At 42.1% G+C, this 288358-nt stretch overlaps 6 protein-coding genes, 3 long non-coding RNA genes and 1 other non-coding gene across 15 annotated transcripts in view; 4 read left to right on the forward strand and 6 right to left on the reverse strand.

Annotated features, from left to right (window-relative positions):
- The first annotated feature begins 4799 nt into the window (after positions 1–4799).
- On the forward strand, positions 4800–16936 carry LOC115112047 (transcription factor E2F8-like). 2 transcript variants are annotated; one of them, XM_029638715.2, is made up of 14 exons: positions 4800–5079; positions 6134–6209; positions 6399–6647; positions 6739–6892; positions 7147–7452; positions 7662–7823; positions 8088–8225; positions 8493–8687; positions 8785–8872; positions 9185–9692; positions 9872–10147; positions 14744–14870; positions 15056–15408; positions 15692–16936. In XM_029638715.2, the coding sequence occupies exons 2-14, from the start codon at positions 6141–6143 to the stop codon at positions 15848–15850; spliced, it is 2784 nt and encodes a 927-aa protein (XP_029494575.1). In that variant the 5' UTR covers positions 4800–5079; positions 6134–6140; the 3' UTR covers positions 15851–16936. The 2 variants fall into 2 exon arrangements, with proteins under 2 accessions (XP_029494575.1, XP_029494576.1); XM_029638716.2 differs by having other exon boundaries at positions 7147–7359.
- A 24141-nt stretch (positions 16937–41077) lies between these two features.
- Positions 41078–68427, reverse strand: LOC115112048 (putative palmitoyltransferase ZDHHC13). The gene is made up of 17 exons (XM_065011803.1): positions 68297–68427; positions 60421–60641; positions 50242–50364; positions 49969–50046; positions 48747–48891; positions 48520–48584; positions 48183–48345; positions 47519–47644; positions 47097–47230; positions 46581–46683; positions 45823–45945; positions 45562–45624; positions 45289–45382; positions 44925–45008; positions 44651–44808; positions 42683–42780; positions 41078–42531 (listed from the first exon to the last, which is right to left on the reverse strand). The coding sequence occupies exons 1-17, from the start codon at positions 68318–68320 to the stop codon at positions 42393–42395; spliced, it is 1941 nt and encodes a 646-aa protein (XP_064867875.1). The 5' UTR covers positions 68321–68427; the 3' UTR covers positions 41078–42392.
- A 12881-nt stretch (positions 68428–81308) lies between these two features.
- LOC135565338 (uncharacterized) lies at positions 81309–86525 on the reverse strand. The gene is made up of 2 exons (XR_010461555.1): positions 82706–86525; positions 81309–82003 (listed from the first exon to the last, which is right to left on the reverse strand). It is a non-coding gene; the product is annotated as an uncharacterized LOC135565338 (long non-coding RNA).
- Positions 86526–90779: 4254 nt separating this feature from the next.
- LOC115112049 (uncharacterized) lies at positions 90780–96330 on the forward strand. Of its 4 annotated transcripts, none has more exons than XR_010461554.1 (3): positions 90780–93767; positions 94142–94226; positions 95173–96330. It is a non-coding gene; the product is annotated as an uncharacterized LOC115112049 (long non-coding RNA). The 4 variants fall into 4 exon arrangements; XR_003860892.2 differs by having other exon boundaries at positions 94142–94221; XR_010461553.1 differs by lacking the exon at positions 95173–96330 and adding an exon at positions 94444–94767.
- Positions 96331–103337: 7007 nt separating this feature from the next.
- Positions 103338–109819, forward strand: LOC115112051 (uncharacterized). Its single transcript, XR_003860894.2, has 4 exons — positions 103338–103943; positions 107018–107190; positions 107304–107439; positions 107549–109819. It is a non-coding gene; the product is annotated as an uncharacterized LOC115112051 (long non-coding RNA).
- Positions 109820–115246: 5427 nt separating this feature from the next.
- On the reverse strand, positions 115247–132341 carry LOC135565339 (zinc finger protein 501-like). The gene is made up of 2 exons (XM_065011804.1): positions 132060–132341; positions 115247–123266 (listed from the first exon to the last, which is right to left on the reverse strand). Exons 1-2 carry the CDS (start codon positions 132250–132252, stop codon positions 122122–122124), a joined length of 1338 nt encoding a protein of 445 aa, XP_064867876.1. The 5' UTR covers positions 132253–132341; the 3' UTR covers positions 115247–122121.
- Positions 132342–138968: 6627 nt separating this feature from the next.
- tspan4a (tetraspanin 4a) lies at positions 138969–236456 on the forward strand. Of its 2 annotated transcripts, XM_029638736.2 has the most exons (8): positions 138969–139156; positions 156419–156498; positions 212240–212431; positions 222179–222253; positions 229002–229103; positions 231583–231714; positions 234012–234095; positions 235950–236456. In XM_029638736.2, exons 2-8 carry the CDS (start codon positions 156436–156438, stop codon positions 236016–236018), a joined length of 717 nt encoding a protein of 238 aa, XP_029494596.1. In that variant the 5' UTR covers positions 138969–139156; positions 156419–156435; the 3' UTR covers positions 236019–236456. The 2 variants fall into 2 exon arrangements, with proteins under 2 accessions (XP_029494596.1, XP_029494594.1); XM_029638734.2 differs by lacking the exon at positions 138969–139156 and having other exon boundaries at positions 156087–156498.
- A 20469-nt stretch (positions 236457–256925) lies between these two features.
- Positions 256926–285532, reverse strand: LOC115112054 (DNA damage-binding protein 1-like). The gene is given in 27 exon segments (XM_029638739.2): positions 256926–257490; positions 257663–257786; positions 259001–259103; positions 260060–260229; positions 260867–260976; positions 261424–261594; positions 262263–262357; positions 262869–263033; positions 263220–263343; positions 263844–263955; positions 264161–264256; positions 264528–264735; positions 265337–265444; positions 266199–266359; positions 268304–268482; positions 269723–269831; positions 273110–273185; positions 277695–277914; positions 278229–278312; positions 281710–281868; positions 282045–282142; positions 282385–282499; positions 282799–282951; positions 282953–283021; positions 283182–283298; positions 283835–283983; positions 285373–285532. Coding segments are annotated over 27 exon segments (3420 nt in total). The 5' UTR covers positions 285434–285532; the 3' UTR covers positions 256926–257406.
- Positions 261807–261942, reverse strand: LOC115112590 (small nucleolar RNA SNORA5). Its single transcript, XR_003860965.1, has one exon. It is a non-coding gene; the product is annotated as a small nucleolar RNA SNORA5 (small nucleolar RNA).
- Positions 285533–286865: 1333 nt separating the features above from the next.
- LOC115112055 (transmembrane protein 138) overlaps positions 286866–288358 on the reverse strand; it is a 10120-nt gene continuing 8627 nt past the window's right edge. Inside the window, exons 4-5 of the mRNA XM_029638740.2 lie at positions 287713–287788; positions 286866–287573 (exon numbers count right to left, since the gene is read on the reverse strand). Of these exons, the coding sequence (XP_029494600.1) occupies positions 287455–287573; positions 287713–287788 (195 nt within the window). The 3' untranslated portion in view covers positions 286866–287454. The remainder of the gene's footprint in view (positions 287574–287712; positions 287789–288358) is intronic.

Raw genomic sequence — 288358 nt, forward strand, 5'->3', positions numbered from 1 at the left:
ATTATCACAATACTTACAGTGCCTTCAGAAAGTATTCATACCCCTTTGACTTTTTCCACTTTTTGTTGTGTTACAAAGTGGGATTAAAATGTATTTGTAAAAATATTCAAGAGTGGAAGAAAAATTCCAACATTTGTTAAGAATTAATCAAATAAAAAAACGAATACATTGTGATTAGATAAGTATTCAATACATGTTAGAATCACTGTTTGCAGCAATTACAGCTGTGGGTCTTTCTGGGTAAGTCTCTAAGAGCTTTCCACACCTGGATTGTGCAACATTTGCCCATTTTTCTTTTCAAAATTCTTCAACCTCTGTCAAATTAGTTGTTGATCATTGCTAGACAACATTTTCAGGCCTTGCCATAGATTTTCAAGCAGATTTAAGTCAAAACCGTAACTCGGCCACTCAGGAATATTCCCTGTCTTCTTGGTAAGCAACAGTGTATATTTGGTCTGAACCAGAGTGAGTCCATACAACTTATTATGTGACTTAAGCACATTTTTACTCCTGAACTTATTTAGGCTTGCCATAACAATGGAGGTTGAATACTTATTGACTCAAGACATTTCAGCTTTTCATTTTTAATTAATTTGTTAAAAAAATATATATATATCTAAAAACACAATTCCACTTTGACATTATAGGGTATTGACAAAATAAAATCTACATTTAATCAATTTTAAATTCAGGCTGTAACACATTTTTTTTTTTGAAAAAGTCAAGGGGTGTGAATACTTTCTGAAGACACTGTAGTATTGCGATTCAATACTGTGATTTTATTGCAATTCCATGGTCCAAACATATTGCTCACCATATGTCTGCTGCAGAGATGAGAGCCATGAGATAACGAGTTTTGATCAGTCATGGGAAAAAAAGTGCTGAAAACAAATTGTCTCCCTATTTAAAAAGAAGATGGAGAACAAATTATGAAGGAAAAACACTGGAGTTTTGGTGCAGGTACAGCCAACTAGCAAAAACATTTTATTGAGATATTGTCAAAACGATACGATACTATATATCATCAAAAATAATATCCCGACACGTAACTCTAATTATTTTTTCCCACATCACTATCATTGGATGATGTATCATTTTTCCTTTGCCAGATCAGGATACAAGCAATATTCAGAGCTGCAAACACCAACACTTTCTACCCAACAATGCACCTACTGAAAAGTTTTTTTTATTTTTTTTTAGAGATTTTCTCATATGACTTCCTCTGAGCTCAAGTCAAAAGGTACAGACATTTAGCAGAGATCTGAAAGGGAGATTGGGCGAAAATAGAGGTTTGGTCACTCACCCTTTTCTGGTCTTCCAGGCCGTGCATCACAGGTTTCCTCCTCTGGTGATGCTGTGGGGATGCTTCTGCTCCTGATTCCATTTTCTCTTCCTTCTACAATATCCAACTGTCCCCTCTTTGTTCAAAAATATCCTCTCCAAGAAACAAAAATACTTGCTTATTCCAAAGTCCTTCAAACCCTCCCCCCACTCTTTCATCCAAAATCACTATTGGTCCAACAACTTTGTATGAGAAAAAAAACACCCAACAAGCTATCTCATGGGGGTATGTCCTGGGTGGAGCTAGCTCAGTCAGTTATGTCTTCACTCCATGGCGCTCGGCTGCAGTTTTTTAGCCCACTGAGGCTGACCCAGACTGAACATCAGGGGATAGAAGCAGGGGCCCTGAGATCCGGTGCCCCAGAACCATGGTGGCCCTCTCTCCTCAAGCCTTCACCCAGAGCGAAAACCTCTAATCTCCTCCCTGGATATGATCATGGCTCCCTATTCACACAGGGCCAACATTCCTCCATTGTAAAATCACTGGAAGGATTCCAGTTTCGAAACCCCCCAGTTTGTAAAAACAAAAAAATAAGAGATTAGGAGAAAAATGGAATACCACTGATGCTGTTTCAAATTCACAGGCCCCTGAAGAGTCTGGTATCCTGATTGGGAGCAGGTGCGTGTGTGTGTTTTAGAAAAAGAAAACAGAGTTAAATTGAAGTTACGGTGTCAAGAGGGGGTGAATATTTGGGGCATCTCAAGAGCCCTGTAAAGTCTGCTGGATTAACCTGTGATATAGTCACCAAACTATTCCCTTTGCACAACTGGATGGGTCAAAAGAAAAGTTTAACCAGGCTGCCAATTAGACAACAGCATGGAACAATATTCTACAGCAGGTATGAGATGGCCCCTTTTTATTTAGGAACTCAGAATAGTAGAATACACAATGTGCCTTTTTGAAATGTGGTTCTTTTTACATCCATCACTGACCTTCATTCATTTAGCATGTCAGCAAAAAAAATATTGATTGGTAAATTAGTCTAGCCAGCTATGTGAATGTGTAGTAATCATGATTGAATTGGCAAAATGAGTAGAATTGTATGAAAATAGTTATAAAATTTTAATATTTTCTCTCAGTCCCATGGCAAAATGTGTAGAATAGCAGAACACTTGCTTTAAAAGTGCAACATTTTCTCTACGCCCCATGGCTTAATGTGTAGAATTGCAGGAAATGAACTATAAAACTTCACATTGTTTTCTCTCTGCATGTGTGGGTATGGATGTCAGTACACAGACCGGTGAGTCACTGTGGACACTTGTGACTAGTTCAGCTGTTTTTGTGGCCACCACCCCATCAAAATCGCCCATTATGTTACTTGCAAATGTATAGGCTACATGCACTCAATTATTGATGAACGTTGGAATTTATCTTGAAGAATACACAATAATGTCAGACAATAAAGTGTCAATGATATGAATACTATACTTATACTACATTGGAAGTAACTGCATAAATTGCTGACAAGAAATCAAATAAGGCGGGTAGGCTACTAACTGAGGTCTAGGCTGGCTACCTTAGAATGTTATATAAAAATAAAAATAAACATAATGCATGAGTTTTCAGTTTTTCAGTATGAAATGGCAGGTTCTCGAGCTCGAGCTTCATATAAACCAAAAGCAAGAGTTGTATTGGGCATGTGCATAGTGCGTAGCATGAGCAGAATGCAATAGTTATATAGTGTATTAAACTAACGATTGTAGGTAAATCAGTTATGCAAAGCAAGCCCTCAGCAATTTCTGCACAAACATTTCCAAAACATTTCCAAATAATAAACACAAAACATACAAGAAGCATATCAATGATGGTATATCACCCTGCAGAAATCCTGCTAAGGCAGGTGCTGCATTTCCTTTACTCTGACATGGGGTCGCTCACCAAAATTAAAGGTGGAAAATAAACTATGGAAAGCTGTTGAAATAGACGTAACCTAACTAAAGTAAAATGTTAGGAGTATCTACTCACAGCAGCGAATGTAATGTTTCCCTTCAAGGACGAACTGCTCCCTACAGCACGTCACTCGCTACCTTCCCTTCTTGAACAGCCAGTGCATGCTTCGCTTTGCTCAGCAAAGTCCCACTCTCTCCTCAATCGATAACATCACGTCACGTCACTGGACCCGCGCGCCCAATGCGCCCAGCGTTTTCTCCACCAGCTCCCCTGCGCCATCCGTTTCCATGGATACTGACAGATAGAATGGTTTTGGTGACACCTAGCGACATTGTATCGAATGTCTCATGCCGAGAGCCAATCTGTGCAAATTGTATCACAAATTGTATCTCCCAGTCTCCCTCTGAGTAAATACACAAAATAAAACACCAATCCCAATGAATCGTTAAAAAATGACATTGGTGCCATAACGTTTTAGTATTTTATGGTGATATATGTATGATATACTTTTTACTTCGTTAAATTTTTTCTCCAACAAATTGAAACGGCATGTTATCGTCTGCTAGTCTGCATGTATCCATGATATGGTAACATTTTACAGAATGGCTACATCGATATGGTACTAGAAACTATGGTACTATTATATAAGTATATTGTGGGTACTTTATATTAGAGATTAGTGGGCTCATTGTAATAGCTGGAATGGAGTTTTGGAACGGAGTCAAACATGTGGTTTCCTTATTGCAAAAATCGCTGAAGTTGGAGACTTTTATCTCCCTCACCAACTTCAAACATCTGCTATCTGAGCTGCTAACGGATCGCTGCAGCTGTACATAGTCTATTGGTAAATAGCCCACCCATTTTCACCTACCTCATCCCCATACTGTTTTTATTTATTTACTTTTCTGCTCTTTTGCACACCAATATCTCTACCTGTACATGACCATCTGATCATTCATCACTCCAGTGTTAATCTGCAAAATTGTAATTATTCGCCTACCTCCTCATGCCTTTTGCACACAATGTATATAGACTCCCCTTTTTTTCTACTGTGTTATTGACTTGTTAATTGTTTACTCCATGTGTAACTCTGTGTTGTCTGTTCACACTGCTATGATTTATCTTGGCCAGGTCGCAGTTGCAAATGAGAACTTGTTCTCAACTAGCCTACCTGGTTAAATAAAGGTGAAATAAAAAATATAAAAAATAAAAATGTCTGAGGTGTTTGACTCCGTTTTAAAACCCCATTTCAGCCATTACAATGAGCCCGTCCTGATATAGATCCTCGAACCAGCCACCTTTGCCGTATATTCGTGTTTTCTTCTTCGCCAAAATCAGAGGAAAAATAAAATATGGAGACATGTTGAAATAGACGTAGCCTAATTTAATGGTTGCCAAAATTGAATTGGCTTTATGCCAAGTTTCTGGTAAGATATCCGTGCAGCGTTTAATGTAAACTCGTGGGATCAGGCGTTGTGTGAGTCGTTTCAAATTGTGATGGTTGGCTCTATCCCGTGGGGGGAGTTCTGGGCGTTCTGTACGCGTGAAACTAGGCGGGACAAATGAAATGGTCCTCAAATCAACGTATTTTACTCACTTGGGTAGGACTACGGGGCAAAAGTCCTTTTGGCTCTCCTTTTACACCGTTAGTGTTGAATTAGCTGATCGTCTGGTTCCGAAATTGCATGGGGACATTGACAACTTTTTTTTTTAAATCAAGATATTAGGATTGTTTTGTCAGCCAATAGCAAAGCACACGTTTATCACCAATGCCTTTAGCTGCTTGACTTTGCAAGGGGATGCAAACAAGAATTTGAGAGGGGCACAAATGTAACCTGTGCTATAGGGTAAGTAACTACATATATTTGTGTTCATCATTTCTCTTTATGGGACTGTGATTGTCAGTCAGATCTTATTCCCAATCTTTAGCTAGCTAGCAACTGTACTGTACTTGTTGGAGTCTAGTTAACCCGCGCCTTACTGTACGTAACTAGCTGGTCAGCTAGCTATTGCTATCCAAATTGCATGGGATCTCATGTAAATAAATGTGCATTTGTAGTTTCTAACATTTAATACACCTCTTATGAAGTATTAAGGCGCGTATTTGTGACTTATAGCTAGCAAAAATGTAGCTGTTTTTGGAAGACGTAGTTATAGCTAGCGAGCCAGCTTTTTAGAAAAGGGTGCAGTGGTAGCATTGAACCGCGCTCGCAAAGCTCATTAGCTGGCCAACAAACTAGTTGGAAAGCGATACAATTTGTTCTGCCCAGCCTTTATTAACGTGTAACAACATTTTGTTACGCAAATGTATTCCTGCGGACTTGCTTTCGTGCACTATAAGCTATGTAAAGTAGCACAAATGACCCGTGTATGTCACATTTCAATGTTCCGGGTTGTGTCACTGGAATGTCTGCACATTCCGCGCCAAGATTTAAAAAAAATATTTACCTGCGCGGGACAGTCCGAATTCGATTCAGGTCATCGCCCGCTTCATTCTTACTGGTTACTTGCCGCAAAATAGGCGTGTAGTTGAAGCGGTTTTGCTTGATCATTCGACGGAGTGCATGTCAGTTACCGCCAAGCGTTAACTGTGATATTTTGATTCGATTCGATTTTTAATATTAATCTATTTAAATCAACCTAGAGCCACGGTATTATTTGGTAAATGTGATTGAATTAGAAGCGTAGCTGCTAGCTATATCGTTAGTATGTTAACACCGAAGAAATATAATGCAGTTAAGAAACGGTAACTAAGCCTATAACTTTTTGTGAAACTTGGATTGAGTGAATCAAATACATTGGTTTGCTTGCTAACGTTAACTGTTATTGATCTAACTAGCTAGACACTGCTTTTTTGTTAGCAAATTTCAGTCTTACATTCTTTTTTAAATTGAAATTTAGTTGGAAAATGTCGAGCACTTCACCGGAGTCCCAGTATCTGAGACATACAACTCAAACCACCACCTCTAATCACAAGGTTAGTAATAGCTAGCTACTACATGTTTCTGTTGATTTTTAAATCCAGGTTACTATCTTATTGTTTATATAGTAGTTAATATGCTGTATATGTATGTTCACGGGTATTTGACTGACTGTTACATAACTAACTCTAACCGTGACATCCAGTGATCCTTAAATAATCTTTGCTATTTACTTTGTCCAACAGGGGAATGTCTTTGCAGAGCCACAAGCACTGACGAAAACACCAAGGAAAGCATCTACCCAAGGCACTGTGCTAACAGAGATTCAATCCAACATGGGACCCCTTATGACCCCAACTAAAGGAAGGGAGACTGGGACTGGTGAGCCTTGGACCCCAACCTCCAATTTGAAAATGCTGATGAGCGCTGCCAGCCCTGAGATCAGGAACAGAGAGAAAGAGCTGTGTATGGACTCTGAGGGAGGGGATGCCATGGTAAAATAATACACACACACAAATGAGTCTGCAACTAAGACCTTAGAAATGTATTGATTGCCTGTTTGATCTTTTTCCTATTCACCCATAGGACCACGAGCTTGGAGAGGAAGGGGAGAAACAGATCAGCAGAAAAGAGAAGAGTCTGGGTTTGCTCTGTCACAAGTTCCTGGCCCGCTACCCTGACTATCCCAACCCTGCCCTCAACAACAACATCAGTCTGGATGATGTTGCCACAGAGCTTAGTACGTCCTGTTTTACTTCTGTCTCTCCACTGTCTTTATTCCTATTTCATTTTTTTTCTCAGAATAAAGCTGTGTTACCCTTATATTTTAATTTTTTTTGAAGAATGCAATAAATACAGCATGTATTCCCTAAGTCGAGGCCTATATGCTGATGCTGTAAATAAGCAGTTGCAAACTAGAGACAGACAGTATACAAACAAGACCACTTTACTCCTGTTCATTCAACTCACATTCTCTCTTCTCTGGCCGAACAGATGTGGAGCGCAGGCGCATCTATGACATCATGAATGTGCTGGAGAGCTTGCACATGGTCAGCCGGCTAGCCAAGAATCGCTACACGTGGCACGGGCGCGCTAACCTACCACAGACCCTGGCCAAGTTGCGGCAGGTGGGCGAGGAGCATCGCTACGGGCAACAGATGCAGCAGATCCGCCAGCGCAGCCTGGAAAAGGAGTTGGACTCGGACGGTGAGGAGAAAGAGAACGAGGAGGTGGAGGGAGGAGAACAGGGCCAGAAGGAGATGTTCTTTGTTGAGCTTCCTGGGGTGGAGTTTAAAGCAGGTGAGAGGCCAGGATTAACCTCATTTGACTAAGATATATTAATACAATTGTTCGTAATATGTAGCATGCAATTGATTGACCCTGTACGGCAAGGATTTTGTAGAAAAAAGTTTCCCCTGTAGATATTTCTTGTTTTAGTCGGCTGAACTGAGTGACCATGGTCTTGGCTATGCAATAACCTTGCTATTATTCACCTGTGTTCTCTCCAGCCTCAGTGAACAGCAGGAAGGACAAGTCTCTGAGGGTGATGAGCCAGAAGTTTGTCATGTTGTTCCTGGTGTCCACACCTCGGGTGGTCAGTTTGGATGTGGCTGCCAGGATCCTCATTGGAGAGGACCAGGTGGCTGATCAGGACAAGAGCAAGTTCAAGAGTGAGTGTTGAGCCTTTAAGGGCAAAACAGTCCTTCATGCCTCTGGCACAGCCTGTGGAAGTCTGTATATAGCATAATTACTAACTAGCAAATCTGTTCTCTCAGCCCATTTTTAGCTAGGATACACAAGCTTTGTCATACAAGTTGAGTGTGTAGTTGGCGCAATAAGTAAGATTCTGCACACTGAGATGCTCCCTCAAGTGCTTTAAGACCTTAGGGTCCTCATCTAGTGATGATGAGTAATGTCTGAATGTGTGTTTGCAGCTAAGGTCCGCAGGCTGTATGATATAGCCAACGTGCTGCGGAGCCTGAAGCTGATAGAGAAGGTCCATGTGACAGAGGAGAAAGGGAGGAAGCCAGCCTTTGAATGGACTGGCCCTGAGGACTTCCCCAGTGTGAAGGGTAGGCACTCATCAGAACACACTGTCTTCCCAATAATACTTCACTTGAAGGGGTTACTATACATAATAACACTATCACAAGGCCTTGATTTCTACATGATATAGAAGTACCCTGTGCCATTGAAGCTATGCTGAACTTTTGCTATACAAGTTAGTGGTTTATATGAACTTTGTGAGTCAGACACTATGTTACCATTTAACCTGTAATGGTGTCCAACCTGCCTCTCCCATTCACCAGACAAAATCTTGTGTTTCAATTCACACATAGAGACCACTGCCACTACAGCGACTGCCAAGAGAAAACTGGAGTCTCGTACCTCCGTAGACAACTGTGCCAAAAATCTCTTCTCCTCTCCGGGGAGTAAACGCAGCTTCACCCGCCACCCCTCCCTCATCAAACTGGCCAAGAGCATCCAGGAAGACCGGCGCAAGATCAACTCAGCCCCCACCAGCCCTGTCAAGAGTAAGTCCTGGGATATATTTAGATAGAGTCTGGGATATTATTCAGATGTTTTTACTGAGAGTTGGGTGTGTAAATTAGCTTCTGTTTTTCTTTTCAGATGATTCCTCGAGCAGTGAGTTCTTTCCCACCAAAATGGCCCAACTAGCGGCCATCTGTAAGTTCCAGCTTGACCAGCAATCAAACAAGTAAGTGCTGCCTGATTCTCATTGGTGGCAGGGTAGCCTAGTGGTTAGAGAGTTGGTCTAGTAACCGAAAGGTTGCAAGTTCAAATCCCCAAGCTGACAAGGTACAAATCTGCCGTTCTGCCCCTGAACAGGCAGTTCCTAGGCCGTCATTGAAAATAAGAATTTGTTCTTAACTGACTTGCCTGGTTAAATAAAGGTTCAAATAAAAAATTGCGCTATCGTATCCTTTGTTCTTCAAAATTAACCAGAAATGTTGTACGTTTCCTTGTTAACCTCAACTCAGATGTTACAATGAGTCTTTTCCCATTCCAGGGTTGTTGACAGGACACCGAAGTCTGCCGTTACTGTGACTGAGGCACTGCTAGCTCATCAACAGAAAGCTGCTAAAAAGCCAGGAGCTCCACAGCCCCCAGTATTAACACCCACAGAAGCCCGTGCCAGCACTGTCCACCTCACCCCACGGGCACAGTTCACCCCCCAACCTACTGGGGCAATGTCCTTCCACCCTGCCCAGTGTTCACCCCTCATCCCTATGCTGCTGCCCCAACACCAGGGAGGCGGTCCCTATGCCATCTACATGCACCCCTCCTCCTTAAGGCCACACCCCCTAACCAGGCCTCAGCCAACCAGCCTCGCTGTGCGCTCTATGACCTTCGAGGATAAGACGGGGCGGAGCCCGAGTGATGTCACAGTGCAAGGCCACTCGTCTGCTACGAACAAGCTGCCAACCAGCAGCCCCTCGGCATTAAAACGTGTGTGTTCAGAGAGAACTTCAGAGGAAAGCCCCTCCAAGGCCAAGAGGATTGACCCTAGCACAAGGGTAAGACCTGTTCTTTACACGCTACTTCTGCCTCTACGCAGCTCAGTTGTACCTACTTTGACCAGAATGTGAGGTGACTTGTCACTAGTAGAGAACTTTGGCAATGACATACAAATAAAGAAGCCTGATAAATAGTTATAGCAACAGTCATACCAAGCTAACCCACCTCTCTCCTCCAGGACACGTCTCCTAAGCTGTGTGAGATCCTCCAGGCTCGTCTAAAGGCGCGTCGCGGGGGTCTCGTCTCCAGCCGTCCCTCACCCCGAGCCCTCCACCTGGACCCAGAGTTCGTCAACACCCCTGGGAGCTCAGTGGCCGTCGCAGCCAATCAGACACTGGAGCAGAACCTGGAGACCTTCCTGGAGAAGGAGGAGAAGGTCGCAACCTCAGACAGCGAGGCAGGGCTCACGCCGGTCAGAGCTGTTCCACTGAACCCTCAACACCTACACACAGAGGTAAACACACACACACACACACATAGCTAAAATACTGATACTGGTAATAACAGAAAACACTTGGCTTTAGATGTTATGTGTGTACAATATCTTTGAATGATGAATAGGGATGTGCATCTTTCCCTTTCAACAATATTCGATTCACGGGCTCCAATACGATACAGGAACGATACGTTTTAGTTTGAAACGATTAGAGAACGAATCAATGCGATATGATTCAATGCAAACATTTGTTGCATAAACACATTCATTTTTTAAAAATTCGAAAATATTATGTTTGTCACCTGCTCCAAATACAACGGGTGTAGTCTTTACCGTGAAATGCTTGCTTACGAGCCCTTCCCAACAATGCTAAGTTTAAAAATAGTAACACAAGGAATAAAATACACAAAAATGGAGCAATACAGAGAGTACCGGTACCAGATCAATATGCAGGGGTACGAGGTAGATATTTACATGAAGGCAGGGTAAAGTGACTCGGCGTCAGGATAGATAAGAGTCAAATAAGAATGGAGTATCAGCAGAATATAAACGCGTGTTTGTATTGTCGGTGTGCGCGTGTGTGTTATGTACAGTATGTGAATGTGTGTGGGCTTTGTGCGAGTGTCAGTGCAGTGTGAGTGTGTACCGTAATTTCCGGACTATAAGCCGCTACTTTATTCCCACACTTTGAACCTCACGGTTTATACAATGACGCGCCTAATTTATGGATTTTTCCCGCTTTCACAAGATTCATGCCGCCAAAAAACTGAGCACCGTCACATAATGTGACGTAAAATAGAGCGCGCTCAAACCTCCCATCATTCTGATTACGGTAGTAATTTTGTCACCCTCATCATGGCAAAGACACAGAGAAATGCATATGATGCAGCTTTCAAGTTGAAGGCGATAAATCTGGCTGTTGGAAAAGGAAATAGAGCTGCTGCATGGGAGCTTGGCCTTAATGAGTCGATGATAAGACGTTGGAAAGCAGCGTGAGGAACTGACTCAGTGCAGAAAGACAACAAAAGCTTTCAGAGGGAAGAAAAGCAGATGGCCCAAAGTATTTGCAGCCACTCGACATCAGTGTAAATCGTGCATTTAAAGGTGGCGCTCCTTGTCATAAGGTGAATGCACCAATTTGTAAGTCGCTCTGGATAAGAGCGTCTGCTAAATGACTTAAATGTAAATGTAAATGTTGTTCAGTGGGAGGCTTGGATGACAAGTGGGGAGAAATCCTTCACTAAAATGGGCCGCATGCGAAGAGCAACTTATGGTCAAGTCTGCCAGTGGGTCCTGACAGCGTGGAGCATTGTCAAAAAATCCACTATCATCAACGGGTTTCGAAAGGCTGGACTGCTGCGTGTTGAAGGGGCAGCATGAGCTCAGCGGGGTATTTGCCTCCGGATGAAAGTGACGAGAGCGACAATGAAAACGATCCAACATCGGATGAAGCAATTCTGAGGCTATTCAACTCCGACACCAAAGGAGATGACTTCAGTGGTTTCAGTGCACAGGAGGAGGAAGATAGTGACCAATGACTTTCTTGGTAGGCTACTGTTTTAATTTTTGTTACAAGCCGTGTTTCGTTAAAGCCTATTTATTTTTGTTACAACCGTGTTTCGTTTAAAGGCTGTGTAAAGTTCATTTGTTTCAATGTACCGGTAGGCACCTGCGGCTTATAGACATGTGCGGCTTATTTATGTAAAAAATACATATTTTTTAATAATTCAGTGGGTGTGGTTTATATTCACGTGCGCTTAATAGTCCAGCAATTACGGTATGTATAGTCTTGTGATTGTGCATAGAGTCAGTGCGAAATAGGGTCTGTGCCGATTGATCTGGTGACCATTTAATTAACAATTTAGCAGTCTTATGGCTATTTAGTAGTCTTGTGGCTTGTTGGTCCCGTGAGCCGATGCCCCGGTACCGTTTGCCGGACTGTAGCGGAGGGGTAAGTCTATGGCTTGGGTGGCTGTAGTCTTTGCCAATTTTTCGGGCCCTCTGACACCACCTTATATAGATGTCTTGGAGCTCTGCCCCAGCCAGTGGAAGTCTAAATTAAAATCTGCTGATGATGAAGCCCATGAGCTGAGCTTCTCTGAGCTGGATCTGTCTGTGTGTGTGTGTGATGTATGTCTTTGGTGTATGTACTATGTAGGTACCTGAGCTGAGTTTTTTGTTCTGAAATTACCATCACCCACTAATTCACTTTTTGAACTCATTTATCAATATTTATTGTTTTCAAATTAGCTATGACATAGCCAATGAATATATTTCACAACTTTGGAATATATTTCACCCCCATCTCAAAATCGAATGGTTTTGACCATTTGGACATTTGTATGGAGTGATCTCTCGCTTTGGCCATGCAGTGTGCCTCGCAAAAGTGATTGCTGTCCTCGTTATGAAATTAGTAACCTTATCATGTATGTGTATATATATATATATGTGTGTATATGTATGTATGTGTGTATATATATATACATGTATGTATATATACACATATATGTGTATATATATACATATGTGTGTATATATATGTGTGTGTGTGTGTATATATATGTGTGTATACACACATATCATGTATGAATATCATGTATGTATATATATACGTATGTGTATATATATACATATGTATATATATATATATATATATAAAAAACATATGCACTGAGTATACAAGGGCTCCTGAGTGGCGCAGCGGTCTAAGGCCTGCATCTAGAGGCGTCACTACAGACTCTGGTTCGATTCCAGGCTGTATCACAACCGGCCGTGATCGGGTGTCCCATAGGGCGGCGCACAATTGGCCCAGCGTCGTTAGGGTTTGGCCGGGGTAGGCCGTCATTGTAAATAAGAATTTGACTTGCCTAGTTAAATAAGGGTTAAATAAATACAAAACTTTAAGGACACCTGCTCTTTCCATGACATAGACTGATCATGAAAAAAAAAAGAAAAGCTATGATCCCTTATTAATGTCACTTGTTAAATCCACTTCAATCAGTGTAGATGAACAGGAGGAGACAGGTTAAAGAAGGATATTGAAGCCTTGAGACATGGATTGTGTATGTGTGCCACCTAGAGGGTGAATGGGCAAGACAAAAGATTTAAGTGCCTTCGAACAGGCTATGGTAGTTAGGTGCCAAGCGCATTCTGTTTGTGTCAAGAACTGCAATGCTGCTGAGTTTAAGCTCAACAGTCTCCCGTGTGTATCACCCAAAGGACTTCCAGCCAACTTGACACATGGGCCAGCATCCCTGTGGAATGCTTTCAACACCTTGTAGAGTCCATGCCCTGATGAATTGAGGCTGTTCAGAGGGGAAATGGTGGAGGTGCAACTCTATTAGGAAGGTGTTCCTAATGTTTGGTATGCTGATCGTTTAAAGCAAAAAATATTGCTGATGGTGAACCTGAATAATCAAAATTATAAGCCCCTTCAGCAGGTATAGCCAGATGAGAGTTGTTTCTGATAGCTTACTTTAATTCCGGTAAAACAGCATTTTCAACAGCGCATACAGTTGAAGTTGGAAGTTTATATTAGAGGTCGACCGATTAATTATGTGGATATATTGAAGCAACATTTCAAGACATCAGTCAGGAAGTTTAAGCTTGGTTGCAAATGGACAATGACCCCAAGCATACTTCCAAAGTTGTGGCAAAATGGCTTAAGGACAACAAAGTCATGGTATTGGAGTGGCCATCACAAAGCCCTGATCTCAATCCTATAGAACAATTTGTGGGCAGAACTGAAAAAGTGTGTGCGAGCAAGGAGGCCTACAAACCTGACTCGGTTAAACCAGCTCTGTCAGGAGGAATGGGCCAAAATTCACCCAACTTATTGTGGAAGCTTGTGGAAAGCTACCTGACACGTTTGACCCAAGTTGAACAATTTAAATGCAATGCTACCAAATACTAATTGAGTGTATGTAAACTTCTGACCCACTGGGAATGTGATGAAATTAATAAAAGCTGAAATTAATCTCTCAACTATTATTTTGACATTTCACATTCTTAAAGTAAAGTGGTGATCGTAACTGACCTGAGACAGGGAATTTTTACTAGGATTAAATGTCAGGAATTGTGAAAAACTGAGTTAAATGTATTTGGCCAAGATTTATGTCAACTTCCAACTTCAACTGTATATAACAAAAATCTAGCAAATCACAAAGGTTGTCACAATCTTAATATCATGCAAGCAATTTTAGTATTTGAATGCTGAATGTGCCACACAGATTTGCAAGACCAACTCGCGTTGGTCAGCACGTGAAGCTGGGCACAGTGCGCAGTTTGACTAGGCTACTGATATTGCCTGGAGTTGTTCGGCATGCAAAAATACTTATAGAGCAATGACTGTCAAAAGAGTTACGTGCAGTTCGACACAAAAGATAAGCTGTGTTTTCGGATGTAGAAAGAATGTATTAAACTCATGAACCAGTGACTCATAACGTTTGAATCGATTTTCTGACAAATGCATGCTACATTTGGTCTGAGTCTGAAGACCAACGCACTTGTATCTTCAACATTTGAATCTGGGACCGATGCGTATCGGTGAATCGTTGCCTCCATAATACTGTCTTAATGACTCTTTTCTCGGTCTGTCTCTCTGTCGGGTTCCAGACTCTGATCCCCACTGGCTACCTGATCCCCATCTCCCAGCAGTCACTCTTCAGCTACAAAGACCACAACACAGAGAGCAGCAAAGCCTTCACACCCACCTACAACATCTACCACACACCCACCGCAGGTATACACATACCTTTTTTTAAAAATCAGTCAGTACACGCACGAATGCAAATTTGAACTGTCTTTTTGTTTATTTTTTTCTGAGGACCTTGAGTAAAGCATACAAGCATTCGGTATCAGATGACTTAAACTCAATTCAAATTGGAAATCTGTATCTTATGACTGTAATTAACTATGTCTTCCCAGGCTCTAGACCTCCCCCGATCCAGGAGTTCACCCCCACCAGCCTCCCCCTCCACAGGCCTCCCCCCTCCTCGCCCTTCTCTGCCCAGGGACACCGCTTCCCCAGCCCTGCCATCCTCAACTTTACCCTGCAGAACCTGGGCCTTATCCCTGGGCCTGGCTCTGTGCCAACTTACAGCCCTGGCACTGGCCACACCCCGGAGCACCCCAGCTCCATGCCCAGCCCCCTGCCTCCCCACCTGGGCCTGCATCAGAGGAGCGGCATGGTGTTCGTTAAGCCCATGTCCCCCGTGCCAGTCCAACATCAGATGACCGGCCCGGGCGGGCAACCACTCACGCTAATCGGCCTACAGCAGGTGAGATACATGCTTGCATACATACATCCACACAAACACTGTTACACACACAAACACTGGGTCGCACATACAGACAGCATACTTACACACACACAGCCTCACACCCCAATAATCTTGTCACACACACAAACAGTCGAAGGCAAACCATTCCTCCCTAATTGCTAATGGTGTGCTGCTAGTTCAGTGCTTGGGTAACTAGCTTCACTGATTATATAAACGAGGTGTGATGTTGATTGTAAAACAGCTAACTTCTCTGTCGTTTTCTTTCTCTCCTCCTCTTCAGATAACCACGCCCAAAGGGACGGCCCTCCCCCAGCACAGTTTCTTCCACACCCCGCTGGCTACCGTGGTAACCACCAGCCATGGACACACGGCGCCAGCGGGCACCAAAACCGTTTACATCCCTCAGCGGAAGCTGGACGTCACCGCTGAGGACACCTAAAGACTATGCTGCTACACAAACTTTCTGTATGTGTGTGTGTGTCTGTGCATGTCTGCATGGCTTTCTATGGTCCGACTGTCGTATTGTTTAAGGCTAGGTTGAGTGGTTTTGTGTTTTAGGGTATGTGATGTCGCCATATGAGTTCATCCAAAACTGGTCCATAGGTTACTCCAGCGTTTCCCACAGTCAGTGCACGCTAGTACTACACAACTGATTCCAATTATTAAAGCTTGACGATTAGTTGATTATTTGAATCAGCGGTGTAGTGCTAGGGCAAAAACCAAAACGTGCAGCCCTTGGGGTCCTGAGGACCGTTTCAGAAGCCCTGGTTTATTCCATTTCTACAGGGGAAGACAAAGTATGTGAACATGTTGTGGAATCTCCATACAGAAACAGCTGCGAGTCACCATCATCACAGCTAGCTCCAAATATAACTGATGGCGAGACCAGCCTTGGTAAATACTCTTAACCCTGGGGCTTGATACACGATATGCTGGATATTACTGTGTAATACTATAATACTACAACATACTTTTGATACTGGTGTATATGTATGGAAATATGATTAGGGCTCACCGGTAGGTATTAAACTGGCGAGGGGTGCTTTCTGTGTCTGAATACTAAATAGTGAAACTGTCTGTCTTTAGATTTTAAGGGGTTGTTTGCCAAAATGTAATACGCTGGCTGAGTATTTCAACATTTCTCAACGAGAAGTTGTATTGAAGTCCCATTACATCATCAACGTGCCATAGAGAAGAACACCAACCTAACCCCAGTTCACTGGGAGGACATTAATACATGACAGCGGAACTTTAATGACTGAAATAGAAACATTTGATTGAAAAGTATTGCAGATGAACTGTTTTTGCATGTGTCAAATTGGTAAGACTACAATTTTGCACATTGTACATGCTAACTGTTACCCTTCAAAAGCTGAACTGTATGTGATTAAAATGGAAGGGGTGAATGTTTTTTGATGGGATTCCTACCTTAGGCTAATCAGGTAATTGAAATCAGATCTTAATGCATAAGGAATGGACTTTAAGCGTCCTTGTATATAAAATGGTAAACTATTAATATTGTTAAGCCGGTGTCTGTCCTGTTCATGTATGCTTTACTGTCTCCCTCGGTTGATGAATACATGGTCGATGATATGGTGGTGTCCTACAGCATTAGTCTAGAGTATGAATACGATAAAGGTGGTTTCATATCAACATAAGTCCTTCCCCTTGGCTACTGTCACCCAGAAGTTTCAGGAAGTCTCTAGCAATCATGCTTGTGTAAGAAGACCAGGACAAATGGTTGGTGAAAGCTCCAGGTCCCAGCTTAGGGCCAGGGGTCTCTGTGGCCTGTGTTGTCATGGGGGGGGGGCTACTGTAGGTCTTGAGTGTCAGAACTGTTTTAATTTGAGCGTCACCATTAAACTGGATGATGAGAGAGATGGGCTGTATTTAAGGACTCCCCTCTGGGGTTTGGGGCGGTCGCACTCACTGATGAGACTGAACTGTGGGGGGAGAGAATGACACGGATTCGTCCACGGACCTGTGCAGGTACTGTAGTAAAACATTTCTGATTTGTGAGTGATATGTTTGATACATGTAAACGCACACTGATTGAATCAACGTTGTTTCCACATCATTTCAATGAAATTACATTGATCCAACACGGAATAGACGTTGAATTGACAGACCGGCTGTATTTTCAGTAAAACCGATATACAGCAGTGTCCAATCAGTGCCATATTTTTTTGAATATTTGGTCCAAGGATCTGACTGATGAACTTGAGCTCTCTCTAATTAAGTTGAAATGCATGAACATAATTTGAATTGATCCATCATGAAATTTCCATGTGAGGTAAGTGTTATTGACCAGGCTGCTTCAAGCGGTCCAGGGTGGATACTGGAATATGGTCTTCCATGGTCCTAATGGGCTACATTCCTGGAGTCTTATCACCACACACCAGCCCTATGAGGTGACGGACTACCTCTGAAATGAATGGGTGAGAAGAGAGGAGAGTCCGGACTGGCTGAGATGCCTTATCTCTGCTAGAACAGGCTCGACAACGTCGCTGTCACTATAATATGATGGGTATCATCAAAGAGAAACCAAATGTAGACATTCGTGGGGCGTTTTGTAGTCTGAACCAATCCCAATGCATGCATGGCCGTGGGAATTAGAGCTGCTGAGGGTTCTGCTGCACCTGTTAAATCAGTATTGAAATAATGTTTACAAATATATATATATACAGTATCAGTTAGTTGAAGTTGACACCTACTCATTCAAGGGTTCTTTTTCCTACATTGTAGAATAGTAGTGAAGAGAGCAAAGCTATGACATAACACATATGGAAACTCAGAAAAAAAAAAAGAAACATCCCTTTTTCAGGACCCTGACTTTCAAAGATAATTCGTAAAAATCCAAATAGCTTCACAGGTCTTCATTGTAAAGGGTTTAAACACTGTTTCCCATGTTTGTTCAATGAACCATAAACAATTAATGAACATGCACCTGTGGAACGTCGTTACGACACTAACAGCTTACAGACAGTAGGCAATTAAGGTCACAGTTATGAAAATTTAAGACACTAAAGAGGCCTTTCTACTGACTGAAAAACACCAAGAGAAAGATGCCCAGGGTCCCTGCTCAACTGCGTGAACGTGCTTTAGGCATGCTGCAAGGAGGCATGAGGACTGCAGATGTGGCCAGGGCAATAAATTGGAATGTCTGTACTGTGAGAAGCCTAAGACAGCACTAAAGGGAGACAGGATGGACAGCTGATCATCCTCACAGTGGCAGACCACGTGTAACAACACCTACACAGGATCGGTACATCCGAACATCACACCCGTGAGACAGGTACAGGATGGCAACAACAACTGCCCGAGTTACACCAGGAACGCACAATCCCTCCATCAGTGCTCAGACTGTCCGCAATAAGCTGAGAGAGGCTGGACTGAGGGCTTGTAGGCCTGTTGTAAGGAAGGTCCTCACCAGACATCACCGGCAACAATGTCGCCTATGGGCATAAACCCACCGTCGCTGGTCCAGACAGGACTGGCAAAAAGTGCTCTTCACTGACGAGTCGCGGTTTTGTCTCACCAAGGGTGATGGTCGGAATTGCGTTTATTGACGAAGGAATGAGCGTTACACCGAGGCCTGTACTCTGAAGCGGGATCGATTTGGAGGTGGAGGGTCAGTCATGGTCTGGGGCGTGTGTCACAGCATCATCGGACTGAGCTTGTTGTCATTGCAGGTAATCTCAACGCTGTGCGTTACAGGGAAGACATCCTCTTCCCTCATGTGATACCCTTCCTGCAGGCTCATCCTGACAGGACCGTCCATGCCACCAGCCATACTGCTCGTTCTGTGCGGGATTTCCTGCAAGACAGGAATGTCAGTGTTCTGCAATGGCCAGCGAAGAGCCAGGATCTCAATCCCATTGAGCATGTCTGGGACCTGTTGGATTGGAGGGTGAGGGCTAGGGCCATTCCCCCCAGAAATATCCGGGAACTTGCAGGTGCCTTGGTGGAAGAGTGGGGTAACATTTCACAGCAAGAACTGGCAAATCTGGTGCAGTCCATGCAGAGGAGATGCATTGCAGTAATTAACTTAGGGCTAGGCCCCTTTTTTCTCCACTCCCTGTCTGAATGACGTGCCCAAATTAAACTGCCTGTAGCTCAAGGCCCTGAAGACAGGATATGCATATAATTGGTACCATTGGAAAGAAAACACTTAGAATTTTGTAGAAATGTTAAAATAATGTAGGAGAATATAACAATAGATATGGTAGGAGAAAATCCAAAGAAAAACCAACCTGAATTTGTTTTGAGGGAGACCATCCTCTTAGAAATTCAAGAGAACGGTCATATTGAAAATTAGCTCCCTGGATGCAATTCCCATGTCTTACATAGTGTCAGCAGTCTTTGTTCAAGGTTTCAGGCTTGTACATTCAAAAACGAATAATAAATATCCGTTTTAGTAGAGGGACACAGTCTTGGAAATGTGTGTTTGTGCACGCCATGATGATATTACACACCTGCTAAAAATTGGTTTTCATATTGAACATAATTCTTTCCGGAAATAAATATAATAGTTTGATTACATTTTAGGGTATCTGAGGAGTGAATAGAAATGTATTTTGACTTGTTGAAACAAGTTTAGGGGTCGATTTTTAGATTCCTTTCTCTGCAAGTTGAAGTGGATTATTCAAATCGATGGCGCCAACTAAACTAACTTTTTGGGATATAAAGAAGGATGTGATCTAACAAAAAGACACTACATGTTATAGCTGTGACCCTTTGGATGACAAATCAGAGGAAGATTTTCAAAAAGTAAGTGAATATTTAATCGTTATATGTGAATGTACGAAACCTGTGCTGGTGGAAAAATATTTTGATCTGGGACGCCGTCCTCAAACAATCGCATGGCATGTTTTCCTTGTAATAGCTACTGTAAATCGGTCAGTGCAGTTGGATTAACAAGAATTTAAGCTTTTAGCTGATATAAGACACTTATGTACATAAATGTTTAAAATCCTTAATATTTATGATTTTTTATTTGAATGGCGCGCCCTCCAGTTTCACAAGCGGGACACCTAGCCCTAAGTTAATGCAGCTGGTGGCCGCACCAGATACTGACGGTTACCTTTGATTTTGACCCCCCCCCCTTTGTTCAGGGATGAGTTATTCCATTTCTTTTTTTTTTTAAGTATTTTATTTTTGCATTTTCCAATTAAGAACATTCAAAACAAAAGTGAAAAGATATTAGACAACGATAGGACAAAGTGACAGTAACAGACGAGCGTAACAAAAATTAATTATAATTATATAAACAAACATACAATAATAAAAATAATTTAAAAAATAACGATTGGATCACCTGCCGTAGGCTACATATTATACATTACGTGTGAAACATTATGTGAGGATTATATATAGATTCAATCAATGTGATGTGGGGGGAGATTCTCCATATAGACAATAAAAGGTTGCCAAATTCTGTAAAATGTCTTTAACTTATTCCTCAAGCAGTAAGTGATTTTCTCCAAAGGGATATCAAATCAAATCAAATGTATTTATATAGCCCTTCGTACATCAGCTGATATCTCAAAGTGCTGTACAGAAACCCAGCCTAAAACCCCAAACAGCAAACAATGCAGGTGTAAAAGCACGGTGGCTAGGAAAAACTCCCTAGAAAGGCCAAAACCTAGGAAGAAACCTAGAGAGGAACCAGGCTATGTGGGGTGGCCAGTCCTCTTCTGGCTGTGCCGGGTAGAGATTATAACAGAACATGACCAAGATGTTCAAATGTTCATAAATGACCAGCATGGTCGAATAATAATAAGGCAGAACAGTTGAAACTGGAGCAGCAGCACAGTCAGGTGGACTGGGGACAGCAAGGAGTCATCATGTCAGGTAGTCCTGGGGCACGGTCCTAGGGCTCAGGTCCTCTGAGAGAGAGAGAATTAGAGAGAGCATATGTGGGGATACAACTATTAACTTCCGAAAGCCACATTGCAACTGGCAGGGAGGAATCCAATTTCCATTTCAAGGCAATACATTTCTTGGCAATCGCTAGCAATATTTCTGTTAGCTTTATAGTATGGCTTTGCCTAAGATTGGTGTTAGTAAAGTTACCCAGTAGACAGACCTCCGGGTCTAAAGGGAATGCAACCCGTGAATTGAGGATATGGTATCGCATACCCCCTGCCAGAAACCGTGTAGTTTTGAACACTGCCAAGTGGAATGGAGGAATGTTCCTTCATCTGAGCCACATCTAAAACATAGGGAGGAGATATCTGGGTTGAACTTGTGCAGTCTAGATGGGGTGATATAGAGCTGATGGAGGAAATTAAACTGGATCAGTCTGTATCTGGAGTTCAATGTGGATGTAACCCCATCCCTGCATAGGTCACTCCATAAATCCTCATCAAGATCAATACCCAGATCTTTCTCCCATCTAAGTCGGGGTTTATCTAGCCCAGGCAGTGTTAGTCCTGACATAAGAGCATTGTAAACACGGGAAATGGTCTTGAACATTGGTTGGTCTGCGTGGCAGAGTTGTTTAATAGGTGACATCTTAGGTAGGTTCCATTGTCCCTTGAGAGTCACCCTAATAAAGTTTCGTAGTTGTAGGTAGCTAAAAAAGTCCCTGTTAGGCAAGTGGTATTTCTGTTTCAGCTGATCAAAAGACATAAGAACTCCCTCCTCGTAACAATGTTCCAGAAGAGTGATCCCCTTATCAGACCATGGTCTAAAGTTACTATTCTGGAAAAACATAGGGATCAATATATTGTTCCATAAAGGGGTTTTAGGGGAAAGGAATCCCCCTCGTCCGAACAGCTCATGCAGTTTGCACCATGCCAGGACAGAATGTATGATTAAAGGGTTGTCTGTGATGGTTTTTATAGATTTTCTGTCCCATTTGTAAAACAAATCTGCCCCAGTGTCATCATTTACCTCAAGCTTTTCAATGTTCAACCATGAGAGAGAGGGACCATTGTCAAACCTCTGAGCCAGAAACCTAGACTGTGCAGCCCAGTAGTACATTCTAAAATTGGGGAGGTTTAAGCCCCCTTGACTGTAATCAAGGGTCAGTTTATCCAGGCCAACCCTAGGGGTTTTGCCGTGCCAGATAAACTGTCTGGTCAGCTTGTCGAGAGAGGAAAAAAATGCTGCGGGAACAGGGATAGGGAGAGATTGAAACAGATATAGAAACCTGGGCAGGACATTCATTTTAATTACATTGATTCTACCCAGTAGAGTGAGAGGTAAGTCCATCCATTTACAAAAGTCAACCTCCACCTTTTGCAACAAACTGGCCAGATTGAGTTTATAGAGGTTGTTCAGATTACCATCCACCATTATGCCCAAATATGTGAAGCCCATAGGCGACCATCTGAAAGGAAACTTGTGCTTGATGGTATGATGGTCAAAGACAGACAACGGTAAGATTTCGCTTTTATCAAGATTGACCTTATATCCAGAGAAAGAACTATAACACTGAAGTAGGATCTGCAAGTGAGAGAGGGAGTGTTCTGGGTTTGTTAGAAATAAGATAAGGTCGTCCGCAAAGAGTGATAATTTATGGGTATGGGGGCCCACCTCAAAGCCATGTATGTCAGGGCACGTTCTAATAGCCTCAGCCAACGGTTCGATGGCGAGGGCAAAGAGGTGGGGGCTAATTGGGCAACCTTGTCTGTTCCCCCTATAAAGAGGGAAAGAGGAGGAAGTAATCCCATTGGTAGCAATCCTAGCTTTAGGAGATTTGTAGAGTGATTTTATCAAATTTATAAACACGGTACCTAAACCAAACTTTTCCAAGACGCGAAAGAGGTATGGCCATTCAACCCTATCAAAGGCCTTTTCAGCGTCGAGGGAGACTGCGACACTAGGTATTTTGTTTTTGTTAGCAAGGTGAATTATATCAAAGAACCTTCTGAGATTATTGGAGGACAATCTATTAATTATGAAGCCAGTCTGATCTGGGTTGACCAACAGGGAAGACATGACTCCAGTCTCTTAGATAGCATCTTGGTGACCAGTTTACAATCTGTGTTAAGGAGAGAGATTGGTCTATAGGAGGCGCACTTTAGCGGGTTTTTCCCTTTCTTGTGGATTACAGTAATCACTGCTTGAGAGAAGGACTCTGGAAAGCAGTCGTCTTCTCTGGCTTTTTTAAGTACCTCCATAAGGTAGGGGACCAACAGCTCCCTAAATTCTTTATAGAACTCTGGAGGGAAGCCATCCTCCCCAGGAGATTTATTAGAAGGTAAGGATTTAATGGCCTCCAACAATTCAGGAACTGAGAAGTGTTCACTCAGGCGCTCGCTGTCTTCCCCTGACAGGCATGGGAGGTTGAGAGAGGAGAGAAAGGAGTCTATCTCTGATAGATCATCGCTTGATTGGGAAGTGTAGAGGTCTTCATAGTATTTCTTAAAAGTATTATTAATTTCAGTAGGGTCGAAAGATATCTCTTTAGTAAGAGTTTCTATGGCATTAATTGTCCTCTTACTTTCCTCTGCTTTCAGTTGCCATGCCAATACTTTGTGAGCTTTCTCTCCAAGATCATAATAACGCTGTTTTGATTTAGTGATGGCCCTCTCAGCTTGATATGTGTTCAGAATATTATATTTAAGTTTTTTATTTACCAAAAGCCTGTATAGATCTTTAGTCGGGCCTCTTTGGTAGGTTTTCTCTAGCTCTGAGATTTCAGATTCAAGGGCACTCAGTTCCGCACCGTGTTTTTTCTTCAGCCCTTTAGTATAGGAAATAATCTGTCCCCTCAGATAGGCCTTCAATGTGTCCCAAAGAATGAAGCTGTCAGGAGCGGAGGGTTTGTTTGTCAAAGTAAAAATATTGATCTGCTCTTTGATGAATGCACAACATTCAGGTTGCTTTAGAAGTGTAGAATTTAGTCTCCATTTACCTTGGTAGGAATGGAGATTGATAATACCAGAGGAGAATGGTCACTAAGCAATCTGGGGAGATACTCGACATCTAACACTCTATGAAACAGTTGTGTCGAAAGTAAAAAGTTATCTATGCGTGTGTGTGTCTTGTGTGGGTGTGAATAAAAAGAGTAGTCTCTATCCTGTGGGTGCAACTGTCTCCAGATGTCTAGTAAATTGAGATCTTTCATGAATGACATAGTGAGCTTGCCGGCTTTGGTAAGAAGTGAGGGTTTATCAGAAGACCTATCAAGAACTGTATCTAAGCAAAAATTAAAATCTCCTCCAACCAGTAGCCATCCTGGTGGTGCTTGAGCAACCTGAAGGAGGACATTCTGAATAAACATATGGTCATCGAAGTTAGGAGCATAAATATTCAATAGGGTCCAAGACTCTGAAAACATATGCCCCTGCACCAAAACAAACCTGCCAGAGGGATCAGAGATGGTGTTGTTGACGCAGAAGGGGATGTGTCTACTTATCAAAATTGCAGTTCCTCTTGCTTTGGAGTTAAAAGAGGATGCAAAAACTTGTCCTACCCATTCCCTCTTCAATTTCTTGTGTTCACTGGCTGTAAGATGTGTTTCTTGTAAAAACACAATGTCAGCCTTTCATTTCTTAAGGTATGTATAGACTATTTTCCTTTTAAATCGGGCTGTTAAGACCTTTTACGTTGAATGTGACATATTTTAGTGGATTAAGCATAGGTTGGGTTTCAAATATGTAACTGAATAGAAATCTATCATATGCAGATAATTAGGAAATGTTTCAACTTTGGTTTGAGCACAAAAGTGACCTGTGTGTCTCTTTAGGAAGGAAACAATAAACATAGAAAAAAGGAAGAAAAAAATAATAAAAATCCCACCCACCCCGATTGTCAGACTAAAACAACAGTCCCAACAATCAAACATGAATACACTTGTAGAGATACGTTGCTGCTCGCTTTCCATCTTGCTCTTACTAGCTAAACCTTGGCGTAAACTAAAACCTGCGAGCTCTCTAAATTGAAAACAAACGTTGTGAATAGATATTTATGGCTGAATATTTACTGCCCACGCTAAGGGATGCTTGAGTCTCTTTTCGAAAGATTAACATAAATGAGGGCGAAAGCAGTGGGCCTAAACCCACTTATTGCTTCGCCCAGTAGATATGGACTAAACCAAAATATACTCTCCTGTATATGTAATAGAACTCACCCCGGGAAGATACGGTTAGTTGAAAATGTACAAATCAATTAAAGTGACCGGGAGATACCAGCAGTTCAACCCGGATAAGAGAAAACAAACAAACTGCATTTTATCCCCCAGAGCGACCGTCCTGGCTCAGACGTTGCTCAGTTCTTTGAGAAAAGTGTGCACTTCTCCCGGTGTGTTGAAGAGATGGCTTCGGCCTTTGTACTGAACTTTCATCCGCGCAGGGTGGATGAGGTAGCCGGTGGTGTTCTTCTCCTTCAGTGCTTTGGCGGCAGGTCTGAACTGCTTGCGGCGTCTGGCGAGATCCGCGCTCATATCTGGGAAAAGGCTGACCCTCTTTCCATCGATGGTGATGTCCCCTTTGGCTCTTGCGAGTTGCAGTATCTTCTCTCTGTCTTGGAAACGGAGGAACCTGATCAGGACGGCTCGTGGGGGCTCATCTGGCCGGGATTTCGGCGCTGATGTTCTGTGGGCGCGTTCGATTTCCAGCGGCTTGGTGAAGTTGATTATGCCTAGGACCTCCGGGATCCATTGAGTGAAGAAACGGACCGGGTCACGGCCCTCGCTGTCCTCTTTCAATCCCACCACACGGATATTACTACGTCTACTCTGGTTCTCCATCTGATCTACCTTGTTTTTGAGGTAGGCATTGTCCTTTTGCAGTTGTATCAAGACCTGGTCATGTCTAGCGATGGTATCTTCAACTGTGCTAATGCGCAACTCTGCCTCAGTCGTTCTCAAAAGGAGATCATTCATGGAGGATTTCAGGTCGTCAATGGAAGAATGGAGTTCAGACAATTTCTTATCAATTTTCAGAGAAAGACCTCTGTTACCATCCTGAATTTCCCGGAGGAGAGTAGCCAGCATGTCGGCAGGCTCGCAAGAGGCTGCTGAGAGCAACAGTCGAACTGTCGTCTGAGTTATGAGGGCTAATGCTAATCTTGCTAGCTGTAGCGTTATCGTTATCTTGGGAATCAACGACGTTTTGGTCGTCCTTCTTGCCTCTCGGTCGGGGGTCCATGGCTCTTTGGGAAGGTAAGTACTTGACAATTTATCAGCCGATGTTAGAATATTGTTTCAACGTTGTTATTTAGGTAAAAATTGAATCACTTTGAAGAGCTCGGTTTGTCAACGTCTGCTCAGCTCCGCGGCATCACGTGCTCCCCCGCGTTATTCCATTTCTGTTAGTCACGTCTTTGGAACTTTTTCAGTTTATGTCTCGGTTGTTGGTTTTGTAGTTACTGTTAGACCATTCCTGGTGAACAAGCAAGCCATTAGGCTACAGCACTTTTAAATGTTATGGTCTCGAATAGTCTTCAATGGTAAAAGTCCCAAACACACACTGTATAGTGTTTGCAATTGTAATGGTATAGGTTTGGGTTTAATGGTAAATATCACTAATCACAATACATTTTGAGCTGTTTCCTGATAATTGTACTGAAAAACATGCAATTGTTTTTTTTATGGTTGTTTTTGGATATATTGAATCAAATATTTCTCAGATACAGGAGCTTGTGAATTCAAATAGACTTTATTACAAAAAGTAACAAAGCCGAGCAATTCCATGGAACAACTAAATTCTCTTGCCATAGACCTCAGGCCTTATAGGTTTCCACCTTCAGATAACACACACACGGTCACTCCCCTCTATGTAGATAATTAACACCCCTTGGCCTCTCGCCACCATTATCTGTCTGTCTCAATTCTGGCTTGTTTACAGATTCTATTGGTGGCATATCCATAGCAATGATACAAAAAAACAAGACACACATAATGCAGGTGTCTGTCCAATGATACTCATAGGACTACACAATGGCTCTCCCCAAGCCTGTAATGGCACAGACATGCATATACAATACAACTACATGCCCTAAAATCAGTCACAGGACCAGGCAATGACTTCCTTCAGGCCTACAACAGCACACATACATAATGCAATTGCATGTCTCAATGCTAGTCACAGGACCAGGTAGTGACTTCCCTCAGGCCTATAAGAGTACAGGCATACATTTTCTGCTTACGTTCTGTTTTTACATGTCTAGTGATTAACTCCATGTTGACCCAGCTCTGTTCATTCACCTGAGCTCAGCCTTTATTCTGCTTGCACATGTCTATTAATTAACCTTATGTTGATACTGCTTACTACTTCTGAAGTGAATAATATATTTACTGGAAAATCACCCATAGTCATGAATTTTCTCCTATATTGTCACAACATTTTAGTTCCTAGCCCAAGTAGTGCAGCTGGCGAAGTCACTGCATCGCATTGCTTGGGGCGTCAATACAGACCCGGGTTGGATCCCAGGCTGTGTCATAACCAGCCTTGTGGTGGGCCAGGCAGACTTCGGTCGTCAGTTGAATGGGTGTTTCCTCCGACACAGTGCAGCTGGCTTTCGGGTTAAGCAGGCGGGTGTTAAGGACATATGACTCAACCTTTGCCTCTCCCGAGCCCGTTGGGGAGAAAAAGGGGGTCAAAAGCAAAAAGGTTAAAACCACACTATTAATTTTCCTAATGAGACAATGTTGATAATGTTGATCACAGTTAACTTTAAAAAAAGCTAGGGGCGTGGATCAGAAAACCAGTCAGTATCTGGTGTGACCACCATTTACATCATGCAGTGCGAAGCATCTCCTTCCGCATAGAGTTGATCAGGCAGTTGATTGTGGCCTTGTCCCACTCCTCAATGGCTGTGCGAAGTTGCTGGATATTGGCAGGAACCAGAACACGCCGTCGTTGACGTCGGTCCAGAGCATCCCAAATATGCTCAATGGAGCATGCAGGCCATGGAAGAACTGGGACATCTTCAGCTTCTAGGAATTGTGTACAGATCCTTGCGACATGGGCCCGTGGCATTATCATGCTTAAACATGAGGTGATGGTAGCAGATGAATGGCACGGCAATGGGTCTCAGGATCTCGTCACGGTATCTGTGCATTCAAATTGACATTGACAAAATGCAATTGTGTTCTTTGTCCGTAGCTTATGCCTGCCCATTTCATAACCAAACTGCCACCATGGGGCACTCTGTTCACAACGTTGTCAAGCTGGCTTCTGCTTACAGTTCTACAGTGGCCATTGAAGATAAGAATCTTATTGAAGTTCAGAAGAATAGCCCTGTCCCAACCTTCTTTAACAGTCCAGTCACTCCATGACACTCAGACAGTAATCCTCTTATTTTGTTTGGCTTTGAGGTTGTCTGTTTTATTCTGCCTGGTCAACCAAACAACCAGCAAATCCTTCACTCCGTAGGCAAAGGTCATTATCGCCAGCCAATCAGTGTTGGGGTCTTTTTAAGATAATTTTTTTTCCTTAGATTTGAGCCCTGAATCCAGCTGCCTCTTACACAGAGAACCTCTTAGCTTATGCCATTTGTATCTTAGTGGTCACTGGACCTTGAGAGATCACAGCAGCAGCAAAGAGAGGGGAGAGGTGTATCCCCTAAAATGGACCCCCTAAAATGTCCTTACTCCTCCTAATGCCAGTCTCAAATAATATGTTTCAATCTCACCTAATTACCCATGAATGGCTGGGGGCTGCCAATAGGTAGATAGGCCTTTTAGTGCTCCCAGTGGTGCTTTGTAATTATCTGCATGGAGGTGGGATCTGCTTCTCCATCTGCTGGTGCTGGCAAATGGGAGAGTCTGTCCACTACAAGCCTTGTCGTACACAGTGGTGGAAAAAGTACCCAATTGTCATACTTGAGTAAATTGTAAAGATAACTTAATAGAAAAAAGTCACCCAGTAAAATTCTACTTGAGAAAAGTTTAAAATACACTCAAGTATCAAAAGTAAAGTAACATATACTTAAATATCAACAGTAAAAATCATTTCAAATTCCATATATTAGTGGTCTAAGGCACTGCATCTCAGTGCTAGAGGCATCACTAAATCAAATACAATTTTATTGGTCACATGGTTAGCAGATATTATTGTGAGTGTAGCAAAATGCTTGTGCTTCTAGTTCCGAAACTGCAGCAATATCGAACAAGTAATCTAACAATTCCACAACAACTACCTAATACACACAAATATAAGTTAAATGGAATAAGAATATATACATATAAATATATGGATGAGCAATGACAGAGGCATAAGCAAAATGCAATAGATGGTATAAAATACAGTATATACATATGAGATGAGTGATGCAAGATATGTAAACATTATTAAAGTGACTAGTGTTTCATTTATTAAAGTGGCCCAATGGTTACAAGTCTGTATGTTGGCAGCAGCCTCTCTGTGCTACTGATGGCTGTTTAACAGTCTGATGGCCTTGAGATAGAAGCTGTTTTTCAATCTCTCGGTCCCAGCTTTGATGCATCTGTACTGACCTCGCCTTCTGGATGGTAGCAAGGTGAACAGGCAGTGGCTCGGGTGGTTGTCCTTGATGATCTTTTTGGCCTTCCTGTGACATCAGGTGCTGTAGGTATCGTATCTGCCAAAGCAGCAGCTACTCTTCCTGGGGTCCAGCAAAATTAAGGCAGTTTGTACAATTTTAAAACATTACAATACATTCACAGATTTCACAACACACTGTGTGCCCTCAGGCCCCTACTCCACCACTACAACATATCTACAGTAGTAAATCCATGTGTATGTATAGTGCGTATGTTATCGGGTGTGTGTGCGAGCGCGCGTCTGTGCCAATGTTTGTGTTGCGTCACAGTCCCTACTGTTCCAAAGGTGTTTTTATTATCGGTTTAAAAAAAAAAATGTTTTACTGCTTGCATCAGTTACATGATGTGGAATAGAGTTCCATGTAGTTATGGCTCTACGTAGTACTGTGTGCCTCCCATAGTCTGTTCTGGACTTGGAGACTGTGACGAGACCCCTTGTGGCATTTCTTGTGGGGTATGCATGGGTGTCTGAGCTGTGTGCCAGTAGTTCAGACAGACAGCTCGGTGCATTCAATACGTCAATACTTCTCATAAATAAAAGTAGTGATAAAGTGTAGGAGAGATTTACTTCAAGCCAAGAGAGATTGACATGCATATGATTATTAGCTCTCTGTGTACATCCAAGGGCCAGCCGTGTTACCCTGTTCTGAGCCAATTGCAATTCCAATGGCAAAGTCCTTTTTTGTGGCACCTGACCACACGACTGAACAGTAGTCAAGGTGTGACAAAACTAGGGCTTGTAGGACCTTCCTTGTTGATAGTGTTGTTAAGAAGGCAGAGCATCGCTTTATTATAGAAATACTTCTCCCGATCTTAGCTACTACTGCATCAATATGTTTTGACCATGACAGTCTACAACCTAGTGTTGCTCCAAACAGTTTAGTCCTCTCAACTTGCTCAATATCCACATTATTTACTACAATATTTAGTTGAGGTTTAGGGTTTAGTGAGTGTTTTGTTCGAAATACATTGCTTTTAGTTTTAGAAATATTTAGGGCTCTTATTCCTTGCCACCCACAAACTAACTGCAGCTCTTTGTTGAGTGTTGCAGTCATTTCAGTCGCTGTAGTAGCTGATGTGTCTAGTGTTGAGTCATCCACATACATTGAAACTCTGGCTTTATTAAAATTCAGTGGCATGTTGTCAGAAAAAAAATATTTAAAAGCAAGGGGCCTAAACAGCTACCCTGGGGAATTCCTGATTCTAACTGGATTATATTTGATAGGCTTCCATTAAAGAACACCCTCTGTGTTCTGCTACTTGTCCAACTCTTTATCCACATTATAGCAGGGAGTGTAAAGCCATAACACATACATGTTTCCAGCAGCAGACTATGATCAATAATGTCTAAAGCTGCACTGAAGTCTAACAAGACAGCCCCCACAATCATTTTATCATCAATTTCTCTCAGCAATCAGTCATTTGTGTAAGTGCTGTGCTTGTTGAGTGTCCTTCCCTATAAGTATGCTGAAATTCTGTTGTCAATTTGTTTACTGTAAAATAGCATTGTATCTGGTCAACAACAAAAAATCCAGAAGTTTACTAAGGGTTGGTAACAGGTTGATTGGTCGGCTATTTGAGCCAGTAAAGGGGGCTTTACTATTTATTTATTTTCACCTTTATTTAACCAGGCAGGCTAGTTGAGAACAAGTTCTCATTTACAACTGCGACCTGGCCAAGATAAAGCATAGCAGTGTGAACAGACAACACAGAGTTACACATGGAGTAACCAATAAACAAGTCAATAACACAGTAGGAAAAAAAGAAAAATAGAGTCTATATAGATTGTGTGCAAAAGGCATGAGGAGGTAGGCGAATAATTACAATTTAGCAGATTAACACTGGAGTGATAAATGATCAGATGGTCATGTGCAGGTAGAGATACTGGTGTGCAAAAGAGCAGAAAAGTAAATAAAATAAAAACAGTATGGGGATGAGGTAGGTAAATTGGGTGGGCTATTTACAGATGGACTATGTACAGCTGCAGCGATCGGTTTGCTGCTCAGATAGCAGATGTTTAAAGTTGGTGAGGGAGATAAGTCTCCAACTTCAGCGATTTTTGCAATTCGTTCCAGTCACAGGCAGCAGAGAACTGGAAGGAAAGGCGGCCAAATGAGGTGTTGGCTTTAGGGATGATCAGTGAGATACACCTGCTGGAGCGCGTGCTACGGGTGGGTGTTGCCATCGTGACCAGTGAACCGAGATAAGGCGGAGATTTACCGTGCATGGACTTGTAGATGACCTGGAGCCATTGGGTCTGGCAACGAATATGTAGCGAGGGCCAGCCGACTAGAGCATACAGGTCGCAGTGGTGGGTGGTATAAGGTGCTTTAGTAACAAAAAACGGATGGCACTGTGATAAACTGCATCCAGTTTGCTGAGTAGAGCATTGGAAGCTATTTTGTAGATGACATCGCCAAAGTCGAGGATCGGTAGGATAGTCAGTTTTACTAGGGTAAGTTTGGCATTGTGAGTGAAGGAGGCTTTGACTGAGCTGGTCTTGGATCATTTACCAGTCATTGTTTCAACCCAGCCTTGGACAGACTCCAGGAACCATTTTAGATTGGAGATGTTTGATATGAGTCTGGAAGGAGATTTTAGTCTAGCCAGACACCTAGGTACTTATAGATGTCCACATATTCTACGTCGGAACCATCCAGGGTGGTGACGCTAGTCGGGCGTGCGGGTGCAGGCAGCGAACGGTTGAAAGGCATGCATTTGGTTTTACTAGCGTTTAAAAGCAGTTGGGAGGCCATGGAAGGAGTGTTGTATGGCATTGAAGCTGGTTTGGAGGTTAGATAGCACAGTGTCCAAGGAAGGGCCAGAAGTATACAGAATGGTGTCGTCTGCGTAGAGGTGGATCAGGGAATCGCCCGCAGCAAGAGCAACATCGTTGATATATACAGAGAAAAGAGTCGGCCCGAGAATTGAACCCTATGGCACCCCCATAGAGACTGCCAGAGGACAGGACAACATGCCCTCCGATTTGACACACTGAACTCTGTCTGCAAAGTGGTTGGTGAACCAGGCAAGACAGTCATTAGAAAAACCGAGGCTACTGAGTCTGCCGATAAGAATATGGTGATAGACATAGTCGAAAGCCTTGGCCAGGTCGATGAAGACGGCTGCACAGTACTGTCTTTTATCGATGGCGGTTATGATATCGTTTAGTACCTTGAGGGTGGCTGAGGTGCACCCGTGACCGGCTCGGAAACCAGATTGCACAGCGGAGAAGGTATGGTGGGATTCGAGATGGTCAGTGATCTGTTTGTTGACTTGGCTTTCGAAGACCTTAGATAGGCAGGGCAGGATGGATATACAGTGGGGGAAAAAAGTATTTAGTCAGCCACCAATTGTGCAAGTTCTCCCACTTAAAAAGATGAGGCCTGTAATTTTCATCATAGGTACACTTCAACTATGACAGACAAAATAAGAAAAAAAAATTGTGGTGGAAAATAAGTATTTGGTCACCTACAAACAAGCAAGATTTCTGGCTCTCACAGACCTGTAACTTCTTATTTAAGAGGCTCCTCTGTCCTCCACTCGTTACCTGTATTAATGGCACCTGTTTGAACTTATCAGTATAAAAGACCTGTCCACAACCTCAAACAGTCACACTCCAAACTCAGGGTTTGCAGAGTGTGCTAAAGCAGTGAGTATAACAAACTTAGGGAGGAGGCTTCTGATGTTGACATGCATGAAACCAAAGCTTTTTCGAAGTCAACAAATGAGGGTGCCTGGGGACATGCAGGGCCTGGGTTTACCTCCACATCACCCGCGGAACAAAGGAGGAGTAGTATGAGGGTGCGGCTAAAGGCTATCAAAACTGGTCGCCTAGAGTGTTGGGGACAAAGAATAAAAGGAGCAGATTTCTGGGCATGGTAGAATATATTCAGGGCATAATGCGCAGACAGGGGTATGGTGGGGTGCGGGTACAGCGGAGGTAAGCCCAGGCACTGGGTGATGATGAGAGAGGTTGTATCTCTGGACATGCTGGTTGTAATGGGTGAGGCCACCGCATGTGTGGGAGGTGGTACAAAGGAGGTATCAGAGGTATGAAGAGTGGAACTAGGGGCTCCATTGTAAACTAAAACAATGATAACTAACCGGAACAGTATACAAGGCATATTGACATTTGAGAGAGACATACAGCGATGCATAAAGTAATCGCAGGTGTTGATTGGGAGAGCTAGATAAAACAAGGTGAGACAACAACAGCAGGTAAAATGGTGATGACTAGGCAGAGAGGGTCGGATTAACTACACACAGAGCATGAGTTTGCGGCTGGGGCCGACAGATAATTATTATTTTTTTAAACAGAATGGAGTACCGTGATTAATGGACAGTCCAGCAGGCATCAGCTATGTAGCCAAGTGATCATAGTGTCCAGAGGGCAGCAGTAGATGGAACAGGGAAGCCGCCACTACGCTAGCACTCGGGCGACACGGCGTTTAAAGTTAGTAGACCTCCGACAGAGGCCGGTTGAAGGCACAGCGGATGGAGTATTCGTCGGCAGACCAGTCGTGGTGGTGCGGCGGGGGGCCGTGTCGACAGAGAATCCAAGCCAGATGGCGAAAGAGGGATTGTAGAACTTAGTTTGCTAGCCGGGAGATGCGCCTGGCTCACAGCTAACTGGTGCTAGCTTCGTGGCAGTGGCGTTAGCCACTATAGCCAATCGGTAGCAGCGGTGAACCGGTGCCAAGGTCCAGAGTTTACAGCAAGGATCCGGTGGAGTATTGGGCTCTAGCTGTGTATGAGTGGGCCTCAGGGATAGCTTCGGTACTGGATGCCACAGTGAGTGAGCTAGCTGTGAGCTAGTTAGCTGCAAGCTGTGACGATCAGAAGTAGTGGTCCAGGGATTACGGCAGGAATCCAGCGTTGTTGTGGAGAGACGGTCCGATACTGGTAGACTGGCGAGTATTATCCAGGCTAAGAACAGGGCTGGTATCTGTGCAGAAGGTAAAAGCTGCTAGCAGTGGCTAACAATGACCAAATAGCTTGTAGCTAAATTAGCTGGTTAGCTTCTGGAGGTTCTTGAATGTGTTCTAAAATAAAAAATAAAAATAATTGCGATACCGTATCACATTGGGTGAAGCAGGTTACCAGAAGGTATAATCAAATTAAAAATCGAAAAGAGATTGAAAATAAAGTTGAAATATATATACAAAACATACGAAAAATACAAAAGTACACGAGACACGAACAAAACACATCTTCACTGCTACGCCATCTTGGAATCTCTTGGGTAGTGGAATGACTTTAGCTTCCCTCCAGGCCTGAGGGCACACGCTGTCTAGTAGGCTTAAATTGAGAAAATGACAAATAGGAGTGGCAATATCGTCTGCTATTATCCTCAGTAATTTTTCATCTAGATTGTCAGACCCCGGTGGCTTGTCATTGTTGATAGACAATTTTTTCACCTCTTCCACACTCACTTTACGGAATTCATAATTTGGATGTGTAGCATCAGCGTTTGTTGCTGTCATCAGTAAGTTTTTAACGCTTTACTGGGAAGCTTAGAGGTAGAATTAATCATGTTATTTACATTGGAGCTGATAGTGCAGGTTGAGCTGCACTAAGTGGTCTTCCTACTATTGCACACCACCTCAGTGCTAACAGTGTAACTCTGGTTTATAGACTCATGATTACTGCTTACAATAGCTGTAGGATAAACAGATGTATTCGGTGCAATTAGGGGTACATAAATTAAATTACTTACATTGTGTTTGCCAATGCCCCTAAGATAATGTACATTTGATGCATCATTATGATGACTCATTGTCACAATGGTAGGAATTAAATGAGCTGGTCTTGGATCATTTACCAGTCATTGTTTTAACCCAGCCTTGGACAGACTCCAGGAACCAAGATGATTTGGATGGACTCCATCATTCCTGTAGTGTATCTGTTTCCAAAAGGTGTCAAATGTATCAATAAAAGTGACTCCAGCAGAGCTACAGTAGTAGTCAGATATGTAATGCCAGCAGTCTGCTGAATCTTTCACACCCGCGGCCCAACAATGGTACTGGACCTGAAATTATTGGCTGTTTTTTGGAGTCTTAATGCTAAAATCAGTTCTTTAAAATCCATTTTCAAATGTTCCGAGCTAGCCCTCCTGATGTCGTTTGACCCCACATGGACTACTACTAGTGTCAGCTCCCGGCATCTGTGGTAGAACAGTCGGAAGCAGCCTTGTTATGCCCTAAGATCCTGGGTAGCACAGGGTTTTTGCCTTGGGGACCTAGATGTTTCTCAACATAGGAAGCTCTATGATGACAGCTGGTGATGTTGAATGGGCCGGTCTCTCAGGCAGCCTCACGGACTGGTGAGGATCTGAACCCGAGGTAGGTAGAAGCCACCGGAGAATGAGACCGAGCAGAGGATGAAGACGCAGATACCTCCGGATCTGATCTTGATTGGGAAGCCACCACGGACGAAGGCGCTGGAACCTCTGGATCCAGGGCGACAAAGCTGTTTCTGGTCTGTTTCAGTTCCGGGCTCAACATCTCCATGGAGACCCCCATTGCCAGAGGACGCCTTCCTTGACTTCCACGGAGAGTGACGCACCCCCATGGCTGGTTGGTTGGGTCGAGATCAGCTCCATTCTCCATGGAAGGGGGAGACCCCGTCGGGGATGGAACCCTGCCTAGCACCGGCCAGTCAGCTGTGGAGAGCCGACACAGCGGCAAAAGTTCCACCAGACCAGAGCCGCGTCCGGCTAATGCGGTGGAAGAAAAATAAAAAGTTTGCTACTTGCTTGCTAAGAGTCCTTCACTCCTGTAGTCCTCCTCAAGCAAGCAATTGCAACACTGAAAGTCAACGCAGTCCACATTGTCCCGGAGCAAAACAAAGTAAACGCAGCTTCTACAACATTAGAAACATTCGATAGCTGCCTCCATTTGAGACCGCTGAGCCAGCTAGGCTATCTGGGCTTTCACGTCTCTCCCCCTATACGGAATCTGGCAGGATCCCGAGACAGATAGTAGTGCTCACAGCAATTCAGCCCAACAGAGCCGTAGGATTCAAAATAAAAGTATATAAAAACACTGTCAGCTTTTAAACAGAGGTCTTTAGTTCAGGTTCCACTGTTCGACAGGGATCAAACAAACATACGTCGCGCTCTGATGACATCAGTGTTGATGCAGCTCCTGCAGCTCTGTAGGTGTCTTGGCGGGCAGGTAGTTTGCCTCCGGTGATACGTTGTGCAGATCGCACAACGAGCCTTTCGGTTGTGGGCGGTGCAGTTGCCGTACCAGGCCGTGATACAGCACGACATGATGCTTTCAATTGTGCATCTGTAAAAGTTTGTGAGGGTTTTAGGTGAAATTCGAATCCAGGCTGTATCACAACCGACCACGATTGGGAGTCCCATAGGGCAGCGCACAATTGGCCCAGAGTCGTCCGGGTTTGGCCGGTGTAGGCAGTCATTGTAAATAAGAATTTGTTCTTAACGGACTTGCCTAGTTAAATAAAGATTAAAATATGTTACAATTTAGAATGAGGCAAACCAGACAACATTTTCTTGTTTTTTTAATGTATGGATTAAGTGAGTCCGCCAGATCAGAGGCAGTACGGATGACCAGTGATTTTCTGCCGATAAGTGTGATTTAGACAATTTATGTAAAAAGTTTTTTTTTTATCTTTAGGAATGTAGTGGAGTAAAAGTAGTCAAAAATATAAATAAAGTACAGATACCCCAAAAAACTACAAGTAGTATTTAAAGTGTTTTTACACCACTGGTCCTAAACAACCTCTCCAGGCTGTAGTCTTCAGAAATAGACTGACCAGGGACAGCTGAAAGGGCTGTGTTGATTGGCGTGGGTGGGACCATTGTTAGACTGCAGGCCCAGGCTTCTGGGGCCTAATAATATCAATTATGCCATTATCCAAAGACTGATATATAGTCGCTTAATAGGTATCCGGACATGAAAAAATATATTTTGGTATTAAAATAAAGAGAACGGAATACTTCAGTTTTTCTGCTGTCCAACCTCTATCCTGACAAACTGACAAAAGTTAGTCCATAGCTGTCATGGCCACAACATACTTTCTCCTGCAAACTGTGGTTCAGTGTAGACTGTGTTAATGTGTTGGTTTGGTTTTGCTCTTCACCCCAGTGGCCTGCAGGAAATGACTGGACAGTACAACAGCCGCGGCGCACGAGTCAGAGATCTACTGCAAGTCCTGCTACGGCAAGAAGTATGGGCCAAAAGACTTCAGCCAAGGTGCTGGAGCCCTCAGCTCTGAACACCCTGGACATGCAATCTCAAGAGTAGGTCCCTCTCGTTACTCTCTCTGACTCTGATATACAGGTGCTTGTGTTTCTTATTGCAGCCTTGGCATAAAACCTGCTTCCGCTGTTTGCTGTGTGGGAAGAGCCTGGAGTCTACCACAGTGACAGACAAGGATGGGAAATGGTACACACATGACCAAAACAAGCTCCCACCATTTACATGCTGTTGAGACCACAAAGCTAGCCAGCCCTACAGAGCTCCCTTAGATCAATACAGCGAGGCTTCAGTAGAAAACATTTGCAGTCAGTGGCGTTTAAGATGAGGGGGCGAGAGCATGGCCTTATTTATATTACTGCATATTGATGACTGTCATATTCCATTCACCCAGTTCAGTTCAATGTAATGTCAGTGTTTAGGCTACAACATGATACTCACATTTTCCCTATACCCATCATGAAGTTGTTATAACCTAGCCTTTGAATGAAAGGTTTGACAACTTAAAGAATTTTGAGTAATCAAGGTGACAAGACAGTGACACATTCAATACTGCCTTGCATCTAGCTGATCTAGGGAGTAAACGTTAGTCCAACAGTTGCAAATGATCATTTCTATTGGACAAATTCTGGTATTTTCATCCATGTTTCGTTCCATTTACTTCCGTTTAAGAAACGTTTTTCCAACAGAGTCGGTGGAATGAATACACACTGATCAAACGTAAACACAGCTCACTTTCAAAGAAGCCACATACAAACAGCATGATCACTTTGCTTGTTGTAATTCCTTCTTGCATCTACGCGCTCTCCTCCTCTCACCTTTTCCCTTCGCTTGTGGACTTCAGTGCACAAACCATCAGTGACCATGCGAAAAAAAACTTTCCAAGCCACACCTTCATATGATAACCGCTAACCACAGCCTATATTGATGTCGCCATATTAATGTCATAGTTCTAGTAGATATGTTGATTAACACATTAGTAAACCTGCTCCAATCATGCAGTAGTGTACAGCAAGCCGTTAAGCAGTTACACCGGGGGAAATAAATTAAGCTTACCTTAACTTGGAAGAGTTCCAGTGTTGGATAGCCATAGCCAGGTAACTAACATAGCATCCCTCTGTTTGAGCCAGGTGTTTGAGTAGGCTAAACTAGCTAGCTGCATCCGCTAGCTAAGTGGAAAAAAAAATACAACCAAATATAGCTCTCTCATGCTTCTTAATTTTTGAATACATTTGTTCAAAACTGTTCAACTATCGTCTTTCTCCGAGTAAACTACTCACATTTTATGAACTGCAATCCTAGCTAACTGTAGCTTATGCTTTCAGTACTAGATTCATTCTGATCCTTTGACTGGGTGGACAACAAGTCAGTTCATGCTGCAAGAGCTCTGATAGGTTGGAGGACGTCCTCCAGAAGTTGTCATAATTACTGTGAATGTCCATGGAAGGGGTTGAGAACCATGAGCCTCCTTGGTTTTGTATTAAAGTCAATGTACCCAGAGGACGACGGGAACTAGCGGTCCTCAGGCTACACCACAGCGCTACCATACAGTGTGCTGTTGAGGTTACTGCAGCCCTTGCAATTAATCAATTATTTGGTGATGTGAATATATTTTAGTATAGATTTATCTAAAAATAACTTTGTTTCACTACTCACTGAGGCCGTAAGGAAAAGGGCTGGGGAACATGGGAATGGTGGAAGATGGCGAATGAATTCCTTGTAATGGTTTGCGTGCTAGATTTATTTTCTTCAAATAGAGCATTTTGAGCACTTAGTAAAAATGTGTTTATTTTTTCACCATTAGCGTGTATACTACATTTCTTAAAACCTTGCCTTACCATTGTCGAGTCTCAGCTGGATTTGTACCCATAGGATTTTGCCTCACAGCATTTACCAACACACCAAACAATGATGAGAAGTGATGTCTAGCTTGTATAAACTGCACATTCCGTTCTTGTGTTCAAGGCAATGGAAGAAACAGCACTGCTGCATTTGCATAAAAAGGACATTGTTGATCTAAGAGTCATCGTATCAAAGCGAGCTGTACGTCAAATAACCTGGACCAGCAAACACACCTGGTTACAATACAGACGGTCACCTATGGACGGTATAGGATGGGTAGACCTCAAATGGCATGAATCAATTATAACCAGATGCTCTTCAAAATATATTGAAAGTGCAACACAATAGAATATTGTGCACCTCAAAAGAAATCGGAAGCTTTGAGGCAAAAACATAAAGCGCCAAACAAAAGCCAAGCCGTTTAGCTAATAATCTCTCTCCACATTAAAAACAAATTAACATGAAAACAAGAGAGCGAAGGAAACATAATTAAGCCATATTTCTGTTCTGTGTTAATGTGCTGCCTGGTGAAGACAGCTACACTAATATGCCTCCAAGCTGTGTTTTCAATTCATTATTAATAGATTTCATCTGCGCTCATAAATATGCCTGTGTAATTTAAATAAACACGGCAACGCTAATTACCAAACACATTTGCGTTAATCTATCCAAACTTGTCTGGGTGCCCACGCGCAAGCTGTTTCTAATTAAAAGTACATAAACTGCAGGAGGCTGATGAGGGTGTGTGTACATGGATAAAAAATAAATGTTTACCTGCAATGAGATGGTGTGAAGTAAAAGAATGACGTCTTTCTTTGGCTTCAATTAAAGATGTCTTGGTATGCATAATTCGTTTAATTAAAACGGTCTCCTGTGGTGTGGATAACATAAGTATATTGGGAGCCTGACTTAGAGGCGTAGCCAAATATGAAAATTAATAGCAACATATCAATTATAATAAATTTTTTAAAAAAAAGGTAAATTAAAGTTTTACTTACCATGTCTTCACAAGATCGATTGGAACATGAAGATACCAAATCTCTCTATAAGCAGTCATGGGGACATAAATCAAAGCTCACATACAGTATCGAACTCAAAAGGCTTTCTGACACCATAGTAAAAACCAACTTGCAATGCTTTATTCCAATATCCAGTGCAGCAGGTTACAATGGCACATTACTTCATGTGGTTATGCAGAAAAAAAGCAACATAGCTTGGATGCTAATATCATCACATGACATTTCAGGTCAAACATAATAAAAAAAACTGTCCAGTCTCATCAAAGCCACACCCTGTAAGACTTGCATACCATCAGTGTGACTTCAACACAAAAATGTAAACAGTGAATCAAATGTATCCCATGACATTTACACATGGAAATATCACTTGATTTCTATCTGTCGGAATGATATTCCACGAGAACATTTCTTAGCATGACTTGAAGCTATACATTAGCATATAAAGTCCTAATATGATAATAAAAACATAACTAATGGAGTAATGGGTCTTTCGTTTTGGTTACGATAACATAAGACAGTTTGTCATTAATCGAAATGACTGGAAATCTCAGACAGTTGCTTTAAGGCTGAAAGAGAAGAGCATAGTTCTTAGGATGGTGGTTGGATATTGGATTGTTGAGATATGGGTTAAGTTCTGATTCCTTGCCTTCTCCCAATAGTGGGCATTAGTTCACCCTTAATGGATGTAAAAGCACTGCCAACAGTACACTGTCAACCATATTTCTTCCACCCGTTCATTCCTTCTAAATACACAAGGGGGTGTGAACGAGCACACACACCTCTGGGAGAGGGAATCGGAAACAGCAATGGTTTGTGTGTCCACTGTCGAGAGATGCTGGATAGAAAATGAGCATACTTAGGAGGTACAGTACCAGTATTAGAAAAACTGCTCTAGAGAAACTGTATGCACTGCATGCTCCAATCAAAAGAGTTCAGTGACTGACAAAGCAATGCTTTGCTTAAACTGTCTACGGTGTTGGTCCTTCAATCTAAAAACACTCACAGCCTCTTGCGAACACTGCAAAACAGACATTTAAAAGATCATTCTTCATAAAAAACACATGGATCAAAATATAACTATATTTATATTCATAAAAACACTGACTAACTTAATATACAATTTAAGCCATCTTAAGGCTAATTTGACTTCACACAAATTATATTTCAAATGTTCCTTTTTCCCCCTCATTAATATATACCAGCATAAGGCAGCAGTAGTCTGTACAAAAAGCAAACACATACAATTTTTTTTTTTTAAAGTCAGTACAACTTCCTCCATGCTATTTCCCTTTATAGTGGTGTTTCTTCACAGGCTGTCCAAAATTTACAAAAGATTAAAAAATAAATAAGCTTAATCCGTTTGGTCCAGAACGACCGTGGACCCAGCCCTAGCTGCCCTCTGACCCTGTGGGGTCAGACGATGTCGGGGTGGCCGAACATCATGTGGTCTCGGCCAGGTGGGTATTGCTGGGTCCAGTCGACCATGGCGGGCTTGAACAGCCCACAGCAACGCAGCTGGAAGAATGACACCAGGTTACGCACCACACCCAAACTATGGAGGGAGAGGGAGAGAAAAAAGAAGAATGGATAAAGTGAAAGAGAAGCACTGGGCTACAAACCTAAATAGTGTGAGGGAACACTGCTTATTGCTTTCGTCACCAAGTAAACAGAATCGGCAGGTTAGCCTGATGAAGACCACTTACTTGTAAGGGTTCTGTCTGAGGGAGATGGATTGTGGGAGTTTCCTCTGGCGAAGCATCAGGTTTGCCCTCTCTGCGGTGGTCAGGCCGTAGAACGCAATCTATTCAGACAGACACACAGACACACGTCTAACTAAAATAGAAATGCCACTATGCCTCCAAATTGTCACTTCGGCTTACAAGTCGTAAAAAAATGATAAAACGATAAATAATGCATTCGTTTAAATATTTCCTAAAAAAAGACTAAAGCAAATAGCAGTTCAGCGCTCCTCCCAGCCCGGCATCATTAAGGCAGTGAGAGACATCTCAGTGTGAGTGGGGCCCCAGCAGGGGGGACCCCCTGGGGAAGGCGGAGCAGCAAGACGGCTTCAACACATCAATCATGAATAATACACGCAGCGTTTGATTCTGAGCAAATCGAAAGAAATACACAGGAAAAACAATGGCAGCTCGAGCAAAACGAGAAAATCAAATAGTGTATGTAGCGCGAGTGCACATAGTAATGCAGTAGTTCTTTTACAGCTCTGAGACAACAGCGTTTCAAGACGTTATTCAAATACAACATACTTACAGTTGTAGCAGTGGAGGTTTTATTGTAGCATCATTTAGCTACTACATACACACACACACAGTAGAGGTCGACCGATTACCTTGGCAAGGAGCCACAGTAAGGTGCTAGCTAGCATTAAACTGATCTTATAAAAAAACAATCTTAACATAATCACTAGTTAACTACAAATGGTTGATGATATGACTAGTTTAACTGTCCTGCGTTGCATATAATCAATGCAGTGCCTGTTCATTTATCATCGAATCACAGCCTACTTCATCTTCGCCAAACGGGTGATTTAACAAAAGCGCATTCGTGTAAAAAGCACAATCATTACACCAGTGTACCTAACCATAAACATCAATGCCTTTCTTAAAATCAATACACAAGTATATATTTTTAAACCTGCATATTTAGTGAAAATAAATTAATGTTAGCAGGCAATATTATATACCCTGACTCTGTGCAAGCAGTTTGGGCTGCCTGGCTCGTTGCAAACTGTGTGAAGACCATTCCTTCCTAACAAAGACCGTACGTAATTAATTTGCCAGAATTTTACATAATTATGACATAACATTGAAGGTTGTGCAATGTAACAGCAATATTTAGACTTAGGGATGCCACCCGTTCGATAAAATACGGAACGGTTCCATATTTCACTGAAAGAATAAACGTTTTGTTTTCGAAATTATAGTTTCCATATTTTTTACCATATTAATGACATAAGGCACATATTTCTGTGTTTATATTATATCATAATTATGTCTATGATTTGATATTTGATAGAGCAGTCTAAGCGGTGGTAGGCAGCAGCAGGCTCGTAAGCATTCATTCAAACAGCAAGTTTCCTGCGTTTGCGAGCAGCTTTTAGCAATGCTTGAAGCACAGCCCTGTTCATGACTTCAAGCCTATCAACTCCCGAGATTAGGCTGGCAATACTATAGTGCCTATAAGAACATCCAATAGTCAAAGGTATATGAAATACAAATGGTACAGAGAGAAATAGTCCTATAATTCCTATAACTACAACCTAAAACGTATTAACTGGGAATATTGAAGACTCATGTTAAAAGGAACCACCAGCTTTCATACGTTCATGTTCTGAGCAAGGAACTTAAACGTTAGCTTTTTTTACATGGCACATATTGCACTTTTACTTTCTTCTCCAACACTGTTTTTACATTATTTCAACCAAATTGAACACGTTTCATTATTTATTTGAGACTAAATAGATTTTATTTATGTATTATATCAAGTTAAAATAAAAGTGTTCATTCAGTATTGTTGTAATTGTCATTATTACAAATAAATATATACATTGGCAGATTAATCGGTATCGGCATTTTTTTGGTCCTCCAATAATCGCTATCGGCGTTGAAAAATCATAATCGGTCGACCTCTGAAAACACACACACAGTTACCTGGTAGAGCTGTATGACCAGTAGTATGGAAGCCCAGGCGGTATGGAAGAAAGCTAGACAGAAGATGCCCAGTACCCAGGAAGAACAGCCCACCAGGGCAGAGATAACTCCCCACACACCCTCCTCCTGGTAGTGCAGCGGACAGTGCTTTGACCAGTCTGGCAACACACATGAGAATGTCAGGCAAGAAGATAATGCATTTACTTAAGAATGTACACAAATAAAGTGCAATAAAGTACTATTGTCTACGTGACTAATTGAGACTGTCACTCACACATGAGACATCCGTAGAACATCCACGCTCCCATCAGGCAGAGAGAGAGCAGGAAGAGAACAAAGAAGTGGTGATTCCTGGCACCTGAAGGAAGTAAGGATGGGTGGAAAGAAGACCGAAACTTGGTCATTAAAACGTATAACTCTGGTGCTGACAAAGTGGCTAATGCTGGCTGTCTATTTGAGTCAGCTAATCTTAGAATACTATATTTCCAAGTGTTCAAATACTAGTTGACTGCCACTACAATGATTGTATTCCACTACACAAACCTATTAGTGCCTATTGAGGCTTAGGGTAGATTATCCTACAAACTATATCTATAATATACGGTAGACAAATGTATAAGCTCTGTGGTTTTAGTTACCTATGCAGCCATTGATCCAGATGGAGTGATGATCCTGTTTTGCCACGCAGGCGTCACAGGAGAAGCAGTGATTTGCCCTCATTGGCTTCTTCATCTGCATAACCGAAAAACAACAACCAATCAGCAGTTCTTCATATCACCACATTTCCTAACATGTGAAAGCTTCAGCAAAAATATATTTGTTAATTGGAAGTCTTCAGTATCCCGCTAATAGCTATGGTTTGAGTAAATGTGTTGGAATGTGACCGGCCTACTTTGGTCCTTGTGGCTTACCATACAGGAAGTGCAGAAGATCCTGGGGTCCAAGCAGCCCGCCTCTGCCAGCAACACCACATTCTGTTGGAGACACGGAAGACCAACAAGATCAAAATCACATCCATGTCATTGAAGTAGATAGGCAGCTATGTCACATGCCAACTACCCCTCGAGCCTGACCCAGGTAAATGTTGTGACCTGTCCATAATGTTTTTCTAGCAGTCTTTTTTTTAAACAATAGTGATGGAACAACGCCTCTCCCGATGTCCTGCTCCTTACCATCTTTTTCTCTTCCTCGGTTGCCTTGACGATGCCGGGGTCAGTCCTACAGGAGCGGAGGTAGTAGTAGAGCAGAGCTGTGGCGTTGAAAGTGAACAACACCTGTACCGTGGCACTGGGACAATGTAGGGAGACGGGTTAAGGACATAACGTCACACCAAATACAGTAGGTGTATTCCAACCTACCCTGGAAGTCATGTTCTACCTGATAATTCAATTGCACCCACCTAGTGTCCCAGGACTAAATAAGTCCCTGATTAGAGGGGAAGAACAAAGAAAACACAACTGACAGGTCCAGATTTGAATTGTATGGGTATGAAACACAGTATATTGCATGAACTACTTTAACACTTAAACCATGACACTGGACCGAGATGTACTTGGCGCAAAAGCGTGGCGCAGCGATAGTGCTGCAGCCTCTCAAGCACATATTGCCCATAGCAGCATGGGTAGAAAATACCACCCGAACCCTATACTTTCATGCGGTCTCCCCTGTATACACTGTACCCCGCCTACCTGCCATCTGATAAAATATGCAAGGAGGAAGGAGCTCCGGCTCTCCTTAAAGAGATGGGCTTGGTTAGGCTGGACTAGAATGGGCTGGATTGAACTAGACCGAGATGGACTAGGACAGTCAATGACAGGGGAGCTTTTTGAGTGTTTATTTAGTACAGTGTCACATGCCAGGCAAATACAGAATGTAGAGTGCTGTGCTGGGTTGGAGTGCGAGTGTCAGTAGAGGACCTGTGTTAAAGGATATCAGGCAGGAACCACAGGCACCAGGTGACCAGCATCCAGAAGACTGACGCCATGAGAGCTGTAGCAGGAACCAGCGACTGCAGGGCCTGGCTCGCCAACTGCCTGCAAGTGCACACACACACTTATTGTATACGTTATAACATTGTTTCAACTAATAGAAGTCTTGAATGAAAATTAAAAATGAGTTGTGCCATAAATGCTCCTAGAGACTACATTTTCTACTTAATGAGCAGTCGTGTCAGCAAACGACTGCCCAGGGAGATTTGACAGAACCAAGCACGGACAGTATGAATAAAAGCAGGCTACTACTAGTCAGTATGTGAGCGCCATCTTGCGGGAGGTCCCTAGTAATACCAGCAGAGCTCTCGACATGGGGTGCACTGCGGATCTCTCAATGCATCTCAGTTAACTAGCAGTTGAAGAACACTCATAACAGCTGATCAACCCTAACCGCTGTGATGGTGTGTGGTCTCGTCTACTGGATTGACCACGGGCAGGCCAATGTGCGTTCTCACCGTTGGGCCAGGTTGACCACAGCCATCACACAGGCCAGCAGAACCCCTTTTAGCAGCCAGGATTCTGAGCTCAAGTCAGCGATCGCTCCCAAACTGCCCAGCACAGCAACGCTGAACATAAACTGAAGACACACCTAAACAGAGACCAGGACACAGAGAGATAATCACATAAATCATCTTTAAAAAGAGAAATACTAGTATTAATGTCAACCAAAATGCGAGGAAAACTGCAGCGTTGGGATCTCTATTTTAAGCAAGAGGTTAATCATTGTTCTCCCTTATGCTGTCGCACACACAATACTGGAAATATGGGTTAACATCTCTCATAGACATTTGTTGAGGATACGAAAGTGTAGTGCCCCACACACCCTGTGTGTTGAAGTAACATAGGCAGAGGAAAAGTGTGTTCGTGGTGTCCATACCCTGTATCGGTTAACTAGGCGCAGGCAGCGGGAGCTGGAGCGTATCCTCTCCTGCTTGATGTGGTTGAGCATGTGGATGAGCAGGGGGCTGTGCACCTGATGGGCCAGGTCTATGGGAGTGTGACCCTGAGGAGACAAACGCAACACAGTCACACCGTCACACTCGCAATCCTAAGTTAACCTCACACACTATAGTCACTAGGGCCATCGCTCATCCATTTATATGTACATTTTCTTATTCATCCCTTTACATTTGTGTGTATAAGGTAGTCATTGTGAATTTGTTAGATTACTTGTTAGATATTACTGCACTGTCGGAACTAGAAGCACAAGCATTTCGCTACACTCACATTAACATCTGCTAAACATGTGTATATGACCAATAAAATTTGATTTACGATAGCAAATAAATATGCACATGTTCAACTTTTAAAATAGGCCAACACATGTATCTCAGAGCCTTATATGTTAGTAACATCCTGAGTATGATGCATGTATCAATTTAGTCTACTAATTTATAACCCCCTCCCCCAACCCGAGGTGTGTAACTGTGTGTGAAGACAACCCATCGCAATATGGCAGCCAGTGTCCTCCAGGAGCTCACATTTATGATAGGATTAATTAGTGTGTGTGTGTGTGAGAGAGAGTCTGAGTAGGTTCTCACTTCGGCGTTCTCGGCATCCACGCTAGCCCCGGCCTCCAACAGGACGTGTGCAGCGTCCACGTTTCCCGCCAGCACGGCACAGTGCAGGGGAGAGTTCCTGTTCACTTTGTCCACCGCACTCACCGACGCATTGCATTTCATCAGGAAGTTAGTGGGCTCGGGCCTGCATTCAATTATTCGTTTATTGACTTCAGATATCCCCACCCTAACACTAACCATGACCTTTTTAACTAGTACATTACCAAAACAGCCTAATAGGCCAGTTATTGAGGACATATGTTATTGTAAGAATACATGGAAAAGAAACAAATAATCCTTGGGTTGCAAGGAAACGTACCCAATGATTTTCTGTGCTGCCAACATCAGGGCTGTCTGCCCATTTGAGTCAGGAAGGTCAACTTCCTACAACAGAAAAAATAGAAAATAAACACTCATTGAAAAAAAAAGGGCATGTTCGACTGAAGGGAGAATAAAAGAGAAAGTAAGGATGAGAAAGCACAAGAATAAAAGCGAGAATGAATGTGGCTGAGAGAGGAAAAGAGAGCAAGAGAGAAAGAGTCTCACCTGTCCCTTGGCCATGAGGTAGGCTGCTATGGGCATGTGTTGGAAGAGGATTGCCAGATGCAGGCTGCGGTAGCCCTCCCCGTCTGCCATAGACGGGTCTGCTCCGTACCGCAGCAGCTGGATCACCATGGAGAGGTGGCCCTGCCTGTCCACAGACAACCAAACATAAAATCACCAAACCATATTGATATGTATCCCATAACACAATTCATATCTCGGATCTCGTGCTTCTACACCTGCATTGCTTGGTGCTTACCCTGGCGTGACGTTTGGTGCTTACCCTGGCGTGACGTTTGGTGCTTTTTGGCGTGACGTTTGGTGCTTACCCTGGCGTGACGTTTGGTGCTTACCCTGGCGTGACGTTTTGATAACCATGTAAATCTCTCTAGGATAAGGTGACTTATCAATAAAAAAATGAACCGCTAATTTGTTGCTAATGTGGCTACCATAAAGGACTATAAATGCAATGATCTGGACGAGACTGCCGAATTGAGGCAAAGGTAAGAATCTCTGGATTCACAATCTAATGTTAGCTAAATGTAGTAACGAATAAAATGGACAATTATGTGAACTGTCTTGTGCAAGTTTTAAATTGACAATAGCTGTTAGCAAAGGTGTCAGCTAGAGATGACGTGCAGGAGCTTGCACGGAATTGTAGTCTTGCATGAGGTCTACTTTGATGATAAATATAGGCAAATATAATGATAAAAGTCCCCTTGTCCGAGAGAGATTTCCCTGGTTATCAAAACGTCACGCCAGGGTAAGCACCAAACGTCACACCAGGGTAAGCAACAAACGTCACACCAGGGTAAGCACCAAACGTCACACCAGGGTAAGCACCAAACGTCACACCAGGGTAAGCACCAAACGTCACACCAGGGTAAGCGTGCACGAAACACAGCCCTTATTTTAAGCGCTTCTAAAAAAAAATCCCCAATGGAAAAAATGATTGGAACCATTTCCCTGTTTGGCTCTATGACACAGTAAATGAGAACTTGCCTCCAACCAAATTCATTTGAATAATTTAGTCCAGGCCATTTTTTTTTTAACTTTGAAGTGGATCGATCAAACAAATACACTTGTGAACAATGCAAGTTTTCCATTTAAACGTATCTGAGAAGAAATAGTAAATCATGTAAGGGTGCCAATATATTTGACCGAAACTGTAAGGGTGGATAGAGAGGGAGAGAGGGGTGACCTTGCCTACCAACAAAGCAATTACCTTATGGCCCAATGCAGGGGTGTGGAGTTCAGGTCACCACCTAGCTGGTCTATGGCAGCCCCTTTGGATATATAATACCTACGAAAGAGCATTGAACGGTCATCTTAAAAATACACCTACCAATGTCTTTGCACAGGAATCTTCCGCTTAGCATGGGTTCCTCTTTGGGAATGACGTTGGCTTGTTGTTTGTAAGAAACAAACTCCACATTCAAAATCTAAATGTAAAACTACATTCCTAAAATCAGACACATGTTTGATGTAGAGCCCTTACTTGACCACCTCTGCACGGTTGTTAATGGCTGCCCAGTGCAAGAGGGAGACATTCTCCTTGTCAGGCTGCCTCACATCGTAACCAGCCTCCACCAGTTCCTTACATCGGTCCAGGATACCAAACCTAGAATCCAAGCACAGGGGACAAGATATTGAAAATCGATCCACTCGCACATAGAATACAACTTTCTATCCATTGATCTATCCCTGGTCAAATATTCTGGAAGGTGTACTGGAATATAAGCATGAATCAAAAGGAAAATCTGGTACACTAAATGAGGTTACCATTTTTACAACTAGAGTGGTAAGCTACAAGATTCTGTCATGTCCTATCTATGTACTGACACTAGGGGTAAGTATTTAGTCATGTTCATAAATTGATGCCATGGCTTTTCTGCATTTGGTCAGAAAAGTTATGCTAGTTATTAGCATGCTTGACTACAATGACATTTACATGGTCTGGTTGGAGAACAGAAATGTTGAGTTTGAGAGAGAAGTTGACCGGAAGGATGCAGGATTTTCACAGGAACAAAACCAAACACATGGTCTCATGTGGGACCAGTGTAGAGAAATAGAAGTATGAAAATGTATGCAGTCACCCATGTAAGTCGCTCTGGTTAAAAGCATCTAATAAATGACTAAAATGTTGGCACCAAACAGAATTTAAGGAACACCTGATTTAGCTTAGAATTATATAAATAAGGCATATGCACATCCCTGAGTAAGTTATCAATTTCCCTGTGCCATCCAAATTTGTGCAGAGCCAAGGTAACACGACTAAAGAAAGTCGTTTATCAAACCAGAAATTCGCAGCCCTCTAGTGGTTTAAAACGGCCCCGCAACATGGTTTATAAAATTATATAAAATGTGCACCAACTCGCATAGAAAGGGACGAAAGTACAGTAGCTCCGGTAATATAGAGCATAACTTGAGTGGCTTGGGTTAGAAAAGCACGGTTTTAAGTGATGTAAAAGCTCAAGCACGACTGTCACGGTGCTCCGGTTTCCTCTTTGGCAGTGGAACTCAAGAGACAGCGTGAAAGCAAAGTCAGACTGACCCGTTTGGTCTTACAAGCAAAATAAAAAAGTATCCACTTTGCGCAACCGCTCCAACAACTAAGAAAACCCATCACTCTCTGCACAGCCCACTCATCATCATGGCTAAATAACATTTTAAAAACTGATGGCAATGCGCAGAAACAACAGACTGATTAAAGCAGCTGAGTCACGTGTGACAATTTATGGAGAACTCATTCTGAACGACATCACTCTGAACTCTGTTTGATATTCTATTTGTAGAACGCATAAGGTTGCATTCTGTGCTCAGTCATTAATTTTGATATGAGAAACACCATTATTTGTTGGTATCAAGGAGGGGATTCGTTTAAGCCAGCCTGGGCAGGCGTAGCGGGCAGCCTGCCATGAGCCAGGTGCCCTATTCTGGCTAACAGCAAAGTCGTCTTAAAACAAAAGTGATGTAGGTTAAACACTAGTATTCGGTATTTTCACATGCAAAAGTGATACGTTTTTTAAAATCAAAAGCAATCTCACTTCCCAATAAAAACTACACTGAACAAAAGATAAATGCATCATGTAAAGTGTTGGTCCCATGTTTCAGGCATTGAAATAAAAGATCTCAGAAATGTTCCAAATGTTCCATAAAACACAAATCCCGGTTCGTGAGAATTTCTCCTTTGCCTAGATAATCCATTCACCTGACAGGTGTGGCATATCAAGAAGCTGCTTAAACAATGTGATTATTATACAGGTGCACCGTGTGCAGGGGACAAAAGGCCACTCTAAAATGTTCAGTTTTATCACACACAAAAGTTATGAGGGAGTGTGCAATGAGGGAGTGCGCAACTGGCATGCTGACTGCAGGAATGTCCACCAGAGCTGTTGCCAGATAATTTCATTTAATGTTAATTACTCTACCATAAGCCGCCGCCAACGACATTTTAGAGAATTTGGTAGTACGTCCAACCGGCCTCACAACCCAGCAACCACGTGTACCGTGTCTTGTGGGCGAGCAGTTTGCTGATGTCAATGTTGTGAACAGAGTGCCCCAAGGTGAAAGTGGCGTTTATGGTAGAAAATCCATGTAATTTATGTTTAATACTATTTATGCATCGAATAAGGTTTCTCAGTACTCTCTCATCTGTGTCTGTGGGACTGAGTTGGGCCTCTTGGGCTTGGTGCTGGCAATTGATTTATGATGGCTTGGAGAGAAAACCTACAGCCTGCATTCCATAGAATGAGTTGGTGTTTGTATACTGTGACCTACCAGGGAGGAGATGTCTCTGGTGTGGACGGCTGATGGGAGGAACCTCGTCTTAGGGGCCAAACCCTGGTTTCCACACAATTGGAAGAGTCTTCACAGTAAACGCTATCTGGCTGGGGGATACTCCTTTCTCACATACTAATCCTAACCTTTGACCTATTTCAGACATCTGCAGTTTGTCACTTATTCAGGAGGATGTCCCTTAACTATAAAATACTGTGGCTCAGTTCTGCTCGTTGGGCTCTCGGCAAACACTTAAGCGTGGTCTATGACCAGCTTCAGTATTGCAATAATTAAAACCATATTAAAAAATGATTGTTTGAAGAAATAAAGTCTCTCTCGCTTGGTTAGAATTTCCACCACAGGTTATGGTATGGGCAGGCATAAGCTACGGACAACAAACGCAATTGCATAAAAAAAAATTAATGGTCATTTGAATACACAGACGACGAGATCCTGAGGTAGAGATCACTGTGACGAGATCCTGAGGCCCATTGTCGTGCCATTCACCAAAGATTAAGATAGGCAAAAGAATGCAAATACAGATACTGGACAGAGGAACTCTGCCTAGAAGGCCAGCATCCCAGAGTCACCTCTTCACTGTTGACGTTGAGACTGGTGTGTTGCGGGTACTATTTAATGAAGCTTCCAGTTGAGGACTTGTGAGGCGTCGGTTTCTCAAACTAGACACTAATGTACTTGTCCTCTTGCTCAGTTGTGCACTAGGGCCTCCCACTCTATTCTGGTTAGAGCCAGTGTCCACTGTCCTTTGAAGGGAGTAGTACACAGCGTTGTACCAGATCTTCAGTTTCTTGGCAATTTCTCACATAGAATAGCCTTCAGTTCTTTGTTTCTTGCCATTTTGAAGCCTGTAATTGAACCCACAAATGTTGATGCTCCAGATACTCAACTAGTCTAAAGGCCAGTTTTATGGCTTCTTTAAAATCAGCACAACAGTTTTCAACAGTGCTAACAATTGCAAAAGGGATTTCTAATGATCAATTAGCCTTTAAAAAAAGATCAACTTGGATTAGCAAACACAACATGCCATTGGAACACATGAGTGATGGTTGCTGATAATGGGCCTCTGGAATATCTACGTATGCGTACATAAAAGAAATCTGCAGTTTCCAGCTACAATAGCCATTTAGAACATTACTGTCTACACTGTATTTCTGATCAATTTGATGTTACTTTAAAAAAGACAACACTTAACTTTTTTCCCAAAACAAGGACATTTCTAAGTGACCCCAAACTTTTGAACGGTAGTATATTTTTTGGATAAGAGATGTATGTTATCTGAACTATGCATCATGCTGCCTTGTTGACAACATGACTGAGTGCTGCAGATTACTGTACGATTATTTCTTGAAACATTTCAAACGAGGTCTAGATTATGAACAACTCTTCACGGAATGCATTGCCTGACATCAGACTGCAAAACAGCCATCACGAGCACATTAGAGGCAGCTGCCTATAGACATAGATTAGGGATCACTAGCCACTTTAACAATGTTCAGTATCTAGCATTACCCGTCTCATATGTATAAACCACACTCCACACTATTCTACGGTATCCGTCACTTTTAAATTGTGTTTACATATTGCGTCACCCATTTCATATGTATATACTGTATTGTATTCTCTACTACACGACTGAATGTTAAAACAGCCATCTCCAGCACAACAGAGGCTGCTGCCTATAGACAGATTAGGAATCACTAGGAAATGAAACACTAGCCACTTTAATAAATGTCTTCGTATCTTGCATTAATCTATACTATTCTACAGTATTGTAGTCACTTTAATTGTTTGTAAATATTACATCACCCATCTCATATGTAAACTCAGCAAAAAAAAGAAATGTCCCTTTTTCAGGACCCTGTCTTTCAAAGATCATTCATAAAAATCCAAATAACTTCACATATCTTCATTGTAAAGAGTCTAAACACTGTTTCCCATGCTTGCTCAATGAACCATAAAAAAATGAACAGTCACCTGTGGAACAATCATTAAGACACAAACAGCTTACAGACGGTAGGCAATTAAGGTCAAAGTTATGAAAACTTAGGACACTAAAGAGGCCTTTCTACTGACTCTGAAAAACACAAAAAGAATGATGCCCAGGGTCCCTGCTCATCTGCGGGAATGTGACTTAGGCATGCTGCAGGGAGGCGTGAGGACTGCAGATGTGGCCAGGGCCAGAAATTACAATGTCAGTACTGTGAGACGCCTAAGACAGCGTTACAGGGAGACAGAACGGACAGCTGATTGTCCCCGCAGTGGCAGACCACGTGTAACAACACCTACACAGGATCGGTACATCCGAACATCACACCTGCGGGACAGGTACAGGACGGCAACAACTACTAACAAAGATTTACACCAGGAACGCACAATCCCTCCATCAGTGCTCAGACTGTCCGCAATAAGCCGAGAGAGGCTGGACTGGGGGCTTGTAGGCCTGTTGTAAGGCAGGTCCTCACCAGAAATAACGTCACCTATCGGCACAAACCCACCGTCGCTGGCCCAGACAGGACTGGCAAAAAGTGCTCTTCACTGACGAGTCTGGGTTTTGTCTCACCACGGGTGATGGTCGGAGTCACGTTTATCGTCGAAGGAATGAGCGTTACACCGAGGCCTGTACTCTGGAGCGGGAACGTTTTATGGGTGGAGGGTCCATCATGGTCTGGGGCGGTGTGTCACAGCATCATCGGACTGAGCTTGTCGTCATTGCAGGCAATCTCAACGCTGTGCTTTACAGGGAAGACATCCTTCTCCCTCATGTGGTACCCTTCCTGCAGGCTCATCCTGACATGACCGTCCAGCATGACAATGCCACCAGCCATACTGCTTGTTCTGTGCGTGATTTCCTGCAAGACAGGAATGTAAGTGTTCTGCCATGGCCAGGGAAGAGCCCGGATCTCAATCCCATTGAGCACGCCTGGGACCTGTTGGATTGAGGGTGAGGGCTAGGGCCATTCCCCCTCAGAAATGTCCAGGAACTTGCAGGTGCCTTGGTGGATTTGTGGGGTAACATCTCACAGCAAGAACTGGCAAATCTGGTTTAGTCCATTTAATCCACTCCAAAAATGTCTTGTTAACAAACTATAGTTTTGGCAAGTCGGTTAGGACATCTACTTTGTGTATGACAGAAATATTTTTTTCAACAATTCTTTACAGACAGATTATTTCACTGTGTCACAATTCCAGTGGGTCAGAAGTTTACATACACTAAGTTGACTGTGCCTTTAAACAGCTTGGAAAATTCCAGAAAATTATGTCATGGCTTTAGAAGTTTCTGATAGGCTAATTGACATCATTTGAGTCCATTGGAGGTGTACCTGTGGATGTATTTCAAGGCCTACCTTCAAACTCAGTGCCTCCACTTGACCACCTGGGAAAATCAAAAGAAATCAGCCAAGACCTCAGAAAAATGTGTAGACCTCCACAAGTCTGGTTCATCCTTGGGAGCAATTTCCAAACGCCTGAAGGTACCACGTTCATCCGTACAAAAAAATAGTACTCAAGTATAAACACCATGGGACCACGCAGCTATCATACCACTCAGGAAGGAGACACGTTCTGTCTCCTAGAGATGAGCGTACTTTGATGCAAAAAGTGCAAATCAAATCACAGAACAGCAAAGGACCTTGTGAAGATGCTGGAAGAAATAGGTACAAAAGTATATATATCCACAGTAAAGCGAGTCCTATATCAACATAACCTGAAAGGCCGCTCAACAAGACAGACACCACTGCTCCAAAACCGCCATAAAAAGCCAGACTACGGTTTGCAACCGCACATGGGGACAAAGACTGTACTTTTTGGAGAAATGTCATCTGGTCTGATGAAACAAAAACAGAACTGTTTGGCCATAATGACCATTGTTGTTTGGAGGAAAAAGGGAGAGGCTTGCAAGCCAAAGAACACCATCCCAACTTTGAAGCTCGGGCGTTGCAGCATCATGTGGTGGGGGTGCTTTGCTGCAGGAGGGACTAGTGTACTTCACAAAATAGATGGCATCATGAGGTAGGAAAATGATATAGTTATATTGAAGCGAACTCTCAAGACATCAGTCAGGAAGTGAAAGCTTGGTCGCAAATGGGTCTTCCAAATGGACAATGACCCCAAGCAATCTTCCAAAGTTGTGGCAAAATGGCTTAAGGACAACAAATTCAATGTATTGGAGTGGCCATCAAAGCCCTGACCTCAATCCCATAGAACATTTATGGGCAGAACTGAAAAAGAGTGTGCGACAAAGGAGGCTAACAAACCTGACTCAGTTACACCAGCTCTGTCAGGAGGAATGGGCCAAAATTCACCCAAACTATTGTGGGAAGCTTGTTGAAGGCTACCCGAAACGTTTGACCCAAGTTAATCAATTTAAAGGCAATGCTACCAAATATTAATTGAGCGCATGTAAACTTCTGACCCACTGGGAATGTGATGAAAGAAAAGCTGAAATAAATCACTCTATTATTATTCTGACATTTCACATTCTTAAAATAAAAGTGGTGATCCTAACTGACCTAAGACAGGGAGTTTTTACTATGATTAAATGTCAGGAATTGTGAAACTGAGTTTTACCTCTCTGGGATTTAAGTCAAAACTGTAACTCTGCCACTGAGGAATATTCCCCGTCTTCATGGTAAGCAACTCCAGTGTATATTTGGCCTTGTGTTTTCAGGTATTGTCCTGCTGAAAGGTAATCAGTAAAGTGTTTTAGTGGATTTGCTCCAAACATATTTTTTTATTATTTAGAACAAAAAAGGTTATTGCTTTGCTACATTTTTTTTCAGGATTAGTCTAGTGCCTTGTTGCAAACAGGATACACGTTTTGGAATATGTGTCATCTGTACAGGCTTCCTTCTTGTCACTGTCACTTATGTTAGTATTGTGTAGTAACTACAATGTTGTTTATCCGTTTTCTCCTATCACAGCCATTAAACTGTCACATTGGCCCCATGGTAAAATCCTAGAGCGGTCCATTTCCACTTCTGCAACTGAGTTAGGAAGAACACCTGTATCGTTGTAGTGACTGGGTGTATTGATACACCATCCAAAAGTGTAATAAATAACTTCACCATCCTCAAAGGGATATTCAATTTCTACTTTTAATTTATTTATACCCATCTACCAATAGGTGCCCTTCTTTGCGAGACATTAGAAAACCTCCCTGGTCTTTGTGGTTTAATCGTTGTTTGAAATTCACTCCTCGACTGAGGGACCTCACAGATAATTGGATGTGTGGGGTACAGAGAAAAGGTAGTCATTAAAAAAATATTTTTTAACCCTATTCTTGCAGAGTGAACCCATGCAACTTATGTGACTTACGAGTCCTGTTTATTGACTACAGCTAAGCTTTCAACACCATAGTGACCTCAAAGCTCATCATTAAGCTAAAGGACCCTAGGACTAAACGCCTCAACTGGATCTTTGACTTCCTGACAGGCCACCCCTGGGTGGTAAGGGAAGGCAACAACACATCTTCCACGCTGATCCTTAACACGGGGGCCCCTCAGGGGTGCGTGCTTGGTCCCCTCCTGTACTCCCTGTTCACCCACGACTGCATGGCCAAGCACAACTCCAACACCATAATTTGTCATGGTCTACAGGAAAAGGAGGGCCTAGCATGCCCCCATTCACATCGACAGGGCTGTAGTGGAGCAGGTCGAGAGCTTCAAGTTCCTTGGTGCCCACATCACCAAAAAATGATCATGGTCCAAACACACCAAGACATTTGTGAAGAGGGCATGACAATGCCTATTCCCCCTCAGGAGACTGAAAAGATTTGGCATGGGTCCTCAAAAAGTTATACAGCTGCACCATCGAGAGCATCCTGACTAGTTGCATCACTGCCTGGTATGGCAATTGCTCGGCATCTGACCACAAGGCGCTACAGAGGGTAGTGCGTACGTCCCAGTACATCAATGGGGCCAAGCTTCCTGCAATCCAGGACCTCTATACCAGGCAGTGTCAGAGGAAGGCCCTAGAAATTGTCAAAGACTCCAGCCACCCTAGTCAGAGGCGGTTCGCTCTGCTACGGCACGGCAAGCAGTACCAAGTCTAGGACCAAAATGCTCCTTAATAGCTTTTACCCCCCCTCCAGCAATAAGACTGCTGAACAGTTAATCAAAAGGGCCAGCCCTCTTCCTGGAGATCTACTGTCCTGTAGGTTATCAGCCCAACCCTCTTCCTGGGGATCTGCTGTCCTGTAGGCCAGGGCGGCCCGGCCCTCTTCCTGGGGATCTACTGTCCTGTAGGTTATCAGCCCAACCCTCTTCCTGGAGATCTACTGTCCTGTAGGTTATCAGCCCAACCCTCTTCCTGGAGATCTACTGTCCTGTAGGTTATCAGCCCAACCCTCTTCCTGGAGATCTACTGTCCTGTAGGTTATCAGCCCAACCCTCTTCCTGGAGATCTACTGTCCTGTAGGTTATCAGCCCAACCCTCTTCCTGGAGATCTACTCTCCTGTAGGTTATCAGCCCAACCCTCTTCCTGGAGATCTACTGTCCTGTAGGTTATCAGCCCAACCCTCTTCCTGGAGATCTACTGTCCTGTAGGTTATCAGCCCAACCCTCTTCCTGGAGATCTACTGTCCTGTAAGTTATCAGCCCAACCCTCTTCCTGGAGATCTACTGTCCTGTAGGTTATCAGCCCCTCTTCCTGGAGATCTACTGTCCTGTAAGTCGCTCTGGATAAGAGCGTCTGCTAAATGACTTAAATGTAATGTAAATGTTAAATGTACCAGTACCCCCTGTATATAGCATCATGTTTTTTTTTTAATATACTTCGTTTATTTAAGTAAATATTTTCTTAACTCTTATTTTTCTTACAACTGCATTGTTGGTTAAGGGCTTGTAAGTAAGCATTTCACAGTAAGATCTACACTGGTTGTTTTCGGCGCATGTGCTTAACAAATAAAATAAAATGTTATTAGTCACATATTTACTCCTGTGCTTAAGGTTGAATACTTATTGAAACAAGACATTTCAGATGTTCCTTTTTATTCTAAAAACATAATTCCACTTTGAAATGATGGGGTATTGTGTGTAGGCCAGTTACAAAAAAAATCTCAATGCAATCAAATTTTAGATTCAGGATGTAACCCAACAACATGTGGAAAAAGTCCAGGGGTATGAATACTTTCTGAAGGCAATGTTGATGGGAGGGCATACAGGCTGTCGACTATTAACGTGTAATTTGTCTAAATGAGTAATGGAAACACTTCAAACACTACATTTTTATTCAACACTAGGTTTTGCAAAATAGTGTTTGAGCACTGCACAAGTTAATGGAAACCGCTAATGGTTGAAATGACACCGACCCTGTATTCAAGAGCATGTGTCTCAAACAAATAGCAAGCTAAAGTCAGCTGGTTATAGTTAATAACTTCCGTGTGTAATCATTTGGGCTATAGAAAACATACAAGCAACTATAATTTGCATCTATCAACTATAATTACAGCACAATTTTGAATACAGGTTGCACTCCAAAATTCCCAGTAAGGAAACAAGTTTGTTGCGTGGAGTGCATGCGGACAGTCTCCAGAGAAGGTAGTGATCACACAGGGAGAAGATCTGTTTGCGAGAGTCACCCGCAATGTTTTTTTTATTTTTTATTTACAGATCTACACGATTCACGTAGATGAATATCGCCAAAGAGTGACAAGTTTGCAATCCCTGAAAGCTATTCAGTCCTCAGTATTGCCATTTGGCAATTCTTACTGCTCTGATCACTACTGCTTTGTGGATCTCAAGGGGTGATTTCAAATGAAACTATATTACCCATATAGTGCACTACTTTTGACCTGAGCTATGGGGCTGGGATCAGAACAATTGCATTGAGTGGGAATTTATAGGGTTTAATATGAGACACAACAGTGGTGAATCTTACTGTGTTGCTTTGACAATGTCCCAGCTGCTGCTGTCATCCATATGCGACCGTTTCTTGGGCTGCTGAGTGGGGTCTATCATCTGGTCAGCTCGTGGGCCAAATTGGCCATGGAAAGCAGGCATGAACCCGTGCGCCAAACCACCGCCGTGACCCCCGAATCCATGCACCGCAGGCCCATGCGAGTGACCCCCGTGGCCTTGGCAACTGTCATGGTTGTGAACCTGTCAAATACACAAAAAGAGAGAATGGGTACATTATCAACTGTAGATGGAAATTCTCGATTTTGGTAAGTTTGCCTGACTTGCAAATAGATGGTACGCAGTGATTGACATTAAGGGTTGGCCTACTGCCTGGGGCATTTGAACTGAGCAGTCATGCAAGTTGAGCGTGCTCTGAGGTTGACCCATTGGGCAGGTGATAAAAAAAGACAAAATCATGAAAAAAAACAAACTGCAAAGAATTCCAGTAGCCTGATCTTTCTGGTTCCTCCCAATTGTTTAAGAAAAAGACAGACAATTTATGGCATTTAGGCGATTCTATGGTAAATGGAATTGTACTGAGACTCAAATGTATGCCAAACAAAAAAACATTGATTTCAAAGTTTAACAAACCATTAAAACTCCATGTACAAGGACTACTTTGAACAACTTACACTGAAGATTTTACAAAAAAACATTTACTGCAAGAACTGTGCAGCTGCAAAGTGTGCGAACAGAATTTCGGTAAAATATCCCTCAGTTAAAAAAAAAAAAATCTGTCCAAGTTTTCCAAACATTCAGTTAAATCCCCGAATTAAGATTCAACAATGTTTGCAGAATGAAATGGGGCACCAGCTATGACTAATCTATTATTTTGGTTAACTACAGTAAGTGAAGTGGATTTACACCCAGTAACGGAATTGTGATAACAGAATTTAATCATGGGTCCCTGATCTGTACTCCACAGAAATGCATAATTATGGATATGAATGTCATTCTCTTCATGGAAATGAATCCTAAATAGGTATACAAAAGGTATATATATATATGCAATATCCTCCTTTGCATATGTGGGTATTATTCTACACACTGGCAATTATGTTAATGAGCTTTGCCCCCAAACAAGACCAAATAGGTTGTTGGTCCAGCAAAATCTGAACCAATTATAAATGTTTATTTTTCACACGTTTGGACATCAAAGTACAGCACAGTTCATAACACTTCCGGGTTGGAGCGAGTGGTCGCATCCGCACTTCGGTCTGCAGGTAGTATAACTTTTCATTACATTTCATTATAGTACAACGGTTTGATTTGTCTAATCTTAGCAATTTCTTCTTAGCTAGCTACATAGCCGTCTTTGTATCAAAGATAATTGCGTAATTATCGTATTTCGTCGTCCTAACGTAGTCTACACTGCTATCTGCCCAGCAGCTAGCCAGCTAGCAAACGTCCACCGTCTATCGAATAGCAGCACTGTAAAAACTATTACACTCAACTGAACGACTTGATTAGTGTAGTGTTAGCTAGCTACATAGTTGTCTTTGCTGTCTTCGTATCCAAGATAATTGTGTAGTTTAGAGTGTGTGGTCTTAGAGTGATTATCTTAATTTACAGAGGTTAGCTAGCCAGCTATTTGTCGTCCTTAACGTAGGAGACACTGCTAGCTAGCCAACAGCTAGCCAACGTCTACCGAATAGAACTTCCTCACTCAACAACCCGGTTGCATTCCGCTTCGCTCCACAGGTAGTATCACATTTTCATTTCATTTCATTACAGTACAACGGTTGATTTGTTTGATCGTAGCTAGCTACATAGCTAGCTACATAGCCGTCTTTGTATCAAAGATAATTGTGTAGTCTAGAGCGATTTTCTAGGTTAGCTAGCCAGCTATTGTCGTTCTTTTAACGCAACGTAATCAACACTGCTAGCTAGCCAGCTAGCCCCCGAATAGCAGCACTGTAGAAACTATCACACTCAACGGAACGACTTGATTAGTGTAGTGTCAACAACGCAGCCACTGCCAACTAGCCTACAAAGTCAACAACGCAGCCACTGCCAGCTAGCCTACTTCAGCAGTACTGTATCATTTTAATCATTTTAGTCAATAAGATTCTTGCTACGTAAGCTTAACTTTCTGAACATTCGAGACGTGTAGTCCACTTGTCATTCCAATCTCCTTTGCATTAGCGTAGCCTCTTCTGTAGCCTGTCAACTATGTGTCTGTCTATCCCTGTTCTCTCCTCTCTGCACAGACCATACAAACGCTCCACACCGCGTGGCCGCGCCACCCTAATCTGGTGGTCCCAGCGCGCACGACCCACGTGGAGTTCCAGGTCTCCGGTAGCCTCTGGAACTGCCGATCTGCGGCCAACAAGGCAGAGTTCATCTCAGCCTATGCCTCCTCCAGTCCTCGACTTCTTGGCACTGACGGAAACATGGATCACCACAGATAACACTGCTACTCCTACTGCTCTCTCTTCGTCCGCCCACGTGTTCTCGCACACCCCGAGAGCTTCTGGTCAGCGGGGTGGTGGCACCGGGATCCTCATCTCTCCCAAGTGGTCATTCTCTCTTTCTCCCCTTACCCATCTGTCTTTCGCCTCCTTTGAATTCCATGCTGTCACAGTTACCAGCCCTTTCAAGCTTAACATCCTTATCATTTATCGCCCTCCAGGTTCCCTCGGAGAGTTCATCAATGAGCTTGATGCCTTGATAAGCTCCTTTCCTGAGGACGGCTCACCTCTCACAGTTCTGGGCGACTTTAACCTCCCCACGTCTACCTTTGACTCATTCCTCTCTGCCTCCTTCTTTCTACTCCTCTCCTCTTTGACCTCACCCTCTCACCTTCCCCCTACTCACAAGGCAGGCAATACGCTCGACCTCATCTTTACTAGATGCTGTTCTTCCACTAACCTCATTGCAACTCCCCTCCAAGTCTCCGACCACTACCTAGTATCCTTTTCCCTCTCGCTCTCATCCAACACTTCCCACACTGCCCCTACTCGGATGGTATCGCGCCGTCCCAACCTTCGCTCTCTCTCCCCCGCTACTCTCTCCTCTTCCATCCTATCATCTCTTCCCTCTGCTCAAACCTTCTCCAACCTATCTCCTGATTCTGCCTCCTTAACCCTCCTCTCCTCCCTTTCTGCATCCTTTGACTCTCTATGTCCCCTATCCTCCAGGCCGGCTCGGTCCTCCCCTCCCGCTCCGTGGCTCGACGACTCATTGCGAGCTCACAGAACAGGCCTCCGGGCAACCGAGCAGAAATGGAGGAAAACTCGCCTCCCTGCGGACCTGGCATCCTTTCACTCCCTCCTCTCTACATTTTCCTCTTCTGTCTCTGCTGCTAAAGCCACTTTCTACCACTCTAAATTCCAAGCATCTGCCTCTAACCCTAGGAAGCTCTTTGCCACCTTCTCCTCCCTCCTGAATCCCCCCCCTCCTCCCTCTCTGCAGATGACTTTGTCAACCATTTTGAAAAGAAGGTCAACGACATCCGATCCTCGTTTGCTAAGTCAAACGACACCGCTGGTTCTGCTCACACTGCCCTACCCTGTGCTCTGACCTCTTTCTCCCCTCTCTCTCCAGATGAAATCTCGCGTCTTGTGACGGCCGGCCGCCCAACAACCTGCCCGCTTGACCCTATCCCCTCCTCTCCAGACCATTTCCGGAGACCTTCTCCCTTACCTCACCTCGCTCATCAACTCATCCCTGACCGCTGGCTACGTCCCTTCCGTCTTCAAGAGAGCGAGAGTTGCACCCCTTCTGAAAAAACCTACACTCGATCCCTCCGATGTCAACAACTACAGACCAGTATCCCTTCTTTCTTTTCTCTCCAAAACTCTTGAACGTGCCATCCTTGGCCAGCTCTCCCGCTATCTCTCTCAGAATGACCTTCTTGATCCAAATCAGTCAGGTTTCAAGACTAGTCATTCAACTGAGACTGCTCTTCTCTGTATCACGGAGGCGCTCCGCACTGCTAAAGCTAACTCTCTCTCCTCTGCTCTCATCCTTCTAGACCTATCGGCTGCCTTCGATACTGTGAACCATCAGATCCTCCTCTCCACCCTCTCCGAGTTGGGCATCTCCGGCGCGGCCCACGCTTGGATTGCGTCCTACCTGACAGGTCGCTCCTACCAGGTGGCGTGGCGAGAATCTGTCTCCTCACCACGCGCTCTCACCACTGGCGTCCCCCAGGGCTCTGTTCTAGGCCCTCTCCTATTCTCGCTATACACCAAGTCACTTGGCTCTGTCATAACCTCACATGGTCTCTCCTATCATTGCTATGCAGACGACACACAATTAATCTTCTCCTTTCCCCTTCTGATGACCAGGTGGCGAATCGCATCTCTGCATGTCTGGCAGACATATCAGTGTGGATGACGGATCACCACCTCAAGCTGAACCTCGGCAAGACGGAGCTGCTCTTCCTCCCGGGAAGGACTGCCCGTTCCATGATCTCGCCATCACGGTTGACAACTCCATTGTGTCCTCCTCCCAGAGCGCTAAGAACCTTGGCGTGATCCTGGACAACACCCTGTCGTTCTCAACTAACATCAAGGCGGTGGCCCGTTCCTGTAGGTTCATGCTCTACAACATCCGCAGAGTACGACCCTGCCTCACACAGGAAGCGGTGCAGGTCCTAATCCAGGCACTTGTCATCTCCCGTCTGGATTACTGCAACTCGCTGTTGGCTGGGCTCCCTGCCTGTGCCATTAAACCCCTACAACTCATCCAGAACGCCGCAGCCCGTCTGGTGTTCAACCTTCCCAAGTTCTCTCACGTCACCCCGCTCCTCCGCTCTCTCCACTGGCTTCCAGTTGAAGCTCGCATCCGCTACAAGACCATGGTGCTTGCCTACGGAGCTGTGAGGGGAACGGCACCTCAGTACCTCCAGGCTCTGATCAGGCCCTACACCCAAACAAGGGCACTGCGTTCATCCACCTCTGGCCTGCTCGCCTCCCTACCACTGAGGAAGTACAGTTCCCGCTCAGCCCAGTCAAAACTGTTCGCTGCTCTGGCCCCCCAATGGTGGAACAAACTCCCTCACGACGCCAGGACAGCGGAGTCAATCACCACCTTCCGGAGACACCTGAAACCCCACCTCTTTAAGGAATACCTAGGATAGGATAAAGTAATCCTTCTCACCCCCCTTAAAAGATTTAGATGCACTATTGTAAAGTGGCTGATCCACTGGATGTCATAAGGTGAACGCACCAATTTGTAAGTCGCTCTGGATAAGAGCGTCTGCTAAATGACTTAAATGTAAATGTTTAGCGCAGTACAGTAAAGCACAGTATAGTTCAGTAGTAGAGTATAGTACATTAATTTACTCAACTCATGTGCTCTACTGTGTACTGTAGTATACTTTTCTTTAAAAAAGGTGACTACGGGTCCTGGCAGCCAGTAAAAAGGCTATCACTAGGAAATGGCTACAAAAAGACCCTCCCACAGTGACACAATGGATAGACATTGTAGAAGAAATACACCACATGGAGCGTATTGACCTTTGCTTTAAGAACTCAGCAGGAGAGAGGTCAAGAATACTGGGAAAAATGGGTTTTAGTGTTTATACAGCATATAAACACTAAATAGGTCAGGAACCAGATAGGTAGCCTAAGAATTACTAAGGCTATATTTTATGGCCTATTTCAATTATTTCAAGGCTATAGCCTACAGAGTGCGACACACTAGGTTGGCAGGAACATGATATTTTGGTAGGCAATTTATTTTTGTAATCATTTACTTATTAAACTTGCATTTGGAATTTCTTGTAAAAAATAATTCTTACATAATATGTTGTAGACAAAATAATGAAAAGGGCTTTGTGGTAGCTTCAATAATGACACAGACTTGAAGTTGAACAAGTCATTGCATGAATAGATTTTTTTAATGCACGACTTGGCCTTAACTCGACCCATTCTTCCTGGGACTCGACTTGAGAGACGGACCTAGTGACTGGAAAAATAATTACAATGGCTGGGTATAATTTGTGTTGCGTTCCAACAGGAATTTGTTGCCAACAAACAATGGTTGCCAACAAACAATGCATAAAAGGTTGTATAGCAGCATAATAAAATACCAGGTAGGGAGTGGGCTATTTAATTACGTTTTTCACTCACCATGTTTACTCTGAAAAATGTCTGTCCCCACTCTGGTAGCCTATGGACAAACATGAACTTCTTCGGGATCAGTGTCATGTCCACAGGACGGTTAAGCTAATGTAGGCTAATGCGATTAGCATGAGGTTGTAAGTAACAAGAACATTTCCCAGGACATAGACATATCTGATATAGGCAGAAAGCTTAAATTATTGTTAATCTAACTGCACTGTCCAATTTACAGTAGCTATTACAGTGAAATAATGCCATGCTATTGTTTTAGGAGAGTGCACAATTTTGAACATGAAGTTATTAATAAACAAATTAGGCACATTTGGGCAGCCCGTCTGGTGTTCAACCTTCCCAAGTTCTCTCACGTCACCCCGCTCCTCCGCTCCCTCCACTGGCTTCCAGTTGAAGCTCGCATCCGCTACAAGACCATGGTGCTTGCCTACGGAGCTGTGAGGGGAACGGCACCTCAGTACCTCCAGGCTCTGATCAGGCCCTACACCCAAACAAGGGCACTGCGTTCATCCACCTCTGGCCTGCTCGCCTCCCTACCACTGAGGAAGTACAGTTCCCGCTCAGCCCAGTCAAAACTGTTCGCTGCTCTGGCCCCCCAATGGTGGAACAAACTCCCTCACGACGCCAGGACAGCGGAGTCAATCACCACCTTCCGGAGACACCTGAAACCCCACCTCTTTAAGGAATACCTAGGATAGGATAAAGTAATCCCTCTCACCCCCTCCCCTGAAAAGATTTAGATGCACTACTGTTCCACTGGAGGTCATAAGGTGAATGCACCAATTTGTAAGTCGCTCTGGATAAGAGCGTCTGCTAAATGACTTAAATGTAAATGTCATTGGATCAGCCTAAAACAAAAGTGTACATGCACTGCTGCCATCTAGTGGTCAAAACCTAAACGGCACCCAGCCTGGAATAATACATTATGGCCTTTCCTTGCATTTCAAAGATGGTACAAAAAACAGTTGTTTTTTCTTTGGATGATCCTTCACCAGATCTATTGTGTTATATTCTCCAACATTTCCACAAACTTTAAAGTGTTTCCTTTCAAATGGTAACAAGAAAATGCATATCATTGCTTCATGGCCTGAGATACAGGCAGTTAGATTTGGGTATGTCATTTTAGGTGATTTTTTATGGAAGGATCCTTAAGAGGTTTTTACCAGCTACGTGGTGAGTTGATGCCTATTCGGCAGCTAGTTAACTAGGTGAATTGATCATGCTACTCTGTACTATATGCGTTGTTTGTTGGCAACCTTGTACTTTCCTACGTTTTTAGAAAAGATTCCCGTTTGAACGTTTCACAAATTATACACATCCGTGACTTGATCCCATATCTGGGAAACAGCCACCAGTTGATAGACCTAGTTAAGATAGTTACTGCAGCCTTGTTAGAAAGTTAACTACCTAATACAGTTTCCCAGTTCTACGATACACACATACAGCTACCTAATCAACCTAACTACAGTAGCTATACTGAATAACGTCAGTTGCATAGACGATGACAGTTGTCTGAAATGTTGTTGGTAATCTAACATTACATTCCTACTGATCAGTGCTAGTTTAGTTATTAGCTATCCATCTGCCTTGACATGCTTGACTGCTACCTCTTCTCAATGGCATTTCCCCAAACTTGCTGCCAATTCATGAAGCGTCCAACCTTAGGCTAACTAGCTACCTAGCTAGATATGATGGCTATTTTAGCACCGCTCTAAATAGAAAGCAAGTATTCCCTTCCTCTTCAATCAAGAATCACTGTAAAGTTAAACTTACGCCGTTATCTCCCTTCCAATCCATTGTACAGCCAGAAATGTGACGAGAGGACAACGAAAATCGTTTAATTTTGCGCGAACTCCCTTCGGCCTCAACTTCCTTCTTCTTCTTCTTCCTCAGTGATTTTATATGGCGGTTGGCAACCAACTAAGGTGCATTACCTCCGCCAACTGGACTGGAGTGTGGCCAAGAGACAGTGAAAGTCATTCTTAGTTTAGTGGTGTAGTCATTGTGCGTTTCAATTGATATGGTTAATTCTGTCTATCTACTCCGATTTTAGAGCACTCTCAAACAGAGTAACTGATTAATTTACAATATGCCCGGTGGCAAAAAAATACCTTTATTAAATTGTTGCCAGCAGCAGTTAGTCACCAATGTTATGGATAACATGAAAACAGCCTAACCAGCTCTACTAGGTCGACTAAATATAGTCAAGAGTGGGGGTGTTCTCTCATTTGTAATTGGAAGTAACTAGCCAACGTTGTTAGTTAGCTTGAGTGCTTGACTACAGTTGAACGCTTGCCAGAGCGTCCAGTGTACGCTCCGAATGCTCCGAGAGCGAAACGCTCTGAATTTATGAACCTATGAATCAACAATCTGACTGACAACGCTCTGGATTTACGAACGCCCAGAGCGCACTCTGGCACTCCAGATTGAATTTATGAACACACCCGAAATCGTAAAAAGTCTAGCTAGTAATTTGTTATGCTAGCATAGACGATGACAGCATCAACTTCCGGTATACAAGCAAAGCTCTAGAATTCTCAACTGGAATGATTGGATCGTTTACAGTATACTACAATGAACGAATAGTATATAGTATATAGTCATTATGTAGTATGCAGTATGTTAATATGAGTATTCAAACACAGTTTGAAACACAAGGCTAAATAGTATTTTGAAAGTGGTGGGGGAAATCCGTCTGGCTGGGAGGTGTGATCTTTGGATACAGTGGAACATGTTCTATTTCAGTGCCAAAAATATGTTAGAGAAAGGGAGCGATTGTTAGTAGATTTGAGGAGTAATGGGGTTGAAGAGCCAGGATTAAGTGAACTCTTGGGGGAATCTTCAGGGGATGTAGTACTTAATTATGTATTTAGGGAGATGAGATTATTGGGTAGGATTTTGACATTAAGAATTATGTGAATAATCAAGTCAATAAACATTGGGTAGTTAGATAGCAGATAGTTAATATAAACCAACTAATACCGGTACATACTGCTGTAATGCTATGCGGTTCGTGAGGATAGCGTAGCTAACAAATTGTCAGCCATTACTTTATTACATTGCTCAACATTTTCTTAACATTTGTCATAATTTGTATACGGTCTCGTTGGACTTCGACTCTATATTTTACACCATTTTGTCAAATTGGAAAACATTGTGGAGCCACACCCATTTTCAGAAGAATTGCATATTCATTTTGTATTTATTTTTACTTTTATTTAACTAGGCAAGCCAGTTAAGAACAAATTCTTATTTACAATGACGGGCTACATCGGCCAAACCCGGACGACGCTGGGCCAATTGTGCACCGCCCTATGGGGCTCCCAATCACGGCCGAATGTGATACAGCCTGGATGTAGTGTTACAGCCTTTCAGTGCTCCCAGTGGTGCTATCTACATATCAGCAGCCTCCAAGGCCCAGGCCCAACCCCAGTAATGAGGGGGGTTGGGAAACACGCTATTTGTTCATAGATTGGTATTAGGAGGAGCAGGGACATTTTAGGGGGTCCATTTTGTGTGCTCTGATAGGGGCTCCACCTCTCCCCTCTCTTTGTTGCTGCCATGATCACTCATGGTCCAGTTACCACTAAAATGCAATCTGCATAAACTAAGAGGCATCTGGATTCAATTCTCAAATCTAAGGATAAAAAAATATTCAAAACACCACAACACTGATTGGCTGGATATAATTACTGTTGGTTGACCAGGCAGAATTAAACAGAAAACCTCAAAGCCAAACAATAGAAGACGATTACTGTTTGAGATTTAATATGTGACTGGAGAGTTAATGAAGGGTGGGACACGGCTATTGTTCTGAACCGCAATATCTTATCTTCAATGTCCACTGTAGAACTTCTACGTGCTTCTACACCTGCATTGCTTGCTGTTTTGGGGTTTTAGGGTGGGTTTCTGTACAGCACTTTGATATATCAGCTGATGTAAGAAGGGCTATATAAATACATTTATTTTGATTTGATTTAGAACTGTAAACAGAAGCCAGCTTGTCCAATTCTTCTCAACTTCTTTTTATTCCTGTTTGCTCCTTTAAAATAGTTTGAACTAATTCCTTAATTAGTTCTGTGTTGTGTACTTTTAATTAGGACGCTGACACAACTGGAGGTCTGCTAGTTGAATTATTTTTATTCGCCCTGCACACGAAGAGACAACACACAATGTTAGCCCTTGGCGCAGTCATAACTCTCAGGCACCTTGCTAGCCGAAGGTCAGGCAAAAGAGCGCGTCAAAAGGAAATAACAGATGCTGCGTGTACACATTCAATGCACAACAGCACACCATACAATACGTAAAATGATACAGAACATAATTCGGACAAAATAAAAGACATAACTGCACACGAAGAGACAAAACACAATGTCAGCCCTTGGCGCAGTCATAGCTCTCAGGCACCTGCGCAAGCACATGGACACTCACTCAAACACTGTCCCAAGCACTCACAAGTTACAATAGATACCCTAGTTAGCGAGCTTGGTGAAACTTGTTAACATTGTAACAAACTTATGGTTGCATAACAGTACATTGTGTAACATTACCACAGTTTTATATTGAACAATTTCGGAGCCAATGACAACATACCTTGCTAGCCGAAGGTCCAGCAAAAGAGACCAATAAGGGGGTACGAAAATACAGATGACCTGCGATGGGCCAAACCAAAATATACAAAACTTTTACAATCACATGTATGTACAATATTGATATGAAAAAGTGTTTGAACAACAAAGAATAACATTAGCAATGCAGCTGTAATTACATTTTTAAAAACACACAGAATTATTATCAAATTATTAACATCCCCTCTTGACCTGGCCTATTTGAATTGGTCCTTGTGTGCAACTTGGTGCATAATCTAAGGGAACAACATCACACTGCTACACCAGCCCAGGACCTCCACATACGGCTTCTTCACCTATGGGATCATCTGAGACCAGCTACCTGGACAGCTGATGAAACTGTGTTTGCATAACGGAAGAATTTCAAATCAAATTGTATTTGTCACTTACACGTGTTTAGCAGATGTTATTGCGGGTGTAGTGAAATGATTGTGCTTCTAGTTCCGACAGTGCAGCAATATCAAACAAGTAATATCTAACAATTTCACAACATATATACCCAATACATACAAATCTAAGTAAGGAATGGAATTAAGAATAAAAATATGGATGTCAGAGCGTCATAGACTAAGAAACAGTACAATAGTATAGAATACAGTATATACACATGAGTAATGCAAGAAATGTAAACATTATTAAAGTGACATTATTAAAGTGACTAGTGTCCCATTTATTAAAGTGGCCATTGATTTCAAGTCTGTGTATATAGGCAGTGCAGTTGTCGTACGAGGCAGTGATACAGCCCGACAGGATGCTCTCAATTGTGCATCTGTAAAAGTTTGTGAGGGTTTTAGGTGACAAGCCACATTTCTTCAGCCTCCTGAGGTTGAAGAGGCGCTGTTGCACCTTCTTCACCACACTGTCTGTGTAGGTGGACCGTTTCAGTTTGTCAGTGATGAACTTAAAACTTTCCACCGTCTCTACTGCTGTCCTGTTGATGTGGATAGGGAGGTGCTCCCTCTGCTGTTTCCTGAAGTCCACAATCATCTCCTTTGTTTTGTTGACGTTGAGTGGGAGGTTATTTTCCCAGAGCCCTCACCTCCTCCCTGTAGGCTGTCTCATCGTTGTTGGTAATCAAGCCTACTACTGTTGTGTCATCTGCAAACTTGATGATTGAGTTGGAGGCGTGCTTGGCCATGCAGTCATGGGTGAACAGGGAGTAACAGGAGGGAGCTGAGTACGCACCCTTGTGGGGCCCCATTGTTGAGGATCGGCAAATTGGAGGTGTTGTTTCCTACCTTCACCACCTGGGGGTGGCCCGTCAGGAAGTCCAGGGCCCAATTGCACAGGGCGGGGTTCAGACCCAGAGCCTCGAGCTTAATGATGAGCTTGGGAGGTAAAATGGTGTTGAATGCTGAGCTATAGTCAATGAACAGCATTCTTGCATAGGTATTCCTTTTGTCCAGATGGGATAGGGCAGTGGGATGGCGATTGCATCGTCTTTGGACCTATTGGGGCGGTAAGCAAATTGAAGTGGGTCTATGGTGACAGGTAAGATGAAGGTGATATGATCCTTGACTAGTCTTTCAAAGCACTTCATGATGACAGAGGTGAGTGCTACGGGGTGATAGTCCTTTAGTTGAGTTACCTTTGCATTATTTGGGTACAGGAACAATGTTTGCCATCTTGAAGCTGTTGGGGACAACAGACTGGGATTAAGGAGAGATTGAATATGTCCATAAACACACCAGCCAGCTGGTCTGCGCATGCTCTGAGGATGCCGTCTGGGCCAGAAGCCTTGCGAGGTTTGACACGTTTAAAGGTCTTACTCATGTCCGTTACGGAGAAAGAGAGCCCATTTCTGCACAAACTCTCAGAAACCGTTTCAAGGAAGCCAATCTTCGTGCTCGTCATCCACACCAGGGGTCTTGACCTAACTCACCTTCGATGGCCACTGGTACACTGGAGAAGTGTGCTCTTCACGGATGAATCCCGATTTCAACTGTATCGGCAGATGCCGTCATGTGGATGAGTGGTTTGCTGATGTCAACGTTGTAAACACAGTGCCCCATGGTGGCGGTGGGGTTATGGTATGGTCAGGCATAAACTACAGACAGCAAACACAATATGATTTTATTGATGGTGTTACGGATACAGGTATCCTGTGTCTGTGTGTGTATCCTGTGTTGTTTTCTCTCCTTCTCCCCTCACAGGTGAAAATCATCACTCCCCAATCAGTCAACAATCAATCATCAATCAGAAGACACACCTCCTCCTGTTTCCTACCCTATCACAGTTCCTTTCCCTTGGTTTAAAAACCCCATCAGTTGTTTGCTCTAGAGCTCAATCTCTCTGTAAATGCCATGTCTGTAGGTCTCTGTGTTTCACGCTCTCTTTGTGTATTAACCTCTCTTTTGTTTGAGCACCTCCATAGCACTTTTTCATCACCTGTGAGTATTGTTTTGGTTATGGTGTTTGTTTGTTTGCTGGTGAGAAAAGGGGAAACCAAGACAAGTCGCCCATGGGCATACACTACCCGTAGGTAGACTTTGTTAAATACACTAGTTAGAACTGGGCGGACCACCCACTGTATTTTTGGTTAGTTATTGTGAAAGTAGGCTAGTCTAGTTTAGGGGTGTTTTTTAATACTTATTGTTTCTTTCCTTGGGTCCAGCTCAGCCCCTTTTCCTGCTCCCCCCATTACCGTGTGTTTACAAATAAACCTTGAGTTTGACGGTAGATTTAAGTTGTCGTGGTTATTTCGTTCTCACTTTTACTTTGTCACAATTATAATTTGCATGAGTTAAGTTACGGGTCTCATTACCACCCTCCCCCTAGACTGTCAGGCCAAAAGGGATTCCTAACAGATGGCAATTTCAATGCACAGAGATACCGTGACGTGATTCTGAGGCCCATTGTCCTGCCATTCATCCACCTCCATCACTTCATGTTTCCGCATGGTAATGCACAGCCCCATGTCGCAAGGATCTGTACACAATTCCTGGGAGCTGAAAATGTCCCAGTTCTTCCATGGCCTGCATACTCAACAGACATGTCACCCATTGAGCATGTTCAGGATGCTCTGGATGGACGTGTTCCAGTTCCCGCCAATATCCAGCATCTTCGCGCAGCCATTGAAGAGGAGTGAGACAGCATTCCACAGACCACAATCAATAGCCTGACCAACTTTATACAAAGGTAATGTCGCACTGCATGAAGCAAATGGTGGTCACAACATATACTGACTGGTTTTCTGATCCATGCCCATACCTTTTAAATAAAATATATATCTGTGACAAACAGATGCATATATGTATTTGAAGTCATGTGAAATCTATAGATTAGAGCATAATGGATTTATTTCAAATGACTACCTTATATGAACTAACTCAAATTGTTTCATGTTGCCTTTATATTTGTGTTCAGTGTAAATACTGCACTCTGACTCACAACTCATTTGCTAGATTCATAGTGTTAGACAAAGCAAGAAAAGTGAACTTCAAAATGTGATGTAGTTTTATTGGAATTTGCAGCTAAGTAATGAATCTGCTAGCTTCTGACATGACTTACTGCATCTTCAGTGCATTCTGAAAGTACTGACCACTTGACTTTTTCCACATTTTGTTATGTTACAGCTGTTAGAATATTTTCAGATAAATACACAACTCAGGACTTAAGGCCAAGAGGGAATTAATGATCAATGGAAATAGTTGTTTAATTGTAATGGGGAACTGAAGATTAATGGGTCAGGGACACGGGAGGAATTCTAGTCTGGGACTCATAGCTACATGTGGCATGTTCTCATTGGTCTGAGTTGTCTATACATTAAGCCTGAAATGGGATACTTATTATTTGGCCATTGGCCCAGGTTTACTGCAAGGAATTCTAATAGGTCAACCACAGGCTAGGCTTGGGTATACAGTGGGGCAAAAAAACAAACAAAAAAACAGAATCACATTGTAGGATTTTTATTGAATTGATTTGCAAATTATGGTGGAAAATAAGTATTTGGTCACCTACAAACAAGCAAGATTTCTGGCTCTCACAGACCTGTAACTTCTTCTTTAAGAGGCTCCTCTGTCCTCCACTCGTTACCTGTATTAATGGCACCTGTTTGAACTTGTTATCAGTATAAAAGACACCTGTCCACAACCTCAAACAGTCACACTCCAAACTCCACTATGGCCAAGACCAAAGAGCTGTCAAAGGACACCAGAAACAAAATTGTAGACCTGCACCAGGCTGGGAAGACTGAATCTGCAATAGGTAAGCAGCTTGGTTTGAAGAAATCAACTGTGGGAGCAATTATTAGGAAATGGAAGACATATAAGACAGCTGATAATCTCCCTCGATCTGGGGCTCCACGCAAGCTCTCACCCCGTGGGGTCAAAATGATCACAAGAACGGTGAGCAAAAATCCCAGAACCACACGGGGGGACCTAGTGAATGACCTACAGAGAGCTGGGACCAAAGTAACAAAGCCTACCATCAGCAACACACTACGCCGCCATGGACTCAAATCCTGCAGTGCCAGACGTGTCCCCCTGCTTAAGCCAGTACATGTCCAGGCCCGTCTGAAGTTTGCTAGCCTGTTGAGACTCTAGGGGCAGTATTTTCATTTTTGAAAAAAAAACGTTCCCGTTTTAAACAGGATATTTTGTCAGGACAAGATGCTAGAATATGCATATAATGATGACAGCTTTGGATAGAAAGCACTAACGTTTCCAAAACTGTAAAGTGTAGCTCCCTTCAGTAACCACGAGCACAACCGTTCCTTGATTTTAACTGGCGGCTTTATTCTGTAGTTTTAGTCAGAATTATCACCTTCCGTGAGAACTATAAAGTAAATGAAAAATACAGTTAAGCACACTCTTACAACCTTATCTTACGAGTGACTTATTAGCTTGGTATAACTCTGAAGTGCTTACATACATAACAGTTTAACCGGCGTTATAACGGGTTCAGATTAAATGCATGAAGAAAGGAACAAATACCTTATTGTCTGCTTATTACAGAAGGGAGGAAATCAAACTTCACACTTATTATTCCTGGCATGAATTCACACTTCATCCTAACATACACTCTTCAACCTTTATGAACTACACCCGATGACATGAAAACATAGCTAACGCAGCGCAGGATTGCCTTCCCTCCAAAAGTGTGTTGCTACAATAAGGATCCCCGTTACAACAGTATTAGCTACGTAGTTCCGCTTGTATTATCATTTCCCCCGCACAGCGGACACAAACAATTCAAACAAAAGACAACGACATAGACTTACAGGTTAACTGTCAGTTACATAAAGATATTGTCTGTGAGTATAACAGAACTGATGTTGCAGGCGAAAGCCTGAGAAAAATCCAATCCGGAAGTGCCCCAGGTTTTGAAAGTGCTGCGTGCCAATAAATCCCCATTGACCTGTGAATGTGCTATGAACCAGCATACGCTTTCTAGTATTCCCCAAGGTGTCTACAGCATTGTGACGTAGTTTTACGCATTTATGTTGAAGAATGCCCATAGGGGGCTACATTGCGCAAGTGGTCACATGATGCTCCCGGAGAGAAAATCTCGCATAAAGTACAGAGGTAGCCATTATTCCAATCGCTTCTACTGAGAAACCAATTGTCCCAGTGGATATATTATCGAATAGATATTTGAAAAAACACCTTGAGGATTGATTCTAAACAACGTTTGCCATGTTTCTGTCGATATTATGGAGCTAATTTGGAATATTTTTCGGTGTTGTCGTGACCGCAAATTCCGGTCGATTTTCTCAGCCAAACCTGAAGAACAAACGGAGCTATTTCGCCTACAAAAATAATATTTTGGGAAAAAATGAACTTTGGCTATTTACCTGGGAGTCTCGTGAGTGAAAACATCCGAAGTTCATCAAAGGTAAACGATTTAATTTGATTGCTTTTCTGATTTTCGTGACAAGGTTGCCTGCTGCTAGCAAGGCATAATGCTATGCTAGGCTATCGATAAACTTACACAAATTCTTGTCTAGCTTTGGCTGTAAAGCATATTTTGAAAATCTGAGATGACAGGGTGATTAACAAAAGGCTAAGCTGTGTTCCAATATATTTCACATGAATAGGAAGATTTTCTAGGAAGATTTATGTCCGTTGCGTTATGCTAATTAGTGTCAGATGATGACAACGGTCCCGTTCACGGGATGGGGTGTCACTAGTGGCAAGAGAGCATTTGGATGATCCAGAAGAAGATTGGGAGAATGTCATATGGTCAGATGAAACCAAAATATAACTTTTTGGTAAAAACTCAACTCATCGTGTTTGGAGGACAAAGAATGCTGAGTTTCTTCCAAAGAACCCCATACCTACTGTGAAGCATGGGGATGGAAATATCATGCTTTGGGGCTGTTTTTCTGAAAAGGGACCAGGACTACTGATCCGTGTAAAGGAAAGAATGAATGGGGCCATGTATCATGAGATTTTGAGTGAAAACCTCCTTCCATCAGCAAGGGCATTGAAGATGAAACGTGGCTGGGTCTTTCAGCATGACAATGATCCCAAACACACCGCCCGGGCAACGAAGGAGTGGCTTCGTAAGAAGCATTTCAAGGTCCTGGAGTGGCCTGGCCAGTCTCCAGATCTCAACCCCATAGAAAATCTTTGGGGGGAGTTGAAAGTCCGTGTTGTCCAGCAACAGCCCCAAAACATTACTGCTCTAGAGGAGATCTGCATGGAGGAATGGGCCAAAATACCAGCAACAGTGTGTGAAAACCTTGTGAAGACTTACAGAAAACGTTTGACCTCTGCCATTGCCAACAAAGGGTATATAACAAAGTATTGAGAAACTTTTGTTATTGACCAAATACTTATTTTCCACCATAATTTGCAAATAAATTCATAAAAAATCCTACAATGTGATTTTCTGGATTTTTTTCCTCATTTTGTCTGTCATAGTTGAAGTGTACCTATGACGAAAATTACAGGCCTCTCTCATCTTTTAAAGTGGGAGAACTTGCATAATTGGTGGCTGACTAAATACTTTTTTTGCCCCACTGTGTTATATATATATATATATATACACAGACCGGCACCCCTTGTCTTACCAGAGGCCGCTGTTCTATCCTACCGAAAAAGCATAAAACCGGCCAGATCTATGTTATTAATGTCTGTCATTCAGCCAAGACTCGGTGAAACATAAGATATTACCGTTTTTAATGTCCTGATGGTAGACAAACTATGATCACGTATATCCTATTTTATTATCGATTGATTGTATGTTGGCTAATAGGACCGACGGTAAAGGAATCGACCTCCGTCTCTTTCTCTTGCGAATAACAGGGATGAGGGCCTTGTCGGGCATATGAAGTAAATCCTTCCAAGAAAAAGTATTCCTCCAGTACGGGGTGAGTAATATCTGTCCTGATATCTAGAAGCTCTTTTCGGTCATAAGACACGATGGCAGAAACATTATGTACAAAATAAGTTGCGAAAAAAACATGCACAATTGGTTACGGGATCATAACGGCAGCCATCACATTCGGCGCCATTCTGTTGTGTGGACCTCTATGAATCATTACTTAAATAGGAACTATTTACTGTAGCTAGGGACAGTTAGCTGCTTGCACAAACAATAAATATTTGTACAACTTTCTACAAATTATTTTGCCACTGTAAATGCTCAAAAACATGATGGTTCTTATCACACTAAAAGCGATCTTGATGATTAAATTATTTGTGTTGCTCCTTCCTTCACAGGTCCTCTGCTTGCCATACTAGAGAGACACACTCCGTTTCCGTCCTCAACTTGCGGACCTGCCCTGAGGATGTTATACACCACTGTTACGCCTTCAGTCATGTTGATTTCCGACTGGTTGTCTTTGGACTACATGCCATGGGCTGACTGGCCTGAACAGAAATACAATATTCATCACTTTCCTCATATTGGACTACTCTGATTAGTTATGAGGTCACAGGAAATAGACTAATTACTCATAAATCATTGCAGCTCACTTGACTGCATCTGACAGTGGATTGCAGAGCTCTCTGGTGTTTCACCATTTGAAATTAAACAACAAAAATGTAAATGACCATTGTTTTACGCTTCGAACACACCGACTGCGTCGTTGCATCCCTGCTGCATAACATTTTGCGCAGCTAGGCAATTATACTGATGCAGGTACCTTTTGCAAATGGTCACATGCAGTTGGACACATGGAGGAGAGAATAATTTTCGCAGTATCCTCAAAACCGTGTCTTTTTGACACAACTGCTGACAGCTACAGGGACATAAACACAAAAAATGCTGCTTGGAGACAAGTGTCCACGATAGTAGGATTGCCAGGTCAGTTTAGTAGTGAGCTTGTGCTAGATGTGGCTAGTTAGCTAGCTAGCTAACCTAGCCAATGAGGTGTGTGTGAAAGAAATAGTCAAATAAATTATGCTAGTTACTACCCTTGATAACTTTACCAAATAATCATGTTTGAAAGAGTGAGAGTGTGTATGCTATATAAATAGTAATAGAAATGGTAGATACTACTGTACCCCTGATAATTTGGTCAGATAACCGTGTGTGTGTGTCTGTGTACAGTAGGTGACATGTCCATGATAGCTATCTAATAACTATAGTTATGCTAGGTAATGGTTTGGCTTATGTTCATGTCTATGTAGAAGAAGACTGTAGGAGGAAGTGGAGAGGACTCAAGGACAGGTATCAGAGAGAGAGAAGGGCAGAGAAAGAGAAGAAGAGGTCTGGGTCAGCAGCTTCAGGCCAGCAGCCTTGGCGCCTCTGCCACATTCTTTCTTTTCTGGATCCATTTATTGTGCCTAGGGAAACGAGTGGCAATTTTACAGCCAGACCCTCTACTACGTCATCCACAAGTGTTGTTGCCACCGGTGCATCAAGACCCTCAATGTCATCTACAAATGCGACCATCACCTTCACCGGTGGAGTGAGACCCTCTACAACATCATCCACGAGTATGACCACTACCGGTGCAGCCATGGAAGATGATGAAATGGAGGAAGCACCTCTGGATCTAGGACCACCTGAGATTATTATGAACCTCACGGAAGTGACCACCTCGTTGAACAGGATGTGGCCATGGAGAGAAACCGAGAGAGAAACTAAGAGGAACAACGTCACACCAGGCGTCATCGGAGGTACCAGCCCCCAGATCCACTCAACTCATTTCAGCAGAGGCTCCTCCAAGCCGTCGAGAGGGATGCAGCCCAACCTGATGCTCACAGGAAGGACCACATCACAGGTAGTGTCATAATTGTGCGACAGTGAAGTAAAGTAGGTCATTTTTACAGTATAGTCATGTAGGTTAATTGGTATTTCAGATCAAAGTATTAATATGAGGCAAATGTATAGCTGTTGTTTCTGGGTTAGAAAATATCCTAAAACAGTTTGCTGTCGAAATATCTGCCTGTCATATTCATCTTTTGATCTGAAATACAAATTCCATGAGTAAACAGCAAGTATTACCAACTTTACCACACTGTTCCTATATTTATGCCACTAACTACACTATGCAAGCAGTATTTAGTTAACATAAATCTCACCTTTTATGGTGTCATATTATGTTAAGCTTGTATGTGTTGTTTTTCTCTTCCCTTTCAGAAATGGAGTCAATTTAGCTGACCAGCTCACAGGAAGGACAGGAAGAGGAGAGGAGTTGTCTGGTTGTTGTTTTGACCTCCCTCATTGTACCTTTCTTTTCACACACGTCAGTTCTGTTTAAATTCAGTCAATTCATAAAGTAATTTGTTTATCAAGTCTTAGGAGAGCATTCATTATTAGTGTTACATAGATTTCTGAATTGAAACTCATACGGAGTTTTCACAGATGCTCTTGGTCTCTTACGAGACTAAAGGTCAATATATTTCTTTAATTTAAAGCCACTTGAAAACCAGGGTGTTGAAACTTTTTGTGAAGTTATGTTCCATCGACTGGTCCGTGACGTCCAGGGGCCATTTGTTTGTTTAGCTGTGTTATGGCTACATATTATTCCCTTTTTCTCAGAGACAGAGACGCACACCTCTTTGTACCTCAGATCTCCAGTGCCCTGCCCTCTCTCTTTATGGCCATGTCTGAAGTTCCTCTACTACGTCTAGGCTTTATGAGTAGTCCCTGTATCGGTCTGCAATTGTGCCAAAAATACATGCTCTTGCTGTTCTCTTACAGATTACAGGCTACACATTCATAAAAAATAAATAATAATTTACACGCACGCACACACACACCTCTTTCAATAGTTTTATTTTTTAAAACATTTTTACAACACACATACCTGTCATGTTCTTTCCTGTACTTGAATAGTTATTAAATTATAATGTTTTCATTTTCAGTTGTTTATTAATGTCTAATTTAGACTTAATCTGCTTATTTCTTCCCTACACCTTTGCTGATCTAAGACAAGATGAAAGTAAAAACATCCAGCGTAGGGCCTCATCGCCAACGAAGACGTGGGGAACAGGTCCCAGGTCTTCAGCCCCAGGGAGTGATGCAGGTGGTGGAATATCCAGGGTGCCATCCTGAAGTGCCTGGCCAAAGGCAGTCTCGGAGGGTCACGCCATCACTTCCCTTGCCGTAAGCACCAACATCGACAACACGGAAACAGTAGATGGCATCTACTACAGCCAAGAGTACAACTGAATATGTACCCTTGTAGTTGTAGAACTGCGAACCTGAGCACGGTGGAGCCTGGATTACTACATGTTTCCCGTCAATGGAGCCAAGACAATTGGGGAAATTCCACCTCTCCAGAAACTCAGCAGCGATGGCCCTCCAGTCTTCCTCCTTGGGGACAGGCATGTTTTCACCAACCAGACAGTCCCAAATGGCTTGTGCCACAGAGGGGACAATGCCTGCCACCGTGGACCGTCCAACTCGGAAGCTGAATCCTATGGTCCTGTAGGAGTCCCCTGTCGCCAAGAATCTAAAATATAATTCAAAATAATGATCAATATTGTATATAACTTGAATTCCACCCACATATTATATCTACTCATATAGCTACCTCATTACTGTTTATTATGCTTTACTAATTATATTGTAATACTCATCAACTGTCATTAACAATGCCTTGAAACAGTACAATTCAGTCTATGACTATATCAATAAACTGTAGTCCAGGCCAACTCTACTCTTAGAAAGAATGGTACTATCTACTTAAAAGGGTTCTCTGGCTGTCCCCATAGGAGATCCCTTTTAGGTTCCAAGTAGAACCCTATTGGGTTCCATGTATTAAGTATTATACCTGGAACCAAAAATGGTTATCCTATGGGGAAAGCAGAAGGACACTTTTGGAACCTTTTTCTCTAAGAGTGTATGTGAGTCCAATAAGAATGTAATGAATGACTGTAACTGTCTTGAACAACAATGGGTCCTGGAGAAGACTAGCCTACCCTCATCAGGGCAGAAGGCGCCTTTCTTTTCATTTGGTAACATTGCATAATTGAAAAAGGATTATAAACCAACTTTGGAAAAGTTATAGTCCCAATGAACATTCTGTAAAAGTACATCTGATGTCAAATAGGGAATGTTAACTAGAGCCCTTTAGCTAGCTAGGTTGCACATACAAACAATGTATCAAATATAAATCAATTATGATATCAAAGGCTTTAAAAATGTACCTTACCGGAGACAAATCGCCAGGTGTTCAACTGGGCTGATGGACTCCCGGTAGTTGTTATCCATCCGGGTGATCCTGGCTCCAACCATCTGGAGCAGGTGATCGAACTGGCTTCGGTCCAGACGAAAGTAACTTCGGAATTCCTCTCAAAACAGTCGAAGCTCTTGAATTAGACAGTGGAACTCCCCTGCCTGCTTTCGGGACTTTAACCATCTCTGGACCCACACAGACCTGCGCTTTCGGCGGGGCTGGTCCCGGCCCAACAGTGCGATCAAGACCACCTTCCTCAACGTTGGTCTCATTATTGAAAGAGCCTACTCTGCTATCTTGACTATTTATTATTGCATTTTGGAGGGAAATTATATTATAGGCTCTCACAATTCATTTGTGGATGTCATCGAATAAATAATATAAATACATTTATAAAAAATGTGAAGAAATGATGCAATCAAACTTTTTATGTAATCGCACATTTTTACTGACTAAGTGTGCAAAAAAAAAATCTACATTCATATTTTGCTACTTTCTGATAAATCGAACGTATGCTCCACACAGAACGCACTGCAACTGCCTCTGCAACGCAATGCTGCAAGGCAAATGCAGCGTTCCATTGGAAATGAATGTACTTCTGGTGTATCGAAACGCAATAACACAGTCGGTGTGTTCGAAGCGTACACTTCCGACATATCGCAGCAAGAGTAGTATTCTACCCGACTCATATAAACAACATCTTTGAGTGTTTCATTGATAAATGTAGCTTTGTAAGATTGCAGGTTTTTTCAAGTAAAAAAAAAAATACAGACATGCATGATCCTTTAAATATTTTCATGGAACATAAATCTCACTGCTTGGTATTTTTTTATGGTGATTGTGAAAGAGATATTTGTAATGTACTTTTGTGTGTTCATTGAAATCAAATTTGTTTACATTGGACTAGTTCATAAGATTTTAGTTTCTTCACTTTTTTGTGCAATCACCTCCACGTAATACAGCCAGCTTTTCCATTCTTGGCTATCTACCTCTGCAGCCTTTGTCTAAACTTTTTTTTAAATTTTATATATTACTTTCAGTTATTTTTATTGCTACTCTCTTCACATGGAGATGTTAGTTATGGGATGATGATTCCAATTTGGCAACAGGTGCTTGAATAGTTGGGATTAAATAAGTATTGTTACGGTAATACAAAATGTAAATTTTCGGTCCAACATTAAACCAAGTACAATCACTACCAAGCACTACATTCAGAAATAATTTGTGTACCGCATATGGTTCTAGACTATTTGTGAACTATTTATGTAGTGTTTATAAAGCCTTTATGAATGCTATTAAAATTATAAATACTAGTATTATTAATAGACATATTTGTTTGGGGAGTTAAGTGAGCTAGCAAGTGTATTATGGCATTTAGGTGTTATGGATAATAGCTCTGGAGGAGAAGTCGAGCCACAACAAAGTAAACACTGTTGCCTCCAGTACGATTGCACTGTTTATATTGACTGCAAAACAAATAAGCAGATGTAAGTAGATGCAAACGTCCAATCTGGAGTATCATGTGTCATCTGCTGCATACATGAGTTGCAGTCCAAACACTTAAAAGACACCCTATCCCCTCAGCCCTCAAATTAAGTGGAGAATTATGATGACGTGTCATGATGTCTGACGAGTATACACTTGCAGGGCAAGGGGCGAGGGAGGAAGGAATGATTTTTAAATGGACCACCCTTGGCCGGAAATTCATCCCGAGATTATTGTGTTTTCAGACACCGGTAGCTTGTGGGTGCTTTATATGCGCTACAGTCAATTATGAGTGCATGTCTACTTATATTAAATATATCATTATTAATAAATGCCTACTGTATGATAGCATTCTGGAAAATGTTTTATTTCTACAATTTCCAAAAGATAACCAAACAAACATATTTACTTTTTCGAGACGTGTTTGAGACGTCATGTGCATTAGTAACACTATTCGTAATTTATTTGCATTCATTTTAATGTTGTTTTTAATTTTTTCTGACTTTTCTTAGCGGATGTACAATCGTCGCAAATTGAATTATGGGTAGTTTCAGGCCCCAGAGTGAACATAATTGTACACTCGCAAGCCGACTAAAAACGAGGGCCAAGGAGCTTACGTTGTAAACTTCCCTTGCTTGGCTAATAATTTGGACCACCCTCCAAGATGGTGACGGGGATTCCCTCAAGGGCATAAGGCGAGGATAAGTGGACTGTGTGTCTTGTAAGTGTTTGGACCGCTACCATGGAGTGTGTCTGAAAGTGGATGTGTCAACAGAAGAGGGTGTATGGAAAGAGAATCAGCTAATTGGGCAGATTTGTTGCCACTCAAGACTGTTTTATGTGTCTGGGCTGCACGACAAGTACATTGTTGACAACTATAGCATTTTAGCTAAGCCTTTTCCTAACCTGATGCTCATTCTCCTAACCTGCCACATTAATTATCCAAACATGCTCCACATTTTTAGCAAAGATGAACCCCTTTCCAAACCGTAACCTCATTCTCCTAAACTGCCACGTTAATTCTCCTAACCTGCTATGTTAATTCTCCTAATCGGTTACATTCTTCATTGAGATTTGGTTGGCGGATCGCATCAAACTTTTAGGTGCATACACCGCCACCTACTGTACTGGTGTGTGAGGCCATTCACGGCATAACTACAATTTTGTTTTTATATGGTAATACAAAATCCCCCATTCAACTATTAACCCTCTCAAAACAAATTCAACACCACCCCATTCCACTATTTAATTATATCTAGTCCTACTCCAGACCAACAGTCTGAGAGGACATAACACCACTAACACTACCCCCTGCAGCTGTTAAGAAGTAAATCTTAGCAATCCCAAGTACTTCTTTGCCGCTGCCACCACAACCACTATTTTCTGTGACTTTTGATCCATTTCTGCAGTACAATTGACAACCATGGCTATAAATGCTAAAAAGCCCACCTTTACTGAAGCACATATTCTTCCCATCACTCTCTTGGTCTCTGCCTACTCACAGGATCCCTCACCCTGTACCCATCTTGCACTACCACTCTCTTCACTGCTTTGGCATTACAACACTTTCTGTACTACTCTAGGCCGTTATTGTAAATAAGAATTTGTTCTTCACTGACTTCTACGCCTAGTTAAATAAAAGCTAAATACATAACCCTGGCAACCTCAACCTGCCTTTCTCTCACCGGACACCTCCGATCTGCAGCCCCACAACTAACATCCATAACTTTTCCCACCGATACCACACATTACATCATCTTATGCCCTCCTACACACTTTTCACATCTAGGCATCTCCCTCCTACACACTGCTGCAACATGCCCATAAACTTGACACCTAAAACCCTACTATTTTCGGGAAACAAAAGCTCTCACTGTATAACTGACACTTCCTACCCTGACCTTATCTGGCAAAGACTCTACATAAACACTCAGCATGACAGACAAAGTCTTCTGTTTCCCCACACTCTCCACCTGATCTACGTCTCACCTAACTGTATATGTCACAGACACCGGGGATATAAAAAATGCGTTTAGAAGGACTGCCAGGCAGAATTTAGTTATTGCACATCAAGGCAGGCTTTCCCTAACGGAAGAATTCAAATAAAGTATCGAACGCGCAAATAGGATCTCACTATCTCGTGCTTGACTCTGCCCACCTCCTTGTTCTATGACTAACTTGATCCAATTGGAAACGACGGGCTCTATATTGGGTTAATTATACAAAAATATTTGCTCCAAATATGCAGTTACCCGTTATTTGAATCTGGAGCGAGAAAGGCAAACCCGGAATCATAACGCCTGAGTGGAGTTTCCACATCCGGCTTTCAGCGGAAAAGGAAGCTCGTTTACGCGGAACCACAGCATGTCTACGTTTTTTTGTGACTAAGATTTTAGCCAAGTGTTTAGAATGATTTTCTAATGCCTCGATACGCAGCGTCGAACTCAAAGCATTCCGTTTACATTTTCGGAATAAGCTAACCAGTGACCCACCTGGAAGTAATTTGTCGTAGGAACAACTTTTTTTTCTAATTCCAAACTGTCGTATGGAAGGTTTAGGGGTACCTGAAAAATCAAGGTAGCTACAGTAATTGCTAACTAACGTTAGCTAGCTGAGCTACTCTATTTGATCTGAACCACAAGTCTATGACAAACAATAGGCTACTCCATGTACAGATAATTCATGTATTGCAATCAATGCGCCCTTGCAAGTGTCATATTTGCCGTCAATACATAGCTAGTTAGCAAGATGATTTGGCTACTTGGTGGTACTCACTATTCGTTTATGTTATGTGCCATGTCTCATTGGATCTAACATTACTGCAGTGAGATGCAAGTTAAGATTGTCAGGTAGCCTGAGGCTAGGGTGGACTCCCTTGGTCAGTTGGTATAGGCCTAACAATACACTTGGAATCAACTGTAGTTACACCACTAGCTAATATTACAGAACGTATTTCCTCAGAATTTTCACTGTTGTAAAAAGGCTTTATAAAAATCCATTTGATTTATATACTTAAGGAGATAGGCCTGGACAGCTACTTGGACATTACTAGGTCAAACCAAACTATATTTAAGTTGACCCTGGGTGTCACCCAGATAGCTAGTTTAGTTGGTGTGAGATGGATGTAGATATAAAGCCAGAGGAGGATGAGGTGGAGATATCCCCAGCTGTCATTTTGTCTGACTCTTTTGATGCAAGTTATTCATATGCCGAAAATGGATATGACACAGCAAAACAACGGCTTATTTGTAATCTGTTAGAAGATACAAAATCAAGTGATAGGGAGATTAAAATGAATTCAACAAAAGTTGGTACTCCACTTCCAACAGCAGTAAATGTGGGTGGTAAAGTTGTTGTTCGTGTTCACACAGAACAGGATAGACCAAGCACCCCTGTAGGGAATTTAATCAAAGAGGAGTCATGTTTTTACATGTCACCCAGTGATATTCAGATTGGAAAAGTATGTACCTTGTCTCGGTCTGTCCTGGTCAGCAACATTAAACAGGCAAATGTGATGCCCTTTGCAGAGGAAGTGGTGAAAAACTGCTTCCCCTTGTGCAAAGAAATAGGTGTGGAATTTGATGTGAGATCCAAACCGGCATCCAAAACAAAACTTGACTCACAGTTACTGACAAATGGTGTAATGTATGAGGTTCATAAGTTTGCAAAAAATACAAAAAGGAGTTATATGTATACCGTCTATAATATTCTGAAATATAATTTTGATGTACGTTTTCAAAATCAGAAACGCTGTCAAAATGCCATACATATTGCATCTAAACTCAAACGAATGGCCAAACGGAAACATGTCGCAGATAAAGACTTTTCAAAAGAAGTGTTTATAATACCGCTTGTGACTAGACAATACAAGAAAAAAGAAGCTAATCCACCTGCAAGATTGTCAAAAAGACAATTGAATTTGAAAGGGATACAAGAGGCAGATGATACAGAGGAGAAGATGAACTCCCAGAAGATGGTTAACAAGACCGGTTTGAAATATCTGGTCGCTGATGGAAGGACTGCATGGTCTCTGCATGCTGAAGAGATCATCTCTATCGAAACAGATGAAACTGTCAAGCTTGGCCAAGATAATGGACCCACTGACTTCTGCTTAAAGGAGTCTGACGTTCACTCTGGGGTCACAGAGCAAACCCCATGCCCAGAGAACCACCAAGTTGACATTTGCAGGAAAATGATCAATGAAATTGTTACGAGTGGTGAAATGCAACAGATGAGATGGATTTTTGTAACCTTTTCAAAGTGTTTTGGTGCTGGGACTGGTTCCGAAAAGAAATTTGAACAAATCCTCGCTGAATACAGATCAGACATCCTACCACTGATGGTTGAGAAACATTATGGCTTTAGTTCCATTGAAAATACAATGATGTGCCTTGTAAATCAGCTCTTCTGTGGCTTACATTTGATTGATGGCTTTGCTCACCAGGCAAAAACAAGTCTTCTACTTTGGGAAAATATGATTTTAGGAGATAAAGAAGTAGGAGTCCATAGTTCCCCTAACATTAGGACAACAGAGTTGGAGTCTGGAACAGTGCGTTTGGTGAGTTCTGTGAGTATTGCTGTGCAAGAGCTTGGATGGGCAGAGGACGGTCAGCTTGTTCCGTTCGAAACCTTTTTGACCAGCAAAAAAGAATTTGATGAAGTTCCTTTGTCTCTATCCATTGGACAAAGAATAGATGGTCTGTTTCATAATTCTGCTGGGGTGTATAGCATCCATGATGATTTGGTTGAGTTTACCAGTACGTACGGAGCTGAGAGTAGTTTGCTTGCGGCAGTTGTTGCTGATTTGGAGGTTCAACAGTTCAAGGCCGGATGCAGAGCTCTGGGTCTGGTTTCCAAGCTTATCATTGATCCTCTCTGGAGAGCCTTAACTTTGAAGGGAAACGTGTTGGAGATGGAAGAAAGATACCAAACCCTTGTTACCAAACTCAAGGAATGGCAGGAAGATGGGAGAGGCCTTGTTAAAGGAAATGCATGCTTGTTTGATGACATTGAGGTACCCAAGAACCTTGTGTTTGATAGGCTTACCATGTGGACCGACACAGACTTTTTTGAGTTGACTGTTCAGATTGTTGAGTTGATCCTAGCCAGTTTTCTGAAGGTATGTTCTATGATGCTTCCAGTCGATCCAGAGCTCCTGTCAAAGAAAAATGATCGATTCGGAAAGGATTTGGCAATATTAGATCAATTGCAAAAAGCTAAGTCAAATGCAGTCAGTATTGCCATTGAAGGCATGGACATGTGCAAGAAGAATCACACTTGGGAATGGCTGTCCTTTTTGGATGAACCAAAAATAGTGTCAATGAGGAAAACATTCCAGACAGTGTAGGCAAAGGAAGAAGAAAAGCTCTCTGCCACACCTGCAGAAGAATGAAAATTGTAAAGTAATAGACATGAAAGATATGTCTTTTTTTATTTTATGTTATTGGTTTGGTACTTATCTATTTACTAGTAAACCACAGTACAGAACCGTTTAATAGCATGGCATCTTTCAAAAAATGCATAAATGTGCTATGTTTCTAGTGCCTTCGCTTTTGTGTTCAAATAAACAGCAATGCAACCTCAGATGAGTTCAGACAAGCAGATTAAAATTATAATATAGTTAGTTACATTGTATACCTATTTTGTACTATACTGTATAGCCTAAATATGTTAAAACGTGGTGTCAGTAAATGTTGAATGTCGAATAACGCTTATCCATTTGGTACCACGTGCTTACCTGTTTTTATATGATTTGAAATCCAATGTAGAGTTTTTTCACGAAGTGTGCTGTCAGGAAAAGTGTAGAGGCTTTGTCACAATAGTTGAATTTGCAGATTCCCTTGGCCTTCTATTCACTTTTGATGCCTGGTCTTATTTATGAAAAAAAGAACATGATAATTTTGAGAGGAGACCAGTTGTTATTTTAGTGTTATTAGCTTATTTCTGGACCATTTTTTTGTTTGACCTTTGAATTGCCTACTTGAATGGTCAACTTAAATATAAACAAGATGGAGAGCAAGGCTCTGAAAGTGGTCTACTTTTCCATTGTCAAAACTAGTCATGCTTTGTTTTATTTTATTTTTAAATACATTTTTAAATCAAATTTTGGTAATCCATTTTTGAGAGCCTGTTTTATCTCTATATTTTTGTTGGAGATCAAGATGTTTTCATTAGGACAAATGCACTGCAGTGCTTTTCTATCTGCTGCAGCATTCAACGTTGCATATTTCTGTAGACTTCAGGAAGAACATGCTTTTATATACAAACATCAAATAATTTGCAAAAGGTGAGTGCTTCATTCACTTCGAAAACTATTCACTGTTTCAATTAAGTAGCTATTTAGTTTCTTCTGTTTTTTGTTTTGTTTACTATGACAATGCATTCTGTCTTTCTGCAGGCCGAGTTCCAGGTTTGTGATGTCCACCATGAGAGATTCTTATTGAAGTTGAACCAGTGACTGTGTGTACCAGTGTTTCCTCAGGAAATGTTGTTAGCTGTGGGGGAAAAATTAGCGGGGGGGGGGGGGGTTCTGGAGACCACCCTGGAAAACAAAATATGTGTAAGTACTCTAAACCTTGGTTCTGGTGACTTAAAACTCAAAGGGAGAGGGACAAAGAGGATCTACATTTAAATGTTTTTACTCGTTTCATTGCAGAGAAGTCCCTCTCACAATTAACGGAAGACACTTGTATAATCAGTGTGATTGCTGCCAACTGTGAGGCCAGCTTTGTCATTGCCGTCAGCTTGTCCAACCCCTGAAATACATGAAAAACTAAAATATGTACAACATTAAACAAGAGCCAACAGAGTGGTAGTTCAACAGGAAAAAGTGTTGCGCAACATTGGCCTATAATGTTCTCATCAAAAGATTGTCACACTCATGCCAATGCTTCAACTAGCACATGTTGCTTGTAAAAGAGGGCCAGTCTTGCAGCACAGCAGCCCCTGGCTCTTCCAAGAACTGCCTGGAGATGAGGGTTAGGTTAAAGGTGTTTATTCTGCATTACGAAATCCTCGTCGACCCACTGTGCTGTCAGACTCAGCATGCTCATGGGGCTGACATCGCTGGTCCAAATGTAATTCGTGAAGCTAATAGCAGTGACGCCCATAGCAAGTAGCTCATGGATGTGCGTTTCAACAATACTGTGTAACTCCGGTAGGGCAACATTTGAAAAATAGTGCCTACTTGGTAGTATGTACCGGTGCTCGAACCAGTTCGGTGAAAGTCTACATCATCCACGACAGAGAACGGTTGATTGTCAAGGGCAATGAATTCCATTATCTTGGCGTTAACGGGTTTCGCCTTTGAGTTGTCTCGCTGAAATGTTCTTAGTCTTTCAAATGACTGCTTAACTTGAACATGTTTAGTTGTTGGAAGTGTGCGCTTAGTTTTGTTATGCTTTTGTTCTAAGTAGGGGGTTGATGCACTTTCAAATTAGTTATTCGGTTTGTGGTATTGAAAGATTTCACTTTCTCCCCCCCTCTGGAAATATATATATTTATATTTTCACCTTTATTTAACCAGGTAGGCTAGTTGAGAACAACTTCTCATTTGCAACTGCGACCTGGCCAAGATAAAGCATAGCAGTGTGAACAGACAACAACACAGAGTTACACATGGAGTAAACAATAAACAAGTCAATAACATAGTAGAAAAAAAAATGTCTATATACATTGTGTGCAAAAGGCATGAGGTAGGCAATAAATAGGCCATAGGAGTGAATAATTACAATTTAGCAGATTAACACTGGAGTGATAAATGATCAGATGAACATGTGCAGGTAGAGATACTGGTGTGCAAAAGAGCAGAAAAGTAAATAAAATAAAAACAGTATTGGGATGAGGTAGGTAAATTGGGTGGGCTATATACCGATGGACTATGTACAGCTGCAGTGATCGGTTAGCTGCTCAGATAGCAGATGTTTAAAGTTGGTGAGGGAGATAAAAGTCTCTGTAAATAATAGCAGCACAAACGTTGCATATGGCCTTTTTGTTATCTTCCTTTGAAACTTCAAAATAGATCCACACAGCTGACATTGTGGGCTTGGCTAGGAATGCTGTGTTGCATGTGTAATGCTGTATTTTTTGTGGCGTCATTATGTCATCTACATACGTTATATAGGTACCCACGTCAGCTTTGACATCGGTTTTGCACATTGGCGTTAAACTAGACATCGGGCTGATGTTGGCGTTTGTTTCTAATATTGGCCAATTCCGATATGCTTACCGAAATACCGTGCATCCCTAGAAATAATAGAAAAGTGAAACATGTAATAATAGATACACAATGAGTAATGATAACATGGCTATATACAAGGGGTACCAGTACCGAGTTGATGTGCAGTGATATGAGGTAATTGAGGTATATACTGTATGTACATATAACTAGGAATGAAGTGACCAATAGTAAACAGTAGCAGCAGCGTATGTGATGAGTTTGTTCAGGTAACTATTTAACTAACTATTTAGCTTATGGCTTGGGGGTAGAAGCTGTTCAGGGTCCTGTTGGTTTCAGAATTAGTGCATCAGTACCGCTTGCCGTGCGGTAGCAGAGAGAACAGTCGATGGCTTGGGTGGTTGGAATCTTTCTCTGACACCACCTGATATAGAGGTCCTGGTATGGAGCTCGGCCCCAGTGATGGGCCATCTGCACTACCCTAGCGCCTTGCAGTGCCGTACCAAGCGGTGACGCAGCCAGTCATGCTGTTCTCAATGATCCGCCATGACTGCAGGCTGTATTTTTACCTCTACAGTGTAGAGTCAACCATGTGGTGAAATAAAACATTCCACATTGTTCCTCAGATTTATGCATCACTGGTGGGGAGCTAGTTTCTGGATCAAAATATATGCAAGTAATGCTGTGACTTGGGATTTGATATCTTTTTACAATGATTATCACTGTCACTAGGCCGGAATGAAGTGGATATTTATATCCTCTCATGAGGAGGTCAATGAGGTATTGAGGTTGCAAGTTCAAATCCCCGAGCTGACAAGGTACAAATCTGTCGTTCTGCCCCTGAACAGGCAGTTAACCCACTGTTCCTAGGCCGTCATTGAAAATGAGAATTTGTTCTTAACTGACTTGCCTAGTTAAATAAAGGTAAAATTTTAAAAATAATTTTATTAATTTGCTTGATCTAATAATTTCATACATGTGTATTCACAGGTGATGCGTGTGTTTCTCTTTCAACTTGATGCATGCTATTTGAGTCTGGGTGTACAACAGCTCTTTTCAGGGTCCAGTTTGTGATCCCCAAAAATGTATTTGTAGTGACTTTCTTCTTGTGAGTTTCACTTATTTTTTTGTGCTGTCTACTAACTTTCCTGACGGTTTGAATATTTATGAAACATTATGATAATCTTTGGCTCTGCTCCTTATGTTTATTCACAGATCCTCTGCTTGAAACAGTTACGGGATGTGAAGTCTGATTCTGTCCTCAACTTGTTGACCTGCCTTGAGGATGTTGGACACCACTGTTGCACCTTCAGCCATGACTTCTTTTCATGTCAGTCGATGGGCTGACTGACCTCAAGGCGCAGAAGGTGTTTTAAGGTTTGTCGTCGGACACAAACTATTCAGAGTCTGTTGTGAATGACAAAGATATCCAGTAATTACTAATTATTTATAATGTATGACAATAGTAGTGAAACACTAGCACTACTCGAGAAATTATGAATGGCATATTCTGTGGCGGTAGTCAGCCTAGAGGTTTGAGATGTGGATCAGTTACTGATGCGTGGCTTGTGTCATTTCCCAGCTGCCCTCTGTGTTGTGCCCTTTAGCTGGGCACATATTCCCCAAAATGTTCCATGGTGGTGTGCTGCGGCTGACCTGGTGCCGCTGCTCGTGTGTTTTGTGGGGTTGGGAAAGGCTAAAGACAAAGTTAAATTTCTGTGAAAAAAGGACAAAGCATTATCCTGTTGTAGTTTAGGTATAGGAGGAGGTCTGGTGCAGTGGGGTGTTCCAGGTCCGCAACACTTGAGGAGAAAACATCTTAATCATGATGGTAAGGTAAGCTTGTGACTGTACATGTCATATTCACTGTGTGGACCTCTATGAATCATTACTTAAATAGGAACTATTTACTGTAGCTAGGGACAGTTAGCTGCTTGCACAAACAATAAATATTTGTACAACTTTCTACAAATTATCTTGCCACTGTAAATGCTCAAAAACATGATGGTTCTTATCACACTAAAAGCGATCTTGATGATTCAATTATTTGTAGGTTCATGCTCTACAACATGCTCTACAACATCCGCAGAGTACGACCCTGCCTCACACAGGAAGCGGCGCAGGTCCTAATCCAGGCACTTGTCATCTCCCGTCTGGATTACTGCAACTCGCTGTTGGCTGGGCTCCCTGCCTGTGCCATTAAACCCCTACAACTCATCCAGAACGCCGCAGCCCGTCTGGTGTTCAACCTTCCCAAGTTCTCTCACGTCACCCCGCTCCTCCGCTCCCTCCACTGGCTTCCAGTTGAAGCTCGCATCCGCTACAAGACCATGGTGCTTGCCTACGGAGCTGTGAGGGGAACGGCACCTCAGTACCTCCAGGCTCTGATCAGGCCCTACACCCAAACAAGGGCACTGCGTTCATCCACCTCTGGCCTGCTCGCCTCCCTACCACTGAGGAAGTACAGTTCCCGCTCAGCCCAGTCAAAACTGTTCGCTGCTCTGGCCCCCCAATGGTGGAACAAACTCCCTCACGACGCCAGGACAGCGGAGTCAATCACCACCTTCCGGAGACACCTGAAACCCCACCTCTTTAAGGAATACCTAGGATAGGATAAAGTAATCCCTCTCACCCCCCCTCCCCCTGAAAAGATTTAGATGCACTACTGTTCCACTGGAGGTCATAAGGTGAATGCACCAATTTGTAAGTCGCTCTGGATAAGAGCGTCTGCTAAATGACTTAAATGTAAATGTAAATGTAAATGTTGCTCCTTCCTTCACAGGTCATCTGCTTGCCATACTAGAGAGACACACTCTGTTTCCATCCTCAACTTGCGGACCTGCCCTGAGGATGTTATACACCACTGTTGCGCCTACAGTCATGTTGATTTCCGACTGGTTGTCTTTGGACTACATGCCATGGGCTGACTGACCTGAACAGAAATACAATATTCATCACTTTCCTCATATTGGACTACTCTGATTAGTTATGAGGTAACAGGAAATAGACTCATTACTCATAAATCATTGCAGCTCACTTGACTGTGGATAGCAGAGCTCTCTGGTGTTTCACCATTTGAAATTAAACAACAAAAATGTAAATTACCATTGTTTTACACTTCTGACATATCGCAGCAGTAAGAGTAGTATTCTACCTGACTCATAAACAACATCCTTGAGTGTTTCGTTGATTAATGTATCTTTATAAGATTGTATTCCTTTTTACCTGTAAAAAACCTGTAGACATGCATGATCCTGTAAATATTTACAAGGAACATAAATCTCACTACTTGGTATTTTTATATGGGGATTGTGAAAAATATATTTAATGTAGTTTTGTATGGTAATTGTAAATCAAATTTGTTTTCATTGGACTAGTCCATAAGAATTTTGTTAGGATTTGTTTGTCTTCAACAACTGTTCTTAATTATGCCACCTTTTTTGTCCAATTATCTCCACGTAATTACAGCCATCTTTTCCATTCTTGGTTATCTGCCTCTGTAGCCTTTATTTAAAGTTTTATTTTTTGTATTACTTTGTTATTTTTATTGCTACTCTCTTCACATGGAGATGTTAGTTATGGGATGATGATTCCAATTTGGCAACAGGTGCTTGGATAGTTGGGATTAAATAAGTATTGTTACGGAAATACAAAATGTCAATATCGGTCTCACTTTAAACCAAGTACAAGTACTACATTCACAAATCATCTATAAGTGTTTGTCATACTCTATGAAGGGTTACATACCCATTTCCACTGTAGAGTGAATTGCCAACTGTGACATAACTCAATATGTATGTTCACACACCATCTGTAGAGTATGACATGGTTATAGACTATTTGTGAAGTGTTTATGTAGTGTTTATGAAGCCTTTATGAATGCTATTTAATGCCTTTATAAGTTGTACCTACAATTATAAATACTAGTATTAATAGACTATTATATTTGTTTGGTGTATTAAGTGAGCTAGCACGTGTATTATGGCATTCAGGTGTTATGGATAAGAGCTCTGGAAGAGAGGTCGAGCCATAACAAAGTAAACACTGTTGCCTCCAGTACGATAGGTGGCGATATTGCACTGTTTATCTTGACTGCAAAACAAAGAAGCAGATGCAAATTTACATTTACATTTACATTTAAGTCATTTAGCAGACGCTCTTATCCAGAGCGACTTACAAATTGGATTGCCAATCTGGAATATCATGGGTCATGTGCTGCATACGTGGAGTGTCTGAAAGTGGGCGTGTCAACAGAAGTGGGTGTATGGAAACCGAATCAGCTAATTGGGCAGATTTGTTGCCACTGACCATTTTGTGTGTGGGCTGCACGACAAGTAGATTGTTGACAACCATAGCATTTTAGCTATCCTTAATAACCTCATTCTCCTAACCTGCCGCGTTAATTATCCAAACCTGCAACGCATTTTTAGCTAAGCCTAACATCTTTCCTAACCTTAACCTCATTCTACTAACATGCCACGTTAATTATCCTAACCTGCTACCTTCTTCTTTGGAATTTGTTTGTCAGATCGCATCCACCTTTTAAGTGCATACACCGCCAACTACTGTACTGGTGTGTGTGAGGCAATTTACAGTCTAACTACATTACATTCTTTGATATGGTAATACAAAATTGTGAAAAAGGAAAATTTCCCTCCCAACTATTAACCCTCTCAAAAAAATACAAAAATAAAACACCACACCATTCCACTATTTAATTATATCTAGTCCCACACCAGACCTAATCCTGCAGCTGTTACGCAGTAAATCCTCTCAATCCCAAGTACTTCTCTGCCGCTGCCACCACTACCACTATTTTCTGTGACTTTTGATCCATTTCTGCAGTACAATTGACAACCATGGCTATAAATGCTAAAAAGCCCACCTTACTGAAGCACATATTCTGGTCTCTGCCTACTCACAGGAATCCTCTCAGAATCCCTCACCCTGTTCCCATCTTCCACTACCACTCTCTTCACTGCTTCGGCATACAACACTTTCTGTACTCTAGGCCATCATTGTAAATACGAATTTGTTCTTGACTGACTTGCCTAGTGAAATAAAGGTTAAATACATAACCCTGGCAACCTCAACCTGCCTTTCTCTCACCGGACACCTCCGATCTCCAGCCCCATGGGCAGCCCTACAACTAACATCCATAACGTTTCCCACCGATACCACACATTCCTTCAGCTTATGCCCTCCTACACACTTTTCACATCTAGGCATCTCCCTCCTACACACTGCTGCAACATGCCCATAAACTTGACACCTAAAACACTAGTATTTTTGGGAAACAAAAGCTTTCATGGGATAACTGACACTTCCTACCCTGACATTATCTGGCAAAGACTCTACATAAAAAGCATGACTGACAAAGTCTTCTGTTTCCCCACACTCTCCACCAGATCTACGTCTCACCTAACTGTATGTGTCACAGACACCGGGAATCTTACATTTCAACTGCTCCCCCTTAACACTTAGTGCTGACCCGTTGTCACTCCTTTCATCAGCGCCCTGCTCCGGAGAGCAAAGCAAGTCACAATTCCTGTCCCTAATTGCGAAATCCAGAGCACCCGCTCCCTCTGGGTGGAGGAAACACAAATCTACATGAGTCCACTCCTAGTTACCTTCACCAGCACTTCATCCTCACTCTCGCCAGGTTCCATCTCTGAAATGCTTGGGCACGTATCCCTCTTTTTGCACTCGACACCAACCTTCCTCAACATACTGCTTCTCTCTACACTCAACTTCTTCGCAGCAGTCATCACTGCACCTGCCACAGTTAATTCATCCTCACTCGTCATGTTCAATTTACTCCTCAAGCTCTTCAAAAAGTTCTGAGAACCTCCATTCTATATTCACTCAAAATATATTACACTTTCTCCTTTTTTTCAAGTTCCAAACGGTCTTATGGAAGGCTAAGGGGGACCTGCAAAATCAAGGTAGCTACAGTAATAGCTAACTAACGTTTAGCAAGCTTAGCGAGGCTATTTGATGTGAGCCACTAGTCTATCACAAACAATAGGCTACTCCACGTACTGATAATTCATGTTCTGCAATCAATGCGCTCTTGCAAGTGGCATATTTGCCGTCAATATAGACCTCAATACATAGTTAGCTAGATGAGTTGGCTACTTGGTGGTACTCACAATACGCATTTGTTATGTGCCAAGTCTCATTGGATTTAACGTTACTGCAGTGAGATGCAAGTTAGGTTTGTCAGTTAGCCTGAGGTTAGTTTGATAAACTGTGGGGGTAATTCAGGACACAAAGCACCCATTAGGTGTTGTGGTGTAATAAACAGTCATTTTTACAAGCAGACAGAAGTAGAGTGGGTGGACTCCCTTGGTCAGTTGGTGTAGGCCAAACCTTAAACTTGGAATCATCTGTAGTTACACCACTATATCTAATATTACATAACCTATTTCCTCAGACTCTCACCATTTTCACTGTTATGAAAAGGACTTTATAAAAATCAATTGGATTGATATGCTTAAGGAGATAGGCCTGGTCAGCTACTTGGACATTACTAGGTCTAACCAAACTATATTTAAGTTTACCCTGGGTGTCACCCAGATAGCTAGTTTAGTCGGTGTGAGATGGATGTAGATATAAAGCCAGAGGAGGATGAGATGGAGATATCCCCAGCTGTCATTTTGTCTGACTCTTTTAATGCAAGTTATTCATATGCCGAAAATTGGTATGACACAACAAAACAAAGCCTTATTTGTGCTCCGTTAGAAGATACAAAATCAAGTGATAGGGAGATTCAAATTAATTCAACAAAAGTTGGTGCTCCAGCTGTAAATGTGGGTGGTAAAGGTGTTGTCCATGTTCACACAGAACAGGATAACCCAAGCACCCCTGTAGGGAATTTAATCAAAGATAAGCCATGTTTTTACATATCTCCCAATGATATTCAGATTGGAAAAGCATGTACCTTTTCTCAGTCGCAACATTTAGTTGCAGAAAGTGTTTCTTTGGGAGGACAAATAAACCCAACTGCACAGATATTTAGCAGCTTTCAAATACAGCCACTAAACAATGATCAAGTGCTGACTGATTATGTTAATCTCCCAAGTCAAAGTATTGCCAAACCGTTTCTGATAATTTCACCTGCAATAGCAAGTGACAGTAATTTAACTCCAGTGCTGCAACCATGTCATATGAGGACTCACAGGCCTATTCTTCCAGCCTATTGTAAAACCATTTACTTCTACCTCTGTTCAAGAGGAAGACTATGACATTAAAATAAAAAAAGAGGGAAGAAAATGGTCAAGGCACAAAAAGGGAAAAAAGATGGAGATATGTGGCGACATCGTGTTAATTACTCAGAACATATTTCGCAAAGGTCGTCAGCTGGAAAAAAGTTGAAGGATCCATACTCCAACTGCAAGAAAATTGGCTTGGATTTCAATGTTGGGTCTGGATCCAATCAGAAACTAGATGTGCAGTTGCTGACTAAAGGTGTGATGGTTGAGGTTTCTGATTTTGCTAAAGAAGTTAATAGAGCTCAGCAGCATGTTGTCTGTGACATTCTAGAGTACAACTTTGATCTTGGTTTGCAAAAGCATCAAAGGTATGATTTTGCGACACGTACTATGCACAAATTAAGAGAATTGATGAGAAAACGAAAAACTGTTCTAGGAAAACCTGAATTGGTAATGGAGGTGTTTACCCTTCCTGATCCCAACATGATAAAAGGTTCAAAATATGCCCTTTCAACTGCAAAGAATTATGACCGTGTGTCAGAAAATCTTGAACCTGCAGACACGCTCTTAATGGACAAATCTCATCTGGACATCTGTCAGAAAATCTTGAACCTGCAGACACGCTCTTAATGGACAAATCTCATCTGGACATCGTATCCAGACTTACTCAGCATGTCAAGACAGACAACCTGTTAACTGAGAAAGATGTAACGCAGTGTGCTGGTGGAACGGCGTACAGCCTTGCAAGGGACCAAAACGGGCATCTAATGGCCTCTACAATATCAAAAACAATGAAGGACCCCTATCCCCTCTGTAAGAAAATAGGATTAGAACTTGATGTGAAATCCAATGTTGGGGCAAAAGAGAAACTTAATTTGGAATTATTGACCAAAGGTGTAATGATTGAACTTGGTCATTTTGCCAAAGATGTTTGTGGAACTTACAAGCAAATTGTCATTGATGTCCTAGAGCACAATTTTGATCTTGATTTGCCTATTGAGAAAACCAAGCTGTCTACCTATATTATTACAAAGTTGAGACGAGTTGTTAAGAAAATGACATGCATGGCATATAGAAGGAAACCTCCATATTTAAAGGAATCATTCTCACTGGGGGTTGGCACAAGAAAGAAACCTGCAGTGATTTCCAGTAAAATGCAGGTCATTAACTCAATTGTGTGGAAATATCAAGGACTGAAAAAAGTAACAGAAAGAAGACGATTAGATTTGAGAAGGAAAAAGGGAGAAAGAGCCACTTGCAAAGTAAGAGACACGAAGGCAGAGAAATGTCATAGAGGTAGACGAGTAGGCCTAGTTTCTCAGTCTGTGAAGAAACAGATCATCTCCAACGAGACTGGACTCACATTGTCAGCCGGAAAAACGAAGGTCCCTGTCAGCAAAATTAAAAAGGCAAACGTGATGCCCTTTGCAGAGAAAGTGGTGAAAAACTGCTACCCCTTGTGCAAAGAAGTAGGTGTGGAACTTGATGTGAGATCCAAACCACCATCCAAAACAAAACTTGACTCACAGTTACTGACAAATGGCGTAATGTATGAGGTTCATAAGTTTGCAAAAAATACAAAAAAGGCTTATATGTATACTGTTTATGATATACTGGAATATAATTTTGATCTAGATTTGCAAAATCAGAAACGCTGTCAATTTGCCATACATATTTCATCTAAACTGAAATGAATGGCTAAACGGAAACATGTCGCAAATGAAGACTTTTCAAAAGAAGTGTTTATAATACCGCTTGTGACTAGACAATACAAGAAAAAAGAAGCTACTCCACCTGCAAGATTGTCAAAAAGACAATTGGATTTGAAAAGGATACAAGAGGCAAATGATACAGAGGAGAAGATGAACTCCCAGAAGATGGTTAACAAGACCGGTTTGAAATATCTGGTCGCTGATGCTAGGACTGTATGGTCTCTGCATGCTGAAGATATCATCTCTATCGAAACAGATGAAACTGTCAAGCTTGGCCAAGATAATGGACCCACTGACTTCTGCTTAAAGGAGTCTGACGTTCACTCTGGGGTCACAGAGCAAACCCCATGCCCAGAGAACCACCAAGTTGACATTTGCAGGAAAATGATCAATGAAATTGTTACGAGTGGTGAAATGCAACAGATGAGATGGATTTTTGTAACCTTTTCAAAGTGTTTTGGTGCTGGGACTGGTTCCGAAAAGAAATTTGAACAAATCCTCGCTGAATACAGATCAGACATCCTACCACTGATGGTTGAGAAACATTGTGGCTTTAGTTCCACTGAAAAGACAATGATGTGCCTTGTAAGTCAGCTCTTCTGTGGCTTACATTTGATTGATGGCTTTGTTCACCAGGCAAAAACAAGTCTTCTACTTTGGGAAAATATGATTTTAGGAGATAAGGAAGTAGGAGTCCATAGCTCCCCTAACATTGGGACAACAGAGTTGGAGTCTGGAACAGTGCGTTTGGTGAGTTCTGTGAGTGATGCTGTGCAAGAGCTTGGATGGGCAGAGGACGGTCAGCTTGTTCCGTTCGAAACCTTTTTGACCAGCAAAAAAGAATTTGATGAACTTCCTTTGTCTCTATCCATTGGACAAAGAATTGATGGTCTGTTTCATAATTCTGCTGGGGTGTATAGCATCCATGATGATTTGGTTGAGTTTACCAGTACGTACGGAGCTGAGAGTAGTTTGCTTGCCACAGTTGTTGCTGATTTGGAGGTTCAACAGTTCAAGGCCGGATGCAGAGCTCTGGGTCTGGTTTCCAAGCTTATCATTGATCCTCTCTGGAGAGCCTTAACTTTGAAGGGAAACGTGTTGGAGATGGAAGAAAGATACCAAACCCTTGTTACCAAACTCAAGGAATGGCAGGAAGATGGGAGAGACCTTGTTGAAGGAAATGCATGCTTGTTTGATGACATTGAGGTACCCAAGAACCTTGTGTTTGACAGGCTTACCATGTGGACCGACACATACTTTTTTGAGTTGACTGTTCAGATTGTTGAGTTGATCCTAGCCAGTTTTCTGAAGGTATGTTCTATGATGCTTCCAGTCGATTTAGAGCTCCTGTCACAAAAGAATGATCGATTCAGAAAGGATTTGGCAATATTAGATCAATTGCAAAAAGCTAAATCAAATGCAGTCAGTATTGCCATTGAAGGCATGGACATGTGCAAGAAGAATCACACTTGGGAATGGCTGTCCTTTTTGGATGAACCAAAAATAGTGTCAATGAGGAAAACATTCCAGACAGTGTAGGCAAAGGAAGAAGAAAAGCTCTCTGCCACACCTGCAGAAGAATGAAAATGGTAAAGGAATAGACATGACAGACAGAGTGAGTGAGTCTTTTATTTGTTTATTTATTTACTAATGAACCACAGTAGGACTATACAGGACATAACCTTTTTTTCTAACAGGTTTAACTTTGCCCCTGTAACCTGGTGATGACATTGCCTATACAGCTCTTTCAAAAATGTTGCATGAATGTGATTTTCTTTCTAGCACCTTAACTTTTGTGTTCAGACTGGTGAAAGATAAACAGCAATGCAACCTCAGACAATAAGTAGATGCAAGTATAATATAGTTAGACTATATACCTATTTTGTGATATACTGTATAGCCTAATGATGTTCAAACACGGTGTCAGTAAATGTTGAACGTGTAATAACGCTTATCCATTATCCATGCTTAGTCTCAATGGTTGAATTTGCATATTTCCTTGGCCTTCTTTTGATGCCTGGTCTTGTTTTTGAAAAGTATAATTGAATGAAAAAAAATCTAATTTTGAAAGGAGACCAGTCATTATTTTAGTGTTATTAGCTTATTTCTGGACCATTTTCCCCCTCACTTTTTTGTATGACCATTGAATTGCCTACTTGAATGGTCAACTTAAATAGAAACACGATGGAGAGCAAGGCTCTGAAAGTTGTCAACTTTTCCACTGTTCAAAATGAATCATGCTTTATTTTTTTAAATACCTTTTTTTTAATCATATTTTAGTAATCTGTTTTTGAGAGCCTGTTTTATCTCTATATTTTTGTTGGAGATCAAGATGTTTTCATTAGGACAAATGAACTGCAGTGCTTTTCTATCTGCTGCAACATTCAACGTTGCACATTTCTGTAGACTTCAGGAAGAACATGCTTTTATATATAAACATCAAATAATTTGCAAAAGGTGAGAGCTTCATTCACTTCGAAAACTATTACCTATTTAATTTAAGTCGCTCTTTAGTTTATTCAATTGTTGTTTTTTACCATGACTATGCATTCTGTCTTTCTGCAGGCCGAGTTCCGGGTTTGTGATGTCCACCATGAGAGATTCTCATTAAAGTTGAACCAGTGACTGTGAGTAGTGTATATTAGAGGTCTTCTCGGATCCTGAAATTTTGATCCAAACTGAATTGAATCTGTGAAATTCCCAACCGACACCGGACAGGACCCGCAATTTGTTTGTGTGAAAATCAAAGCCCGATCTGATTCAGGTCCAAGGTGTACCAGATCCGACCCAAAATATATCCGAAATTAGGGAGAATCTGATCCAGGTCTGTATCGAACCCATATGTATCCGAAATAAATCTAATTAAATGCTGTGCTTTATTGCTACGCAAGCCAGCATAATTGTTTTGACTTGTCTGTTAGGCAGTGAACTTTAACGTTTCACATGCATTTTCTGTTGTAGGCTAAACTAAAGTAATATAGCTTAATATTTTCATAAATGACATCCCTAATTTTAAAATGTCAACACAATATGAAGGGAAGAGGTGTGTGTGGCGAAGACGCACTAGTCGGCTGTCTCTCGCCAGAATGTGCTCTGTCTCCCGCTTTTTCGTGCACGTTCATGTTTATTTGTATCTTTTTTTCTTGAGCACACATAAAGTACCTGGCCTGTATGCAAATGTAGGCCTATAAATATTCCCATATGGGGATGTCTGATAGTAATTCTGATTGTCTTAACTCACCACCACTTATGAGCTGCGGCGCTTCTGTGTTTTTTTTCCGTCACCTCACACAAAGTCAACAGTGTTTTACATCCATTGCGAATGACAATAGTTCCTCACTGTATTTCAAAAATCTTTCCAACACTCTCCTTCTCGATAGGCCTAAGTAACCACAGCACGTCTCAGTGTGAAATAGCAACAGATTGCTCATCCCAAATCTCCAGTAGAAATGTCATGAATTAGTCTACCTGAACACTTCTCCCTTGTGCAAATACAGCTGTGTCTGTTCGGAGCTCATTGGCGAGGGGAAACAGTAAATTGAAACAATGTTTCCTGTAGCGAGTACTTAAGCCAGACAGAGTGAGAGGCAGACAAGCGGATGAGAGAGATTAATGCAATTGACAACCAAATGCCATGCATTCATCTTCAAATATAATTTAGGATCTTTTCGGTATTTAATATATTTTCAGACATATCAGAGGTCTGTAGCCAACGAACGTGATCTGACCCGGGATCCGAGGGTCAACTACACAATAACGGGACGGATCCCAGGTAATTGGTTCGGGTATATCCGTAAAGACCTCTGCTGTGCATCCTGCCTCTTTTGGACAAAGCACCCCTTTTCAGATCTGTCTGAAGGTGATGGCCCTTACAAGTCTCCTATGGCAACATAAACAATGGAGTAATATGTCCATAGCTTAGGGCATTATGTCCCTAGCTTTTTGGTTAAGAAAGTTTGTATTAATATTACGTTGATTCTTTGAAAATAAAAGGGTAGGCTTTGTTTCATTAATAGGCTTTGTTTCAAAAATACTGGAATATCTTAGACTGTGGCTTTAGCTTTAACCCTATAGTAAGATAAAATCTTATGAAGCTCATTTTGTCCTTTTGTCCTCTAACATAGCGTGCTGAGATGTCTCCTGTGTTCGATTGTAGGCTTTCTTAGTTGTTCTTACAGTTCATACAAGTAACATGTTGATGGTGTTTGAATAAGTTTGCTGTTCGCTACAGTGCCTTGCGAAAGTATTCGGCCCCCTTGAACTTTGCGACCTTTTGCCACATTTCAGGCTTCAAACATAAAGATATAAAACTGTATTTTTTTGTGAAGAATCAACAACAAGTGGGACACAATCATGAAGTGGAACGACATTTATTGGATATTTCAAACTTTTTTAACAAATCAAAAACGGAAAAATTGGGCGTGCAAAATTATTCAGCCCCTTTACTTTCAGTGCAGCAAACTCTCTCCAGAAGTTCAGTGAGGATCTCTGAATGATCCAATGTTGACCTAAATGACTAATGATGATAAATACAATCCACCTGTGTGTAATCAAGTCTCCGTATAAATGCACCTGCACTGTGATAGTCTCAGAGGTCCATTAAAAGCGCAGAGAGCATCACGAAGAACAAGGAACACACCAGGCAGGTCCGAGATACTGTTGTGAAGAAGTCAGACACCTAGCCGTGTGGTGCCAGGACAACAACCTCTCCCTCAATGTGATCAAGACAAAGGAGATGATTGTTGACGACAGGAAAAGGAGGACCGAGCACTCCTCCATTCTCATCGACGGGGCTGTAGTTGAGCAGGTTGAGAGCTTCAAGTTCCTTGGTGTCCACATCAACAACAAACTGTCATGGTCCAAACACACAGTCATAAAGAGGGCAAGACAAACCCTATTCCCTCTCAGGAGACTGAAAACATGTGGCTTGGGTCCTCAGATCCTCAAAAAGTTATACAGCTGCACCATCGAGAGCACCATCGGGAGCATCACTATGGCAACTGCTCGGCCACCGACCTCAAGGCACTACAGAGGGTAGTGTGTACGGCCCAGTGCATCACTGGGGCCAATCTTCCTGCCATCCAGGACCTCTATACCAGGCGGTGTCAGAGGAAGACTCCAGCCACCCTAGTCATAGATTGTTCTCTCTGCTACCGCACGGAAAGTGGTACCAGAGCACCAAGTCTAGGTCCAAAAGGCTTCTCAATAGCTTCTACCCCCAAGCCATAAGACTCCTGAACAGTTAATTAAATGGCTACCCAGACTATTTGCATTGCTTGACCCCCCTCACGCTCTTTTATGCTGCTGCTACTCTCTGTTTATTATCTATGTATCGTCACTTTAACTACATGTACATATTACTTACATGTACATATTACCTCAATTACCTCGACTAACCGGTGCCCCCGCACATTGACTCTGTACCAGTACCCCCTGTATATTTTACTGCTGCTCTTTAATTATTTGTTACATGTATTTGTTACATGTATTTTTTACTTATCTATTTTTTTACTAAACACTTATTTTTCTTAACTGCATTGTTGGTTAAGGGCTTGTAAGTAAGCATTTCACTAAGGTAGTATTTGGCGCATGTGACAAATAAAACTCATTTGTGTGTATATATACTGTGATGTTCTCTTGGTTTTATCTTCCCTGTTTCAGCAAAACTTTGATGTGTGCTGTGTGCTGTGTCCCTGTGCAGAGTCTCAGATGGGGAGCTGGACCTCTTGAAGACCAAGCTAGACTGGCAGGCCTGTGGATATCTTGTTCTGGGCTACTCAGAGGTGCTGCCAGAACTGGACCTCGGCACTATCAATTCACAGACCACCACCTACAGCCCCTCCATACAAACCTGCACATAGGACAAGTGCTGGGGTGAGTATGTTTTAGTTTGTGTGTGTGTGTGTCCATCGATCCATTTTGTGCAGGTAAGTATTGTCTGATCAGTTATTGACCACTCATTCTCTTCCTCTCTTCCTGTGTTGTAGCCTCAGTCACAATGTCATCACTGATGCTCTGACTGAAACTAGCCTACACCAACTGGTCATTGCCAACTGTTCCACTAACCTACCGTATAGTGTGCATTGGAGTGCTTGCCTGTGATTGAGAAAGCGTGCGATGTAGGTAGGTAGTGAAGACAGGGAGAGGGGCGGTCTCTTTTACTTGATGTAACTGTTGGAGGAGGGTGATCTGTTCGGTAATGATGAATAATATACTTTCTCTTCAACAACAGACTTGCGAACAGAACATCCTTCCTGACACACAAGACAAGAGTTCTGAGGTCTTGTAAAGAGGGATGAGAGGACTGTCAATAGATTAAATTGATTCATTACTTTGATCAGTCCTACTTTCAACACTTCGTACTAAAAATGTACTCTGATTGCCCACTTAGGCTTGCAATGGATTTCAGTGGAGTTAAACATGACACATGCAGTATCACTGTTTCGGGGCTACGAGAAGGGGTCGAGAAGGGGCTACGAGAAGGGGTCGATTTGGAATTCAGCACTGTCCATGGGTTGACCGACCTGAACTTTTTTTTTCCTTAAATGTTTTATTTTTGTTTTTCACAGTACAGCTGGAAATGTAAAGATTGAAACATAGTAGGGGCATAGACCGAGGGTGGCCGAGGTGGGTCCCAATCCCTGTTGCCAGGGGGCCCAATCCCTGTTGCCAGGGGGCATATCTGGTACAGAGTCGGTGAGCTTAGACCACTACACTAGACTCCGTCACGACTGACCTGTACTTTTTACCAGAACAGAAATACTATGTTCATCAGATTCTCCTCACTGTGAAACTCAGAATGGTTGTGAGGTCACAGGGAAAAGACTGATCTGAGGGACCACAGACTCACAAAACATTGTAGCTCACCTGACTGGAAAACACAGCTCTTGGTGGTGCCAATGTCTGCCATGAAACAAAAATGAAAACACAACAGAAAATTGCTCTCTACTTCCTACCACAATCTTATATATTACATACTTAGAATATGAATGTGATTATTCATACACTCATATTAGGCCTATTTCTATTTGGTTGGGGTGTTCAATGGTTAAGTGGACTAGCTACCACTATGGCATTTTGATGTTATGGCGTCAGCTCTGGCTGGCTGAGAAGACAAGTAAATGGGCTAATAGTTGGCAGGGCAATTTTAGTTTTTCCAACTTTGTATTACCGTATCAAATAATTTAATGAAGGTAGAAAAATAACTTTATATCAGTGTTATGCATGTTGTTCAAGCGTGTAACTGCCCTCTCATTCGCTAGAATGGTCCCACCTGATCTCGCCTCCTCCCGACTTCCTTCCATCTTTGAAGACATGTATTTTCATTGTTAGAGTGGCCACTTGAGTATCTTATCAATATAATTGTCATGACTGTCACTCCTTGGTGAGGATCAAAGGTGCCGGATCAGCTAGGCCAATGGCTGACAGATAGCCAAACTCTCTCTCTCCTGGGGGAGTTGGCCCGGTTTTATGATTTAACGACCGGATTGTAAATACCTGGCAGAAACTCTCCCTTTGGCTCTGCAGTATTGAATGTCTGAGTGTTACAGAGAGACTCTTGCTAAAAACTTTAACATCCAAAGATTTGACATTGGAACATTAGTTTTGAAATCCAAACGCTTGGAATGGTTGGTGGGTTTATTATTTTGTGATATCATTAAGGATGGTGTAACATTGTAACTTTAAGAGCTTTCACAATGTATTGATCAGATTTGCATCTAAATGTTGTATAAAATAAATGATTAAGTATAAGAATACTGTTGTGAAGATAAAATATGATTTTAGCCTTTAAATGAGAATTGTTTTTCATATAAACATTTGCTAAGTCAGTAACCACGTCCACGTGAGCACAGACTTCATGTCAGCATGATGGAACGCCCCTTTTTACCTAAGCATAAAAGGACTCGTAAGGAAATGTACATTAGACCAAAACATGCCGGGTTGCTGCTGGTGTGTAAAGTGGTCCTAGCTGTACCCTGAATAATCAACCATTGAGACCAGTCTGCGTGCAGCGTGAGCTGAATATGTTACCAATGGTTAAATCTCTACAGTTGGGTAATTTAAAGTAGTCTATGTAGAACAAAAGGAGAACAGTTCCCTATCACCACTGTGATACACCTCTGATGGATCCATTCTAACGAACACTCCAGAACAAAAGAAGCCTACAACTAGAAATTGTGACCTCTGGTGGGCCACCAGAGACTTACATCGACCCACCACATTGAACTATCGAGTTCAACAGAGAGATGGCAGAGAAAGACATCTACGCGTAAATATGTATTGCATTCCTTTTCTGAATGAGTGGTTGTTAGGGTACTAAATATCCATATTTACAGTGAGTGTGTTTTTCAACTGTATGTACGATAATTCCACTCTCTATTTCTCTCCCGCTCCTTATCTTTCCCCACCCCCTTTCCATTGTGTAACAAGCTGTCATATCGGGTTAGTCCACTAGGGACTGTGTTTCATTGCATTATGTTAGTAATAAATAATCTACACTGTGTGTGTATATTTCTGTGTGATTATTTAGTGAGTTAGTAAATAAATAAGCAAATTTGTGTATCGCTGAATCATCACTTAGGCTAGGGTTCGTGCAGATTTACGAGGTCAACGGCATTCAGAAGGAGACAGGTAATAATACATGAATAAGTGACTGTTATAGGATATATTCATATCTATAGATTGAGATTAATTCAGGAGATAATAAATTGTTAAATAAGTGTTCCCGTGGTTCCCCAAGTTACTAATGAGTTGTTACATGATTAATTTAATCACATAATAATTAAACATAATTGATTTGATTAAAAACAGTCATTACATTAATGATAGTCACGTCACAACATAATAGATACTCCCAACTTCCCACTTGTTTTTTGTTTTCTTCTGTTGGCTAACATGCTGACTAGACCAGGCATGCGCGTGCCATCGTGCGCATGTTGATTTTGTCCCGACGCGATCAGGACACGCAGGTTGAAATATCAAAACGAACTCTGAATCAACTGTATCAATTTGGGGACAGGTCAAAATGCATGAAACATCCATGGCCATTTAGCTAGCTAGCTAATTTGTCCTGGGATATAAACTTTGGGTTGTTATTTTATCTGAAATGCACGAGGTCCTCTACTCCGACAATTAATCAACAGATAAAAGGGTGAACCTAGTTGGTTTCCAGTAATCTCTCCCTTCAGTCTTCTTCTTTGGATTTTATATAGCGGTTTGCAACCAACTTTATGGTGCATTATCACCACCAACTGGACTGGAGTGTGGACCTCATTTCATCTTTCAATCACCCACATGGGGTATATGCTCCTAAAACCCAATGAGGAGGCGGGACTTGCAGCGACTCATGCGTCAAAAAATAGAACCAAGTTCCATTTTAGACCAGACGCTCATTGAAGCGAGCAAGCCGTTTGGATTAAATGATTGAATAACATGTATGTGTACATTTATTTTGCAACACTCGCGCACGTAACTTTTAACAGGTGTGCCTTGTTAAAAGTTCATTTGTGGAATATTTTTTCTTCTTAATGCGTTTGAGGCAATCAGTTGTGTTGTGACAAGGTAGGGTTGGTACACAGAAGATAGACTATTTGGTAAAAGACCAAGTCTATATTATGGCAAGAACAGCTCAAATAAGCAAAGAGAAACGACAGTCCATCATTACTTTAAGACATGAAGGTCAGTCAATCTTGAAAGTTTCAAGAACTTTGAAAGTTTCTTCAAGTGCAGTGGCAAAAACCATGAAGCGCCATGATGAAACTGGCTCTCATGAGGACCGCCACAGGAAAGGAAGACCCAGAGTTACTTCTGTTGCAGAGGATAAGTTCATTAGAGTTACCAGCCTCAGAAATTGCAGCCCAAATAAATGCTTCACTGGGTTCAAGTAACAGACACATTTCAAGATCAACTGTTCAGAGGAGACTGCGTGAATCAGGTCTTCATGGTCGAATTGCTGCAAAGAAACCACTACTAAAGGACACCAATAAGAATGTCATGACTCTCTCCTTGGAGAGGACCAAAAGGACTCATCGGCTAGGCAAATGTTAGACGATAGCCAGAACCCCCTCTCCTGGGGGAGTTGGGACGGTTTTATGACTTAACGACCAGTCGTAAACTTTCTCTCTCTTGCCCCTGCAATATGGAGAAATTAAAAATCCCTGTGTTACAACAGAGAGAGACTGCCAAAACTTCAAACATCAAACAATCAACATTGGGACAATATATTTCAAAATCCAAATATTGGGAATTATGACAGATGGAATATAGAAAAATGTCTATTTTGTGATGTCATTAAAATTATCAGAAAGACGTTATGACGGAAACATTGTAACTTTTAAAGCTTTCACAATATATATATCAGATTTACCTCTAAATGTTGTAAACTTATGATTTAATATGAAATTCTTTGTGAAAAGATAGAAATGTGATTTTAGCCTTCTAAATGATAATTGTTTTTCTTGCAAAACTTGTGCCAGTCAGTAGCTATGCCCAAGTGAGCTCAGAGTTTGTGTCAACATGATGGAACCGCCTTTCAGGCTGGAGTGCTTTCAAGGACTCGTAACGAAATGTACATTAGACCAAGGAGGCGGATGGTTTAAGCCGGATGTCACAAAATGGTTAAAACTACAAGACCAGAAAATGGTAAGACCCTCTGAAACTCTCGACGAGTGAAGAAGTTGAAGACTAGACCAAAACATTCCCAGTCGGCAGTTAGTATGTAAAGTTTCTGGTCTTGTAGTCTTTGTCTCTCCCGCTCTTTGTCTTTCCCCACCTCTTTCCATTGTGTAACAAGCCGTCATATCGGGTTAGTCCACCAGGGACTTTTCATTGCATTATGTTAGCAATCAATATAACCTATACCGTGTGTGTGTATTTATGTAATTATGTGTGATTGTTTAGTTAGTAAATAAATAATTAAGCCAATTTGTGTATTGCTGATTCATCACTTAGGCTAGGGTTTGTGCAGATATCCAAGGATTATGCAACACTCAGAATGAGACTGATATGAGGAAATGATTGATTGATGACTGGTATGATATCCATATATTCTTGAGTTAATTCAGGAAACATAATTACTAATTAATGAATTGTTACATGATTAATTTAATTGAGTAACAAATAAACATAGGAGGTAATTATTCAATGAATAGCAGTCATCATATTAATGATAGTCACATCACAACAAGAAGACTTGCTTGGTCCAAGAAACATAAGCAATGGACATTAGACCGGTGTTTATCTGTCCTTTGGTCTGATGAGTTCAAATTAGAGATGTTTGGTTCCAACTGCCATGTCCTTCTGAGATGCAGAGTAGGTGAACGGATGACCTCCGCATGTGTGGTTCCCACTGTGAAGCATGGAGGAGGAGGTGTGAGGGTGCTTTGCTGGTGACACTCATGATTTATTTAGATTTCAAGGCACACTTAACCAGCACGACTACCACAGCATTCTGCAGCGATACGCCATCCCATCTTGTTTGCTGTTAGTAGGACGATCATTTGTTTTTCAACAGGACAATGACCCAACACACCTCCAGGCTGTGTACGGGCTATTTAACCAAGAAGGAGAGTGATGGAGTGCTGCATCAGATGACCGGGCCTCCTTAATCACCCAACCTCAACCCAATTGAGATGGTTTGGGATGAGTTGGACCACAGAGTAAAGGAAAAGCATAAAACAAGTGCTCAGCATATGTGAGAACTCCTTCAAGACTGTTGGAAAAGCATTCCAGGTGAAGCTGATTGACAGAATGCCAAGAGTGCGCAAAGCTGTCATCAAGGTGGCACACAGACACTTGCTCATCGGCCATTGGACATAAACATTACACAAGTTGGAAATTTCAATTTCAACAATGAGTGGTTTGGAAGGAATCAGTGGCTCCTGCCTGCTATTTAGTGGAGGGGGTGCGTGGTCCAAGTCTGGGTTTCATTTTCCAAGCTTAAGATTAACATTAGGATAAACATTCACACGCAACACCATAGGCCAGAAAATGTTGAATACACTGGTCATGCTGTCAATCCAGCATGACTTCTGCCCCATTCAAAACAACTGGAAATCTCAGACTTCAGTGAGTTCAAGACAACTGGTGATTCAGAAAGCCACGAGCTCCGACTGGGAAAATAGGTTTTGAATGGTCATCCAACTCGGAATTTGCAAGAAGGACCGCCGCACCATCTTTCTGTTCAAGTGAGCACAGCACAACAAGGTGACTCCAGAAATGTATTGTATGCCGCTGCATAAATAATGTAATATGACAGGGAGATATGTATACTGTAGCTAAGAAAGTAATACTTAGTGTGTGTAGTAAGCTGTTAGTAGCCCATGTGCCTCACCCTAATTGTGGTCCCTTTCCCGCTCATAACTTAGCCTAATGTTCTGACTTGGTGGTGTACATGCAGCCTATAGCCTGTTTTAGAGAATCGTCATCAAATATTGTAAGAGCTTTCATTGCCTGCTTATATGCCCTCTTTATTTATCCTACGGTTCTGACTTGGTGCACAGGGAAAATACTGTAAGAACGGCCAATGTTCGGAATTTTGTCGCTGTACATTTCAAAAGTGCTAAACAAATAGTTATATTGACTACGTCGTCCTAGCTCGCTCATTAATGTCTTTAGTGAAACTACGGATCGCCTCTTATCCGCTCATCGTTCCCTTATGCCATAGTTTGTACATCTCAATTGTCAGTAGAAACCACATTTATTTAAGTCAGTCATTTCAGCTAAGCTTTTTAAAAAGGCAGTAAATGAGGCTGAATGAACTCTTTCAGCGACAGACAAGGTTCCACTGATGGCCAGGTGTAGCAGTGATAAGGATTCACTCCATGGTGCTGAAAAGAAAGCTCTGCTGTTGGGACAGCTTTATGTAGGCCCTAACAGTTTGTGGGCAGCGTTTCTCACCATTATAGTGCATTTAATCTATTGTTTAGTGTTGTGGCTTTACTGGCATACATCTAAACAAAAATTGGGAGTTTGTCCCCTAAGATTTACATGCTAAGACTGCCACTACAATTTATGTACTGTTTAGTGGCTTTGCTGGCATGCATCTAAAAAAATATATGTAGAGTTTGCCCCACCAAGATTTACATGCTAAAATCACCACTGCTGTACCAATAATTACAGATGGACAGCAATATGCTTGCTAAATTGAAGTGCCAGACTGATTGGCTTTTTATTAGACAATTGACACTAACAGTGCAATGTACACTCCTCGGGAGAGGCTATACAGACACAAAGGTGAACAAATCGATGACTTATGTGGCTCTGCTGAGAGACGAAATGGAACCGAACAATTAATAATGAGCCCTGCAACAAATATCCTTTGAGTGCAGATAGAAAAGTGGTCCCCAAAGGTGGAGAAACTCCCCCTTTACTCCCAAATCGACAGACAGTAAATCATAACAACAACAAAAAATGACTGTTGATAAATTCTGTTGTCAGATGCCCTGAGTGATATATCATAGGAACTCATGGCTCTATTCAGTCCTTATCGCGGAAGTGCAGTGTTAGTGTGATTGAAATTTAAAGTCAATATCCCCATGTTAGCAGAGACTGCATGGCGGCTCAATCAGAAATTACCTTTACATTTCTATCACGCAATCTGTAAGTCTTCAGCGATACCGACTGAATAGAGCCCAAAGGGAGCTAGAAATGTATTGACCTGCTTTGTGCCATATAGCTGAGAAAAAGCAATGGGTTTTCATGTTTACATTTTTTGGTTGACACCAAAGCACCAACAATTCCGTCTCCTCCCAAATTCTCAACTAGTAGTTGTCACAATGTGAGTTTTCCACATGTTCAGTTATACTGTAACTAGGGGGCATGTTCTCTTACTGTACATGTGTTTAGAATACATCTCCATCTTTTGAATGACACATTTCACACAATGGATTATTTTGTGCTCTCCAGAGATGTAGGCTAGTAAATGCATGTCAACACTTAAAACACAATTTTATTTTGTAAACAGTTTTTATTTACCGAAAACACCCGTTTAAAAAAAAAGCAAGGTTATAATGGTTAACGTTTTTAAGTTTTATTTCACAATCATCTTGGGTTCACACACACACACACACACACACACACACACACATTACACCAACCATACACTCAGTTCACAAGGTGTCCGCAGGTCCTAAGTCTTAAAAAATGCGACAGTGTTTTCGCAGCCGCTTAATGGTTGCCACCAAGGCAAAAATCTGTACAAAATGTCTTTACATCAAATGACAGCCTACTCCTACCGAGGCGCATTTTCAAGATGCTAGAGCGCTCCACATGTCGCTTACGACTCTGTGTGTGCATGTGTCACTGCAAGTCAGATGATGACAGATGAGTGAGCAGACAGTAAGGTAGGCTACAAAATAGATAGCCAATTCGAAACATTGCTTGTAGCTTGGCTATTTAGCGCACTCGTTAGCTAGCTAGTCAACTATTTAGCTATTCAATTATTTGGTCAAACAGTAAAGCAAAAGATTCATAATTCCTCTAATGGAAGTGTCTGCCCTGCCCATTTCCTGTTTCACTTGGGCCTGCTGCAGTGATAATGAGCGAGCCACTTTTTGCACCCTTTCCCACTGCGCTCCTGTAGAAAACAAACGTGTTCTGATCCTAGCTTTAAGAAAAACACATATATCCTTAGTAATACTTGTCACAGTTGAAGAGAGTATGTTCTCACCTTTGTGCAGGTGTAATCTTTTTTATTTCTCAGCTGTCTATTTTACAACCGAGATATTGATATGGATTTGAGCATTGGCCATTGCAAGTGCGTCGGCCACCTGATTACAACGGCCTCATTGGGTATTAGGCTATGGTAGCAACGTTATTTTAGGACATTAGTCATTACTTTACTGTTAGATTCAAACATTGCTACTGCAAGTGAAAATTATATTTAGGAGGTAGGGATCTAGCTAATGTGTTTTGAGTTTCCACTTCTCCAACTGGTGAATTTGCACCAAATATTAGTCTATGATATTAGTCAAAAGAACATAAATAGGACAGCACTCAGGTAAATAAACCTACATTTAAATGTTTATTGCTGCACGAACGTTCTGATATGAGCCCTTCTTCAGTGTGCAAGGCAATGGCAATCAATGTCACAACAAGAATACCAGTATTCGCCCAAATCAAGAGATCCCAGGAGAGGGAGTTGGGGGGGGGGGGGGACACATGAAAATCAATTAAAAAGATATACACACAATACAAATACATGATTATGTCATTACCTAAATGTTTGGCCTACTTATAACCTACTACAAAAAATCTACTACAAAAAAAACAAGAAAATTCATCAGTAAGGCTGGGGCAAGAGTGCCCAAGCAGTCTATCCTTCGGAAAGTATTCAGACCCCTTGACTTTTTCAAAATAACATTACTTAACAGCCTTATTCTAAATTTGATTAAATAAAAACAAATCCTCAGTAATCTACACACAATACCCCATAATGACTAAGCAAAAACAGTTTTTTGGAACTGTAAAAAAAAAAAAAAAAAACGTATTTACATAAGTATTCAGACCCTTTGCTACGAGACTCGAAATTTAGCTCAGGTGCATCCTGTTTGCATTGATCATCTTTGAAATGTTTCTACAACTTGATTGAAGTCCACCTGTGGTAAATTCAATTGATTGGACATGATTTGGAAAGGCACACACTTGTCTAGAAAAAGTTCCACAGCTGGCATTTCAGAGCAAAAACCGTAGAGCTCTGAGACAGGATTGTGTCGAGGCACAGATTTGGGGACGGGTACCAAAAAATGTCTGCAGCATTGAAGGTCCCCAAGAACATAGTGGCCTCCATCATTCTTAAATGGAAGAAGTTCGGAACCACCAAGACTCATCCTAGAGCTGGCCCAGCCAGAGCCTGAATTTGAACCCGATCAAACATCTCTGGAGAGACATGAAAAGAGCTGTTTGTAACAGGGGTGGTTATGTTTCCACTTACCTCTAAAGAAAGGTGTATTCAATGTTCAAGCATTCTTATTGGTTGGTTCAACTCTGATGACAACAAGGCGTGTGGTGAGTGGCCCCGCATGCAGATAGGGGGAAATCGCGAATGTTAGGTCTCCCTAGTATGAAAATGTGATGCAAGGGGTAGATCACGTTCTGAATACTGTTTTCTATTTTACAATGTGTACAAGTTTGCTGTACATTACTGATTTATATATGTGTGGGTATATGGTACCTATTAGGGATTGAGGGTCTTTCTGGGATGTGCTTTGGCATATGATTGCTGTAAATAAGTGTGTTAGCTAGCATACACCGATGTAATGGTCACATATACCCACTGCTAACAGTTGTTTTCATGCTACAGTTTTTACCATCGACAGCCATCAACATCGTTAAGCCCTGCACAACTAACGTACTGTTTCCTATTTAACAACAGAAATAAATAATGCTCAACTGGGACCACTGGCTGGGATGATTTATTTGGACAAAACACAATGCAAGGCGAGTACGATTTACATCTGTTACATGTGCAGCAATGCTCCCCATCCAACCTGACAGAGATTGAGAGGATATGCAGATAGGAATGGGAGAAACTCCCCAAATACAGGTGTGCTAAGCTTGTAGCGTCATACCCAAGAAGACTCGAGGCTGTAATCGCTGCCAAAGGTGCTTCAACAAGGTACAGAGTAAAGTTTGTGAAAAATGTATAAAACCCTGTGTTTGATTTGTCATTATGGGGTATTGTGTATAGATTGATGAGGGGGAAACTACTATTTTATACATTTTAGAATAAGGCTGTAATGTAACAAAATGTGGAAAAAGTCAAGGGGTCTGAATACTTTCCGAATGTACCGTATCTCTCTTTGGAGAAGTCATTTATCTCCATATCCTCCCCTATATGGCACCTTCACCAATTCAATACCCATATAAAGTAAGGCACTTAGTTCATGATTATGGCTCTTGAAATGCCTCACAACAGGTGATTTTTCCTCGTGGTTGCGAAAGGAGCTCTTATGCTCACATATCCTTGTCGTAACTCCACATTTGGTCTTATCCACATAATAAAAGTGACAGGAACACTTAAGGAGATATACAACATATTTTGTGTTACATGTTATTCTACCTCAAACCTTGATCCTCTCACCCGGTTGGGGATGGATAAGAAAGTTCCCTCTGATCACGGCATAACAGTGGACACAGTCGTGACAAGGGAAACTGCGATCAGGAACGATACACATAAAATGTGATGCTTTTTTCCTTAGGCCAATATCAGTCAACTAAACAATCCCTTAAATTTGAGGGTCTCTTATAGCAAAACCTCAGAGGGGATACAGACGCTTTACCAAAGCTGGGGTAACTGTGTGATATGTGCCAATGTCAATTAACCACCTCCTTGATCGACCTTGAAATAGAACTGTAGGTGGACACCTGTCACGCCCTGATCTTAGAGATCCTGTTTATGTCTCTATTTTGGTTTGGTCAGGGTGTGAGTTGGGGTGGGTATTCTATATTCTATTATTTGTATTTCTATGTTTTGGCCAGGTAGGGTTCTCCATCAGGGACAGCGGTCTATTGTTGTCTCTGATTGAGAACCATACTTAGGTAGCCCTTTTTCCCACCTGTCTTTGTGGGAAGTGGACTTTGTTTAGGGCACTTAGCCTTTAGCTTCACGGTTTGTTTTTGTAGTGTTTATTGTTTTGTTCGGCATCATTTTTATAATAAAAAGAAAATATACGCTCACCATGCTGCACCTTGGTCCTCTTCCTTCAACAGCCGTGACAACACCAAAGTTGCTGAGAGAGGAGAGGGATTCCTTTGATGTGGTTGCAATAATGCATTCCGCTTGTCTTACTCTCTAAAGGCAATTTTCCAATAATGACTCTTTATTCCCTCTTGTTTAGAATCATTCACAGAAATCTTTGGCATGTACATTGAATGAGAAACAAATGTGCCTAATGCGAAAGGACTTGGCTATGGTAAAAAAAAAAATAATGTATGATAACTGTTGAAATGAAGAAAGGTATTTCAATCCGGTTCTTTTCTATACACCTCAGTGTGCAAGCAATTGCCATCTTTCCAAAAAGGAAACATGTTCTTTATCGGATACTAACATAATTTAATGGATGGCATTAATGAATTCATGTATGTAAAAAAAATCCTCCAATTTAAGATCATTACCTGACCAAATGAAAAAAAGATGTTATCGATTTCATAAAACACTTTGATTAACTTATAATAGGAGATTATTACCGTATAAAAGATGTCCAACTCAAATTTCCCCATTCGGTACGAGCCCATAAATACAATTGCATAATTGGGCACAACTGACAATCCCATAGCAGTTCCTTGAACCTGAAGATAATGGTCTTCAAACGTTTCTTCAGGTTCAAGGAACTGCTTTGGGATTGCCGGTTGTGCCCAATTATGCAAATGTTTCACGGGCTCGTACCGAACGTTTGTGCGGCAATACAAATGTAAGTTTATTGACCTATTTCTGATCTTATACACACACACACACACGAGGATCCAGCACCCGATTTAAGTTTAAGGTGGAGTCCATGATGTTTGTCCTTTCTATATTAGGTGATTTAGCCTACTCATTTTTTTCTATTGGTGACGGCGTGAAAAAAATATTGGAATATCAGGTTTGTGGGGAACGCAGACCTCAAAATTGGTATTCAATTTCATTTCAAATGGCATGAAAAAGGTCTTATAAAATAAAAAATTATACTCAATGGAACCTGAAAATACAGAGATACAATCCATGCTGCTGGAGGTCCTCAAGATGGCCACCACCATTCCAACGCTTGTTCGTTGTCGGTAGTCATGCGCCGTCATCCATTGTGGGCACCCAGCCCACGGAACAGCAGTGGTAGCCAGAGGGAGAGAGAAAAAGATGGATGAGGGAGGGATCCATTCTGATTCGAAGTATTTGACCTCACCCTCACCTGCTTAGAGGGATCGATTGCCATTTATCTGTGTGGTAGAGAGCGTTGTCGACTCTGGTCCCCCTCTGGCTCCTGGTATCTATGCTGACTGGGTGTCTTCTCCCTCCAGCAGCAGGCCTAGACTGGGGCTGAAAGCTCCTTTTTGTGGGAGCTCTTTAAATCAAATCAGGCCCAGTTGTGGCATGCCTGGGCCAACTCCCATCTCCAAGGAGCACAGCCAAGGGGGAGGAGTCTGCAATGACACAATTAGAAAACACAAGGGAGAAACACAGCAAGCCATAGATCGTGTAAAATTAGAATGAGGTGAAAAATAAAAGCAAAATGGCGCACACTGCTGTTCATGCTCCCAGATGATTTTGAAGTTATAACATTTTGACCCTTAGGTCTCATCAGGCATCCATCCGTTGTAACAATAAAATAATCTGGGCGCATGAGGAAGTTCCCCTATAACTCCAGCACCTGCAAAAAAACCAGCATGTGATGTGTGTATTTTCTTCAGCTTTTGTACGAAAATGAAGGAATACAAAATATATTAAATAAAAGGTCACTGCCAAAGAAATCATACTAAATTAGAATGGGGCACACAAAATATATTAAATAAAAAGGTCACTGCAACTCAAAACGCATATTAAAAAAAGAAAAAAGGTCTGGTCTCCAAATGGGGGAAAGCCTATGGAAGGCAACAGTGTTTGCATAAGCATTTACAGTATAACTGGTGGTGAAGATCTAAGATTAATATTGTTAACAAGAAATTATGAAATAATATACTTTACAAAAATATAAACGCAACATGCAACAATTTTACTGATTTACAGTTCATATAAGAAATTAATTAGGCCCTAATCTATGGATTTCATATGAATGGGTAACCATGGTTGGGCAGAGGCCCACCCATTTGGATTCCAGGCCCAGCCAATCAGAATTAGTTTTCCCCCACAAAAGGGCTTTATTACAGAACAAAATACTTCTGTTTGAACAGCTGTCTGGGTGGCTTGTCTCAGAAGATCCCGCAGGGGAAGAAGCCGGATGTGGAGGTCCTGGGCTGGCATGGTTACACGTGGTCTGTGGTTATGAGGCCGGTTGGACTTCCTGCTAAACTCTCAAAAATTACGTTGGAGGCAGCTTATAGGAGAGAAATAAACATTCAATACTCTGGCAACAACTCTGGTGGACATTCCTGCAGTCAGAATGCCAATTGCACGCTCCCTCAAAACTTGAGACATCTGCGTTATTGTGTTGTGTGACTGCACATTTTAGTGTGGCCTTTTGTCCCCAGCACAAGCTGCACACATGTAATGACCATCCTGTTAGTCAGCTTCTTGATATGCCACAACTATCAAGTGGAGGGACTACCTAGGCAAAGGAGAAATGCTCACTAACAGGGATGTAAATAAATGTGTGCACAGCATTTGAGAGAAATAAGCTTTGTGTGTGTATGGAAAAATTCAGGGATCTTTTTTCCAGCTCATGAAACATGTTGCGTTTATATTTTGTCAGTATAAATCATTTAAAATCATAATAGCTATGAGGTCTCCTCTTTATTTGACATATACTGTTCATTTGCACCACACAAACCTCTTTCAATATTGATCTTCTTGCACATACTGTGGTGTTGTGTTCTTCAAATGCATAAAAAATACACAGCAAATGTTTTTATTTTGGTTTTTTTCAAGCATGCCTTTTTATTAGGGCATTGACCAGAATCATTGCACCTATACAGTTTCTATCCCGTTTAAAACCGCATGTCACAGTTCAAGGTACCCTTCTGACTGGATATGCGTATGTTTTTCAGCTTTTGTACCCTTTCTGACTGAAACATTGTTCAAATTCAAATCTAAACAATATTGCTGAAACATGCAATGCACTGAGCAGTGAACAGATTTGTCCCTGTGTGTGTCCTCTTGAGTTCTCCAATCTTCTTTCATGGAGAAGTACTTGCCGCAGCAGTGTGCGTCATCATGTGTTTCTTCAGGGTTACATTGAGCCTAAAGCATTCACCACATTCATGACATCGATACGGTTTCTCTCCTGTATGAGTCCTTAAGTGCTCTGTCAGTTTTTCCTTTCGGTTAAAGCACTTCCCACAATCTTGGCATTGATGCGGTTTCTCACCTGCATGAACTTGCATGTGGCGATTAAGATTTATAACACCTAGTCCACACACAGGGCACTTGCATGATTTCCCCCCTGTGTGACTCGCCAAATGCGATCTCAGGTTTCCCTGCAGTTTGTAGCATTTGCCACATTGCTTACAGCTGTATGGTTTTGTTCCAGTGTGGGATCTCATATGGTCTGTCAGGTGCTCCTTCCGCGTGTAGCATTTCCCACATACATTGCATTGAAATGGCCTCTCTCCTGTATGGAGCTTCTTGTGACGACTTAAGTGAGATAGAAATGTAAAGCATCTGGCACAGAAAGGGCACTTGTAAGGTTTCTCCCCTGTGTGTATCCTCAGATGATCTATTAGTCTTGTGTTTAGAGCGAAGCATTTACCACAATAATGGCAGCAGTATGGTTTCTCCCGTGTGTGTGTTAACATATGCACGTGCAGGCAATACTTGCGGTTAAAGCATTTACCACAGTCTTTGCACTCAAATGGTTTCTCACCTGTGTGAGTTCTCTTGTGCGTTTTCAAATGGCATGGTCTGTCATAGGTTGCTGTGCATTCAGTACAACTGTAGGACCTCTTCCTTGTGTGATCCCTCAATGGCTCAATCAGCTCACTGGTTGTCTTGACCTCAGCGCAGATGTAAGAGCTTTGTCCTTTCTTTAACTGTGTCCTCTTGATTTTTAGAGGCTTTAACTGTGTGAGGGGAGCATAACTGGTTGATTCTGATATTCCGTCATCCTCTTCATCAGGTTTTGTTTGGATCTGTTCTGCTGCAATTGTGGATAGGGAGTCCCTCTTGCTGTTTTTCCCAGTTTGGTGTGAGCCCTGATCACTGTCACTTTCCACACAGGGAATGAAGAACTCTGTGTCCTCTTGATCACTCCAAACCTGCTCAGAGTGCTGCTGGTCAGAGGGAACCTCGTCTTCAGAGACAGTGAGAGTGAGCTGCAGGGGGTCTGGAAGGAAAGACAGGAATTAACTTTCAAGAAAAATCTACACATTTCAATAAATAATATACCTCTGTGACTTGACACTTAACATGATTTATTAGCTAATGTTAGCATCGCTCACATAGCGTAGATATGACTGATGATGTAGGAGTCAAATAGTTAATTCAATCATTTTATGGTTCAAATCAATAATGAATTTCTGTTTTATGTTTAAATGCCACTAAACAGTTAAAAGGCCTATAGGCTCCAAGGCCAATTAGGAGTGACAGGAATGGCAGCCACACAGTCTTTTGACCGTGAGTCCATGCAACCATGCCATCAAATCACATTTTTCAAATCAAATTGTATTTATCACATGCTTCGTAGACAACAGGAGTAGACTAACAATGCTTACGGATCCATTTCCAACAATGCAGAGTTAAAGATTATATATATTTTTTAAAGATACACAGTTGAAGTCGGAAGTTTATATACACTCTGAATCGGAGGAGGATGGACAAAAATGTATGGCTTGTTTTCGGGTTTCAATCTTCAATAGTTTAAATAATTTAAATGATAGTAATAAATAAAAAAGATGTCAGTTAATTCCAAATGGATATCTAAAACACAATCCAGTCTCTAAAATCAAAGATATTTGGGTCAGTATCAATGCGTGACATCACGTCCGTAACACAGCCTGCACCCACCCGCATTGTGTAAGATCGATTCAAATGTAAAAACTTTGCCGGCTTTAAATCTTCAATAGCTCGTCCACAAAGCGTGCCATGACAATGATATACTCTGAATCAAGGGAGGATGGACAACAACCCCCCCCCCCCCCAAAGTGTGTTGTTGCCCCCCCCTTAAAAAAGTGCTTCTAATTTTCAATAGCTTATACAATTTAAACGAAAAATAATAATAAATTAAAACATCAGTTAATTCTAAATGGATAGTAAAATTACACTCCAGACTAACATCAAACAAGTTTGAGTCAGTATCAATGCGTGACGTGATGTCATATCCATAAGACAGCCTACACACACGTTGTGTAAGAGCTATTGAAGATTGAAATCCCAAATTGTATTATGGTGTGGTTTGTTCTCCATCAACTCTGTTTCAGAATATAGTCATGGCATACTTGGTTCAATAGCTATTGATGAGAGAACCGAATATCCAATATAAAACCAATTTTACCTCAGTCCCGTACACTCCTTAAGAGTACATTCTTGGGCTAACTTCCACCAGGGTTGCCATGTTCGCAATTTTGCCCCCAGTAGCCTTTCACTTTATATGTCATTGTAGGCTACCATTTGATACAATACATATGTTGAAATCAAATCAAATTTTATTGGTAAAATTTACATACACATGGTTAGCAGATGTTAATGCGAGTGTAGTGAAATGCTTGTGCTTCTAGTTCCGACTATATGCAGTAATATCTAACAAGTAATCTAACAAATTCACAACTACCTTATACACACAAATACACACAAATGTAAAGAGATGAATAGAATATGTACAGTTGAAGTCGGAAGTTTACATACACTTATGTTGGAGTCATTAAAACTTGTTTTTCAACCACTCCACAAACTTATTGTTAACAAACTATAGTCAGTTAGGACATCTACTTTGTGCATGACAAGTAATTTTTCAAACAATTGTTTACAGACAGATTATTTCACTTATAATTCACTGTATCACAATTACAGTGGGTCAGAAGTTTACATACACTAAGTTGACTGTGCCTTTAAACAGCTTGGAAAATTCCAGAAAATGATGTCATGGCTTTCGAAGCTTCTGATAGGCTAATTGACATCATTTGAGTGAATTGAGGTGTACTTGTGGATGTATTTCAAGGCTTACCTTCAAAGATAGTGCCTCTTTACTTGACATCCTTGGAAAATCTAAAGAAATCAGCCAAGACCTCAGAAAAAAATTGTAGACCTCCACACGACTGGTTCATCCTTGGGAGCAATTTCCAAATGCCTGAAGGTGCCACGTTCATCTGTACGAACAATAGTACGCAAGTATAAACACCATGGGACCACGCAGCCGTCATAACGCTCAGGAAGGAGACGCGTTCTGTCTCCTAGAGATGAACGTACTTTGGTGCGAAAAGTGAAAATCAATCCCAGGACAACAAGCAAAGGACCTTGTGAAGATGCTGGAGGAAACAGGTAGAAAATAATCAATATCCACAGTAAAACAAGTCCTATATCGATATGGAGGATAAAAAAATAGAACTGTTTGGCCATAATGTCCATCGTTATGTTTGAAGGAAAAAGGGAGAGGCCATAATGTCCATCGTTATGTTTGAAGGAAAAAAGGAGAGGCTTGCAAACCGAAGAACACCATCCCAACCATGAAGCACGGGGGTGGCAGCATCATGTGGTGGGGGTGCTTTGCTGCAGGAGGGACTGGTGCCCTTCACAAAATAGATGGCTGCATGAGGAAGGAAAACTATGTGGACATTTCAAGACATCAGTCAGGAAGTTAAAGCTTGGTCTCAAATGGGTCTTCCAAATGGACAATGACCCCAAGCATACTTCCAAAGTTGTGGCAAAATGGCTTAAGGACAACAAAGTCAAGGTATTGGAGTGGCCATCACAAAGCCCTGACCTCAATCCCGTAGAACATTTAAAGGCAATGCTACCAAATACTAATTGAGTGTATGTAAACTTCTGACCCAATGGGAATGTGATGAAAGAAATAAAAGCTGAAATAAATCAATCATTATCTTCACTATTATTCTGACATTTCACATTCTTAAAATAAAGTGGTGATCCTAACCGACCTAAAACAGGGAATTTTAACTAGGAATAAATGTCAGGAATTGTGAAAAACTGAGTTTAAATGTATTTGGCTAAGGTGTATGTAAATTTCCGACTTCAACCAATATAAATATGAGCGATGGCGTGCGGCATAGGCAAGATGCAGTAGATGGTATACAAAAACGTATTTCAAAAACGTATTTCGTCAGCCACCAATTGTGCAAGTCCTCCCACTTAAAAAGATGATAGAGGCCTGTAATTTTCATCATAGGTACACTTCAACGATGACAGACAAAATTAGAAAAAAAATCCAGAAAATCACATTGTAGGATTTTTTATGAATTTATTTGCAAATTATGGTGGAAAATAAGTATTTGGTCACCTACAAACAAGTAAGATTTCTGGCTCTCACAGACCTGTAACTTCTTCTTTAAGAGGCTCCTCTGTCCTCCACTCGTTACCTGTATTAATGGCACCTGTTTGAACTTGATACCAGTATAAAAGACAAATGTCCACAACCTCAAACAGTCACACTCCAAACTCCACTATGGCCAAGACCAAAGAGCTGTCAAAGGACACCAGAAACAAAATTGTAGACCTGCAACAGGCTGGGAAGACTGAATCTGCAATAGGTAAGCAGCTTGGTTTGAAGAAATCAACTGTGGGAGCAATTATTAGGAAATGGAAGACATATAAAACCACTGATAATCTCCCTCGATCTGGGGCTCCACGCAAGATCTCACCCCGTGGGGTCAAAATGATCACAAGAACGGTGAGCAAAAATCCCAGAACCACACGGGGGGACCTAGTGAATGACCTGCAGAGAGCTGGGACCAAAGTAACAAAGCCTACCATCAGTAACACACTACGCCGCCAGGGACTCAAATCCTGCAGTGCCAGACGTGTCTCCCTGCTTAAGCCAGTACATGTTCAGGCCCGTCTGAAGTTTGCTAGAGAGCATTTGGATGATCCAGAAGAAGATTGGGAGAATGTCATATGGTCAGATGAAACCAAAATATAACCTTTTGGTAAAAACTCAACTCGTCGTGTTTGGAGGACAAAGAATGCTGAGTTGCATCCAAAGAACACCATACCTACTGTGAAGCATGGGGGTGGAAACATCATGCTTTGGGGCTGTTTTTCTGCAAAGGGACCAGGACGACTGATCCGTGTAAAGGAAAGAATGAATGGGGCCATGTATCGTGAGATTTTGAGTGAAAACCTCCTTCCATCAGCAAGGGCATTGAAGATGAAACGTGGCTGGGTCTTTCAGCATGACAATGATCCCAAACACACCGCCCGGGCAACGAAGGAGTGGCTTCGTAAGAAGAATTTCAAGGTCCTGGAGTGGCCTAGCCAGTCTCCAGATCTCAACCCAATAGAAAATCTTTGGAGGGAGTTGAAAGTATGTGTTGCCCAGCAACAGCCCCAAAACATCACTGCTCTAGAGGAGATCTGCATGGAGGAATGGGCCAAAATACCAGCAACAGTGTGTGAAAACCTTGTGAAGACTTACAGAAAACGTTTGACCTCTGTTATATACCCTTTGTTGGCAATGACAAAGTATTGAGATAAACTTTTGTTATTGACCAAATACTTATTTTCCACCATAATTTGCAAATAAATTCATTAAAATCCTACAATGTGATTTTCTGGATTTTTCCCCCTCATTTTGTCTATCATAGTTGGAGTGTACCTATGATGAAAATTACAGGCCTCTCTCATCTTTTTAAGTGGGAGAACTTGCACAATTGGTGGCTGACTAAATACTTTTTCCCCCACTGTACATATGAGATGAGTAATGTAGGATATGTAAACATGATTAAAGTGGCATTATTTAAAGTGACTAGTGATACCTTTATTAAGTCCCTTAATTTAAGTGGCCAGAGATTTGAGTCTGTATGTAGGCAGCAGCCTCTCTGTGCTAGTGATGGCTGTTAAACAGTCTGATGGCCTTGAGATAGAACCTGTTTTTCAGTCTCTCGTTCCCAGCTTTGCTGCACCTGTACTGACCTCGCCTTCTGGATGATAGTGGGGTGAACAGGCAGTGGCTCGGGTGGTTGTTGTCCTTGATCTTTTTGGCCTTCCTGTGACATCGGATGCTGTATGTGTCCTGGAGGGCAGGTAGTTTGCCCCCGGTGATGCGTTGTGCAGATCACACCACTCTCTAGAGAGCCCTGCAGTGAAGGGCGGTGCAATTGCAGTACCAGGCGTTGATACAGCCCGACAGGATGCTCTCGATTGTGCATCTGTAAAAGTTTGTGAGTCACCACGCTGTCTGTGTGGGTGAACCATTTCAGTTTGTCCGTGATGTGTATGCCGAGGAACTTAAAACTTTCCACCTTCACCTACTGTCCCATCGATGTGGATAGGGGGGTGCTCCATCTGCTGTTTCCTGTAGTCCACGATCATCTCCTTTGTTTTGTTGACGTTGAGTGGGAGGTTATTTTCCTGACACCACACTCCGAGGGCCCTCACCTCCTCCCTGTAGGCTGTCACGTCATTGTTGGTAATCAGGCCTACCACCGTAGTGTCGTCTGCAAACTTGATGATTGAGTTGGAAGCGTGCATTGCCACGCAGTCATGGGTGAACAGGGAGTACAGGAGATGGCTGAGAACGCACCCTTGTGGGGCCCCAGTGTTGAGGATCAGCGGGGTGGAGATGTTGTTTCCTACCTTCACCACCTTGGGGAGGCCCGTCAGAAACTCCACGACCCAGTTGCATAGGGCGGGGTCGATACCCAGGGTCTCGAGCTTAATGACAAGTTTGGAGGGTACTATGGTGTTAAATGCTGAGCTGTAGCCAATGAACAGTATTCTTGCATAAGTATTCCTCTTGTCCAGATGGGATAGGGCAGTGTGCAGTGTGATTGCATCGTCAGTGGACCTATTGGGACGGTAGGCAAATTGTAGTGGGTCTAGGGTATCAGGTAGGGTGGGGGTGATATGATCCTTGACTAGTCTCTCAAAGCACTTCATGATGACAGAAGTGAGTGCAATGGGGCAATAGTAATTTAGTTCAGTTACCTTAGCTATCTTGGGAATAGGAACAATGGTGGCCATCTTGAAGCATGTGAGGACAACAGACTGGGATAGGAATTGGTTGAACATGTCCGTAAACACACCAGCCAGCTGGTCTGCGCATGCTCTAAGGATGCGGCTAGGGATGCCGCCTGAGCCGGCAGCCTTGAGAGGGTTAACACGTTTAAATGTTTTACTCACGTTGGCCGCAGAGAAGGAGAGCCTATAGGCTTTGGTAGCAGGCAGTGTCAGTGGCACTGTATTGTCCTCAAAGAGAGCAAAGAAGTTGTTTAATTTGTCTGGGAGCAAGACGTCGATGTCCCCGACGGGGCTGGTTTTCTTTTTGTAATCAAAGATTGACTGTAGACCCTGCCACGCGTTTGAGCCGTTGAATTGCGACTCTACTTTGTCTCTATACTGAAGCTTTTTTGATTGCCTTGGGGAGGGAATAGCTACACTGTTTGTATTCGGTCATGGTTCCGGTCACCATGCCATGATTAAATGCGGTGGCTAGCACTTTCAGTTTTGCGTGAATGCTGCCATTAATCCACGGTTTCTGGTTAGGGAAGGTTTTAATAGTCACAGCGGGTATGACATCTCCTATGCACTGCTAATAAACTCACTCAATCTTGAAGGGTGGAATCCGATTGGTCAGACCAGCGTTGTATTGATCTGAGCATGGGCATTTCCTGTTTAAGTTATAGGCTGGGAACAACAAAATGTTCATGCTGTGACTATAATTGAAGAGAATTCTCTTGGAAGATAATGCGGTCGGCATTTGATTGTAAGGAATTCTAGGTCAGGTGAACAAAAATTGACTTGAGTTCCTGTATGTTGTTGTGATTACACCATGAGTCGTTAATCATAAGGCACACACCCCCGCCCTTCTTTTTACTAGAGAGATGTTTGTTTCTGTCGGCGCGATGTGTGAAGAACTCGGGTGGCTGTACCGACTCTGACAACGTATCACAAGTGAGCCATGTTTCCGTGAAACAGAGAATGTTCCAATCTCTGATGTCTCTCTGGAAGGCAACTCGTGCCCTAATTTTGTCCACCTTGTTATCTAGAGCATTGGCGAGTAATATGCTAGGAAGCGGTGGATGGTGTGCTCGCCTTCTGAGTCTGACCAGTAGGCTGCTCCATCTGCGGCGAACACGCTGTTTTGGGTCGGTCTCTGGGACAAGATCGCATGTCCAGGGTGGAGATCCGAGCAAAGGATCCGCTTCGGGAAAGATGTATTCCTGGTTGTAATTATGGCAAGTTGACATCGCTTTTATATCCAATAGTTCTTCCCTGCTGTATGTAATAACACTTGAGATTTTCTGGGATAACAATGTAAGAAATAGTACCAAAAAAACAACTAATAACTGCATAGTTTTGTAAGGACCTGAATGAAGCGAGGCGACCATCTCTGCCGGCGCCACCATCTCTAAAAATGACTGGAATCATTGCAAATCAATTTGTGCCACTTGCACAAATTGGAGCTGGCAAAAAATAGATTTAAATCATAGCCGATAACTTCAGTGTTTTGTTGTTAGTAGCCTTGTGTTATTATGCAATTATTAATGGAAATGTTTAGTTAATCAAGTTGGAAGTTATCAAAGCTCTATTGCAATTGCCGTCAGTTGTTAAACGCATTAGAATGACAGTAACAGTCAGTCTGATTAGGCTAGAGGTAAAAAAAAAAAAAAACACTGGCTGTTGTTGACAATCATATTCAGTTCATATACATGTTATGAATATTTCATTTAGTGATTGAAATTACAACCACGTCCTCAGTATCCTATTTCAGCAGGCTAGTGGGCACCAGAAGCATTTCTTATCTCGAAATCGCCAAACTGTTCACGTTGAATAAATTAGTCTGTTAATTTGAACGCATCCAGCTGCTAAATTGTTCAGTTTACATCTTGCCTACATTTTTCCTAGGCTGAAATTAGATGTAGGCCTTTCATTGATTTTAGGCTACCTGCATCTAGCTAAGAAACCATGGAAATTTGAATTTCAATCATAAACCCAGACTTTAGTCTGTAGCCTATGCCTATTGAAATGACAAGTCCATCTCGCAAATGGTCCATTAATAACTGTTTGTAGTCTTAACATTTGGCACATAATGGCACAATTGCCAGAAACGGCACAATTGCCAGAAAATAGTCCAAGTGTTTCTTGCTCAGAGATTGAGAACCTCTGTCCAACTTTCATTACTCAAACTTGCCTGTCAGATTTATCTATAGTTATGCACATGCAAAAAGGGATTCAAGCCCTGAATGTTGATTGGCTGAAAGCCGTGGTATATCAGACCATATACCTTGGGTATGACAAAAAATTACTTTTATGTTGGTAACCAGTTTATAATAACAATAAGGCACCATGGGGTTTGTGGTATATAACAAAAAAAATGTTTTATGTTAGTAACCAGTTTATAATAACAATAAGGCACCCTGGGGTTTATGGTATATGGCTAATATACCACTGCTAACTGCTGTATCAAAGCACTCCGCATTGCCATAAGTCTTAGCAGTGGTATATTGGCCATATACCATACCCCCTCGTGCCTTATTGCTTAATCATAGCAGTCAAACAAGTTAAATCGACATCCATTGATGGAAAATTATCTGTCGAGTTTAATAAGGGCAAATTATATTTTATATTGCAATATATTCAAATTAGTTTATTACGTCATGTCAAGTTGCAATAATCATTATTTTTGATGAAAACCAAATTTAGCTTCTAACGTAGTTCCAAATTACGTTGATATTCCTTCTTAATTGGCTCAATAACATTATGGGGAAATGGTTTATTGTATAAATGTGGCAACTCTCTGTGGGGGGAAAAGGGGCTAGTTTTCAGGCCTTTGGGGCAAGTTAAGTGGTCATTGGGCAATGTTTTTTAGCTAGACCTGGCAACCCTGACTTGCAACACTCTCCATTGTGCCTAAATCACTAAGAAGGAATGCTCTGGACAAGAGCGTCTGTTAAATGACGCATTTAAAAATGTAAAAAATGTAATGTAAACATATACATTTGCCTACCTGCTTTATGTAATTTCAGATCGGGATTAAAAACCGAATCCAGCAGCCTCTGCAGGCGTTGATTCTCCTCCTTTGAACGTGACATCTCATCCTGGTACTCTGCAAACGCCTTTTCCACTACCACGGATATCTCTACAGCCATTGTTGTTAATCGATCGGAGAGAAACGCTTGCAACAACTGTAATTTTGACATTTTGGTTGAAATGTCCGTCTACTTGTTCTATTTTTGTGATTCGGTTAATACGAAGCTTCATCAACGTCTCGTCAGCAACACTTAAATAAGTATTTCCGGGTCACGGAATATCGACATTTTCAAAATATAAGTCCCGCACGTCATAGTAGAAAAGTATAAATAACCTGTATTGATTCATGATAAATGAAACATTATTCTGTAAACATTGATTCATATTTAAATTACATATTGAATTCTGTACATATTGACTTAAAGTTAAAAAACTATTCTGGGTGGCACAGTAAAAGTATTGTAGGGAATACTCAGTAGGGTCTGTATAATGCATATATGGTGCCATTTCATGGGGCTCTGAATTATACGGAGTGTTCTTGGCCTTTTACTCCACCCATTCCATTAGCCACATAAGATTCTTTGTGCTGGTGTAAAAGTGGATTGGGGAGTATTCTGTACGGTCTGTATAATCCATATATGGTGTAATTTCATGGGGCTCTGAATAATGCAGAGTATTGTTGGACATTTACTGTGGTCAAAGAGCATAAATGGGGTGCCTGTGTAACGGATATGAAACGGCTAGCTTAGTTAGCGGTGGTGCGCGCTAAATAGCGTTTCAATCGGTGACATCACTTGCTCTGAGACCTTGAAGTAGTAGTTCCCCTTGCTCTGCAAGGGCCGCCGGCTTTTGTGGAGCGATGGGTAACGATGCTTCGTGGGTGACTGTTGTTAATGTGTGCAGAGGATCCCTGGTTCGCCCGAGGGGACGGTCTAAAGTTATACTGCTACACCTGGACACTATACGGTACAAGCTGAAGGCAAAGCGCCCCAAGAACAAGCAGGAACAAGCTAGCCTTAAAAATGGTCAAAGACTCCAGCCACCCTAGTCATAGACTGTTCTCTCTGCTACCGCACTGCAAGCGGTACTGGAGGGCTTGACTTACCCAGTGATTTTACCCACGCTCCGCCAAGACCAATAGGAACTCTCATTTGCAACTGTTGGACTAATGATTACACATGCAAGGCGGTATTGAATGTGTCACTGTCTGTCACCTTGATTACTCAAAATTCTCTCGGCCTGTGTACCTACGTTGTAAACCTTCATTCATGGACTGAATGAAAAATTAGGTTGTAGCAACGTCATGACGGGTACATGGAAAATGTAGTAGTCTAAACCTATCGATGTTACATTGAGCTGGGCAAATGAATGACAGTCATCCAGTATGCTGTAATAGAAATAAGCCCAAGCTCATAAAAAAAGTATCATCCTCCCTCATTTTAAACGGCACGATCGCCACTAAAGTGATTTGCATTGTGGCCAATGTAATGGGCATAGTAAAAGGCCAGCAACACACTGTATTATTCAGAGCCCCATGAAGTGAAACCATATATAAGATTCTACAAACCCTACTGAGTACTCCCCGTTTTTCCCGTACAGTGCTATATTTGTGCCATATTGTCACGCCCTGGCCTTAGTATTTTGTGTTTTCTTTATTATTTTGGTCAGGCCAGGGTGTGACATGGGTATTTATGTGGTGTGTTTTGTCTAGGGTTTTTTTGTAGGTAATGGAATTGTGGTTTAGTGAAGTAGTCTAGGTAAGTCTATGGTTGTCTAGAGTGGTTCTCAATCAGAGGCAGGTGTTTATAGTTGTCTCTGATTGGGAACCATATTTAGGCAGCCATATTCTTTGAGTGTTTCGTGGGTGATTGTTCCTGTCTCTGTGTTTGTTGCACCAGATAGGGCTGTTTCGGTTTTTCACATTACGTTTATTGTTTTTGTAATTGTTCGTTATCATCTTTTATTAAAGATGTATAAAGATAACCACGCTGCATTTTGGTCCTCCTCTCTTTCACCGGAAGAAAACCGTAACACATATAGTGACCAGGCACCTCATTTTAAGACATTTGACCACAGTAGAAGTCCAGCAACGCTTCCTATGGCCTAGTTTTTTGTTCAAACTCATCTGATTTGTATTCTAGGGACTCTAGTGAGTAGACTGGACCCTAGCTTCATGGACACACAATCTATTGTTTTTCCTGTACAATGCAATTTGTTTGTGCAATTCAACAAAAGTACAGTAAGACTTTTCATAAACATTACATTTAAAAATTGCATCATTGAACAATAGCACCAGTAAATAAACAAGAATCATACAATCAAAATAATGATTTATTTAAAAAAATATGAATGGTATATTTTTTACCAGTAGGCTTTTATTATGCCTTGATCACACTTAGAGCATTATTGCGCAAAATGGAACGCAGCATCTGGATGTGTGTGCAACAAAAGTTCAACATTTAACTTCTGATACCATTTCTGTCAAGCCGTCTACTCATACTTTGACACGTAAGTTCGATAAATCCAAGGTATGCACCACACAGAACACACTGTGACTGCCTTTGCAACGCAATGATGCAAGGCAAACGCAGCGTTCCATTGGAAATTAATGTAATTCTGGTGTACCAAAATGCAATGAGGCTGTTGGTGTGATAGAGGGGTAACGCCTGGTTCACACCGATAGTGCAAAATAGTACACAGCAAATCTGGATATGTGTGCAACAAAAGTTCAACATTCACCTTCTGCTACAGAAAATAGTGACGACATAGAGGGATGCCTCGCTTCTAGTCCTTAGGAAACTTTGCAGTATTTCATTTTTTATGTATTATTTCTTACATTGTTAGCCCAGAAAATCTCAAGTGTTATTACATACAGCCGGGAATAACTATTGGATATCAGAGCGATGTTAACTTACCAGCACTATGACCAGGAATACGACTTTCCTGAAGCGGATCCTTTGTCCGCACCACCCAGGGCATTTGAACTGATTCCAGATGCAAACCCAAAACAACACCGCCGGTGGAAAGGGAGTCAGAGTATATTACTTGCTAATGTCCAGTCCCTAGATAACAAATTGGACGAAATCAGGGGAAGGTTTGCTTTCCAGAGAGACATCAGGGATTGTAACATACTCTGTTTCACGGAAACATGGCTCTCTAGTGATATGCTCAGTGCATCGCGCTGACAGGAATAAACATCTCTCCGGGAAGAAGGGCGGGAGAGTATGTTTCATGATTAATGACTCATGGTGTAATTGTAACAACATACAGGAACTCAAGTCCTTTTGTTCACCTGACCTAAAATTCCTCACAATCAAATTATCATTATCTCCCAAGATCATTTTCTTTGGTTATTATCACAGCTGTGTATATCTCCGCCTCAAGCCGATACCATGATGGCTCTTAAGGAACTTCACTGGACTTTATGCAAACTGGAAACCATATATCTTGAGGCTGCTTCTATTGAAGCTGGGGATTTTAACAAAGCAAATTTGAGGAAAAGGCAACCTAAATTCTATCAGCATATTGACTGTAGCGCTGGAAAAACACTGGACCATCATTACACTGACTTCCATGATGCATATAAGGCCCTCCCCTGTCCCCATTCGGCAAATCTGACCATGACTCCATTTTGCTCCTCCCTTCTTCTAGGCAGAAACTCAAACAGGAAGTACCCGTGCTAAGGACTATTCAACGCTGGTCTGACCAATTGGAATCCACGCTTCAAGATTGTTTTGATCACGCGGACGGGGATATGTTCCGGGTAGCCTCAGAGAATAATATCGGCATATATGCTGATTCACTGGGTGAGTTTTATAAGGAAGTGTATAGGAGATGTTGTACCCACTGTGGCCATTAAAACCTACCCTAACCGTGGATAGATGGCAGCATTCGCACAAAACTGAAAGCGCGTACCACCGCTTTTAACCATGGCAAGGCGACTGGGAATATGGCAGAATACAAACAGAGTAGTTATTCCCTCCACAAGCAAAATGTCAGTATATATTTTTCCGTTATTTAACTAGGCAAGTGAGTTAAGAACAAATTCTTATTTTCTATGATGGCCTAGGAACAGTGGGTTAACTGATTTTTAACCTGCCGCCCCAGGTAGCCTGGTGGTTAGAGACAAAGTGAAGTCGCAATTCAATGGCTCAGACACGAGACGTATGTGGCAGGGTCTACAGATAATCAGGACTACAAAAGGAAAACCAGCCACGTTTAAATGTCGGACTCATGTCGGCCACGGAGAAGGAGCGCCCACAGTCCTTGGTAGCGGGCCACGTCGGTGGCACTGTAGGATCCTCAAAGTGGGCAAAGAAGGTGTTTAGTTTATCTGGAAGCAAGACGTCAGTGTTAGTGTTCGGCCCAGACGGCATCCCTCAGAGATGCGCACACCAGCTGGCTGATGTGTTTACGGACTTATTCAATCTCTCCCTATCCCAGTCTGCTCTCCCCACATGCTCCAAGATGGCCACCATTGTTCCTGTACCCAAGAATGCAAAGGTAACTGAACTAAATGACTATCGCCCCGTAGCACTCACTTCTGTCATCATTAAGTGCTTTGAGAGACTAGTCAACATTCATCACCCCCCTATACACATCGATGGACAGCAGTGGAGAAGGTGGAAAGCTCCTCGGCGTACACATCACTGACAAACTGAAATGGTCCACCCACACAGACAGTGTGGTGAAGAAGGTGCAACTTCAGGAGGCTGAAGAAATTTGGCTTGTCAACTAAAACCCTCACAAACTTTTACAGATCCCGCCTGGTACGGCAATTGCACAGCCCACAACTGCAGGGCTCTCCAGAGGGTGGTATGGTCTGCACAACGCATCACCGGGGGCAAACCTTCTGCCCTCCAGGACACTTACAGCACCCGATGTCACAGGAATGCCAAAAAGATGATCAAGGACAACAACCACCCAAGCCACTGCCTGTTTATCCCGCTACCATCCAGAAGGCAAGGTCAGTACAGGTGCATCAAAGCTGGGACCGAGAGATTGAAAAGCAGCTTCTATCTCAAGGCTATCAGACTGTTAAACAGCCGTCACAAGCACAGAGAGGCTGCTGCCTACATACAGACTTGTAACCATTGGGCCACTTCAATAAATTGAACACTAGTCACTTTAATAATGCCACTTTAATAATGTTTACATATCTTGCATTACTCATCTCATATGTATATACTGTATTCTACCTATTGCATCTTACACGGAACCCAAACCGGCTGTGCACGTGCTCCATCCTGCGCCATCGTACATACATTTATTTTGTCCCCCCAAACCAAACGCGATCACGACAAGCAGTTTAAAATATCAAAACAAACTCTAAACCAATTACATTCATTTGGGGACAGGTCGAAAAGCATTAAACATTTATGGCAATTTAGCTAGCTAATTTGTCCTATTTAGTGAGGTTGCTGTTGCTGGCTAATTTGTCCTGGGATATAAACATTGAGTTGTTATTTTACCTGAAATGCACAAGGTCCTCTACTCTGACAATGAATCCACACATAAACCGGTCAACCCAATCATTTCTAGTCATCTATCCCCCTTCCAGGCTTTTTCTTCTTTGAACTTATATGGTTAATTACCACGACAACCGACAACACAGTTCATCTTTCAATCACCCACGTGGGTATAACCAATGAGGAGATGGCACGTGGATATCTGCTTCTATAAACCAATGGGAGATGGGAGAGGCAGGACTTGCAGTGGAATCTGCGTCACAAATAGAACGGACTTCTATTTTAGGCCTTGGCAACGCAGACGCTCGTTGACGCATGTGAGCAGTGAAGGTGCAATAATTGAATAATATAGATTTCTAAACTTATTTTGCAATGGTCGCACATGCGAGTGGTGTAGTCAGGGTATTAGCCTTTGCCACTCTGACATTGCTCATCCATAAATGTATATATTATTATTCTATTCCTTACTTAGATTTGTGTGTATTATGTATTTGTTGTGGAATCGTTAGATATTACTTGTTAGATATTGCTGCACTGTCGGAAATTTCGCTACACTTGCAATAACATCTGCTAACCATGTGTATGTGACCAATAAAATTGTATTTAATTTTATTTGCTTCAACATTCACCTTCTGCTACCATTTCTGTCAAGCCGTCTACACATACAGTTTGACGCATACGATCGATCAATCCAATTTATGCACAACACCGGAACGCACTGCAACTGCTTCTGCAACGGAATGCTGCAAGGAAAATGCAGCGTGTCATTGGAAATGAATGTAATTCTGGCGTACTAAAATGAAAAACACTGTCGGTGTGTTCGAAGCGTAAGGAGAACACTGGTGTGTTCATGCAGGAACCAATTGGTGCTCGATGTGGGGCGTTAATGCAGGAACCAATGAGATGCTGTATCATAAACATAGCTTTTACAGCGGACTTTTATTTTAGAGGTTACATCCAAAAACCGGAAGTAAATGTTTTGTTTATATATTTTTTATTTAAAATACCAGGTCAACAATTTACATTGTTACATCATTCAAAACAGAACGCAGGTATTAACAATAAAATACTAAAACATACAAAAAATATAAATGAAATAATACAAAAATTAACTATTCTAGTGCAATTGTAATCACTCTGAAAATATCTTATTACAATGATTCAGGAAAATGTTATTCTTGCTGTTATTCACTAGGGTTAATGTTTTAATAAGATAGTTAAATTCAAATATGTGTAATTTTTGTATAGTATTTTGGAATTTTTGTTTGTGTATAAAGTATTTGGGAACAAGAATAAAACAGGGAAACAGAAACGGCGTTACCGCCACCTTCTGTACTAGAGAAGGAGCGCATGTAAATTGATTGAAACGTGCCTATCATCACCATTGCGGAGCTCCATAAACGTGTTCGCCCGACGGGAATTCAAATGTGTAGGCTACTACAGTAAAGTTACTGATATATTTGAAAGCGGTTCTAGTTTTACAACGGAAACCTCAGGCACAAGAGAGACAAATAGAGAGAGCGAGAAAGAGTGAACTTTCAAAGTTGGCCTACTCACCGAGTATTCTACGGGAAGGTCCAGTATTGACGAGAACATATAAATAGAGGTAAGCCTACATTTCCCCTGGCAATATTGCTATTTTCAGCCAATTTATAGATTACAGACCTAGCTAACATACTAATTGACGCTAATGTGCTGTGCAAACTATTTTAATTGTATATTTCCAGAACTATTTTCTGACACACACACAGAATAACCATTTATTATTATAACTGCAACTTGTAATACCTTTTGGGAAGAGTTTTGAATACATGGTCATGGAAACAAGCAATTTCTTATCATCATGACAACATCTTCAAAATCACACCAACGTCCTTTAGGAGAGTTAGTATTATAGTGCTGTCTTTCCTTCACTTAGGGTTACTAATTTACTAATTCAATATGTATCCAATTCCGTAGCAACCACGTGATGATTCAAATGTATCTCATGTTTTGTTTTTTTCAAATCAAAATCAAATTTGATTGTAGACCTTACCGTGAACTGCTTACTTACAAGCCCTTAACGAACAATGCAGTTTTATGAAACTAAAGTAAAAAATAATAAAAGTAACACAATAAGATAACGAAAATGAGGCTATATACCTGTGGAGTGAGGAACGAGAAAGGGTCTCAGAGAGAAACCTTCCCCTGGTTCCAGATAAAAGACAGAAATAAACTTTCCCTAGGGAATAACATTTCAGAATTCCAAGCATTCCTGGAGCTGTTCCCTCCCTTGTATTGACTTTCCTTCTTTTGGAAGAGGAACATTGAGCCTCACTGACTGCCCAACTCATACCCACAGATAAAGGCAGGCTGATCAGCCCTACAGTACAATTTCATCATAGGACAAGAATACTTTATGTGGTCTTATAGGCTGGTATAGGAATGTAGGATGTTTTCTATTACAAATGTGTTAACTTCCATCTCTACAGTGAATTCGGAAAGTATTTAGACCCCTTCACTTTTCCCACATTTTGTTACGTTACAGCCTTATTCTAAAACTGATTCAATGTTGTTGTTTTTCCTCAATCTACACACAATACCCCGTAATGATAAAGTGAACACAGTTTTTTTATTTATTTGAGCAAATGTATTAAAATTAAAATAAAAAAAATACCTTATTTATGTAAGTATTCAGACCCTTTGCTATGAAACTCAATTGAGCTCAGGTGCATTCTGTTTCCATTGATCATCATTGAGATGTTTCTACAACTTGATTGGATTCCACCTGTGGTAAATTAAATTGATTGGACATGATTTGGAAAGGCACACACCTGTCTAAATAAGGTCTCACAGTTGACAGTGCATGTCAGAGCAAAAACCAAGACATGACGTCGAAGGAATTGTCCGTGGAGCTCTGAGACAGGATTTGTGTCGGCATAGATCTGGGGGTGAGTACCAAAATAATTTCTGCAGCATTGACGACCCCGAAGAACAGTGGCCTCCATCATTCAACGCTGGCCGTCCGGCCAAATTGAGCAATCGGGGGTGAAGGGCCTTGGTCAGGGAGGTTACCAAGAACCCGATGGGCACTCTAACAGAGCTCCAGAGTTCCTCTGTGGATATGGGAAAACCTTCCAGAAGGACAACCATCTTTGCAGCACTCCACCAATCAGGCCTTTATGGTAGAGTGGCCAGACGGAAGCCACTCCTCAGTAAAAGGCACATGACAGCCCGCTTGGAGTTTGCCAAAAGGGACCTAAAGACTCAGACCATGAGAAACAAGATTCTCTGGTCTGATGAAACCAAGATAGAACTCTTTGGCCTGATAGATAGAACTCTTTGGCCCGATAGATAGAACTCTTTGGCCCGATAGATAGAACTCTTTGGCCCGATAGATAGAACTCTTTGGCCCGATAGATAGAACTCTTTGGCCCGATAGATAGAACTCTTTGGCCAAGCGTCACGTCTGGAGGAAACCTGGCACCATTCCTACGGTGAAGAATAGAGGTGGCAGCATCATGCTGTGGGGATGTTTTTCAGCGGCAGTGATTGGGAGACTAGGCAGAATTGAGGGAAAGATGAACGGAGCAAAGTACAGAGAGATCCTTGATGAAAACCTGCTCCAGAGTGCTCAGGACCTCAGACTGGGGCAAAGGTTCACCTTCCAACAGGACAACGACCCTAAGCACACGGTCAAGACAACACAACACAGGAGTGGCTTCACAACAATGTCCTTGAGTGGCCCAGCCAGGACTTGAACCTGATCGAACATCTCTGGAGAGACCTGAAAATAGCTGGGCAGCAACGCTCCCCATCCAACCTGACAGAGCTTGAGAGGATCTGCAGAGAAGAATGGGAGAAACTCCCCAAATACAGTTGTGCCAAGCTTGTAGCGTCATACCCAAGAAGACTCAAGGCTGTAATCGCTGCCAAAGGTGCTTCAACAAAGTACAAAAATGTTTTAAAAAATAAATAAATCATGTTTTTTTACTTTGACATTGTGTGTAGATTGAGGGGAAAAAACAATTGAATACATTTTTTAATAACCTTTATTTAACTAGGCAAGGCAGTTAAGAACAAATTCTTATTTACAATTATGGCCTACCGGGGAACAGTGGGTTCGTTGTTCTGCCTTGTTCAGGGGTAGAACGACAGGTTTTTACCTTGTCAGCTCGGGGATTTGAGCCAGCAACCTTTCTGGCCCAACCTTCTAACCACTGGGCTACCTGCCGCCCCGAAAAGTCAAGTGGTCTGAATACTTTCCAAATGCATTGTATGTCATGACAACCAACTGAGGACCATCAAAGTGACTTATCATTCATATCGATATATTTCTTGTTGTTGTACATTGCAGCAATATGCTTACAGTACGTGAACGTGTTGGTGTTATGCCAATGCAGAGCTTAGTAAACATAGCGAGAGCACAGACACAGCCTCCTCCATATGCTCGCCCACACCTCAACAGTCCAATGCGGATGAACTGATGAACTCTAACTTCTCAGTTGTCTACTGTTTACATTGACTTGCACAAGCCGAGAGAAAATGGCACAGGCATACCCCAAGTTTGGGCTTTGATATTTGGCCATGTTTTTTCTGTTGTGTTCACTAACAAGGACAAGGTTTTAAAAAGTATTTGAAAAACAGTTTAAACAGGAATGATAAAAAAAGGGGGGATGGAGAAGGCTTTTGGTTGTTTTGGTTTTACTCCTGCCGCTGGTGTTTTTTTCCCTGAGTTTTGTAGGCGACTTGTGGCTCCCTCTAGGTGTGGCAACATTCGGGTCGGGATAATTATCACAAACACTGGCTCCACTGAGAGTGGACATGCCAAACCAGCTCTGTATAGTAGGTGTGTGTGTGTGTGTGTAGAAGAGGGAGAAAGAGAAATGGGTCATAATAAATAATACATGTATTTTTATCGTCAGTTGCACACAAGGTCCAACCAAAACCTGACCTGACTGCTTTTAACCCAACCTCTCTGAATTGGAGAGGTGCTGGGGGCTTCCACATTGGGTGCTCGTGGAGCTGTTGTTGTGGGGGGGGGGGGGTTAACTGCCTTGCTCAAGGGTAGAATGACAGATGTTTCACCTTGGGGATTCGAACTAGCAACCTTTCAGTTACTGGCCCAATGCTCTAACCACTAGGCCAAAGATTGTAGAGCGTTTGTTTGTGTGGTAAAAGCATGTATAGTGAGTATGTGTGTGTATTCCTGGACAATGCACAGAGAAGCCCTTTTAGGCACAAGTGGGAGGAAAGATTTGTTCATACAGGTGCTGCCTTCTAAAGGGCCTTCTAAAATATAAAGGGAGAGGGAAATGTACAACTAGCACTAGACAGGCTGTACTGTATACACACACTTCACAAAATGTACCATTGTGCCTCTTGTTAGGTTGGGTGTAAGATCAGATGCAGATGTGAACAAGGTCATGTTGGATCTATTTTGAAGTGTCTTTTGTTTGTTTACTATTGTGTGGGAGTGCTGAAGTTAAGTAAATGGAGTGAAAAACGAAATGCCTCAACCACACTCTTCCTCCCTCTCAGTCTCACCACACACCCTTTACACAACAATTAACATTTGGGCAACAATAACATCTGTCTCTTGTTCAGTCTCTCTTCTTTCACTCTCTCTCTTCTCTGTCTCTCTCTCTCTCCTCTCTCTTCTCTGTCTCTCTCTCTCTCTTCTCTGTCTCTGTCTCTCTCTCTCTCTCTCTTCTCTGTCTCTCTCTCTCTCTCTCTCTCGTTTTCAAATTTTCTCTCCCCATTTATATTTATTTTGTATTTCAGTGAGACTACATTGATTTACTCTTTACTGCATTTCAAACTCTGTTGTCCAGACTGTCATGAATGAATGATTGCTTGCCAATCATTCTGTGGGGAGTTCCCTAAAGATAAGTACACTGCAATAGAAGGCCCACTCATATTTTGATGGTTTACATGGGGCTATTTCGACCTCTGGAGAGTGACCGGGTATCAAGAGCTAATCTTGATATCCTGTAATCTGGCATAGTAGTGAGATTGAGTGCTTGTAAAGATGGAGGCTTCATTCAGTCCACAACTCAATACTCCTGTGGTAAAACTCTGTCACACATGAACAAGGGACTAGCTGACTGAGGAGCTTTCTTGTATATCTGATCGGTTTGATATGGTGTTATTGTGTATACTGTGATAATGGTCTTATGCTATGTTGGATAGGCCTTTAGTGCAGAAAAGGTGCTTTAGTATATGACATTAAGTATTATAACACTGAAAAAGCCTAACACGCTGTTGTGAATTTGGGGGATAGAGCCAGGAGCTGGACTTGAACCAGGGACCTCATGCATGTCAGCACAATCCACAACCACTTTGTTGAAGAGCCTGCTCTTGATAGTCAGCAGGCCGCATAGTGCTGTATTTTAGACATGGTTGCTGCATTATATATTTATTTAATGTAAATCAGTCTTTTTTAAAGACTCATTTTCCACTCTGCTGTTCACCTCATCCTCCCCGCTGCTCTCCTCCAGTTCGCAAATATTATAAATGCCGCTGAAATGTCACACTGCAGCTAATATGACACTTCGTCATTGAACAAATAACCATTTCAGTTCAGGGTGTTTTATGTAATTATATCCTCAATTAGTTCCCAGTGTCTGTCACACTTAGTTAGCGTATAAGCATATTATACTGAACAAAAATATAAACGCGACATGCAACAATTTCAAAGATTTTACTGAGTTACAGTTCATAGAGGGAAACCAGACAATTTTAAATAAATAAATTAGGCCCTAATCTATGGATTTCACATGACTGGGCAGGGGCGCAGCCAATTCGTTTTTTTGTAGAAGCACCATCTAGGCGATTACAGCTTTGAGTCATTTTGGGTATGTCTGTATCAGCTTTGCACATCTGGATTTGGGGATTTTCTTAAATTTTTCCTTGCAGATTTTCTGAAGCTCTATTACATTAAGTGGGGAGCCATGCTCCCCATCCAACCTAACAGAGCTTGAGATGATCTGCAGAGAAGAATGGGAGAAACTCCCAAAATACAGGTGTGCCAAGCTTGTAGCGTCATACCCAAGAAGACTCGAGGCAGTAATCACTGCCAAAGGTGCTTCAACCATGTACTGAGTAAAGGGTCTGAATGCTGATGTAAATGTGATTTAATTTTTTTCAACAATTTCTACAAAGCTGTTTTCACTTTGTCATTATGAGGTATTGTGTGTAGATTGATGAGGGGAAAAAACGATTTAATCCATTTTAGAATAAGGCTTTAGTGTAGCAAAATGTGTAATATTCAAGGGGTCTGAATACTATCCAAATGCACTGTAAATGCCTAGAATTATGTTTTGTTAATGTCAGTATTGTATGTAGCTTACAATTTATGCCTTGTATGTGAATCCATTCATTTCACAAAGGTGTTAAATAATACTTGCTTTGATATTCATTTCTCATGACCATTCCTTGATCTTAGTCAGCTAAACGCATAATACTAGATTGCATGTGTTTTTTTCTAGAATGTTAACTGGAGTCTGCTATTCAGTTTAATAGACTTTGTTAACATGCACATGACATAGTCTTCATGGGTTGCATGTAAGGTATACAGTGCCTTCAGAAAGTATTCATACCCCTTGAATTATACAATATTTTGTTGTTACAGCCTGAATTCACAATTGATTAAATATATTTTTTCTCATCTATTTACACACAAAACCCCATAATGACAAAGTGAAAACATGTTTTTAGACATTTTTGCAAATGCATTGAAAATGAAATACAGAAATATATGCCAATTACCAGACACTTTTATCCAAATTACTTATAGCAGTGTGTGTCTACAGTACATTTTCATATGGGTAGCCCCAGTGGGAATCAAACCCACAATCATAACTCAGCAAGGACTCCATGTAGGCTACATGCAGATCACCAGTCATGGATTGGGGTTTCGTCTTGTGAAGTTGCTAGTTGGTGATTTGCTGTCTTCAGAGAGGTAAATAGAGATCCATGGTTGAACAAATTAGCACACTAACGCAGCAAATCAATCAACCAAATGGAAACTTATGTAAATGCATTTGCTTCTATTAGCTTCACCCCTAACAAGGTCCTCCATTATATCATTAGCATGCATGGTCTGCCACTCCACAGTCCACAGTGACTCGCTCTCTCATTGAGAAGTTCACAAGGTACTGTTTTACTTGCTCGGCCGGGTTTTGTTGCCATGGCAACATCTGTCAGAAATCTGCAAGAATGTGTTGTCCAATCCTGAAGCCTCCCCTATCTCTGCTTTATTTCAAAAATACATTCTAGGGAAGTTTGCGACACAGTTCACACAGTTATAGATTTTCCTAGATCAAGTATTCCCTCTGTTTTTGAAAAAAGAGTGAGCCTGATCAAAGCTGAAGTGAAGTCCCAGGGAACATCTCTCATTCCTCCCTGTTCTCTCTCTTACTCTGACTCTCTCTGTCTACCTTTCGCTCTCTCTACCTCTGTCTACCTGTCTCTCTCTCTCTGCTATGTGTATTACAGTATGTGTTCCCAATTGTTTTCCGAACATTTAATACCTTAGCCTGATTCAATATTGTTAACCTGCAGTAGTGGGCTGACTCATTGTTTTTGTGCAGTTGAATTACACATCCTGATGTCTTTGGAGAGAGTGAAGATGCAGTTAGGGATAATGCATTGCCGGCTGTCAAGCGTTCCTATGCTGTGAGAGGGAGGCAGGGGACGTTTATTTATGAAACAGACACATATTTGGTGTTCACGCTGACATTGTCTACTTCCAGGGTGACAGTGGGGTTATGACTATTTGATTTAAAAGCTGATTGAGGCCACAAAGGACTTACTGCATCAGCAGGTTTCACACTGTTAAGATATAGTGTAACATTTCTGTGAACATGCAGTATTTAAATTGACCACCAGTGGGTAAGATAGTCAAACGAAAGTGTCTCAACTCGTCCAAAAATTGGAAAGAAACATGGTAGCGTGTGTGAATGGACTAGACTGAGGGATTGTGTGTGTGTTTGGTAGTTATTTAGTGTTTTACCATTTTATCATTACATCAACTACTAGAGTTGGTTCCCTCATCCCCCAATTACCCTCTTATCTCATTCCCCAAACATAAATAGGTGTTCTACTTAACACTCCCCTTTTCTCACCTACTTTCATTTTTGCTCCAGTTTTCTTTCCTGCTATTTCTGTTCACCAGTCACCAGAACATAAGCAAGTCAGATTGATTTTTTTTTTTTTTTAAATGGACCGACCTGAGACAAATAAGGCAATTGGGAAACCAAAATTCAGCATACAGTAATAATGCCCTCTGTAGGTTTCTCATCATTCTTACATATGACTATCAACATTCTGTTGTAGCAAATTTTCTATTGATTTAAATAAGGTGCCAGCCTCCCCACCTCTCCCAGCCACCACTGTTGTGTAGGACGACTGTTTAACATCTTTGGTTTGGAGTCATGTTGGACAGCTTGTACCTTAATGAAACTCAGGTTGTAAAGATATTAGCTATCCCACAAGCTATAGACTTGCCGTGCAAAGAGGTAAGATCAACGTTGGACTCTCCACTTTTTTTGTATTATTTCAAAATAATCAAATATAATGTATACCATTTAGCAGATTATTTTATCCAAAGCGACATAGTCATGCGTGTAAAAACAAATGTTTACGAGTAAAGACAACATGACTGAAATGGTAATATACGTTTGTTGGAAAAGGTGTGTAGAGGAATGGTCCACAATCTGTTGGAGTGCTTATCTCTCTATTTTACTTCTATCCTATTATTATTATTATTATTATTATTATTATTATTATTTTAGTATTTATCCTACGGTTCTGTGTAGATCTACTAATTAGCATCCTCTCTCTCCATGCAAACAGTCCTCAACAGTAATTATGATTTGGGTAATTAGGTGTTCACAGACTTATGTACTTGAAAGAATTCTTAAGAATATACCACCACAGTTAAGCAGTTTCAATTTCTTTGCTACTTAGCAAACAACTTCGGTGTTGGTTTAATGAACAGTTTAGTACATTAAATAAACATTCAACCCACTGGGCACAGACGTCAGTTCAACGTCTAGTTTTGATTTACATATGGTTGAGTTGTTACGACTTCCGCTGAAGTTGGCTCTCCTGCCTGTTCGGGCGTTGCTCGGCGGTCGTCGTCACCGGCCTGCTAGCCGCCACCGATCCCTTTTTCGTTGTCTGTTTGTTTTGTCTTATTAGTTTCACCCGTGTCCTGTTGTATGTGCTTAATGGGCTTCCTTATTTAAAGTATGTGTAACCCCCCCCCCCCCCCTTGTTTTGTGCAGGATTGTATTTATGTTACGTGTGTGCGTTAGGTAGAGGTGTTCTTGTTTCTGGACCTGGCACCCTGTGTATTGGGTGGTCCACATTACTGTCCGCACCTTGTGTTTTGGGCTTGTTGTTTTGTGCCGCATTAAAGTGCACCTTTCCCCAGTGGAACTCTCTGCGCCTGATTCCTTCCTCACCCACCTAGTCCCGCGTGACATGAGTTGTCAACTAATGTGAAATCAACAAAACATTTCACTATGTCATTTGATTTAGGTAAAAAGTTGGGTGAAAAAAAATATGAAATTCCCTTTTTTCAAATTCAATCGGTTTCCACATTGATTTAACATCACTCGCTAACTGAAGTGAACATAATTAGGGCTGGTTTCTATCAGGCCCCTACTGCGAAACAAACGTGTGTTTCGACCAGTCAGTCTGTTAGGAAGTGTGGGGAGCATATGCAGAGGACTCTCATATGATTTATTTATTTCCAAACATGAATTACTTACCAGCTGGTGTGTTTCAACTAGTAAACACGATTTCCCGGTTATGGCACCAGAACTCTTATGTTCCCACAGCGGGGATGTGAACCATAGAAATAGAATTACTAATTATATGTGTATGATTATTAATTCTATATGGTGAGAACCTCAGAGGAACTCTGCATTTCTCACTTAACCGTTTCAACTGTGTATGTGCAATGTCTCTAAACTTGCACTGACTATGATGAGGCCAGCTTTACCACAGTTGCGCTTCACCTGCAGTGAGTTTGATTGGGGCTATCTACAACCTAAAATAGTTATTTGGCTGTCCCCATAGAAGAACCCTTTTGGGTTTCATGTATAGTAGAACCCTTTCCACAGTGGAACCAAGATAACCCCCCCCAAAATATTGTATATTCTAAGAGTGTAGACCTATGCCATTGGTCCTATTGTTTGGCCTTAGCTCAGAAGCAACACTGTGTGCTACAGGAAAGGCTTGCTCTAAGCTAGTAGCTACCGTAATCAAACAACAGCATATTGGTTCTCATTCTTTATGGTGCCAGGTTAAGTGGATGAATCGATGCCCTTGGGGACTGGGAAGCCATTACCAGTGAATTCGAGAGAAATATGAGACAGTTCAGCAGACGCAACACTATCTAGTGCAATCTAACGTGGGGAGGGTAATGAGTGATCCTTGGAAAAATAAACCGACGAAGTCGGGCACGTGCCTGATATGCACGGTGAACACACACACACCGGTCCGCTGACCTGACCCGACTTGTGCCCCCAATACTCTCCGTATTTATCCGCATTTACCGCTCTCTTTTACCGCTCTGTCACTTTCCCTCTTAATCAAATTTCCTGGAGCTCGCCAACGCACAGCCAGCCACCTGTCTGAGAAATCTAGTGACGAGATTACTCATAATGCGAATGCAATCCCTTCACCGTTATTCACCCGCTATACTGTGTTAACGCCATGATGTGCATACAGTAAGTGATTCCAGTGGCTTGTGTGGGGCTGTGTGCATGCTTAGATGTGTGCTAGGTACGTTGTGATTTTTTTTGCTTGCTGCATGTGTGTAATATCCCTTTCATACTACGACATTTTTTCGCCAACTTTACCATACCGCCAACTTTTTTCCCGATTTTTCCTTATAACTGAAATGTAATTGCAGGTGTTGTGCCGCGAAAATCTCCCCTTCGCGTGAACGCGCACGCACTCAATTCTTCATTGCTGCAACTTGCTTGTTAGTTGAGATTTCTGCTCTTCACTCCGTTGTCCGTTTAGCATACATTTTAATTTTAGTCGCATAAAACATTTTTTATTTGTGTCCTTTGATCGCGGGGGGCAGCCACTAGTAATGTCTGCAGTTTTCGGTTTGGCTATTTGTTTTAAGTGTATTTGTCTATAAATAAATCTCTTTGCCAAAATTCATCTCTCCTATATCTTATTGACTAGTAGTTGTTCTGAAATGTTTATTGCTTGTCTACATTTGACTCCCTCCTCTATATTTAATATAACACACATACATTCATTTCTGTTGCCTATCCTGACATTAAGTTTGTTCTATTGAAAGTATTTGACTCTGACGTTAAGGAAATTAGAAGGGGGGGGGGGTCCGAAATTCTCCTCCCCCTTCTAATTTCCTTAATTTTGATGCTAGTCAAATATTTTCTATGACACACACTACTGGTCAACCTGAGTTGATTCTGAAGTGTGCCAGGCCTTGCAGTCCCAAGATAGAAGGGAGGGGAGATTTTCGGCTTCTAATTTCCTTAATTTTGTCACTAGTCAGGAGGGAGTAAAATGTAGGCAAGCAATTAACATTTCAGAACAACTACTAGTCGAATAGGAAATGGGAGAGATGACACATTTTGGCAGAGATTTATTTATAGACTAATACAACACCTGTATCAAAGCCGAAACTGTAATTTCCACCTAATGATCTAGTAATCAATTCAGTAAACTTCTGCCTATGGTTTAAGGCATCTGCATACTTCCCATCCAGAATAGTTTGTGCATATATTATGAATACATTTTATGACTGTTTTGGTCATCGGCAAGGTTTTTCCGGCTGTTCGTGCACACACAATGTTTTCTCAAGGCAAGCTGAATTCGGTAGCCCAAGTCTATGCCCATTCGTCAGTGATTGGTCAACATTAGGGATTATTCACCAAACATTTTAGTTGGGTGTACAATTGCGCAACAAAAATCTCCTCGGACAAAACATAAAAATGAATGACAGATTTCTTGTGTTATTTTAGATGAATACTGACTATTTTGGCTATGGTGTCTCAAGATAGACAAACAGAACTATTGCTGCTTTTTTTTCTCGTTTTTCAAACAAAGGTCTTTTAAGGGAGTATGCGAGCACACTCGTTAGGCTAGGGGCCAGCCGAATTAAGGCATGCTGACACCTTTAGTATGAAACCTAGTTTAATGCTGAGGCGGCATTGGCACGCACTACACTCTTAATGAAACTCTTGATGGTTGCTAGGCAGCACAATATATCATCCTCCTGCCAGTTCTAAACTTTGCAAGGAATGTCACTCTTCTTCGCATACCCTACCACTAAGCATGCAATGTTTTCTTAACCACAACTGGATGGATCCATAAAGAATTATTGTGGGAATAAATATCACTGAATGAAGAACATATTGGAATAAAGTAGGCTATTTCAGTTGAAGGCATTTATTGAGACTCATCCAATCATTGTCATCCAATCATTGTAATACATTTGAAGCCATACCTGCGTGTGGTCAACTAGATGATAATTTCAGCACCGTTTTGATTGACTCCTTTGACTCCTCTTGATAAATCAATGTCAGATTTTGTTTTTCACTGAATCTCTGTTTTCGTATTGGTTAGGCAACAAATAGTTTGGGGAAATGTTATCTAAATTGAGGTGAGTGCTGCTCATGATCATCTTGTCTAGTTGGCTCATCTATTTGAACATTTTGCCAGCATGTTATGCAGTTTAACAAGTGGATTATGTTGCTCTTCACTTGCAGTCGCTTAGTAGCCTAGGTCTACGTTTGCCCAAAAGCCTGAGACGTCATTGACTTGTTTCAATAAATGTGATTTTGTTTCACTGAATCTCTGTCTGTATCGGCGATTTGGTTAATTGGTTTCTGGATGCGGAAATAAGTGGGGGTTGTATAGCTCATTTATTCGTTTGCCCATCTATCACTGATCAGAAACATTCAGCATGCAATAATGTTGCCCAAATCAAATGTAGGCCTTTTATTTTGCTCAATCGCATGTATGCAACTGCACAAGCTTCCTACGCGGAGGTTGTGAAATATTTACACGAGACTTGCATGCTTTTGAAAATAGGATTGCTATTATTTTCTATCAGTATCTTGATGAAGATACGCTCAACGTAAGACCCTACGTCTGCACCCTAACAAAATGGGTAAGAAAGATGAAACCTGGATAAATAAATAAAAAGCATGGGCTTGGGCTCTGTTTCAAAAATATAATATTATTTATATTTTATTCTTACTACAACATATGTGTAGTTTTAAAAATACATTTTATTAGTCTTATAGTGTTTCTTAGGACTTGCCAAAACAAATTAATAATATATTTATTTTTGATGTATATTCAATGGTTTTATTCAAATAAACACCCACCCAAATCTGCACACCACTACTACCACTTGTCACAGGAATGTGGTAAAAATGGGTCTGTTTGGTAGGGGGTCATACAAACATTGTCAGTTTTTTCTTAAATCGTGTGTGTGTAGGGGGGGGGGGGGGGGGGTCTATGAGTGTGTGTGTATGTGCGATTGATGGATTATGTCCTGCAATCCTTACACCCTGTCCTCTAAGGGGATTTTCCCCACCAATCTCATCTAAATCCCCGGGAGACAATGGCTGCGGGATTAGACTTGTGATGAGCCAACACCTCCCCTAACCCCAGTTTTGTGTCTGTGTCAGTCTCACATACACCTTTTTCTCTGTCTCAACACCCATTCATTACAAACACACTAATTCTCAATCATGTTTGTAATCTGCATGTGCTGATGCATAAAGAAAGCATTCCTCGACTCTGCGTAGATATTGAGTGGAGAACATTATTATCCTATAATGGGAGAAATCTGATATGTTAGTGAAGATAGATTATGCTCATAACATCACTGAGAGATCTGATAGATATGCGTACATCGTGATTATGGCGGGTGAATAGGTTTTCACTGGGGCTGTTAGGTGTGAAGAGTTCAGCATCAGGCTGGCATCTATTGACACTGTCCCCGGGCTGAGAATTGTAATGGATGGACGGCAGGTGCCTTCTCACATATCACTCTTTATTTAGGGCTGAGACCGATGTTATGTTTTGATGTTTGTATCACTATAGCTGTAATTAAGATGAGATAATAGACAATGTGCTCACTTAAAAATGACTCTTTAAAGAAAGTTGGGTTGGGATCCACGTTTTGTAAAATCCATTTAGGGCAGTACAGGGTTTTCCTGCAGTGTGAGTTTGATTGAATGCCACCCAGTGTGGATATAAATGTGGACTGTGTGGAACTGTGTTTAGATACACACTGCCCGGTATGACTGCAAATCAAATAAAAATGAATTATATGGAGGCTGTGTGTGGAGTCTTTGCGGTAGATATGATGAATTATTAAAGTTCCATTTCCTTTGTCGTTTCACACTAGGAGAGGTAATCTACCGTTGCTCTTCAGAGGGGCACACCATTGTTTTTCTCTTGGTTTCTTTTACTGGGATTGCACAGTGTTTGATATCTGGTAATTGTACTGATCCCCTCTGTGTGGAAAGTCCACATTTCCCCTGCCTCCTTCCAAAATAAAACACAATACATATTTTCAATTTTTTTGTGCAGCTGAAAAACCCAGGCAATGGAAATAGAAAATGTAGGAAAATAAATGAATCTTTGCTTGAAAATGTTGACATTTTAAGGAATATTTTGGACCCACAGTTTGGAACCACTGATCTACATCCTATTGAGACAGTCCTGCTCTCAATATTCAAACGTTGATCATTGACATTGATCTAGCATGCCATTGACTTGTTCTCGGCATGAAAGTATTGATGTCACTCCACAACCATTATCATTAGTTCACTTGACAAAATGTGAATGTCACGTCCCAGTGGTATGGACTCCTCCTCCTCTATTAAGAGTCCTTGTCTTGGACGTAGGGGGTCTGCTAGCCTATGATGACTACATTAGAATGTAGCCTCCGTCTTCTCCCCTACTTTAAGACTATTGCATTTCTTGGTCACTTTGTCTGTTTATTGAAGGTGGCTTTGTACGTATAGTGCATTTCACAACCTGCTGAGCCTTGTGTCTGTGTGTATAGTATTTACATTAAATGATCCATATTGTTGTCTGAATATGTTTGATGTATTTTTCCCAAATTCACAAGAGGTCCGTTTCCTCCTTCCTACCTGGACCAGCCTCCACTGCTATTTTAATGAATCGTTAAATTGTCATAATGTAGTTTATCATTGCTTGTTTTTTTCTTTCTGCCAGGCATGGTTCTCTAAGCCTGTAGAAGAGAGATTATGCTGTAAGCCTGATGGACTGATACGCATATCTACAGGGAACTGTGCTACATTCCTTATTTTGTATGTTCAGCAATATGTGAGGTATATGGGGAAATGATTTTGAATAAGTATATTATACAGTATAGGATTTAATTTAATATCAATACAAATGCTGTTTTTAGATGGTCCACACAATTACCAAACATCATTAGCAAGCAATAATCAATGATAGACTGCAAGGCATTGAGTTACCCATAAGCCTAACATGTACATGCATCTAAGAACAAACTGAAAGTTCAATATTCTGCTACTGGCATCTTGGCGAGGGGAAAAATACATGTTCAATCATAGTTGACCTTTTTTGTTGTTCAAGCCTTGTTGTTGAAACCTTCGTTACCATTCATTGTTTTGAACCAGATGGTCACAGAGTTGCGGAGCGTGTTATTTTGTTTATAGCATATGTATATCTAGGGAGAGTTGCTTGCAGCATGGGATTCTAGCTGCAATGTGTGGGTATGTTTGTTCCTGTCGGGGGGATAGAGGTAGAAAACATGACTGTAGTCAAGCATCTATAGAGCGTAGGTTCGAGTGAGAGAACAACCTTAGAATGTGGAATGAGATGGCGAGAGAGGGAGGGAGGGAGGGAGGGAGGGAGAGAGAAAGGGAGATGGAGAACTAGCATCTTTCTAGTATGTTAACCAAGGAGCAGGTCCTCTTTTGTGTGGGGTTGATGCTCACGTGTTTGTGTATGTCAGAGAGAGAGGGAGAGGGAGGAACAGTGTGTGGTGCGAGGGAGGATGGGACGCAGGAAGCGGATTGGCTCAGCTCTGTAGTAGGGTGTGGCTATAGGCTGTGAATGACTGCTCCAACCCATCTCACTGTCAGGATTTGAGGACAGTTACCAAGGAGTAGAGGGGGGAGTGCTGAAATAGTGTGAGTGAATGAGAGACAGTAAGCGAGAGAAAGAGAGAGAGAGAGGGAGGGAGGGAGGGAGGGAGGGTGGAAGGGAGAGCGAGAGGGAGCTGGACGGTTGCTATAACACTGCAGTCTTTTTTTCTTCTTCCCTCATCCAAGGAAGGTGTCTCTCTCTCTTCTTCTGGAAATTACCCTGGCAGATACTTCACTCTAGTTACCCAGCTAGAGAGGAAGAGGAGAAAACAAACAAAAGGGGTGCACAGAAGGGAGGGAGAGAAGAGGAGAGGGAACCTGAATGCAATGCTCTACTGGCTGGACTGTGAAACTGATATACAGAAAGGGAGGGAGACAGAGGTGAGGGAGTGAGGCAAGTAGCAGGTAGACCTGCGAAACAGCAGCTGCGGGAAGGGGAACAGAGGAAAAGCAGAAAGGGGGAGTTAGAGAGGAGAAAGAGAGAACGAACCAGGACGAACAGGAAAACCAGGCAAGGAAAGTGGTAGAGCGCTCACCTAAAGGAAACCAATGAATTCTCTCCTCATTTCAGTTACCTATCCTTTTCTCACGTATCTTTTCCTTTCACTCATCCCCACGCATTCACCTCAGTGTTGTCTCTTGGTCTGCACATCTTCTCTCCTTTTAACTTTTCTGCATGTGAGGGAAAGTGGAGCCAAGACAATGGACACTGCTGAACATTCAGAATCAATTCCAACTGGATGTAGTACTAGCGTGTGGTCTTAATGGAGAAGTGGTTCTGGTGTAAAAGAGACTGATTGGCTAAAACCCTGTTGTTGTTGTCAAGAGTGACTGTTTTCTCTGCCAGAGCGCACCTGCTCCGGAATTTCTAATGGCACCAGGTGTGACGTATCACTCAGCCAACCGATCAGATGAGAGCAGTTCTGGAAGTGCCAAGCGCTCTTGCAATTATGTGTGTCCGATTCACCTGAGATTAGCAGGAATTGGAAAAACTAGAGCTTCTTTGTGATAGACAAGTGTAGTTGTGGGATTCAGGAAAGGAACATATAATGAACAGGTGTTGTAGGATTAAGCAACGTTAAAACGGGAATATACAGGTGTAGGATTACGAATGAAGGCACTCTGGATAACCACAGATGACAAGACATCGTCCACAGACGAATTTGAGGTGATGTGTTTTAATCTTAGCTGGTCTATCACTGCAGGGGCACAGTTGGACTGCATGCCTAATCACACTTCAGTTTCTGTGGTGAAAACACTGTAGGCTGGTTTGCTTAGAAACTATTGGGAACAGGTGCTATTCCACATTACTGGCACCACAACTATGCACATTTGTCCCCTGAGGACACGCTATTTGTACTTTGTGTCTCTGTTTAGGTCTTAAGTGACTTTTTTTGTGTGGGCTCTCAAAGACCTCTTGAAGCTCTTGAGGGGGTTGAAATAAAACTTTGGCTGTTGCTAGCGTCTCACCTCTGGTTGGTCCATGCGGCGCTCGAGCACGGACGAGACGCCTTACCGGCGCAGTCCCTCACTGGACAGCAAGCCCGAGACGCCACCCTTCAACTCGGGTTTCCACAGCTACAGTGGCGAGTACGAGTATAAACGTCCGCCCTTTGCATTCGGCTTCCACACAGCGCCGGGTCCGCAGGCGGCTAAAGGCCGCTACACCACCTCGCAGGGGAAGAAGTATGTGGTGTTTTACCTGGACCTCTCCTTCATCTTCCTCCTAGAGCTGCGGCGCTGCAGGATGGCTGAGGGCTGCATGAGGAGCCTGCGCTACGGTATGGTCTTCTTCAACCTCCTCTTCTGGGTGAGTCCAGCTTTTTGGCATTTGGACTGTGTGTGTGTGTGTGTGTGTGTGTGTGTGTGTGTGTGTGTGGTGGGGATGTTTTGAGATGTGGCAAGTCTTGGTGAGGTCTGTCTGTCTTTGTCTCTGTCTGTCTGGGTGTTATATGAGTGATTGTGTGGGTGTGCTTCATTAAGTTCAGTTTCTGTATTTCTATGTGGGTATATTTCTGCCTGTTTGTGTTCAGCCTATGCATGCGCAAACCTGTTTGTATCGCGGGTATCACTTTATTGAAATATTTGCACTCTAATTCATTATCACATCTATCTTACTCTTTTGCAAAAGTGGTTATCTCTTACTCTTTTTACACTTGTGGACTCTTGACTGTGTCTGTTTGATTGTGTCTGTCTCACGGCGATAGCATCCGTCCCCTCACCACTCTTTTGACGCCTGCACGGCTTGTCAAACGTGACGGTTAAGCTTCAAATTCACAGATGTCTATCTCTTCTTTGGCATTCTATCTATACTCGCCCTTCATGACCTTCCTTTATCCTTTTCTCTGCATGCTCTGGGAATTGGGGTCTCTATAGCATCCTGATTCTATGGTCCCCTTTGACCAATTGAACGCGCCTGTCCTCTTTTGTAATAAAATTAGGTATTGTACATTGGAAAGCAATCACTGCCAAGGCCCACTCCTTCCTGGGAGCCAGTGACCTCCAGACCCTTTAAAAAAAATCTGCTATAACCTGCTGCCAGAAAGGGATCAATGTATTTGTGATTAGCAGCTGTGTGTGGGTGGGGGGGGTGGTGTCATGGGCAATACATGCTGGCAAACAAAATGATCACTTGTTATGGGGTATGCTTTTTACCTCTTCAGACAGCGTTAAGATATTTATGCTTCTTTATAAGATGAAACAGGCAGAGCTCTTCAATTGGAAATAGTTGCCCGTTTAAAAGTCTGGAGCTAAATGACAGGAATGTTTGGTGCACTTAATTTTATCTGCTCCTGTTAGTCGCCCTGCATAAGAATGTCTGCTAAATTACCTAAATGTAAACATATTGTGCCATCATAAATACAGCTAATCAGCCTGTAATATTTTATGTTGCCTAGGCCCCCTTCCTCCTCTGAGGAGCCTTCACAAATGCCTATCCATGTGGTAGGCCCACCATTTTGTTAAACAGACCGTTACATTTGGCTTTTTTTAGTCCGGATTCCTGTAACTAATCAATTTGGCTATTTAAGCTATGATCAGTTTGTCAAAAATGTACGGATAAAAACTTGAAACCACTGATCATGACAATGGGATGAAACTCCTGGACAACACTTGTGATTGTCCATTCCGTATTGACCATTTTACTTTGATCTGTCCTGTTTTTAGGATATGTTGTTTGCTAACATGACGGCGCAATTTTTATTTGATTGGGTGTCATTTAGGTTTGGCTATTTGATCAGAAAAACCTGCATGATGTAAAAAGTGTCCATCTTACATTGTCATACATTTTATGTCCAGCCTGTAGGCTACAGAAAACTCACCTATCTTATATCTGCTACATGATTTATTATAAACTCAGCAAAAAATGTAATGTCTTCTCATTGTCAACTGCGTTTATTTTCAGCAAACTTAACATGCGTAAATATTTGTATGAACATAAGATTGAACAACAGACATAAACTGAACAAGTTCCACAGACATGTGACTAACAAATGGAATAATGTGTCCCTGAATAAAGGGGAGGTCAAAATCAAAAGTAACAGTCAGTATCTGGTGTGGCCACCAGCTGCATTAAGTGCTGCAGTGCATCTCCTCCTCGTGGATTGCACCAGATTTGCCAGTTCTTGCTGTAAGTTGTTATCCCACTCTTCCACCAAGGCACCTGAAAGTTCCCAGACATTTCTGGGGGGAATGGCCCTAGCCCTCACCCTCCAATCCAACAGGTCCCAGATGTGCTCAATGGGATTGAGATCCGGGCTATTCGCTGGCCGTGGCAGAACACTGACATTCCTGTCTTGCAGGAAATCTGGCACAGAACGAGCAGTATGGCTGGTGGCATTGTCATGCTGGAAGGTCATGTCAGGATGAGCCTGCAGGAAGAGTACCACATGATGGAGGAGAATGTCTTCCCTGTAACGCACAGCGTTGAGAATACCTGCAATGACAACAAGCTCAGTCCGATGATGCTGTGACACATGCCCCAGACCATGACGGACCCTCCACCTCCAAATCGATCCCGCTCCAGAGTACAGGCCTCGGTGTAACACTCATTCCTTTGTCAATAAACGCGAATCCGACCATCACCCGTGGTGAGCCATAACCTCGACTCGTCAGTGAAGAGCACTTTTTGACAGTTCTGTCTGGTCCAGCGATGGTGGGTTTGTGCCCATAGACGACATTGTTGCCGTTGATGTCTGGTGAGGACCTGCCTTACAACAGGCCTACAAGCCCTCAGTCCAGCCTCTCTCAGCCTATTGCAGACAGTCTGAGCACTGATGGAGGGATTGTGCGTTCCTGGTGTAACTCGGGCAGTTGTTGTTGCCATCCTGTACCTATCCCGCAGGTGTGATGTTCGTGTGTACCGATCCTGTGTAGGTGTTGTTACATATGGTCTGCCACTGCAGCTGTCCGTCCTGTAGCACTGTCTTAGGGGTCTCACAGTATGGACATTGCAATTTATTGCCCTGGCCACATCTGCAGTCCTCATGCCTCCTTGCAGCATGCCTAAGACATGTTCACACAGATGAGCAGGGACCCTGGGTGTGTTTTTATAGTCAATAGAAAGGCCTCTTTAGTGTCCTACATTTTCATAACTGTGACCTTAATTGCCTACCGTCTGTAAGCTGTTAGTGTCTTAACTACCGCTCCACAGGTACATATTCATGAATTGTTTATGGTTCATTGAACAAGCATGGGAAACAGAGTTTAAACCCTTTACAATGAAGATCTGAAGCTATTTGGATTTTTACGAATGATCTTTGAAAGACAGGGTCCTGAAAAAGGGAAGTTTCTTTTTTTTGCTGAGTTTAGATATATTTTTTGGGCGGAACGTTTGTGGAGCGCCGCAGTGATTCATCTCTCCATCAGCACCCTGGAGGCGCGCTATTTATTTATATAGCCCTTCGTACATCAGCTGATATCTCAAAGTGCTGTACAGAAACCCAGCCTAAAATCCTAAACAGCAAGCAATGCAGGTGTAGAAGCACGGTGGCTAGGAAAAACTCCCTAGAAAGGCCAAAACCTAGGGAGGAACCAGGCTATGTGGGGTGGCCAGTCCTCTTCTGGCTGTGCCGGATGGAGATTATAACAGAACATGGTCAAGATGTTAAAATGTTCATAAATGACCATCATGGTCCAATAACAATAAGGCAGAACAGTTGAAACTGGAGCAGCAGCACGGCCAGGTGGACTGGGGACAGCAAGGAGTCATCATGTCAGGTAGTCCTGAGGCATGGTCCTAGGGCTCAGGTCCTCTGAGAGAGAGAGAGAGAGAGAGAGAGAATTAGAGAATTCACACAGGACACCGAATAGGACAGTAGAAGTACTCCAGATATAACAAACTGACCCTAGCCCCCCGACACATAAACTACTGCAGCATAAATACTGGAGGCTGAGACAGGAGGGGTCAGGAGACACTGGAATGGACATGCTAAGTATTTTGCACCCCTGCCTTTGACAAAGTGGGCACTGCTTATCACAGGGCAGCATCAGTGCTCACCTAAAAGGTAAATTTGCCACTGGTTGAGGGAAATTTTCATTGTTTTTGGGCAAAATTATGTGTGGTTTTAGGTGTTGGAGGTGCATTTTGGTCAGTTTATCTCAGAAAATGCCCTCCTCGTCATTCTGCTACCATAGGCAGATTGACAGGATAGGTAGTAGGCTAGGATAACATAACGCCAAGGACTGGGTAGAGAAGAGTGTCTGAACAGAAGGCATTCAACTTTAGAACCTGATTGGTCCAACAGGCTGTCAAGCGGCGGGAAGATAAACGGATCATATACAAAGACCCAGACTTCAAAGTTGACACACTAGACCTACCTCCCAACATCGCCCCGGTTGAAAAACCAACCAAGGAGGAGCTGGTGGCAAAACCTTTCAGCCTAACTTTGCAACTAACTTTAGCTAGCCGAATGATGGCAGTGTGATGTTGTGGAACGCCATCAGTAACATGTCATGCAATAATTGGTGACTGCATGCAGTGTGACTGCTATGTAGACCACCTGGAACAGCACCATTCTCCACTTTACAGGTGTATTCATTCCGGTATCTCATAGGCATAGAAACCAGAATGAATAAAACAGGCTTGGAACCTCTAACTCTGGCAAATTGACTGGTCAACTCATGGGCACATTTGCAATGGCTGCTTGGTGTTGTCATTAAATTTGATTTGTCACATGCTTCGTAAACAACAGGTGGAGACTAACAGTAAAATGCTTACTTACAGGCTCTTTCCAAAAATGCAGAGAGGGAAAATAGAGAAATAATAGAAAATAAAATAAATAAATACACAATGAGTGACGATAATTTGCCTATGTACAAGGGGTACCAGTATCGAGTCGATGTGCAGGGGTTTGAGGTAATTAAGGCATATACAGTTGAAGTTGGACGTTTACATACACCTTAGCCAAATACATTTAAAATCAGTTTTTCACAATTCCTGACATTTAATCATAGTAAAAATTCCCTGTCTTAGGTCAGTTAGGATCACTACTTTATTTTAAGAATGTGAAATGGCAGAGTAATAGTAGTGATTTATTTCAGCATTTCTTTCTTTCATCACATTCCCAGTGGGTCACAAGTTTATATACACTCAATTAGTATTTGGTAGCATTGCCTTTAAATTGTTCTGGGACCAGTTGGATCGGAGGGTGAGGGCTAGGTCCATTCCCCCCAGACCAAGTTTATACTTCCTGACTGATGTCTTGAGATGTTGCTTCAATATATCCACATCATTTTGCTTCCTATTGATGCCATCCATTTTGTGAAGTGCACCAGTCCCTCCTGCAGCAAAGCGCCCCCACAACATGAAAAGGGGCAGACAAAGCGGTCTTCTGATCAGGCTCCGGAGACGGGCACATCGCGCACCGCTCCCGAGCATACTACTCGCCAATGTCCAGTCTCTTGACAACAAGGTTGATGAAATCCGAGCAAGGTTAGGATTCCAGAGAGACATCAGAGACTGTAACGTTCTTTGCTTCACTGAAACATGGCTCACTCGAGACATGCTATCGGAGTCGGTACAGCCAACTGGTTTCTTCACGAATCGCGCCGACAGAAACAAGCATCTTTCTGGTAAGAAGAGGGGCGGGGTATGCCTTATGATTAATTAACGAGACGTGGTGTGATCATAACAACATACAGGAACTCAAGTCCTTCTGTTCACCTGATTTTAGAATTCCTCACAATCAAATGTCGACTGCATTATCTACCAAGAGAATTCTCTTCGATTATAATCACAGCCGCATATATTCCCCCCCAAGCAGACACCTCGATGGCCCTGAACAAACTTTATTTGACTATGTAAACTGGAAACCACATATCCTGAGGCTGCATTCATTGTAGCTGGGGATTTTAACTAATCTGAAAACAAGACTCTCTAAATTCTATCAGCATATCGATTGTGCAACCAGGGCTGGTAAAACCCTGAATCATTGTTATTCTAACTTCCGCGACGCATATAAGGCCCTCCCCGCCCTCCTTTCGGAAAAGCTGACCACGACTCCATTTTCTTGCTTCCAGCCTATAAACACGAACTAAAACGGGAAGCCCCTGCGCTCAGGTCTGTTCAACGCTGGTCCGACTAATCTGATTCCACGCTTCAAGATTGCTTCGATCACGTGGATTGGGATATGTTTCCGCATTGCGTCAAACAACAACATTGATGAATACGCTGATTCTGTGAGCGAGTTTATTAGCAAGTGCTTCGGCGATGTCGTACCCACAGCAACTATTAAAACATTCTCAAACCAGAAACCGTGGATTGATGGCAGCATTCGTGCTTAATCAGGGCAAGGGGACCGGAAACATGACCGAATACAAACAGTGTAGCTATTCCCTCCACAAGGCAATCAAACAAGCTAAGCGTCAGTATAGAGACAAAGTAGAGTCGCAATTCAACGGCTCAGACACAAGGTATGTGGCAGGGTCTACAGTCAATCACTGATTACAAAAAGAAAACCAGCCCCGTCGCGGACCAGGATGTCTTGCTCCCAGACAGACTAAACAACTTCTTTGCTCGCATTGAGGACAATACAGTGCCACTGACACGGCCCGCTACCAAAACCTGCGGACTCTCCTTCACTGCGGCCACCGTGAGTAAAACATTTAAACATGTTAACCCTCGCAAGGCTGCAGGCCCAGACGGCATTCCCAGCCGCGCCCTCAGAGCATGCGCAGACCAGCTGGCTGGTGTGTTTATGGACATATTCAATCAATACTTATCCCAGGCTGTTGTTCCCACATGCTTCAAGAGGGCCACCATTGTTCCTGTTCCCAAGAAAGCTAAGGTAACTGAGCTAAACGACTACATCCCCGTAGCACTCACTTCCGTCATCATGAAGTGCTTTGAGAGACTAGTCAAGGACCATATCACCTCCACCCTACCTGACACCCTAGACCCACTCCAATTTGCTTACCACCCCAATTGGTCCACAGACGACGCAACCACACTGCACACTGCCCTAACCCATCTGAATACCTATGTGAGAATGCTGTTCATCGACTACAGCTCAGCATTTAACACCATAGTACCCTACAAACTCGTCATCAAGCTCACCCGCCCTGTGCAACTGGGTACTGGACTTCCTGACGGGCCGCCTCCAGATGAGGAGTGTAGGTAACAACATCTCCACCCCGCTGATCCCCACAAGGGTGCGTTCTGAGCCCTCTCCTGTACTCCCTGTTCACCCACGACTGCGCGGTCATGCACGCCTCCAACTCAATCATCGAGTTTGCGGACGACACTACAGTGGTAGGCCTGATTACAAACAACGATGAGACTGCCTACAGGGAGGAGGTGAGGGCCCTCGGAGTTTGGTGTCAGGAAAATAACCTCCCACTCAACATCAACAAAACAAAGGAGATGATCGTGGACTTCAGGCAACAGCAGAGGGAGCCATCCCCCTATTCACATCAATGGGACAGAGGGTAGTAAGTTTTAAGTTCCTCGGCGTACACATCACGGACAAACTGAATTGGTCCACCCACACAGACAGCGTGGTGAAGAAGGCGCAGCAGCACCTCTTCAACCTCAGGAGGCTGAAGAAATTTGGCTTGTCACCAAAAGCACTCACAAACTTCTACAGATGCACAATCGAAGGCATCCTGTCGGGCTGTATCACCGCTTGGTACGTCAACTGCTCCGCCCACAACCGTAAGTCTCTCCAGAGGGTAGTGAGGTCTGCACAACGCATCACCGGGGACAAACTACCTGCCCTCCAGGACACCTACACCACCCGATGTCACAGGATGGCCATAGAGATCATCAAGGATAACAACCACCCGAGCCACTACCTGTTCACCTCTCTATCATCCAGAAGGCGAGGTCAGTACAGGTGCATCAAAGCAGGGACCGAGAGACTGAAAAACAGCTTCTATCTCAAGGCCATCAGACTGTTAAACAGCCACCACTAACATTGAGTGGCTGCTGCCAACATACTGACTCAACTCCAGCCACTTTAATAATTGAAAAATTGGTGTAAAAAACGTATCACTAGCCACTTTAAACAATGCCACTTAATATAATGTTTACATACCCTACATTACTCATCTCCTATGTATATACTGTACTCGATACCATCTACTACATCTTGCCTATTTATTTTAATTTTTTTATTTTACCTTTATTTAACTAGGCAAGTCAGTTAAGAACAAATTCTTATTTTCAATGACGGCCTAGGAACAGTGGGTTAACTGCCTGTTCTGTACCATCACTCATTAATTTATCTTTATGTACATATTCTTCATCCCTTTACACTTGTGTGTATAAGGTAGTTGTGAAATTGTTAGGTTAGACTACTCGTTGGTTATTACTGCATTGTCGGAACTAGAAGCACAAGCATTTTGCTACACTTGCATTAACATCTGCTAACCATGTGTATGTGACAAATAAAATTTTATTTGATGATGCTGCCACCCCCGTGCTTCACGGTTGGGATGGTGTTCTTCGGCTTGCAAGCCTCCCCCTTTTTCCTCCAAACATAACGATGGTCATTATGGCCAAACAGTTCTATTTTTGTTTCATCAGACCAGAAGACATTTCTCCAAAAATTATCATATTTGTCCCCATGTGTAGTTGCAAACCGTAGTCTGGCTTTTTATGGCGGTTTTGGAGCAGTGGCTTCTTCCGTGCTGAGTGGCCTTTCAGGTTATGTCGATATAGGACTTGTTTTACTGTGGATATAGATACGTTTTTACCATTATCCTCCAGCATCTTCACACGGTCCTTTGCTGTTGTTTAAGTTCCTTGCTCAGAACATGAGAACATATGAAAGCTGGTGGTTCCTTTTCACACGAGTCTTCAATATTAAATGACTTAAATGTAAATGTAAATGTAAGAAGTTTTAGGTTGTAATTATTATAGGAATTAAAGGACTTTCTCTCTATACCATTTTCATATACCTTTGACTATTTGATGTTCTTATAGGCACTTTAGTATTGCCAGTGTAACAGTATAGCTTCTGTCCCTCTCCTCGCCCCTACCTGGGCTCAAACCAGGAACACAGCGACAACAGCCACCATCGAAGCATTGTTACCCATCACTCTACAAAAGCAGCGGCCCTTGCAGAGCAAGGGGCACAACTACTCCAAGTCTCAGAGCGAGTGACGTCACTGATTGAAACACTATTAGCGTGCACCCCGCTAACTAGGTAGCCATTTCACATTGGTTACACCATCCCAATATCAGGAGTTGATAGGCTTGAAGTCAAACAGCTCAATGCTTGAAGCATTGTGAAGAGCTGCTGGCAAATGCACGAAAGTGCTCAGTCAGACTGCTCTATCAAATATCAAATCATAGACTTAATTATAACATAACAACACACAGAAATATGAGCCTTTGGTCATTAATATCGTCAAATCCGGAAACTATCATTTCGAAAACAAAACGTTTATTCTTTCAGTGAAATACGGAACCGTTCCGTATTTTATCTAACAGGTGGCATCCGTAAGTCTAAATATTGCTGTTACATTGTACAACCTTCAATGTTATGTCATAATTATGTACAATTCTGGCAAATTAATTATGGTCTTTGTTAGGAATAAATGGACTTCACACAGTTTGCAACGAGCCAGATGGCCCAAACTGCTGCATATACCCTGATTGCTTGCACGGAACGCAAGAGAAGTGACACAATTTCCCAAATTATAAGAAATTCATGTTAGCAGGCAATATTAACTAAATATGCAGGTTTAGAAATATATACTTGTGTATTGATTTTAAAGAAAGGCATTGATGTTTATGGTTAGGTGCAACAACAGTGCTAAATCATCACCCGTTTGGCGAAGTAGGCTGTGATTCGATGAGAAATTAACAGGCACCGCAACCATTATATGCAACGCAGGACATGCTAGATAAACTAGTAATATCATCAACCATGTGTCATTAACCCAGTGATAATGTGAATAAATTATTTATTTAAAAAAATAATTTTTTGAATTTTACCCCTTTTTCTCCCCAATTTCGTGGTATCCAATTGTTAGTAGCTACTATCTTGTCTCATCGCTACAACTCCCGTACGGGCTCGGGAGAGACGAAGGTTGAAAGTCATGCGACCTCCGATACACAACCCAACCAAGCCTCACTGCTTCTTAACACAGCACGCATCCAACCCGGAAGCCAGCCACACTAATGTGTCGTAGGAAACCCCGTGCACCTGGCAACCTTGGTTAGCGTGCACTGCGCCCGGCCCGCCACAGGAGTCGCTGGTGCGCGATGAGACAAGGATATCCCTACCGGCCAAGCCCTCCCTAACCCGGACGATGCTAGGCCAATTGTGCGTCGCCCCACGGACCTCCCGGTCGCGGCCGGTTACGACAGCCTGGGCGCGAACCCAGAGTCTCTTTTAAAAAATGAAAAAAATCAATCTTCACATTATCGGGGCCTCCCGGGTGGCGCAGTGGTTAAGGGTGCTGTACTGCGCCCTTAACCACTGCGCCACCCGGGAGGCCCCTATAATGTGAAGATTGATTTTTATTTTTTAAGTTGAATGCTAGCTAGCAACTTACCTTGGCTTCTTGCTGCCCTCGCGTAACATGTAGTCAGCCTGCCACGCAGGCTCCTTGTGGAGTGCAATGTAAGGCAGGTGGTTAGAGTGTTGGACTAGTAACCGGAACGTTGCAAAAACGAATCCCCGAGCTGACACGGTAAAAATCTGTCGTTCTGCCCCTGAACAAGGCAGTTACCCACCGTTCCTAGGCCGTCTGTCACGCCCTGACCTTTTTATGTCTCTATTTTGGTTTGGTCAGGGTGTGATTTGGCTGGGCATTCTATGTTCTTTTTTCTATGTTTTTGTATTTCTTTGTATGTTTCTCAATCAGGGACAGCTGTCTATCGTTGTCTCTGATTTGGAACCATACTTAGGTAGCTTTTTCCCACATGGTTTTTGTGGGTAGTTATTTTCTGTTTAGTGTTTTCTGCACCTGACGGGAATGTTTCGTTTTCGTTAATTCTCTTTTGTTATGTTATAGTGTTCATTTTAATAAAACGTATGAACACTTACCACGCTGCGTTTTTGTCCGATTATTCCTCATCCGACGACGACACCCTTTACACCGTCATTGCAAATAAGTTCTTAACTGATGTGCCTAGTTAAATAAAGGTGTAAAAATAATAATAAATCTAATCGGCCAAATCAGTGTCCAAAAATACATTGAAATCGGCCCTAAATAATTGGCCATTCCGATTAATCGGTCTACCTATACTACAGATGTAGCTACGGGGCGGTAATCATTTAGGCAGGTTTCCTTCGCTTCCTTGGACACACGGACTCTGCTGGTCTTCTTGAAACATGTAGGTATTACAGACTCTGTCAGGGACAGGTTGAAAATGTCAGTGAAGACACTTGCCAGTTGGTCCGCGCATTCTTTGAGTACACGTCCTGCTAATCCGTCTGGCCCCGCAGCTTTGTGAATGTTGACCTGTTTAAAGGTCTTGCTCACATCGGCTACCGAGAGCGTTATCACACAGTCGTCCAGAACAGCTGGTGTTCTCATACATGCTTCAGTGTTGTTTGCCTCGAAGCGATTAGATCGTCTGGTAAGCTTGCGTCACTGGGCAGCTAGCGGCTGGGTTTCCTTTTGTAGTCTGTAATAGTTTTCAAGCCCTGCCACATCTGACGAGCGTCCGAGCCGGAGTAGTAAGATTCAATCTTAATCGTGTATTGACGCTTTGCTTGTTTGATGGTTCATCTGAGGGCATAGCGGGATTTCTTATAAGCGTCCGGATTATTGTCCTGCTCCTTGAAAAAGTGGTAGCTTTAGCCTTTAGCTTGATGTGGATGTGTCCTGTAATGGCTTCTGGCTGGGATATGTACGTATGGTCACTGGAAGGCAAAGTGTTCCCAATTTGAACCATTTCATGTGTCTGAAAGAAGTACTCTGCCTACCCGGCAGGCCCAGAGAGCAAATCAAGTGCACCTATAGGCCTGCCGCTGGCCAATCAGATAACTGTGCAGACATGAGCTTTCTTGAGCCATAGACTGCAAAAAGAAGCCTCAAAAACATTGATTCTGTATAATTTCTAAACTTTTGAAACCATGACTAGAGAGAGCGGCTGTTTAATGTGTAAGTTCATTTTTAAGTTGTTATTCAGCACTGTCAACACTTTGTTCAATACCTTTTATAAGCTGTAAAATGCATGTTCTTCCACACGCTAAAACCAGCACTGCAGTGGCAATGACTGAGTATAGCAAAGTGTTCCGATAAGCTTGCGTTGTTTATTAGCGGCTTGTGTCTTTTTTAATATCAAGGAATGTTTCACTTTCTCTGGCCATAGGAGTAACATGAATTGGTGCATGAGGCATAAATAATGCAGTGCGACTTGAGTTTCGCCATCAGCTGGAAGACTGTCCCTTTAAAAAAATGTATTATGCTCACTTAGCTGTGCCTCACAAGTAATGAAACAAATGAACTATTATCAGTGTGATCATATCCCATTGAAAAATATATATAATTTCAAAATGGCCTGAGAATAACAACATTGGCAGGCAAATTCAAGCATAGACAATATGTAGTGATAATGTATTGGGCCTACTGCACAAACCTCATTGCTACAGAACTGTTGTAATTGGTTAATGTTGCATAGGCTTACATTTTTTAAAGTCATGTTTTTAAGAAATCTGAACGGTGAATCTCTGCTTGCATTTTGACTCGGTGATCTTGACTCAAGTTTTTTTTGCTCCTTCGGTCTCCCATCGATGTTTTTATCCAAGCCCAGCCTTGTTTAGGCTTGATATTTCTCACTGACTATAACCAATGTGCTATTGTGAGAATTAATGTTGAAATCTCCATTTAATAAGTTCACTGTTGCTATCGAAGTCATTCCAAACTGTAGGTTCAACAGAGCAAATTAAATGTAACCATACTTTATCAATCATATATCATCAATGATGGATTATATAGAATTTGGAAAGTCGTCAACAGATATTGTTTAAATTCGGCTGTGAGGACAGAGGAACTGATTTGATATGCTAACTTACTGTCTAGACACGATTCTACTGTCAGAATGCCAGGTAAATGGGCAGAATATGGGTAAAAATAATGCAGACTGAAAGAGAATTGGGTATAATGGAATGGATTCAGACCATCCCAGGAGATGACAGATAAGCTTAATCAAGGTATTGCAAATCAGAAAGGGGTGGTGGGCTCACATATCTTATTTTTTCATGCAGAAACGGAGTAACACGAGAAATGCTGCTCCATTTTCTAATGCAAGAGCATTTTTTGACACAGGCACTACATTTGCAAGAGGGAATAACCAACTTTGCAACTGAAGATCACCTGGGATGTATTGTTGAAGTTATTGCAAAGAAAGGAATCAATATTCACAGAACAAAATTTACAGAGCTCATGAATGCTGTTAGTGCATTCGGAAAGTATTCAGAACCCTTGACTTTTTCCACATTTTGTTAATTGTTTTTTCCCTCATCAATCTACACACAATAGCCCATAATGACAAAGCAATAACAGGTTTTTCGAAATTTTTGCAACTGTATTAAAAATAGAAATACCTTATTTACATAATTATTCAACTGTTCGCTATGAGACTCGAAAATATATTGGTGAACAGATCGGAAGATAATAGCTAAAAATGGCAACATCGGTATCGGCCCGATGTCTAGTTTAACGCTGATGTTAAAAACCGATACAGTTTAAGTCGGAAGTTTACATACACTTGGGTTGGAGTCATTAAAACTTGTTCTTCAACCACTCCACACATTTCTTGTTAACAATCTATAGTTTTGGCAAGTCGGTTAGGACATCTACTTTGTGCGTGACACAAGTAATTTTTCCAACAAATGTTTTCAGACAGATTATTTCAGTTATAATTCACTGTATCACAATTCCAGTGGGTCAGAAGTTTACATACACTAAGTTGACTGTGCCTTTAAACAGCTTGGAAAATTCCAGAAAATGATGTCATGGCTTTAGAAGCTTCTGATAGGCTAATTGACATCATTTAAGTCAATTGGAGGTGTACCTGTAGATGTATTTCAAGGCCTACCTTCAAACTCAGTGCCTCTTTGCTTGACATCATGGGAAAATCAAAATAAATCAGCCAAGACCTCAGCAAAAAATTGTAGACCTCCACAGGTTTGGTTCATCCTTGGGAGCAATTTCCAAGCGCCTGAAGGTGCCTCGTTCATCTGTACAAACAATAGTATACAAGCATAAACACCATGGGACCACGCAGCCATCATACCGCTGAGGAGGGAGACTCATTCTGTCTCCTAGAGATGAACGTACTTTGGTGCGAAAAGTCCAAATCAATCCCAGAATAACGGCAAAGGACCTTGTGAAGATGCTGGAGGAAACGGGTACAAAAGTAACTAAATATACAGTAAAACGAGTCCGAAATTGACATAACCTGAAAGTCTGCTCAGCAAGGAAGAAGCCACTGCTCCAAAACCACCATTAAAAAAGCCAGACTACGGTTTGCAACTGTACATGGGGACAAAGATTGTACTTTTTGGAGAAATGTCCTCTGGTCTGAGGAAACAAAAATAGAACTGTTTGCCCAAAATGACCATCATAATGTTTGGAGGAAAAAGGGGGAGGCTTGCAAGCCGAAGAACACCATCCTAACTGTGAAGCACAGGGGTGGCAGCACCATGTTGTGGGGGTGCTTTGCGGCAGGAGGGACTGGTGCACTTCACAAAATAGATGGCAGGAAAATTAGGTGGATATATTGAAGCAACATCTCAAGACATCATTCAGGACGTTAAAGCAGGAAGTTAAATGGGTCTTTCAAATGGACAATGACATACTTCAAAAGTTGTGGCAAAATTGCTTAAGAAGAACAAAGTCAAGGTACTGGAGTGGCCATCACAAAGCCCTGACCTCAATCCTATAGAACATTTTTGGGCAGAACTGAAAAACCGTGTGCAAGCAAGGAGGCCTACAAACCTGACTCAGTTACACCAGCTTTGTCAGGAGGAATGAGCCAAAATTCACCCAACTTATTGTGGGAAGCTACCCAAAAACGTTTGACTCAAGTTAAACAATTTAAAGGCAATGCTACCAAATACTGAGTGTATGTAAACTTCTGACCCACTGGGAATGTGATGATGAAGAAATAAATCTGAAATAAATCCTTCTCTACTATTAATCTGCCATTTCACATTCTTAAAATAAAGTGGTGATCCTAACTGACAGGGAATTTTTACTAAGATTAAATGTCAGGAATTGTGAAAAACTGAGTTTAAATATATTTGGCTAAGGTGTATGTAAACTTCCGACTTCAACTGTACCTACATAACGTAGGTATGACGTAGTAATCCCACATAAAATGTTGCGCTACACGTGCAACACAGCATCCCTAACATAGCAGACATTGTGTGGGCTCTGTGGATCGAGCAGTCATTTGAAAGAGTAAGACATTTTCAGCAAGACAACTCAAAGGCGAAATCCATTATGCCAAGAAAGCCAAGATAGTTTCTTGCAAAAGTATTCACACCCTTGCCGTTTATCCTATTTTGTTGCATTACAACCTGTAATTTAAATGAATTTTTATTATTTTTATTTGTAATGGACATGTAATGGACAAAATAGTCCAAATTGTCCAAATCACCAGCATGTACCTCCTTGGTGTCACGTCCTGACCAAAGACAGCCTTTATTTTCTATGGTAGAGTAGGTCAGGGCATACCTAGGGGTTTAGTCTAGTTTATATATTCTATGTGGGGTTCTAGTTAGTTTTTTCTATGTTGGTATTTGTTTTTGTCTTTGCTAAGTTTCACTTTATTCATTAAAATTATGTGGAACTCAACATACGCTGCGCCATATCACGTCCGCACTGCTGAAGGAGCGGTGTACCACCGCAATCCATATGCTGCTTTGATTGTGCCTGGCTACAAAGTTTTCAGGAGAGACAGGATGGAAAGAAGAGGAGGGGGTGTGATGATTTACATTAAAGAACATATCCGATAATGAACTAGAATGTATTGGCCTGAACGTTACACTGTCTCCCCAAATGTCTTTTACCCTTATTGGAATGTATAGGCCACCTTCCACCAAAAGTGTGTTTTAAAAAAAAAATCAGTTTAATAACATGCTTAGGGAATGTGACTTTGGGAAAGAGGTAATCTTAATGGGAGATTTTAACATGAATTATGTAGACAAGTTTTGTAGGAAAACCCTTAAACGGATCACTAATACTTTTGACCTTACACAGCTAGTTAAAGGGCCAACCAGGGTGACTTGTTGCTCTAAAACACAGATTGATTTGGTGTTCAGTAATAAACCGGAGAGAGTGACTAAATCATTCAATATGGTTACTGGGCTATCTGATCATAATCTGACACTTATAGCCAGAAAGCTGTCTAAGAGCAGGTTTAACCTGTCTACTGTTAGAAAGCTGGATCAACTAAGAATACCTAAGAGTGAATTAAGCTATTTTGAAAACGCAATTAAAATAATTAACTGGAATGATCTCTTGTCCTATACAGACGTGGAAGCTGATAGTCAAGTTTTCTATCCACAATCCAGACTACAATAAATGGTTTCCTAAAGAAAATCAAATCCAAACCTGGCCAAAAGAGCACTCTTCCTTGGCTAAATGGAGAAATCTGGAAATTGATGAAAGAACGAGATGATGGTCTAAAAATAGCCCTAAGATCCAAATTAAAGCATGACAGACGTAGGTTTGCCATGTTGAGAAATAAGGTGATGAAAGAAATCAGACAGGCCAAGGCAAACTTTTTTATTAACATAATTGGTGAAGCAAAGGGAAATTCTAAATTGATATGGGAGAATCTAAAAAAGTTAACAGGGAAAGACCATAGTAACACTGCAAAAAGACTAGAAATCATGGTGAATAACAATCTAAAACAGGGTGCAGTCGAAATAGCAATAGCCTTCAATTCCTACTTTATTGACTCTCAGGGTACTGACACAGAACCCATCCACTGGTTTCTTGGGCTCAGTGCTAGTAAATTATGCTCAACCTGTCTTCGTCATAAGGGAGGTTTCTGAGTCAAAGGTGAACAAGGTGATTAGCTCACTAAAGAACTCTAAAGCCAAAGATGTGTTTGGACTGGACTCTACCTTTCTTAAAAACTACAAAGAGTCACTCATTGGCCCCATTACGAAGGTCACTAACGCATCTATTGGTCTCGGGATGTTTCCAAGGGTATGGAAGTCGGCTATAATAATAACGGCCATCTTTAAATAAGGCGACCCTGCTGACGTGAGTAACTACAGGCCCATTAGTATACTACCTGTGGTGTCAAAGGTTGTTGAAAAGTGTGTAGCAGAACAACTGATTGCCCACCTCAACAACAGCCCATTCACATTACACTCCATGCAGTTTGGCTTCATAGCGAAACACTCCACAGAAACGGCCAACTGCTTTCTTCTGGAAAATGTGAAGTCCGAGATTGACAAAGGGGGCGTTGTTGGGGCTGTATTTCTGGACCTAAGGAAGGCTTTTGATACTGTTAACCATGAGATTCTTATCACAAAAGTGTCCAAGTTAAACTTTTCCCCTGATGCCTTGAGATGGATGAAATCATACCTTGAAGGCAGAACTCAGCGTGTCAGAGTGAGCAATGAGCTGTCGCCCACTCTTAGCTATGATGTGGACGTGCCCCAAGGGTCAATACTGGGGCCCCTCCTGTTCAGCCTGTACATTAATGATCTTCCTTCTGTCTGTACTGGGTCTGAAGTTCAAATGTATGCAGATGATACAGTGATATATGTGCATGGAAAGAGCAAACAACAAGCACAAGAACTCACTACTGTAATGGTCCAGTTTAGAAAGTGGCTCAGTGACTCGTGTTTGCATCTCAATGTCAAAAAAACTGTTTGCATGTTCTTCGCAAAGAGGGCAACAGATGCTACTCAGCCAGATGTCTGTGTCAGGGGAGAAGCTCCAGGTGGTATCTGATTTTAAGAACCTTGGCATCATACTTGATTCCAACCTCTCTTTTAAAAAGCATGTGAAAAAGGTAATTCAAATAACCAAATTCAACCTAGCTAATTTCCGATTTAAACGAAATTGTTTGACTACAGAGGTAGCAAAACTGTACTTCAAGTCTATGATACTCCCACACTTAACATACTGCTTGACTAGTTGGGTCCAAGCTTGTGTACAACATTAAGACCTATTCAATCTGTCTACAAACAGGCTCTCAAAGTGCTTGATAGGAAGCCCAATAGCCATCACTGTTACATCCTCAGAAAGCATGAGCTCCTGAGTTGAGAATATCTTGTGCAATACACTGATGCATGTCTTGTATTCCAGATCCTAAATGGCCTGGCTCCCCCTCCACTCAGTATTTTTGTTAAACAGAAAACCCAAACATATGGCAGCAGATCCACAAGGTCTGCCATGAGGTGACTGTATAGTTCCCTTAAGGAAAAGCACCTTTAGTAAATCCGTTTTCTCTGTGAGAGCTTCCCATGTCTGGACTACACTGCCATCAGACGCACATAACTGCACCACATATCACACTTTCACAAAATGCTTGAAGACATGGCTAAAGGTCAATCAGATTTGTGAACATGGTCCCTAGCTCTGTGTTGCCACTTTCCATGTCTGTTGTCTGTAACCTGTGAGGTGTGGAAACACTTTGTTGCTGTTATGAATTTTGTCTTGCTGCTTTTTGTTCTATGTTGCTCTGGTTGTATGCTATGTCTTGCTTGTCCTATGTTGCTCTGTCTGTATGCTATGTCTTGCTTGTCCTATGTTGCTATTGTCTATATTGTCATGAAAAACAATTACCTGCCCAGGGACTGCGGTTTAAAATTAACCGGCTGGCTAAAACCTACACTTTTACTGAAACGTTGATTAATGTGCACTGTCCCTGTAAAAATAAAATAAACTCAATCGTCGTCGCCTTCTGAACAGAAAAGAACAATACACTGATGAGATGAATCGTTCCCCTGAAAGAGAATGTGATGGACTAAAATAAACACACACACATAGCACAACATCCACCATACTTACCTGCAACACCACAATAACTGTTGACTGACACAGAAGCATGCTCAGCATCATATCACACAAGGTCAAGAAGAGAGGTCAAGCCCAGAGCTGTCCTAGACCTGTGAAATGTAAAAGGGTGTAGGTAGATCACTGCCCTAAAAGAGTTCCAGACTGTAAACTTGTTATTGAAAAGTTTATTTGAAGTGCTTTGGTATTGTATTTGTTTGAAATGTGGAGATGTCATTGCTACAGTGAAAGCTGAGTTGCTGGGAATCCTTTGTTCTAAAAGTAACAGTATGCTGAATCATTGTTTGAGTCTTGTGTTGATTCAGTTGATGCAGTATAAATGGTTACATACCTGGAGTTCAAACGACAGCTCATGTATTCAAAAGAAATGCTTAGAATATGTATAAAACATTTTTTTAAAGAAGGGGGAGGTAATATTCATATGTGTAAACATACTGAATTGTAATTCGATGCATTTTACTGCCATATCAAACTGCGCTATGATTGGTAAAGACCACCCAGGTGGTGAGGTCATGGTCAGTTGACACATGAACATGCCAGTTATAAACTTTTTCAGGACACTGTCTTTCAAATATAATTTGTACAAATCCAAATAACTTCACAGATCTTCATTATAAAGGGTTTAAACACTGTTTCCCATGCTTGTTCAATGAACCATAAACAATTAATGAACATGCACCTGTGGAACGGTCGTTAAGACACTAACAGCTTATAGATGGTAGGCAATTAAGGTCCCAGTTATGAAATTGTAGGACACTAAAGAGGCCTTTCTACTGACTCTGAAAAACACCAAAAGAAAGATGCCCAGTGTCCCTGCTCATCTGCGTGAACGTGCATGCTGCATGGAGGTATGAGGACTGCAGATGTGGCCAGGGCAACAATGCAATGTCTGTACTGTGAGACGCATAAGACAGCGCTACAGGGAGACTGAACAGACAGCTGATTGTCCTCGCAGTGGCAGACCACGTGTAACAACATCTACACAGGATCGAGCATCATACCTGCGAAACAGGTACAGGATGGCAACAACAACTGCCCGAGTTACACCAGGAACGCACAATCCCTCCATCAGTGCTCAGTTTGTCCGCAATAGACTGAGAGAGGCTGGACTGCGGGCTTGTAGGCCTGTTGTAAGGCAGGTCCTCACCAGACATCAATGGCAACAACGTCGCCTATGGGCACAAACCCACCGTCGCTGTACCAGACAGGACTGGCCCAAAGAGCTCTTCACTGACGAGTCGTGGTTTTGTCTCACCAGGGGTGATGGTCGGATTCGCGTTTATCGTCGAAGGAGTGAGCATTACACCGAGGCCTGTACTCTGGAGCCGGTATCGATTTAGAGGTGGATCATCGGACTGAGCTTGTTGTCATTGCAGGCAATCTCAACGCTGTGCATTACAGGGAAGACATCCTCCTCCCTCATGTGGTACCCTTCCTGCAGGGTCATCCAGACATGACCCTCCAGCATGACAATGCCACCAGCCATACTGCTCGTTCTGTGCCAGATTTCCTAAACGCGAATCAGTGTTCTGCCATGGCCAGCGAAGAGCCCAGATCTCAGTCCTATTGAGCACGTCTGGGACCTGTTTGGATTGGAGGGTGAGGGCTAGGGCCATTCCCCTCAGAAATGTCCGGGAACATGCAGGTGCCTTGGTGGAAGAGTGGGGTAACATTTCACAGCAAGAACTGGAAAATCTGGCGCAGTCCACGAGAAGGAGATGCACTGATGTACTTAATGCAGCTGGTGGTCACACCAGGTACTGACTGTTACTTTTTATTTTGACCCCCCCTTTGTGCAGGGATACATTATTCCATTTCTGTTATTCACATGTCTGTGGAACTTGTTCAGTTTATGTCTGTTGTTGAATCTTATGTTCATAGAAATATTTACACGTTACGTTTGCTGAAAATAAACGCAGTTGACAGTGAGAGTACGTTTCTTTTTTTGCTGAGAGTACTTATTTTGTTTAGCATTCTCGCTTGCTTGCTGAATGTAAAATAGGCTACAGCATTAAGAACGAGTTGGAAGTTGGATTGGAGAAGCCCATATTTGTTTTTTTTGTAAGCCAATCTTAACACTGGGCTATATACATCCTGACAAGATGACTGATCTGCTAATGTACCTTTCTGGACCTTCTAAGCTGTCGAGAATAGACCCAAACGGATCCAAATGGTTGCATAATCAGCCTAGGCCAGTTATTTTGACATGAAACAAAACATTCGAACGGTTATTCAAATCAGTCTACATCACTGCAGTTTACAGCTTATTTACAATTGTGTACTCACAGTATAACAATAATACATTCCTTGTTGCATTGTGATGTTGTAGCCCAGGTATAATGCACTACAGATCTGCCATTTCATAAACTTGAACTCTTGTACTTTGACAGGTAAATAATTATCTTATAGCCCTAATATTTTGTTATTTAGGCATGTTCAAATTAACAGGGACCCTGTTTAACTTTCTTTTGGTGTTTTTCAGAGTCAGTAGAAAGGCCTCTTTAGTGTCCTAAGTTTTCATAACTGTGACCTTAATTGTGTACCGTCTGTAAGCTGTTAGTGTCTTAACGACCAATGTTCATTGTTTATGGTTCATTGAACAAACATGGAAAACAGTATTTAAAGCCTTTACAATGAAGATCTGTGAAGTTATTTGGATTTTTATGAATGATCTTTTAAAGACAGGGTCCTGAAAAAGGGCCGTTTCTTTTTTTGCTGAGTTTAGAAATACAGTGGCTTGCTAAAGTATTCACTCCCCTTGGCATTTTTTCCTATTTTGTTGCATTAACAGCCTGGAATTAAAATAGAAGATTTAGTTGTATCATTTGATTTACATGACATGCCTACCACTTTGAAGATGCAAAATATATTTTATTGTGAAACAAACAAGAAGTAACACAAAAAACAGAACTTGATCGTGCATTACTATTCACCCCCCCCCCCCCAAAGTCAATACATTGTAGAGCCACATTTTGCAATTACAGGTGCAAGTCTCTTGGGGTATGTCTCTATAAGCTTGGCACATCTAATCCTGATCTGTAATTCTCCACAACTTTGTCCCTGACCTGTTTGGAGAGCTCCTTGGTCTTCATGCTACCGCTTGCTTGGTGGTGCCCCTTGCTGAGTGGTGTTGCAGACTCTGTTCTGAAAGGCCCCAGGTGTATATATACTGAGATCATGTGACACTTAGATTGCACACAGGGTTACTTTATTTAGTTATGTGACTTCTGAAGGTAATTGGGTTGCACCATATCTTAATTAGGGGCTTCATAGCAAAGGGGATGAATACATATGCACTCACCACTTTACCGTAAAAAAAAAAGACTTCACCAATTTGGACTATTTTGTGTATGTCCATTAGATTAAATCATGAAATCCAAATGAAAATCCATTTAATTTACAGGGTGTAATGCAACAACATAGGAAAAAACGCCAAGGGGGTGAATACTTTTGCAAGGCACTGGACACATGCTTGTCAGAGCTTCTCAAAGACTATATTCAATATAGAATCAGTTTGACATTGTTTTACTATTGTAACTTGCAGTACTGAAAATTCTATTGACCCCGTCAGGAGCCCCGACGTTTGCCGTAGATGGTAGAGTTTTCATCTTTGGACTACATGATCTTAAGATTGCATTCGGCTAAGGTACTTCTCTCTATATCGGTTGGCTACATTGGTGACCATGGTGGGATCCTTTTGATACACCTATAGGGCCTTGGCACATGAATGCTCCTAGAGAGAAGCGGGAAGGAATACTGAAACATGCGTTGATGTTAGTTCTACGGTCTCTATCAGAGGCTCAGCCTTTTGTCGTAGATGGTAAAGCTTTAATTTCTGCACAGCAACATTGTAAGATTGTGCCCCCCACGGCACTTCTCTCTCAACATTGATTGGTAGGTTACACTATATTTAGGTACTTCAAATACTGCATAAGGCACCTTTGCCATTTCTCTCCACATCACTAAATGTGATGTTATTCTTGGTTCTAATGTATATGCATGAAACGTACATTATGGAAAACATGCCTCACTCGTTCTGAACAGAACCACTATTTATTTTTTCATTCCACTGTTCCAACCAGCAAAATAAAGTTTGGAACCAGTTTGAATTAAAGAAAAGTACCGGCTTATATCGTTCCTTTCTATTGCTTTTTTAATCTGTGAAATGAAGTTTTTTACATTAAGCTCATTAAATTACTTCACCAGTCAGTGTGGATAGCAATTACGGCTATGAGTCTTTCTAAGTGTTTTCCACAGCTGGATTGTGTGACATTTTCCCATTATTCTTCTCAAGATTCTCTGTCAAATTGGTTGTTAATCATTGCTAGACAACCATTTCCAGGTCTTGCCATAGATGTTCAAGTAGATTTAAGTCAAAACTAACTCTGCGACTCACAGTCTTCTTGGTAAGCAACTCCGGTGTAGATTTGGCCTTGTGTTTTAGCTTATTGTCCTGCTGAAAGGTGAATTCATCTCCCAGTATCTGGTGGAAAGCAGACTGATCCAGGTTTTTCTCTAGGAGTTTGCCTGAGCTTAGCACCATTTACATTTCTTTTTTATCCTGAAAAACTCCCCAGTTCTTAATGATTACAAGCATGCCCATAACATGATGCAGCCACCACTATTCTTGAAAATATGGAGAGTGGTACACCTTAATATGTTTGGGGCAAACTCAATACACAACACTTTGTATTCAGGACAAAAAGTGAATTGCTTTGTCATGTTTTTTGCAGTATTACTTTAGTGCCTCCCTGGTCTTTGTGGTTGGATCTGTGCTTGAAATTCACTGCTTGACTGATGGACCTTACAGTTACTATAAGGACGCTAATAAGAAATCCCGCTATGCCCTCTGACAAACTATCAAACAGGCAAAGCGACAATACAGGACTAAGATTGAATTGTACTACACCGGCTCCGACGCTCGTCGGATGTGGCAGGGCTTGCAAACTATTACGGACTACAAAGGGAAGCACAGCCGCGAGCTGCTCAGTGTCACAAGCCTACCAGACGAGCTAAATTACTTCTATGCTCGCTTCGAGGCAAGCAACACTGAAGCATGCATGAGTCAAGGGGTGTGAAGGCACAGTATTACCATGTCAAAACATAATAAAACTATTTATTCCTTAGCAGGCTATTTTACATTTACAGTAGCTGGCTAGGCTAGATAAACTATTACATTGTCTAGCTTTCAATAAATTGGCTATGTGGTCAACAGAGTTACCTCTGGATACGATCAAGACAATTCACATTGACTGCTGTATTTTTCAAGTGCACTCAAAAATTGATATTTATCTTATTTCAGTCTTCATCACCATCAGATAACAGCTCAAGTTTTCACGTGAGGCTGTGTTTACATCTTAGATAGAAGCAGGCCATTGGCTGCCTTCATCACGAGGGGTATGTACAGGAGTTCTGATGGGGTCCACATTTAGCAATTCTACACATTTGCCTGAGCAGACAGCGCACTGAAATATACTTTTTATGAGAAAATGTGCAAGGAATGAAATTGCCAACAAATGTTATAGTCATAAGAATGTTTTACTGTCATATACAAAACGATCTGCTCCTCTCTTGACAGGGATCGAGTCAAAACTTCATGACCTTTCATTAAATTAGTTTGCAGTCGACATGAGGTGCAAGTTGGATAATTTGTATCCCCATCATGCAACACACTTTGAAAGGCGGTCACCAATTTGACAAAAGTAATCTGCATGAACGTGCCCAATCTCAATGTGACCCACCAGATTCAGAAGCTTGAAAACCCCATTAAACCCCGTTAGATTTTTGTCCCCCACAAAATTAAAACTGAACATAATTCATTGTTTTTATTTATTTTTAGTTAGTTTTGGAGTAAAAAATAAGTTTTAGTATAGTTTCAAACAGGATTGTTAATTATTTTGAGTTTTTTCAGGATTAGATTTAGTTTTATTTTCAGTTTTATTTTACTTTAATAACCTTGCAGCAAAGCTTTTAGTCCTTTTGATGTTGAATGCATGTTGAAAAGCTTATTGTGTCAGGTGTGTGTCAAAGAGGAAGTGTATAAGAGAGACTTTGTGTGTGTGGCCTTTCTGGTACTAAGACACTCACTTAATTCAAATTGAAATCCAATAAGCATTCACTTATTCCGGGGCTAAATTCAGTTATCCTAATGTTAATTTTCTCCATTACCTTAACCTATTTCACTCAGTTAATACATTCTCACTCTACCCTGGAGTATTATTGTCTGCTGAACGGCAGCGAGGTGCAAGGGGCATATCAGTCCTTCCCAGACAAACTGTAGAAAAGACAGAAATTACAGAAAAAAGGGATCCCTTCTCCCAGGGCATACAGCGACAAGCCCCTAAATGTTGCCAAAATGACTTCACAGAATAATTAATATAACAGTGGGCCTCCCAAAATACGCCAGGATGCACGGTACTAAACATATAGCTTTCAGCAGCCTCAGCTCCCACTTGAGCCGCAAAGGGCTCCACACACACAAACACACAGTACAGTAGCAGCAAAGTCCCCAATAAGTCACTTAATTAGCGCCCAATGTAGTTAATCTCGTTAGTTCTGACTTGGTGTACTCACACTGCGGGGACCCGCGGGTGAGACACATACGGAGATAAAAACAGAAAGAGAAATGGAGAAGGGAGAGCGGGAAAAGGAGAAAGAGAGAGGGATTGAAGTTGCTAGTCCTCAAAAGTGTATTTTTTTTGCCTGTGTTATGTAGGTCAGAACCCAGCAGTCTACAGGATCTATAGGCTCCCAATTCCTGGAGTTCTGATAGTTCAACATGCACATTCACATGGTTTACCAGGTGTGGTTCCCTAGTGCATGAGAACTGTAAATAACAGGGTATATGCACATTCTACATGACATTAAATGCTAGATTGTTTACAGCAGAAAATAATGTATTTGACTCGTGCACCAATACAGTTGATACTATGGTCTTGGATACTGGACTACCAATATCAAGTGCCATAATTAATTCGGACCAGGATTCATCTGGTTTTTTCACAGATCAGAGTACCAAATATTACTACACAGAGAAAAATAAACATAACATGCAACAATTTCTAAGATTTTACTGAACTGAATTACAGTTCATATAAGGAAATCAGTCAAAATAAATATATGAGGCCCTAATATATGGATTTCACATGACTGGGAATACAGATATGAGTCTGTTGGTCACGCCTTAAAAAAAAGTAGGGGCATGGATCAGAAAACCAGTCAGTATCTAGTGTGACCACCATTTGCCTCATGCAGCGCATCACATCTCCTTCGCATAGAGTTGATCAGGTTGTTGATTGTGGACTGTGGTATGTTGTCCCACTCCTATTCAATGGCTGTGCGAAGTTGCAGGATATTGGCGAGAACTGGAACTCGCTGTCGTACAATGCCAATCCAGAGCATCCCAAACATGCTCAATGGGTGATATGTTTAGTGAGTATGCAGGCCATGGAATAACTGGGACATTTTCAGCTTCCATGAATTGTGTAAAGATCCTGGCGACATGGGGCCGTGTATTATCATGCTGAAACATGCTGAAACATGAGATGATAGCGGTGGATAAATGGCACGACAACTGGCCTCAGGATCTCGTCAAGGTATCTCTGTGCATTAAAATTGCCATCAATTGCCATCAAATGCTCATCGAAGGTGAGCATTTGCCCACTGAAGTCGGTTTACGACACCGACCTGCAGTCATGTCAAGACCCTGTTGAGGATAACGAGCATGCAGGTGAGCTTCCTTGAGACAGTTTCTGACAGTTTTTGCAGAAATTCTTTGGTTGTACAAACCCACAGTTTCATCAGCTGTCAGGGTGGCTGGTCGTATACACGATCCCGCAGGTGAAGAAGCCGGATATGGAGGTCCTGGACTGGCATGGTTACACGTGGTCTGCGGTTGTGAGGCCGGTTGGACGTACTGCCAAATTCTCTAAAATGTTTTTTGGAGGTGGCTTATGGTAGAGAAATGAACATTAAATTCTCTCGCAACATCTCTGGTGGGCATTCCTGCAGTCAGCATGCCAATTGCATGCTCCCTCAACTTGAGACATCTGTGGCATTGTGTTGTGTGACAGAACTCCACATTTTAGAGTGGACTTTTATTGTCCCCAGCACAAGGTGCACATGTATAATGATCATGCTGTTTAATCAGCTTCTTGAAATACCACACCTGTCAGGTGGATGGATTATCTTGGCAAATGAGAAATGCTCACTAACAGGGATGTAAACACATTTGTGCACAACATTTGAGAGAAATAAGCTTTTTGTGTGTATGGAAAATTTCTGGGGTCTTTTATTTCAGCTCATGAAACATGGGACCGACACTTTACATGTTGCGTTTATATTTTTGTTCAGTATAGATTGGAATCAGATGGGATATGTACAGTGCTGTGAAAAAGTATTTGCCTCCTGATTTCTTATTTTTTTGCACATTTGTCACACTTAAAATGTTTCAGATCAAGCAAATTTTAATATTACACAAAGATAACCCAAGTAAACACAAAATGCCGTTTTTAAGTGATTATTTTATTTATTAAGGGAAAAAGCTATCCGAACCTTCATGGCCCTATGTGACAAAGTAATTGCCCCCTAAACCTAATAACTGGTTGTGCCACCCTCAGCAGCAGCAACAACAGCAATCAAGTGTTTGCGATAACTGGCAATAAGTCTTTCACATCGCTGTGGAGGAATTTTGGCCCACTCCACGCACCATACAAATCTCTGGATGTCCAAACGAACAAGCCATGGAGTAAACGCTATGTCAATTTGAAGAGAAATGAGGCAGTTGTTCCAGCACACTCGTTCATCTTTGGACGCGTAAAGGCAGACTTGCTTTATATTGACATTTCTCACCCCTTGCCGCTAATTTGTGTCTCCCATTCTTTTTTTATTTTTTAAGTCGCTCTGGATAAGAGCGTCTGCTAAATGACTTAAATGTAAATGTTTTAGATCAATTGGTTTATATGTTCAAGCAATAGGCAGAATAAACATAATTGGACAAATATCAATTGGCTTGTCAGCGAACGTCCAACGCATAATCACATCATAATCAATCATGCGGAATATTCATAGTTCACGCAGAGATTTACCATGGACAGACCTACCACTCTTGGTGAGCGAGAGGGTTTACTCCACTCCAAATCTGTCCACGTTAAGCAGATCATTCATTATTAAGCAAGTGAGGAGTTTTTCAATGGGGAGCAATGAGTGTGTCGAATTTAGTCAAGATAAAAATGTATTGCGGATTATTGAGGATTATTTGATCTAATAGAAGTTTATTCATTCTTAGGTTGTTACGGGTGTATTGATACATTACAGAACACCTTGCTAATATTGTATATTAGGGACACCCCCCTTCCTTTGCCCTCAGAACAGCCTAAATTTGTCAGGGCATGGACTCTACAAGGTGTCGAAAGCGTTACACAGGGATGCTGGCTCATGTCAACTCCAATGCTTCCCACACTTGTGGGAAGTTGGCTGGATGTCCTTTGGGTGGTGGAACATTCTTGATACACACAGGAAACTGTTGAGCATGAAAAACCCAGCAGTGTTGCAGTTCTTGACACAAAGTGCACCTGGCACTTTTTTTGTCTTTTCCATTAACCCTCAGAATGGCACACACGCACAATCCATGTCTCAATTGTTTCAAGGCTTAAAAATCCTTTAACCTATCCTCCCCTTTATCTACACTGATTGAAGTGAATTTATTAAGTGACATCAATAAGGGATCATAGCATTCACCTGGTCAGTCTATGACATGGAAAGAGCAGGTGTTCTTAATGTTTTGTATACTCAATGTAAGTGTGATGCATGTAACATCCCGGCAACTTTGAGAAAAAAAAACATTTCATATCGGAGTTGTCGCAGTTGAAATTCGGCACAGTCTACACTCTACACTCTTAGAAATAAGTTGTTATCTATAACCTAAAAGGGTTCTTCGGCTGTCCCCATAGGAGAACCCTTTGAACAAAAACGTTTTGGTTCCAATTAGAACCATTTGGGGTTCCATTTAAAACCCTTTCCACAGAGTGTTCTACCTGGAACCAAAAAGTGTTCTCCAAGCCGAAGAACGAAACATCACCAGGGTTTACAGTAAGATGGGGGACCCTTGACCCGACAAATATCTCTCTATCATTTGAGGGAACAGATGGATGGAGGGAGTGAGAACACTCACTCCCCTGCACTCCTTCCTTCCCCTCCCTGACGCTCAGATGAAAAAGAGCTCGATACAACCTAATTGACAATACCTTGTCGCCAAAGGAACCGAGTTTAGGGAGCAATGGTGTCCCACTCGGAATGAATAAGCCGGCGAGTGACATTGATCCAAGCTGAGTGGATCTCCTGGTTCACCGTGGGATACGCTCTGGAGGGAATCAAAGCCTGTGAAAGTGCCTGGTTTCTTGCGGCAAATAAGAAAATAATCAACATTAATTAGTGTAGAGGTAGGCTCTCAGGGCTGGGCAAAACAGTCACAGAGGCACCATGGGAAAGCACTGTTGTTTTTCTGGAACAATTCAAAAGAAACGTAAAGGATTTGTTTATATAGAACACACTATACTAAATAGGAGCAAGAGCGAACGTGCGAGTAAAAAGAGAGAGATGTAGATGGAAGGGTGACTGATTGTACTGCACCGTACAAATCTCTGGATGTCCAAACGAACAAGCCATGGAGTAAAAGCAATGTCAATTTGAAGATAAATGGATTCCCTTTGATAAATGGGACGGCTGTTTCAACACACTCGTTCATCTCTGGACATGTAAAGACAGACACATTTTATATTGACATTTCTCGCCCCTTGTCGGTTGCCATTACTGCTGTAGAGAAATTGAGTCTCCCATTCCTTTTTAGGGGGGAGATCAATTGTTCTATTATATGTTCAAGCATAAGGCAGAATAAATAACAATTGGATTGTCAGCGCATGTCCAACACATAATCAATCACATGATTATCAATAATACGGTATATTCATAGTACATGCACAGACCTACCATGCACATACCTTTGTCAGTCTCCCATTCTAAATACATCTGGACTCTGGAAGTGGTGTTTTATGGCTTATTCGGTGGGACTGAAACATTTAGAAGGTTTCAATGTTTCACACAGAAGGGTAAATGGATAGAGTGGATACAGATCTCCATTCTACACAACAGAGAATCATGGCTGGTCTACACAATACAGCTCTCTCTGAACTTTCTATAACGTTCCACTCTGCGGAATAAGTACTATGGTTTGCTAATGCTAATCACACATTTACAACCTGAGAAAGGTTATTTGTCACCGGCAGTTTCTGACAAACCTTCACCGTTGTCAAGAACATACAGTGGGGCAAAAAAGTATTTAGTCAGCCACCAATTGTGCAGGTTCTCCCACTTAAAAATATGAGAGAGGCCTGTAATTGTCATCATAGGTACACTTCAACTATGACAGACAAAATGAGAAAAAAAATCCAGAAAATCACATTGTAGGATTTTTAATGAATTTATTTGCAAATTGTGGTGAAAATAATTGTACCTTTTAAGGCCCTATAGAGAGAACATTTTTTTATATAACGATTACCCATCAAGAATGATCCCCCAAAAAAAAGTCATATTTTTTAAAGGAACTCAGTCTGGCTTTCAACTTACTCTTGGAAGTTGTAACAGTAGAAATTGGGTAGTGATCGTCAGTTTCCCTCTTGTCACGCCAGTTATTGCATTCCTTAGAGAGCTATTTTTTAGCCCATAGATTTTGTTTTAATGTTTGAGTCACTCAAATATCACATTAAACATGGTAAAATGTATAAAATTGCAAGACAATTAGCTTTAAACTGCAACATTTTCTCTGCACTCCATGACAAAATGTGTAGAATTGGAAGAAACGTGCAAAAAGGTTCTCTCCGCAAACAAGAGCGGTGTGAACAGTTTGTGTCATGAACAGTCTTGTGCCCATAGAAATAGATGTGGTGTGGGATGTTCTCCAATGCTGTAAGGGGGGCCTGAGTGATAAAATGCTAACTTAATGGGTAGCCATTTGGAGTGCAATGTGGTTTGTAGATCAGCTAGTCTGCCAAGTGCCTTGCTCAAGCATACCCTCTTGAACACGATTGATTACCTTACTGGGTTTAACAGATGTCAACCAGGTGATGACATGTTGAGCATGAGGCAAAGACTGCTAGAGGTACAGTACTTGGTTTGGTATCTTAGAGTTGTCCGAGCGTAGTGAAGAATCAGGCTTCTAATGAAACAGGGAGTAGGATTGACTGCTGAACTTTGGAACATAGATAATTGTGTATCGTGCCTTCCTTTTACCCTCTTGCTTTTTTTCTCTCTCCTTTTCTCAAAACTCGCGTGCACACACACACGCACACACACAGTCTTTCTCACACACATATACATACACACACACACACACTGGCAGAAGACATGGCCCCTACTCCCCTGCCAGGCTATAAAAATAGAGGGTTTATTAACACAGATTAACATTCCATCTTCTTATCGACAAGGGAAATTGAGGAGGGTGGGAGGGCTTTTAGATTGAGAGTGTTGCTGGAAAGAAATAAGAGGAGGGAGAGGGGAAATCAGTGCGAGGAAGCTGGTGGAAGGAGATGGGAAGCAAGTAGGCATTAAAGTATTAACCCAAGCAGGGGGAAAATTATAAAAAAAGAGCAGGGGATCAGGGAAGTGGCTCGGCCTGGAGAGACGAAGCCTGGTTTTCATCCCTATTACCGTTGTTCAGTAATTGAGCCAGCCTGGTTCTGCAGAGCAGAATTCAACAGAAAGCTGCCGTGCCTTACTGCCTGAGCAGTGAACACTGAGACGACCAGTGAAGAAAGGTGACTCGTATTAGAATGACAAACACTAAGCACACAGTGGCAAAAATGAATTAGGACGACCCTAGTTATATAATGATAATGCGTTAGGCGCAGCAGGGGGTCCGATGGCATCGATATAGAAAGAACAAATCTGTTAACACTGCGGGACCTGTGAGCGGAATACAGCACCGGCTGCCTCAGGACGAAGGGAAAGAAGAGTGAGGCGAGAGGGATGAGAGAAGGATGCAGGTATGCATATTGGGAGGTTGAGGGAACAGGTGGAGCAACAGCAGGCGGCGAAGAGGGAGGGGAAAATTATGGAAAGGGCCAGGCCAACTGATTCATAAACCACCTTGATGATCATGTAAGGACCGGAATGAGATTGTTAATTGAAAATGAGCTCCATGCTGTAATAAATGGAAGCAGACTCAATATGGAAACAGACATGGTTTAGATTTTTGTAGGAGTTCGCACAAGCCCATCCTAATAGCCGAAGGGCTGTATATTATTCATAATCAGTTGATGCATCTATTATAAGGGCACAAGGCGAGACCCAAATGCAGACACAGGAGGCAGATGGTAGAGCTCCGCTATTTATTATAACAAAGGGAGTAGGCAAAGGCAGGTCGGGGACAGGCAAGAGTTCATAAACCAGGTCAGAGTCCAAACAGTACCAGACGATAGGTAGTCACGAGATCAGGCCAGGCAGGGGTCAGACACCAGATCCGAGTCCAAAACAGTACAAGGGGATTGGCAGGCTGGTAGTCAGAACAGACAGAGTGGTCAGGCAGTCGGGTACGGAGTCAGGACAGCCAAGGGTCGAAACCAGGAGGACTCAAAACAAACAGAGACTGGGACAAATCTGAGCAAGAAAAAAATGCTGGTTGACTTGGCAAACAAGACGAATTGGCACAGAGAGACAGGAAACACAGGGATATATGCACCGGGGATAATAAGCGACACCTGGACGGTGTGGAGACAATCACAAGGACAGGTGAAACAGATCAGGGAGTGACATCTATTGATCAGTATATCTAGTAGCGCATTAATGGGTATGAAATAATAGTTAAATAAGTATTTTGGTCAGATGTATTACTTATTAAAAACCCATGATATATTGATGCAATTATACTTTTTGGGGTTATACACGCATAACAGCATGTGGTAAACACTTATCACGACCTTGTTGGCTGCCACACAGGGAAGGTTTCTAATATTTAATGGTCACCTCCTGAGGTATGCGCTGTATCTTTCTACTCATCAGGAAGCATCCCTTTCTCTCAATCTGTCTGATTCTGCTTACAATGACGGGCTCTGTCTGGCCTTCCAATAATGTGCTTCAAAGCAGGAGATAAAGAAACACATTTTTCAAGGAGACTGGTCGATTTAATAATACATTTTCTTTCGAGGTCCTATAATGCTTTCAGGATGCTTCAGTCACATAACTCAAAATACACCTCCTTTGTGGTTATCACAGTCATATTTTTGTTGAGGAACATAAAGAAGAATATTACTGCTCATTTTCCAAGAGTCTGCACAAGCGAGAGGTAATTACAGGGGCAGCCACGGTGCAGCAGCTTTGGAGCAATGTAGGTATTAGCCTAAGTCGTTTAGGTGTTAAGTGCCAAATGGCAACATGGCTGTAGACGGTAGGCTTTCTAAGATTCTGATTCTGATAGTTGTAGTCTTTTGCTTTTTCCCAACCCCAGTCCGGGCTAGAAAAACACCCATGTATTAGTTGATACCATGTATTAGTGCTGAACCCCATTTAGGTGTTAATTGCCTTGCCTAAGGGGCAACAGATGTACATGGTATCAAATCCAATTTTATTTGTCACATGTGCCGAATACAACTGGGGTAGACCTTAGAATAAAAAATCAAAGATGGCGTAGCAGTCAGACGTCTTTGTCCTGTCGTGTCCCTTGTATGTAGTGAGGGGGAAAGTATTTGATCCCCTGCTGATTTTGTACGTTTGCCCACTGACAAATAAATGATCAGTCTATAATTTTAATGGTAGGTTTATTTGAACAGTGAGAGACAGAACAACAACAAAAGAACCCAGAAAAACGCATGTCAAAAATGTTATAAATTGATTTGCATTTTAATGAGGGAAATAAGTATTTGACCCCCTCTGCAAAACATGACTTAGTACTTGGTGGCAAAACCCTTATTGGCAATCACAGAGGTCATGTAGCCCGGTCTTAATGAAAAAAGCTCTGTCCCGGTTGATATATTATCAAATAGATATTTGAAAAACACCTTGAGGATTGATTATAAACAACGTTTGCCATGTTTCTGTCGATATTATGGAGCTAATTTGGAATATTTTTCGGCGTTGTCGTGACCGCAATTGCCGGTCGTTTTCTCAGCCAAACGTGAAGAACTAACGGAGCTATTTTTGGCTACAATTTTTTTTCTGGAAAAAAGGAACATTTGCTATCTAACTGGGAGTCTCGTGAGTGAAAACATCCGAAGCTTATCAAAGGTAAACGATTTAATTTGATTGCTTTTCTGATTTTCGTGACCAGATTGCCTGCTGCTAGCTAGGCATAATGCTATGCTAGGCTATCGATAAATGTACACAAATGCTTGTCTTGCTTTGGCTGTAAAGCATATTTTCAAAATCTGAGATGACAGGGTGATTAACAAAAGGCTAAGCTGTGTTTGAATATAGTTCACTTGTGATTTCATGAATATGAATATTTTCTAGTAAGATTTTTTGTCCTTTGCGTTATGCTACTTAGTGTCAGTTGATGACAATTCTCCTGGATCCGGGATTGGTAGTTTTAAGAGGTTGTTAAGCATCTCCAATCCAAAATTAAATCTTGAATCAGCTTCCTATATCGCAACAAAGCATCCTTCTCTCATGCTGCCAAACATACCCTCGTAAAACTGACCATCCTACCGATCCTCGACTGCGGTGATGTCAACTATAAAATAGCCTCCAACACTCTACTCAACAAATTGGATGAAGTCTATCACAGTGCCATCCGTTTTGTCACCAAAGCCCCTACACTACCCACTACGCTCTCATTGGTTAGCCCTCGCTTCATACTCGTCGCCAACCCACTGGCTACAGGTTATCTACAAGTCTCTGCTAGGTAAAGCCCCGCCTTATCTCAGCTCACTGGTCACCATAGCAGCACCCACCCGTAGCACGCGCTCCAGCAGGTATATCTCACTGGTCACCCCCAAAGCCAATTCCTCCTTTGGTTACCTTTCCTTCCAGTTCGCTGCTGCCAATGACTGGAACGAAGTGCAAAAATCACTGAAGCTGGAGACTCATATCTCCCTCACTAGCTTTAAGCACCAGCTATCAGGACAGCTCACAGATCACTGCACCTGTACATAGCCCATCTGTAAACAGCCCATCTATCTCCCTCATCCCCGTACTATATTTATTTATTTATCTTGCTCCTTTGCACCCCAGTATCTCTACTTGCACATTCATCTTCTGCACATCTACCATTCCAGTGTTTAATTGCTATATTGTAATTATTTCGCCACCATGGCCTATTTATTGCCTTAACTCCCTTATTTTACCTCATTTGCACTCACTGTATATAGACTTTTTCATTTTCTTTTTTCTGCTGTATTATTGACTGTATGTTTTGTTTATTCCATGTGTAACTCTGTGTTGTCGTATGTGTTGAATTGCTATGCTTTATCTTGGCCAGGTCGCAGTTGCAAATGAGAACTTGTTCTCAACTAGCCTACCTGGTTAAATAAAGGTGAAATAAATAAAAAAAAGAGTGAAATGCTTACTTACAAGCCCTTAACCAACAATGCAGTTTTAAGAAAAATAAGTGTTAAGTAAAAAAATAGATAAGTAAAAATAAAATGTTCAAGTAATTAAAGAGCAGCGGTAAATTAACAACAGCGAGGCTATGTACAGGGGGTACCCATACAGAGTCAATGTGTGGGTGCACCGGTTAGTCGAAGTAAATGAGGTAATATGTACTTTTTCGTTTTCTTTTTTCTACTGTATTATTGACTGTAGGTAGAGTTATTAAGTGTATTAGTCTATAAATAAATATCTTTGCCAAAATGTGTCATCTCTCCCATATCTTATTGACTAGTAGTTGTTCTGAAATGTTTATTGCTTGCCGACATTTTACTCCCTCCTCTATGTTAAATATAACACATATACATTCATTATTAATTTCTGTTGCCTATCCTGACGTTAAGTTTGTTCTATTGAAAGTATTTGACTCTGACGTGTGCCATAGAAAGTATTTGACTCTAGTGACAAAATTAAGGAAATTAGAAGGGAGGGGGTTCTGGAATTCTCCTCCCCCTTCTAATTTCCTTAATTTGTGGCTAGAGTCAAATATTTTCTGTGACACACACTACTGGTCAACCTGAGTTTGAGCTACCAAAAATGATTCTGAAGTGTGCCAGGCCTTGCAGTCCCAAGATAGAAGGGAGGGGAGATTTTCGGCTTCTAATTTCCTTAATTTTGTCACTAGTCAAGAGGGAGTAAAATGTAGGCAAGCAATTGACATTTCAGAACAACTACTAGTCGAATAGGAAATGGGAGAGATGACACATTTTGGCAGAGATTTATTTATAGACTAATACAACACCTGTATCAAAGCCGAAACTGTAATTTCCACCTAATGATCTAGTAATCAATTCAGTAAACTTCTGCCTATGGTTTAAGGCATCCGCATACTTCCCATCCGGAATAGTTTGTGCATATATTATGAATACATTTTATGACTGTTTTGGTCTTCGGCAAGGGCTTTCCAGCTGTTTTCTTGAGGCAAGATCAATTCGGTAGCCCGAGTCTATGCCCATTCGTCAGTGATTGGTCAACAGTAGGGATTATTCACCAAACATTTTAGTTGGGTGTACAATTGCGCAACAAAAATCTCCTCGGACAAAACGTAAAAATGAATGACAGATTTCTCAAGTTATTTTAGATGAATACTGACTTTGGAGTCGTGCCTAGCCATGTGGTCATGAGTGAACAGGGGGTATAGGAGGGGCCCCCGTGTTGAGGATCAGCGTGGTGGATGTGTTGTTACCTACCCTTACCACCTGGGTGCGGCCCATCAGGAAGTCCAGGATCCAGTTGCAGAGGGAGGAGTTTTGTCCCAGGGTCCTTTGCTTAGTGATGAGCTTTGAGGGCACTATGGTGTTGAAAGCTAAGCTGTAGTCAATGAATAGCATTCTCACGTAGGTGTTCCTTTTGTCCAGGTGGGAAAGGGCAGTGTGGAGTGCAATAGAGATTGCATCATCTGTGGATCTGTTGAGGCGGTATGCAAATTGGAGTGGGTCTAGGGTTTCTGGGACAATGGTGTTGATGTGAACCATGACCAGCCTTTCAAAGCATTTCATGGCTACAGATGTGAGTACTACGGGTTGGTAGTCATTTAGGAAGCTAACCTTAGTGTTCTTGGGCACAGGGACTATGGTGGTCTACTTAAAACATGTTAGTATTACAGAGTCAGTCAGGGACATGTTGAAAATGTCAGTGAAGACACTTGCCAGTTGATCAGCGCGTGCTCGGAGTACACGTCCTGGTAATCCCTCTGGCCTTGTGAATGTTGACCTGTTTAAAGGTCTTACTCACATCGGCTACGGAGAGCATGATCAAGCAGTCGTCCGGAACAGCTGATGCGCTCATGCATATTTCAGTGTTACTTGCCTCAAAGCGAGCATAGATGTAATTTAGTTCATCTGGTAGGCTCGTGTCACTTTGCAGCTCGCGGCTATGCTTCCCTTTGTAGTCTGTAATAGTTTGCAAGCCCTGCCACATCCGACGAGCATCGGAGCCGGTGTAGTACGATTCAATCTTAGTTCTGTATTGTCGCTTTGCCTGTTTGATGGTTCGTCGGAGGGCATAGCGGGATTTCTTCTAAGCTTCCAGGTTAGAGTCCCACTCCTTGAAAGCGACAGCTCTACCCTTTAGCTCAGTGCGGATGTGTCATGTAATCCATGGCTTCTTTTTGGGGTATGTACGTACAGTCACTGTGGGGATGATGTCATCGATGCACTTATTGATGAAGCCAGCAACTGATGTGGTGTACTCAATGCCAGCAACCCTCAGCTTGCCAGTTCATGTCTCAATCCCACTGTCGCCAGGCCTGAGATTCAACTGGCAACCCTCCGACTCTGGTTCATATGTCTAACCTCTAGCCTAGACCTTGTTTTTGTGTGTTTTTAAATAGGGAATAAATACAGGATAGTTCAATGTTGAAAGGCCACACCATCTACCAATGTAGAGTACTCACTAGTGGCTTCCTTTTCTCTCTTCAAAATATTTGCTAGCAGTGACATGGCTAATGCTGTTTGGCTTGCGAGTCAATGACATACACTAGCAGAGAGGATACTGCCAAGTAGATTCCCTCAGCCTGGACTGCCAGTCAAATGAACTGGGCTCCCCTGCGGCTAGCTAGCTAGATGCAGCAGCTGGTGATAGGACTGTTAATTATGTATGGCTTTTCTAAATGCTTAGCAAAGTAAGCAGTCTATGGCACGAAGCTATTGTAAGTCAGACTCCAGCAGCGCATGTTCCCTATGCAGTCTACTCATCCACGGGGTAGCCAATGATGTGTCATTGTGACATCCTTAAGCTGTGATTGTGGCAATGTTGATTGTTTCGTGCTGTTTAGATCAGCTCATAAATTATGCTAAGCTCATTCAGTCAAATTCAGTCATTACAGTTCAACCTAGGCCTAGAAGACGCCACATCAAATAAACACGTAATACAGTGGTGTTGCAGCACAAGCTATAGCTGCAGTGTCTTACTCAGATCCACCAAGAGCCATATACTGCTTGTGTGTATATTCACTGACAGAGAGGATTGGAGTGGGTTTGATCAAGTCACATCTTCCAATGCACTAGTTTTGTTCCATAGCAGATACAAAGTTGTTTGTTACAATGGAATACAACCCCTCCCTTGCCATTTTGCTCCCACCTCATTCCGTTTGATGCTGAACCCTATTGAAATATTCAACACTAACTAACCTCCAACTAGCCTGAAGCCCTTTCTATAGTAATCCTCAAATTTACTCTTCCCATGCCACTCTCTTCAGAGCAGCATTGGCTGGATGAGCTGCCCCTGCTACTTTATTAGCTATTCACCCAAGGCAGATTTGTCAATTGAAAAAAAAAAGATGTGTAAACATGAGTTGATTAAGGCTGGCAGTGGGAAATATGGACTACCGTAGGGTGGAAGAGGGAAAGGAATGAAGGTAGGGATGGAGGGAGAGAGGGAGTGGGAGGGAGGGAAAGAGAGGGAGGAATGGAGAAAATAGAGAGAGCGGAACAGAAGGAGGGAGGGACAAGGGAATTATGGCCGTTCTCACTCAAATTGAGCGTTAACACACACGCTCCGAGATTGATGGAATATTAGCTGTTTGCACCCACAGAAACGGACACACACACACACAGTGAGGCGTAGCGGTGGGGGTGTTTTGTTCGCTAGTTTATGAGTTGGAACACATTTTGATATAGGATTTTATTAGGCGCAGAGATTTAGTGCCTCCATGGTAGGGGCCCTTGGGGGAGTGCATCCGTTAACTGTAAATGTAGGGAAATTGACCCATTTCGGGATAGTCACCAGCCTAATGAAACTCAATGTGTGCTCTTCAGATTCACTGAGTCCATTTTTCCTCCTACTCGCTCTCTAGCTTCCTCTTATAACCTATTTTTTTGTCCCCGTTCATTCTGTTGCACCTGTTTTCTCTTCATCTTCTTCCTCCCTCCTTCCGTTCCTCTCACAGATTTGTTATGCTGCTAAAGCCAGTCTGTTGTATAGTTCTCCTGGGTCACCGTTTGCTTCTATGTCTCTTTTTCTCACTCTCGCTCTCTTCTTCCTCCCTCCATTATTCATTTGTTATGCTACTGCCATTCTGCAGCACACTTCTCAAATTGGCCCTTTCCTAAATTAGCCATCAATGGAGATAGAGATTTGGACCTGTGGATTTACTTAATTCTCCATACTAGCCAAAGATTATAACGGCGATTCTGATACAACCGTAAATTCATACATTGGGCCCCCGGCCTGAGAGGATGTAAGTTCAATATATAGCTAGATGTAGGCTACCATGGGCAGCCGCATCATATTTAGCTTACGTTGATTGGACTAAATCGTTTTTGGTATCTTTTAGTTGTCACTGTATTAGACTAAGCATAGGTCATTTGATAATGTTGAACTCTTGACGTTTAAATGATGCTGGAATAGTGGAGGCAGCTCCTGTTTTCTTTGCGACTTGCGGTATGCTAACTCCGTGTTTCTAAATCAATAGTTGTTTAGTAGTCTGAAAATGTTGGCAATATGAACTTGCTTGACCATGCTGTAGGTCATACAACTGTTTGTTACATGCACTATGCTTTGTGGACTTCAACGGACAGATGTTGCTCTCCGGTTTTATAATGAAACAAAGGTGTGGTTGAATTTATTCAGCCACCGTGTCTTCTTATAGTCTCGGCCTTAGGCCTATATGCAGGGATTGAAAATAGAATACATTTCTTCCCGGTGTGGGATCTCTCCAAAATGTTTATGGGCCAATCATAGAATTACATATAGAATCCCTATTAATTAAATAAGATTTCTGTTGGTCTGGTTGTAATGATTTGTTATTCAACTTTTAAAATTTATGACCTTTTATTGTGCCATAAAAACAAACAGTCATGATATTTTCATCTGATTGTCAAACAATCACTTCAAAGGGATCCTTTACTAGGCTGCCCGTGCACATTCATCCACTCGCAAAATATTTCCAGTCTCCAAACAGTGGTGAAGATACATCTGTTACACAAAACACCAAAAAGTGTAGTCATTGGGCCAGAAGTGATGCGTTCACTGTTGTCTGTGCACGTCTCGGTGTCAGTCACTTGTTAGGGTTCGTTTCCTTATCAATCAGTTACTCATTGGTGAAATTAGCATTATGAAAATATCTTTAATTAAATCATTCAAAAACCTTTATTAATGCAATTGCAGACAGAAGTTGACAAACAGGAACATAGCACGAATGTTGCTGAGTAAGTTCTGCACCAAACAAAAGGTCTCCAGTTGTTTTCTTAAACCCTAAGTCGCGCCCTGGTGATGTCACTGCCTACGTCATCATCCTCTTCTCCTGGGACCAAAACCATGCCTACAAAGCTGTATTAACAGGGCCTTTATTGTTAGCTAAACACTTAGCAGTAAATGTCCCCTCCCCCCAAAGTGGATTTATTGTGGAATGTTTGCCTTGTCTTATCTCCTTCACTCCCCTGCAGAGTTCTGTCCAAGTCACACATTTCTAAGAGGGGCCTCTTTCTAATGAAGCAGAGAGAGAGAAAGAAACAACTAAAATACAACTGTAGAACAATACTAAACTTCTACAATGAATATAGATATTGTTAATCCGTAGGGGTCTTATAACCCCTCCCTTTTTATTCATAAAACATAAGCATAATCAATTATTCTAATACATCAAACATTTTAGTACAACCCTTTTCGTGACTCCTAGGTGAACCCGACACACTCATCTCTGCCCTTTTCTGTGTTCTCGTCGAACCACATCACATTTTGAAGCGTAGGCTATGCCACACGTTTTGAAGTTCATTCGCAAATTCTTCATGCCGCTGACATGATAAAAAGTGGTACAATAGCCTATAGTTTAATTGAAATGTTGTTTTAATTATTGTGATAGGCTCACCGCCTTACTTTCACCCCTGCCTACAGTATATATCATGATGACAAGGCATATGAACTAACAGGTAATAGGGAAAACAATTATCAAAACACATACAGTTGAAGTTGGAAGTTTACGTACACCCTAGCCAAATACATTTAAACTTAGTTTTTCACAATTCCTGAAAATAATACATTTAAATAAAATTATGCCGTCTTGTTTGCTTAAGATAAACAATTTGAAAATATTTATAATTTTGATACTTAAGTATTTTTAGCAATTACATTTACTTTTGATACTTAATTATATAAAAATACTTTTAGACTTTTACTCAAGCAGTATTTTCCTGGGTGACTCCTGTGTGACTCACTCACTTAAGGTATCTTTACTTTTACTCAAGTATGAGAATTGGATACTTTTTGCACCACTGGTTGTAATATGGATATTTCATCCTGGTTTGGCTTTCCGAGTGATTTTGCCCACGCACCATTACTGCTCAGTGGTCACTTACCAAATATATGTATAACTAACCCAAGATAGACAACAGCCTGTCATTTCCAATGGGAGCAAATTCATCATAGTGGGTAGGCAGAGCAAAGCTAGCAAGAGCTTATTGGCACGTTCTAGCATGTATTTGCATATTACCGTTGGGGAGCGCCTACTCTGTGAAGTCTACAAAACTTTATCCACTCTGTTCATAACAGATTCTAGTTTTGGAAACAGAAAACCGTATCAAAATGTTCCATCGATGAGAAAATCCATCTTGTTCCATCATCTCCCACTGCCGGACACTGGGCTTCCTCTCAAGACCATATTTGCTAGTGAGTGGAAACGCCAACCGGATGACTAACATTTACACATCCAGTGAAATATCTGTCTCCTTTTCTTTCTTTCTTTCTTTCTTTCTTTCTTTCTTTCTTTCTTTCTTTCTTTCTTTCTTTCTTTCTTTCTTTCTTTCGATCTTTCCCACCTTTCCTACTCCTCTATTTCCTTCCTCCTTCTTCCTCTCCCCCCTCTATATTCCCTCCCTTCCCCTCCTGTTTGATCTCATACTCTCATTGTCGGCTCAACCCTGAGAAAATCTCATCCCCCATCATGTCACTGATGTGTGTCATCCATGATGCCTTTATCTCTCAAGCACACAGAGAGTACGTCTGAGTCTGGGCTATATGGAACCAGCTGTGGAGGCCACCACAATCCTCTCCTATCCATCTTCATTTAATGGAGTCCTTTAGCTGCACTATTGTGGAAGGATGTTCTGCAATGCTATTAGTGCTGCCTGAATGCACAGAAAGGCTGAGTGAGGAGGGCCATTATCGAAGAAGAAGAAAGAAATATGTAAAGGAAGAGTTTCACAAGGTCATTTGTGCTACAAATGTGATTGGCAAGTACAGTAAATAGCTTCTGATGTTACTTTGGTTTCCTGTTTTATTCAGTGTTATTGTGTTTTTTTGTATGCTTTTTTTAAAGGTTGTGTGGTAGACTATTGTAGACAATCTTAGATTCTTGGTGGGAAAAGATAATACTTAACGTCTTAAAACCTTGACATTGCAGACTACTGTAAAGTGAACTGTGACACTATATACCAACGGTTTCCCAGGCATTCATGATACATACCTAAGCGCTACTTAAACATGAAATAACAGCTCTGCGACAAGTTGTCGTATTGCTCTAGCCTAGCATGCCTATGAAAAATATTTTTCATTACATGTTCGACATTGGGTAAAGGGTAACGGCTCCTGAGTTGTTGTGTATAGTCTACCGTTCAAAAGTTTGGGGTCACTTAGAAATGTCCTTGTTTTGGAAAGAAAATCAAATTTTTTTGTCCATTAAAATAACATCAGGTTGATCAGAAATACAGTGAAGCCATTGTTAATGTTGTAAATTACAATTGTAGCTGGAAACGGCAGATTTTTAATGGAGTATCTACATAGGCGTACAGAAGCCCATTATCAGCAACCATCACTCCTGTGTTCCAATGGCACGTTGTGTTAGCTAATCCAAGTTTATAATTTCAAAAGGCTAATTGATCATTTGAAAACCCTTTTGCTATTATGTTAGCACAGCTGAAAACCTTTGTGCTGATTAAAGAAGCAATAAAACAGTCCTTCTTTAGACTAGTTGAGTATCTGGAACATCAGCATTTGTGGGTTCGATTACAGGCACAAAAAACTTTCTGAAACACGTCAGTCTATTCTTGTTCTGAGAAATGAAAGCTATTCCATGTGAGAAATTGCCAAGAAATTGAAGATCTCATACAACGCTGTGTACTACTCCCTTCACAGAACAATGTAAACTGGCTCCAACCAGAATAGAAAAGGGAGTGGGAGGCCCTGGTGCACAACTGAGCAAGAGGACAAGTACATTAGAGTGTCTAGTTTGAGAAACAGACGCCTCACAAGTCCTCAACTGGCAGCTTCATTAAATAGTACCCACAAAACACCAGTCTCAACATCAACATCAGCGACTCTGGGATGCTGGCCTTCTAGGCAGAGTTGCCAATAAAAAGAAAAGATTAAGATGGGAAAAAGAACACAGACACTGGACAGAGGACAGAGGAAGATTGGAAAAAAAGTCTAAGCTTGTGTCTAAGCTTGTGTTCGGATCACAAAGAAGAACATTCGTGAGAGGCAGAAAAAATGAAAAGATGCTGGAGGAGTGCTTGATGTCATCTGTCAAGCATGGTGGAGGCAATGTGATGGTCTGGGGGTGCTTTGGTGGTGGTAAAGTGGGAGATTTGTACAGGGTAAAAGGGATATTGAAGAAGGAAGGCTACCACTCCATTTTGCAACGCCATGTCATACCCTGTGGACGGCATCCAAAGCACAGCTCCAAACTATGCAAGAACTATTTAGGGAAGAAGTAGGGGGTGCTTAAGGAAGCATGGGGTGAAATCTCTTCAGATTACCTCAACAAATTGACAACTAGTATGCCAAAGGTCTGCAAGGCTGTAATTGCTGCAAATGGAGGACACAATTATTATTTCAATGAAAAATCATTATTTATAACCTTGTCAACGTCTTGCCTATATTTGCTACTCATTTTGCAACTCATTTCATGTATGTTTTCATGGAAAACAAAGACATTTCTAAGTGACCCCACACTTTTGAACAGTAGTGTATGTAGCGCGTATGTACAGTATACTGAACAAAATTATGAATGCAACATGTAAAGTGTTGGTCCCATGTTTCATGGGCTTAAATAAAAGATCCGACAAATGTTCCATACTTTTTAATTTTATTTTTATTTTACCTTTATTTAACCAGGCAAGTCAGTTAAGAACACATTCTTATTTTCAATGACGGCCTGGGAACAGTGGGTTAACTGCCTGTTCAGGGGCAAAACGACAGATTTGTACCTTGTCAGCTCAGGGGTTTGAACTCGCAACCTTCCGGTTACTAGTCCAACGCTCTAACCACTAGGCTACCCTGACACACAAAAAGCTTATTTCTCTCAAATTTTGTGCACAAATTTGTTTACTTCACTGTAGTGAACATTTCAACTTTTCAACTGCCAAGATAATCCATCCACCTGACAGGTTTGGTATATCAAGAAGTTGATTAAACAGCATGATCATTACACATGTGCACCTTGTGCTGGGGACAATGAAAGGCCACTATAATGTGTGGAGTTTTGTCACACAACACAATGCCACACTGCCCTATCAAGCAAAACGGCAGTAACTGCTCATAGCGTGGAACCTGAGAAAAATGTATTTTATTTACTGTGGTTTCACAGTAACTTTATGCAGTTTCTGCTAACATGACCCACATTTTCTCTAAAACACAAAACAATAGAGGCAGGATACTTGTCCACATGATTAAGCATGTATCAATGTAGCAGTAATGACACTAACTAATTTTCGACCAAATGAGCAGTTACTAACTTTTTGCTTGGTAGGGAAGCACTGATGTCTCAAGTTTTGAGGGAGCGTGCAATTGGCATGCTGACAGCAGGAATTCTACCAGAGCAGTTGCCAGATAATTGAATGTTAATTTCTCTATCATAAGCAACGTCGTTTTAGAGAATTTGGCAGTACGTCCAACCGGCCTCACAACTGCAGACCACATGTAACCACCCCAGTTTTAGTTTGGTCAGGGCGTGAGTTGGGGTGGGCATTCTATGTTGTGTATTCTATGTTTTGTATTTCTGTGTTTGGCCTGGTATGGTTCCCAATCAGAGGCAGCTGTCGATCGTTGTCTCTGATTGAGAACCATACTTAGGCAGCCTGTTTTCCCACTATGGGTTGTGGGTAGTTATTTTCTGTTTAGTGTTTTTGTTGCACCTTACAGAACTGTTTGTTTGTCGGTTGGTTGTTTTTGTTCAGTATTCATCTTTTTTAAATTATTATGAATACGTACCACGCTGCACTTTGTCATCGGGAGAAGGAGAAGAAGACCAATCGTTACACAGGCAGATGGCAGACAGCGTGTATGGCGTCGGGTGGGCGTGCGGTTTGCTGATGTCAACGTTGTAAACAGAGTGCCCCATTTTATTGTTTTAAATTTCACCTTTATTTAGCCAGGTAGGCTTGTTGAGAACAAGTTCTCATTTACAACTGCGACCTGCCCAAGATAAAGCACAGCAGTTCGACACATACATCAACACAGTTACACATGGAATAAACAAACATACAGTAGAAAAAAGAAAGATCTATATACAGTGAGTGCAAATGAGGTAAGATAAGGGAGGTAAGGCAATAAATAGGCCATGGTGGCGAAGTAATTACAATATAGCAATTAGACACTGGAATGGTAGATGTGCAAAAGATGAATGTGCAAGTAGAGATACTGGGGTGCAAAGGAGCAAGATAAATAAATACAGTATGGGGATGAGGTAGTTGGATGGGCTATGTACAGGTGCAGTGCTCTGTGAGCTGCCCTGACAGCTGGTGCTTAAAGCTAGTGAGTTAGATATGGGTCTCCAGCTTCAGTGATTTTTGCAGTTCGTTCCAGTCATTGGCAGCAGAGAACGGGAAAGGAAACGCGGCCAAAGGAGGAATTGACTTTGGGGATGACCAGTGAGATATACCTGCTGGAGCACGTGCTATGGGTGGGTACTGCTATGGTGACCAGTGAGCTGAGATAAGGCAGGGCTTTACCTAGCAGAGACTCGTAGATGACCTGGAGCCAGTGGGTTTGGCTACGAGTATGAAGCGATGGCCAGCCAACGAGAGCGTACAGGTCACAGTGGTGGGTAATATATGGGGCTTTGGTGACAAAACGGATGGCACTGTGATAAACTGCATCCAATTTGTTGAGTAGAGTGTTGGAGGCTATTTAATAGATGACATCGCCGAAGTCAAGGATCGGTAGGATGGTCAGTTTTACGAGGGTATGTTTGGCAGCATGAGTGAAGGATGCTTTGTTGCGAAATAGGATGCCGATTCTAGATTTAATTTTGGATTGGAAATGCTTGGTGTGAGTTTGGAAGGAGAGTTTACAGTCTAGCCAGACACCTAGGTATTTGTAGTTGTCCACATATTCTAAGTCAGAACCCATGGTGGCGGTGGGGTTGTGGTATGGGCAGGCATAAGCTATGGACAGCGAATACAATTGCAATTTATCAATTGCAATTTGAATGCACAGAGATACCTTGACAAGATCCTGAGGCCCATTGTCGTGCCATTCATCCTCCGCCACCACCTCATATTTCAGCATGATAATGCACGGTCTCATATCGCATATATTCCAGTTCTTCCATGGCCTGCATACTCACCAGACATGTGTACGACAGCGTGTTCCAGTTTCTGCCAATATCCAGCAACTTCACACAGCAATTGAAGAGGAGTAGAACAACATTCCACAGGCCACAATCAACAGCCTGATCAAGTATATGCGAAGGAGATGTGTCGTGAGGCATGAGGCAAATGGCCCTACCTTTTTTGTTGTTGTTGGTATCTGTGACCAACAAATGCATATTTGTATTCCCAGTTATGTGAAATCCATAGATTAGGATCCTAATGAATGTATTTCAGTTGACTGATTTCCTTATATGAGCTATAACACAGTAAAATCTTTGAAATTGTTGCATTTTGCATTTATATCTTGTTCAGTGTACTTCAAATGGTTTAGCTTAAACACAACGTTAGCTAAATATACCTAGCATATTAATCCCGCAGACCCGGGCCCTTGCTGAGTGACATGGCTGTGAACAGAGATAATTGTTGTCACAAGGGAGTGTCGACAAGGTCTGACAAACTGGGAAGCTACCACAACAAATCACTGTTCTCTCCAAGCATAGTCGATATAATGAGCCTAGACCCTGGGGTACCTGTGTGTGGGCCGCGTGGTGTGTTTGCTGTGTGCACACTACATGCTTTTGTGTGTGTGGGTGTGAGCCATGTGGGTTTGTGTGTGGCACATGCTATTGGAATAAGGGAGGAGGAGTAGGAAGACGAGGAGGAGGAACCACTAGAGAACATTATTGATTACCATTGGCTTCTCTCTTTCTCTCCCCCCCCTCTCTCTCTTTCCTTCTTTCCCTCCCTCGCTCTCTTTCCTTGTCTTCCTATCTCTCTCTCCATCTTTTTTCCTCGCTACCTCTTTCTAACAGCTACAGTTTATTTATATGGTTTTGCAGGGGCTGTGTTGTTTTGTTTGGTGCTGTGCTGTGCTGTACTCCAGAGAGACAATCGTACTCCGCCTTCTGTAAACCATGCTTGCTGGAGCTCTTCCCATGTGCGTCAATGCAAGCAGCTGTAGCATTCGGTGGAATTTCCAAAGGCACCAGAGGCTTCACACATTCCATTATGCACCACCGCTGTATACTTGTGTTCGAGAAGCTGAAATGGTCTAACCACACGGACACCATAGTGAAGAAGGCACAACAGCGACTCTTCAACCTCAGGATGCTGAGGACATTTGGCCTGTCCCCCGAGGGCTCTCACAGTGTTCTACAGGAGCACCATCAAGAGCATACTGTCAGGCTGCATCACAGCCTGGTACGGCAACTCCACCCCCGCGGACCGCAAGACCCTTCACAGGGCGATACATGCAGTCGAACGCACCATTGGGCACACGGTGCCTGCCCAACAGGACACCTACAACACCAGGTGTTGCATGAAGGCCAAGAAAAAACATCAGGGACCCCAGTCCCCTAAGCCACGCCCTGTTCTCCCCGCTTCAATCACTCAGACGCAGGCAGTACAGGAGCATCATGGCAAAAAAAAAAAAGACTGGCCAATAGTTTCCACCCTCAGACCATCAGGCTGCTGAATAGCCACCTCTAGTCAGATACCTGCTCCCCTCCCCCTGCTCCTCCCCCTATGGACACCCTCAACTCTCACCTATCTTACCTGCTACTCCCCCTATGGACACCCTCAACTCTCACCTATCTTACCTGCTACTCCCCCTATGGACACCCTCAACTCTCACCTATCTTACCTGCTACTCCCCCTATGGACATTCTTTCTCCTCTCCACCCCAACGGACATTACTCTGCCCCCAACCCAACGACATTCATCACTGTTGCTGTTGTTAATATTTCTATTATTACTTTTTGGTTTGATTTCACTCAATGATCATGCTTCTGCTCCCCCTATGGTCATTCCACCTCACCCCCTCAACAGTCTTTACTCTGCCTCCACCCCAATGGACATTTATTTATTATCTCTGCCTCAGTTGTTATTATGAAAATATAGTGCTATTTCTATAGTTTTTTTTATGACCATTTTCATTATTTTATTTCACTAGTTCTGCATGTTGGAGCTCGAAGCATAAGAGTTTCACTGTACGCTGCAATCACACCTGCAACCCTGTGACTATTAAACAATCTGAATCAGTTTCAAACCGCCACTTGGCTATACTCCGAAAAAAGCTATGGTCTCAAGATGCAATGCATCCTTCTTTCCCTGGATTGCGTTCTTGTTAATGATTTAGATTGAATTGGGACCTCTGTCTTGAATGAACCGCCGCCTGAGTGATAAATTGCATTTTATGTTCGCCAAGGTCTCAAAACACTTTCCATTGTATATTAGGTAAATTACCCCATCCACCACCAATGTGTAGCACCTGCCGGAATACTCGCAGCACGTGGACTTTCACGGTGGAGAACGAGGAGTAATGGTGTCTGTTTGGAAGCTAGGGATGATAACATGGCCAAGGTGGTGAAGAGGTTAGCTGCTAGCCGGGAGCTCTCTATTCACCATGAAGGGGAAACATTATAGTATTGGGGATGAGAGCATCTTAATATTCAAGGCCCTTTAGCCTTTCAATACAGTAGTAGGGGGATGTAGGATGTAGCTTGCTAGCACTACCAGGACATATTCAAGAGCTCCACTGGTCCTCAGCCTGTGTATCAGATTCTCTCCTGTGTGCCTCCATTTGTTTTTGTTTTTTTTGGGGGGGTGATACAAATGCATGACTGATAGTTTGCCTCTAAGAGTATTATTATTTATGAACCCTGGCTCTACTCTAGAAGGAGATACTGTATATTACTCTGCAACAACTGCAGAGTCTGTATAGTCATCATTTTTTTGTCTATTCAAACGCTGAGAAAGCATTACTGGCTTTGCTGCTTTCTTCTGTCATAAATTACCGCCACACTTTTTTGTATGATGACACCAAATCACACCCTGAAACATTTGCTCCTTTGATGCTTTCTTACATTGCTTGGGAATAGGAGTGTCTAAGTTCCAATATCTGAGACCTGGATATAAATGACAGATTTACCCACTAGCACAACAAACTATAAATGCATACCGAAAGCATTTTCCCTTTATCTATTCTAACTCCCACATATACAAACAGATTGTGGGAGATGTGACAGAGCGGAGGGACACATTTACATTACATTTAAGTCATTTAGCAGACGCTCTTATCCAGAGCGACTTACAAATTGGCAGATAATACATACAGCATTACTGTGGGGACTCCTGGATAGTGATCTATAACATCTGGAGTATAGAGATGATGTTAGCCTGGTCCCAGATCTGATTGTGCCGTCTTGCCAACTCCTATGGTCATTGTCATATAGGAGTTGGCAAGACCAAACAAACAGATTATGGGAACAGGGTAAAAAAAAACTGTTGTTTGGCACCAATTTAACTATAGACACCAGAAGGCCTCAGGGGCGATTCAGCTCCCTCTTTCAACCCACTTAACAAAGAATGAACAATCTGCTTAGACTCACTAATTGTATTTAGCCTTTATTTAACTAGGCAAAATTCTTATTTACAATGACGGCCTACTCCGGCGACGCTGTGCCAATAGTGCGCCGCCCCTATGGGACTCCCAATCACAGCCGGAGGTGATACAGCCTGGATTCGAAGCTGGCATTATAGTGACACCTTTAGCACTGAGATGTAGTGTCTTAGACCGCTGCGCCACCCGGGAGCCCAATCATTTGTCTTAGTTTGCTGTTGAACCAACTCGCTGCTAGTGAGAGATTCAAAAGGACGAGTCCTTTACTGAGTTGATGAGTTAGTCCAATTAATCACTGGTAATTATGCAGAAGCATAATTACTGAACACCTTTGCAATATTTTCCATGCCGAAAGTGGAATAAACCATTTGTTTTAATACACATCTACATCTGATTACAAATGTACTGGGTTTCTCTTAACGTTACAGAACTCCTGAGATGTAGCCTATAGTCTTTAAGTATGGTGAATTGTTCTTAGCTGCTTACAAGAAACGACTTGCGGTGATCATCAACTTCAACGTTTCATCAAATTCAGATTGAACCTGATGATGTGGGACCCAACCTGTCCCTAATTGAATAGTCAATAAAAACCTTGATGTTATTTTTTTTTGGGGGGGGGGGATGCTCTGTTTTTACCACTGCTAGAAATCATCTCACATTGTGCTGTAAAACGGGCTATCATCCAATTCATAACACTGCATGATGCATAATACCCCCTCTGCCAAATTACAGATTGGTTAGAAATAAATAGGGCTACATTTCAGTGCTGAGACCCTTTTTGATATGCAGCTCGTCCACTAGACACAACGCCTCTGTGGTGTCATGTAAACAATGAACTCCCTACCGAAATTGAACTGAAAATACACCCGTATTTCTTAGTTTTCGAATGAGCATCATCATTTGGCTCCGTTCACGTAAAAGAGACGCATCATTAGGCTCCCAACTGGCTCTTAATTCAAAATGCTTGAAAATCACTCATGTAAAGCACAAAAAGTAGGCTACCATTATGTCAGATCGTGATATGCACGTTCAAGTACTTTTTTATCTGGACAAATTATTCAAATGATTATTTACACATAAGCGTGGACCAGAATGACGTGTTCTCCCCACTATTTATGGTTCTGCAGTGAGAATTTACCATCTTCAGATAATGATTTTGTAACTTATTTGCAGATAATCGTTGTTTGAAGCTCAAAAAGGAGTAGTAGCAGTATGTAAATCAGGGAGCCACGTGAACAGCTCTTTCAACGATGCGATTTGCTTCCCAAAGTTCTTCAAAAAGAGCTGTTAGCTGGCAAACGACCCATTACTAGTATTTCTCCCCTCAAGAGTTTTTGTCATGCGAATGTGAGTAGAAAAGTGGGGCAGTGTTTTAATCGTGCCGTATTTATGCAAATGTATGGAATGAAGTTGTCTTGCCAATTGGGACGTTTAATTACATACATTTCCCCCGGGATATGATCTAGTTAATTGCCGATAAAGAGAGCGAGATTCCTAAGTTTAAGGTGAAATTTAGTACACCATGAGGAAAGGAAGGAGACATGTTGGTGCTGATATTTTTTCAACTCTGGAAATCGGTCAATTGAAATAAATTAATCAGGCCCTAATCTATGGATTTCACATGACTGGGCAGGGGCGCAGCCATGGGTAGCCCTGAAGGGTCATAGGCCTACCCACTGGGGAGGCAGGCCCAGCCAATCAGAATGAGTTTTTCCAGCTGTCGAGGTGACTGGTCTCAGACGATCCCTGTAGGTGAAGAAGCCGGATGTGGAGGTCCTGGGCTGGCATGGTTACACGTGGTCTACAGTTTTGAGGCTGGCTGGACATACTGCCAAATGATGTTTGACGTTACTTTTGGTGGAGAAATTAATATTTAATTCTCTGGCAACAGCTCTTGTGGACATTCCTGCAGTCAGCATGCCAATTGTACGCTCCCTCAACACTTGAGACATCTGTGGCATTGTGTTGTGTGATAAAACTGCAAATTTATGCACAACATTTTAGAGAAATAAGCTTTTTGTGCGTATGGAAAAATTCTGGGATCTTTTATTTCAGTCCATGAAACATGGGGCCAACACTTTATATGTTGCGTTTATATTTTTGTTCAGTATACATTTGTATCCAATTGTGTGCCGAGTTTGCCTTGCAGCATTGCACAGGCAGTTTCTGTGTGTCCTGTATACGTTGGACTTGACGGAAATAGTTGGTCAAAAACTGTGAATGTACATTTTTGTTACACACATATCCAGTAAAAATGTTGGATTATATAATTGAAAAAGTTTGACTGCAGAATTCATGATGCATCATTGATGCAATGACACTTTTGGTCTGATTGAGGCTTAAGGGTCAAAGCGAAAATCGTCAGTAGAAACAAAAACAAAACGACTCCACACCCATTTTGGTAAAAATATAAGGGACGGTGCTGGAGAAATGTAACCACTCTCAAATTCATAGACAGAGCTATGGATGCAAGGACTGACCATCCGTGATATCAAAATTATAGTTTTAAGCATGTTTTGAGGCTATATTGTGTTTGCTTACATTTACTTTGTTGACAAACATTGGAGTAAAACTAGTTTATATTTTGGGTTATGATGGGGTAAGACAGTTGAACTAAGCTCATGAGATGTTTATAAGTTATTTTCTCAAACAATCAGTAGGTACATATCATTAACTGTGACTGGCCACCTCTATTTGGTCTTATGTTGCAAAATTCTAAATAGTGTTTTATACATTGGATAAAAGTAGAGGCGTAGAACTACAAAATGTGACCCGTTTCATGAAGCTACTGTAGGTGTATGTCGCACGTCACTACTTCACAGTTTCTTTTATACATTTTTTGTTTTTGTCAGAAATGCCTTATGGAACGTGAACTTTCATGTGCCTTAATAATAAACTTGTATGCCTTCTGTAAATATGAATAAAAATGTTAAATTATGAGCCTAGTTGGTTTGAGCCACAGAAGAAGACAGGAACCTTCCCGCTAGCCATGATTGGCTAAGATAATGAATGGGCTGGACATGCCGAGAGATGAGTTCGGATTGGTCTTCCATGTAGCAGTCGTCTGCTCCGTATGTGCAGATAATCATTGCTACTGCAGCTTTTTTGAAAGATATAATGTTAGCCATGGAGATCTGCAAAAGTGTTGCTACTGGTCTTAACAACATTGCTATTAATAAAGGTCAGTGTGGAAAAGTTGTGATGGACTACTTTCTGCAATTACGTTCAAATGCCTCTCTTGTGAAGTAGTGACGTGCGACATACGCCTAGCTTCCTGAAACGGGTCCCAATTTCTAAATCAACAAATGGATGTAGCAACTGCTGATTTCCCTTTTAAGATTGGGGTTAGGGCAGAGAGGAAGAGGTGAAGCAAGAGGGTTTATTCCGCACAAAATCTATGTTTAAGCAGATCATAAATTATTAGTAAGTGAGGAATTTTTGTATGGGGGGGCGGGGAATAAAAATCAGTTGCAATTTTGATACGAGGCTTATTTGATCTAATAGAAGTTTCGTAACGTCTTTTCTCGACAGACCAGATGTGCCATCTTTCCATATTTCTACACCTCTAAAAACATAGACTGTCAGATTATATTCCAAGCAATGAAACACCAGTTGAAAGTGATTGTATGGTATGTTCATGATGCCATGCCCTTATCAAAGCTTGAGTTGGCACAGCTCATCTGCTGGCTGAGATATGTCATAATGAAGGTTTTGTCGTTATACTTTCTCTCAAGCATGTGCTTTTCAATTTATAAGATTGTAGGCTACATTGACACTGTTTGGAAATAGCTATAGAACTGCCGTTGTTTACATTTGATAGTTACTTTTTTGTTGTTGCTTTTATTAGTTTTCATTTTACCACAAGGACATCTATAGCATAACACCATCAGCATTTTATTTCACCTTTATTTAACCAGGTTGGCAAGTTGAGAACAAGTTCTCATTTACAATTGCGACCTGGCCAAGATAAAGCAAAGCAGTTCGACACATACAACAACACAGAGTTACACATGGAGTAAAACAAACATACAGTCAATAATACAGTAGAAAAAATAAGTCTATATACGATGTGAGCAAATGAGGTGAGATAAGGGAGGTAAAGGCAAAAAAAGGCCATGGTGGCGAAGTAAATACAATATAGCAAGTAAAACACTGGAATGGTAGATTTGCAGTGGAAGAATGTGCAAAGTAAAGATAGAAATAATGGGGTGCAAAGGAGCAAAATAAATAAATAAATACAGTAGGGGAAGAGGTAGTCGTTTGGGCTAAATTATAGATGGGCTATATACAGGTGCAGTTTAATTTAACAAAAGTAAGTGCTCGAGTATAACCAACACCGAATAATAGTCATTGATTGAAAGGGATGGCAGTCTGTCCTCACAATGAATAGCCTTTGAGAGTTTTCTTTTTCTCAGCAAATTAACTCTTAAAAGTACTACGACATAGAGTGTACATACCAAATGGCACCATATTCCCTATGTAGTGCACTACTTTTGACCTGGTCACAAAGCTCTGGTCAAAAATTGTGCACTATATAGGGAATAGGGTGCCATTTGGGACGCAAGCAGAGTCTCACATAGAACACCATGGATTCATGAACCATGAAAAGAAGAAAGTGTAGTCTCATAAGGAGGGCAGACTGGAGTTCTGTGAAGGCTCCCGAGATCATTTTCCTATCATACCTTTAGCGCTGTCAGGCGGTCTGATCTGTAGATCTCTCTCCATCACATTTTCAGGGTTAGAGGGCAGTCCACATACTGTGGCTGTCAGTATGAGGCCCTCTCAGCAGCAGTATGTTATGGAGATGTTGTACTAACAGAGGCACAGAGCATGTGATATTTAAGTATGACATTGTACGAACTGAGGCACAGAGCATGTAAAGCGCTACTGTATGTGTCGATAACATAGGGCCTTGGAGCATGTCTGTTTTAACTTGTCATTGTTATTTCATGTACATTAATGCAGTACCCTGTCTGTCTCTGTCTACCAAATGCTCGGTCTTTTCTCTCTCTTCTTTCCTCTCTCTCTCTCCTTTCCTATCGCTCTCCCTTTCTCTGACTATGATGCCCTTCTGACTTCTCTCTCAGGGGTATGAGGAGAGACAGCGGTATAATCATCTTCTAATTCTCAGCTGTTCTAATATTCTGATCATGGTGGATGGTGATGGATGACTTGCACCAACCTGTCTTAAGTGATTGGAGCGGCAGCACACAACGCTTCAGAGCAGTTTCATTCATGACCTGCCCTACTTTGAGCTCAAGAGCTGATTAAAAAGATCTGCTGTTGTGCTACAGTTGGGCATAGAAGTGCGGGAGAAAAACAATAATCACATATTTAGCCATGCAAATCGAGTCTTCTAGTCTTGGTTGAGTATGCCGGGCAATGCATTTCCTGGCATCGCCTTGGGATTGTGTGTGTTGTGTTTAAATGTATATGTGTGCACCAAATTATCCTGTTGTGTTTTTTGTTTATGCTACTCACTTTCTCAATTTTTTCTTTCTTTCTTCCTTTGTCTTTCTCTCTCCTCCTTCTTTCTCTGACAGTTGGGGGGTTGTGGAATACTGGGCGTGGGGGTATGGCTGTCAGTGACCCAGGGCAACTTTGCCACACTCTCCTCATCCCTCCCATCCCTCTCAGCAGCCAATCTACTCATTGCGGTCGGGACCATCATCATGGTGATTGGTTGCCTCGGCTGTGTCGGAGCTGTCAAAGAAAGTCGTCCGCTATTGCTGAGTGTGAGTATCTAACAAAGAGTATCTGCCACTCTTGTTGACAAAAATATCTGTGATAATTAGTTTTTATAGACATTCACATTTCTGCAGTAAGCATCATGTTATATTCACATTTTTTAAATTGTAATTTAGCAGATGCTTTTATCCAAAGCAAAATACAGATGTCAACATCAACAGACAGTGACATATTATGTAGTTTCAGTATATGCGGCCCATGTGGGAACATTAGACCAGCATTCATAACTCCAAGCACCATGAAGATCTTTCCATTAAAAACACTATTTCAAGTCATAATTGTCTCTGGTTGCCAAGAACAAGTCTCGCATCGTATAACAAACCATATAGTTTGATTTACTTCGAATGACTAAAAGTCTGTTAACTTAGCCTTTAAACCTAGCAATTAAATAAAGTTTGACAGCAGCGCAGCAGGTGGCTCAATTACTGGCCCCATGGGACCGACCATCAAACATATCGTAGCGCTAAAGCCCATCATTAGTATCAGCCTTGACATTCTCCCAGAATGCCTAGCCAGTTGGACTGCTGTGTCGATTTGATAGGAAGACGATGTTCGCAAAAGGCTTTTTCGCAGCGACTGACGAATCATCTTGAGCCTTCACATCGATTTCGAAATAGACAGCTCTAACCCTCTGCTTTCATTAAAAGAGCAATTAGAAGTTTGATAACTGAACTGATCATTGAGGGGAAATAGATTAAGTGCTAATTGTTGAAGTGCTGTGGTGCTTCGTGCTTGATATGTATCGGGATTAAAAGTAATACGGTTGAGTGGTAATTTGTAACATGGCAATAACTTGTTGTGGCGGCATTTTACAACAGTTGTGTACTGAACGTCTTGTCAGTCTATTAGTGAGGATATGTTTTCATGTTTTATTCCATTATCTCCATGAGATTCATTGGAGAATACAAAGCTTTTTTCTAATATCCACACTAGTAGATCACTGCCAATTACATTGATTCATTCTAAGTGATACAGAATGTGATTATGGACATGTAGCCTTGCCAGTGGCGATTTTAGCATGTAAATCTTGCTGGGGCAAAAAAACAAAACATGTTTTTAGATGCATGCCAGCAAACCCACTACACAACACTAAACAATACATTAATTGCACTATAACGGTGACAAACGGTGGCCACACACTTTTAGGGCCTACATAAAGCTGTCCCAAAAGCAGAGTCCCAACACCTTATCACTGCTACACCTGGCTTTCAGGGAAGCCGTGTCTGGCAGCGAAATAGTTAATTCTGTCACACCTTCTCCCACTCTCCTTCTCTGGCGCTTGAGGGCACCAGGCTGCCCTTAATTTCGCACACCTGTCACCATCATTAAGCGCAGCAGTGCAATATTAGACTCACCTGGACTCCATTACTTTGTTGATTACCCCCTCTATATCTGTCTGCTCCTCAGTTTGTTCCCTGTGTCAGCATTGATGTTATGTTTCCCCTTTCTAGACTCGGTTCCTGTTCTGTCTCATGTCCATTGTTTATTAAATGTTCTCCCTGTACCCTCGTCTCCAGCTTCGATCCTCACACATTCAGCCTCATTTACTGCTTTTGAAAAAAACATAGCTGATATCAAATCAAATTTATTTATATAGCCCTTCGTACATCAGCTGATATCTCAAAGTGCTGTACAGAAACCCAGCCTAAAACCCCAAACAGCAAGCAATGCAGGTGTAGAAGCACGGTGGCTAGGAAAAACTCCCTAGAAAGGCCAAAACCTAGGAAGAAACCTAGAGAGGAACCAGGCTATGAGGGGTGGCCAATCCTCTTCTGGCTGTGCCGGGTGGAGATTATAACAGAACATGGCCAAGATGTTCAAATGTTCATGAATGACCAGCATGGTAAAATAATAATAATCACAGGCAGAACAGTTGAAACTGGAGCAGCAGCACGGCCAGGTGGACTGGGGACAGCAAGGAGTCATCATGTCAGGTAGTCCTGAGGCATGGTCCTAGGGCTCAGGTCCCCCTGAGAGAGAAAGAAAGAGAGAATTAGAGAGGGCATACTTAAATTCACACAGGACACCGGATAGGACAGGAGAAGTACTCCAGATATAACAAACTGACCCTAGCCCCCCAACACATAAACTACTGCAGCATAAATACTGGAGGCTGAGACAGGAGGGGTCAGGAGACACTGTGGCCCCATCCGAGGACACCCCCGGACAGGGCCAAACAGGAAGGATATAACCCCACCCACTTTGCCAAAGCACAGCCCCCACACCACTAGAGGGATATCTTCAACCACCAACGTACCATCCTGAGACAAGGCTGAGTATAGCCCACAAAGATCTCCGCCACGGCACAACCCAAGGGGGTTGATATGGCTGACTTGCTTAACTTCTTGCGTCGAGCCATCCCGGATCCGGTATCGTGACTACAGCCTCAAGCTCATTACCATAATGCAACGTTAACTATTCATGAAAATCGCAAATGAAATGAAATTAATCTATTTGCTCTCAAGCTTAGCCTTTTGTTAACAACACTGTCATCTCAGATTTTCAAAATATGCTTCTCAACCATTGCAAAACAAGCATTTGTGTAACAGTATTGATAGCTAACGTAGCATTTAGCATAGCATTTAGCATAGCATTTAGCGTTAGCATTCAGCAGGCAACATTTTCACAAAAAACAGAAAAAGCATTCAAATAAAATAATTTACCTTTGAAGAACTTCGGATGTTTTCAATGAGGAGACTCTCAGATAGCAAATGTTCAGTTTTTCCTGAAAGATGATTTGTTTAGGACAAATCGCTCCGTTTTCTGCGTCACGTTTAGCTACGAAAAAAAACCTGTATCCAGGATTGTGTAAATCTATCCGCAAGCTCATTAGCATAACACAACGTTAACTATTCATGAAAATCGCAAATTAAATTAATCTATTTGCTCTCAAGCTTAGCCTTTTGTTAACAACACTGTCATCTCAGATTTTCAAAATATGCTTTTGAACCATAGCTAAACAAGCATTTGTGTAACAATATTAGTATTAGTATTAGCCTAGCATTGGATTATGCCTCTATTTCAGCATGCAACATTTTCCACAAAAACCAGAAAAGAATTCAAATAAAATCATTTACCTTTGAAGAACTTCAGATGTTTTCAATGAGGAGACTCTGTTAGATAGCAAATGTTCCGTTTTTACAAAAAATATTATTTGTGTCGACTAATCGCTCCGTTTTGTTCATCACGTTTGGGTAAGAAAAAAAAAAAGTCATTAAAACGCAAACTTTTTTCCAAATTAACTCCATAATATCGACAGAAACATGGCAAACCGATGTTTAGAATCTATCCTCAAGGTGTTTTTCACATATCTATCGACAATAAAATCCATCGTGGCACTTTACTTTCTCTTCTGAAGAAATGGAACGCGCATGGACCTACAGATTACGCACACAGGACACCGGGCGGGACACCAGGTAAATGTAGTCTCTTATGGTCAATCTTCCAATGATATGCCTACAAACACGTCACAATGCTGCAGACACCTCGGGGAATAGACAGAAGGCGCGGGCTCATTCCTGGCGTATTCACAGCCATATAAGGAGACATTGGAACACAGCGCCTTCAGAATCTGGGGCATTTCCTGTATGAAACTTCATCTTGGTTTTGCCTGTTGCATTAGTTCTGGGGCACTCACAGATAATATCTTTGCAGTTTTGGAGACGTCAGAGTTTTGTCTTTCCAAGGCTGTCAATTCCATGCATAGTCGTGCATCTTTTCGTGACAAAATATTGCCCTTAAAACGGGCACGTCTTTTTATCCAATAATGACACAGCGCCCCCATAGTTTGAAGAGGTTAAACAAATGTGGTTTCTACTGACAATTGAGACATACAAACTATGGCATAGTACACAGAGTCAGAACCGTTGGATAAATAAAGGGGCATATGAGCAGACAATGAAAGCTCTTACAATATTCAATGATTATATTTATCTAAAACAGGCTATACATGTGCACCACCAAGTCATGACTGTAGGCAAAATTTGGAGGGAAAAAGGGACCAAATTATTAGGGTGAGGCACATGTGCTACTAACAGTTTACTGCACAACATACACTTAGTATTACTTTATTACTGTAGCTACAGTATACATATCTCCCTGGACTATTACATCATTTATGCAGCAACATACAATACATTTTTGGACTCAACTTGAACAGGAAGGCGGTTTTATTTTTTTAAACCTTTATTTAACTAGGTAAGTCAGTTAAGAACAAATTCTTATTTTCAATGACGGCCTAGGAACAGTGGGTTAACTGCCTGTTCAGGGGCAGAACGGCAAACTTTCGGTCCAACGCTCTAACCACTAGGCTACCCTGCCGCCCCATTGCGAAGAGCTGCTGGCAAACGCAGGAAAGGGCTGTTTGAATGAATGCTTACAAGCCTGCTGCTGCCTACCACCGCTCAGTCAGACTGCTCAAATATTAATTATAATATAATAAACACACAGAAATACAAGCCTTAGGTCATTAATATGGTCAAATCCGGAAACTATCATTTCGAAAACAAAACGTTTATTCTTTCAGTGAAATACGGAACCGTTCCGTATTTTACCGAACGGGTGGCATCCCTAAGTCTAAATATTGCTGTCACATTGCACAACCTTCAATGTTATGTCATAATTATGTAAATTCTGGAAAATGTATTTGTTTGGAAGGAATGGTCTTCACACAGTTCACAACGAGCCAGGCTGCCCAAACTGCTGCATATACCCTGACTCTGCTTGCACAGAACACAAGAGAAGTGACACAATTTCCCTAGTTAATATTGCCTGCTAACATGAATTTCTTTTCACTAAATATGCAGGTTTAAAAAAATATACTTGTGTATTGATTTTAAGAAAGGCATTGATGTTGATGGTTAGGTACGTTGGTGCAACAACAGTGCTTTTTTCGCGAATGCGCTTCTTAAATCATCACCTGTTTGGCGAAGTAGGCTGTGATTCGATGATAAATTAACAGGCACCGCATTGATTATTTGCAACGCAGGACAAGCTAGATAAACTAGTAATATCATTAACCATGTGTAGTTAAACTAGTGATTATGTTAAGATTGATTGTTTTTTATAAGATATGTTTAATGCTAGCTATCACCTTACCTTGGCTCATTGCTGCACTCGCGTAACAGGTGGTCAGCCTGCCACGCAGTCTCCTCGTGGAGTGCAATGTAATTGGCCATAATCGGCGTCCAAAAAATGCAGATGACCAATTGTTATGAAAACTTGAAATCGGCCCTACTTTCAAGACAACTGGGATCTTGGAAAAAAACAACCCCTACGCTCTGTATTTTCCACTGGCTGCCCCACCACCACAGAAAGCACTGAGCTAAGCTGAAACACCCGCATTTTGGAGCTGCATTACTCAAGAAAGCAAAAAAAGACCATGTTTGTATTAACTACTAGCAGCTTTATTAACTATATATATATATATTTTTTTTACATTGTTTGCAAACTGATAATATGACATATTTATGCCGAAATAACATTCAAACAGGCTAGAAAGATGGGGCTTAAAACAGGCTCTGCCCCACCTGCCCTGAATGACAGGTCGCCACTGAGCCTTGCCCTTGTGCACACATTTCAAGTGGTTTGCTAGTATGCATATTGGAACAAAGCTTTGGGCACACATTCTAAGTAGTTTACTAATATTGAACAGAGCTTATTAATAGCCATTTTGGTGGACTGTCATGCTTTTACACTGTATACTGCTACTTCTAGTCTGACCGCTCTGAAGTGGTCTTGTAGGGACACATTTCAGATCCGTTAACACATTTCAGTCAATTTGAACCAGGTCGCTGTAAACTGGGTTGTCGAGCAAAATGGTCAACATTCCATTATGGTTAACCTGCACCCGGGTCTCTAAATTATATTTTCATTTGTAGCACCAGAAAATGAGATTTTTTGATGGATTGAGATACAGCCTTTATGAATTCTAGCTACATTCAGCACATGTTGTGCCCTAGAAAGAAGAAACTATCCACTGGGCACACTGGTTGAATCAACTTTGTTTCCACGTAATTTCAATGAAATTACGTTGAACCAATGTGTAATAGACATTCAATTGTGTTCTGTGCCCAGTGGGTATTATGTGACTAAAGGCATTTGTTTATTATAAAAGCTAAAATGTTGATACGAATACCTGTCAATGATATTACATAGTCGTTTGTGGAATATTAGTTTTCTACATTGTGTAAAAGCACTGTTTTCCTTTTGAGATGCATAACATTGTACACTGTCTTTTTAAAAAACGTCAGGTTGGTTATGAAAACATGCAAGAGATCTGTCATTTATTCATTGCATTGAGCTTTTCCCTTTCTTTTTTTAAACCAGTGGTGGAAAAAGTGCTCAATTGTCATACTTGAGTAAAAGTAAAAATACCTTAATAGAAAATGACTCAAGTAAAAGTGAGTCACCCAGTAAAAAACTACTTGAGTAAAAGTCTAAAAGTATTTGGTTTTAAATATACTTCAGTTTCAAAAGTAAATGGAATTGCTAAAATGTACTTAAGTCTCAAAAGTAAAAGTATAAATCATTTAAAATTCCTTAAATTAAGCAAACCAGTCAACACAATTTTCTTGTGTTTTTTATTGACGGATAGCAAGGGGCACACTCCAACACTCAGACATAATTTACAAACAAAGCATTTGTGTTTAGTGAGTCCGCCAGATCAGAGACAGTAGTAATGACCTGGGATGTTCTCTTGATAAGTGTGTGAATTGGACCAATTTCCTGTCAAAATGTAACAAGTACTTTTGGGTGTCAGGGAAAAATGTATGGAGTAAAAAGTACATTATTTTCTTCAGGAATGTAGTGAAGTAAAAGTTGCCAAAAATAAAATAGTAAAGTACAGATACCCCAAAAAAACGACTTAAGTAGTGCTTCAAAGTATTTTTTACTTATGTACTTTACAACACCGGTGTAAACAAATGTTTAACGACGTGTGAGTAGTTTTAGAATGGCCCAAGACATGGATTATAAATGTCAAATGTGGTCCCTGCGATCCACTATAGGTAGATAAAAATGAGGTGCCGGTAATATGGGTCAGGTCATTTGACCTGGTTGGGCTATAAGCAAGCCGTTTCCGCTGTAGTAATGGTGCAACAATGACGCCATCGACTCTGCACTCGCCTTATCATTACAACAATTATTATCTGAGAGATTTTTTCCAAGTCGCACAGTGCTCCCAAAATAACACTCCTGGTCGCATACGAACCAATTGGTTGCACTTTAGAGCCCTGTCTGCGGCTAATAACAGCCTCTCTGGAAGCTTCTACCTCCACCACAGACTCACTGCATTAAGTCACAGTCAAGGAGTTAAATCTCTACTAAATCTCTATGGGTGTGAAATGAGACGTGCAAGACTAGCCCCAGGTCAAAGGTGAAGAGCGGAAGGTTGGGTTTTAGTTAGTGGGCCGGAATCTAACATTGGTGCAATCTTTAAAAACACCACAGCATTGCTTTCGCGTAGCCCATCCTTTCAGATCAGTGGCTACACAACAAAGCAAAAGGGCCGCCCGTCGAGAGTCATTTGGGACCTGGCACAGTTGTAACCTTCCCACCACTCTAAGTTAGTTATCGGTCCGACGTAGCTGGATTCCTAAAGGTATTGATTTGGGAGGCACCGTCTGACAGTGGCATGCCTTCAGTTTCTCCCTCTTCCGTCTATCAACAAAGACCCTCGGTAGCTTTCATGCTGAATGGGAATCACAGAGAGTCGATAAACCGCCCGAGATCAATGGTCGACCAGCAGTTTTATTATAGTTCTCCTCATCGCTCTCACGGCCAAGGCATTGATCTCCACTAAACTAGGATATCATCAAAGCCTGACGAGAGGAGAAACAAGTCATAGCATAAATAACAGGGCTGGTTTGGCTACTGTAGTGGGGCCTACCCTCACAGCCACATACTTTTGTTGTTTTCACATGTACATAAAGTCACCAGCAGTTGTGAGGCATTAAGTGGATGACAAAGGCTTTGCAATACCTAGTCAGTTGCACAACTGAATGTGTCTTCCACGTTTAACCCAACCCCTCTGAATCAGAGAGGTGCGGGTGGCTGCCTTAATTGACATCCATGTTATCCACACCCAGGGAGCAGTTGTTGTTGGTCAACTGCCATGCTCGAGGGCAGAACAGCCCATTTTTCCACCTTGGGGATTTGAACCAGGAACCTTTCGGTTACTGGCCCACCGCTCTTAATCGCTAGGCTACCTGCCGCCCTAACATTGGCTAAGCTCAATGTTGCTTGTTGGTTCACTCAGCAGCATGTGGTTCTCATTCGAACTGTGGCATGGGAATGAGTCAACTATCAACTTGATTGATGGAATGCCTGCTATCACATTACAACCAATATCATGTCAGACTGAGACGTTTTAGAGGGAAGGAGGTTTTGGCAGTAGATTTGATTGCCGTTCAATTACAGACTCCCTACCTGACATCCTCTCTAACTGACAGCCAATTGGTTTTCTAACTTCCATCTTAATTGAAGCAACTCATTCTGTTTCTAATTTCCTTAATTGTTGAATTGTATTTGGTTTCGACTTCGGTATATTGCAAGAGTACTTTTTTTGTCTGATGCCGGCTACAAATTCCATTTGGTTTGTATGAGTTGAGAGAGAGAGAGAGAGAGAGAGAGAGAGAGAGAGAGAGGGAGAGAGAGAGAGAGGGAGAGAGAGAGAGAGAGAGAGAGAGAGCGAGAGAGAGAGGGAGAGAGCGAGAGAGAGGGAGAGAGAGAGGGAGAGAGAGAGAGAGAGAGAGAGAGAGAGAGAGAGAGAGAGAGAGAGAGAGAGAGGAAACCTTTTGGCTGGTGAGAAAATAAAACTACGTCGAGCTTGTGACTCGACAAATTTGTTGGATGCATTTGCTGTTTGTTTTGGTTGTGATTCAGATTATTTTGTGCACAATAGAAATGAATGGTAAATAATGTATTGTGTCATTTTGGAGTCCCTTTTATTGTAAATTGTAAATAAGAATAGAATATGTTTCTAACCACTTCTACATTAATGTGGGCGCTAACATGATTATGGATCATCCTAAATGAATCGTGAATAATGATGAGTGGGAAAGTTTCAGATGCAAATAATACCCCAAAGACATGTTAACCTCTCACCATTACAATAACAGGGGGTGTGATATTTGTCACATGATGTAATCATTGCGTGTTATGAATATGGGACCAAATACTTTACTTTTTAGTACTTTAATAGACAAGTGAATTCCTCCCAATACTTTTGGTCCCCTAAAATGGGGGTACTATGTACAAAAAGTGCTTTAATTTCTAAACTGTTCAAAACAATAATGGATAAAAATGCCCTCAAATGAAAGCTAACAGTCTGCACTTTAACCTCTTAGTCATTGTATCAATTTAAATCCAAAGTGCTGGAGTACAGAGCCAAATACGTGTGTCACTGTCCCAATACTTTTGCAGCTCACTGTATCACGGCCCAACCTGTCTCTCTGAGTATTACTGTCCCACTCCTCCACTTCTTCTCTTGTCAGTCTTAAATATATATAAGGCAGAATGATCTAAAGGCGTTCGATCTCCCATGTCTCCTGAACTCACTCTTCCTGACAGTTTGTCTGTCCTGCTCCCCTGTCTCCCCGCTCTTCCTTTCTCAAGTTAAATCTCATATTACACAGGCATGTAATATGTCTCTGGCGAGCGTTTCCTGGGCCTGATGGGTCAACTCATCAACTCTCTCCCCGCTTTCTCTCTCTCCTGTCCCTCTCTCTCCACAGTTCTTCATCCTCCTTCTGCTGATCTTCTTCTTGGAGATTCTGTCCATCATGCTCTTCTTTGTTTACCAAGACCAGGTAAGGCAACGTCTCACTCTTATTTATTTATTTTATTTTTATTGTGGTTGATTCCAGTACCGTTTAAGTCTCACAGAATGTAATAATATAAACTCAGCAAAAAAAGAAAAGTCCCTTTTTCAGGACCCTGTCTTTAAAAGATCATTCGTAAAAACCCAAATAACTTCACAGATCTTCATTGTAAAGGTTTTAAACACTGTTTCCCATGCTTGTTCAATGAACCATAAACAATTAATGAACATGCACCTGTGGAACGGTCGTTAAGTCACAAACAGCTTAGGCAATTAAGGTCACAGTTATGAAAATTTAGGACACTAAAGAGGCCTTTCTACTGACTCTGAAAAACACCAAAAGAAAGATGCCCAGGGTTCCTGCTCATCTGCGTGAATGTGCATGGAGGTATGAGGACTGCAGATGTGGCCAGGGCAATACATTGCAATGTCTGTACTGTGAGACACCTAAGACAACGCTACAGGGAGACAGGACGGACATCTGATCGTCCTCGCAGTGGCAGACCACGTGTAATAACACCTGCACAGGATCAGTACATCCGAACAACACGGGACAGGTACAGGATGGCAACAACAACTGCCCGAGTTACACCAGGAATGGACAATCCTTCCATCAGTGCTCAGACTGTCCGCAATAGACTAAGAGAGGCTGGACTGGGGGCTTGTAGGCCTGTTGTAAGGTAGGTCCTCACCAGACATCACCGGCAACAACGTCGCCTATGGGCACAAACCCACCTTTGCTGGACAGGACAGGACTGGCAAAAAGTGCTCTTCACTGACGAGTCGCGGTTTTGTCTCACCAGGGGTGATGGTCGGATTCGCATTTATCGTCGAAGGAATGAGCGTTACACCGAGGCCTGTACTCTGGAGTGGGATCGATTTGGAGGTGGAGGGTCTGTCATGGTGTGTCACAGCATCATCGGACTGAGCTTGTTGTCATTGCAGGCAACCTCAACGCTGTGTGTTACAGGGAATACATCCTCCTCCCTCATGTGGTACCCTTCCTGCAGACTCATCCTGACATGACCCTCCAGCATGACAATGCCACCAGCCATACTGCTCGTTCTGTGCGTGATTTCCTGCAAGACAGGAATGTCAGTGTTCTGCCATGGCTAGCGAAGAGCCCGGATCTCAATCCTATTGAGCACGACTGGGACCTATTGGATCGGAGGGTGAGGGCTAGGGCCATTCCCCCCAGAAATGTCCGGGAACTTGCAGGTGCCTTGGTGGAAGAGTGGGGTAACATCTCACAGCAAGAACTGGCAAATCTGGTGCAGTCCATGAGGAGGAGATGCACTGCAGTTCTTAATGCAGCTGGTGGCCACACCAGATAATGACTGTTACTTTTGATTTTAACCCCCCCCTTTGTTCAGGGACACATTATTCCATTTATGTTAGTCACATGTCTGTGGAACTGGATTGAAAAGTAGAGGAGCATTGGCTTTTCAACATAAATACATCTCTACACATCAGAGCATTTCCAACTTGGGAAGGGATTAATAATACAATTCGCACACACACACATATACATCCTGCTCCTACATACACACCAGTACACTGGCATGCACAGACACAATAGTACAATTCACAGCATTTCAAATTCAATCCATCTAAACAAGCGGTGCGCCAATAACGGGACGCCCTCCAATCTATCGGCCACGGCTAATCCATTATGCATGACTTGTGGCATCCTCGCTACCCCGAGGGCCAGGGCCAAGGCCGTTGGTGTCTACAGTCTCCGCCTGTACCTTTTAGTAAATAATGATCCTACCCTTTGATATTTTTCTCCTCCCTCTTTATTTCCTTTGAGTGTATTTGATTTTTTCCCACTCCCGTACTGTGTATAGCTTTTTATCTGTGGTTATGTAATAAAACCCATACAGGCTCTGTTAAATCTGAATCCTCTGCCCCACAGCCATTATAATCCTTTGGTTTGTCTCACTTGGTGTGTAATTCTAGAAGAGTTCCTGGATTGGTAGCATCTTCCTGGGCTTTCAGCCATTTATATCCCTTCCGCTATGGATGTCAGTCCCCACCCTAGTCCCTATGTCTGATTCCCTATCCTCCATTCCGGATCTGAATGATTCAGTTTAATTTCTTAACTGTTCTACACAAAGCAGTGCAATGAGAAACTGGGTAAAAGACCGGAGCACTGTAAAAGCCAGGCGTACTGTAGATGTATTGTAGGACTTAAGAAAGAAATGAAGAAAGAAAAGGGAATGGTCCTCCAGCGGCTAGTTTAAATGGACTCTACGATGTTCTTCAACCACAGGGCCATTCCATATGTACATAAGAAAGTTACATGTTAATGTTATTGTTGGGAAGGCTATGTTCTTTTTTTTTTAAAACATCGTTTTCCATTACGGGCACTGGAAGGCAGATGTGTGTGCTGGCTTTTATTTCAGCCCAGCACTAAACACATGATTCAGCAAGGTCATAGTGGTCAAATGAGTTGGCGCATGACGTTAATGGTTATGTCAACTTGCGTTATCGCAAAATGTATCAGTTACCGCTGGAAATCTGAGTTACAAAAACAGTGTACAGTCTGTTTCTGCCCTATTTCAGAAATATTCAACCTACCAGTCACGTTGATTCAACATAAATGAGAAAGTACGAAATAATGAGGAAACTTTACCCAGAGAGCTGATTTCTGATCCTTCATCAGTATTCTGTTGCCGGGTCTCATTCCCACAACACCGCTACTCCACTGATGGCCTTGAACACTCCCATCTGTTCCTTCAACACATCAGCGCGTGCCACCTAATGCCAGCCTACAGCTGCCAACCTTGCCATCTTTGACTGACTTCAATAACTAAACTAAAATGTGCTCCCCTCGGGTTCCCCAAGACCAGGATTGGGAAACGCTGACCTAGTCTCATCACCACCTAATCAAATAGGGTCATTAAAAAAGTTACAGCAGCCAGGCAGGGGTTCCTTTCCAACTAGGAAACCGTGTCGGTCAAACCAATTACTGTAGGAAAATGGTGATCCGTACATTGTCCATATTAGGACAGACTCACATGTCCATGGAAGGTGTCAGAGTCACCTGTAGTTGATGTCAGTCACTTTCAGTTGGTATACACATTATATAATGTTTTTTTAAATTTTTATAATTTATTAGTTTACAATATGATTAATTCATTAATATTTGTAAAAGCGTCAATGATGAAAGCATTAGAATGTGACTCAAATGAAAGACAGTGACATTTTCTCTAATGTGTGGCACAACTCAGTTTGTTGTATATAATAGTAAGGGTCATATTTCTTACATAAACAAGGTGCACATTTCAACCTCAGCAGCATGGGACTGAGGTTCAATGTAGCAATTTGAAATTGAGTCATGTAACCACTTCCTGAATACATTTCAAGCATGGAGAAGTTTCATTTCGTGCTGAGAGAAACGTTTGATTGGTAAAACACATTACTAATCATAGTGATTCACCCATTAAATTAATGGCGACATGAAATGACTAATTCATTGGACTACCTACAAAACATAAAATGTTCTGTTCTTTGTGTGAAAAGGAGAAACCCATTGTTGAAATCCTGTAGGGGTGTTGACAGTAAAAAAAAACACCTGGGTTCAAATAGTATTTGTTTTGCTTCAAACACTTTAGCTGGACTTCTGGCACTCCAGGCAGGATCAACTGGCACTCAGGCAGTGTCACCCCCTGACCGAAGATTGTTTCTATTTTTAGTTTGGTCAGGGTGTGATGTGGGTGGGTATTCTATGTTTTGTTCTATGTTTGTATTTCTATGTGTTTGGCCTGGTATGGTTCCCAATCAGAGGCACCTGTCAATCGTTGTCTCTGATTGAGAACCATACTTAGGCAGCCTGTTGTGGGTAGTTGTTTTCTGTTTCGTATCTGTACCAGGCAGAACTGTTTTGTGTTGGTCTATTTTTGTTATTTTGGTCTTAGTGTTCTGAGTTTAAATAAATATGAACATGGACACATATTGGTTCGATCCTTCCTACTCCTCCTCAGACGAAGAGGACAGCCGTTACAGGCAGGCTCAACCAATCGCTCAAAGTACAAATACTAAACTATTTGAACCCACGTCTGGTAAAAGTATCTGTTGATTTAAACTTCATAGAATTCAATATTGCAATCAGGTTGAGATAAAACCATAATACAATAAGTAGAATTGGAGCAAAGCAGCATTGAGGAAAATAGACTGTGGAAAACAAAACGTGAACAGCTCCTGTCAATGTTTCCCTATGAATAAATATGAATACATATGAATGCATTTGAATAAACATACGACATTAAAGGGAATACCTCCAGAGAGAATAGAACCACAAAAAGACCCCATTTTGACAGTATTCTATCCTTGCTGGGAGCTATCACAGACGAACATAGATAAACAGTTTGCCATTTTACCAGTTGGGGCTCCCGAGCGGGCGGTCTAAGGCACTGCATCTAGCTAGAGGTGTCACTACAGACCCTGGTTCGATTCCAGGCTGTATCACAACCGGCCGTGATTGAGAGTCCCATAAGGTGGCGCACAATTGGCCCAGCGTCGTGCGGGTTAGGGTTTGGCCGGGGTAAGCCGACCCTAAGCACACAGCCAAGACGCAGGAGTGGCTTCGGGACAAGTCTCTGAATGTCCTTGAGTGGCCCAGCCAGAACTCAGACTTGAACCCGATCGAACATCTCCGGAGAGACCTGAAAATAGCTGTGTAGCGAAGCTCCCCATCCAACCTGACAGAGCTTGAGAGGATCTGCAGAGAAGAATGGGAGAAACTTCCCAAATACAGGTGTGCGAAGCTTGTGATATTTAAGCGTTTTATTTTTTATTTCTAACAAGCTGTTTTTGCTTTGTCATTATGGGGTGTTGTGTGTAGATTGATTAGGGGAAAACGATTTAATCCATTTTAGAATAAGGCTGTAACGTAACAAAATGTTGAAAAAGTCAAGGGGTCTGAATACTTTGCAAATGCACTCTATGTGCACTGTCTGAAATGAAATGGTGTTCTCTCCTCTCCCTTCACTGCACTGACAGGAATAGATTTGAAAGGGGAAAAAAATATGCCGGAAGCTCGTCATTAGCCTGGCTTTCAGCTGGAACATTCTTTAAGATCAGTACAGATGAAGGAGAGGACAGAGGAGAGGACAGAGGAGATAACATATTTTTAGACAATGAGAAAGAGCAAGGGATGGATTCAGACCTGAGACACCAGGTGAGCGGACTCTAGTTTAGCCTTAATCCATAAATGAACTACCAGGAAGAAAATAAACATGAAAAAACAGCAAACCTTGAGGCCTAGAGAAAGATTTTAATAGCTCTACTGCTGTATAATGAGCTGCTTTGGGAAGAGCGAGTGTTTGGTGAGTTTTCACACTGTTTCTAAATTGCACATTTGATGACAACATGATTCGGGCTAATTCATAACAGTGTGTATAAAACAACAGTAGCTTCTATAAGCAGCGTCAAGTTGATTAGAATCACTCAAAGCAATGACTTTAAAGACTGTGAGGCTGCAGCAATTGCCATTTGCTGAAAAATGATGCAAAATCCTTCTTTGAATCTCTAATCTAATATGGCAGGTTTAGCTGTCTTGTGGTGATCTGGCATAATATGAGTCAGTGTGTTCCAAGGCGATACACGGGATATGCTTTTTTATTATTATTATTATTATAATTTTTAAAAGTATATTATTATTTATTTTTTATTGAATATTTAAAACATACAATATACTTGCAGTGAAGCCACTCAACAACTACATCACATTGGTCATCTAACAGACTCCCATTCAGAGCAACACACAGAAGCAACCAGGGTCAACGCCCTGCTCAAGGGCACGTCGACAGATCTCCCACAAGGTCAAAAACGGGGACCCGAACCAGCGATCCATCAGCCACCGGCCCAAGCTCCTAATCGCCAGGCCTCCAAGATCCCCCTCACATTTACCCCCAAAAATGATCAGAGTGGATTGATCTTGATGCAGACAGATTTGATCATGCATTTTTTAAAGTTACAGCAGTGTCAGCAAAGTTATGATTGGAAGTATGAGCCAGTATCTGCTGGAAAGATACAAGGAGAAATATTTCCTAAGGGCCGTATTCTGACTTGAGATAGCACTAAACTCGAATTTGTCTCCCATTGACGTCAATGAATGACACGAAAGTCAGAGTTAAGCGTGCATCTCAAGTCAGAATAAGGCCCGTTGTGCTTTCAGCAGAACACATTTTGCTCCTGTTATTTTCAGAAGGGAATACAAGACAACAACAAAGCTAAAATCATGAAATTGTATTTTAGTAACACTTCCCCGGAAGGCCTTATTCATGCTCTTTTATCCTTTGTGTTACCTTTGTGTTCTACATTGTACCCGTATATTATTTTGCTCAGACAAATATCAGGTATAGAGTCTATTAGTCATGCTACATTGCGGCTGTGTTGAAACGGCTGTAAACAAATGTGATTTTAGCAAAGTTGGGAGAGCCCTTTTGACAGCGGGTTGAACATACCACTGATGGTGTCAGCCTGTTGCCCTCTACACAAACATGCCAAAAGACTGCATTACCCTACTGGCACAGTTTTTGAGAGAGCAAAGGCTCTGGATCAATGGCAATATATCAGATTGATGTATTGTTTGTTGACTGTCTGAATGTGTAAATAAGTTGTGTGTTTCGGAGACAGAGAGACAGAGACAGAGAGTGTTTGTGTGTGTGTGTTTTGCATGAGTAAGGATGTCCATGTCTTCACCTTAATGTCTTTGTGTGTCTTGTATCCAGATTGATCACTATGCCCAGAGGGATTTGAAGAGGGGACTCCAGCTCTTTGGCACCGAAGGCAACGTAGGCTTGACCAACGCCTGGATGATCGTACAAACTGATGTAAGTCCATACGCAAGGCACTTAACCCTACTTGCAAGTCGCTCTGGATAAGAGCGTATGCTAAGTGACTAAAATGTAAATGTAAAATGTAAGTCAATGTGTCCTGCTTAGACTGCCCCCTGGTGGTCAGCAGTAGAACAGTACACTTGTCTTAAATTGGCCTGGTCCCAGATCTGTTTATACCAATGCATGACAATGACCATAGGAGTTAGCAAGACAGCACAATCAGATCTGGGACCAGGATAGTGTTAAAAGAGGCCAAGTTTTTAGAAATACAGTACTGCAGGCTAATTACATGATCATAGGGACACTTCATAGGGACAAGGGATTACGCAATCTAACCTGATTCCAACCAATAAGAATAGCCTTGGATTCTTTAAATAGGCTGCCAAACAGTAAGAGAAATGCAAATTGGACCGCACGGCTCCCCGAAGAACAACACTGTTTGTTTCCACACTCACTTTGATGTGCTTGGCTTTGTATTATTCATGACTAAAATCCACAGCTCAAATCATGGGCAAAAGAAAAGTAGGAAACACACGGTGAGGAAAGATAGTAGAGAAAAGATTGAATAAAAGGAGCTGATAAAAATGCAGCAGGCACTGCTGGTGAAAGCTGCCGAGAGATGTCAAAAGATACCAGATACAAGATATCAAACTTTGGGCTATTTGATCACAGAATGACCCTTTTTTACATTATAAAGTCCAGTTTGATTGTTTGTAGTGTGCATTAGTGAATAGTGTGCATTAGTGAAGTTGTGTGACTGACTGCACATCGTGAGTGAGTGAGTGAGTGAGTGAGTGAGTGAGTGAGTGAGTGAGACCATGTCACCTGTCAAAACCGCAGCAAGTGTTCTCATTCCATAAGACTAAGTTAACCCTCTCCACCCTCCCCCATTGAATACATTACCACACTGCAAAATGCACCCAGGCAAAGTTAATGTAGTTTAAATTCAGTAATGACCATTTTGGAGTGATGAGGGAGAACTATCCAAGTAAAAGATGTGACAGAGATATGTTTAACATACAGTACTTATTCAAGGGTTTTCTTTATTTTTACTATTTTCTACATTGTAGAATAATAGTGAAGGCATCAAAACTATGAAATGACACTTATGGAATCATGTATTAACCCAAAAAGTTTTAAACAAATCAAGATATATTTTATATTTCAGATTCTTCAAAGTAGCCACACTTTGTTTTGATGGCAGCTTTTCACATTCTTGGTATTCTCTCAACCAGCTTCATGAGGTAGTCACCTGGAATGCATTTCAATTAACAGGTGTGCCATGTTAAAAGTACATTTGTGGAATTTCTTTCCTTAATGCGTTTGAGCCAATCAGTTGTGTTGTGACAAGGTAGGGGTGGTATACAGAAGATAGCCCTATTTGGTAAAAGACCAGGTCCATATTATGGCAAGAACAGCTCAAATAAGCAAAGAGAAATGACAGTCCATCCTTACTTTAAGACATGAAGGTCAGTCAATACAGAAAATTTCAAGAACTTTGAAAGTTTCTTCAAGTGCAGTCACAAAAACCATCAAGCGCTATGATGAAACTGGCTCTCATGAGGACTGCCACAGGAAAGGAAGACCTAGAGTCCATTAGAGTTATCAGCCTCAGAAATTGCAGTCCACGTAAATGTTTCACAGATTTCAAGTAACAGACACATCTCAACACCAACTGTTCAGAGGAGACTGCGTGAATCAGGCCTTCATGGTCGAATTGCTGCAAAGAAACCACTACAAAAGGACACCAATAAGAAGAAGAGACTAGTAACGCTGTCTGTGATTTATTTAGAATTCAAGGCACACTTAACCAGCATGGCTACCACAGCATTCTGCAGCGATACGCCATCGCATCTGGTTTGTGCTTAGTGGGATTATCATTTGTTTTTCAACAGGACAATGACCCAACACACCTCCAGGCTGTGAAAGGGCTAATTGACCAAGAAGGAGAGTGATGGAGTGCTGCATCAGATGACCTGGCCTTCACAATCACCCGACCTCAACCCAATTGAGATGGTTTGGGATGAGTTAGACCGCAGAGAGGAAAAGCAGCCAACAAGTGCTCAGCATATGTGGGAACTTCTTCAAGACTGTTGGAAAAGCATTCCAGGTGAAGCTGGTTGAGAGAATGCCAAGAGTGTGCAAAGCTGTCATCAAGGTAAAGGGTGGCTACTTTGAAGAATATAAAATATATTTAGATTTGTTTAACATTGTTTTGGTTACTACATGATTCCATATGTGTTATTTCATAGTTGTGATGTCTTCATTATTATTCTACAATGTAGAAAATAGTATAAATAAAGAAAAACCCTTGAATGAGTAGGTTTGTCCAAACTTTTGACTGGTACCGTATGTATGGATGTGCCAGAGAACGATCTCTGTTCATGAATCATGCAGAATGGTTTTAGTGTGTAGCATTTTTGGTGTTCCTCTCTGTTCGGTCATTAACGTTCAGTGTCCTTGTCTGGTGTAGTTCCGCTGCTGTGGCGTGACCAACCATACGGACTGGTTTGAGGTGTACAATGCCAGCCGCGTGCCCGATTCCTGCTGTCTGGAGTACAGCGACAACTGTGGCCTCGTGAACCCAGGGACCTGGTGGACCGCGGTAAGATGCACAGAATCACACATACACGAACAAACACACATGTACCCACACATACACTCTCCCTCTGTACCTGCGGGACAGGTACAGGATGGCAACAACAACTTCCCAAGTTAAACCAGGAATGCACAATCCCTCCATCAGTGCTCAGACTGTCCGCAATAGGCTGAGAGAGGCTGGACTGGGGGCTTGTAGGCCTGTTGTAAGGCAGGTCCTCACAAGACATCACCGGCAACAACGTCGCCTATGGGTACAAACCCACCGTTGCTGGACCAGACAGGACTGGCAAAAAGTGCTCTTCACTGACGAGTCTCGGTTTTGTCTCACCAGGGGTGATGGTCGGATTCGCGTTTATCGTCGAAGGAATGAGCGTTACACCGATGCCTGTACTCTGAAGCGGGATCGATTTGGATTGTGAAGGGTCTGTCATGGTCTGGGGCGGTGTATCACAGCATCATCGGGCTGAGCTTGTTGTCATTGCAGGCAATCTCAACGCTGTGCGTTACAGGGAATACATCCTCCTCCCTCATGTGGTACCCTTCCTTCAGGCTCATCCAGACATGACCCTCCAGCATGACAATGCCACCAGCCATATTGCTCGTTCTGTGCGTGATTTCCTGCAAGACAGGAATGACAGTGTTCTGCCATGGCCACACCAGATACTGACTGTTACTTTTGATTTTGAAACCCCTTTGTTCAGGGACACATTATTCCATTTCTGTTAGTCACATGTCTGTGGAACTTGTTCAGTTTATGTCTCAGAAATATTTACACGTTAAGGTGATACGATGCCCATCCAACCCGGAAGCCAGCCGCACCAATGTGTCAGAGGAGACACCATACACCTGGCGACCGTGTCAGCGTGCACTGCGCCCGGTCCACCACAGAAGTCACTAGTGCGCGAGTTTGCTGAAAGTTTGCTGAAAATAAACGCAGTTGACAGTGAAAGGATGTAGATTTTTTTTGCTGAGTTTATATATTATTTGACACATTTTACCCCTTTTTTGGGGCACAAAACTTTTTTTTAACCGGTACCGGGTTACGTTTAGACGAGTCCTGTGACACTTGTGGGGGTCGTAGAACAAAACGGAGAACACCGTTGGTGTTCATGAGAGTCTCTGCTTTCGATACTGGGGTCATAGTTTGTTGCCCAAACAATTTCCAAAAATCGGTCTTCTCAAGAAAACCTCTGTAGTGTTCCAGACATTTTCGTCTCCTGGTCTGACAAACAGCTCTGTATCCCTGTCACTTTTCACCGCAAATGCGGAAGGCCAACATGGGCGTATGTGGTGGATTGAGCCCATACAGAACAAAAAAAACATATCTCTAGCTTAGACAGATTTTGATGGGGATTTTTTTATTATGTTAATCAACTCTATGGGGTTTTTAAATCTGTGCCTTGAGGTCTGCAGCAGCTTTGCTAATTTTCTTTATTTTGCCCCTGGTAGTTAATTAATATATAATTACTTGATTAATACCCTTGTTTGGTGAAATAATCCACTCAACTGGTGTCACAGGTCTAAATCCCTGATTATAGGGGAATACTGAAAACCAGCAGTGCTAAAGACTGGGAGGCATAAATTCTTTCTGCCGTATACCATGCCAGGCTCATGTACTCTGTGCCAGTCCCATCGCTGTCTGACGTTGTCTATGCCACTATCTTTCATTATTACAACAACCACTTTAGCTGCTTTAAGGATATATCAACTATTCACAATTCTATACGTGAAGACTTGTATTTGTCTCGTGGTACATCATCCTTTTCATTGACACTGTGTTTCACGTAATGTCTCTTGAATGTTCAAAAGGAAGAGTTGGAGAATCTTTAGGTATTGTCGCCTAAGTGTATAACCTGCTTGTGTTGGCCATGAAAAATTCAGCTCGTTCGCTCTAAATGTTGTCCCAGCACAGAGCAATGGTACCATCTGCAAGTTACTCCCAACCTTCCGCCCCTAGTAATAGATAGGGATGGTAGCTATCCCAGGGAACATTTATTCAACAGAGAAGAGGGGGGGGGGGGCATCCATATGGGACCCACTTAGCTAACATGATAAGGAGATGATTTGCAGAGTAAAAGGCATGTATGGGAGGATGTGTCACTTAGTGTTGGGCGGTGTAGAGAAGGGCCTGTGGGCCCGATACACTTGTAAGTCTACCAAGACTAGCACCAGAAGGAACATTAAATGTACCCCAACCCTGCTGTAGGCTACACTTAGGCACCCCATGCTATAAATTAATGTGATGTTTTTTTGTATAATGTGCTGTAAAACTTTTGTTTCCATTCCTGTGTGTCTCCACAGCCATGTTACGAGCGGGTGAAGGATTGGATACAACAGAATCTGGTGGCCCTGTGGATATTTGCCTTGTGTACGGCACTCACACAGGTACAGACACCGGTGACACAATTGTACTCTTCAGTGCACGTTGAAAGTGCTTTGAATGCTTATGCTTCAGTGGGTAGCATTTTATAGTGATGTCTATTGACAGGGAACCATAACATCTTAGCTTGGCACCAGTAGATCGGTATCTGCTTTTCCAACTTTGCTATACAGACTCCATTCTAAATATCTGTGCATATGAACGTTTACTGTAGCTTGCATTGGGGGTCAGACTGAATGGCAGGACAACAAAAGTCAGAGGAGTTGGTTAAAGCATATATTGAACAGATCTGGAACCAGGCTAATATCCCTAATAATTGATAAGAAATTAGATGATTTGAAAGTAGGCCTCAATGAACAATTACAGTGAAATCCAATTCAAATTCATGAGGTTGTTCATTTTATTCTCAATGGAGACACTGGTCTTGTCCAAATACCCATACTAGCTTACTACACACTTAAACTGCATACTAATTAGCACATAAAAAGTATACAGTATGCCACGACTGCAAACTGCGTTGTGATAATTTCGTTGTTTGCTCTATAACCTGTTTATTCATGTGCCTTGCAACCGTGATATACAGGGCTAAACAATCAAAATAAATTCAACCACACCTTTGTTTTATCACAAAATATAGCAACCTCTGTCCAGTGAAGTCCACAAAGCATATTGCATGTACAGTTAGTTACATGACCTACAGCATGGTAAAACAAGTTCATGTTTCAGACATTTTTGGACCACTTAACAACTGTCGCAAAGAAAACAGGATCTGGCTGCACTGTTCCAGCACCACTTTAACTTCAACATTTGAACATCAACACCACCTATGCTTAGTCTAATAGTGACAACGAAAAGATGCCAAAAACAATTTAGTCCAATCAACGTAAGCTAAATATGATGTGGCTGTCCATGGTTCTGATTTCTGTGTGTGTAGAACAACCTGTTTACTCACCCTACTTGTAGAGAAACACTAATGCCATCCTCCTCTCTTTCATGTTGACAAAACGTTATATCACTCTGTCATACAGTACACGTTTTTATTTGTTGTTGTCCTCAGCTACCTGGCTAAAATGCTTGCTTGCTAGCCTAACGTCCGTTCATGGGCAACGTTAGCTAGTTAACATTAGACTTCTACATCTAGCTACATATTGAACTTTCATCCTTTCAGGTCAGGGGAACAACAATGTATGAATTAATGGTTGGATCAGAATCACAGTTATAATCATTGGCCAGTACAGATAATTAAGTTAAACCACAAGTCCAAATCACTATCTCCATCCATGGCCAATTTAGACGTTGCTTACAATGCAATACACGTGAGAATTTTAAGGAGAACAAAAACCACTTAGCCTACATTTGAACACCACTGCAGAAGCTTCGCTATTCGGCATCTTCCCAATGAAGTAGCCTAGTTTTGTCGTTTGGCTACTTGAAGAGAACTGGGGCCAATCACTCACAGCCCACCTCTTCCCAACTTTGTGGAAAAGTGTGCATCGAATTCTACTGGATGAAGAGCCGAAATGAGTATAACATCCTGGCATTTAAACCATACTAGATTGAAAAAAATCACGTACTAGAAAACGTAGAATCACGTACTATTCTCATACTGAGAATGCATCTTGCACGATTGCGTTGTTTTGCGTTATTGGTTCATTTCGGTAGCAAATCCCCATATCCGATTATCAACTGTTGTCAAAGCCGACATTAATATGAAATACGGGCTATTAAAGTATACTCGATTTTCTAAATGTCCCATACTATATTTAGGACACAAGTATGGGTATTCAGACACGGCCACTTTATTGATGATGTAGTTGTGTCACATTGGTTTTGGTTGTGTATGTGTTCCCTTTGTTTAGATTCTGGGTTTGGTCTTCTCTATGACCATGTTCTGCCAAGCAGTCAAAGTGGAGACCTTCTACGCCTAGCAGCGTCCCCTCTTTGCCCCAAAGGACTCTGTGAATGAGTGAGGCACACACACCTCTCTCCCACTCTACACTCTGTGACGGACCTTTCTCACCAACGACTCGCCGACCAATCCTCATGTAACATCTTCACAACGACCTGTACTGTAAAACAAGCACAATGTACTATCGGGAGCCAATGGATGTTTTTTTGCTGAATTAAATGTTATTCGCTCATTTTGTGGTCAACATATATATGTAATATATAGGAGTAATCCTTTTTTAAAGATTTGTTTTAAATGATTTTGAATCATTCTATAATCTTAAGTGTTTTTGAAACGAGAGGAGAGCTAAGGAATGCAGGTCAAGAGTGCATTTATTAAGACAGGCCATATGACTAGTAAAGTGCATGGCTCTTATAATGGTGTTAGTAAATGTTTGGCTCATCCAAATCAACTTTTCCTTGAGTGTTTTTTTTTATTCCAACGTCAAGAAATACTGTAAATTATAGTGTATTGTAACAGTGAATTCATACTAATACTTATTTAATAAACAAGTTCATCTGTAGGGATTTACTATGTATACAATATAATAATATAAATCAGTATGGCAACTTCAATACTAAGAATGTCTGGATGTTCACAAAATATCCTGAAAATAGAAGATGGTCCCTAGGCCCCATCTCGAGTTGCACAGATCAACAAAACCAACATGAGTCATCCTAGGCTACTAAATGTCTCTTGAGATCTGACTGTCACAGAATCTGTCAAGATCCTCGACAACGTCTCCCTGCTGTGGCCTAGGGGCATTTCTTTCCCACAGTTCTCATCAATATGATTTCATTCACATTGAGCCAACTTCTGTGTAACCCCATGAATAACCATTCCCTGTGTCCCAGCTAGGTAGAACACACAGTCTTCCATACCAAATGCATGAGAACATCAGAAAACTCTGCAAAACAACCTTTGATTAGAAATGTTTTTGTGGGTTCACAATCTCTTGGTAGCTTGACATGTACTTTGATTGTCAGTGTCAGTGGAGTCTTGGTAGCAGCTGTGCATTTCTGTTTACACAATTAACACTGGGAAAATATATATATTTACAAAAAATATATATATGGGGGATTGGAAATGATAAAGACAATTACATTGATGGAAGCTATAATCTATCTGCAATATTAAAGCTGATCTACCCCCTTACAAAAACACTGGGAAAACCGCATACATCTTCAGATGCTACAGTGAGTGGTAGGTAACAGGTGTATTTCCTGTACACCACAACATCTATGACTGGACAGGCGTGCAAGCAACACACACACACAGTCACACCAAGGTAGGGGAGACCAGGGTGGGGAACAAAGTAAGATTCATATTTTTTACATCACTATATATATCTACATTTCTAGGACTTAACAGGCTGTGGGGTTGACTATTACACAGTCTTCAATAGTAAGACTTTGTGGTAATAAAACAAAAATGATTTGAAACTGATACTTGGTTGAAAATACACCAAATTGACAAATATGTAATATTGACCAAAAACGCAAAATAGACAAATTAATTTAGCCTATTTTCTATTAGCATTTAAGTATGAATTTGACTTTTATCTCTTCGTTTTTCTACAGTATTTATTAATTTAACATTTTGCGGGATGAAATCTCTTGAGATGCACCATCTTGTTTTCAAGTGTCCAAATGAGAAAAACAAAAAACAAACCATACTTAATAACAATAATAATATGGCAACTACTGGTTAATAATAATGAAATAATAATAAAAACTTAACAGCATAAAAATATTTTGTACAACTACTAATAGGCCTAAAATGAATAAAAACTGCTAAACTACAAACTATTAAACATAAGTACCTATAATACATAGCCTACATGCATATATATTTCCAAATATCTTATCATTTAGGGTGTATTGGGTTAAAACACGCTTTGGTGTTTACATTTCACTTCCTTAAGTTAGACTATATTTTTGGATGGCACGACAATGGGCCTCATGATCTCGTTACGGTATCTCTGTGCATAGAAATTAGCATTGCTTATGAAACCAACACTTTACATTTTGCTTAAATTTTGTTCAGTATATATTTACTTTAGGGCCTCAAAACCCATTGCATGACCACCAAACTGCAGTATGCCTACACCTCCCCCAGTCACTACAGGCACCCTAAAGGTTATACTAAAATGTTTCACATATCAAAGGGCTATATGTTATTTCCTTTGAGCATTGAACAAATGTCCGCACATGCTTTTCTCCCCCCTACTCTCGCCACCTTGTTGAGACCTCTGCAATTGCGCCTCGAGTTCATCATAGGCCTACTTTCTGCATGCCTCTCCCTCCACTCAGCGGAGCCATACTTCATTCCCATGTTCGCTTGCTTTCTCCCTTCCCGCGCTTGATCAATAAAACATGCGCTCGCGGTCGCTCTCTTTCACCTCTCCACTCCCTCGTCTCTCTGAAGCCGCTGACTGAGTTGATGAAACAGCAAAGACAGAGAGCTGACGGAGAGCTGCAAACATGACAATGGTTGAACTGGAGATATTTCACAGTCGTGGCCAAAAGTTGAGAATGACACAAATATACATTTTCACAAAGTCTTCTGCCTCAGTTTGTATGATGGCAATTTGCATATACTCCAGAATGTTGTGAAGAGTGATCAGATGAATTGCAATTAATTGCAAAGTCCCTCTTTGCCATGCAAATGAACTGAATCCCCAAAAAACATTTCCACTGCATTTCAGCCTTGCCACAAAAGGACCAGCTGACATCATGTCAGTGATTCTCTCGTTAACACAGGTGTGAGTGTTGACTAGGACAAGGCTGGAGATCACTCTGTCATGCTGATTGAGTTCGAATAACAGACTGCAAGCTTCAAAAAGTGGGTGGTGCTTGGAATCATTGTTCTTCCTCTGTCAACCGTGGTTACCTGCAAGGAAACACGTGCCATCATCATTGCTTTGCACAAAAAGGGCTTCACAGGCAAGGATATTGCTGCCAGTAAGATTGCACCTAAAGCAACCATTTATCAGATCATCAAGAACTTCAAGGAGAGCGGTTCAACTGTTGTGAAGAAGGTTTCAGGGCGCCCAAGAAAGTTCAGCAAGCGCCAGGACCATCTCCTAAAGTTGATTCAGCTGCGGGATCGGGGCACCACCAGTACAGAGCTTGCTCAGGAATGGCAACAGGCAGGTTGCATCTGCACGTACAGTGAGGCAAAGACTTTTGGAGGATGGCCTGGTGTCAGGAAGGGCAGCAAAGAAGCCACTTCTCTCCAAGAAAAACATCAGGGACTGACTGATATTCTGCAAGAGGTACGGGGATTGGACTGCTGAGGACTGGAGTAAAGTCATTTTCTCTGATCCCCTTTCCGATTGTTTGGGGCATCCGGAAAAAAAGCTTGTCCGGAGAAGACAAGGTGAGCGCTATCATCAGTCCTGTGTCATGCCAACAGTAAAGCATCCTGAGACCATTCATGTGTGGGGTTGCTTCTCAGCCAAGGGAGTGGGCTCACTCACAATTTTGTCTAAGAACACAGCCATGAATAAAGAATGGTACCAACACATCCTCCGAGAGCAACTTCTCCCAACCATCCAGGAACAGTTTGGTGACGGACAAAGCCTTTTCCAGCACGATGGAGCACCTTGCCATAAGGCAAAAGTGATAACTAAGTGGCTTGGGGAACAAAACATCAATATTTTAGGTCCATGGCCAGGAAACTCCCCATACCCTAATCCCATTGAGAACTTGTGGTCAATCCTCAAGAGAGGGGTGGACAAAGAAAACCCCACAAATTCTGACAAACTCCAAGCATTGATTATGCAAGAATGGGCTGCCATCAGTCAGGATGTGGCCCAGAAGTTAATTGACAGCATGCCAGGGCGGATTCAGAGGTCTTGAAAAAGAAAGGTCAACACTTCAAATATTGACTCTTTGCATCAATTTCATGTAATTGTCAATAAAAGCCTTTGACACTTATGAAATGCTTGTAATTATACTTCAATATTCCATAGTGGCATCTGACAAAAATATCTAAAGACACTGAGGCAGCAGACCTTGTGAAAATTAATATTTGCGTCATTCTCAAAAATGTTGGCTACGACTGTACATCCCCTGTATTGTCCTGGAGTCTGAAGTCTTCTAATATATTTTCTATTAAATAAAATGTCAGTGTTTGTTCATTACAACCACTTAATTTGTAAAAAGGTGTCTAAAGGTAGGTATAGCCCAAGGCTACATTGTGCACAGCTCTGTTCCTTGAGTGCTGCATGCAGATTTTCATTGTCGCTTTTTTATTGGGACTGATTTCTACTTTGAAACAGGTGTGCACTCTCCAGCCAGTCACCACACTCTCCAGCCAGTCACAATAAAGTACCAGGTAGAAACTAGAATCAGTTGCGCGTTCAGCAGGACTCGTGATTTTGGAAAATGGAAATATGTTACGTAGAACAAGGAATCATGTCGGCTCTATGGCTTTCTGCAACGTTCGTCAACGTTTGGCAACTGAACGTGATGCAGCCCTTGTGGACTTGAGGGCCTGAGTTGTGCACCCCTGCTATAGAATGATGACATTTCCAACTGAAATTAATATATTACCACGGCTGAATTTCTGTAGTTCAATGCTTCCATTGTCTCCCCCCTTCTGGCCATTGGGCTAAAAATCCATATTGCGGTCTCAAAATAAATATGGCAAGGTAAGCGAGCCCAGATAAAATGAACAAACTTACAAAGAGGCAAAGACGTAGGACTATTCATAGCAAACGTTAAATTGTATTACCAGGTACTAGCATTTCATACATTTGTTTAGACAATATTCTTCCACCTCCACTGGCTAAGTATGGAGATACATATAGTGTCTCTCCTATTGCACGGGAAGGGGTGGTCTTCACTGATATATCCTTTGAACAATGTTAAACTACGCTTTGGTCCTATTATTGCTCACACAATTTCTATTTGGCACAAAATAGAATAAGTATGTTAACTGGGAATCGAAATGACATGCCATACACAATAATGCTTTACGATCTGTAGGGCAGCCTTTTGCATCCCCCCCCAAAGGTTCAAATGTGGAATCCGTACCCTTGCCGATATCATGGACAGTAATGGTTTGAGAACATTAAAGATTTCAAAGACACACATTACCAGGTAACACCCCCCCCCATATTTACAATTTACGTCAGCTTTGCTGGCCTGTGGCGTCCCTTGGGAAACCCAACTACCGAACCATCCAATGATGGAATTTATGAATAATTTAAAAGGGCTCCCGAAAGGACTGATCACTATAATATCTATATATGAAAACCTTTATACAGTGCCTTGCGAAAGTATTCGGCCCCCTTGAACTTTGCGACCTTTTGCCACATTTCAGGCTTCAAACAAAGATATAAAACTGTATTTTTTTGTGAAGAATCAACAACAAGTGGGACACAATCATGAAGTGGAACGACATTTATTGGATATTTCAAACTTTTTTAACAAATCAAAAACTGAAAAATTGGGCGTGCAAAATTATTCAGCCCCTTTACTTTCAGTGCAGAAAACTCTCTCCAGAAGTTCAGTGAGGATCTCTGAATGATCCAATGTTGACCTAAATGACTAATGATGATAAATACAATCCACCTGTGTGTAATCAAGTCTCCGTATAAATGCACCTGCACTCTGATAGTCTCAGAGGTCCGTTAAAAGTGCAGAGAGCATCATGAAGAACAAGGAACACACCAGGCAGGTCCGAGATACTGTTGTGAAGAAGTTTAAAGCCGGATTTGGATACAAAAAGATTTCCCAAGCTTTAAACATCCCAAGGAGCACTGTGCAAGCGATAATATTGAAATGGAAGGAGTATCAGACCACTGCAAATCTACCAAGACCTGGCCGTCCCGCTAAACTTTCAGCTCATACAAGGAGAAGACTGATCAGAGATGCAGCCAAGAGGCCCATGATCACTCTGGATGAACTGCAGAGATCTACAGCTGAGGTGGGACACTCTGTCCATAGGACAACAATCAGTCGTATATTGCACAAATCTGGCCTTTATGGAAGAGTGGCAAGAAGAAAGCCATTTCTTAAAGATATCCATAAAAAGTGTTGTTTAAAGTTTGCCACAAGCCAGCTGGGAGACACACCAAACATGTGGAAGAAGGTGCTCTGGTCAGATGAAACCAAAATTGAACTTTTTGGCAACAATGCAAAACGTTATGTTTGGCGTAAAAGCAACACAGCTCATCACCCTGAACACACCATCCCCACTGTCAAACATGGTGGTGGCAGCATCATGGTTTGGGCCTGCTTTTCATCAGCAGGGACAGGGAAGATGGTTAAAATTGATGGGAAGATGGATGGAGCCAAATACAGGACCATTCTGGAAGAATGATGGAACCTGATGGAGTCTGCAAAAGACCTGAGACTGGGACGGAGATTTGTCTTCCAACAAGACAATGATCCAAAACATAAAGCAAAATCTACAATGGAATGGTTCAAAAATAAACATATCCAGGTGTTAGAATGGCCAAGTCAAAGTCCAGACCTGAATCCAATCGAGAATCTGTGGAAAGAACTGAAAACTGCTGTTCACAAATGCTCTCCATCCAACCTCACTGAGCTCGAGCTGTTTTACAAGGAGGAATGGGAAAAAATTTCAGTCTCTCGATGTGCAAAACTGATAGAGACATACCCCAAGCGACTTACAGCTGTAATCGCAGTAAAGGGTGGCGCTACAAAGTATTAACTTAAGGGGGCTGAATCATTTTGCACGCCCAATTTTTCAGTTTTGGATTTGTTAAAAAAGTTTGAAATATCCAATAAATGTTGTTCCACTTCATGATTATGTCCCACTTGTTGTTGATTCTTCACAAAAAAATAAAGTTTTATATCTTTATGTTTGAAGCCTGAAATGTGGCAAAAGGTCGCAAAGTTCAAGGGGGCCGAATACTTTTGCAAGGCACTGTATATGCTGAGCTAGCCATTAGTATGGTCCACAGATCTACTTTAACTGACCCGGGAAAATATGACCATGGCATCCCGTAATCCGAACCATCAACCTTATACATTTAAAATTTGTTCACAGGTTGTATTTACCACCCAGAAAAAGTTTTAGCATGAAAATGGCCCCAACTCCCAACTGTTCACTGTGTCCCCTAAATCAGGTTGGCACATTCCTTCATATGGTGTGAGAGTGCCCTGCAGTTAAATGCTTCTGGGACAAAGTTATAAAAATCATTTTGAAGTAAATGTATGTAAATATTCAATGCTTTGCATCTGATGTGTTAGTTAATAAGAGTATAGCTCCCTGAATCTCTCAATCAGAGACGATTACTCCCGACAGGCAGCACTGCCGCAAAACAATATATGTTGGCTCTTCGATGTCAATCAACCCACTTTCTTCCAATTCACCAGTGGATAGAGTTCATATTTGAAGAATCTCAAATATAAAATATATTTCGATTTTTTTAACACTTTTTTGGTTACTACATGATTCCATATGTGTTGTTTCATAGTTTTGATGGATTCACTATTATTCGACAATGTAGAAAATAGTAAAATATAAAGAAAAACCCTTGAATGAGTAGGTGTGTCCAAACTTTTGAATGGTACTGTATACAGTTGAAGTCAGAAGTTTACATACACTTATGTAGGAGTCATTAAAACCAATTTTTCAACCACTCCACAAATTTCTTGTTAACAATCTATAGTTTTGGCAAGTCGGTTAGGACATCCTAAGTAATGTCCTAAGTCATTTTTCCAACAATTGTTTACAGACAGATTATTCCACTTATAATTCACTGTATCACAATTCCAGTGGGTCAGAAGTTTACATACACTAAGTTGACTGTGCCATTAAACAGCTTGGGAAGAGCTTTATAAGCTTCTGATTGGCTAATTGACAACATTTGAGTCAATTGGAGGTGTACCTGTGGATGTATTTCAAGGCCTACCTTCAAACTCAGAGCCTCTTTTCTTGACATAATGCGAAAATCAGAAGAAATCAGCCATGACCTCAGAAAAAAATTGTAGACCTCCAAAAGTCTGGTTCATCCTTGGGAGCAATTTCCAAATGCCTGAAGGTACCATCTGTACAAACAATAGTATGCAAGTATAAACACCATGGGACCACACAGCCATCATACCGCTCAGGAAGGAGATGCGTTCTGGTTACTAGAGATGAACGTACTTTGGTATGAAAAGTGCAAATCAGTCCCAGAACAACAGCAAAGGATCTTGTGAAGATGCTGGAAGAAACAGGTACAAAAGTATCTATATCCACAGTAAAACTAATCCTATATCGACATAACCTGAAATGCCGCTCAGCAAGGAAGAAGCCACTGCTCCAAAACCGCCATAAAAAAGCCAGACTACGGTTTGCAACTGCACATTGGAACAAAGATTGTACTTTTTGAAGAAATGTCCTCTGGTCTGATAAAACAAAAATAGAACTGTTTGGCCATAATGACCATCGTTATGTTTGGAGTAAAAAGGGGGAGGATTGTGAAGCACGGGTGTGGCAGCATCATGTTGTGGGGGTGCTTTGCTGCAGGAGGGACTGGAGCACTTCACAAAATAGATGGCAAACTGAGAAAGGAAAATGATGTGGATATATTGAAGCAACATCTCAAGACATCTGTCAGCAAGTTCAAGCTTGGTCGCAAATCAAATGTATTTATATAGCCCTTCGTACATCAGCTGATATCTCAAAGTGCTGTACAGAAACCCAGCCTAAAACCCCAAACAGCAAGCAATGCAGGTGTAGAAGCACGGTCGCTAGGAAAAACTCCCTAGAAAGGCCAAAACCTAGGAAGAAACCTAGAGAGGAACCAGGCTATGTGGGGTGGCCAGTCCTCTTCTGGCTATGCCGGGTGGATATTATAACAGAACATGGCCAAGATGTTCAAATGTTCATAAATGACCAGCATGGTCCAATAATAATAAGGCAGAACAGTTGAAACTGGAGCAGCAGCACGGCCAGGTGGACTGGGGACAGCAAGGAGTCATCATGTCAGGTAGTCCTGAGGCATGGTCCTAGGGCTCAGGTCCTCCAAGAGAGAGAAAGAAAGAGAGAATTAGAGAGAGCACACTTAAATGAGTCTTCCAAATGGACAATGACCCCAAGCATACTTCCAAAGTTGTGGCAAAATGGCTTAAGGACAACAAAGTCAAGGTATTGGAGTGGCCATCACAAAGCCCTGACCTCAATCCTATAGAAAATGTGTGGGCAGAACTGAAAAAGTGTGTGTGAGCAAGGAGGCCTACAAACCTGACTCAGTTACACCAGTTCTGTCAGGTGGAATGGGCCAAAATTCACCCAACTTATTGTGGGAAGCTTGTGGAAGGCTACGCGAAACGTTTGACCCAAGTTAAACTATTTAAAGGCAATGCTACTAAATACTAATTGAGTGAATGTAAACTTCTGACCCACTGGGAATGTGATGAAAGAAATAAAAGCTGAAATAAAAAATTCTCTACTATTATTCTGCCATTTCACATTCTTAAAATAAAGTGATCCTAACAGACCTAAGACAGGGCATTTTTACTGTGATTAAATGTCAGGAATTGGGAAAAACTGAGTTTAAATGTATTTGGCTAAGGTGTATGTAAACTTCTGACTTCAACTGTATATACACTACCATTCAAAAGTTTGGTGTCACTTAGAAATGTCCTTGTTTTTGAAAGAAAAGCTATTTTTTTGTCTATTAAAATAACATGAAATTGATCAGAAATACAGTGTAGACATTGTTAATGTTGTAAATGACTATTGTAGCTGGAAACGACAGATTTTTTTAAATGGAATATCTACATAGGTGTACAGAGGCCCATTATCAGCAACCATCACTCCTGTGTTCCAATGGCACGTTGTGATTTTTAAATGCTAATTGATTAGAAAACCCTTTGCAATTATGTTAGCACAGCTAAAAACTGTTGTCCTGATTAAAGAAGCAATAAAACTGTCCTTCTTTAGTTGAGTAGCTGGAGCATCAGCATGTTGGTTTAGATTACATGCTCAAAATGGCAAGAAACAAAGAACTTTCTTCTGAAACTCATCAGTCTATTCTTGTTCTGAGAAATGAAGGCTATTCCATGCGAGAAATTGCCAAGAAACTGAAGATCTCGTACAACGCTGTGTACTGCTCCCTTCACAGAACAGCGCAAACTGGCTCTAACCAGAATAGAAAGAGGAGTGGGAGGCCCTGGTGCACAACTGAGCAAGAGGACAAGTACACTAGAGTGTCTAGTTTGAGAAACAGACACCTCACAAGTCCTCAACTGGCAGCTTCATTAAATAGCACCCGCAAAACATCAGTCTCAACATCAACAGTGATGAGGCGACTCTAGGATGCTGGCCTTCTAGGCAGAGTTCCTCAGTCCAGTGTCTGTGTTCTTTTGCCCATCTAAATCTTTTCCGATTATTGGCCATTCTGAGATATGGCTTTTTCTTTGCAACACTGCCCAGAAGGCTAGCATCCCGGAGTCGCCTCGTCACTGTTGACATTGAGACTGGTGTTCCACCTTCCAGCAGTGTCTTTTTTTCTGGCCACTCTTCCGTAAAGCCCAGCTCTGTGGAGTGTACAGCTTGGTCCTATTGACAGATACTCCAATCTCCGCTGTGGAGCTTTGCAGCTCCTTCAGGGTTATCTTTGGTCTCTTTGTTGCCTCTCTGATTAATGCTCTCCTTACCTGGTCTGTGAGTTTTGGTGGGCGGCCCTCTCTTGTGCAGGTTTGTTGTGGTGCCGTATTCTTTCTGTTTTAATAATAGATTTAATGGGGCTCTGTGGGATGTTCAAAGTTTCGGATATGTTTTTATTATCCAACCCTGATCTGTACTTCTCCACAACTTTGTCCCTGACCTGTTTGGAGAGCTCCTTGGTCTTCATAGTGCCGCTTGCTTGGTTGTGCCTCTTGCTTAGTGGTGTTTGCTGACTCTGGGGCCTCTCAGAACAGGTGAATATATACTGAGATCATGTGACAGGTCATGTGACACTTAGATTGCTCACAGTTTAACCTTTTTTAACTAATTATGTGACTTCTGAAGGTAATTGGTTGCACCAGATATTATTTTGGGGATTCATTACTTTTTGAAATATTTGTATTTCTTTTTTTCACTTCACTAATTTTTACCATTTTATGTCCATTCCATGATATCCAAATAAAAATGTATTAAATTACAGGTTGTAATGGAACAAAATAGGAAGAACGCCAAGGGGGGGAATACTTTCGCAAGGCACTGTATTTGCATGATTTAGCATAATTAATTAATCATTACCGTTTTGTTTCATCCATGTGACAGGCCAATACGGGTTCATAACATGTGACAGACCAATACATCACAAGGCTTCTTTCTCTCTAAACTTAGACCTTGAAACTGAGATATCTTTAGTTCATTCTCAAAACGCGGTCTGGGCGTACTGCCAAATTGCAGCTACTGATAGTGAGGATTTGTGCATGAACACAGAAATGGGTTATTAGAACAGCACATTAATAGAAGAGAAATTAATTAGAAGAAAAGCACAAACATTAAAATTCCCATTACAGTTTCTTCAAGTGCAGTCACAAAACCATCAAGCGCTATGATGAAACTAGCTCTCATGAGGACCGCCACAGGAAAGGAATACACAGAGTTACCTCTGCCACAGAGGATAACTTCCAGCCTCAGAAATTGCAGCCCAAATAAATGCTTCACAGAGTTCAATTAAAAGACACACCTCAAAATCAACTGTTCAGAGGAGATTGCGTGAATCAGGCCTTCATGGTCGAATTGCTACAAAGAAACCACTACTAAAGGACACCAATAATAATAAGAAACTTGCTTGGGTCAAGACATTAGACATTAGACCGGTGGAAATCTGTCCTTTGCCCTGAAGAGTCCCAAATGTGAGATTTTTGGTTCCAACTGCCGTGTCTTTGTGAGACGCATAGTAGGTGAAGGGATTATCTCCGCATGTGTGGTTCCCACCGTGAAAACACTGCTCAAAAAATAAAGGGAACACTAAAATAACACATCCTAGATCTGAATGAATGAAATATTCTTATTAAATACTTTTTTCTTTACATAGTTGAATGTGCTGACAACAAAATGACACAAAAATTATCCATGGAAATCAAATATATCAACCCATGGAGGTCTGGATTTGGAGTCACACTCAAAATTAAAGTGGAAAACCACACTACAGCCTGATCCAACTTTGATGTAATGTCCTTAAAACAAGTCAAAATGAGGCTCAGTAGTGTGTGTGGCCTCCACGTGCCTGTATGACCTCCCTACAACACCTGGGCATGCTCCTGATGAGGTGGCGGATGGTCTCCTAAGGGATCTCCTCCCAGACCTGGACTAAAGCATCCACCAACTCCTGGACAGTCTGTGGTGCAACGTGGCGTTGGTGGATGGAGCGAGACATGATGTCCCAGATGTGGATTCAGGTCTGGGGAACGGGCGGGCCAGTCCATAGCATCAATGGCTTCCTCTTGCAGGAACTGCTGACACACTCTAGCCACATGAGGTCTAGCATTGTCTTGCATTAGGAGGAACCCAGGGCCAACCACACCAGCATATGGTCTCACAAGGGGTCTGAGGATCTCATCTCGGTACCTAATGGCAGTCAGGCTACCTCTGGCGAGCACATGGAGGGCTGTGCGGCCCCCCAAAGAAATGCCACCCCACACCATGACTGACCCGCCGCCAAACCGGTCATGCTGGAGGATGTTGCAGGCAGCAGAACGTTCTCCACGGCATCTCCAAACTCTGTCACGTCTGTCACGTGCTCAGTGTGAACCTGCTTTCATCTGTGAAGAGCACAGGGCGCCAGTGGCGAATTTGCCAATCTTGGTGTTCTCTGGCAAGCACAACAGAGTTGGAGTTACATTGTGTTGTTTAAGTGTTCCCTTTATGTGCGTTTCTATCTCAGTGTATTACATAGAACAGTAATTAGCGAGTGCATTAGCATGTATTATGCAGCATTATCATAGTTATGCTTCAAAGTTATCAAGGTTACATTTCCATCCACGTTTTGTTATATGATCATGTGTAATAACTGTCAGACCATATAACTCAACCTGACTATTTGGACAAGCTTATTCCATCAGTAGTTCTCACTCACGCGGGTGATGTGGAGGTAAACCCAGGCCCTGCATGTCCCCAGGCACCCTCATTTGTTGACTTCTGTGATCGAAAAAGCCTTGGTTTCATGCATGTCAACATCAGAAGCCTCCTCCCTAAGTTTGTTTTACTCACTGCTTTAGCACACTCTGCCAACCCTGATGTCCTTGCCGTGTCTGAACCCTGGCTTAGGAAGGCCACCAAAAATTCTTGGACTATAACTATAACATTTTCCGTCAAGATAGAACTGCCAAAGGGGGCGGAGTTGCAATCTACTGCAGAGATAGCCTGCAAAGTAATGTCATACTTTCCAGGTCCATACCCAAACAGTTCAGTTAAAATAATTACTCTCTCCAGAAATAAGTGTCTCACTGTTGCCGCCTGCTACCGACCCCCCTCAGCTCCCAGCTGTGCCCTGGACACCATTTGTGAATTGATCGCCCCCCTTCTCGCTTCAGAGTTTGTTCTGTTAGGTGACCTAAACTGGGATATGCTTAACACCCCGGCAGTCCTACAATCTAAGCTAGATGCCCTCAATCTCACACAAATCATCAAGGAACCCACCACGTACAACCCTAAATCTGTAAACAAGGGCACCCTCATAGACGTTATCCTGACCAACTGGCTCTCCAAATACACCTCCGCTGTCTTCAATCAGGATCTCAGCGATCACTGCCTCATTGCCTGTATCCGCTACGGGTCCGCAGTCAAACGACCACCCCTTATCACTGTCAAACGCTCCCTAAAACACTTCTGCGAGCAGGCCTTTCTAATCGACCTTGCCCGGGTATCCTGGAAGGATATTGACCTCATCCGGTCAGTTGAGGATGCCTGGTCATTCTTTAAAAGTAACTTCCTCACCATCTTAGATAAGCATGCTCCGTTCAAAAAATGCAGAACTAAGATCAGATATAGCCCTTGGTTCACTCCAGACCTGACTGCCCTCGACTAGCACAAAAACATCCTGTGGCGGACTGCAATTGCATCGAATAGTCCCCGCGATATGCAACTGTTCAGGGAAGTCAGGAACCAATACACGCAGTCAGTCAGGAAAGCAAAGACCATCTTTTTCAATCAGAAATTTGCATCCTGTAGCTCTAACTCCAAAAAGTTCTGGGACACTGTAAAGTCCATGGAGAACAAGAGCACCTCCTCCCAGCTGCCCACTGCACTGAGGCCAGGTAACGCGGTCACCACTGATAAATCCATGATAATCAAAAACTTCAACAAGCATTTCTCAACGGCTGGCCATGCCTTCCTACTGGCTACTCCAACCTCGGCCAACAGCTCCGCCCCCCCAGCAGCTACTCGCCCACGCCTCCCCAGCTTCTCCTTTACCCAAATCCAGATAGCAGATGTTCTGAAAGAGCTGCAAAACCTGGACCCGTACAAATCAGCTGGTCTTGACAATCTGGACCCTCTATTTCTGAAACTATCTGCCGCCATTGTCACAACCCCTATTACCAGCCTGTTCAACCTCTCTTTCATATCGTCTGAGATCCCCATCCCCATTGGAAAGCTGCCGCAGTCATCCCCCTCTTCAAAGGGGGAGACACCCTGGACCCAAACTGTTACAGACCTATATCCATCCTGCCCTGCCTATCTAAGGTCTTCGAAAGCCTAGTCAACAAACAGATCACTGAACATCTCAAATCCCACCATACCTTCTCCGCTGTGCAATCTGGTTTCCGAGCCGGTCACGGGTGCACCTCAGTCACGCTCAAGGTACTAATCGATATCATAACCGCCATCGATAAAAGACAGTACTGTGCAGCCGTCTTCATCGACCTGGCCAAGGCTTTCGACTCTGTCAATCACCATATTCTTATCGACAGACTCAGTAGCCTCGGTTTTTCTAATGACTGCCTTGCCTGGTTCACCAACTACTTTGCAGACAGAGTTCAGTGTGTCAAATCGGAGGGCATGTTGTCCTGTCCTCTGGCAGTCTCTATGGGGGTGCCACAGGGTTAAATTCTCGGGCCGACTCTTTTCTCTGTATATATTAATGATGTTGCTCTTGTTGCGGACGATTCCCTGATCCACCTCTACGCTGACGACTCCATTCTGTATACTTCTGGCTCTTCCTTGGACACTGTGCTATCTAACCTCCAAACGAGCTTCAATGGACTCCAACTGCTCTTAAACGCTAGTAAAACTAAATGCATGCTTTTCAACCGTTCGCTGCTGCACCCGCACGCCCGACTAGCGTCACCACCCTGGATGGTTCCGACCTAGAATATGTGGATATCTATAAGTACCTAGGTGTCTGGCTAGATTGTAAACTCTCCTTCCAGATTCATATCAAACATCTCCAATCTAAAATCAAATCTAGAGTCTGCTTTCTATTCCGCAACAAAGCCTCCTTCACTCACGCCGCCAAACTTACCCTAGTAAAACTGACTATCCTACCGATCCTCGGCGGTCATCTACAAAATAGCTTCCAATACTCTACTCAGCAAACTAGATGCAGTTTATCACAGTGCCATCCGTTTTGTAACTAAGGCACCTTATACCACCCAACACTGGGACCTGTATGCTCTAGTCGGCTGGTCCTCGCTACATATTCGTCGCCAGACGCACTGGCTCCAGGTCATCTACAAGTCCATGCTAGGTAAAGCTCCGCCTTATCTCAGTTCACTGGTCACGATGGCAACACCCACCGGTAGCACGCGCTCCAGCAGGTGTATCTCACTGATCATCCCTAAAGCCAACACCTCATTTGGCCGCCTTTCCTTCCAGTTCTCTGCTGCCTGTGACTGGAACCAATTGCAAAAATCGCTGAAGTTGGAGACTTTTATCTCCCTCACCAACTTTAAACATCTGCTATCTGAGCAGCTAACGGATCGCTGCAGCTGTACATAGTCCATCGGTAAATAGCCCACCCAATTGACCTACCTCATCCCCATACTGTATTTATTTATCTACTTTTCTGCTCTTTTGCACACCAGTATCTCTACCTGCACATGACCATCTGATCATTTATCACTCCAGTGTTAATCTGCTAAATTGTAATTATTCGCCTACCTCCTCATTCCTTTTGCACACAATGTATATATACTCTTTTTTTGATTGTTTTCTACTGTGTTATTGACTTGTTTATTGTTTACTCCATGTGTAACTCTGTGTTGTTGTCTGTTCACACTGCTATGCTTTATCCTGACCAGGTCGCAGTTGTAAATGAGAACTTGTTCTCAACTAGCCTACCTGGTTAAATAAAGGTGAAATAAAATAAAAATGCCACCAAATGTAATATTTACAGCAAATGACAAAATAGGCCACTGTCACTGAATATTTTATGTGGATATTCACAAAACATCCAAGCTAATTATGACAATGACTTGTCGTCACATTCGATATTTGCTGTGTGCAACTCAACTCTCAGAACAGTGCGTGTAGCATTTGCAAACATCAACCGTTAGTCTAACATCTACTGGCAGCTGAACAATACAACACAGCCCTAATTAACATTGAGTTCATTTCTTAGAACTAAAGACCTCAACACAGCTCACATTGTTCAATATAAGGTCACATTTGTATTGTGAATTATCTCTAGGTAATGGCTGAAGTTGATAATTTTGATATGAGCTGCATGTTCTCTCGTTATATTATTCTTAAACATTCTTAGATAAAAAATAAAAAATAATTCTAACCAGCCCCAAGGGAATCTTCCAGACTCCAAATGAGATGGATCATCATCCTGCATCACAGTCACGTCCCAACCTTCTCTGCCTTTCTGGGATTGCACCAGAATTCCCATGATAATATCTCTCAAATCTCTAAAGCATTATGGATAGTCTGATGTTGCGTGGGTTCAAAAAACCCTACATATGTCAAATAGATTAGATATATCTTAATCAAACTAGAATTATGGATGTCATTGAGGATGTTTTGAATTTTGTTGTTGTTGATAAAACCATGGTAAATTCTGAAAATAGGTCCAAAAGTATTTAAAATTACAACATTTTCATCGATATCGGGTGAACCTTTTGGAAATTACAGAACTTTTTGGACATTTTAGGGAAGCCAAAGTATTTGGACAAATTCACTTGTGTTTAAAATAAATAAATAATTGTTTCACCTTTATTTAACCAGGTAGGCTAGTTGAGAACAGGTTCTCATTTACAACTGCGACCTGGTCAGGATAAAGCATAGCAGTGTGAACAGACAACAACACAGAGTTACACATAGAGTAGACAATCAATAAGTCAATAACACAGTAGAAAAAAAAGAAAAAAAGAGTCTATATACATTGTGTGCAAAAGGCATGAGGAGCAGAGAACTGGAAGGAAAGCATCCAACAAGTGTACAAGTGTATTAAAGTAGTAAAACGTTTAGTATTTGGTCCCATATTCCTCACACGCAACATGCTTCCTCAGACTACAACATGCTTCCTCAGACTACAACATGCTTGTGACTCTACCAACTTGTTGGATGCATTTGCTGTTTGTTTTGGTTGTGTTTCAGATTTTTGTCTGCTACCATGATTACAAATAAACAAGAATCGTGAATATTTGTATTTTTGTATTTATTAAGGATCCGCATTAGCTGCTGCCAAACATTGCACTCAAAACAAAAGATAAAAACACTACATCATATTGCATTATTATGGTACTAAATATCGACAGTACAATACAATACCACCATACAACAATATTACAATGAACGTGTGTGTAGAGTGTGTGTGCTAGCGTTTGTGTGAGTATGCGTGTGTCTGTTCTTGTGTGTGTGCATATCTTCACAGTCCCCGCTGTTCCATAAGGTGTATTTTTATAAATAAATAAAACATCTGATTCTACTGCTTGCATCAGTTACCTGATGATGTAGTCATGGCTCTATGCAGTCATGGCTTTATGTAGTCATGGCTCTATGTAGTCTGTTCTTGACTTGGGGATTGTGAAGAGACCTCTGGTGGGGTATACATGGGTGTCCGAGCTGTGTACTAGTAGTTTAAACACACCTCAGATGCGTTCAGCATGTCAACACTTCTTACAAAAACAAGTAGTGATGAAGTCAATCTCTCCTCCACTTTGAGCCATGAGAGATGTACATGCATATTATTCATGTTAGCTCGCCGTGTACATTTAAGGGCCAGCCGTGCTGCCCTGTCCTAAGCAAATTGTAATTTTCCGTGGTTCCTCTTTGTGGCACCTGACCACACGACTGAACAGTAGTCCAGGTGCGACAAAACTAGGGACTGTACGACCTGCCTTGTTGATAGTGTCAGAGAAACGGTTTATTATGGACAGACTTCTCCCTATCTTAGATCCTGTTGTGTCAACCTGTTTTGACCATGACAGTTTACAAACAAGGGTTACTCCAAGGAGTTCATTGAATCAGAGCCAGGAGAATGCTACCTACCCCAATGCATAGTGCCAACTGTAAAGTTTGGTGAAGGAAGAATAATGGTCTGGGGCTGTTTTTCGTGGTTCAGGTTAGGCCCCTTAGTTCTAGCGAAGGGAAATGTTAATGCTACATCATACAATGACATTCTAGACGATTCTGTGCTTCCAACTTGGTAGCAACGGTTTGGGTAAGGCCCTTTCCTGTTTCAGCATGACAATCCCCCCCCAAAATGGTTTGCCGAGGTTGGTGTGGAAGAACTTCACTGGCCTGCACAGGGCCCTGACCTCAACCCCATGGAACACCTTTGGGATGAATTGGAACGCTGACTGCGAGCCAGGCTTAATCACCAAACATCAGTGCCTGAACCTCACTAATGCTCGAGGCTAAATGGAAGCAAGTACCTGCAGCAATGTTCCAACATGTAGTGCCTCTAACTTTCTCACTCATCATTATTCATGATTAATTCATGATTTTCCATCATCATGGTAGCATCTACATTAATGTAAAAGTGTTTAGAAACATATTATATTCTTATTTGCAATTAAAGTGATGACAAAATGACACAATACTTTATTTGCCATTCATTTCTATTGGGCACAAAATAATCTGAAACAAACTAAACAAACTGCAAATGCATCCAACAAGCTTGTAGACTCAAGCTTGATGTAGTTTATTTAACCTTTATTTAACCAGGAAGGGCGCATTGAGATTAAAATCTCTTTTTCAAGATAGGCAGCACCAAGTCATTACAAAAACATTACAGACAGACATGAAAAACTACAAGTAATCTAGTAAATACCATTAAATTCACAAGAGTATAAAACAGCAAATTAAAAACATTGACAGGTCAGGGAATCAGCCTCAAAATCCTTCATCGGTGATTTAAAAACACCAATCAGGACAAGTTCTTCCAGTTTAAAAGTATTTGGTAAGGTGTTCCAAGACGATGGAGGAGATTACATAAAGTAGTCATTGCGTGCTAGGGATATGGGACCAAACCAACTTCATACTACATTAATACACAATGAATTTGTCCAAATACTTTTAGCCCCCTTATTTTACGGAACCATGTACAAAAGGTGCTGTAATTTCTAAAAATGTTTATTTAGCAGACATGCTTATCCGGAGCGATTTACAGGAGCAATTAGGGTTAAGTGCCTTGCTCAAAGGCATGTCGACAGATGTCACCTAGTCGGTTTGGGTATTCGAACATTTCAGTTACTGGCCCAATGCTCTTAACCTCTAGGCTACCTGCCACCAGATATGGATGAAAATACCCTCAAATTAAAGATGGCATTTTAACCTCATAGTCACTGTATAATTTAAAATCCAAAGTGCTGCAATATCTCAATCAAAATGGATCAGTTCCCATTGCTTTCCTTAGATGATTGACACAAGGCCAGGATGATCACACCCCCTCCCCCTCGATGACGAGCAAGTTGGCTCGTCATCGAAAACAAAGCACTGCCAGACCAGGGAGAACCTGCCAAGGGAGACAATGAGGAAAGCTGTTTGATCTAACAAAGAGGTCTGGTCCTGGCAGAGGATGTTATGGGCGTTCTGGTGTACAGCTGACGTCGGCAGATAATGCCTCTCTGGGGTGTCCCAAGAGCCTGTGTAACGACATTTAAACTTAAGCGCCTCTGTTCAGCTACAGTGGACACGTGGTCCAGTTTCCTCTCGTGTCGGCAGTAGTGCGTCTCTGTTCTATGGCATCAGTTGGTTGAAGGAAGTTCAGTTGGCAGCTAGGCACCACCGTCTTGTAATTATGCATATGCATCAAGCATCTCAGAGTAGGAGTGCCGATTTAGGGTTAGTGTTATTTTCTACCTCGTAAAAGGATGCTACATGAATACGGGTACAGGGCTATTCAATTCCAGCCTTTCCCTGACAGTTAATAATTGATTGACCAGTTCCCCCACCTGGTAGTCCAGTAACTCTGTCTGCAGAGAAGTCATAATTATAGCCAAGTACTTCTCATAGCCGAACACAGCTTATTATGGTTCCGTTGGAACCCTGAGGTCTCCTCACCATCACAATATGCACATCGACTACAAATACTCTCAGACTTTGCTAATAAATCCTTCACCCCTTTATTATGCCTTGAAACAAACGTGTCCCCATAGTCAAAAGTGAGTTAAGAGAAGAATTCAACTCCAGGAGACAATGCAGAAGTTAATATAGTACATTTTCGTGGTAATTTAGCACAAATGACCATTACTGCCCTCAGTGACGTTAAGTCACTGAAAAGGATTCATTTTTACATTTGTCATTTAGCAGATGCTGTTATCCAGAGCGACTTACATTAAGTAGTGAGTGCATACATTTCTTAATAGACTATAATTGTTGAAATATACATTTATTTTGAAATTACACTGTGGTGTAAGACTTGACATGCTTTGAAACCCCAAAACCAACTGAATTTAATGAATATCACTCAGTGGAAAGACAAGAGGCCTCTGTGCACCATTGATGAAATACAAAGACCCGAACGCAGAGGTACACAGTACTAAAGCAACCTTTATTTGGAGAAACGGCAGACAAAACAGCTAATGTATCATTTTCCACCCATTCCTTCCTTCTCTTTTACTCATGTTCTCTCCAGACTTCAATCATTCCTACTTTAGTGGATCCCTGTCAAATCCACAAGTCATCTCTCCCCGTCCTTGCACTGCAGTGATCTGGCCACCCCCCTCCTCCCTCTCTTCCATAACTTATGGCTTTCTGACCAGTCCCTTTGCTCGTCATCTTCGTTATGGTTGACAGGCCATTTTGTTTATCCAAGCACCTGTGAAGAATTGAGGTGGCCCGTCTGGGATCAGATTTTAAAAAACAACAAAAAAACTGTCAACTCATTTGAAGTCTGAAGGACAGCCATGCAAACACCTTTTTATTTATAAGTATTTACAGAGCCCTAGCCACCCCTCCCCCAGTTCCCTCCCTCCACCCCACCGTAATGGCCGGGTTCTGGGTGGGAGGGGCTAGTGGATCCTTGTCAGCTCCTCCACAATCTTTATGACCTCGTCCACGGTGGCCTCGCGCTTCATGCCGCTGCCGTCGTCAATCTGAAACGCAGAAGGGGGTGTTATGTCAGCTCACTGTTCCAGCAGTTTGGATTGGCCCGCACAGCTGTGGTACCTTTATTAAGTGTCACTGCAGTCCAAAAAGTGTGAGCAAGCTAGTGTGTGAGAGCGAGTGAATGAGTGTGCTTCAGAGAGCGTGCATGTGTGTTGGTACCTGTAGCGTGCTGACCACCTCCTGCATCTTTGCGCGACCCAGGTCCAGGAAGCTCTCGATGAGGTCCCCGTCGATGAAGCCCGTGGCCTGCTCAGTCTTACGCTCTGTATGGAAGGACCTCCAGGTGCCACCAAGTCAAGGAAGACAAACAACACACACATACCCCTACAGCAAAGTCACTCCTCTTACAGGAAACTCTGTCCTTTTGAGGACTGGAAGCTGCATTTACTCATAGAATGTTCACTAAAATATGAGCACATGCACTGCTATCGAGATCAGATGAGTTCAGGGTAGAATGGCCACAAGCTTATTTTTTTACCCCATTTTCTCTCCAAATTACAATCTTTGGCTCATCGCTGCAACTCCCAAATGGGCTCGGGAGAGGTGAATGTTGAGTCATGCATCCTCCAAAACAATGACCTGCCTGGCTGTGCCACTTATCACACTGCTCGCTTAAACCGTAAGTCAGCTACACCAATGGGTCGGAGGAAACGCTGTTCGACTGATAACCGAAGTCCACTTGCATGTGCCGGCCCTGCCACAAGGAGTCACTACAGCGCGACGAGTCATGGAAAGCCCCCCTGCCAACCCCCCTACCGCGGACATCTCTGAGCCAATGGCTCCCGGTCAAGGCTGGCTGTGACACAGCCTGGGATCGAACCTTTTGACCACTGCGCCACTCAGGACTGCCTGGTATTGTGACGCAATAATATCCATGGTAATGTAGACTCAATTTATGTTAACCGATGTGGTTCATGCAATTGGAATGTATTTTTCTAATGTCAGTTGAATCAGCAAATCACAGCACATATTGATGGGTAGACTTCCTGCTTTGCGCCTCGCAATGGACCCAAATCCACCCAGTATGCCATCATTGACTTGTATTGGGACACCTGTTCTAGTCATTCTATTTTTATGGCAGCACATGCAGTCACGAGTGGAGGAGGTTATTACAGTGACCGGGGTCATTTGTCTGGCCAATTACCGATATCCAAAATTCCATGACAGTCACAACCGTATTGATTCTTCCCTGTGACTCCCCCTGTAATCAACCACTGTCTCATCTTATATGGGTGACAGGCAGACAGGCACTACGTGTCAACTTCAGGTGGTCACTTCATTCACACGACATGGTAAAACACAGCGTCATTCATTCATATACGGGCTAGGCATGTTATGACAACCATTACCCTTCTTACAGCCACGTCAAGGTAGTACCAAGTTTTGCCACCCGTGACAGTGATGCTCACCAGTTCTGAAAAGGCACTTTCAATGTGATACACAAGGGGCAGGTTTTTGTCCACGTGAACCCCCCCCCACACCAAAAGGAAAGGATATAAGCTGTGCTCGATCTTGCCCACGCTCTTGATGACCTTGTTGAGTCGGTTCTGCAGGTCCAGCAGCAGGCTATACCAGCCCTCGGACAGAGAGGTCACAAGACCTAGAGACATAAGACAGATGGCTTGTCATTTATGGGAGAAGAGAAAAAGGAGAACCGAAATGGATGAGGTATGCAGAGCAGTATGCTCGCCACTCATACCTAGTGAAGGAGAAAAGATGAAAGCTGAGAGGGAATTTGAGTGTGGGTTGTCTGAGGGAAGGTGAAACAATTTTCTCTCTCCAATTTGTGCCTTCCGAACATGATGTCCACAAACACAAATGTGTTGTGCAGCTTTTTGCAGGGGACTAATACATTTTCACTACTTTAAAAAGAGCCTGTATATATTTTTGCTTCATTGCTCATTTGCAGTCAACCCGGGAATGACCAGAGGTGCTTACTCAGAGAAAAGGTTCTCTTACCAGGAAAAGCTTTCAGCAGAATTGTGAAGGTGCCTCAGTGAAATAATAGTAATGGCAGAATTCACTGAACATTCAAAGCATCATTCCCCTTTCTTTATTAACACAGCTATGAAAGAAATGGAGAAAGGAACGTGACTTTGATTTTGGACGGTCACTTGGAAATTACTTTCATCCCCTCTCCACTGCTCCCCACCTCTCACCTCTCATATGTAGTTGAGGCAAATCTGTAGAGCAGACCGCTACACTAACAGTACATAGCCTAAACAAAAAAAAAGACACGAGGGCATTTGGGACCTTGAAACCGGCATCAGTACTAGTTCAGTAGGCACCAGAAAAACAACATTTTGAAACCCAAGTGCTGCTACAGAAACAAGAACACAGATCTCTCTCTTGCGGTCATAAAATGTTTTGTGCTACTGCATGCTCTACGACCCTGGCGTGTATTCATTACCGCAAACAAACCATAGAAAAACATTGTGCAACATAAGAAAAAATATATATATCTTATTTTGACAAATTCAGGTTAGGCCCTCCCTGTTTCGTCTCATTTGGTTTCTAGTGAATACACCCCTGGCGTGTGGCAGTGGGGGCCATTACCGATCATGCCGTTGACTGTGCCAAAGAGGACGGAGCCCTGCGTGGGGGTGGAGCTCTCGCCCAGGTTCTGCAGCACCAGTGACCCATGGGAGAAGACATTGACAAACTCCCCCAGGTGGAACACGCCCACCTCCTGCAGGTGTTGTCGCTCCTCGTCTGTAGTGGCCGCGCTGCCAAGGGGAGAGAGGAAGGGAGAGAGCTCAACTTCTATTTTGGTCCAAATTATTTAATGCTTTGGCAATGTGTACCCATTCATTTAGTTCTAAAAAAGGCTACATTTCAGAGATGGCACAAAAAGTTTATTTTTGATTCTAATCATTGTACCCATCTATTTATATATTTCTGCTTTGGAAATGTGTGCCCATTTATTATAATTCAGAGAAAGTGGCAGGGATAAAGCGAACGATACAGAGGCAGGCAGAAAAAGATAACTGGGAAAAGCAATAGATGTAGATGACAGGTAATGAGTAAGAAAAAACAAGCGCGTGAGGGAAGAGTTAGTGAGAAATAAGAAAGGTAGTAATAGAATGCAAATTTGATGACTGAAGACAAAAGAGCACGGGAGGAAGGACGAGAAGAGAGAAACGGTGGCATCAACAAACATCAGAGAGAAGGATAAAGGTCAACGGGAATTCAGTGATCATGGATGATTAAGTTGACGGCTTATGGAGGACGGCGGTCAGAGTGCGAGGACATGTCTGGGCCGGGCTCCATCTCATTTAGTCCTTCAGCGATTCTATGCATACTATTTATTTGCCTCCTTCCAAGGTGAGAGGATTCTAGAAAGGAGGTCAGATTGCACCTCACCTGTCTTTTTGACAAACAAAGAGGTTGAAGGCATTCTCCGCCCCCAGGAAGTTGTCATCGTCCAGGATCTCCACAGCACTCATCCAGTTGGGATTGAAGTCACGGGCGATCTGAGAAGAGTGACAGGGGAAAAGCAGGCCTATCACCAGTGGCTCAAATCCATTCAATAAACTTTATTAAGCCAAAAGAGGTGCAATTATTGATAAACAATGGTTCCAACTCATCACTCAAGTTTTTATTCATTAGAAGTGTTTGGTGTTGAATCCTCCTCGATATATATAGCCCGTGAGAAATGAGTGCGACAAAATAAAAGCATTCAAATCTATATTTTGGAGAATGCTGTTTTCCAAGGAGGAACCACCCATCATGAAAAAAAACTGGATATGAGCAGAAAACCAAAACAAATCATCATTTAGACCTTAAAGTCTGTACCCAGTCTGGGTTCCAATTCTACACCCTCCTCCTTGAAGTGTGGCACTGAGCACATCCCCCATCCTCTTAGGGGAAAAGGGTGGAGAATTGGAACACTGGCAGGGCCTCTCAGTATCATTCCTTACCTCCTCAAAGTTGCCCTCCATGGGTTTATATGCCAGCAGCAGTACAGACCTCATCAGGTCTCCCACCAGGATGAAATCTCCTTTGGTCTTTAGGTAGAGTGCCATGATGTTGTTGTAGTGGTTACACTCTGTCCTCAGCTCCTTCTCGGCGGTCCACTCGTACAGACGCACCTGGGGCGGGCGCACATTGATGATGCGTTGATAATTGACATACACAATTGTTGAGGAGCTTTGGAGTAAACAAGGACTCGAAAGCACCCAGGTTGTTTTTTTTGTAGGAGACATGTTTATCACGCAATTACAAGAAATACTCCCGTCAATGTTCCTTCCGATTCCAACGTTCCATTTGAAAGAACACTACTGGATAAAGTTCAAATCAACTAAATTCTCTGTAGTTCAAGTTTATCCCTAACACTCATTCCGTATGGTTGTGAGTCCGATAACTACAGTTTCACTGTGGCAGTCATTATGGCCAGTACGGTCCATTGTAGAGGAAGCACTGAATTTGACAAGGCAGCAACACAAGGCAAAGGTTTCCTTTTCTTTTTTAAACAAATTTTAAAGTCAGGATTGAGAAATAAGACTTAGCCTGCGGAATGTTTCCTTTCATTTCTTTTTTATGCCAAGTACCATGGGGCGAAAGTAACAGACTCTCTTAAATCAAATATTCCCTTAGTGATGCATTAACGGCAATGGAGAGACAAAAGTGAAAGTTTTAATTTAAGTGGATGTAAAAATGTCCCTCCTTGTGCGTATCTACAACTATGGCTTGTAAAAACAGGAGCTGGCTTTAAAAAAATAAAAATAAAAAATCTACTTTTTAAACCAAAAGTACTCACTGTGCTGTTGATGCTGGCCAGTAGTTTGCCATTGAACTCCACCATGGAGTAGACGGCTCCCTTCACCTCCTTCTCTGCAACCGTCTGCAGCTTACCTACGCAGAAGAAGAGAAATAACACCGTCTGGGTCAGGGCTGGTGTTACAGTGGCCTGAAATCCAAACTGATATGTTTAATTTAACCGTTTGTTTCACTATGAAAGAACGGTGAAACCCAGCTTAAATGGTTTGGATTCCAGGCAGTTCTTTTAAACAAATGGTGAATTGCAGCACACCAGTTTGGTTTTCAGGCTAGTGTTATAGCTCCCTGATACAGTATTCACAGCATCTGTTCACTCGGGAGTCATTCATCTTCATGACTGAGATGATTATCGATAGGAAGGTGCTATCAGGCACTGTCAAGGGAGGAAGAGGCATGGAAAGGTGAGCGAGAAAGAGAGATACAAAGATGAGGGGAAGAAAGAGACAGTAGAAGAAAGTGTGAGAAAGACTGCGAGCAAAGAAACAGGAGGATATGAAATAGGGGTGTGAAAAAAAACAGGAAAAGAATGAAGGGAAAGAGTGAGTGAGAACAATGAGAATGGAAGAAAGAAAACGTTTGTCCTAACCGTCAGTGTAGTGGAAGACGATGATGCGGCCTTGCTTGGGCTCCGCCTCCTCTGGGTAGACCATCGCTGTGCCAACGATAAAGTAGACCGCGGGGTCCCTGCCCAGGCGGCAGGACACCATGCTGAGGGCGTACTCACTCTGGAGGAACTGGTGGGCGTGGAGCACTGGGAGGATGAACACACGTGATAAATCACGGTATTGAGGACAAATCACCACAAAAAGGTACGATTTTTGTGTACTCCTCAAGAGTACAACCATCAGCTTACCAATCACCAGTAACAGATCACATTAATTCACTTCAAATTGACAAATATTCTCCTTAATCAAGACGGTTTTAAGGGGGAACTTACCTTCGAAGGTGTGTTGGTCGACCACCAGGAGGCTGTGCACCTCCACCTCCTCCCCGAAGGAGGTCTCGTGTGGGGAGGTGCTGCTGGGGAACAGCTTACTGGAGCTCACACTGCTAGACAGAGCCTGGGGAGAGGTAGGGAGAGGGGGAGATATGGAAACCCAGACTATGAACCACCACAAGGCTAGGGGAAAAGTGTTCTTGTAAATAATATTATTTTTCTCCTTTCTTATCTTTAGTCATTATGTGCATTAAACCTAGACTAAACTAAGTCATCTGGACACCTCGTCAGCCAAGCGATGTGCATCAGTAGCATTCAAGGCACCCCCCCCAGAAAACATAATTGCACTAAACGTGCTAAATAAAATACAGTAACTCTAGATGCTGATGTTTTAGCTCATATAGAGTGAAGTTTACAGATATTTCCTGAACTGTTCTTTCACAAAACACGCAGTTGCACTTTAAGTCACGATGCATCATGAAAAGCGTTGAATACGGGAAACAAGGCTCGGGGCCCATATTCAGAAAGGTCTTGATCAGCACTCCTGAGAATACTTATGAATACGGGCACAGAAAAGGAGATCCTGGCAGTGGTACAGTGAAATACCAGATGGTGTGCAGCTACCTGAGTGCTCGCGCTGGGGCGCACCGCTGCAGTGGTCCCACTGGCGTCCTGCATCTCCACGCGGCTGGACAGCACCCCGAAACACTGAGACACTTCCTGGTAACAGATTCTCCTGAGAGAGGGAGGGAGCGAGAAGGGAGAATAAAGTGGAGAGATTGAAGGGGGGAGTGAGAGAGTGAGAAAGAGGAAAGAGTCAAAAGATACAAATAAATGTAAATAAATAAATGTGTCGCTCTTGATTTAACTGAGGGTAAATCCATTGGGTAGATACACTTCTACTCTGTTGAACTATTTCTACTGGTGTTGTTCCCTCTTACCTGGGAGACTCGTAGAGGGGAACCGTGCGAATGTGGAGCTTCTGGATCTCGTCGATGGTCCCGATGGTGAGAGTGCTGTTGTTGGCCAGAGCCAGACTGTCAAAGACACAGAAACACAGGTTACAACCACACCCCAACAACAGATAAGTTGCATATTTTTTCGAGCTTTGTAATCATTCATTTCCTTTCTTCAGAGTCCTTGTATGAGGAAAAATCCTCTTGCACTGGTCTGAAAACACAGGACAGGTGACGGGGGGTTTAAAAGGTTTCCGTTTAAACCTGTTCAAATCGTCTCACATCAGTCCAAATGGAGAAGACGTGCTAAGGATGCCACTTTGGACTATTGAGACGCGCGTGACTGACTAACCTGTCGGGGTAGCCCTCGGAGTTGAGCGGACACATGTAGTTGACCTCCTTGAGGTTGACATTGGAGAAGACCAGCTTGTGGTTGGAGGAGTAGATGACGGTGGGCCGGTCGGAGCAGGCAAACACGTTGGAGGTGGACAGGGAGCGGAAGGTCCTCAGCACCGTGGGCTGGGTGCCCAGAGTCACCTTCTTACGCTCGCTCAGCACGCCTGTAGGCAACACAACAGGGTCAATGCATAACAGTTTAACAATAAGTTTGCCAACCTGCCAGGATTAAGCGCACCTTCAATTCAGTCTATTCAGGAGATAAGCGGCAATTCCAATCCAAAACCTTTTCCATTTTCAATATACACTGAGTGTCAATATCATTAGGAACACCTGCTCTTTCCATGACATACACTGACCAGGTGAATCCCTTACTGTTAAATCAGTGTACATGAAGGGGATTGTGTATTTGTGCCATTCAGATGGTGAATGGGTCCGACAAAATATTTCAGTGCCTTTGAATGGGGTATGGCAGTAGGTGCCAGGCACACCGGCTTGAGTGTGTCAAGAACAGAAACACTGCCGAGTCTTTCACACTCAACAGTTTCCTGTGTGTATCAAGAATGGACATCCAGCCAACTTGACAACTGTGGGAAGCATTGGAGTCAACCTGGGCGAGCATCCCTATGGAACGCTTTCTACACCTTGTAGTCCCGACCAATTGAGGCTGTTCTGAGGGCATAAGGGGCTGCAACTCAATATGGAATGTTTATTCAAATGTGACTCAAAAGGCAACAGCAGTATGTGTTGCTCCAGCAGCCTGACCTGTAGTCAGGTCCAGGCCGAAGTAGAAGAGCGCTCCATCTCCCAGGGCACACAGCAGGTAGTAGCCGCCCTCGAACGTCGTCATCAGGATGGAGCGCGGGATAATTTCTACACACACACACACACACACACACAGACACACACAAACGCGTCAAATGTGTGAAAAGCTTTGGAATAGCAGCAGAATTCCACTGTCAAAACAACTCTATTATTCATCCCCCGGGGTGCAATTAAGTAAAGTATTGACAGCTAGGTCACATAACAGCTTCCACATGGTTGTGCAACATTGCAAATGGATCTAGGATGTGTGGAAGCAGCAAGAGTGCTTCTGTCCCTTAGGATTCCCTCCACTTTCGTGGACAAGTTACACAGGCTTTGAATAGGAGGGGTTTATAAACACATCCAAAAAGAATGATAACAGGAGGACACAAAGAGAATGTCCAATACAGATTTTTTTTGCAGCTTCCAATCATATTTTTAAAAATAAAATGTTCGATTTTACAGAAGCTTTACTAAAAGAACACGTTGGGCTGCAGCCTCCAATTACGGTTTGTTCTGATACTCAACTAAAAACTAAGCTAATATTTTCACTGACAGACTCCAAACAAACACTTTGTCAGTGCTTATATACATTTTACCTGCTAAATAGATGCATTTATAAAAATGTTGCCGATTAATAGTCACCGTATACAAAACCTTGAACCGAGTTCTCGTGCCCATCCCCAGCGGAAATTAGCTTTTTCTCAAAGTTACACAGACTTACCTGGCTAAACAAAGGTTAAAATCAGTTGCTCCATCTATCCATCCAGCCATCCCACCTGGATTATCCCTTTAGTACACTTGAATCTCCACCCCCTCTCACCTCCTCCGAGCATCTCCTTGTGCAGGGCGGTGAAGCAGGGCAGCTTGAGGACCCGTGCCGATATGTCCGTCCACAGGCCCACGGCGCAGAGGGGCGACTCTCCACCCTCCCCCAGGGGCGTGATGTCTAGGCAGGCCACCTCATGCTCCATTTCCACCGTGCTGAGGGGGGACAGACAGAACAGCATGAGATTGGATAAATGTTTTATTAAATTATATATAAAACTTTTTTTTTTTTTTTTTTTTTAAATACTAAAAACTATAGAACACATTTGATACATATGTATTGCGTTTTTTACTCCTAATATGAACAACTTAACAGATGCACACAAACAATGACTACACCTCACCTGCCCAGACTGGCATGCTCACACCCGCATCACTAGTGTCTGTATTATTGTTTGCCACAGCGCCTTAAATTCTCCCAATTTGTTTTTCCTCGGTCGCCCATGCCATTTCAATAACAAATCATTTCATACTTCCATTGTGTTAATGATGACGGACTGATTGATTTACACGTGTTTAGTATAGGTATTTTTCAAGATGAGTGAAGAGAATCCTCCAACCCATTGGGTATGTCACTACACCCCAATATGGGAATTGGATTTATAAAGTGCATTTAAAGGTGCTCAAAGCACTTTATGTTGTGTAGCTAAGATTTACTTAATTGATATATGTTTTGCCCCAGTCGGGGTGTGTGTTGGTACAGCCCACTCTCAAAAAGGCACAGCTTTTGCTACAGCTGAGCATCAACAGTCACTTAAACAGTGTTTACTGAACCAGACCACATTAGTAGAGCATTCCTTGAAGAGCAGTGTAAGACAAGCTCAGGCATGGTGATGGCCTGTAGAGCTGACTCCAACTGGGTTCAAAGTGGTGTGTGTATGTGTGCATTCGGAAAGTATTCAGACCCCTTCACTTTTCCCACATCATGCTACATTACAACCTTATTCTAAAATGGATCAAATGGTTTGTTTCCCCTCAACCAATCTACAAATAATACCCTATAATGACAAAGCAAAAACAGGTTTTTAGAAATGTTGGCAAATTTATCATAAAAAAAAAAGTGAAATATCACATTTACATAAGTATTCAGACCCTTCACTCAGTACTTTGTTGAAGCACCTTTGGCAGGGATTACAGCCTCGGGTCTTCTTAGGTATGACACCACAAGCTTGGCACACGTGTATTTGGGGAGTTTCTCCCATTCTTCTCAGCACATCCTCTCAAGCCCTGTCAAGTTGGGTGGGGAGCGTCGCTGCACAGCTATTTTCAGGCCTCTCCAGAGATGTTCGATCGGGTTCAAGTCTAGGCTCTGGCAAGGCCCCTCAAGGACATTGAGACTTGTCCTGAAGCCACTCCTGTGTTGTCTTGTCTGTGCGCTTAGGATCGTTGTTCTGTTGGAAGGTGAACATTCGCCCCAGCCTAAGGTCCTGAGCACTCTGGAGCAGGTTTTAATCAAGGATCTCTGTACTTTGCTCCGTTCATCTTTCCCTCGATCCTGACTAGCCTCCCAGCCCCTGCCGCTGAAAAAAATACCCACAGCATATGCTGCCATGTGTGAATGTTCCTGAGTGGCCAAGTTAGTTGACTTAAATTCACTTAAGACCTGAACATTTTTGTCTAACAACCAATCTGACAGAGCTTGAATAATTTAGAAAATATTAAAATGGGTAGATATTTCTCAATCCAGGCATGCAAAGCTCTTAGAGACTTACCCAGACAAACTCACAGCTATAATCATTGCCAAAAGGTGCTTCTACAAACTATCGACTCAGGGGTGTAAATTACTTTTACTTACTTATAGTTCATTTTCAATAAATTATACAAAAATGTTTTTACTGTCATTATGGGGTATTGTGTGTCAATTTACACACAATATCCCATAAATTGTATCCATTTTAAATTCCGGCTGTAACAACAAAATGTGGAATAAGTCAAGTGGTATGAATACTTTCTGAAGGAACTGTGTTTGTCATTTCTTCTGTTGATTTAACTTTTATTCATACTTAAAGCTACAATTCAGTTGGTCTGGGGCTCCCCACTTCTCAGGTGGTGTTTAACAACACTGTAAATAAAGTTGAACTGGATTTGAGTTGCGTGTACCTGATCTGTTTGAGTTCCCCAGAGAGGATCTGGAGATAGTAGAGGGCGCGGCCCACGGCCAGCACCACCTGGGAGGAGTTACATGCGGCCACACTGATGTTCCGGCCCAGCGGCTCCTTCCACTCAGACACCAGGGCCTTGCTGTCTTGCATTACCAGACGCACACCGCCCGACGTGATCTGAATCACACACACACAGTACATAAATATATTGGCACCGTCGCACGATTCACTGTTTGAACACTTTTAGTGTTCACATGTGTATTTGTTTGATTCACAACTGCACATAAAAATAAATTTAGTTGAAGGCAAGTGATTCTTGTTCATGTGCAATTTCTCTCACCTGTTGTGCCAAGTGCCCACCGGATAAAAACAACCATTAAACATTTTTGCAGAGGAAAAGATATTCTGCTCCATTGACAAAGTGCAAGCGTGTGTGTGCATGTGTGTGGCACAGGTGTGTGTGTCTGCGTGGCAGACGCACATGATGGCGCAGTGACTGATGAGGAACAGGCCGTAGTGAGATAGGTTATAGGCCTACATCACGGCCTGGATAGAAGCAGTCTACAGTCTTCAGAACGGGATGACAATTGCTTTATTTGCCTCAAAATAGAATAAAAAATATTTTTTGTCACCTCTCTCATAAAGCTGTGATTGAGAATAGCTGAGGCTGTAGACTTTCATTCTTGAAAGCCACTAACTTTAAGACCTCACCTTCGTAGGCTTGAATATTTGGGAAATAAGCTACTGTTCATAACTAACCATATCTTGAAGCTATTACGATAGGCCTAGGAGGAGGATAGGTTATTGGCCATTTGGTTTTCAACCTCGCATGGAGGGATTTTTACAGCCAGCATGGATCCCCAAATCCAGATGTGCAAAGCTGATAGACATACCCAAGATGACTTAAAGCTTTAAATCGCAGCCAAAGGTGCTTCTATGAAGTAATGACTCAGGAGGGTGAAAGCTTACAGAAATATCTAATTTACATATTGAATTTTCAATAAATTTGCCACAAAAATGTAAGATATGTTTTCACTGTGATTATGGGGTATTGTCTATAGCTGGTTGAGAAAAACAATACATTTTGAATTCAGGCTCTAACAACAAAATGTGGAATAAGTATAAATATTTTCTGAAGGCACTGTATATGTATTGTGATTCAATACTGATTTTATTGCGATTCGATGTTCCAAACATATTGCTCATCATATGTCTGCCGCAGAGGGATAAGAGAGCCATGAGAAACATTTTAAATCAGTCATGGAAATAAATTAGTTTTGGTGCAGGTACAGCCAATTAGCGCAAACATATTGCAATAGTCAAAACTATACCACATAACGTGAAAAATAATATCCCTATATGCAACAATAGATTTTTTTCCCTCATCACTAGTGTGTGCGCGCACGTTTGTGTATACCTGGATGAGCTGCTGGTGGGCAACGTTGCCACAGTAGAAGGTCTGCAGGTTGTCCACAAAGCCAGGCAACTCAGTCTCCTCCACCTCCTCCCCGCTTAGCATCAGCACCCTGAGGAAACACGGAACGACTTACACACTTAAAAATATAAACGCAACATGTAAAAGGTGTTGGTACCATGTTTCATGAGGTGAAATAAAAGATCCCAGAAATGTTTAATATGCACAAAAAGCTTATTTCGCCCAAATGTGCACAAATTTTGAGTGTTCACCAGAGCTACTGCCAGATAATTTTGTTAATTTCTCTACCATAAGCCGCCTCCGTAATTTTAGCGAAGGTCCAACAGGCCTCACAACTGCAGACTACGTGTAACGACACCAGCCCAGGACCTGCACATCAGGCTTCTTCACCTGCGGGATAGTCTGAGAGGAGCAACCCTGACAGCTGATGAACCTGTGGGTTCAAAAATCTCTGCACAAACTGTCAGAAACAGTCTTAGGGAAGCTGATCTGCGTGTTTGTCGTCCTCACCAGGGTCTTGACCTGACTGCAGTTGGGTGTTGTAACTGACTTCAGTGGGCAATGCTCACCTTCGATGGCCACTGGCTTGCTGGAGACGTGAGCTCTTCACGGATTAATCCTGGTTTCAACTGTACCGGGCAGATGGCAGACAGCATGTATGGCAACGTGTTGGAAAGCGGTTTGCTGATGTCAACTTAATGAACAGAGTGCCCCATGGTGGCGGTAGGGTTATGATATGGACATGCATAAGCTACGGACAAGGAACACAATTGCAATTTATCGATGGCAATTTGAATGCACAGAGATACCTTGAAAAGATCCTGAGGCCCATTATCATGCCATTCCAGGGCTTGACATTAACTTTTTTTTTGTCACTTGTCCTTTGGACAAGTAGGACATATTTTTTACTTGTTGAAAAGCTGAAGTCACTTACACCAACAACAACAAAAAATGGCCCAGAATACCATCGGTCAAAAGGGTGACTGAAAATAAGTGAAGTACATAGGAGGGTTCTGACAATTTTCTGTGCTTGCCCATTGACAATGTTATCCTTCCCTAGCAGCCATACAAAATAACATACAAAAAAAAAAGTACAACACAAAAGTGACTGCTACGCATTTGGCTGGCATGCTACAGGAGGGACGAGAGGAATCATGACATTAATCGCTATACAACGCTGTAGTATATTTAGTGGCCTCAAATCTTTTCGAAAAGCTTATTCCCCTCTGGGGGAGCTGTGGCACGAAAGAGACGTGTAAATTAGCTTAGGCCGGTGTGTGCCGAAGCTCACAGATGGCGCGAGTCAAAGTGCATCGCTGGCTGTGCGGTTTTGTGCCGAGGTGTAAATCATCACAGGCTGCAGAGACTCTGCTGTCCTCAACTTGATAACTATAAACTTATTCCCATTTTTTCCCCTTATCCTTCTCTCTTATTAGGCCTAAGCTACTATACGTGTTGTAGTAGGTTGCACATTGCTAAAATAATTTGGAAAAGGGCATAGGCCAACTAGCCATTTCTTTCATTAGCATTCCTCAGCTGTAGCCTATGTTCTTTGAGTCCTCATTTTATTTCTCCATCTTGGTATTGTTTGTTCAATGTCACTTCTTGTGGCCTAAAATACATCATTCAAAACAAATCTGTGAATGAGAATAGCATAGACTCCAACTTTGAGAATTATGTTGAGCCCTGCATTCAACCACCGCCATCACTTCATGTTTCAGCATGGTAATGTACGGCCCCCCATGCTGCAAGGATCTGTACACAATTCCAGGAAGCTGAAAATGGCCTGCACACTTACCAGACATGTCACCCATTGAGCTTGTTCGGGATGATCTGAACTGATCTGAACTGCAGTTCCCACCAATATCCAGCAACTTTGCACAGCCATTGAAGAGTGGGATAACATTCCACAGGCCATTATCAACTGCCTGATCAACTCTATGCAAAGGAGATGTGTTGCACTGCATGAGGCAAATGGTGGTCACATCTGATCCACGTTGCTACTTTTTTTTTTTTTAAGGCATCTGTGACCAACAGATGCAGATCTGTATTCCCAGTCATGTGAAATCCAAGGCCTAATATATTGATCTCAATTGACTGATTAACTTATATCAACTGTAACTCAGTAAAATCTTAGAAATAGTTGCATGTTGCATTTATATTTTTGTTCAGTGAAAATAGGCAACGTACATTGTAAAAAAAGGCTGGCCCTCCCAAATTATTGACATGCCTGAAAGCCAATCAGATAGACTTTTCCAACCAATAAGGATGCTTGGACGCAATGCAGGGCACTGCCCTCGACACCTCAAGTTATTAAGTTACATGCTGTTGCAAGAAGGAAGTGCTGAGCAACTGTTCACATGCGGTTTCCTAACTAAGTGTTGTGTGCGTCCATTGCAATAAGTGTAGTATCGTTATTATTATTGCTACAAGTGTGTTTATTGAGTGCGTCTAGAATACTCAATATCGTATTAGCATTGTTTATATTATATACATGCTATAGCTGCAATATGTTTATATCTGCAATGTGTATAGCCTTGTGTTGTGTAGTAGCTAGTACCATTCTACAGATTCTAGAAGTTCCTAGAATGTTTCAGCTCTTTCTGTGCACCAGCACAGGCGCAGTAGCCCTAAATTAAGATCTCAGCCAGGTCAGCTATAAGGCTCCATGGCCTTAGGCCTTCTACATATATCTCTCTGGCAGTGTATATTCTTTAATGATGTCTAGATGCTATACTATGGGATTCATTCATATGTTTATATTATACCACAGTTTGCTCATCTGCTTATTGTTATATTACATATGTACAGTTATCTTAGTAAATTCAAATTATTGTATTGTTTCCCCTTTTAGAACCACACAAAAAAATATAAAATAACTTTAAAAATGGAATCATCTATGCCCGTGTTTGCGTGTGTTGGTGACCAAGTGTTGAGTATGGGCCTCAACATCATGTTCTGACCAGACAGCACTGTAGTGGGCAGATCTTAGTGAATTAGTTTAAGTGTAATAGCAGGTGAAGAGACCCAGCTGGTTGTTTTTTTTCATGGTCCTAGTTTTCACTGGATTTAGTGACCAACAGTTTTTTCATGCATTTGATCATTTCAACCTTTGTAAAAATTGTCTCGTTACAATCGGTGTAAAAATCTATCCATGTCAACAATGTCTGACTCTGAAATTAAATACATATTTTGTTTTATCTGTCTATTCTCCCTTTTGTTATAATATGTGTCAAACCAATAACTCGTCATATAAACAAGGTACTGTGTGAGGCATTAGGGAAGGCTTCACCAGACTGAACAGGGAGCGATTATATTGTGGTCAAAACGTGCAGAACCTTTCTATAAGGCCACCACTGGTTGTCTCACCTTGTCTGGCCCACGAAAGACAGGACCAGCATATCGTCTGTCTCTCTCCCAGCCTCTGAGCGAAGGGGCCACAAACCTGGGAGGACAACAAAAAATATGGAGGAAAATAAACATCAAGTGTTCAACAGAACTAGAAAACAAGCAGCATTATTAGCTAGGTGGTGTTTCATTAGGACAAACGGAAAATGTTTCAAAGTGTTTTGCTACAGAAAACAAAAATGAGCTTCTGATTTGGACAACTATTGGATTAAGAGTCCAGGTAGTCCCTCCCGGTTTTAGTCTGTTTTCTTCCATTTCAGTACCTAGCGAACAGGACCCTGAACTAGAAAGGAGTCAACGCTGTAGCTTGATTGATTGATCCGTGCCCACAGTCCTGGTGGGCCAGGGCAGTTTCTCAAGGTTTTCGTTCTCTATCTGGGCCTCATTGATTGGCCAAGTAAACAATTTGCTTCTCATCAACGTGTTCATGATTATGTGGCCGATGCCTGGGACCATAAACATTTTTTTTTAAACGACAATTTAAAAAAATAGAAAACAGCAATAATTAGACAGATGCAAACAATATGGAGAAAATCCCACTGAAGCCCCATTTCCATTGGCACTTTGAAGTCAACCCAGGTTGGGCTGGCCTTGGTGGGTTAGCTCAAATTGCATTTCCACTGCCTTCAGAAATGAGAAATGACGACATGTTGCTAGGCAGCCAATATGTGACTGCAGCTGGCATCGCTAATATTGCTAGCTAGCAAGATGTTGAAGAATTTAATTCACCCTCACCATGTTGTAACTAACATTATCCCATACACTTGCCAGTGCCAGCCAGACTCAGAGCCAAGTATTTAGCTTGCTGAAGTTAGCTAGGTAGCTAAACAGGCTAGCCTCTTAGAATGTAGATGTCTACCTAAGTAGACACCCAAAAGTAACTGCTATTCATGTGTAATTACATGATTCTGACGAGCCAAAACATGATATACTTGGACAGATGACATCTGGGATAGTATGAGGAAATTATCAGAACATACAAGCACACACAAAATACATGTTTTTGTTTGGAAGTAATATTTAAATTGACAAGCTACAAGATAATTATTGATGTGTCCCTAAACCTCTCCAAAGTGGCATATATCTGTAAATTAGGTAATTCCAATGCTATTACATATTTTCAATTCCTAAAATTGGTATTTGTAAAGTATAAAAACATCAAACATTGTGCTGGTGTTATGGGGTATCCAGGGTACATTCAAGTGTCCTTTCAACTCCTCCAAAGTGTTTGAATGTGGTAATTGCACTGTTTTTGCACACCGGATGTGCCTAAAAGTTATTGTTCCCTATAAAAACTAAATATCTATAACACCAATCTTTCTCAAACATTGTGGTGGTGTTGGGGGGACATCCAGAGTAGAGGTCGACCGATTAATCGGAATGGCCGATTAATTACGGCCGATTTCAAGTTTTCAAAACAAAAGGAAATCGGTATTTTCGATAATTTTTTTAATTTAAATTTTTATATATTTTATTTAACTAGACAAGTCAGTTAAGAACACATTCTTATTTTCAATGACTGCCTAGGAACTGTGGGTTAACTGCCTTGTTCAGGGGCAGAACGACAGATTTTCACCTTGTCAGCTCAGGGGTTCCAATCTTGCAACCGCACAGTTAACTAGTCCAACGCTCTAACCATTGCACTCCACGAGTAATCTGCCTGTTACGTAAATGCAGTAGAAGCCAAGGTAAATTGCTAGCTAGCATTAAACTTATTTTATAAAAAACAATCAATCATAATCACTAGTTATAACTACTAATCCTGTTTAGCAGGCAATATTAACCAGGTGAAATTGTGTAATTTCTCTTGCGTTCATTGCACGCAGAGTCAGGGTATATGCAAGTTTGGGCTGCCTGGCTCATTACGAACTAATTTGCCAGAATTTTACACAATTATGACATAGATTGAAGGTTGTGCAATGTAACAACAATATTTAGACTTAGGGATGCCACCCGTTAGATAAAATACAGAACGGTTCCGTATTACACTGAAATAATAAACGTTTTGTTTCCGAAATTATAGTTTCCGGATTCGATCATATTAATGACCAAAGGCTCGTCTTTCTGTGTGTTATTATGTTATAATTAAGTCTGGGCCTGCTGCCGACTAAGCAGCAGCAGGCCCGTAATCATTCATTCAAACAGCACTTTCGTGCGTTTTGCCAGCAGCTCTTCGCAAGCACAGCTCTGTTTATGACTTTATGACTTCAAGCCTATCAGCCTAATGGCTGGTGTAACCAATGTGAAATGGCTAGCTAGTTAGCTGGGTGTGCACTAATACTGTTTCAAACGTCACTCGCTTTTAGATTTGGAGTAGTTATTCCACTTGCGCTGCAAGGGCCGCGGCTTTTGTGGAGCGATGGGTAACGATGCTTCGAGTGTGGCTGTTGTCGACGTGTTCCTGGTTCGAGCCCAGGTAGGGGCGAGGAGAGGGACGGAAGCTATACTGTTACACTGGCAATACTATAAGAACATCCAATAGTTGGGATATGAAATACAAATGGTATAGAGAGAAAAAGTCCTATAAATACTATATTAACTACAACCTAAAACCTCTTATCTGGGAATGTTGAAGTCTCATGTTAAAAGGAACCACCAACTTTCATATGTTCTCATGTTCTGAGCAAGGAACTTAAACGTTCGCTTTTTTACATGGCACATATTCTACATGGCACATATTACTTTCTTCTCCAACACTTTGTTTTTGCATTATTTAAACCAATTTGAACAGGTTTCATTATTTATTTGAGGCTAAATTGATTTTATTGATGTTTTATATTAAGTTAAAATAAGTGTTAATACAGTATTGTGTAATTGTCATTATTACAACAACAACAAAACAAACAAAAAAAATCGGCCGATTAATCGGTATCGGCTTTTTTGGTCCTCCAATAATCGGTATCGGCGTTGAAAAACCACAATCGGTCGACCTCTAATCCAAAGGTTTATCATATTTTTCAAGCGCAAAGATAGTCACTCAGGGGACATTCGACATTGCCATTATGTCATTTGTCATACATCATCAGATAACATTGGCAATAGGCTAGATTTGTTCCTCCCAACCTAAGAATTAACGTAGCTATAGCTCAAAAACAGACCAAATCGAAGCTTACCTTGTAAAATGATTGCAAAACGTTGTGTGTAAAAAAAAAAGTGTGACTCTGGGCTGGTGATCAATAACAGAAGGTTACATACAGACAAATAACACATCCTCATGATCTGTGGAGGCCCAGCTTTCGGTGTGAATCAACGTATTCCGTGTTAATTATGTTTATGCTTCACAACGCTAACCGGGAACATAGGTAGCAGCCATCTTGAAATCAGGTTATCGGCTCAGTCTGCCCTTATACATCCGTATGCCCATATATGGTAGTAAATCATACCCAATATTTTAAGAAACAGATCAATAGCCAAGATATTCAGCTTTGGCCTCCCGGGTGGCGCAGTGGTTAAGGGTGCCGTACCAGAGACTCTGGGTTCGCGCCCAGGCTCTGTCGTAACCGGCCGCGACCGGGAGGTCCGTGGGGCGACGCACAATTGGCCTAGCGTCGTCCGGGTTAGGGAGGGTATGGCCGGTAGGGATATCCTTGTCTCATCAGGTGCACAGTGTTTCCTCCGACACATTGGTGCGGCTGGCTTCAGGGTTGGATGCGCGCTGTGTTAAGAAGCAGTGCGGATTGGTTGGGTTGTGTATCGGAGGACGCATGACCTTCGTCTCTCCCGAGCCATACGGGAGTTGTAGCTATGAGACAAGATAGTAGCTACTAAAAAAACAATTGGATACCACGAAATTGGGGAGAAAGGGGCTAATGTTCTCATACCAGACTGAATTGAATAAAAAAAATATAATATGGGGACGTTACATTTAAGAGGCCAGCTAGCTAGCTTAATTCCTACCTTGCTTGCCATGGCATTGGCTATTAGCTAGCTAACCAAGCCAGACAGGTTTGATATGATGTAGCTAACGAGCATTCAATACGACCTGGTCAGAAAAAATTCCTGCTAGCTGATGTTAGCTAGTTAGTTTCAACTGATTTGCAAGCAAATGCTTTAGCTAGCTAGCATTCTAGGGCTGAGTGTTCGTATAAAAGTTTTTGTAGTACAAAAATGTATGAAGGATCCAGGTATTGTGGTAACTCGTGTCATGTCTGACTACTGCAGTACTGCTTGTCCATGGGCAAGCTAACAGCAACAAGCCCAAACAAGCTAGCTAAATGTTGTGTCAGCATCCAGCAGTGATCAGCTTGGCGGTTGTATAGTAATGGTGTCAACATTCTGGATTCTAATTGAGCCGGCACCAGTTGTGAAACTGGACTGCGCTGGCCTGGGTTTCCCTCCACCCAGCTCGAATTTGAGAATTTCATTCAAGGCAGCTTGAATTTGGCCCTAGTGTATCAGATGTAGAGAGACTACCATATATTGCGTATACTAATCCAACTCCTTCAGATCTGTCTAGGGGGATAAGGGCAAGGGGTCGATTTGGGTATTGGTCCAGAGAAAGCAGCATCCTCCTTTTTTCCAAGGGCCCAGAAGCCCTCCTACTGACCTTTGATCCCTGGCAGGTCGATGCTGGCGTGTTCGTGGATCCCAATGCCATTCCGGATGATCCTGAGGGAGCCCTCCTTAAACGCTCCAGAACAGGTGACCAGCTGGCCCTGTCCCTGTCTCTCCAGGTCCACTACACACATGTCCACGATGGGCCCCAGGTTGGTGAAGGTCTCCATCACTGCCACGTACGACCCTGAGTCGTTACTGTCCACATTGAGCTGGAAAGGGGGGTGACAACTCTAGATAAACAACAAGTGGACTATTGATGTCCACCGCCCAGCACAGAAAAAATTGTGAGGCAAGCTTATCCTTTCTTAAACTCTTCAATTTCAAAGCTGGTTTGTACCTTTCATTACTGAGTGATGGCAATCTTCCTCTTGGTTGCCTACAAGTGCTATAAAACTCTACCATGCTCAAAAAGCACCTTGTAAAACCAGTTCTGTTTTTCTTCTCATTTGTCTTTGTTAAAATCAACACTTTTCCAGAGGTTACATTCATCGAGGTATTTTCTATGTGACCGGTTCAAACTTACCTTGACCAACTGGGAGTCGCCCAGTCTTGAACCAACAAACACCACACCGTTGTCTAGGTAGGTCAAGCACTCTGCAATGGACGTCTGCAAGGGAGGGAGGGAGGGTCGCACACAGACATTACTCTTCAGTAGTGTTGTAAAGGGATGTTTTGTTAATTAGTAAATAGTAGCCTACAGCAAAGTATGTTTAAATAATTTATAACTTGTTAACAATTTATGCTAGTTAGTTTTTGCTACCATGTGGGTTTTAGCCTGCTTGAGCCTGCTAACTGAGTGTTAATTCACCTCTATCCACACGTTTAATTTTAAAACATTTCTTACAAAGGAGTTGTTTAATCTAACTGCTTAACTCAGCCCCCAAAAAAAATGTCCTCTCACTGTCAACTGCGTTCACTTTCAGCAAACTTAACAGGCCTACAAGCCCTCAGTCCAGCCTCTCTCAGCCTATTGCAGACAGTCTGAGTACTGTTGGAGGGATTGTGCGTTCCTGGGTTAACTTGGGCAGTTGTTGTTGCCATCCTGTACCGCAGGTGTGATGTTTGGATGTACCGATCCTGTGCAGCAGGTGTTATTACACGTGGTCTGCCACTGCGAGGACGATCAGCTGTCCGTCCCGTCTCTCTGGCGTCTCACAGTACGGACATTGCAATTTATTTCCCTGGCCACATCTGCAGTCCTCATGCCTCCTTGCAGCATGCCGAAGGCACATTAATTCAGATGAGCAGGGACCCTGGGCATCTTTCTTTTGGTGTTTTTCAAAGTCAGCACGAAGGCCTCTTTAGTGTCCTAAGTTTTCATTACTGACCTTAATTGCCTACTGTCTGTTACTGTCTCAATGACTGTTAAACAATTAATGGACATGCACCTGTGTATGGTTCATTGAACAAGCACAAACAAATTCTCTTTCAAATCTTTACAGGAAAATGCCACGGGCACTATCTGATGTGTGGAGACATTTCACTACAGCTAATGTAGAAGGAAAAGCTGTGTACATTTGCAAATACTGTGCCAAATCAAATGTGAAGAACGCAAAAAAATGCAGAATCATCTGGCCAAGTGCATAAAGTTCCCTCAGTGCTCACAACAAGCAACCTCTGACAAAAGTCCTTCCACTTCTATTCGAGTTAAAAATGATGAACAAGACACCTTATTGATAGCAACAACTCACGGTCCTCCTGGAATCAGAAGGTTTTTTTGACTCAATGGAGGAACGTAGTCAAGAGAAATGCTGATGAATGTCTTGCTCGAGCTGTGTACGCAACTGGTTCACCTCTGATGCTCACAGGAAATGTGTATTGGAAGAGATTTCTGAATGTTCTTTGCCCAGCATACACCCCTCCAACCAGACATGCTTTTCCTACTCATTTTCTGGATGCAGAGTTCAACAGAGTTAAAGTGAAGGTCAAGCAAATCAGAGAAGGCAGACTGTATTGCAATCATCTCTGATAGGTGGTCGAATGTTCATGGGCAAGGAATAATTAACTACATCATCTCCACCCCTCAACCAGTGACCTACAAGAGCAGACAAGGGACAGACACACCGGTCTCTACATTGCAGGTAAGCTGAAGGCCGTCATCAACGACCTTGGACCACAGAAGGTACTTGCACTGGTGACAGACAATTCTGTGAACATGAAGGCTGCTTGGTCTAAAGTGGAGGAGTCGTACCCTCACATCACGCCCATTGGCTGTGCTGCTCATGCATTGAATCTGCTCCTCAAGGACATCATGGCACTGAAAACAATGGATACACTCTACAAGAGAGCCAAGGAAATGGTTAGGTACGGGAAGGGTAACCAAGTTATAGCAGCAATCTACCTCACCAAGCAAAGCGAGAAGAATAAAAGCACCACATTGAAGCTGCCCAGCAACACCCGTTGGGGTGGTGTTGTCATCATGTTTGACAGTCTCCTGGAAGGGAAGGAGTCGCTCCAAGAAATTGCCATATCACAGTCTGCCGATATGGACAGCCCCATCAAGAGGATGCTCCTGGATGATGTATTTTGGGAGAGAGTGGTAGCAGCCGGAAACTCCTGAAACCTAGAGCAGTAGCCATTGCACGGATTGAGGGAGACAATGCCATCCTGTCTGATGTTCAGACTCTCCTTGCAGATGTAAGAGAAGGAATCTGTACTGCCCTGCCCACTTCACTGTTGCTCCAAGAAGAGGAAACTGCAGTTGTGAAATACATCAAAAAGCGTGAAGACTTCTGCCTGAAGCCCATATATGCCGCAGCATACGTTGCTGGCAAGAACATCCTGTCTGGCACAGAGATCAACAAGGCCTATGGTGTCATCACTACCACATCTTACCACCTTGGCCTGGATGAGGGCAAGGTTCTTGGCAGTCTGGCAAAGTACACTTCCAAGCAAGGGCTTTGAAATGAAGATGCAATATGGCAGTCATGCCAACATATCTCATCAACCACCTGGTGGAAGGGACTTTGTGGATCTGAGGCTCTTTCCCATTGCCTGCATCCGCCTCTAAATCCCACCAACATCAGCCGCCTTAAGAGCGCAACTGTCCTTGTTTGGGAACACACACACAACAAACACGCAACATGCTGACCAATACAAGTGTTAAAAAATTGGTGGCCATCCGGGCAAATCTGAGGCTTTTTGAGCCTGACAACGAGCCACCCTGAGGCCTCAGTCTGATGTTCAAGAGGAGGACATTGAGGCGGTCCAGGGAGAAGACATGGAAGCCTGAGAGGAAGACAACCAAAGCTTTAGTTTTTAGACTATAATTTTACATATGTTGAAAACGTTTTTGGGAGATGCGATGGATCATTCCCTTTCTTTTGTTGTTCAATAAAATCATCCCATGTGAAAAGTCAACTAATTTAATTAAAAAGTTAAATTCGTAACTAAATGGTTTTGTTAATATTGGAAGGATTTAATCATTTGCAATTATGTCTTCTTATGATAAGGTAAAAGGTGTATGTTTCTGTCTCCATACGATATGGTAAATATATCCAAAGCAAAAACATCTACACTTAAATGGTATTAATATTCATTTGTCTATATTTCCATTAATTCCCATATATATTCCCACAGAAAGTTACCACCTCTGAATATTCCCCAAAATGTGCAACCCTACTCTTCAGCCCATCTCATATGATCAACTTACAAAAAGGGCCTGGTGTACACTCACATATTTTTTTACAATACACACTGAAGGATAATTCTGCCATTGAGACTCAGTTGTGTAATGTGAATATCAAAGAGGAAAGAAGCAGAGAAAAGTGAAAGAGAGTTCAAAAGGGACATCACTGAAAGCAAGATACGAGACGACTGAGCCAGATAAAAAAAGAAGAGATCAGAGGGAGACAGAAAAAGCAAGAGACATCAGAGAGAGCAAGAGAGAAGGCTTTCTACAGAGAGAAGAACAAAAGACAGAAGTTGAGATGAAATGAGGGACCACACAAAAGAGAAAACAACCAGAAACAGAGAGAGGGAGACAGCAGGCCTACAACACATACCTCTCCGAGCAGCTCGACACGGAGGTCCTTGAGCACCACGGCCCCGTCCATCAGCTCCTCCTTCTCCAGCAGCAGCATAAACAGGCGACCCTCCATGTCCCCCAGCAGGTAGCGGGAGCCGTTGGGGTCCACGCGGTTGTGACATACGATGGTGCTTTGCTGTCGGGGGCGGGACAGAGGTGGTGTATGAGGGGAGTGTCCCTCTGTTCTATGTAAAGTGCTTTGAGCATCTGGAGAAGTGCAGCACTATATCCAATTCATCATTGCTATCAAACTGCATGATGCTGGAAAAGAGTTGAAAGCCTCTGCATTGTGTTGATTTACGTTGATCTTACCTTGATGGTGGGAGGCGCAATGGCCAAGTATTTATCCCCGTTGTGGTAGGTGATGGATTCTTGTCCAATGATTATAGCGCCTCCAAATGGTTCTGGGACTGAAATAGACAAATACATAAACCACCACGTAAATCAACCAACAAGGGAATCACATTCAAATACACTATAAGAAGAAGTAGAAAAAGCAGAAGAGGACCCTTGGGCGCTGCAGTTCCAGTTGAAATTATCTTTGAACACTAATCTAAGAGTTTTGAACATCAGAATGAAGTAAATCTCATGAGCATTGGACCAGGGCCCGACGATCATTGTCTAACCCTGCCTGGATTTTCTCTCTCCTCACCTGGGATGACCATAGAAGCCTCAGCCTCCACGTTCTCCTGTTTCCACGGCCCCTTGTTGAACTCCTTCTCCCTCAGCGACACCTCATAGGTCTTCACATGCCGTCCCTGAGGGTCCTACAGCACACAAACACAGAAACAAACCAGACTGACACACTCGCAGATATTCACGCAACATTTCTGTTAACTAAAGCACACATTCCCCCTTTCACCAGACACGCACTACTGTCTCATATACACATCCTCTCTGACTCCCCAATATTCTTTCAAACAGCATCATATTCCTAATCTTGCATTTTCCCAACTCCTCCCCAACCACCCCCTCAAAACACAACCACTCCAACATTGTACCCCTTTCATCCACCACTTCCTACCCGTCCCTCCCCCCACCCTATTTTACCTCCACCCCTCCCTACCTGATAGATGAAGCAGACTGTGGGCGCCTGACAGCCGTACAGGAAGTGGACGTCGATGACCTGCAGCTCCTCCAGGCGGATGTTGAAGGCCTTGAGTTCTCGGTTCTCCCGGTCCAACGGAATCACCTTGAATAGGCCGTCGTACAGCCGCAGGGCCGATCATGCGGCACTCAGGGTCTACAATGCCAATGATGCCTGTCTCCGAGGGACGCCCGATGCGGTCCTATGCAAAAATAAATAAGTTGGTCAAGTAAGAGGAGTTTCACAGCATCCTATTGTTTCAGTCTGCAGAGAATTCCTGTTGTAGTTTTGCAGAACATATACCTTGATCTCCATCAACAGCTCAAAGACACTAGCTACCCTCATATTTATTTTTATCCTACCTGCACGTTGCCGTGGGCGCGGGTGATGATGTCGATGCTCTCCCCGTTCTGTTTGTACTCCAGGATGCAAGCGTTGTATTTGGCCGTGAGAATGAAGAGCAGATCCTTGCTTTCACCCTGCAGTCAAAACAGACAAAAAGTTGCTCTCCATTGAAGCCAGTAAAAACACATGTCTGATGTTCAATTTCGGCATAAGTTTACAACTTGTATGGCAGTTACAGAAAGAAACCTGGGTCTTCTTAAGAGGGGCACACCGTAGTGGAACCTTTTGCAACATTAAACATAATTCTGTGTTCTTATTGGGATCACGAGCGGCACAGCGGTCTAAGACACTGCATCTCAGTGCTTGAGGCGTCACTACAGACACTATGGTTAAAATCCAGGCTGTATCACAACCGGCCGTGAATGGGAGTCCCATAGGGCGGCGCACAATTGGCCCAGCGTCGTCTGGGTTTGACCCGGTGTAGGCCGTCATTGTAAATAAGAATTTGTTCTTAACTGACTTGCCTAGTTAAATAAAGGTTAAATAAAATAAATGAATAAAAGTTCATGCAGTACGTCCTTGTTTCAAAATGTTTTCTCTCTACTGAATGTGACCCAGCTTTGAAATGACTAACATGCACACACAAACATACAGGTAGTAGTAGACTCACCTTTGGCCTGAAGAGCTCCATGACAGCAATCTTGCCGTACATGCCCACCTCTTTGACGGGCCGGAGCCCTTCCGCTGTGACCACATAGATCTCCAGGCGTGTGTTTTTGGCTATGAGCAGATTCAGGTCCTCGGCAGAAGTAAAGTGGCCTGGGGAAGAGAGGGTGGTCTAGTCAGTCGGACCAACTTTTTCTAAGAGCTAAATTAGTAGTTATTGGAGTGCCTTCCAGCTTTCTGTATGACTAGCAGATATAAAAAAATGTATTTAACTAGGCAAGTCGGCTAGTGTGTGATCGGCTATGAGGAGCCAGCTGACATGTACTCCTGAGGTGCTGACTTGCTGCACCCTTCGACAACTACTGTGATTATTATTATTTGACCATGCCGGTCATTTATGAACATTTGAACATCTTGGCCATGTTCTGTTATAATCTCCACCCGGCACAGCCAGAAGAGGACACCCCTCATAGCCTGGTTCCTCTCTAGGTTTCTTCCTAGGTTTTGGCCTTTCTAGGGAGTTTTTCCTAGCCACCGTGCTTCTACACCTGCATTGCTTGCTGTTTGGGGTTTTAGGCTGGGTTTCTGTACAGCACTTTGAGATATCAGCTGATGTACGAAGGGCTATATAAATACATCTGATTTGATTTTGATTTAAAGTCTACGCAATAATTTTTTTTTCAATCTCCTTCCTGTATATTGAAAATGCTAATTTCTTGAGTTCAAGTATTTGTTTTTCTATGTACTAGCAATACAACTGGCCTACTTTTCTAGCTAAGCAGATCAATTTTAATCAAAATATACACTAAGGTGACAACACTGCCTAGACAGTGTGATTTTAAAATTAACAATATGGGATTTGTTAGTCAGTGTCAGAATGTGATTAAGTGATTTTTAATCACACGTGATTTTAACCTAAAAAGTAATACATTGAATAGTTTGCCAGCTATCGACAACATATTTGCAATCAAAGAAATGCAGGCAGTTAAAGGCTAAGTAAATGTCCTTACATTCGTAACTACGCAGGCTGTCCATGACTATAACGTTATAAATTTGCCAATTTATTATTTAGGTGGACATATTAACTGGAACTGCATTGGCTTGCCTGCTACCTGTGTAATTTTGCAACACTGAAGCTCCAAACCTGTCTTGAGATTCTTGGCCAACTGATAAACAAGAAGGTAATAGTAATCCAAACAAATTGACATCGGACAGCTGAAGATAGCTAGCATTGGCTTCAAAACATCCTGGCTGCGCAGGAGCACACACTGGCTCGTGACATTTTGTGTTCACTTGATTGACAATCGATTGCTAGCTATATGATATCAGTCGAGCGAAACCACTTGTCCAATGCAGTGCATGGTTAATAAAACAACTTTGAATAAAGCCTTTATCAATGGACTTGATCAACTTGATGGCGAAACAATATCAAGGGGCCTGCAGGTGCCTGTAGCTTGGCTTCTCGCGCGGGAGATTAGCGTGCTAGTGGATGAGGCCGCTACGACATGTTGGTGCGCGAGCTAACAAGAATAACATAATTACCGGTGATGCAGGCATTGACTGCCGTCGGTTTCTGCGCTGTTACCACGTAATTATAAGACATGACGTTCAAAGACAGAATAAGAACACCAGCGAAATCGTATCAGTTCTTCACAAGTGTTGAAACCATGGATATAAATAATTTTAAAAAACAAGCGGAAATGTATTGCTAAAAACACGAGATATATTTACTTTCACAGCGCCCCATGTGGCTCGGAATTCGATTAGTCGTTGTTGGTGCATGTGTTTTTATAATATGGTGCATTGTCCATCTGCATTGGACAGAAGAGGAGAGTGTCATAACTTATATTATTTGGCTTACCCCTCTGTAATAGGACGTTTTTTCACATGAAATACTGTGTGTTGCGATGCTTTTGCTCATCAGTGTTTTAAATTGTCAACCTCCGCAGCAGAGCGCCAAGTGACTGATGAAGAGGACTAGAGATCTTTCAGAGCCATGGCATTGTTGCTCACGGTTGATCAAGCAAAATGCCCTTTTAAGAAACACTTGATCTACTTACTGTATCAATCAAAATCGATAATGGTCAAAATGGCAGGTGTTCTTCGGCTTGTATTACTGTGTGTGTGTGTGCGCATATGCATGCGTTAGGTTAGCATTGGACTGACACCAGAGACGGTAGAGAAAGCGAGACACCTCCCTCCTTCATTTGTTTCAGGACGGGGCCACTCTGGTCTACTTATTGCCCCTGCCCCGCGGTTGGGGTGCCACAGAAACAATATATTTCTAGTAAGGGCGTATGGGGAAAACAGGGAGGGGACAATAAGTAGACCAGAGCCATTGGCCTCACGCAGGAAAGCATGCTGACGCGAGAGAGGGAACGCCCACTTAGACAGGAACCCTGACTATTTTTTCCAATGGTAAACTGCCTGAGTAAGACATCTTGGTCTATCCACCATCCTTGCTGACACCTTCATAAACACAGGGCTTGCAGTGACATCACTGCTGTCAAAAACACTGGCCTGTGGGCTGTAGGCTAAAGACTCAATCCCTGATTAATCCCAGGTATAAGAATAGATCCCTGTCTGTGGCTCCATGAAATCAAGCATGCATATGGTGTATTGGAGTGTATATTTACTGTCGAGCACTATTTATGGGGTGGGTTAGGAGAGATGTGGTGATAAATTGACTGACACATCCAGTTTTACCTTCAGTAATATATAGACTCTACCGTAGGTCTTTAGTCCCCTATTCTGAGACATACTGTATCTGCACAGCGTACATTCTGTTCACCCAAATTGTTTTTGGAGATTTTGCATGCAACTGTCTAACGGTTTGTCTTTTTCTATGTGTAAATCCAGTGTGTTTAGGCCAATGCAATGACCTCATAGGGTCGTAACAAAAAAAGAAACCTCATTCACAATGCTTAGAGCTTGTGACGTCAATTGATGTGTCACATAAATGTGTGCTTATGCTGAGTGCATGTGATATAGGATTAACATTGGAAGTATTTACTGGAAGGAATACTGAGCACATACAGGGTGTATCAGTGTATGCACTGTCTGGGTTTTGTTTAATACATTTGTACAAAAAGCAGGGGGGAAAAGTAAGCATTTTAAACACATAAAACATTAGTTTTTCTTTCCAGTCATCTTCACACACAAAATCTGGCACACAAACTCTCAAATCATCCTACAAAACAACAAAGTTAATAATTACATTGATAGCTAAATAACACAGACAAACGCAGTCACAAGGTTACAAAGTGTGAAAAAAAGATATAACTTGTTGTGTCAATGTCACATCAAACTAGGAGTTCTCAAATTTCAGCATCACAGTCATCTTGGTATAACATTCTGTCCATTAATCAAGGCCCTTAACCAGTTTGCCTCTTACAGTACATCTGGCTTGCCCTGCAAAGTGGCTTGCTGTATCCAAGCAGAATCTCATTTTTCACCCTTCTTGTTAAAGTTTACCCACGTCTTCCCTCCGTATAAGCCCATGCCTGTGCACTGTAGCGTCTATTTCAGTTCTGCACGTAGCAGTGTCTCTGTGTCCGGGGGGAAATGGAGGGGTCAATTTAGGATCTGTCCTTTCCAGTTTAATCTCCACAAACTGCTCTTTGCTCACTGGCGGGCCCTGGCATTGGCAAAGGCGTCTCTGAGCCAAGGCGAGTCTTCATAGAGCCGAGGGTCACCCAGGTACTCTGTGGTGCGCTTGTAGAAGTAGTAGTACAACACGGACGCTGCACACAAACACACATCACCAATGAAAGACTGAAGTCATTTGGTTTTGAAACAGAAAAGACAACAACTATTGCGTTTCAGGCCTAAAAGGTTTCCTAAAATGTGTTTCAGTAAGTGTGTGACCAAAGACAGCCTCACCTATTCTTTGGAAGACAAAAAGCACTTGGAGACCATCTGTCCACACATAGCGGTTTGATTTTAGCCAGCGTAGATTCTGCAGAGATAGACACAACCCAATGCATCATTCAGTTTGAGGGATAGCATTCTTTCACAAAGACATATAATAAACCATAAATTGATAGTAAATGATAATACATATGTAATAAACAATTCTGAGGCCTACAGAAAACTTGAAATTCCATATCCACAAAGTAAAATAAATCTCACATATCAGGTTAGTGGCAAATATAATTTCCCCCTGTGGATTAATAAAGTATACTCTCATCTTATTTGTGGCTAGGAGTGAATCCACTTGTGACAAAAGCTCAGTCATAGTTGGTTCCCAGGGAGCTTCCTGAACATCACAGCTCAGGCTAAATCCCCCAATTGCCTGTAAGAAAGATCCGTTCCTCTACAGTACTTCTCTCAAACCTCAAATTCACTGAATGTTGATCACCAGTCTATGAACAGATCCCATACCTTCACACGTGCACATTTCTATAATAACTACAAATCACAACTATCCCCATGAAAATACACAAGACACACACTCACACACGCAGGCTTCACACATACAGTTGAAGTTTAAATACACCTTAGCCAAATACATTTAAGCTCAGTCTTT

Source organism: Oncorhynchus nerka, linkage group LG27 (genome assembly GCF_034236695.1).
Source record: "Oncorhynchus nerka isolate Pitt River linkage group LG27, Oner_Uvic_2.0, whole genome shotgun sequence".
NCBI classification, from domain to species: Eukaryota; Metazoa; Chordata; class Actinopteri; order Salmoniformes; family Salmonidae; genus Oncorhynchus; species Oncorhynchus nerka.

Bases quoted from the DNA above. Each gene is read 5' to 3' on its own strand.
- LOC115112047 (XM_029638715.2), top strand. From the start codon at position 6,141: ATGTCGAGCACTTCACCGGAGTCCCAGTATCTGAGACATACAACTCAA. The intron at 7,824-8,087 runs GTGAGTGTTGAG...GTGTGTTTGCAG, and splicing joins GGACAAGAGCAAGTTCAAGA to CTAAGGTCCGCAGGCTGTAT. The intron at 10,148-14,743 runs GTAAACACACAC...GTCGGGTTCCAG, and splicing joins CTCAACACCTACACACAGAG to ACTCTGATCCCCACTGGCTA.
- LOC115112048 (XM_065011803.1), bottom strand. From the start codon at position 68,320: ATGGATTGGAAGGGAGATAACGGC. The intron at 48,892-49,968 runs GTAATTGCTTTG...GTCTGTGGACAG, and splicing joins CCCCTGCATTGGGCCATAAG to GCAGGGCCACCTCTCCATGG. The intron at 48,585-48,746 runs GTGAGACTCTTT...TTTCTGTTGTAG, and splicing joins ACCTCATGGCCAAGGGACAG to GAAGTTGACCTTCCTGACTC.
- LOC135565339 (XM_065011804.1), bottom strand. From the start codon at position 132,252: ATGTCAAAATTACAGTTGTTGCAAGCGTTTCTCTCCGATCGATTAACA. The intron at 123,267-132,059 runs GTAGGCAAATGT...CTTTCCTTCCAG, and splicing joins TCTGAAATTACATAAAGCAG to ACCCCCTGCAGCTCACTCTC.
- tspan4a (XM_029638734.2), top strand. From the start codon at position 156,172: ATGCGGCGCTCGAGCACGGACGAGACGCCTTACCGGCGCAGTCCCTCA. The intron at 156,499-212,239 runs GTGAGTCCAGCT...TTTCTCTGACAG, and splicing joins TCTTCAACCTCCTCTTCTGG to TTGGGGGGTTGTGGAATACT. The intron at 212,432-222,178 runs GTGAGTATCTAA...CTCTCTCCACAG, and splicing joins GTCGTCCGCTATTGCTGAGT to TTCTTCATCCTCCTTCTGCT.